The sequence below is a fragment of the Hyla sarda genome, chromosome 3 (genome assembly GCF_029499605.1).
Source record: "Hyla sarda isolate aHylSar1 chromosome 3, aHylSar1.hap1, whole genome shotgun sequence".
Taxonomy (NCBI): Eukaryota; Metazoa; Chordata; class Amphibia; order Anura; family Hylidae; genus Hyla; species Hyla sarda.
The window spans coordinates 439,186,481-439,474,838 of NC_079191.1; the positions used below are offsets into that span (position 1 = coordinate 439,186,481).

The 288,358-nt window shown below is 46.0% G+C and overlaps 1 protein-coding gene and 1 long non-coding RNA gene across 3 annotated transcripts; one reads left to right on the forward strand and one right to left on the reverse strand.

Moving 5' to 3' along the window:
- The first annotated feature begins 36,542 nt into the window (after positions 1 to 36,542).
- On the forward strand, positions 36,543 to 227,474 carry LOC130363185 (uncharacterized). Of its 2 annotated transcripts, XM_056568625.1 has the most exons (4): positions 36,543 to 37,003; positions 52,871 to 52,996; positions 226,565 to 226,667; positions 226,777 to 227,474. In XM_056568625.1, the coding sequence occupies exons 1-4, from the start codon at positions 36,668 to 36,670 to the stop codon at positions 226,902 to 226,904; spliced, it is 693 nt and encodes a 230-aa protein (XP_056424600.1). In that variant the 5' UTR covers positions 36,543 to 36,667; the 3' UTR covers positions 226,905 to 227,474. The 2 variants fall into 2 exon arrangements, 1 of the variants encoding a protein (XP_056424600.1); XR_008891753.1 differs by lacking the exons at positions 52,871 to 52,996; positions 226,565 to 226,667; positions 226,777 to 227,474 and adding an exon at positions 40,547 to 40,944.
- LOC130363186 (uncharacterized) lies at positions 145,470 to 183,412 on the reverse strand. The gene is made up of 3 exons (XR_008891754.1): positions 183,127 to 183,412; positions 145,946 to 146,011; positions 145,470 to 145,842 (listed from the first exon to the last, which is right to left on the reverse strand). It is a non-coding gene; the product is annotated as an uncharacterized LOC130363186 (long non-coding RNA).
- Positions 227,475 to 288,358: the final 60,884 nt, after the last annotated feature.

Genomic DNA, 288,358 nt, shown 5'->3' on the forward strand with positions numbered 1-288,358 from the left:
TCTCCTATTGGGAGTGTTTTGTCTCCTATTAGGAGTGTTTTGTCCTCTATTGGGAGTGTTTTGTCCTCTATTGGGAGTGTTTTGTCTCCTATTGGGAGTGTTTTGTCCTCTATTGGGAGTGTTTTGTCCCCTATTAGGAGTGTTTTGTCCTCTATTGGGAGTGTTTTGTCCCCTATTGGGAGTGTTTTGTCTCCTATTGGGAGTGTTTTGTCCTCTATTGGGAGTGTTTTGTCTCCTATTGGGAGTGTTTTGTCCTCTATTGGGAGTGTTTTGTCCCCTATTGGGAGTGTTTTGTCTCCTATTGGGAGTGTTTTGTCCCCTATTAGGAGTGTTTTGTCTCCTATTGGGAGTGTTTTGTCCCCTATTGGGAGTGTTTTGTCCCCTATTGGGAGTGTTTTGTCTCCTATTGGGAGTGTTTTGTCCCCTATTGGGAGTGTTTTGTCCCCTATTGGGAGTGTTTTGTCCCCTATCGGGAGTGTTTTGTCCCCTATTGGGAGTGTTTTGTCTCCTATTGGGAGTGTTTTGTCCCCTATTGGGAGTGTTTTGTCCACTATTGGGAGTGTTTTGTCCCCTATTGGGAGTGTTTTGTCCCCTATTGGGAGTGTTTTGTCACCTATTGGGAGTGTTTTGTCCTCTATTGGAAGTGTTTTGTCCTCTATTGGGAGTGTTTTGTCCCCTATTGGGAGTGTTTTGTCCTCTATTGGGAGTGTTTTGTCACCTATTGGGAGTGTTTTGTCCTCTATTGGAAGTGTTTTGTCCCCTATTGGGAGTGTTTTGTCCCCTATTGGGAGTGTTTTGTCCCCTATTGGGAGTGTTTTGTCCTCTATTTGGAGTGTTTTGTCCTCTATTGGGAGTGTTTTGTCCCCTATTGGGAGTGTTTTGTCCCCTATTGGGAGTGTTTTTGTCCCCTATTGGGAGTGTCTTGTCCTCTATTGGGAGTGTTTTGTCCCCTATTGGGAGTGTTTTGTCCTCTATTGGGAGTGTTTTGTCCTCTATTGGGGAGTGTTTTGTCCCCTATTGGGAGTGTTTTTGTCCCCTATTGGGAGTGTCTTGTCCTCTATTGGGAGTGTTTTGTCCCCTATTGGGAGTGTTTTGTCCTCTATTGGGAGTGTTTTGTCCCCTATTGGGAGTGTTTTGTCTCCTATTGGGAGTGTTTTGTCCTCTATTGGGAGTGTTTTGTCCACTATTGGGAGTGTTTTGTCCCCTATTGGGAGTGTTTTGTCCCCTATTGGGAGTGTTTTGTCCTCTATTGGGAGTGTTTTGTCCTCTATTGGGAGTGTTTTGTCTCCTATTGGGAGTGTTTTGTCCCCTATTGGGAGTGTTTTGTCCTCTATTGGGAGTGTTTTGTCCTCTATTGGGAGTGTTTTGTCCTCTATTGGGAGTGTTTTGTCTCCTATTTGGAGTGTCTTGTCCCCTATTGGGAGTGTTTTGTCCCCTATTGGGAGTGTTTTGTCCCCTATTAGGAGTGTTTTGTCCTCTATTGGGAGTGTTTTGTCCCCTATTGGGAGTGTTTTGTCCACTATTGGGAGTGTTTTGTCCCCTATTGGAAAACTAAGGAAAACTAAGGTTTTATCAACAATTAGGACTTGTGTGGTGTCCCGGTGTGGAACACACCTGTCTACCTGCCCTGTCAGGTGGATGTCACTTTATCTTGTCTGCTCCGGTCCCACTTCTCAGGATTATATTTATTATGTTTTATCATTTATTGTACTGAATTTCTATTGTTGAATGCACCTATATGCCTCATTGTCTTGTAAAGAGTTAATTTTATCTGTTCAGGAGGATACACATGAGAACCACATGAGTACTTTGGCCAATCAGGGCCTCCTGCCCTGATCCCCCAGGTTTGTCTAGTCAGTTGTGTGGAGGAGAGGAAAGTGAGCGGAGATCCAGTCCAGACCTCTGCTGTGTGACCTGTTCCTCACCACATAAGGTCAGGCCTAAGAGACCCAGTTTCTGCAACCATCTTTGTTCCTGAGCAACATTACCCTGCAGAATACATCACAGGATCCAAACGACCAGGTCATCCATCAATCCAGTCTGTCCATTAAAGTTCAGACACAAGTCTACTGTGAGGAGAAGATCCTGAGAGTCGACGGGCCCCATAAGCTAAAGTGAGTGAAAGCCTCTGGCAGCTCTGGTCCTTACATGTTCACCCTGGCGGTAAGCCCTTACACTACATAGAGTTAGTTATTGTCAGCTCTAAAGTCAAGTTAATCTAAAGTCAGTCAAGTCCCAGTCAGAAAGCTACAAGTCCCATAGTGCCAAGCAATTGTGGTTCTCTGAATATTGCATTAATGTGAACTGTTTCTGTTTGTCCTGCAAGTTCCTGAAGTAAAGTTAAAGTGATTTCCATAACCTGGCATTTGTGGTATTTCTTTACCTGGGGCTTGGCACCAGCAACTTCTTATACTTGGTAGTGTGATGGTTAAAGGGGTACTCTGCTGGTCAGTGTTCGGAACATTTAGTTTCCAAATGCTGAGTGCACGCTGCGGGGGTTGGCCATGCCCCCCTTGTGATGTCACGGCACAAACCCTCAATGCAAGTCTATGGGAGGGGGCATGCCACACCCCCTCCCATAGACTTGGATTGAGGGAGCGTGGCATGACATCACGAGGGGGCATGGCCAACCCTCGCAGCGTGCACGCAGTGTTCGGAAGTAACCAAATACTGGCCAGCAGAGTACCCCTTTAACACTTTTAAAGTCACAAACAGAGCACCCATAGTGTACACAACATGTTACCCAATAGTCACCACCCAAAGTACAACTCAAGCTCCTTAAGAGGGACTTGGAATAGTATGACCATCATGGCTGTCCTCAGGGTTAGCCACCAGTGTGCCATTAGTCGTCTCCAGACCGTATCAAGTCACAGAGAAAAAAGGGCTTAATGCTCCATGGAGTGATCCAGCATTTCCGTCAATGGGAGTGAGACGAGTACTAGATCCACATAGAGCCCCCCACCATGAAGATCAATGGGGCCTGGATCCCACAGATTGCACTTTGATTACCTAAACAGAAGAAGTCCCCTTCAAGGCTGCCGTACACATATTTACACTTTTACCTCCCACAAATTTGTCAAGATCTCCAACTCTCTCAACATGCTATCAAATCCCTAACAGGCTGCAATTCACACCATAGATACAGAGAATAACAGAATCAAAACTGGTCGTCTTATTCCACTAATCTCAGACCCAAAATACTGTAGATCGAGCCAAGAGAAGGAACGACATAAGTGCACATCTAAGACTCCCACATAGAGTAGTATGGTGACCACTTACTGTACATTTATTTCCTTCTGTATTATTGTAAAGTCCAAGAAACAAAGTTCCTTCCTTCCTTATTTCCTTCCGTCCTCCCTTTCCCCACCCTCTGTTTTCGTTCCTCTCCCTTTCTTTCTTCCTCGTTTTCCTTCCTTCTTTTCCTCCTTCCTTTCCACTCTTTCCTTCTATCCATTCTTTCCTTTCTAACTTCCTCTCTATCTGTCTCCCTCTCTGTCCATTTCTTACTTTCTTTTCCTTCCTTCGCTGCTTCTTCCTTCCTTTCCTCCCCTTTCTTTCTTTCTTTCTTTCTTTCTTTCTTTCTTACTTTCTCTTTCTTTATTCTTTTTCTTTCGTTCTTTTTCTTTCTTTCTTTCCTTCCCTCCACCCCTGCTTGCTTCCTTCCTTCCTTTCTCTTCCTGATCTTACTTTTCATCCTTCTTTCCATAATTCCTTCACTACTTTCCACCTTCCATCTTTACCCACCTTTTTTGGTCTTTTCTTCATATAAACCAAGCAGCTCACTGAGGGATTAGGTTACATTTTGTATATAGAAGTCAATGGAGAGTAAAAGCAGGAGAGAACAGACCTGCCATGTGAGACAGAGGCAGATAACTGAAGATAAGAGATGGAGCCTGTAGAGGGGAAAATTGGTGAAAATTTAAGTTAAAATGAAAATTTAACTGGTGACCATTGAGGTTGTGACCTTTATATGGGGAGACAATGTATTTGGTCATATCTCAGCTGTCCTGTGGTCACCTCTTGGCTTTTGTCACATATGAATTGCTGCATAATGAGTCTTGGAAACCATGTGATGAAGAAATGGAAAGCTGGTAATATTGATAGAAATTGGTTTTCCCAAGTTCTGAGAAATAGAATATTATCATTTTTGCAGTTTCATTGGATAGGCCAATTGAAGGAGTTTCTTATATTTATCTTTATTTTCGGGTACTCCTCCTCCATGCAGAGAACAAAGCAGACCCTTGGGGGGCCATGATTTGAGTCTCGCTGCTCCTCTCCTCTCTGACCCGCAGGGTAAACCTTTATTATGTGCAGGAAGGTACAGCTGCCGGCGCTCACCGATGTGGCATCTCTCCGGCATCCTGACAATTAGTTGTAAAGAAAGTTAATGCCATCATTACCGTCTTCCATGGCCTTCTGGGAACAAAGAGGTAGAATTAATTTGAGGCATAGCATGGTTCGTGAGCAAGATGTAATTTGGGCTCCATCAGGATAGAACAGAATAATCCCGCTATCCATGAACTATGACTATGACGGTGATTGCTATTATTTTTTTAAATGACAGGATATTACCTCCTTCACAAGAGCTTAGAGGAAGAAAGAGACCAGATAAAAGAAAATGTAGGAAGAACAAAATGTGCTGCGGCAGAAGTCACGGGGTGAGGTGTTCTCTATCCAAAATGTGCTGCGGTAGAAGTCAAGGGGTGAGGTGTTGCCTCTCCAAAATGTGCTGCGGCAGAAGTCAGTGGGTGAGGTGTTGCCTCTCTAAAATGTGCTGCGGCAGAAGTCACAGGGTGAGGTGTTGCCTCTCCAAAATGTGCTGTGGCAGAAGTCATGGGGTGAGGTGTTGTCTATCCAAAATGTGCTGCGGTAGAAGTCGCGGGGTGAGGTGTTGTCCATCGCAAAATGTGCTGCGGCAGAAGTCATGGGGGGTGAGGTGTTGTCTATCCAAAATGTGCTGCTTGGAAAACATCAGATAGATGTAATACAAAGAGTCGAGTAGAGTTAGTTATCCCCCAGTTTGACACATGGCCAAACTTTACAGTGTTTGGTGCTACCCATTTGTCATGTGGCCATGTTTTTGGACTTAAGATTGGGCTAGAGAGTTAAACAAGTTTTTCAAAAAGTTTGGTGGACAGCTTCTTTGCGAGCTAGCAATGCAATAATTCACCCTTTTTGGGAGTTGCAACAGGATAGATATCTCAAAATAATGAAGAATAAATAGCTTTTGTATGACATTCCTTTTTTGGGGATCATGTGTTGTGTCTGTGTAGACCTGGCTGGTATTTGCAGCAGCAAAGGTGGTGGACTGGAGGGGGTTGTAGTAACCAGCAGACAGTGGTGGACTAGTGGGTGTTGTAATAGCCAGCGGACAGCAGGCATTGGTGGACTGGTGGGTGTTGTAGTATCTAACGGACCACAGGCAGTGGTGGACTAGTGATAGTTGTAATAGCCAGCGGATAGCAGGCATTGGTGGACTGGTGGGTGTTGTAGTGTCTAGCGGACAGCAGGCAGTGGTGGACTAGTGATAGTTGTAATAGCCAGCGGACAGCAGGCCTTGGTGGACTGGTGGGTGTTGTAGTATCTAGCGGACAGCAGGCAGTGGTGGACTAGTGATAGTTGTAATAGCCAGCGGACAGCAGGCATTGGTGGACTGGTGGGTGTTGTAGTATCTAGCGGACAGCAGGCAGTGGGGGACTAGTGATAGTTGTAATAGCCAGCGGACAGCAGGCATTGGTGGACTGATGATAGGTGTAGTAGCCAGCGGACAGTAGGCATTGGTGGACTGATGGCAGTTGTAGTATCCAGCAGGCAGTGGTGGACATGTGGAAGTTGTAGTAGCCAGCGGACATAACAGCACACAGTGGTAGACTGGTAGAAGTTGTAGCAGCTGACAGCAGGGGTTGTAGTACTCTCAAATCAATGGCATCTGCATCGTCAATATCAAACGTCTCATCATGATCCCCACCGCTCTTCTGATGTGTGATCGTGGCCTCCTTCTTCCCTCTCAGCACATTTCACCATGATGCCTTACAGTATCCTCACCACGCCTACCACCACCACTCCCACTTGTGCTATGATTGGTCACTGCATCCCCCTCCACCACCTCAGCAACACGATTCAAAGGCTGATCGTGACACAACTGCTCCTCGTGGCTAATGCTGCTTAGCACTTGGGGGGAGGTGGGAGGAAGAGAGAGATAACGTAATAGACAGTCTAGAACATTCCCACTGTAGATAATATGGAATTATTACCTTTTGCTTTGCCATATTATTTCAACTGAATCTTTTCAGAAGACACCAGGACATCCCAGGATCTTCCCCCATTGGCACGTCCATAGATAATATCACCGCCACACCGCGGCAGACACGGCACCAATGTGATTTAGGATTTGTTATAAAAGTCTTGATGAATGACAAACACAACAACGTCTCCCTGATCGCGCTGCGGTTATAGGATTATTGTTGGAACACCTGGCTTGTGCACTCATTGCATTATTTATTTGAAGGGTGTAATATTTTACTGATAAACAATCCAATGAAAACCCGCAACATCTGGCGCTTAATTGTGACTCCATACGGCCATTATACCGTAAATTTCTATCATAAATATTGATGTCATATCTTTTCATTTACCTCAGTGAGTCCTTTATAGGATAGGATGCAAAAAAAAAACAATAACCTCCAGTGTATACAGATGAGCCAGGTCCCTGAAGCTTCTATTATCTTAATAAAGGGGCCGCAGAAAACCCATTTTATGTGACCTATGAGAACGAAAGATGAGGTCCGTCACCCAGGATCTACGAGAGTAGACGGCAACTACGAAGAGTGTCTTCTCTGTGAAGGTCCATTGCCCAGGAGAAGCCCTGATTAAACATTACTTCTCCCTGCCACTGACTGCTATTTTGTTGCTTTTGGCTGGTTTTACAGAGCTAATTCCCCACAGTAAGTGTTCTTCAGTTCTATCATTCTACAGAAGTACAACCCCTAAGTGCAGGATAATATAAGTGTACTTTGGTATTATTTCCTTCTATTAACCCAGACTATGTCTTCCTCAGTGTTTCCCAATAGTGTTGAGCGCAAATATTCAAAATGCTAATTTTTACCGCGAATATCGGCACTTCACGATTTCGCGAAAATTTTGAATATAGTGATATATATATTCGTAATTTTTAATGCAAATTTTTCTGAGAATATTTACATGAGTATCGGCACTTCCAGACTGGACATTGATCCCTCCCTCCCTTGCGCATGTGCACTATGCAAAATGACAAATTTTCGCATGAAAAAATAAAACGAACATGGCAAATATGCAAATTTCGCAAACATAGGACGAATTTTCGTCCATATATTCGTGAAATATCGAAAATTCGAATCTGGCCCCTGCCGCTCATCACTGCTTCCCAACTATGGTCCCTCCATATATCGCAAAAACTAGTTTTGCAACAGATTACGGTTCCTTGGTTGGGAAACACTGGGGTAGACATAGTCTGGGTTTATAGAAGGAAATAATAGCAACCCAATGAATCTCCTTTACCCCTTAAGGACGCAGGGTTTTTCGGTTTTTGCACTTTTGTTTTTTCCTCCTTACCTTTTAAAAATCATAACCCTTTCAATTTTGCACCTAAAAATTCATATTATGGCTTATTTTTTGTGCCACCAATTCTACTTTGCAGTGACATCAGTCATTTTACCCAAAAATCTACAGCGAAATGGAAAAAAAAATCATGAAAATGAAGAAAAAAATGCCATTTTGTAAATTTTGGGGGCTTCCGTTTCTACCCAGTAAATTTTTCGGTAAAAATGACACCTTCTCTTTATTCTGTAGGTCCATACGAATAAAATGATACCCTACTTATATAGGTTGGATTTTGTCGTTCTTCTGGAAAAAATCATAACTACATGCGGGAAAATTTATACGTTTAAAATTGTCATCCGTAACATTTTTGTATTGATAGGACTTTTTGATCGCTTTTTATACATTTTTTCATGATATAAAAAGTGACAAAAAATATGCTTTTTTTGATTTTGGAATTTTTTGGCGCGTACGCCATTGACCTGCGGTTTAATTAATGATATATTTTTATAGTTCGGACATTTACGCACGCGGCGATACCAAATATGTTTATATTTATTTTTATTTACATGGTTTTTTTTTAATGGGAAAAGGGGGGTGATTTGGACTTTTATTAGGGAAAAGGTTAAATCACATTTATTAACTTTTTTTACACTTTTTTTTTGCAGTGTTATTGCTCCCATAGGAGACTATAACACTGCACACACTGATCTCTTATACTGATCATTGTTATCCCATAGGAGACTATAACACTGCACACACTGATCTCTTATACTGATCATTGTTATCCCATAGGGACTTATAACACTGCACACACTGATCTCTTATACTGATCATTGTTATCCCATAGGGACTTATAACACTGCACACACTGATCTCTTATACTGATCATTGTTGTCCTATAGGAGACTATAACACTGCACACACTGATCTCTTATACTGATCATTGTTATCCCATAGGAGACTATAACACTGCACACACTGATCTCTTACACTGATCATTGTTATCCCATAGGAGACTATAACACTGCACACACTGATCTCTTATACTGATCATTGTTATCCCATAGGGACTTATAACACTGCACACACTGATCACTATTACTGATCATTGTTATCCCATAGGAGACTATAACAATGCACACACTGATCTCTTACACTGATCATTGTTATCCCATAGCAGACTATAACACTGCACACACTGATCTTATACTGATCATTGTTATCCCATAGGAGACTATAACACTGCACACACTGATCTCTTATACTGATCATTATTATCCCATAGGAGACTATAACACTGCACACACTGATCTTTTACACTGATCACTGCAAAGCCATAGCTTTGCATTGATCAGTGTTATAGGCGGTCCATTGCTCAAGCCTGGATCTCAGGCTTGGAGCAATCAATCGCCGATCGGATGCGCCGGAGGAAGGTAAGTGACCCTCAGCTCGCGTCCTAGCTGATCGGGACACCACATTTTAACTGCGGTGGTCCCGATCAGCCCCACTGAGCAGCCGAGTCATTGCTCTCACTAAACAGCAGAGTAGAGCGATGACGCGACCCGTCAATCAAACCAAGGGGGTGTTGCTGCTGGCCGAAGAACAGGAGTAGGTGAGAGGAGCTCCCCGCCCAGGGGACTACTTACGGCCATGGCTGTGACTACTTTATAAGTTTATATCTTCACCATCCCTGGGGGCAGGAGCATCCCTCGGGGATGGTGAGGAAAAAGATTTTACCCTATAAAATGCTTTGCCAAGTGTTATATAGGGTAAAATCTGATGATTAGCTCCCTTTAAAGGTTAAAAGGGTACTCTGCTGCTAGACATCCTATCCCCTATTGAAAGGATAGGGAATCTGATGTCTGATCACGGGTTCCTGTGGCAGGAGTCTTGACGTTACGGCCACGCCTCCTCATGACATCGGGTGTGACATCACGAGGGGGCGTGACTGTGAAGTCACGATCACGGCCTACTACTCGGAGCGTTCAGAACTAAATGTTTAGAGCGCTGGAGCACCGGAGTACCCCTTAAAGGCCAGGACCAGGGTTTGTGGCTATATTGCCACGTCTCTGTACAGAACTGCATATGGTCATAGGAAACTGGAATCCAGGGGGTATGAATTGTGTAGTAGAAATGTAGGGACCAACCGGTGGAGCATTTCGAGACTGTTATTATCCTAACATCTAATTTAAAGGGGTACTCCACTGGAAAAAAAATATATTTTTTTGTTAATCAACTGGTGCCAAAAAGTTAAACAGATTTGTAAATGACTTCTATTAAAAAATGTTTACCCTTCCAGTACTTATCAGCTGCTGTATGCTACAGAGGAAGTTCTTTACTTATAAAATTTCTTTCCAGTCTGACCACAGTGTTCTCTGCTGACACCTCTGTCCATGTCAGGAACTGTCCAGAGTACAAGCAAATCCCCATAGCAAACCTCTCCTGCTCTGGACAGTTCCTGACATGGCCACTCCTGAGGCGCATACAGCAGCTTAGTAGTACTGGAAGGATTAAGATTTTTTAACAGAAGTGATTTACAAATCTGTATAACTTTCTGGCACCAGTTGATTTAAAAAAAAAAATGTTTTCCAGGGGAGTACCCCTTTAAGGCTAGAAGAGAGAATTTCCTAATACAGTGACCGTTGGCTGTCCGGGCATGCTGGGTGTTGTAGTTTTGCAACATCTGGAGGTCCGCAGGTTGTAGACCACTGTCCTATACTTTACATTGCACAGATCCCTCAACATACGATGGTTTCAACAAACGATGGTCCATTTGGAACGGATTACCATCGTATGTTGAGGGACCATTGTATTCCTCACACACATCCGCCTGCAAAGTGCTTGGCTCTGTTCAATCTTTATCCCATTAGCTGGGTCCCCCGAGGCTTAGTCTCCAGAACTCGTCCTGTCTTCTCCTGAACGATGTTCTAAGCTATCAGATTTGAATGCACTGATATACAGCAATGATCGGTCACCTTGTTACTGCACGTGTCAGCTATGATGCTGATGGCCACCATTTTGCCATTTTCGTAGCATTTTTCAGGCCTGTGATGTTTTAACCAAAATGAAATATATATATATAAATATATATATATATATATATATATATATATAAATATATATACACACACATATATATATACTTTATTTGGGACGTTTTGGTTGTATTCTTCTCTATGCTTCAAAAGTTGTACAAAATGAAAAAAACGTCATAATAATGTTGGTAAGGGCAGCGCTTCGGCCATTCATACCGCCCCCTCTCTCCTAACATCTGTGGCTCCGGGACGCACCTGCACGCGTGTTCCGGGCGTTGCTATGGGCAACGCTCTGGCCGTTCTGTCTGCCCGTGAGCGCACCCCTTCTGTTAGTTTCAGTGGCTTCGGGACTCGCTATGCGGGACGTGCCTCCAAATGCGAGCCCCGGGCATCTCCTCATCTCTCACTGTCCCTGGCCTGTCGCCTGCTCTGCATCGCCAGCGCACGCATCCACTTTCCTTAGGGCGCACGCACCGGCGTTACTAGATTTAAAGGGCCAGTACACCCTTAATTGGTTCCCTGCAGGGCGGATCCTATGTTAGTCCGGCACCTCCCTATCATGGTGCCGGATCTTTGTGCTTTGTGCCTTGTGTGACATATTGTGTTCCTGACCTTGATCCTTTGCCACCTGCCTACTGACCTTGTGCCTGTGACCCGACAACGCTTCCTTGCTGCCTGCCTTCTGACCCGTGCTTCGTCTGACTATGCTTTATCATCTGTGCCAAGTTTCATCTGGGCAACCTGTGTGGACGGATCGTGTCGCAGGTAGCGACCTGGGTGTCGCCTGCCGCAGCAAGTCCATCCCGCCATGCGGCGGGCTCTGGTGAAAACCAGCGGCACCTTAGACTCCGTTCCCTGTTACGGTTCAGTCATTGTTCACACAGGTCTAACGGATCCACTACTCAGCCGTTAGGGTAAGAAGGTTACTACTGCATGAAACTCATGACGTTTATAAAGCGCAATTGTAGAGCAGACAAAAAAAAAAAAAAAACAGCTGGAGGCACCCTGGTTGGGAAACACAGGTTTACAGTGTATTAGCGCCCGCTGAGCTCTGTTGCATCTTTGCATTTACACTCTATTAGCGCCCCCTGAGCTCTACGGCTTCTTTTTATACACTGTATTAGCGCCCGCTGAGCTCTGCCGCATCTTTTTGTATACACTCTATTAGCGCCCCCTGAGCTCTACGGCTTCTTTTTATACACTGTATTAGCGCCCGCTGAGCTCTGCCGCATCTTTTTGTATACACTCTATTAGCGCCCGCTGTGCTCTGCCGCATCTTTTTATATACACTGTATTAGCGCCCACTGAGCTCTGCTGCATCTTTTTGTATACACTGTATTAGCGCCTGCTGAACTCTGCCGCATCTTTTTGTATACACTGTATTAGCGCCCGCTGAGCTCTGCTGCATCTTTTTATATACACTGTATTAGCGCCCGCTGAGCTCTGCTGCATCTTTTTGTATACACTGTATTAGCGCCCGCTGAGCTTTGCTGCATCTTTTTGTACACACTGTATTTGCGCCCGCTGAGCTCTGCCGCATCTTTCTGTATACACTGTATTAGCGCCCGCTGAGCTCTGTTGCATCTTTTTGTATACACTGTATTAGCGCCCGCTGAGCTCTGCCACATCTTTTTGTATACACTGTATTAGCGCCCGCTGAGCTCTACGGCTTCTTTTTATATACACTGTATTAGCGCCCGCTGAGCTCTGCTGCATCTTTTTGTATACACTGTATTAGCGCCCGCTGAGCTCTGCTGCATCTTTTTATATACACTGTATTAGCGCCCGCTGAGCTCTGCTGCATCTTTTTGTATACACTGTATTAGCGCCCGCTGAGCTCTGCTGCATCTTTTTGTATACACTGTATTAGCGCCCGCTGAGCTCTGCCGCATCTTTTTGTATACACTGTATTAGCGCCCGCTGTGCTCTGCTGCATCTTTTTATATACACTGTATTAGCGCCCACTGAGCTCTGCTGCATCTTCTTGTATACACTGTATTAGCGCCCGCTGAGCTCTGCTGCATCTTTTTGTATACACTGTATTAGCGCCCGCTGAGCTCTGCCGCATCTTTTTGTATACACTGTATTAGCGCCCGCTGTGCTCTGCCGCATCTTTTTATATACACTGTATTAGCGCCCGCTGAGCTCTGCTGCATCTTTTTGTATACACTGTATTAGCGCCCACTGAGCTCTGCCGCATCTTTTTGTATACACTGTATTAGCGCCCGCTGTGCTCTGCCGCATCTTTTTATATACACTGTATTAGCGCCCGCTGAGCTCTGCCGCATCTTTTTGTATACACTGTATTAGCGCCCGCTGAGCTCTGCCGCATCTTTTTGTACACACTGTATTAGCGCCCGCTGAGCTCTGCTGCATCTTTTTATATACACTGTATTAGCGCCCACTGAGCTCTGCTGCATCTTTTTGTATACACTGTATTAGCGCCCGCTGAGCTCTGCCGCATCTTTTTGTATACACTGTATTAGCGCCCACTGAGCTCTGCTGCATCTTTTTATATACACTGTATTAGCGCCCGCTGAGCTCTGCTGCATCTTTTTATATACACTGTATTAGCGCCCGCTGAGCTCTGCTGCATCTTTTTGTATACACTGTATTAGCGCCCACTGAGCTCTGCTGCATCTTTTTATATACACTGTATTAGCGCCCGCTGAGCTCTGCTGCATCTTTTTATATACACTGTATTAGCGCCCGCTGAGCTCTGCTGCATCTTTTTGTATACACTGTATTAGCGCCCGCTGAGCTCTACCGCATCTTTTTGTATACACTGTATTAGCGCCCGCTGAGCTCTGCCGCATCTTTTTGTACACACTGTATTAGCGCCCGCTGAGCTCTGCTGCATCTTTTTGTATACACTGTATTAGCGCCCGCTGAGCTCTGCTGCATCTTTTTGTATACACTGTATTAGCGCCCACTGAGCTCTGCTGCATCTTTTTGTACACACTGTATTAGCGCCCGCTGAGCTCTGCTGCATCTTTTTGTATACACTGTATTAGCGCCCGCTGAGCTCTGCCGCATCTTTTTGTACACACTGTATTAGCGCCTGCTGAGCTCTGCTGCATCTTTTTGTATACACTGTATTAGCGCCCGCTGAGCTCTGCTGCATCTTTTTGTATACACTGTATTAGCGCCCGCTGAGCTCTGCTGCATCTTTTTGTATACACTGTATTAGCGCCCGCTGAGCTCTGCCGCATCTTTTTGTACACACTGTATTAGCGCCCGCTGAGCTCTGTTGCATCTTTTTGTATACACTGTATTAGCGCCCGCTGAGCTCTGCTGCATCTTTTTGTATACACTGTATTAGCGCCCGCTGAGCTCTGCTGCATCTTTTTGTATACACTGTATTAGCGCTAACTGAGCTCTGCTGCATCTTTTTGTATACACTGTATTAGCGCCCGCTGTGCTCTGCCGCATCTTTTTATATACACTGTATTAGCGCCCGCTGAGCTCTGCCGCATCTTTTTGTATACACTGTATTAGCGCCCGCTGAGCTCTGCCGCATCTTTTTGTACACACTGTATTAGCGCCCGCTGAGCTCTGCTGCATCTTTTTATATACACTGTATTAGCGCCCACTGAGCTCTGCTGCATCTTTTTGTATACACTGTATTAGTGCCCGCTGAGCTCTGCCGCATCTTTTTGTATACACTGTATTAGCGCCCACTGAGCTCTGCTGCATCTTTTTATATACACTGTATTAGCGCCCGCTGAGCTCTGCTGCATCTTTTTATATACACTGTATTAGCGCCCGCTGAGCTCTGCTGCATCTTTTTGTATACACTGTATTAGCGCCCGCTGAGCTCTACCGCATCTTTTTGTATACACTGTATTAGCGCCCGCTGAGCTCTGCCGCATCTTTTTGTACACACTGTATTAGCGCCCGCTGAGCTCTGCTGCATCTTTTTGTATACACTGTATTAGCGCCCACTGAGCTCTGCTGCATCTTTTTGTACACACTGTATTAGCGCCCGCTGAGCTCTGCTGCATCTTTTTGTATACACTGTATTAGCGCCCGCTGAGCTCTGCCGCATCTTTTTGTACACACTGTATTAGCGCCTGCTGAGCTCTGCTGCATCTTTTTGTATACACTGTATTAGCGCCCGCTGAGCTCTGCTGCATCTTTTTGTATACACTGTATTAGCGCCCGCTGAGCTCTGCTGCATCTTTTTGTATACACTGTATTAGCGCCCGCTGAGCTCTGCCGCATCTTTTTGTATACACTGTATTAGCGCCCGCTGAGCTCTGCTGCATCTTTTTGTATACACTGTATTAGCGCTAACTGAGCTCTGCTGCATCTTTTTGTATACACTGTATTAGCGCCCGCTGAGCTCTACCGCATCTTTTTGTATACACTGTATTAGCGCCCGCTGAGCTCTGCCGCATCTTTTTGTACACACTGTATTAGCGCCCGCTGAGCTCTGCTGCATCTTTTTGTATACACTGTATTAGCGCCCGCTGAGCTCTGCTGCATCTTTTTGTATACACTGTATTAGCGCCCACTGAGCTCTGCTGCATCTTTTTGTACACACTGTATTAGCGCCCACTGAGCTCTACCGCATCTTTTTGTATACACTGTATTAGCGCCCGCTGAGCTCTGCTGCATCTTTTTATATACACTGTATTAGCGCCCGCTGAGCTCTGCTGCATCTTTCTGTATACACTGTATTAGCGCCCGCTGAGCTCTGCTGCATCTTTTTGTATACACTGTATTAGCGCCCGCTGAGCTCTGCCGCATCTTTTTGTACACACTGTATTAGCGCCTGCTGAGCTCTGCTGCATCTTTTTGTATACACTGTATTAGCGCCCGCTGAGCTCTGCTGCATCTTTTTGTATACACTGTATTAGCGCCCGCTGAGCTCTGCTGCATCTTTTTGTATACACTGTATTAGCGCCCGCTGAGCTCTGCCGCATCTTTTTGTATACACTGTATTAGCGCCCGCTGAGCTCTGCTGCATCTTTTTGTATACACTGTATTAGCGCTAACTGAGCTCTGCTGCATCTTTTTGTATACACTGTATTAGCGCCCGCTGAGCTCTGCTGCATCTTTTTGTATACACTGTATTAGCGCCCGCTGAGCTCTGCTGCATCTTTTTGTATACACTGTATTAGCGCTCACTGAGCTCTGCTGCATCTTTTTGTATACACTGTATTAGCGCCCGCTGAGCTCTGCTGCATCTTTTTGTATACACTGTATTAGCGCCCGCTGAGCTCTGCTGCATCTTTTTGTATACACTGTATTAGCGCCCACTGAGCTCTGCTGCATCTTTTTATACACACTGTATTAGCGCCCGCTGAGCTCTGCTGCATCTTTTTGTATACACTGTATTAGCGCCCGCTGAGCTCTGCTGCATCTATATGTATACACTGTATTAGCGCTCACTGAGCTCTGCTGCATCTTTTTATATACACTGTATTAGCGCCCGCTGAGCTCTGCCGCATCTTTTTATACACACTGTATTAGCGCCTGCTGAGCTCTGCTGCATCTTTTTGTATACACTGTATTAGCGCCCGCTGTGCTCTGCCGCATCTTTTTATATACACTGTATTAGCGTTCACTGAGCTCTGCTGTATCTTTTTATATACACTGTATTAGCGCCCGCTGAGCTCTGCTGCATCTTTTTGTATACACTGTATTAGCGCCCGCTGAGCTCTGCTGCATCTTTTTGTATACACTGTATTAGCGCCCACTGAGCTCTGCTGCATCTTTTTGTATACACTGTATTAGCGCCCACTGAGCTCTGCTGCATCTTTTTGTACACACTGTATTAGCGCCCGCTGAGCTCTGCTGCATCTTTTTATATACACTGTATTAGCCCCCGCTGAGCTCTACCGCATCTTTTTGTATACACTGTATTAGCGCCCGCTGAGCTCTGCCGCATCTTTTTGTACACACTGTATTAGCGCCCGCTGAGCTCTGCTGCATCTTTTTATATACACTGTATTAGCGCCCGCTGAGCTCTGCTGCATCTTTTTGTATACACTGTATTAGCGCCCGCTGAGCTCTGCTGCATCTTTTTGTATACACTGTATTAGCGCTAACTGAGCTCTGCTGCATCTTTTTGTATAGACTGTATTAGCGCCCGCTGTGCTCTGCCGCATCTTTTTATATACACTGTATTAGCGCCCGCTGAGCTCTGCCGCATCTTTTTGTATACACTGTATTAGCGCCCGCTGAGCTCTGCCGCATCTTTTTGTACACACTGTATTAGCGCCCGCTGAGCTCTGCTGCATCTTTTTATATACACTGTATTAGCGCCCACTGAGCTCTGCTGCATCTTTTTGTATACACTGTATTAGTGCCCGCTGAGCTCTGCCGCATCTTTTTATATACACTGTATTAGCGCCCGCTGAGCTCTGCTGCATCTTTTTATATACACTGTATTAGCGCCCGCTGAGCTCTGCTGCATCTTTTTATATACACTGTATTAGCGCCCACTGAGCTCTGCTGCATCTTTTTGTATACACTGTATTAGCGCCCACTGAGCTCTGCTGCATCTTTTTATATACACTGTATTAGCGCCCGCTGAGCTCTGCTGCATCTTTTTATATACACTGTATTAGCGCCCGCTGAGCTCTGCTGCATCTTTTTGTATACACTGTATTAGCGCCCGCTGAGCTCTACCGCATCTTTTTGTATACACTGTATTAGCGCCCGCTGAGCTCTGCCGCATCTTTTTGTACACACTGTATTAGCGCCCGCTGAGCTCTGCTGCATCTTTTTGTATACACTGTATTAGCGCCCGCTGAGCTCTGCTGCATCTTTTTGTATACACTGTATTAGCGCCCACTGAGCTCTGCTGCATCTTTTTGTACACACTGTATTAGCGCCCGCTGAGCTCTGCTGCATCTTTTTGTATACACTGTATTAGCGCCCGCTGAGCTCTGCCGCATCTTTTTGTACACACTGTATTAGCGCCTGCTGAGCTCTGCTGCATCTTTTTGTATACACTGTATTAGCGCCCGCTGAGCTCTGCTGCATCTTTTTGTATACACTGTATTAGCGCCCGCTGAGCTCTGCTGCATCTTTTTGTATACACTGTATTAGCGCCCGCTGAGCTCTGCCGCATCTTTTTGTATACACTGTATTAGCGCCCGCTGAGCTCTGCTGCATCTTTTTGTATACACTGTATTAGCGCTAACTGAGCTCTGCTGCATCTTTTTGTATACACTGTATTAGCGCCCGCTGAGCTCTACCGCATCTTTTTGTATACACTGTATTAACGCCCGCTGAGCTCTGCCGCATCTTTTTGTACACACTGTATTAGCGCCCGCTGAGCTCTGCTGCATCTTTTTGTATACACTGTATTAGCGCCCGCTGAGCTCTGCTGCATCTTTTTGTATACACTGTATTAGCGCCCACTGAGCTCTGCTGCATCTTTTTGTACACACTGTATTAGCGCCCACTGAGCTCTACCGCATCTTTTTGTATACACTGTATTAGCGCCCGCTGAGCTCTGCTGCATCTTTTTATATACACTGTATTAGCGCCCGCTGAGCTCTGCTGCATCTTTCTGTATACACTGTATTAGCGCCCGCTGAGCTCTGCTGCATCTTTTTGTATACACTGTATTAGCGCCCGCTGAGCTCTGCCGCATCTTTTTGTACACACTGTATTAGCGCCTGCTGAGCTCTGCTGCATCTTTTTGTATACACTGTATTAGCGCCCGCTGAGCTCTGCTGCATCTTTTTGTATACACTGTATTAGCGCCCGCTGAGCTCTGCTGCATCTTTTTGTATACACTGTATTAGCGCCCGCTGAGCTCTGCCGCATCTTTTTGTATACACTGTATTAGCGCCCGCTGAGCTCTGCTGCATCTTTTTGTATACACTGTATTAGCGCTAACTGAGCTCTGCTGCATCTTTTTGTATACACTGTATTAGCGCCCGCTGAGCTCTGCTGCATCTTTTTGTATACACTGTATTAGCGCCCGCTGAGCTCTGCTGCATCTTTTTGTATACACTGTATTAGCGCTCACTGAGCTCTGCTGCATCTTTTTGTATACACTGTATTAGCGCCCGCTGAGCTCTGCTGCATCTTTTTGTATACACTGTATTAGCGCCCGCTGAGCTCTGCTGCATCTTTTTGTATACACTGTATTAGCGCCCACTGAGCTCTGCTGCATCTTTTTGTATACACTGTATTAGCGCCCACTGAGCTCTGTTGCATCTTTTAGTATACACTGTATTAGCGCTCACTGAGCTCTGCTGCATCTTTTTATATACACTGTATTAGCGCCCGCTGAGCTCTGCTGCATCTTTTTGTATACACTGTATTAGCGCCCGCTGAGCTCTGCCGCATCTTTTTATACACACTGTATTAGCGCCTGCTGAGCTCTGCTGCATCTTTTTGTATACACTGTATTAGCGCCCGCTGTGCTCTGCCGCATCTTTTTATATACACTGTATTAGCGTTCACTGAGCTCTGCTGTATCTTTTTATATACACTGTATTAGCGCCCACTGAGCTCTGCCGCATCTTTGCCTTTATTTACTTTCACATAGCAGACTCATTTATTCGTTTTTTCGGACGTGCCGGCCAACCGAGCTCTGTTTATATTCCACACACTGTGAGAATTCTGAAATGTCAAAAAAAAACAACTAAAAAAAAACAAAATAGCAGAAAGTTGACAAATGCGCGGTGACATGTTTTTGCCTCTATTACAGCATTTAGCTGAGATCCCCCTCGCTCCGCGGTCACATGTCATTTCTCCTGACGCTGTCGTCTCGGTCTGGTTAACGGAATTGAGTGGCAGCGCCGGCGTCTCTCCACGAGGTTACCTGCCGAGCGGCTTCTCGGGTGATTCACTTACGCTGCCCTAACAGAGCGTCGCGCATCTTCCCAATATGCTCCAATAAAATCTGCAAAGCTTCCTAATAAGACAGGGGGCCTTGAGCGGCGGTATCTGGCGCAGGATCTCGCCGCTGTTTGTTTCACTGTATTTTTTTGACTAAAGAAAAAAAATACGATTTTCCAAACATAAAAAACTAACAAAAACAAAAACAAAGAGACTAAGAAAAAAACCTGTGAAGCAGATGAAATATTACTGTTCAAAAAGAAGAATAAACGGGCAGAAGGCGAGCAAAATGGCGCACACTGCATATGGAATTTGGCGCATCTCGCTGGACACGTTGGACACTTCTCTACCCCATGTCTTCTCTTGGCTGGATGATTTTACACCAATGTTTTGAGCCAAAATCGGGGTGCAAGCCATTAAAGGTGTACTCCGCTGCCCAGCATTCAGAACATTTTGTTCCCAATGCTGGAGCAAGCGGCAGGGGTTGCATTGAGGGGGCGTGGCGTTTTGGCACAAGGGTCGTGGCCATGCTGTCACGACCCCCCCCGCTCACACACAGAGAGGGGATGGAGTCTGATCACTGCACCTGTTCCTCTTATTCGGCTGCTGGTGCTGGAGGTCACCCAGGTGAACTGATTAGACTCAGAGGTGGGATGAGATCAGTTCACACTACGTGCAGTTTTTTTTAAGAGAAATATTGCGTTATTAAATATTAATGAATATAAAGTGATTTGACCTATAACCTGAGATGTTTTATAAAAATGTGAATTCTTCGGTCTGTGTTCACTGTGATGTCATCCTGTAGTTTACAGGAAGTCACCTGACCCAGGACTGACCACTTCCTCCGCTGTCGCTCTGTGGTGTCGCTCTTTGGTGTCACCCTCTGCTGTCGCTCTGTAGTGTCGCCCTCTGCTGTCGCTCTGTAGTGTCGCCCTCTGCTGTCGCTCTGTGGTGTCGCCCTCTGCTGTCGCTCTGTAGTGTCGCCCTCTGCTGTCGCTCTGTGGTGTCGCCCTCTGCTGTCGCTCTGTGGTGTCGCCCTCTGCTGTCGCTCTGTGGTGTCGCCCTCTGCTGCCGCTCTGTGGTGTCGCCCTCTGCTGTCGCTCTGTGGTGTCGCCCTCTGCTGTCGCTCTGTGGTGTCGCCCTCTGCTGTCGCTCTGTAGTGTCGCCCTCTGCTGTCGCTCTGTAGTGTCGCCCTCTGCTGTCGCTCTGTGGTGTCGCCCTCTGCTGTCGCTCTGTGGGGTCGCCCTCTGCTGTCGCTCTGTGGTGTCGCCCTCTGCTGTCGCTCTGTGGTGTCGCCCTCTGCTGTCGCTCTGTGGTGTCGCCCTCTGCTGTCGCTCTGTGGTGTCGCCCTCTGCTGTCGCTCTGTAGTGTCGCCCTCTGCTGTCGCTCTGTGGTGTCGCCCTCTGCTGTCGCTCTGTGATGTCGCCCTCTGCTGTCGCTCTGTGGGGTCGCCCTCTGCTGTCGCTCTGTGGTGTCGCCCTCTGCTGTCGCTCTGTGGTCTCGCCCTCTGCTGTCGCTCTGTGGTGTCGCCCTCTGCTGTCGCTCTGTGGGGTCGCCCTCTGCTGTCGCTCTGTGGGGTCGCCCTCTGCTGTCACTCTGTGGTCTCGCCCTCTGCTGTCGCTCTGTGGTCTCGCCCTCTGCTGTCGCTCTGTGGTGTCGCTTGGTGGTGTCGCTCTGTGGTCTCACCCTCTGCTGTCGCTTTGTGGTGTCGCCCTCTGCTGTCGCTCTGTGGTGTCGCCCTCTGCTGTCGCCCTCTGCTGTCGCCCTCTGCTGTCGCTCTGTGGGGTCGCCCTCTGGTGTCGCTCTGTGGGGTCGCCCTCTGCTGTCGCTCTGTGGTGTCGCCCTCTGCTGTCGCTCTGTGGTGTCGCTTGGAGGTGTCGCTCTGTGGTCTCGCCCTCTGCTGTCGCTCTGTGGTGTCGCCCTCTGCTGTCGCTCTGTGGTGTCGCCCTCTGATGTCGCCCTCTGCTGTCGCTCTGTGGGGTCGCCCTCTGCTGTCGCTCTGTGGTGTCGCCCTCTGCTGTCGCTCTGTGGTGTCGCCCTCTGCTGTCGCTCTGTGGTGTCGCCCTCTGCTGTCGCTCTGTGGTGTCGCCCTCTGCTGTCGCTCTGTGGTGTCGCCCTCTGCTGTCGCTCTGTGGTGTCGCCCTCTGCTGTCGCTCTGTGGTCTCGCCCTCTGCTGTCGCTTTGTGGTGTCGCCCTCTGCTGTCGCTCTGTGGTGTCGCCCTCTGATGTCGCCCTCTGCTGTCGCTCTGTGGTGTCGCCCTCTGATGTCGCTCTGTGGTGTCGCCCTCTGCTGTCGCTCTGTGGTGTCACCCTCTGCTGTTGCTCTGTGGTGTTGCCCTCTGCTGTCGCTGTGTGGTGTCGCCCTCTGCTGTCGCTCTGTGGTGTCACCCTCTGCTGTCGCTCTGTGGTGTCGCCCTCTGCTGTCGCTGTGTGGGGTCGCCCTCTGCTGTCGCTCTGTGGTGTTGCCCTCTGCTGTCGCTGTGTGGTGTCGCCCTCTGCTGTCGCTGTGTGGTGTCGCCCTCTGCTGTCGCTCTCTGGTGTCGCCCTCTGCTGTCGCTCTGTAGTGTCGCCCTCTGCTGTCGCTCTGTGGTGTCGCCCTCTGCTGTCGCTCTGTGGTGTCGCCCTCTGCTGTCGCTCTGTGGTCTCACCCTCTGCTGTCGCTCTGTAGTGTCGCCCTCTGCTGTCGCTCTGTAGTGTCGCCCTCTGCTGTCGCTCTGTGGTGTCGCCCTCTGCTGTCGCTCTGTAGTGTCGCCCTCTGCTGTCGCTCTGTGGTGTCGCCCTCTGCTGTCGCTCTGTGGTGTCGCCCTCTGCTGTCGCTCTGTGGTGTCGCCCTCTGCTGTCGCTCTGTGGTGTCGCCCTCTGCTGTTGCTCTGTGGTGTCGCCCTCTGCTGTCGCTCTGTGGTGTCGCCCTCTGCTGTCGCTCTGTGGTGTCGCCCTCTGCTGTCGCTCTGTGGTGTTGCCCTCTACTGTCGCTCTGTAGTGTCGCCCTCTGCTGTCGCTCTGTAGTGTCGCCCTCTGCTGTCGCTCTGTGGTGTCGCCCTCTGCTGTCGCTCTGTGGGGTCGCCCTCTGCTGTCGCTCTGTGGTGTCGCCCTCTGCTGTCGCTCTGTGGTGTCGCCCTCTGCTGTCGCTCTGTGGTGTCGCCCTCTGCTGTCGCTCTGTGGTGTCACCCTCTGCTGTCGCTCTGTGGTGTCGCCCTCTGCTGTCGCTCTGTGGTGTCGCCCTCTGCTGTCGCTCTGTGGGGTCGCCCTCTGTTGTCACTCTGTGGTCTCGCCCTCTGCTGTCGCTCTGTGGTCTCGCCCTCTGCTGTCGCTCTGTGGTGTCGCCCTCTGCTGTCGCTTTTCGGTGTCGCTTGGTGGTGTCGCTCTGTGGTCTCACCCTCTGCTGTCGCTTTGTGGTGTCGCCCTCTGCTGTCGCTCTGTGGTGTCGCCCTCTGCTGTCGCTCTGTGCTGTCGCCCTCTGCTGTCGCCCTCTGCTGTCGCTCTGTGGGGTCGCCCTCTGGTGTCGCTCTGTGGGGTCGCCCTCTGCTGACGCTCTGTGGTGTCGCCCTCTGCTGTCGCTCTGTGGTGTCGCTTGGTGGTGTCGCTCTGTGGTCTCGCCCTCTGCTGTCGCTCTGTGGTGTCGCCCTCTGCTGTCGCTCTGTGGTGTCGCCCTCTGATGTCGCCCTCTGCTGTCGCTCTGTGGGGTCGCCCTCTGCTGTCACTCTGTGGTGTCGCCCTCTGCTGTCGCTCTGTGGTGTCGCCCTCTGCTGTCGCTCTGTGGTGTCGCCCTCTGCTGTCACTCTGTGGTGTCGCCCTCTGCTGTCGCTCTGTGGTGTCGTCCTCTGCTGTCGCTCTGTGGTGTCGCCCTCTGCTGTCGCTCTGTGGTGTCGCCCTCTGCTGTCGCTCTGTGGTGTCGCCCTCTGCTGTCGCTCTGTGGTGTCGCCCTCTGCTGTCGCTCTGTGGTGTCGCCCTCTGCTGTCGCTCTGTGGTGTCGCCCTCTGCTGTCGCTCTGTGGTGTCGCCCTCTGCTGTCGCTCTGTTGTGTCGCCCTCTGCTGTCGCTCTGTGGTGTCGCCCTCTGCTGTCGCTCTGTGGTGTCGCCCTCTGATGTCGCCCTCTGCTGTCACTCTGTGGTGTCGCCCTCTGCTGTAGCTCTGTGGTGTCGCCCTCTGCTGTCGCTCTGTGGTGTCGCCCTCTGCTGTAGCTCTGTGGTGTCGCCCTCTGCTGTCGCTCTGTGGTGTCGCCCTCTGCTGTCACTCTGTGGTGTCGCCCTCTGCTGTCGCTGTGTGGTGTCGCCCTCTGCTGTCGCTGTGTGGTGTCGCCCTCTGCTGTCGCTGTGTGGTGTCGCCCTCTGCTGTCGCTGTGTGGTGTCGCCCTCTGCTGTCGCTCTGTGTTGTCGCCCTCTGCTGTCGCTGTGTGGTGTCGCCCTCTGCTGTCGCTCTGTAGTGTCGCCCTCTGCTGTTGCTCTGTGGTGTTGCCCTCTGCTGTCGCTGTGTGGTGTCGCCCTCTGCTGTCGCTCTGTGGTGTCGCCCTCTGCTGTCGCTCTGTGGTGTTGCCCTCTGCTGTCGCTGTGTGGTGTCGCCCTCTGCTGTCGCTCTGTGGTGTCGCCCTCTGCTGTCGCTCTGTGGTGTCGCCCTCTGCTGTCGCTCTGTGGTGTCGCCCTCTGCTGTCGCTCTGTGGTGTCGCCGTCTGCTGTCGCTCTGTGGTGTCGCCCTCTGCTGTCGCCCTGTTGTGTCGCCCTCTGCTGTCGCTCTGTGGTGTCGCCCTCTGCTGTCGCTCTGTGGTGTCGCCCTCTGCTGTCGCTCTGTGGTGTCGCCCTCTGATGTCGCCCTCTGCTGTCGCTCTGTGGTGTCGCCCTCTGCTGTCGCTCTGTGGTGTCACCCTCTGCTGTCGCTCTGTGGTGTCGCCGTCTGCTGTCGCTCTGTGGTGTCGCCCTCTGCTGTCGCCCTGTTGTGTCGCCCTCTGCTGTCGCTCTGTGGTGTCGCCCTCTGCTGTCGCTCTGTGGTGTCGCCCTCTGCTGTCGCTCTGTGGTGTCGCCCTCTGCTGTCGCTCTGTGGTGTCGCCCTCTGATGTCGCCCTCTGCTGTCGCTCTGTGGTGTCGCCCTCTGCTGTCGCTCTGTGGTGTCGCCCTCTGCTGTCGCTCCGTGGTGTCGCCCTCTGCTGTCGCTCTGTGGTGTCGCCCTCTGCTGTCGCTCTGTGGTGTCGCCCTCTGCTGTCACTCTGTGGTGTCGCCCTCTGCTGTCGCTCTGTGGTGTCGCCCTCTGCTGTCGCTCTGTGGTCTCGCCCTCTGCTGTCGCTTTGTGGTGTCGCCCTCTGCTGTCGCTCTGTGGTGTCGCCCTCTGATGTCGCCCTCTGCTGTCGCTCTGTGGTGTCGCCCTCTGCTGTCGCTCTGTGGTGTCGCCCTCTGCTGTCGCTCTGTGGTGTCGCCCTCTGCTGTCGCTCTGTGGTGTCGCCCTCTGCTGTCGCTGTGTGGTGTCGCCCTCTGCTGTTGCTCTGTGGTGTCGCCCTCTGCTGTCGCTGTGTAGTGTCGCCCTCTGCTGTCACTCTGTGGTGTCGCCCTCTGCTGTAGCTCCGTGGTGTCGCCCTCTGCTGTCGCTCTGTGGTGTCGCCCTCTGCTGTCGCTGTGTGGTGTCGCCCTCTGCTGTCGCTCTGTGGTGTCGCCCTCTGCTGTTGCTCTGTGGTGTCGCCCTCTGCTGTCGCTCTGTGGTGTCGCCCTCTGATGTCGCCCTCTGCTGTCGCTCTGTGGTGTCGCCCTCTGCTGTCGCTCTGTGGTGTCGCCCTCTGCTGTCGCTCTGTGGTGTCGCCCTCTGCTGTCGCTCTGTGGTGTCGCCCTCTGCTGTCGCTCTGTGGTGTCGCCCTCTGCTGTCGCCCTCTGATGTCGCCCTCTGCTGTCGCCCTCTGATGTCGCCCTCTGCTGTCGCTCTGTGGTGTCGCCCTCTGCTGTCGCTCTGTGGTGTCGCCCTCTGCTGTCGCTGTGTGGTGTCGCCCTCTGCTGTCGCTCTGTGGTGTCGCCCTCTGCTGTAGCTCCGTGGTGTCGCCCTCTGCTGTCGCTCTGTGGTGTCGCCCTCTGCTGTAGCTCCGTGGTGTCGCCCTCTGCTGTCGCTCTGTGGTGTCGCCCTCTGCTGTCGCTCTGTGGTGTCGCCCTCTGCTGTCGCTCTGTGGTGTCGCCCTCTGCTGTCGCTGTGTGGTGTCGCCCTCTGCTGTCGCTGTGTGGTGTCGCCCTCTGCTGTCGCTCTGTGGTGTCGCCCTCTGCTGTAGCTCCGTGGTGTCGCCCTCTGCTGTCGCTCTGTGGTGTCGCCCTCTGCTGTAGCTCCGTGGTGTCGCCCTCTGCTGTCGCTCTGTGGTGTCGCCCTCTGCTGTCGCTCTGTGGTGTCGCCCTCTGCTGTCGCTCTGTGGTGTCGCCCTCTGCTGTCGCTCTGTGGTGTCGCCCTCTGCTGTCGCCCTCTGGTGTCGCCCTCTGCTGTCGCTCTGTGGTGTCGCCCTCTGCTGTTGCTCTGTGGTGTCGCCCTCTGCTGTCGCTCTGTGGTGTCGCCCTCTGCTGTCGATTTGTGGTGTCGCCCTCTGCTGTCGCTGTTTGGTGTCGCCCTCTGCTGTCGCTCTGTGGTGTCGCCCTCTGCTGTCGCTCTGTGGTGTCGCCCTCTGCTGTCGCTGTTTGGTGTCGCCCTCTGCTGTCGCTCTGTGGTGTCGTCCTCTGCTGTCGCTCTGTGGTGTCGCCCTCTGCTGTCGCTCTGTGGTGTCGCCCTCTGCTGTCGCTCTGTGGTGTCGCCCTCTTGATCTCGGGGTCTCGTTGCGGATTCTAATAGTTGGTTTCGGAGTTTTCGTCTTCTTCACATTATAGACAGTAAATATTTTATCCATTTCTAATAGGACAGGACGATGCAGAAGAATAATGGCTGAAGGATAATTACAAGGATCCGGTGATTCCGGTCATGAACTCCGTCTATGGGGAAACGTGACGACCAGGACGGTAATTACAGGAATTAATGAGGTTTACATCCGGATGGAATCACATAGACCGAGGATCAGGAGCCTATTCTACCGCCATATGAGCTTCATCAGGTGTGAATAGGGAGTCACATAGATCAGGATGGGGGCGACCCAGGATCAGTATAAAGATAGAGGCTGGTGGGGAGGTATATAACTATATACCCTGATCCCATAGAGATAGCAGCAGTACACAGATAGAGCTGGAGGTGAGGTATAACTACTATATATGCTGATCCCATAGAGATAGCAGCAGTATACAGATAGAGCTGAAGGGGAGGTATAACTACTATATACCCTGATCCCATAGAGATAGCAGCAGTATACAGATAGAGCTGGAGGGGAGGTATAACTACTATATATCCTGATCCCATAGAGATAGCAGCAGCAGCAGCAGTAGTATACAGATAGAGCTGGTGAGGAGGTATAACTACTATATATCCTGATCCTATAGAGATAGCAGCAGTATACAGATAGAGCTGGAGGGGAGGTGTATAACTACTATATATCTTGATCCCATAGAGATAGCAGCAGTATACAGAGAGGCTGGTGGGGAGGTATATAACTACTATATACCCTGATCCCATAGAGATAGCAGCAGTATACAGATAGAGCTGAAGGGGAGGGGTATAACTACTATATATCCTGATCCCATAGAGATAGCAGCAGTATACAGATAGAGCTGGAGGGGAGGTATAACTACTATATACCCTGATCCCATAGAGATAGCAGCAGTATACAGATAGAGCTGGGGGGAGGTATAACTACTATATATCCTGATCCCATAGAGATAGCAGCAGCAGCAGCAGTAGTATACAGATAGAGCTGGTGAGGAGGTATAACTACTATATATCCTGATCCTATAGAGATAGCAGCAGTATACAGATAGAGCTGGAGGGGAGGTGTATAACTACTATATATCTTGATCCCATAGAGATAGCAGCAGTATACAGAGAGGCTGGTGGGGAGGTATATAACTACTATATACCCTGATCCCATAGAGATAGCAGCAGTATACAGATAGAGCTGGAGGGGAGGTGTATAACTACTATATATCCTGATCCCATAGAGATAGCAGCAGTATACAGATAGAGCTGGAGGGGAGGTGTATAACTACTATATATCCTGATTCCATAGAGATAGCAGCAGTATACAGATAGAGCTGGAGGGGAGGTATATAACTACTATATATGCTGATCCCATAGAGATAGCAGCAGTATACAGATAGAGCTGGAGTGGAGGTGTATAACTACTATCTATCCTGATCCCATAGAGATAGCAGCAGTATACAGATAGAGCTGGAGTGGAGGTGTATAACTACTATATATCCTGATCTCATAGAGATAGCAGCAGTATACAGATAGAGGCTGGTGAGGAGGTATAACTACTATATATCCTGATCCCATAGAGATAGCAGCAGTATACAGATAGAGGCTGGTGAGGAGGTATAACTACTATATATCCTAATCCCATAGAGGTAGCAGCAGTATACAGATAGAGCTGGAGGCAAGGTGTATAACTACTATATATCCTGTACCACAGAGATAGCAGCAGCAGTATACAGATAGAGCTGGGAGGGGAGGTGTGTAACTATTTTATAACCTGATTCCATAGAGATAGCAGCAGCAGTATAAAGATAGAGCTGGGAGGGGAGGTGTGTAACTATTTTATAACCTGATTCCATAAAGATAGCAGCAGCAGTATACAGATAAAGCAGGAAGGGGAGATGCTGTATGCCTAGTAACGGTGCGAGTGCATGATATAGGCAAAAGAAAACAAAGCTGGAGTGCTTCTCTAAAATGTTTTAAGTTGTTCCAGAATACAAACATTAATTCCGATCAATTGGAACCACAAGGCATGTTAGCCTAAAATCTTGTATTTCTATTGGGGATTCTATTGGGGTCATATTGTTTAATCCCTCTTGGAAAATGCACCAATGAGTTGGGTATGCCATGTGTATCCTGTATTGTCAGTATGGTTAAACATCTGGAGTAATGCTTCCCAACCAATGTGCCTCCAGCTGTCGCAAAACTACAATTACCAACATGCTAAGCAAAGGTATCATGGCCTAGGCAGTGGATGGGAGACCAACAATGCTCAAAGCTGTGTTCCCAACCAGTGTGCCATCAACTGTTCCAAAACTACAACTCCCAGCATGCTAAGCAGCAGGTATCATGGTCTGGGCAATGAATGGGAGACCACCAATGCTCAAAGCAGTGTTTTCCAATCAGTGTGCCTCCAGCTGTTGCAATACCACAACTCCCAGCATGCTAAGCATCATGGTCTAGGCAGTGGATGGGAGACCAACAATGCTCAAAGCAGTGTTTTCCAATCAGTGCGCCTCCAGCTATTGCAATACTACAACTCCCAGCATGCTAAGCAGTAGGTATCAAGGTCTAGGCAGTGGATGGGAGACCAACAAGGCTCAAAGCAGTGTTTTCCAATCAGTGCGCCTCCAGCTGTTGCAATACTACAACTCCCAGCATGCTAAGCAGTAGGTATCATGGTCTAGGCAGTGGATGGGAGACCAACAATGCTCAAAGCAGTGTTTTCCAATCAGTGCGCCTCGGGCTGGTTCAAAACTACAGCTCCCAGCATGCTAAGCAGTAGGTATCATGGTCTGGGCAGTGGATGGGAGACCAACAATGCTCAAAGCAGTGTTTTCCAATCAAAGCAGTGCAAAACTACAACTCCCAGCATGCTAAGCAGCAGGTATCATGGTCTAGGCAGTGGATGGGAGACCAACAATGCTCAAAGCAGTGTTTCCGAAACAGTGTGCCTCCAGCTGTTGCAAAACTACAACTCCCAGCATGCTAAGCAGCAGGTATCATGGTCTGGGCAGTGGATGGGAGACCAAGAATGCTCAAAGCAGTATTTTCCAATCAGTGTGCCTCCAGCTGTCCCAAAACTACAACTCCCAGCATGCTAAGCAGCAGGTATCATGGTCTGGGCAGTGGATGGGAGACCAAGAATGCTCAAAGAAATATTTTCCAATCAGTGTGCCATTAACTGTCCCAAAACTACAACTCCCAGCATGCTAAGCAGCAGGTATCATGGTCTGGGCAATGAATGGGAGACCACCAATGCTCAAAGCAGTGTTTTCCAATCAGTGTGCCTCCAGCTGTTGCAATACCACAACTCCCAGCATGCTAAGCATCATGGTCTAGGCAGTGGATGGGAGACCAACAATGCTCAAAGCAGTGTTTTCCAATCAGTGCGCCTCAAGCTATTGCAATACTACAACTCCCAGCATGCTAAGCAGTAGGTATCATGGTCTAGGCAGTGGATGGGAGACCAACAAGGCTCAAAGCAGTGTTTTCCAATCAGTGCGCCTCCAGCTGTTGCAATACTACAACTCCCAGCATGCTAAGCAGTAGGTATCATGGTCTAGGCAGTGGATGGGAGACCAACAATGCTCAAAGCAGTGTTTTCCAATCAGTGCGCCTCGGGCTGGTTCAAAACTACAGCTCCCAGCATACTAAGCGGTAGGTATCATGGTCTGGGCAGTGGATGGGAGACCAACAATGCTCAAAGCAGTGTTTTCCAATCAAAGCAGTGCAAAACTACAACTCCCAGCATGCTAAGCAGCAGGTATCATGGTCTAGGCAGTGGATGGGAGACCAACAATGCTCAAAGCAGTGTTTCCGAAACAGTGTGCCTCCAGCTGTTGCAAAACTACAACTCCCAGCATGCTAAGCAGCAGGTATCATGGTCTGGGCAGTGGATGGGAGACCAAGAATGCTCAAAGCAGTATTTTCCAATCAGTGTGCCTCCAGCTGTTCCAAAACTACAACTCCCAGCATGCTAAGCAGCAGGTATCATGGTCTGGGCAGTGGATGGGAGACCAACAATGCTCAAAGCAGTATTTCACAATCAGTGTGCCTCCAGCTGTTTCAAAACTACAACTCCCAGCATGCCCGGACAGCCGATGGCTGTCCGGGCATGCTGGGAGTTGTAGTTTTGCAACAGCTGAAGGCACCCTTGTCGGGAAACATTGCTTTAGAGATCCAACCGGCCATCAAGACAGTAAACTGTGAGAGTCCAGAGGGCGCAGGAACATCACAGAAGTGTCTATCCGTCTATTGTCAGGACCAGAAGGAGATTGAAATATCTCATTAGAATTAAAAACGCCTCGGGGTGAGAAGCTGCACAGGAGACTGAGCCTTGTATAATAGGGAGAAGCAGGGGGTGGGTTATAAATACCCATAATATAATACTGTCTGCAATTCATTACCATGGATAGAGATACAGCTGCAGGAAAAGTATGTGAACCCTTTGGAATTTGCTGGATTTCTACATTTGATTATTAATTAAACAAGGTCTGATTGTTCTCAGTTATCACAATTAAACACAATTGGGCAAATAAATAAAAACTGTATCATTTGCCTATAACGACCAATCACAGCTCAGGGTGAATCTAAACAGATAAATCAACTGGTGCCAGAAAGTTGAACAGATTTGTAAATGACTACTATTAAAAAAATCTTTATCCTTTCAGTACTTATTAGCAGCTGTATGCTACAGAGGAAATTCTTTTCTTTTTGAATTTCTTTTTTTGTCTTGTCCACAGTGCTCTCTGCTGACATCTCTGTCCATGTCAGGAACATGTCCAGAGCAGGAGAAAATCCCCATAGCAAACCTGTCCTGCTCTGGACAGTTCCTGACATGGACAGAGGTGTCAGCAGAGAGCACTGTGGACAAGACAAAAAAGAAATTCAAAAAGAAAAGAATTTCCTCTCTAGCATACAGCTGCTAAAGAGTTCTGGAAGGGTAAAGATTTTTTAATAGAAGTCAATTGCAAATCTGTTTAACTTTCTGGCACCAGTTGATTTAAAAAATAAATAAATAATGTTTTCCACCGGAGTACCCCTTTAAGTTTTCAAAGATGACCCGTGATTGGTTGTGATGATCAAATTTAGAGATTAGTCAATCCGTTCCTTCCAAATTGATTATTCTCTAAATGTTTTTGGGGTTGGGTTTTAGGTAAAGTAAAGTACAGGATCAGGGACTCCTGTTGAAGTCAGGCGTCCCTGCTCCTGTAGGTACTGAATGGCGAGGCTACTATATGTTTCGATACTATATGTTTCGACACTCAGTTACTTTTGCTGGCCCAGTGAAGGTAACTGAGTGATATTGAAGATATTCAGTGTATGCCTCTCTAATTGATAGCAACAGGAACAGGGACTCCTGTCAAAGTCAGGTGTCCCTGCTCCTGTAAGTACTGAGGGGTGAAGCTTTACACAAATTGTCTCGCCACTCAGTTACTTTTGCATGCCCAGTGAAGGTAACTGAGTAACAAAATATATTCAGTATATGCCTCTCTACTTGATAGCTACAGCAACAGGGACTCCTGTCAAAGTCAGGCATCCCTTTTCCTGTAAATACTGAGTGGCGAGTCTACTATATGTCTTGCCACTCAGTTACTTTGGTTGGTCAAGTGAAGGTGAGTGGCACTTAATTCAGTATATGCCTCTCTATTTGATATCTACAGGAGCAGGGATTCCTGTCAAAATCAGGCATCCCTGCTCCTAAAAGTACGGAGTGACGAGGCTACTATATTTCTCGCCACTCATTTTGAGAGGTTTGCTCCCCCCCTCAAGCACCAGCAGCCTAATTAGATTACAGGGTGCAGTGATCAGACTCCACCCACTTTCTCTGCAAAGCCAGAGCATTCAAAAGAAATGTAGACAGCATTAGGAAATCTTTTCAGCCTGCCACATCAGCTAATACAGGTAAGCACAAGTCATACACAAGAACCTCCACATTATCTTTTATTTCTCTGACGGGTCACGCTGCCTTAACCAATATTGTCTGTACATATATAACATAAGAATGTTCTGATGAGTGAGACAAATCCACATTAAGCTCTGCTACATCAGGTTCTATTCTAGGCTAATTAAGGGATCGGCTTTATTTATGTTTTTGTTGTTCTAAAACGCTCCCATCAGGCCACTGTGCGCCCCAGCCCCCCCCCCCACACACATTATTGCCGTGCTGTCATTCTCGATGGCCCATTGAGCCCAACTGGAGCCATGTGTTAAATAATAATGATGTAAATCTGTGCATTCAGTGAGTGTCTCTGCAGAGCAGCGCTCGGTGTGTCAGTGTTCTCCGCAATGTGCGCGGCGCCACTTAAAACCAGAGATCGCACGTAATAAGTAAGCCATGTGGAAATGGAGGCTTGTTTACCCGCGCCAATTTTACATGTTACTCCTCATAAATAATTCATGGTCTCCCCCCTATGAAGGTGTCTGGATAACATTCGTGCTCATGCTTTAGCTCATTCGTATCTACTGTAGACAGCTGGAGATTTAAAGGAGAAGCCTCCAATATTAGATCAGTGGGAGGCCGACTCTAAACATCATGGCTGGTCAGCCGAAAAGGGCCATGGTATTCGAAGAAGCTCCGCTGCCTTCTCAGATGTGTCCAAAATAGGCCGAGATAAAAGATTCAGTAAAGATGGAGTCGGTAAAGATGGAGTCAGTATTGGCAGTATTGGTAGAGTGCGTAAAGATGGAGTCGGTATGGATAGAGTCAGTAAAGATGGAGTCGGTATGGGTGGAGTCAGTAAAGATGGAGTCAGTATGGGTAGAGTCAGTAAAGATGGAGTCGGTATGGGTAGAGTCAGTAAAGAGGGAGTTGGTATGGATAGAGTCAGTATGGGTAGAGTCAGTAAAGATGGAGTCGGTATGGATAGAGTCAGTATGGGTAGAGTCAGTAAAGATGGAGTCGGTATGGGTAGAGTCAGTAAAGATGGAGTCGGTATGGATAGAGTCAGTATGGGTAGAGTCAGTAAAGATGGAGTCGGTATGGGTAGAGTCAGTAAAGATGGAGTCGGTATGGGTAGAGTCAGTAAAGATGGAGTCGGTATGGGTAGAGTCAGTAAAGATGGAGTCCGTATGGATAGAGTCAGTAAAGATGGAGTTATTATGGGTAGAGTCAGTAAAGATGAAGTCGGTATGGGTAGAGTCAGTAAAGATGGAGTCGGTATGTGTAGAGTCAGTAAAGATGGAGTTATTATGGGTAGAGTCAGTAAAGATGGAGTTGTATGGGTAGAGTCAGTAAAGATGGAGTCCGTATGGGTAGAGTCAGTAAAGTTGGAGTCAGTATTGGCAGTATTGGTAGAGTCAGTAAAGATGGAGTCGGTATGGGTAGAGTCAGTAAAGATGGAGTCGGTATGGGTAGAGTCAGTAAAGATGGAGTCGGTATGGGTAGAGTCAGTAAAGATGGAGTCGGTATGGGTAGAGTCAGTAAAGATGGAGTCGGTATGGATAGAGTCAGTAAAGATGGAGTCGGTATGGGTAGAGTCAGTAAAGATGGAGTCCGTATGGGTAGAGTCAGTAAAGTTGGAGTCAGTATTGGCAGTATTGGTAGAGTCAGTAAAGATGGAGTCGGTATGGGTAGAGTCAGTAAAGATGGAGTCGGTATGGGTAGAGTCGGTAAAGATGGAGTCGGTATGGGTAGAGTCAGTAAAGATGAAGTCTGTATGGATAGAGTCAGTAAAGATGGAGTTGGTATGGGTAGAGTCAGTAAAGATGGAGTCGGTATGGGTAGAGTCAGTAAAGATGGAGTCGGTATGGGTAGAGTCAGTAAAGATGGAGTCGGTATGGGTAGAGTCAGTAAAGATGGAGTCGGTATGGGTAGAGTCAGTAAAGATGGAGTCGGTATGGGTGGAGTCAGTAAAGATGGAGTCGGTATGGGTAGAGTCAGTAAAGATGGAGTCGGTATGGGTAGAGTCAGTAAAGTTGGAGTCAGTATGGGTAGCGTCGGTAAAGATGGAATCGGTGTGGGTAGAGTCGGTAAAGATGGAGTCGGTATGGGTAGAGTCAGTAAAGTTGGAGTCGGTATGGGTAGAGTCGGTAAAGATGGAATCGGTATGGGTAGAGTCATAGTTACATAGTTACATAGTTAGTACGGTCGAAAAAAGACATATGTCCATCAAGTTCAACAAGGGAATTAAGGGGTAGGGGTGTGGCGCGATATTGGGGAAGGGATGAGATTTTATATTTCTTCATAAGCATTAATCTTATTTTGTTCCAGGAATGTATCTAATCCTGTTTTAAAGCTGTTAATTGTTCCTGCTCTGACCAGTTCCTGAGGTAGACCGTTCCATAAATTCACAGTCCTCATGGTAAAGAAGGCGTGTCGCCCCTTGAGACTAAACTTTTTCTTCTCCAGACGGAGGGAGTGCCCCCTCGTCCTTTGGGGGGGTTTAACCTGGAACAGTTTTTCTCCATATTTTTTGTATGGGCCATTAATATACTTATATACATTTATCATATCCCCCCTTAAACGTCTCTTCTCAAGACTAAACAATTGTAACTCCTTTAATCGCTCCTCATAGCTAAGATGTTCCATTCCCCATATTAGTTTAGTCGCGCGTCTCTGCACCCTTTCCAACTCCGCAGTGTCCCTTTTATGGACAGGTGACCAAAACTGAACAGCATATTCCAGGTAAGGCCGTACCAATGATTTATAAAGGGGGAGTATTATGTCCCTGTCCCTTGAGTCCATGCCTCTTTTGATACATGACAATATCCTGCCGGCTTTGGAAGCAGCAGCCTGACATTGTGCTATTCTGTAGTCTGTGATCTACAAGTCACCCAGATCCTTCTCTACCAGTGACTCTGACAGTTTAATCCCCCCTAAGACATACGATGCTGCAGGTTATTAGTATACACAGCCCCCCTCTATATACACAGCCCCCCTCTATATACACAGCCCCCCTCTATATACACAGCCCCCCCTCTATATACACAGCCCCCCTAAGACATACGATGCTGCAGGTTATTAGTACCCAGATGCATAACTTTACATTTATCCACATTGAACCTCATTTGCCAAGTGGATGCCCAGACACTTAGTCTATCCAAGTCATCTTGTAACTTATGCACATCCTCTATATACACAGCCCCCCTCTATATACACAGCCCCCCTCTATATACACAGCCCCCCACTATATCCACAGCCCCCCTCTATATACACAGCCCCCCCTCTATATACACATCCTCTATAGACTGTACTGTGCTACAAAGCTTGGTGTCATCTGCAAAGATAGAAACAGAGCTGTTAATACCATCCTCTATATCATTGATAAATAAATTAAACAACAGCGGGCCCAGTACTGAACCTTGGGGTACACCATCGGTAAAGATGGAGTCGGTATGGGTAGAGTCGGTAAAGATGGAGTCGGTATGGGTGGAGTCAGTATAGATAGAGTCAGTATGGGTGGAGTCAGAATGGTTGGAGTTAGTATGGAAAGAATCAGTATAGATAGAGTCAGCATGAGTAGAATCAGTATGGATAGGTGAGTGGAATGAGGGTGTTAGGGTCCCATCTGAAGTGAGGCCACCTCCGCGTAGTGGATGGGGGACACATTTCATTATAGTTGGAGCCCTAATGGGTGGAGTCAGTATGGGTGGAGTCAGTATGTGGGGAGTCAGTATGTGGGGAGTCAGTATGGGGGGAGTCAGTATCGGGGGGAGTCATTATAGGTGGAGTCAGTATGGGTGGAGTCAGTGTGGGGGGAAGTCATTATTGGTGGAGTCAGTATGGGTGGAGTTATTTTAGGTGGAGTCAGTACGGGTGGAGTCAGTGTGGGGGAAGTCATTATGGGTGGAGTCAGTAAGGGTGAAGTCAGTATGGGTGGAGTAAGTGTAGGGGAAGTCATTATAGGTGGAGTCAGTATGGGTGAAGTCATTTTAGGTGGAGTCAGTATGGGTGGAGCCAGTGTGGGGGGAGTAATTATAGGTGGAGTCATTATGGGTAGAGTCAGTATGGGTGGAGCCAGTGTGGAGGAAGTCATTATGGGTGGAGTCAGTATGGGTGGAGTCAGTACGGGTGGAGTCAGTACAAGTGGAGTCAGTATGCGTGGAGTCAGTACGGGTGGAGTCAGTGTGGGGGAAGTCATTATGGGTGGAGTCAATAAGGGTGGAGTCAGCATAGGTGGAGTCAGTGTGGGGGAAGTCATCATAGGTGGAGTCAGTATGAGTGGAGTCAGTATGGGTGGAGTCAGTATGGGGGAGTCAGTATGGGGGAGTCAGTATGGGGGATAGTCAGTATGGGTGGAGTCAGTATGGGTGGAGTCAGCATGGGTGGTGCATCAGATGGAAGTATAAAATATTACTAACCCCTGGAATAGATGAGATTTCCGAGACCGTGCGACACAAGATAACAGAGCAAGCTGCACACAGTGTACGCGTCATTATTTTTGGGGATTTAACTATCTTCATACAGATTGGATAAACAGTTTTACTGAGAGCCGAGGGGATGACAATCCGGAATGTTCTGCAGGATAATTACCTGGGATAATGCACAGAAGATCCGGCTGGAGACAAGGCTCCGATCTTATAACAGCCGCACTGCTACAGGCAACGCTGTGTTCTTAAATAAACCAACCAGGGAGCACAGATATACAGATGTTCTATGCCGTTTATTCCTACGAGGATCTAAGGAGTCTAATCCTTCTGTATGTCCTAGAACAAAGGAAAAAGAGAAAGAAATACAAAAAGAAAAAAAACTGAAAAACCATAATCCAGCCCGAACACAGAGGAACCGATCATCACGGCGCAGCCATAAGGAAACCAGGAGCCTCTCCGGCACTTGTTGGGAAACCGTGGTAATTACCTGCATCAGTGACGGCCATGGGGATAATGAGGGTCATGCTGGGAGTAGTAGTACTCTAACAGTTTTTTTAAAGTGGCAGGCTGGTGTATGTTACCTGGTGTTTACTTGTGACTCCCATTATCTTTTGCCAGTGTAATTGTTTTCACATGGATGAGACTAAACTTCTGTAAATCTGATCCAATACAGTGATCCCTCAACTTACAATGGCCTCAACATACAATAGTTTCAACATACAATGGTCTTTTCTGGACCATCGTAAGTTGAAACCAGACTCAACATACAATGTACTGACAGTCCAGATCTGTGAAACGTGTCAATGGCCGGATGAACCGACCAATCAGAATGGGCATTTTACTGGTAAAATCCCTGTATTAGTGAAGCATATGCACTGACTGGTGTCTGGTAGCGCCCCCTACAGTACAGGGAGGTATTACATGTTCTGTACTCTTTACCTGTATTACTGAAGTGTATGCACTGACTGGTGTCTGGTAGCGTCCCCTACAGTACAGGGAGGTATTACATGTTCTGTACTCTTTACCTGTATTACTGAAGTGTATGCACTGACTGGTGTCTGGTAGCGGCCCCTACAGTACAGGGAGGTATTACATGTTCTGTACTCTTTACCTGTATTACTGAAGTTTATGCATTGACTGGTGTCTGGTAGCGGCCCCTACAGTACAGGGAGGTATTACATGTTCTGTACACTTTACCTGTATTACTGAAGTGTATGCACTGACTGGTGTCTGATAGCACCCCCTACAGTACAGGAAGGTATTACATGTTCTGTACTCTTTACCTGTATTACTGAAGTTTATGCACTGACTGGTGTCTGGTAGCGCCCCCTACAGTACAGGGAGGTATTACATGTTCTGTACTCTTTACCTGTATTACTGAAGCGTATGCACTGACTGGTGTCTGGTAGCGCCCCCTACAGTACAGGGAGGTATTACATGTTCTGTACTCTTTACCTGTATTACTGAAGCGTATGCACTGACTGGTGTCTGGTAGCGCCCCCTACAGTACAGGGAGGTATTACATGTTCTGTACACTTTACCTGTATTACTGAAGCGTATGCACTGACTGGTGTCTGGTAGCGCCCCCTACAGTACAGGGAGGTATTACATGTTCCGTACTCTTTACCTGTATTACTGAAGTGTATGCACTGACTGGTGTCTGGTAGCGCCCCCTACAGTACAGGGAGGTATTACATGTTCTGTACTCTTTACCTGTCCCAGGGTTAGTTGCTCCTTTGGACACCAGTTGAGGGCGACTCCATGTTACTTTTTTAGGACATTGCGTGTTCTGTACAGGACCCTGAAGAAGCTCCTGTCCTCTACATAGACCAGCGTTTCCCAAGCAGGGTGCCCCCAGCTGTTGCAACACTACAACTCCCAGCATGCCCGGACAGCCTTTGGCTGTCCGGGCATGCTGGGAGTTGTAGTGTTGCAACAGCTGGAGACACCCTGCTTGGGAAACACTGACAAAGACATTGATTACAGCTCCCAGAAGATCTTTCTTACTTTTATATGTAAGTATTTGCTTTATCTCTATTAGTTATCTACTTATTTTTCTTTAATCCTCACTTTTTCCTATTTTTGGATGACATTTTGGGGCTTCAGAACCAATTACCAGGTTTCCATAGAGTTCTGGTCTCAACATACAATGGTCTCAACATACAATGGTTGTCCCAGAACCAATTAATATTGTAACTTGAGGGACCACTGTACAGTTACTGTGGTACGGCCTAGAATGTTCCAGCTTTTATACCAGATGAAAAGATATAGAAACATAGAATGTGGCAGTAGATTTAAAGGGGTACTCCGGTGAAAAACATTATTATAATTTTTTTTTTTTTTAACAAATGGTGCCAGAAAGTTAAACAGATTTGTAAATGACTTCTATTTAAAAATCATAATGCTTCCATTTCTTATCACCTGTCGTATGCTCCAGAGGAAGTTGTGTAGTTCTTTCCAGTCTGACCACAGTGCTCTCTGCTGCCACCTCTGTCCTTGGCAGGAACTGTTCAGAGTACAAGCAAATCCCCATAGAAAACCTCTCCTGCTCTGGACAGTTCCTGACACGGACAGAGGTGTCAGCAGAGAAAATTCAAGAAGAAAAGAACTTCCATACAGCAGCTGATAAGTACTGGAAGGATTAAGATTTTTATATAGAAGTATTATGCAAATCTGTTTAAGTTTCTGGCACCAGTTGATTTAAACAAGTTATTTTTTCCAGCAGTGTACCCCTTCAACATTCCTGGTTATTGTCCTCAGTCCATGGACTATTTTAGTATCTTCTCTGAACACTCTTCAAAATATGTATATGGGGGCAGATTTATCAAAACCTGTCCAGAGGAAACGTTGTTGAGTTGCCCATATCAACCAATCAGATCACTGCTTTCACTTTTGAAAAGGCCTCTGAAAAATGAAAGAAGCGATCGGATTGGTTGCTATGGGCAACTCAGCAACTTTTCCTTTGGACAGGTTTTGATAAATCTCCCTCACGGTCTCCAGTACTGCGCGCAATACTCCAAGTGAGGTCCAACCGGGGCTCTGTACAGTGGCGTGTGCACTTCCCTCTAGTACTAATACCTCTCCCTATACACCCATGAGCACTTCCCTCTCTACTGCTAATACCTCTCCCTACATAGACCCATGAGCACTTCCCTCTACTGCTAATACCTCTCCCTATACACCCATGAGCACTTCCCTCTACTGCTTATACCTCTTCCTATACACCCATGAGCACTTCCCTCTCTACTGCTAATACCTCTCCCTACATACACCCATGAGCACTTCCCTCTACTGCTAATACCTCTCCCTAAACACCCATGAGCACTTCCCTCTACTGCTAATACCTCTTCCTATACACCCATGAGCACTTACCTCTATCTACTGCTAATACCTCTCCCTATACACCCATGAGCACTTTCCTCTCTACTGCTAATACCTCTCCCTATACACCCATGAGCACTTTCCTCTCTACTGCTAATACCTCTCCCTATACACCCATGAGCACTTATCTCTATCTACTACTAATACCTCTCCCTATGCACCCATGAGCACTTCCCTCTACTGCTAATACCTCTCCCTATACACATATTTTATATCCTGTATCTCATATTATAAATTTGGTCACTGTTCTTTTAAAATGATGTTTTTAGCAGCTTTACTGAATATAGTCATCTCTGAGGTGCTTTTTAGGTGTAATAAACAGTGCGGATGTGAATGTTCACAGTTTATATGTATATGTATGTATATATATGTATATGTATATGTTCTCAGTCTAATTGACTAAATCTTCTGATGAGGATCGTCACAGGTTTGATATCTGTGGTGTCCCGGTACCGCATTCTATACAGTACCTATGTATGTATGGGTCCCCATAGCCAGAGTCCCTAGGACGTAGGAATCCCTGTCATCCAGTCTACCCCTAGTCGCCTCTATTTCAGTTTATAAATCGGTATTTTATGCAAAGATTAATGTAAATAGGATAACATATATGTAAGTAAATGGTTAATTACTTGTTTCCATAGCGTTGCAGGATCTGCGGGTCATGTGAATCGGTGAACTCTATGGTATTAAGCTTAAGGACCTTTGGAGGCCATGTGACGTAAGCAAACCCATTACACCATGTAATGGTGAATGGCAGATGTTCGGACCAATCAGATTCGCCCTGCCCCCTGCCCATATAAGGGAGCGGCGGCCATGTTTCTCTCTCTTGTTCCTGCGCAGCCAAGCAGCAAGGAACTCTCTTACCTTGTGGGCTTAGGCCTGAGTTAGGCCTGAACCTTGCGGCGACGGCTGAACAATCTAATTATAGAGTGTATCAATTACCAAACACTCTGCAGCATCACCGGACCTAATAACTACCCTAAATCCGGATGGATCTGCAAATCTCTCCCTAAATTCAGACACTGTTTAAATATCAAGGTCCGCAACAACTGTCAGTCACTAAGTAATTCATAACCAACCCCTTACATTTAAAGATCAATGTTGAAATTTGCATTAAACATGTATTTAGCTACTGCTAAACATTCAAAAATTGAAAGCCCAAGGCCTGAGGCATCAGGGAGGCAAGTAGTTCTTGAAAGACACAGGATGAGCCAGGAACAGGCAATAGCAGTACCAAAGAGGATTTCATAGGTTTGTGTCTGAGGAACCCACCGACTGTTGACTGGAGGTGTCAGATGTCACTTGTGATCATGTGGATGAGCGTGTTAACAATCGACGGCGGCAGATGGGTTGCTGGTGGAGACACGACCGCTGGCTGATAACGGGAGCTCAGGCCTCTCGCTGCGACTCCTGCTGCCACTCGCCCCAAGTCTGCTGCCAACTCTGCCTGAAGTATTTAGGCCTCTGCCACTCCTCTGTGCACGTCCTGGTACTTCTCTGCCTGACATACTTAGTGCATTTATGAGGGTATTACAATATGCTAAACTACTCTTTAACCCCTTAAGGACTCAGGGTTTTTCCGTTTTTGCACTTTCTTTTTTTCCTCCTTACCTTTAAAAAATCATAACCCTTTCAATTTTCCACCTAAAAATCCATATTATGGCTTATTTTTTGCGTCACCAATTCTACTTTGCAGTGACATTAGTCATTTTACCCAAAAATGCACGGAAAAACGGAAAAAAAAATCATTGTTCGACAAAATCGGAAAAAAAACGCCATTTTGTAACTTTTGGGGGCTTCCGTTTTTACCGTGAGGACTGTGAATTTATGGAACGGTCTACCTCAGGAACTGGTCACAGTAGGAACAATTAACAGCTTTAAAACAGGATTAGATACATTTATGGAACAAAATAACATTAATGCTTATGAAGAAATATAAAATCCCATCCCTTCCCCAATATCGCGCCACACCCCTACCCCTTAATTCCCTGGTTGAACTTGATGGACATATGTCTTTTTTTCGACCATACTAACTATGTAACTAACTATGTAACTATGTAACCTAAGGACTGTTTATATGAGACTGTTACTGTGCCTTGGATGTATCGCAAGCACTTAAGTAAAGTTGTTCACTTTCAAGTTCAATCTCTTTGTGAACCTTCAGTCATTTCATGCACCTATCGTTACTAGGAAGGGCGGCGATAGGCCGGAACATTGATTCAGCATACCAGCCCTCAGCCTGGCGTCACGAACTCTAGGGTTAACATTAACCCCTCATATACCGATACCATACCACCACTACCATACACCCCCCAAGGGCTACCACATATCTATGATTTGGAGACATTTCTTTACTCAGACGACTCTGGTTTGTGACATGATAACCGTAGGGACATGGATGGCAAAATCTGCTCATGACACGACAGCAAAGTGATCGGAGGCCAATGAAGATATTAGTGTATTGCAGAACGACCCTGGTTCAGCTTCATTCTCTCTGACGAAAACTAAGAAAACTCCTTCTTGGAGATGAAAAATGTTGTGGCACTTTATCCTCACAGCGTGGACAGGAACAGGACCAGCGACTTGATTGTTGGCAGGTTTTACCGAGGTAGAGCACATGTGTATGTGCATGTATGTCTAGCAAGAGAAATAGCCAGGACAAACTGGAATACTCAGCAAGAGCATGGCTGGGAGTTTTGCATACTTTTTGGGACTAGCGGGTTTGGGTCCACCCCAGGGGCATCTTTCATTTTGATTGGACCCTGGGCAAGTCAATCTCGAATACCTCATCCCCATCTCCCCCGGAAAAAAAAATACACATATATTAATATGATTTATTTGTAGATTTAAAATGTTGATATGTTAAACCAATATCACAGAGCTCCACAGCAATACAACAGTAATCTGCAGCACATCAGTGTAACACTGAGCAGAGCTTCATGGTAATACAACTCACACAGGGTTAGTCACTAAAGAGAAAATGCTCAGTCAATTCCCTACATTAGGTAGGTAGCATAGTTCCCCACATTAGGTAGACAGCATAGTTCCCCACATTAGGTAGACAGCATAATTTCCCCACATTAGGTAGACTGCATAGTTTCCCCACATTAGGTAGACAGCATAGTCCCCCACATTAGGTAAACAGCATAGTTTCCCCACATTAGGTAGGTAGAATAGTTTCCCCACATTAGGTAGACTGCATAGTTTCCCCACATTAGGTAGGTAGAATAGTTTCCCCACATTAGGTAGACTGCATAGTTTCCCCACATTAGGTAGACAGCATAGTCCCCCACATTAGGTAGACAGCATAGTTTCCCCACATTAGGTAGGCAGCATAGTTTTCCCACATTAGGTAGGTAGCATAGTTTCCCCACATTAGGTAGATAGCATAATTTCCCCACATTAAGTAGACAGCATTGTTTCACCCACATTAGATATGCAGCATAGTTCCCCCACATTAGTTAGACAGCATAGTTTACCCACATTAGGTAGACAGCATAGTTTCCCCACATTAGGTAGACAGCATAGTTCCCCAACATTAGGTAGACAGCATAGTTTCCCCACATTAGGTAGACAGCATAGTTTCCCCACATTAGGTAGACAGCATAGTTTCCCCACATTAGGTAGACAGCATAGTTTCCCAACATTAGGTAGACAGCATAATCCCCCCACATTAGGTAGACAGCATAGTTCCCCAACATTATGTAGACAGCATAGTTTCCCAACATTAGGTAGACAGCATAGTTTCCCCACATTAGGTAGATAGCATAGTTTCCCCATATTAGGTAGACAGCATAGTTTCCCCACATTAGGTAGACAGCATAATCCCCCCACATTAGGTAGGCAGCATAGTTTTCCCACATTATGTAGACAGCATAGCCCCCCCCCACATTATGTAGGCAGCATAGTTTCCCCACATTAGGTAGACAGCATCGTTCCCCTGCATTAGGTTGGCAACATAGTTTCAACACATTAGGTAGACAGGATAGTTCTCCCACATTGGGTAGGCAGCATAGTCCCCCCACATAAGGTAGACAACATAGCCTCCCCCCCCCACATTAGGTAGACAGCATAGTTTCCCCAAATTAGGTAGGCAGCACAGTACCCCCACATTAGGTAGACAGAATAGTACTCCCACATTAGGTAGGCAGCATAGTTCCCCCACATTAGGTAGGCAGCATATTCCCCCCACATTAGGTAGACAGCATAGTCCCCCCACATTAGGTAGACAGCATAGTCCCCCACATTAGGTAGACAGCATAGTTTCCCCACATTAGGTAGACTGCATAGTTTCCCCACATTAGGTAGACAACATAGTACCCCCATATTAGGTAGACAGCACAGTCCCCCTACATTAGGTAGACAGCATAGTTTCCCCACATTAGGTAGACAACATAGTACCCCCACATTAGGTAGACAGCATAGTTTCCCCACATTAGGTAGACAAAATAGTACCCCTACATTAGGTAGACAGCATAGTTTCCCTACATTAAGTAGACAGCACAGTTTCCCCACATTAGGTAGACAGCATAGTTTCCCCCACTTTAGATATGCAGCATAGTTCCCCCACATTAGGTAGACAGCATAGTTTCCCCACATTAGGTAGACAGCATAGTTCCCCCACATTAGGTAGGCATCAGAGGTTCCCCACATTAGGTAGACAGCATAGTTCCCCTACATTAGGTAGACAGCATAACCCCCCCACATTAGGTAGACAGCATCGTTTCCCCACATTATGTAGACAGCATAGTTCCCCCACATTAGTTAGACAGCATAGTTTACCCACATTAGGTAGACAGCATAGTTTCCCCACATTAGGTAGACAGCATAGTTCCCCAACATTAGGTAGACAGCATAGTTTCCCCACATTAGATAGACAGCATAGTTCCCCCACATTAGTTGTGCAGCATAGTTCCCCCACATTAGGTGTGCAGCATAGTTCCCCCATATTAGATAGACAGCATAGTTTTCCTTCATTAGGTAGACAGCATAGTTTCCCCACATTAGGTAGACAGCATAGTTTCCCCACATTAGGTAGACAGCATAGTTTTCCCACATTAGGTAGACAGCATAGTTTCCCCATATTAGGTAGGCAGCAAAGTTGCCCACATTATGTAGGCAGCATAGTCCCCCCACATTAGGTAGATAGCATAGTCCCCCCTTTTAGGTAGGCAGCATAGTTTTCCCACATTAGGTAGGCAGCATAGCGCCCCCCCCCCCCCCACATTAGGTAGACAGCATATTCCACCCACATTAGGTAGACAGTATAGTTTCCCCAAATTAGGTAGGCAGCACAGTTCCCCCACATTAGGTAGACAGCAGCACACTAACCCCCCTCCCGCCTGACTAACCGACACACACTGCAGACACACACTTCAGACACCCACTTCAGACACCCACTACAGACACCCACTACAGACACTCACTACAGACACTCACTACAGACACCCACTACAGACACCCACTACAGACACCCACTACAGACACCCACTACAGACACCCACTACAGACACCCACTACAGACACCCACTACAGACACCGAATACAGACACCCACTACAGACACCCACTACAGACACCCACTACTGACACCCACTGCCAAACGTCCCTTGCGCGATGTCCCCCGTCAGTCCCGCCCACAGGCTCACTGTTTTAAAGGCCGCGGTGCCGCTTTAAAACAGTGAGTCGCATCGCAGTGGCAGGGTTGGCCCTGCCTGGACCGGCGGCTAGCTGCTTTAGAGTGGGGCTAAAGGGTTGGCTGCTTTGGGCCCCCAGGAATGACAGGGCCCAGGGCAGGTGCCCCTTTTGCCCGATGTTAAAGACAGCCCTGCCCTGCTGCACCCCTTCTCCAAGGAGAAGAAGACTGGACTAGGGACTTCTCACACAACCATTGATTGGGAGGATCACATGACAGGGCATCATTTACTGTTCAGATCAGAGGACCAGATGGATCTAAACGGTAGTTGTGGGGGATCAGGGCTAGGTAACTATTTTTTTATTTAGATTTTTATTTTTTTTAAGACGGATCCCAGCACCATATTAATTTTTAAACTAGCATTGGGATAGCCCTTTAACCTAGAGAAAAGAAGCTGAGCGGAATATGATATTTTTATGTCTGCTGTAAGCAAATTGTCCATATAAATACAATGCAATTAACTATATTCTTTTTACAGACCCAACAGAGAACATGGAGGTCAAAAGCAAATGCAATTCCATCACAAAGTTTAGTTTAAAACCATAAGATTTCTGTCCAAACCATAAAGTTACGATACACAGTTCCCAAATAAAGATGAGGTAACCTCCAAAGTGGATTTGCTCCAAATTGATTCCTTCATTTCTACTTCCAAAATCTTTAAATATTTCTGAAAATGTGGAGAGATGTAAGAAACGGTTAAAGGGGTACTCCGCTGCTCAGAATTTGGAACAAACTGTTCCGAACGCTGGAGCCAGTGCCAGGAGCTCGTGATGTCATAGCCCCCCCCCCTCTCATGGTGTCACGCTCCACCCCCTCAATGCAAGTCTATGGGAGGGGGCATGACGGTTTTCTGTCCACACAGCATCCACCCAGGCTATGCTATACAAACTCTTAAAGGGGTATTCCACCCCTTGACATCTTATTCCCTATCCAAAGGATAGAAGATAAGATGTCTGATCGTGGGGGGGTCCCTGCGGCCGGAAATCCTGCAGTCTGTAGGTTACCTGGCCATATAGGTTTAGGTAACCCTGACTGCAGGGACCTAAGGGTATTAAGTGAGAGCCCTAGGGGTGGGTGCCCTGGTGCCCTCCCACTGTTATTTGGTTAGGAGGGGAGGTATTCGGGTACCCCCATAGACTATATTAGCACCTTCCCAGCCCAGGCTGATCCTCTTGGACTCCGGTGAAACCTTTTTTTGGAACACAGAGCTCTCTTCTGACATCACGACCACAGTGCTCTCTGCTGACATCTCTGTCCATTTTAGGAACTGTACAGAGCAAAAATCCCCATAGCAAACCTATGCTGCTCTGGACAGTTCCTAAAATGGACAGAGGTGTCAGCAGAGAGCACTGTGCTCGTGATGTCAGCAGAGAGCGCTGTGTTCCAAAAAGAAAATAATTTCCTCTGTAGTATTCAGCAGCTAATAAGTACAGGAAGGATTAAGATTTTTTTTTTTTAATAGAAGTAATTTACAAATCTGTTTAACTTTCTGGCACCAGTTGATTTAAAATAAATAAAAAAAAAAGTTTTCAGTGGAGTACCCCTTTAAATGTCCATTGTTGAGGTCGTCTATAGATATAGATATGATGGAATATTATTACTTCCGTGGATTAGTCTTGAGTTTCACTTCACCTTCTGCCGCTCTCAAGTATCAGATCTTCATATCGACATAACGTTTCTGGCCACGGGGGACGGAATATTTCAGATGAATTCCAGATTCCGGAGTGAATGATTTGATAAGGGTCTTCTTTAATTATTCTAGTCATTAGAATAATAATGGAGTTCTCATCATGCGGAGCGCGGGCAGAGACGGGCCCCATATATCCTTTAAGCCCCATGTAATGCCGCTGATCATGTAACCAGGAGACCGCAAATCCGGGGCCACTACATCCGCCGCTGTTGTTGTAGGAGACTCTTCTATCTTTGAAGGTTTATACAAAGACCAACAAATCATCATTCCTTGTCTGCGATATAGTTATTTTTATTTTTAGGCTTTTTTACAATTTTAAATGCAATAAATACAGTTAAAGGGGTACTCCGCTGCTCAGTGTTTGGAACAAAATGTTCCGAACGCGGGAGCCGGCGCCGGGAGCTCGTGACGTCATAGCCCCACCCCTCATGATGTCACATCCCGCCCCCTCAATGTAAGTCTACGGGAGGGGGCGTGGCACATCGCTGAATTTTTACTGCGCTACTGATGTATTCACTTTATTAACGACTCCTGAACCTACATTGCGCTACTCAGGGCCAGATTAAGGCTGCTTGGAGGACGGAGCACTTAAGTATGATGGGGCCCCCCTTCCCCGAAAAAAAAAAAAACAATGCAGACACAGACACTTCCCTAAACCTCAACCCCCCTGTGCATGTTTTTAATTATGACAATTAACAAGCCTTCACAAAGGCATGGGCATTTCAGACTATGCAGCCCATTTTATGGTGGGGGTCCATCTGCTGGGACCCCCGTTAATTACCTCAGTTCCAGTGGCTTTCCACCTACTGAAAATCTACAACTCCCATAATGTCTTGAGAGCCTCAGGCATCATAGAAGTTGTAGTTTTGTATCAGTTGGAAAGTCACAGATTGGGGTACAGTTTCCCTCATGATCCCCTAGTCAGACAGAATACACAATGATATAATGGCTCACAGGTGACGTCTTCTCTGTTGTCTTCCATTTTCTCCTTCATCTGGTCCAGATGAGGTGGCGGCTTCCAGCTAAATCTTCCTCTGCAGAGTGTGATGCTCCGACATCATTGGTTCCTCACTTTGTCAGCAGATCTTTATCCTGTATATGAAAAAATAATCAATATGAGCTTGTTAGACACTGTGCACCCTAAATATAACCCCTCCAAACACTAAGCCCCTGAAAATACTGCCACACACTGTTTCTTCTTAGTTTGGCTGAATCCCACCCTCTACTGTCCTCATCCAGACCCCTTTCTCCACCAGACCTGTGTCCCCTCCTCCAGACCCCTGTTTTCTCCTCCCTGACCCCTCAGTTACCCCCAGACCCTTCAGTCACCTCAAATGCCTTAGTCCTTCTCCAGACCCCTATGTCACCTCCTCCCCCAACCCATCAGTCACGGCCAGACCTCCCCAATTCTCCTACAGATCCCTCAGACATCTCCCCCCCAGACCACTCAGCCACCCCCAGTCCTCCTCAATACCCCTCTTTCCCATCCTCCACTGACCCCTCAGTCACCCCCAGACTCCTCAGTCCTCCTACAGATCCCTCAGTCACCCCCAGACCCCTACGTCATCACCCATCCTCCTCCAGACCTCTCTTCCCTCCTTCTCCAACCCCTCAGTCCTCTTCCAGAGATCCTCATCACTCCTCTGCCCCTTTCTCCAGACTCCTTTGTCCTTTTTATTTAGACTCTGTTCTCCACATACTGTTTCCTGAGTCCTGTCCCTCTACTATTACATCACTGTGTATTATCCTTGTTATGTGATGTCATACATACATATTCATACACACAACATGCTGTACACATTACATACTGTACATGCATCATACACACACACTGTACACATTACATACTGTACATGCATCATACACACACTGTACACATTACATACTGTACATGCATCATACACACACACTGTACACATTACATACTGTACATGCATCATACACACACACTGTACACATTACATACTGTACATGCATCATACACACACACACTGTACACAATACATACTGTACATGCATGCATCATATACACACAACACACATACTGTACACAATACATACTGTACATGCACGCATCATATACACACAACACACATACTGCACACATTACATACTGTACATGCACTATATACACACCCACAGCACACATACTGCACACATTACGTACTGTACATGCATCATATACACATAACACACATACTGTACACAATACATACTGTACATGCATGGATCATATACACACAACACACATACTGTACACAATACATACTGTACATGCATGCATCATATACACACATACTGCACACATTACATACTGTACATGCATCATATACACACATACTGCACACATTACATACTGTACATGCACTATATACACACCCACAGCACACATACTGCACACATTACATACTGTACATGCATCATATACACACAACACACATACTGTACACAATACATACTGTACATGCATGGATCATATACACACAACACACATACTGTACACAATACATAGTGTACATGCATCATATACACACAACACACATACTGTATATGCATGCATCATATACACACAACACACATACTGTACATGCATCATATGCACACAACACACATACTGTACATGCATCATATACACACACCACACATACTGTACATGCATCATATACACACAACACAAACTGTACACATTACATACTGTACATGCATTCATCATATACACACAACACACATACTTAAACATAGAAGAAGGATCGCACTCACCAGGAATTCAACTCTTTATTCTGTCACCAGTACGCAAGGCGATGACATAAGTGGAGGCGGGGGGGACAGGAGCTCCGGTCCCCCCCGCCTCCACTTATGTCATCACCTTGCGTACTGGTGACAGAATAAAGAGTTGAATTCCTGGTGAGTGCGATCCTTCTTCTATGTTTATGAATGAACTTTCTTCTTCCTGTTTATGGCAACCCTCTAGCTAGCTCCGCAGCCCCCTTGGATGCTATTAGTGCCAGTAGCCTTTAATTCTGGTAGTGCCGGATCCGTGTTCTCCTTACTTTGAACAACACACATACTGTACACAATACATACTGTACATGTAGGCATCATATACACACAACACATATACTGTACATGCATCATACACACACAACACACATACTGTACACATTACATACTGTACATGCATCATATACACACACACATACTGTACACAATACATACTGTACATGCCTCATATACACACAACACATACTGTACATGCATCATATACACGCAACACACATACTGTACACAGTACATACTGTACATCACCACAACACACATACTGTACACTTTACATACTGTACATACATCATACACACACATACTGTACATGCATGCATTATATACACACACAACACATACTGTACACATTACATACTGTACATGCACTATATACACACACAACACACATACTGCACACATTACATACTGTACATGCATTATATACACACAGCACACATACTGCACACATTACATACTGTACATGCATTACATACACACACAGCACACATACTGCACACATTACATACTGTACATGCATGCATGATATACACACAACACACATACTGTACACGATACATACTGTACATGCATGCATCATATACACACAACACACATACTGTACACAATACATACTGTACATGCATGCATCATATACACACCACACATACTGTACATGCATCATATACACACAACACACATACTGTACACATTACATACTGTACATGCATTCATCATATACACACAACACACATACTGTACACAATACATACTGTACATGCATGCATCATATACACACCACACATACTGTACATGCATTATATACACACAACACACATACTGTACACATTACATACTGTACATGCATTCATCATATACACACAACACACATACTGTACACAATACATACTGTACATGCATGCACCATATACACACAACACACATACTGCACACATTACATACTGTACATGCATCATACACACTCATACTGTACACATTACATACTGTACATACATCATATACACGCAACACACATACTGTACACAGTACATACTGTACATCACCACAACACACATACTGTACACATTACATACTGTACATACATCATACACACATACTGTACATGCATGCATTATATACACACAACATATACTGTACACATTACATACTGTACATGCACTATATACACACACAACACACATACTGCACACATTACATACTGTACATGCAATATATACACACAGCACACATACTGCACACATTACATACTGTACATGCATTACATACACACACAGCACACATACTGCACACATTACACACTGTACATGCATTATACACACCCACAGCACACATACTGCACACATTACATACTGTACATGCATTATACACACCCACAGCACACATACTGCACACATTACATACTGTACATGCATTACATACAAAGAGCACACATACTACACACATTACATACTGTACATGCATGCATCATATACACACACAGCACACATACTGCACACACTACAGACTGTACATGCATGCTTCATATACACACAACACACATACTGCACACATTACATACTGTACATGCATTATATACACACAGCACACATACTGCACACACTACAGACTGTACACGCATGCTTCATACACACATAGAATAGATCAGTGTTTCCCAACCGGTGTGCCTCGAGCTGTTGCAAAACTACAGCTCCCAGCATACCCAGATAGCCTTTGGCTGTCCAGGCATGCTGGGAGTTGTAGTTTTGCAACAACTGGTGGCACACTGGTATAGATACACACATGCACTTTATATAGTAATCCACAGTAGTAACACACAAACACACACACAGGCACCGTACATAGACAAACACATTTGTACACACACATGCTTATATATCCACACACACATGCTTATACACATATATACATGCAGGAAACCTACTTTAGTCAGGCCCCATGTTGTACAGCCTCTGCGGTCTCCTCTCCTCACAGCTCTCTCCTCCCCCCTCCTCCTGCTCAGACAGGAAGAGTCCGGGGGCCGGGGCCGAGGGAAGATACCAAGCGATTGCAGTGTGGTGAAAAGAACTCCAAAGCTGCAGATGAATTTATTTGAAAAAAAAAAATGTCAGACATCCGGGGGCCCTCTTGTTTGACTGCTGGGGGCCCTCTTGTTTGACTGGGTGCCCGGGGCCCGGAGCACGAGCTCCATAAGCACCATTGTTAATCCGGCCCTGGCACTACTATAATATCTACAATATTGCGAGTGACACATACTACTGGACTAACACCCCTATTAGTTGACATACTTTTATCTTAATTGTTTTATCCAATATTTTATTTATATTAAAGCTCCTACGCCTGATGCACGGGCCCTGCTAGGGCGTGAGGAGGCTTTTATATTATATATCATATTATATTATTTTATATTGTTTTCATTTTATTACCCAACTCTTCTATGTGAATACATTTTATTAAAACTGGATCCATCTCTATGTCTATCTCTTTTCTATATACCTTTGAGGACTGGTATGTAATTAATTTACAGCGACGATCCCGGGCAGCAGAGACGTTCCGGAGCGACGGGGACATCCCGGGGACACGGCGACAGCGATGGACAGCGACAGCCAGGGCAGCGGTGATGAGCGGTGACGGTCCGGAGCGGCGGGGACAGGTGAGTGTAACTTCCTATACTTTACATTGCACGGATCCCTCAACATACGATGGTTTTAACAAACGATGGTTCATTTGGAACGGATTACCATCATATGTTGGGGGACCACTGTATTCCCATTTTCCATATAATTTTGGCCTTTCTGGGTGAAGGCATCACCAGTAACCTTGGATATATATATTCCAATTCATCCAAGTGAGCTGCACATTTATTCCCTAATTTCATTTAGGACAGAGAGAGGGCCTAATACTATATAGGGGCACAGAGGTGGGCCTAATACTATATAGGGGCACAGAAGTAGACACTCTTACTCAGGGCCGGCCTTAGGTGTTCAGGCACCCTGTGCAAGCTAACCTTGTGGCGTCCCCCTCCCCTCCCCCCCCCCGTGGCCTGCCCACAATATTATTTCAAGGATAAGTTATAGATCGCTGGGTGTCCTGGCAGTCGGCTGGAAGGGGGGACATGCCGTACCCCTCACAGAGTGCCGGCCGACACGGCCCTCCATGTACCCCGTAGAGATACATGGAGGTGGGTGCCGGCCGTGGCTTCTTGCAGGGTACAGACATCAGCTTCCAGCAAACTGCCGGGGCCTGTGCAGGAGATCGTGGGGGCGGGGGTTACTGCTGAGACCCCCACCGATCACCTCGGTTGAAGTGGTTCTCCAGCTGTTGGAAAGCTAAAACTCCCATCATGTCTGGAGAGCCTCAGGCAATGGGAGTTGTAGTTTTGTAACAGCTGGAGAGACACAGATTGGACACAGTTTTACCCATCATCACTGCAGAACTTAGAAGTGACTACAGCTCTGATGGGACAGTCAGGAGAATACACAGTGATATCAGTGACCTGAGTGACGTCTTCTCTGTTATCTTTTCTTCTTCATCTGGTCCAGAGACCAGGTCTTCCTCCAGCTCCATCTTCTCTGCAGAGTCTGACATCCGGACATCATTGGCTCCTCACTTTGTCAGCAGATCCTCATCCTCTGCATGAAGACAATAATCATTATAATCTTGCCAGAAAGTGTAGCCTAAATAAAATACTACCCCACACTGTACCCTAAATAAAATACTGCCCCACACTGTACCCTGAGTATAATACTGTGCCACACTGTACCCACTAAATATAATACTGCCCCACACTGTACCTCTGAATATAATACTGCCCCACACTGTACCCTGAATATAATACTGCCCCACACTGTACCCTCTGAATATAATCCTGCCCCACACTGTACCCTGAATATAATACTGCCCCACACTGTACCCTCTGAGTATAATCCTGCCCCACACTGTACCCTGAATATAATACTGCCCCACACTGTACCCTCTGAATATAATCCTGCCCCACATTGTACCCTGAATATAATACTGCCCCACACTGTACCCTCTGAATATAATCCTGCCCCACACTGTACCCTAAATAAAATACTGCCCCACACTGTACCCTAAATAAAATACTACCCCACACTGTACCCCAAATAAAATACTGCCCCACACTGTACCCCCTGAATATGATACTTCCACACATTGTACCCACTAAATATAATCCTGCCCCACACTGTACCCTTAATATAATACTGCCACACACTGTACCCTGAATATAATACTGCCACACACTGTACCCTGAATATAATACTGCCACACACTGTACCCTGAATATAATACTGCCCCACACTGTACCCTGAATATAAAACTGCCACACACTGTACCCACTAAATATAATACTGCCACACACTGTACCCAGAATATAATGCTGCTATACACTGTACCCACTAAATATAATCCTGCTACACACTGTAACCTGAATATAATGCTGCCACACACTGTACCTTGAATATAATCCTGCCACACTCTGTATCCCCTGAATATAATTCTGCCACACACTGTACCCTGAATATAATTCTGCCATACATGCATACACATCATATATACCCCCTCTTATCCTCTGTGTCCTCATCACCCCCAAAACCCCCGCCAAACCTCTCCTCATCACTACTATAACCTCCCCTCTCCTCATCACCCCCATAACCCCCCTGCACCTCTCATCACCCCCATCACCCCCCCTGCACCTCTCATCACCCCCATAACCCCCCTGCACCTCTCATCACCCCCCTAACCCCCCTGCACCTCTCATGACCCCCATAACCCCCTGCACCTCTCATGACCCCCATAACCCCCTGCACCTCTTATCACCCCCATAACCCCCCTGCACCTCTTATCACCCCCATAACCCCCTGCACCTCTTATCACCCCCATAACCCCCATACCTCTCATCACCCCCATAACCCCCCTGCACCTCTCATCACCCCCATACCCCTCCTGCACCTTTCATCACCCCCATAACCCCCCTGCACCTCTTATCACCCCCATAACCCCTGCACCTCTCATCACCCATATAACCCCCCCCTGCACCTCTCATCACCCCCATACACCTCCTGCACCTCTCATCACCCCCACACCCCTCCTGCACCTCTTATCACCTCCATAACCCCCCTGCACCTCTAATCACCCCCATAACCCCCCTGCACCTCTTATCACCCCCTGCACCTCTTATCACCCCCATAACCCCCGCACCTCTCATCACCCATATAACCCCCCCTGCACCTCTCATCACCCCCATACCCCTCCTGCACCTCTCATCACCCCCACACCCCTCCTGCACCTCTTATCACCTCCATAACCCCCCTGCACCTCTAATCACCCCCATAACCCCTCCTGCACCTCTTATCACCCCCCAAAAAAACCTGCACCTCTTATCACCCCCCTGCACCTCTTATCACCCCCATAACCCCCCTGCACCTCTTATCACCCCCATAACCCCCCTGCACCTCTTATCACCCCCATAACCCCCCTGCACCTCTTATCACCCCCATAACCCCCCATGCACCTCTTATCCCCCCATAACACCCCCCTGCACCTCTTATCACCCCCCCCCTGCACCTCTTATCACCCCCCACCCCCTGCACCTCTTATCACCCCCATAATCCCCCCTGCACCTCTCATCACCTCCAAAACCCCCCGCCTGTAAGTTCACTTACCTTAACGGGGATCGGTGGTCGCACGTCTCCAGGATATAATTAAGCCACGCCACTTAGGTTCGGAAATCTCACATCACACCATAGAGGACGCAGCTCTGCATTACACAAGCAGACACAGCAGGGGAGAGAGAGGACGTACACAGGAGCGAGGACGTACAGTTCCCCCACATTAGGGTTGCAGTACAGTTGCCCCACATTAGGGGTGCAGTACAGTTCCCCCACATTAGGGGTGCAGTACAGTTCCCCCACATAAGGGGTGCAGTATAGTTCCCCCACATTAGGTGCACTACAGTTCCCCACATTAGGTGCAGCATAGTCCCCCCACATTAGGTGCAGTACAGTTCCCCCACATTAGGTGCAGTATAGTTCCCCACATTAGGTGCAGTATAGTTCCCCCACATTAGGTGCAGTATATTTCCCCACATTAGGTGCAGTATAGTTCCCCATATTAGGTGCAGTATAGTTCCCCACATTAGGTGCAGTATAGATCCCCACATTAGGTGTAGTATAGTTCCCCCACATTAGGTGCAGTATAGTTCCCCACATTAGGTGCAGTATAGTTCCCCCACATTAGGTGCAGTATAGTTCCCCACATTAGGTGCAATACAGTTCCCCCACATTAGGTGCAGTACAGTCCCCCCCCACATTAGGTGCAGTATAGTTCTCCACATTAGGTGAAGTATAGTTCCCCACATTAGGTGCAGTATAGTTCCCCACATTAGGTGCAGTATAGTTCCCCATATTAGGTGCAGTATAGTTCCCCACATTAGGTGCAGCATAGTTCCCCACATTAGGTGCACTACTGCTCCCCCACAGACATACAGCCTTCAGACATATACAGTGTATGGCTGGAGGCTGTATATCTGTGTACTGCCCCAGTGTTCCGACCACCGCTCCTCCGGTCCAGGGTCACGATCTACTGATATGGCCTATGGGCCATAGCAGTAGGTCCCGGGACAGTAGAGGAGTGGTGGTCGGAACACTGAAGATGACGTGCTGGTGAGTGGTGACGTACCATGCACGCGTCCTCCTCACTGCTCCGCTGCTCTGCTCTTCTATGGGTGCATGCACAGGACATCAGTGACGTCCCCGTGTGTGCTACCTCCCGGCGGCCCCTGCGTTTTTAAAGTTAACGTGGGGCCGCAGAGAGGTAACAGGGACATCCTTGTGTCCTGAAAAGATTGACGGGGGCCCCGGGGGCGGGAGCAAGTTTTGAGAAGTCCCATTGGGCAGATAAGTCACATGGTTCACCTCTGCATATACCCTTAACAACAAGGTCCATGACAACAGGTTTAAAGCGACAAGTACATAGAAAATACTAATACATTAACCAATGCATAACAGTTTATATTATAGAGTCCTGAGGAGAGTGGGCACAAGACAGAGATTGAAGCAGCATCTGCCACACAGGATGGGCAGGAGTACAGAAGAGTATGTGATTCTGTACTGGGTCACCACATAAGTATGATGTACTAGTCATTATGTGGTGGTAATAGGTGATCATGATGCAGCTGTATTGTTTCCCTTGGTAATTTCGGTCTTGGTATTCTGGATTGAGTCAGTAACAATATCCTGGTATTGTATATAGTGACTACATTTGCTGCTTATATACTCACATTATTTGGTATCTATATGACTTATTTAGAGTGCCTACCACATAGGGAGTGATATAGAGTGTGCTTAATTGCCAGCTAGAGTGTACAGCAGGAACAGGAAGTCAGTTACAGGATGTACACTATAGTAGAAAGGAAATATGATAATAATGAAGTCAACAGAGGAGACAGTTTACATCCGTGGCAGAAGGAAAGCCTAAAAGATCACAGAACGGTAGGAAATAACTTTATTTACTGCTATATATTAAAATTTTAGACAAAAAAAAAAATAAAGGTTTCAGCATCTGAAAATCACTGTAAACAGCCAGAATGAACTTTGACTGCTGCCATGTGAGTGGGGCTGTCCATCACGTACGTGTGAGGTCTGGCAGAAGAGGTTAAAGGGGTACTCTGCCCCTAGACATCTTATCCCCAATCCAAAGGATAGGGGGATAAGAGATCAGATTGCGGGGGTCCCGCCGCAGCTCTGTAGGCTTGTGACGTCACAGCCACGCCCCTTCAATGCAAGTCTATGGGAGGGGGCGTGACGGCCGTCACACCTCCTCCCATAGACTTGCATTGAAGGGGTATGGCCGTAACGTCACAAGTGGGGCGTGGCCGTAACGTCACGAGCCCCCTCATTGTCAGTCATCGTGATGTCACGGACACGCCCCCTCAATGCAAGTCTATGGGAGGGGGCGTGACGGCCGTCACGCCCCCTCCCATAGACTTGCATTGAGGGGGCGTGGGCGTGATGTCAAGAGCCTCCGGAGCTGCACCCAACGCTCTAAACGAATGCCGGGTGAAGTAGGGAGATCACTAGGGTCCCCTAGATGGTGGAGTACCCCTTTAATATTAGGTGCCGGAGCTGAATATGACAAATGTGGTAAAAAAAATAAAAATAAACACTCAAATAGAACAAACAAATGTGTTTTGCTTTGTGGATTTTCACATTTGCGCTTTACAAACTGCTGCGGCCCCTCGGAGTTAGAATTATGTATTCAATTACAAATGCTGAAAAATCATAAAAGCCGCGCACAGAATTCCAAGTCCTCAGAAGCCAAGAAAGAGAATCTGGCTTAAATAAAGCCGCCGCTTTGTTCGGATTCTGCTCCAGGTTCTCCGGTAATTAAAGCTTTTTCGGCACAATGTCCCTTTAAGCGACGTCCCCATTATTATGCATTTATCTATTTAGCCCCGTCGGATGGGATGAAACGTTAAAGTGCGTTTAATGCTTCCTCTAAATACGCTTTTATGACAAGATAAAAATTGTAAACTTTTTAACGTGCCAAAAATATGATCTCCCTTTGATGAAACCGAGCGCCAGCTGTTACGAGGGCTGAAACCAGCAAATTTCCAATCACGCCGTAATCCGAGCCTAAGCAGCCGAGTCCCTAAACTTTTCGTGGAAAAGTTAACTTGTTCATAACTAACCTCAGGGGATTTTCAGTATTATAATACTTTTCTTCTCTTTTTTTCTTTTCGTTTTTTTGACTGATGGTAAAATTTATAAAATGCTAATTCTTGACAAGACTTAATGTTGTCAGACTTTAAATTTGGTCCTTTTTTAAGGCATATTTTAAGATTTTTTTGGGGGCTCCGCAAATATTTTCTGTTGGGACATATTTTGGGACATTTATGGCCTAAAACCTCTCCCAATTTATGTGCTAAAATATGTGCTTAAAGGGGTACTCCACTGGCCAGCGTTCGGAAGATTTAGTTCCGAACGTTGTGTGTGTTGTGTGTCGGCCACGCCCCCTCAATGCAAGTCTGTGGGAGGGGGCGTGGCAGCCTCTCATAGACTTGCATTGAGGGGTGTGGCGTGATGTCACGAGGGGACATGGCCGACCCCCCGCAGCGCGCACACAGAGTTCGGAACTAAATCTTCCAAACGCTGGCCAGTGGAATACCTTTAAAGGGGTACTCCGGTGGAAAACAATTTTTTTTTAATCAACTGGTGCCAGAAAGTTAAACAATTGTAAATTACTTCTATATAAAAATCTTAATCAGCGTCATTATGCTCCACAGGAAGTTGTGTAGTTCTTTCCAATCTGACCACAGTGCTCTCTGCTGCCACCTCTGTCCATGGCAGAAACTGAGACGGATAGGTTTGCTATGGGGATTTGCACCTGCTTGGGACAGTTTCTGACATGGACAGAGGTGTCAGAAGAGAGCACTGTGGTCAGACTGGAAAGAACTACACAACTTCCGGTGGAGCATACAGCAGCTGATAAGTACGGGAAGGATAAAGTTTTTTTTTTTTTTTACTTTTGAATAGATCTTGAACTATAGACACTAATAAGGTCATTTTTATTAGGCTTGGGAACTGGAGCTATGTTTGAAGGAGTGTCTTGACGTTGAGTTTGCCATGCACTAACAGATTAACATTGAGCACTTAAAGGGGTATTCCAGGAAAAAACTTTTTATTTTTTTTATATATCAACTGGCTCCAGAAAGTTAAACAGATTTGTAAATTACTTCTATAAAAAAAAATCTCAATCCTGTCAATAATGATCAGCTACTGAAGTTGAGCTGTTGTCCTCCGTCTGACAACAGTGCTCTCTGCTGACATCTTTGCTTGTCTCAAGAACCGCACAGAGCAGAAGAGGTTTGCTATGGGCATTTGCTTCTAAACTGGGCGGTTCCCGAGACACGTGTCATCAGAGAGCACTTAGACAGAAAAGAACAACTCAACCAAAAGGATTAAGATTTTTAAATAGAAGTATTATACAAATCTGTTTAACTTTCTGGCACCAGTTGACCTAAAACAAATTGTTTTCTACTGGAATGCCCCTTTAAACGCAGCCGTCATGCCCCCTCCCATAGACTTGCATTGAGAGGGGGTGGCCGTGTCGCCACGAGCGGGGCATGACCTTGACGTCACTAGCCTCCGCCCGGCATTGCCAGTCATTTGGAACGGAGCAAAGTTCGCTCCATGAACCGGATGTCTGGGGTGCCGCAGCCAAGATCCCCAGTGGCGGGACCCCCGCGATCAGACATCTTATCCCCTATTCTTTGGATCCTCTGGATGGGGTATAAGATGTCTAGGGGTGCAGTACCCCTTTAAGCTTTGGGAGATCTCCTCAACATATACACACACAATGGGGTGTAACTCTAGGATCTCTGCATGGGGGGGGGGATCCAGCTGGCTCTGTGATTTAACCCTTTCCCCTAAACTATACTGATGATTTAGACATCTGTCTCTGACTCCTTCCCCCTCCTCCTGAGACCACTAATCCCCCATACCATGCCGATGTCTTCAGGTGCGCGGGGGGGGGGGGGGGGGGGTAATTTCAATCCCCCCCGTGTGAATGGACCATAAAAGTCTATTATAACAATTTGCTACCAACATTTCATCCATTATTTGCTGCACAAAGAAAGGAAAATTGAGAAAAATGTATAAAACCTCCTCGTTACTTGTGGAAATGACCGTCTGGTTTTGAGAAGGGCCGTATGATTTCCTGCTGATAATGCGCTGTAGATCAATGTATATTTATGTCTAATACCCAGGCAGAAGGCGGTGACGTCAGCCGGAGATGCTCCGTATTGATCACTTGGCCGGTGGAGTGGAGAAAAGTGATTGTTCTTCTGATAAAATGACAGAGCGCGGTGCGGAGGCGTCGATTTAACCACCGGACAATAGTTCTCATTGATATGGATGACCGGGGATGACTCCGGGTAGTTTGGGACGTAATGGATCCTATAAACTTCCTTCGACCCATTGTTCGTGTGCTTGAAGCCTTATGGCTGACTTTCTATCGGTAAAGGATGACAACTCAGAATAAGTTTGTCCTCTCATCCTCGGAGCTCCTCATCTCCGGTCCATCATCCTGTGCCGGTGCGGCAGAACGGAGATTGCAACTTAACCTTTTGCTTAATCATAATTTTTGCACTGTGGTCACTTAGATTTCCTCTGGGACAAATCTGAGCAGTGCCGTTTCTTTTCCCAAACATTAGAGCCAGAGCAGTGCCGTTTCTTTTCCCAAACATTAGAGCCAGAGCAGTGCCGTTTACTGTCCCAAACATTAGAGCCAGAGCAGTGCCGTTTACTGTCCCAAACATTTGAGCCAGAGCAGTGCCGTTTACTGTCCCAAACATTAGAGCCATGAACCCCCCCACACACACTTTAATGGCATGTGTTTGAGGAATGTTATCATTTGCAGGCCAACATTTTTTAACTTTAAGGAGTGTTCCAGCTAATATAGTAGTATTGGATATGCAAAGCAGCTTTTTAAAGGGGTACACCACCCCTATACATCTTGTCCCCTATCCAAAGGATAAGGAGTATGATGTCTGATTGCGGGGTCCCGCTTCTAGGAACCCCCGCGATCTCCTGCATGCAACTCTGGCATTCTGGTCGTCACGCCATGCCCCCTCATGACATCAGGCCATGCCCATCCATTCATGTCTATGGGAGGGGGCGTGGCATCTCCCATGGACCTTAATGGAGGGGGCGTGGCAGGCTGTGGTTGTCACGCTACGCCCCCTCCATTCATGTCTGAAGGAGGTGTGATCTGACATTACAAGTGGGTGTGACATCACGACCACGGCCCAAAACCCAGCGTTCGGAACAAAAAGTTCAGAATGCCCGCGTTCAGACATCTTTTGGATTAAGGATTGGATGTCTATAGGTGGAAAACCCCTTTAAATTATTTCCCACCATGATGGATATATCCATCATAGAGCGGGAAGGGCGAAGGGGTTAAAGGGGTACTCCAGTGGAAAACAATTTTCTTTTAAAATCAACTAGTGCCAGAAAGTTATACAGATTTGTAAATTACCTCTATGTTAAAACCTTAACCCTTCTAGTACTTATCAGCTGCTGTATGCTCCACTGGAAGTTGTGTAGTTCTTTCCAGTCTGACCACACTGCTCTCTGCTGACCCCTCTGTCCATATGAGGAACTGTCCAGAGCAGGAGAGGTTTGCTATGGGGATTTGCTTCCACTCTGGACAGTTCCTGACATGGACAGAGGGGTCAGCAGAGAGCACTGTGGTCAGACTGGAAAGAACTACACAACTTCCTGTGGAGCATACAGCAGCTGATAAGTACTGAAAGGATTAAGATTTTTAAATTGAAGTACTTTACAAATCTGTATAACTTTCTAGCACCAGTTGATTTAAAAAAATAAAATAAAAATAAAAAATGTTTTCCACCGGAGCACCCCTAGGGGTTATCCAGGAAAAAACTTGTGTATATATATATATATATATATATATGTATATATATATATATATATATATATATATATATATATATATATATCAACTGGCTCCAGAAAGTTAAACAGATTTGTAAATTACTTCTATTAAAAAATCTTAATCCTTACAGTACTTATGAGCTTCTGAAGTTAAGGTTGTTCTTTTCTGTCTAAATCCTCTCTGATGACACGTGTCTCGGGAACCGCCCAGTTTAGAAGCAAATCCCCATAGCAAACCTCTTCTAAACTGGGCGTTTCCCGAGACACGTGTCATCAGAGAGCACTTAGACAGAAAAGAACAACCTTAATTTCAGAAGCTCATAAGTACTGAAAGGATTAAGATTTTTAAATTGAAGTACTTTACAAATCTGTATAATTTTCTAGCACCAGTTGATTTAAAAAAAAAAATAATACAATTTCCACCGGCGCACCCCTTTAAGCTGCAATCTTTTGTTGACTGATGCCTTCCCAGTGGAGCACAGTTTTAGGAGATGGGGTGGCACTGCCTTATTTCTTGGCCACTCTCGCCATAGACCGCCAATATCTATGGAGGCATGAATTCAACGAGGACTATATGAGCTGCGAGCACGCAGCCCACAGTCACTAAATAGGCAGAAAAGGCTACAAAACTGCATTTTTGCTTTTCCTTTCAGACATAAGCGAGCAGCTAATACGCAGCAGATGGCCCATGGCCGGGTGATTGTGTTCCACTATAATTGTTCATGGTCTCAGCAGGCCGGGAATTAGTACTGCATGATATTTCAAAAGAGGAACAATTTCAGCCCCTACCTCCGCCCGTCTCTATGGATCGTAAGTGGCTTTCAATGGCTTTGTGTCATGATTGCGCCTTCCAGTTCGCCCATATTGTTAATACTACACACATCGCTTCTCGGAGGGGAAGAGGGGAACGCGGGATGGAAATGACGGCGAGGAGTCGGCCGAATGGGATTATCCCCTCTCAGCGGAGCCATCAATCTCCAGCGCTCTACACCGGGGTGAAACCAGAAACAATTGCGTTACAATGTAATGTCAAGACACCGCGCATAAATCCATGTGACATTATTAGAGATTGATCCCCGCAGCCGGGAGCCAAAGAGGGAAGTGGAGGGGTCTACCGGGCAGGTTAATGGCATGGACACTTATCCTTTAAAAAAGAATAATAATAATAATACAATAAAAACACCAAGGTCGGATCAAAAAGGTTCGTTTTATGTTTTTTCATTAACCCCTTTCTGCACTGGGATGTATAGATAAAAGATTTAAGCTTCTCAAGGAGACGTAAATGCATAAAAAAAATATCAAAAGAAAAGAAATTGCAGGCAACAAGGTCTCCTAGAGCCATAGCGATGGGAAAAAAAAGGATAAAAAATAAAAATTTAAAAAAAATTAAGGAGAAATATCATGCAGGACAACTTGTCCCATTAGTGTCTGATGGTGGGGGTCCAACTGCTGGGACCCCCCGTGATCTCTGTGCAGTACCCGGCATTTTGTGCTTCTTCAGTCTCGGAAAAAGCTGGGTTTACAGGGGAGGAGATGTGATGTCACACCACGCCCCCTCCATTCATGTCTATGGGAGGGGGCGTGACTGCCGTCACGCCCCCTCCCATGGACATGAATGGAGGGGGCGTGGTGTGACGTCATGACGTCTCCTGAACAGCACCCCTGGCAGTCCCCAGGAATGAAGCAATACCAATACACTGTATCTCCATAGAGATGCATGGAGGGGGGGGGGGGTGTCGTCGGCGCTTCGTGCAAGGGTCAACACCCTCCGTTCCCATGGAGAGACAGAGTCCCATGCAGAAGATCATGGGGACTATATAAGCAAATATATATATATATATATATATATATATATATATATATATATTCCCATAGAGCTCCTTTAAAAACCTAATGCTCGATGGTGAACACCATAGGATATGATGTCACTATAGGATATGATCTTCCCTGGCTGGATAGCCTTAAAGGGGTACATCTTATCTACTATCAAAAGGATATGGGATAAGATGTCTGATCGCAGGGGTCCCGCTGCTGCTCCCCCCCCCCCCACCCGTGATCTCCCACAGCACCTCGCGTTCTAAACAAGCGCTGGGTTCCTGGGGCAGTGGTCATGACGGCCAAGCCCCTCGTGGCGTCACGCCACATCCCCTCCGCTCCATTCATGTCTATGGGAAGGGGCGCGCCACACCACGCCACCTCCCATAGCCATGAATGGATGGGGTGTTGCGTGATGTCATGAGGGGGCGTGGCTGTGACGTCACGATCACACCTCCAGCTCCGAGCATTGTAAAGAAAATGTTCAGAACTCTGGAGCACTGGAGTACCCCTTTAAGGAATAATACTTTTTGTAGAAATTTACATTTTTTACGAGCGTCCTTTTTTCCGGATAAATCTTAGAATTCAATGATCAGCTTCATCTATAAATTCTATGTCCTGGTAACGCGGTCTCCTTAGGTAAATAACTGGCTCTTTTGTGTCTTCCGTGTGATATACGGAGGTTGTGATGATGAAAAATCTAAGAAACAGCTCGAAGTGCCACATTCCCCGCACAGAGTTGTCTCCGTGCCCTGTTCTGTCGCGGGAATCTATATATCTAACAAATGATATCTCCCTCCGATGATAAATTGCACCAACGCAAATTGTTAACCAACAATGTTATTATTCAGAATAAATCTCTGGCGTTTATTGTGCTGGCTCGCCGCAGTATCACTTCCTCATCTCACCTGTGGATTGAATCTGTTGCTGAAGCGGTAGGTGGAATTATTTACTCCGCTGATTAATGCTCCAGGATCAGCGTTTCACTTTTTTGCTGAAAGCTACGAGTCCTTTCCAGGAATTTGTTGCTTTTGTTCAGATGTAGCAGAGCTGAGATTATCAATAAAGGGATTGTCATGAACGGATGGCAGGAGGGTGGTAGTGAGAACTTAATGTCCCTTCCTATTGCCCATCTGCCCTAAATGACGGATCGACAACCATGAGGATGGACCCTATACTGCACTAAAGTGCATGGGCATAAGTGTCAAAGGTACCAAAGGGTACATGTCGGGAAACAAGTCAGGAAGGATATAACATACTAACATACAGTTCAAGAACCAGGATCAAGATCAACGTTATTATAATATGAACAAGACTAGATATGAGGATAAGTATACAGCAGACAAACCAGGAAACGCAGGGCATGAACAGGTTAACTGAATGTCAGAACACTAAACGGGTCAGGAAATCAAGAGCATGGTTCACACTGGATTCCAAACAAGGAACACAGTAGACATCCCACTCCAAATATGGAGGGACATCAATACTGAAGCCAAATAGGCTCCTAGCCAGGCACTCTATACAGATTGATCAGGATACTAGCCTAGGAGGAAGCAAAAATCCTAAATACAAGCAAACACGGGTACAGACACAAGACTCCCTCACTCCTAGATAGACGAATTAGCACAAGGCTCAGAACAGGATTCTATCCTAGGAGATCGAGGGTCAAAACAGGACTGACAAACGCACAGCAAACGCAAATACAGACTAAGACAACACAAAGCAAATGCAGAACGAACAATACAAGAACACTCAAACCTGAGAAGGATACTAAAAAAAAGCATGCTGAAATCTATATCAAATAACTAGAACATGGAGCCATGGCTAACTAAAGACATTAGTGCACACAGACAGACATAGCAAAATAATGAAAACTTCTGAGTAACAGGTGTAATTACCAATCCAGAGCAGCACCAGAAGAGGCCTTATATATCCCCCCAGTGCTGAAGAGTTAACTGTTCCCAAACCAGAGAGAATAAACACAGAAAATGTTCAGACATAAACACAATGTCTGAACAGGACTCAAAGCAGGAAAATGCAATTTATAGATAAACGGAAATTACAGGGGAACTCTGCCGCTAGACATGTCATCCCTTATCCAAAGGATAGGGGATAACATGTCTGATTGTTGGGGTCCGGCCGATGGGGCACCCCAGTCACCCGGAACGTGGAGCGAACTCTGCTCCTTACCGGACAACAGGCGATCACAGCTGCCACGCCCCCTCTATTCATGTTTATGTGAGGAGGTGTGACGACTGTGTACTAGCCGTCATGCCCCCTTCCATATACAGGAACGGAGGGGACGTGGTGCATTGTCACAATCACAGAAGCCCCAGGATTCTGTGACCATAATGCCGCAGCACCTGCCCGGAGATCAAGGGGGGTCCCAGCGGCCAGACCTTCCATGATCAGACATGTTATCCCCTATGCTTTGGATAGGGGATAAAAATTTTAGGGGGAGAATACCCCTTTAAAGGGGGTTGTCTGGCCTTTTTTAACCTGTTTGGGGAAGTAGAGTGTACACCCTCCGCCCACTCCCTTTCTATAACACTGATCATTGTGCCACGTGCTATAAACCCTTTAGACGTGGTGTTCAAAGTTGACCGCCGCGTCTAAAGTGAAAGTAAACTAATGCCGGTTAGCTCAGGGGGCTGTTTGCGATCGCTGCGGTGAAATCGTGGCATCCCGAACAGCTGTAGGACAGCAGGAGGGTTTCCTACCTTCCTCCTCGCTGTCCGATCGCTGAATGACTGCTCAGTGCCTGAGATCCAGGCATGAGCAGTCAAGCGGCAAAATCATTGATCAATGGTTTCCTATGAGAAACCAGTGAGCAATGTAAAAGATCAGTGTGTGCAGTGCTATAGCGCCCTATGGGATAACAATGATCAATGTAAAAGATCAGTGTGTGCAGTGCTATAGCGCCCTATGGGATAACAATGATCAATGTAAAAGATCAGTGTGTGCAGTGTTATAGTCCCCTATGGGAGCTATAACATTGCAAAAAAAAAAAAAAAGTGGAAAAAAAAAAAAGTTAATAAAGATCATTTAACCCCTTCCCTAATAAAAGTTTGAATCACCCCCCTTTTCCCATTAAAAAAAAAACAGTGTAAATAAAAATAAACATATGTGGTAAGCCGCGTGCGGAAATGTCCGAATTATATAAAATATATCTTTAGTTAAACCGCATGGTCAATGGCGTACGTGCAAAAAAATTCCAATACAAAAATGGTACCGCAAAAAATTTCAGATCACGGCGCAAAGAATGAGCTCCAATACCGCCCCATACATGGGGAAATAAAAAAGTTATAAGGGTCAGAAGAGGACAATTTTAAACATACTGTTACGCCGAGCGCTCCGGGTCCCCGCTCCTCCCCGGAGCGCTCGCTACACTTCCCTCACTGCAGCGCCCCGGTCGGTTCCACGGACCCGGGGCGCTGCGTTACCACCTCCGGCCGGGATGCGATTCGCGATGCGGGTAGCGCCCGCTCGCGATGCGCACCCCGGCTCCCGTACCTTACTCGCTCCCCGTCAGTTCTGTCCCGGCGCGCGCGGCCCCGCTCCCTAGGGCGCGCGCGCGCCGGGTCTTTGCGATTTAAAGGGCCACTGCACCGCTGATTGGTGCAGTGGTTCCAATTAGTGTTTACACCTGTGCACTTCCCTATATCACCTCACTTCCCCTTCACTCCCTCGCCGGATCTTGTTGCCCTAGTGCCAGTGAAAGCGTTCCTTGTGTGTTCCTTGCCTGTGATTCCAGACCTTCTGCCGTTGCCCCTGACTACGATCCTTGCTGCCTGCCCCGACCTTCTGCTACGTCCGACCTTGCTTCTGTCTACTCCCTTGTACCGCGCCTATCTTCAGCAGCCAGAGAGGTTGAGCCGTTGCTAGGGGATACGACCTGGTCACTACCGCCGCAGCAAGACCATCCCGCTTTGCGGCGGGCTCTGGTGAAAACCAGTAGTGACTTAGAACCGATCCTCTAGCACGGTCCACGCCAATCCCTCTCTGGCACAGAGGATCCACTACCTGCCAGCCGGCATCGTGACAGTAGATCCGGCCATGGATCCCGCTGAAGTTCCTCTGCCAGTTGTCGCTGACCTCACCACGGTGGTCGCCCAGCAGTCACAACAGATTGCGCAACAAGGCCAACAGCTGTCTCAACTGACTGTTATGCTACAACAGTTACTACCACAGCTCCAGCAATCATCTCCTCCGCCAGCTCCTGTACCTCCTCCGCAGCGAGTGGCCGCTTCTGGAATACGACTATCCTTGCCGGATAAATTTGATGGGGACTCTAAGTTTTGCCGTGGCTTTCTTTCCCAATGTTCATTACACTTGGAGATGATGTCGGACCAGTTCCCCACTGAAAGGTCTAAGGTGGCTTTCGTAGTCAGCCTGCTGTCTGGAAAAGCCCTGGCTTGGGCCACACCGCTCTGGGACCGCAATGACCCCGTCACTGCCTCTGTACACTCCTTCTTCTCGGAAATTCGAAGTGTCTTTGAGGAACCTGCCCGAGCCTCTTCTGCTGAGACTGCCCTGTTGAACCTGGTCCAGGGTAATTCTTCCGTTGGCGAGTATGCCGTACAGTTCCGTACCCTTGCTTCAGAATTATCCTGGAATAATGAGGCACTCTGCGCGACCTTTAAAAAAGGCCTATCCAGCAACATTAAAGATGTTCTGGCCGCACGAGAAATCCCTGCTAACCTACATGAACTCATCCATCTTGCCACTCGCATTGACATGCGTTTTTCCGAACGGCGTCAGGAGCTCCGCCAGGATATGGACTCTGTTCGCACGAGGCGTTTCTTCTCCCCGGCTCCTCTCTCCTCTGGTCCCCTGCAATCTGTTCCTGTGCCTCCCGCCGTGGAGGCTATGCAGGTCGACCGGTCTCGCCTGACACCCCAAGAGAGGACACGACGCCGCATGGAGAATCTCTGCCTGTACTGTGCTAGTACCGAACACTTCCTGAAGGATTGTCCTATCCGTCCTCCCCGCCTGGAAAGATGTCCGCTGACTCCGCACAAAGGTGAGACAGTCCTTGATGTCTACTCTGCTTCTCCACGTCTTACTGTGCCTGTGCGGATGTCTGCCTCTGCCTTCTCCTTCTCTGCTGTGGCCTTCTTGGACTCTGGATCTGCAGGAAATTTCATCTTAGCCTCTCTCGTCAACAGGTTCAACATCCCGGTGACCAGTCTCGCCAGACCCCTCTACATCAATTGTGTAAACAATGAAAGATTGGACTGTACTATACGTTTCCGCACGGAGCCCCTTCTAATGTGCATCGGATCTCATCACGAGAGGATTGAACTGTTGGTCCTCCCCAATTGCACTTCTGAAATCCTTCTTGGACTTCCCTGGCTTCAACTCCATTCCCCAATCCTGGATTGGTCCACTGGGGAGATCAAGAGTTGGGGGCCCTCTTGTTCCAAGGACTGCTTAAAACCGGTTCCCAGTAAACCTTGCCGTGTCCCTGTGCTTCCTCATGTAACCGGTCTCCCTAAGGCCTATATGGACTTTGCGGACGTTTTTTGCAAAAAACAAGCTGAGACTCTACCTCCTCACAGGCCTTATGATTGTCCCATTGACCTCCTCCCGGGCACTACTCCACCCCGGGGCAGAATCTATCCTCTGTCCGTCCCAGAGACTCTTGCCATGTCTGAATACGTCCAAGAAAATTTAAAAAAGGGCTTTATCCGTAAATCCTCCTCTCCTGCCGGAGCCGGATTTTTCTTTGTGTCCAAAAAAGATGGCTCTCTACGTCCTTGCATTGACTACCGCGGTCTTAATAAAATCACGGTTAAGAACCGCTACCCCCTACCCCTCATCTCTGAACTCTTTGATCGTCTCCAAGGTGCCCATATTTTTACCAAACTGGACTTAAGAGGTGCTTATAATCTCATCCGCATCAGAGAGGGGGATGAATGGAAAACGGCATTTAACACCAGAGATGGACACTTTGAGTATCTGGTCATGCCCTTTGGTCTATGCAACGCCCCTGCCGTCTTCCAAGACTTTGTTAATGAAATTTTTCGTGATCTACTATACTCCTGTGTTGTTGTATATCTGGACGATATCCTGATTTTTTCTGCCAATCTTGAAGAACACCGCCAGCATGTCCGTATGGTTCTTCAGAGACTTCGTGATAATCAACTCTATGCCAAAATAGAGAAATGTCTGTTTGAATGCCAATCTCTTCCTTTTCTAGGATACTTGGTCTCTGGCCAGGGACTACAAATGGACCCAGATAAACTCTCTGCCGTCTTAGATTGGCCACGCCCCTCCGGACTCCGTGCCATCCAACGTTTTTTGGGGTTCGCCAATTATTACAGGCAATTTATTCCACATTTTTCTACCATTGTGGCTCCTATTGTGGCTTTAACAAAAAAAAATGCCGATCCCAAGTCTTGGCCTCCTCAAGCGGAAGACGCCTTTAAACGACTCAAGTCTGCCTTTTCTTCGGCTCCCGTGCTCTCCAGACCTGACCCATCTAAACCCTTCCTATTGGAGGTTGATGCCTCCTCAGTGGGAGCTGGAGCTGTCCTTCTACAAAAAAACTCTTCCGGGCATGCTGTTACTTGTGGTTTTTTTTCCAGGACCTTCTCTCCGGCGGAGAGGAACTACTCCATCGGGGATCGAGAGCTTCTAGCCATTAAATTAGCACTTGAGGAATGGAGGCATCTGCTGGAGGGATCAAGATTTCCAGTTATTATTTACACCGATCACAAGAACCTCTCCTACCTCCAGTCTGCCCAACGGCTGAATCCTCGTCAGGCCAGGTGGTCTCTGTTCTTTGCCCGATTTAATTTTGAAATTCACTTTCGGCCTGCTGATAAAAACATTAGGGCCGATGCTCTCTCTCGTTCCTCAGATGCCTCTGAAATTGAACTCTCTCCTCAACACATCATTCCTCCTGACTGCCTGATTTCCACTTCTCCAGCCTCCATCAGGCAAACTCCTCCAGGAAAGACCTTTGTTTCTCCACGCCAACGCCTTGGGATCCTCAAATGGGGTCACTCCTCCCATCTCGCAGGTCATGCGGGCATCAAGAAATCTGTGCAACTCATCTCTCGCTTCTATTGGTGGCCGACTCTAGAGACTGATGTGGTGGACTTTGTGCGAGCCTGCACTATCTGTGCCCGGGATAAGACTCCTCGCCAGAAGCCCGCTGGTTTTCTTCATCCTCTACCTGTCCCCGAACAACCTTGGTCTCTGATTGGTATGGATTTTATTACTGACTTACCCCCATCCCATGGCAACACTGTTATTTGGGTGGTCGTTGATCGATTCTCCAAAATGGCACATTTCATCCCTCTTCCTGGTCTTCCTTCAGCGCCTCAGTTGGCTAAACAATTTTTTGTACACATTTTTCGTCTTCACGGGTTGCCTACACAGATCGTCTCGGATAGAGGCGTCCAATTTGTGTCTAAATTCTGGAGGGCTCTCTGTAAACAACTCAAGATTAAATTAAATTTTTCTTCTGCATACCATCCTCAATCCAATGGACAAGTAGAGAGAATTAACCAGATCTTGGGTGACTATTTACGACATTTTGTTTCCTCCCGCCAGGATGACTGGGCAGATCTTCTACCTTGGGCCGAATTCTCGTATAATTTCAGAATCTCTGAATCTTCCTCCAAATCTCCGTTTTTCGTGGTGTACGGCCGTCACCCTCTTCCCCCCCTCCCTACCCCCTTGCCCTCTGGTCTGCCCGCTGTGGATGAAATTTCTCGTGATCTTTCCACCATATGGAAAGAGACCCAAAATTCTCTCTTACAGGCTTCTTCTCGCATGAAGAGATTCGCAGATAAGAAAAGAAGAGCTCCTCCCATTTTTTCCCCTGGAGACAAGGTATGGCTCTCCGCTAAATATGTCCGTTTCCGTGTCCCGAGCTATAAGTTGGGACCACGCTATCTTGGTCCTTTTAAAGTTTTGTGTCAAATTAATCCTGTCTCTTACAAACTTCTTCTTCCTCCTTCTCTTCGTATCCCTAATGCCTTTCACGTCTCTCTTCTTAAACCTCTCATCCTCAACCGTTTTTCTCCTAAATCTGTTCCTCCCACTCCTGTTTCCGGCTCCTCGGACATCTTCTCTGTCAAAGAGATTTTGGCCTCTAAAAAGGTCAGGGGAAGAACTTTTTTTTTAGTGGATTGGGAGGGTTGTGGTCCAGAAGAGAGGTCCTGGGAACCTGAGGACAATATCCTGGACAAAAGTCTGATCCTCAGGTTCTCAGGCCCCAAGAAGAGGGGGAGACCCAAGGGGGGGGGTACTGTTACGCCGAGCGCTCCGGGTCCCCGCTCCTCCCCGGAGCGCTCGCTACACTTCCCTCACTGCAGCGCCCCGGTCGGTTCCACGGACCCGGGGCGCTGCGTTACCACCTCCGGCCGGGATGCGATTCGCGATGCGGGTAGCGCCCGCTCGCGATGCGCACCCCGGCTCCCGTACCTTACTCGCTCCCCGTCAGTTCTGTCCCGGCGCGCGCGGCCCCGCTCCCTAGGGCGCGCGCGCGCCGGGTCTTTGCGATTTAAAGGGCCACTGCACCGCTGATTGGTGCAGTGGTTCCAATTAGTGTTTACACCTGTGCACTTCCCTATATCACCTCACTTCCCCTTCACTCCCTCGCCGGATCTTGTTGCCCTAGTGCCAGTGAAAGCGTTCCTTGTGTGTTCCTTGCCTGTGATTCCAGACCTTCTGCCGTTGCCCCTGACTACGATCCTTGCTGCCTGCCCCGACCTTCTGCTACGTCCGACCTTGCTTCTGTCTACTCCCTTGTACCGCGCCTATCTTCAGCAGCCAGAGAGGTTGAGCCGTTGCTAGGGGATACGACCTGGTCACTACCGCCGCAGCAAGACCATCCCGCTTTGCGGCGGGCTCTGGTGAAAACCAGTAGTGACTTAGAACCGATCCTCTAGCACGGTCCACGCCAATCCCTCTCTGGCACAGAGGATCCACTACCTGCCAGCCGGCATCGTGACACATACATTTTCCTGCATGTAATTATGATTTTTTTTCAGAAGTACGACAAAATCAAACCTATATAAGTAGGATATAATTTTTATCATATGGACCTACAGAATAATGATAAGGTGTCATTTTTACTGAAAAATGTACTGCGTAGAAACGGAAGCCCCCAAAATTAAAAAAAATTCATTTTTTGTTCAATTTTGTCGCACAATGATTTTTTTTCCCATTTTGCCATAGATTTTTGGGTAAAATTACTGATGTCATTACAAAGTAGAATTGGTGGCGCAAAAAATAAGCCATCATAGGGATTTTTAGGTGCAAAATTGAAAGGGTTATGATTTTTAAAAGGTAAGGAGGAAAAAAACTTAAGTGCAAAGACAGAGAAACCCTGCGTCCCCAAGGGGTTAAGATTTAAATATGTGTAATGTGATCGGTGGCTGTGTATGCACAATGTACCACCATTATGTAAACGGTTTGATGTTCTTGATTGCAGAAGCGGTCACGTGTCCCTCGCTGACCGCAATTCCTCTTCTTCTGCTGACATCCTCTTTCTTCTTACTTCCGGGGCTCAGCTGCACAAGACCCCATCTCTGACATCAGTGGTATCTAGCTACAGAAGTCTGGAACATTCTCACTCCAGTACGCACCACACATACTCTGTTTGTGGTCACTTCTGGTGGGGTGCCTGCACGGGACATCATTCTTTATGGCAATTATGGAAAGCCACAGAAGGGTGGTTTACTGAAGGGAAGGGTAGTATACTGATAGGGAAGGGTAGTATACTGAAGGGAAGGGTAGTAGACTGAGAGGGAAGGGTAGTATACTGATAGGAAAGGGTAGTATACTGAAGGGAAGGGTAGTATACTAAGGGAAGGGTAGTATACTGAAGGGAAGGGTAGTATACTGATAGGGAAGGGTAGTATACTAAGGGAAGGGTAGTATACTGATAGGAAAGGGTAGTATGCTAAGGGAAGGGTAGTATACTGATAGGAAAGGGTAGTATACTGAAGGGAAGGGTAGTATAGTGAAGGGAAGGGTAGTATACTGATAGGGAAGGGTAGTATAGTGAAGGGAAGGGTAGTATACTGATAGGGAAGGGTAGTATACTGAAGGGAAGGGTAGTATACTGATAGGGAAGGGTAGTATACTGAAGGGAAGGGTAGTATAGTGAAGGGAAGGGTAGTAAACTGATAGGGAAGGGTAGTATACTGAAGGGAAGGGTAGTATACTGATAGGGAAGGGTAGTATACTGAAGGGAAGGGTAGTATACTGATAGGGAAGGGTAGTATACTGATAGGGAAGGGTAGTATACTGAAGGGAAGGGTAGTATACTGATGGGGAAGGGTAGTATACTGAAGGGAAGGGTAGTATACTGATACGGAAGGGTAGTATACTGAAGGGAAGGGTAGTATACTGAGAGGGAAGTGTAGTATACTAAGGGAAGGGTAGTATACTGATAGGGAAGGGTCGTATACTGAAGGGAAGGGTAGTATACTGAAGGGAAGGGTAGTCTACGGATAGGGAAGGGTAGTATACGGATAGGGAACGGTCGTATACTGATAGAGAAGGGTAGTATACTGATAGGAAAGGGTAGTATACTGAAGGGAAGGGTAGTATACAGAAGGGAAGGGTAGTATACTGATAGGGAAGGGTAGTATACTGAAGGGAAGGGTAGTATACTAAGGGAAGGGTAGTATACTGATAGGGAAGGGTCGTATACTGAAGGGAAGGGTATTATACTGATAGGGAAGGGTAGTATACTGATAGGGAAGGGTAGTATACTGAAGGGAAGGGTAGTATACTGAAGGGAAGGGTAGTATACTGATAGGGAAGGGTAGTATACTGATAGGGAAGGGTAGTATACTGAAGGGAAGGGTAGTATACTGAAGGGAAGGGTAGTATACTGATAGGGAAGGGTAGTATACTGAAGGGAAGGGTAGTATACTGATAGGGAAGGGTAGTATACTGATAGGGAAGGGTAGTATACTGAAGGGAAGGGTAGTATACTGAAGTGAAGGGTAGTATACCGATAGGGAAGGGTAGTATACTGATGGGATGGGTAGTATACTGAAGGGAAGGGTAGTATACTGATAGGGAAGGGTTGTATACTGATAGGGAAGGGTAGTACACTGATAGGGAAGGGTAGTATACTGAAGGAAAGGGTAGTATACTGATAGGGAAGGGTAGTATACTGAAGGGAAGGGTAGTATACTGAAGGGAAGGGTAGTATACTGAAGGGAAGGGTGGTATACTGAAGGGAAGGGCAGAATACAGAAGGGAAGGGTAGAATACTGAAGGGAAGGGTAGTATACTGAAGGGAAGGGTAGTATACTGATAGGGAAGGGTAGCATACTGAAGGGAAGGGTAGTATACTGATAGGGAAGGGTAGTATACTGAAGGGAAGGGTAGTATACTGATATTGAAGGATAGTATACTGATAGGGCAGGGTAGTATACTGAAGGAAAGGGTAATATACTGATAGGGAAGGGTAGTATACTGAAGGGAAGGGTAGTATACTGAAGGGAAGGGTAGTATACTGATAGGGAAGGGTAGTATACTGAAGGGAAGGGTAGTATACTGATAGGGAAGGGTAGTATACTGGAGGAAAGGGTAGTATACTGATAGGGAATGGTAGTATACTAATAGGAGGGGTAGTATACTGATAGGGAAGGGTAGTATACTGAAGGGAAGGGTAGAATACTGATAGGGAAGGGTAGTATACTTATAGGGAAGGGAAGGGTAGTATACTGATAGGGATAGGGAAGGGTAGTATACTGATAGGGAAGGGTAGTATACTGAAGGGGAGGGTGGTATACTGAAGGGAAGGGTAGTATACTGATAGGGAAGGGTAGTATACTGAAGGGAAGGGTAGTATCCTGAAGGGAAGGGTATTATACTGAAGGGAAGGGTAGTATACTGAAGGGAAGGGTAGTATATTGATAGGGAAGGGTAGTATACTGAAGGGAAGGGTAGTATACTGATAGGGCACGGTAGTATACTGAAGGGAAGGGTAGTATACTGAAGGGAAGGGTAGTATACTGATAGGGAAGGGTAGTATACTGAAGGGAAGGGTAGTATACTGATAGGGAAGGGTAGTATACTGATACGGAAGGGTAGTATACTGATACGGAAGGGTAGTATACTGATACGGAAGGGTAGTATACTGAAGGGAAGGGTAGAATACTGAAGGGAAGGGTAGAATACTGAAGGGAAGGGTAGTATACTGAAGCGAAGGGTAGTATACTGAAGGGAAGGGTAGTATACTGAAGGGAAGGGTAGTATACTGATAGGGAAGGGTAGTATACTGAAGGGAAGGGTAGTATACTGATAGGGAAAGGTAGTATACTGATAGGGAAGGTTAGTATACTGAGAGGGAAGGGTAGCATACTGAAGGGAAGGGTAGTATACTGAGAGGGAAGGGTAGTATACTGATAGGGAAGGGTAGTATACTGAAGGGAAGGGTAGTATACTGATAGGGAAGGGTAGTATACTGATAGGGAAGGGTAGTATACTGAGAGGGAAGGGTAGTATACTGATAGTGAAGGTTAGTATACTGAAGGGAAGGGTAGTATACTGAGAGGGAAGGGTAGTATACTGATAGGGAAGGTTAGTATACTGAAGGGAAGGGTAGTATACTGCACAAGTAAAGCGTTCAGCTTTTTCAGTGTAGTGTTTAGCCGCTAACGTTTTTGGTCACGTGACAATTAGGTCACATGGCCAAAACAAGGCTGCCATTTCCTTGCACTTACCTTGGCATGATGCGAATTATAGTTTTGCAACAGCTGCTGAACTACAGTTAAGAAGTAAAAAAGTCTGGATTACATCGGAAACATTTGGGATTTAAAGGGGTAAGATAGGGGATAAGATGCCTGATCGCGGGGGTCCCACTGCTGGGGACCCCCGTGATCTTGCACGCAGCACCCCGTTACCATAAGTCACCCGAGCATGTTCGCTCCAGGTCTGATGACTGCCGATGACGGGGCCAGAGTATTGTGACGTTGCAGCTCCGCCCCTGTGTGATGTCACACTCCGCCCCCTCAATGCAAGCCTATTTAAGGGGGTGTCACGCCCCCTCCCATAGGCTTGCATTGAGGGGGCAGAGCCGTGACGTCACAATGCTCCGGCCCCGTGATCACCAGTCATCAGATCCGGAGCGAACATGCTCCTGGGACTGATGGTAACGGGGTGCTGCGTGCAAGATCACGGGGGTCCCCAGCAGCGGGATCCCTGCGATCAGGCACCTTATCCCCTTTCCATGGGATAGGGTATAAGATGTCTTAGCGCCGGGGTACTCCGCCCTTAGACATCTTACCCCCTTTCCAAAGGATGTCTGATCGTGGGGGTCCCGCCACTTGGGCCCCCTGCGATCTCAGCTGCGGCAACCCAGACATCCGGTGGACGTAGCGAACTTTGCTCCGTGCCGGATGACTGGCGATGCAGGGCGGAGGCTCGTGACGTCACGGCGACGCCCCCTCAATGATGTCATAAGCCTCCGGCGCTACACCCAGTGCTCTAAACGAATGCCGGGTGCAGCAGGAGAGATCGCAGGGTCCCGCTCCTGGATGTGTAAAGGCAGAGTACCCCTTTAATTAACATGGTTAACAAGGGGTCTGGGAGTGTTTTTTTGGAAAGTTGTTGTCCAGTTGCCCATAGCAACCAATCAGATCGCTTCTTTCATTTTGCAGAGGCCTTGTTAAAAATGAAAGAAGAGATCTGATTGGTTGCTATGGGCAACTGGACAACTTTTCCTCTGCACTGGTTTTGATAAATCTCCCCCATTGTGTTTATTTTTTACCTATTAGTGGATCCGTAATGGCGCTCTCTAATAAACAGAGTCCACTACTAAGCCTGTAAAACAGTTAGCATTAACCCCTCATTATTACCCCAGCACCGGAGCCAATGGAAAGAGCTGGGAACCGGGAGGACGCGGAGAATCTAAAATAATGGTCTGATACTGGGGACTTCCCACCCTTAAGGCACCAGACTGCTTCTACTCCATTTATATTTGGCTGATTATTGAAAATAGTAGAAAACACATCATAAGTAAATAAATAATTAAAAATAAATGTGTACAAACCTAGAAACAAAAAATGTGCTGGTCCATCTAGTCTGCCCAATATTCTGTATACTATGATTAATCCCTGACCCTTTCTGATATGAAGGATAGCCTTATGCATATCCCTATCTTATATGAAGGATAGCCTTATACCTATCTCTATCTTATATGAAGGATAGCCTTATACCTATCTCTATCTTATATAAAGGATAGCCTTATACCTATCTCTATCTTATATGAAGAATAGCCTTATGCATATCCCTATCTTATATGAAGGATAGCCTTATGCCTATCCCTATCTTATATGAAGGATAGCCTTATGATTATCTATATCTTATATGAAGGATAGCCTTATACCTATCTCTATCTTATATGAAGGATAGCCTTATGTCTTTCCCTATGTTATTTGAAGAGTAGTCTTATGCCTATCCCTATCTTATATGAAGGATAGCCTTATGCTTATCCCTATCTTATATAAAGGATAGTCTTATACCTATCTCTATCTTATATGAAGGATATCCTTATGCCTATCTCTATCTTATATGAAGGATAGTCTTATAACTATGGGCTGTATTCTCAGTGATGTCACCGTTGATCTCTAGTGATGGATAGGCTGTATTCTCAGTGATGTCACCGCTGATCTCTAGTGAACGGATAGGCTGTATTCTCAGTGATGTCACCGCTGATCTCTAGTGATGGATAGGCTGTATTCTCAGTGATGTCACCGCTGATCTCTAGTGAATGGATGGGCTGTATTCTCAGTGATGTCACCGCTGATCTCTAGTGATGGATAGGCTTTATTCTCAGTGATGTCACCGCTGATCTCTAGTGATGGATAGGCTGTATTCTCAGTGATGTCACTGCTGATCTCTAAAGATGGATAGGCAGTATTCTCAGTGATGTCACTGCTGATCTCTAGTGATGGATAGGATGTATTCTCAGTGATGTCACCGCTGATCTCTAGTGATGGATAGGCTGTATTCTCAGTAATGTCACCGCTGATCTCTAGTGATGGATAGGCTGTATTCTCAGTGATGTCACCGCTGATCTCTAGCGATGGATAGGCTGTATTCTCAGTGATGTCACTGCTGATCTCTAGTGATGGATAGGCTGTATTCTCAGTGATGTCACCGCTGATCTCTAGTGATGGATAGGCTGTATTCTCAGTGATGTCACCGCTGATCTCTAGTGAATGGATGGGCTGTATTCTCAGTGATGTCACCGCTGATCTCTAGTGATGGATAGGCTGTATTCTCAGTGATGTCACCGCTGATCTCTAGCGATGGATAGGCTGTATTCTCAGTGATGTCACTGCTGATCTCTAGTGATGGATAGGATGTATTCTCAGTGATGTCACCGCTGATCTCTAGTGAATGGATAGGCTGTATTCTCAGTGATGTCACCACTGATCTCTAGTGAACGGATAGGCTGTATTCTCAGTGATGTCACCGCTGATCTCTAGTGATGGATAGGCTGTATTCTCAGTGATGTCACCGCTGATCTCTAGTGAATGGATAGGTTGTATTCTCAGTGATGTCACCGCTGATCTCTAGTGATGGATAGGCTGTATTCTCAGTGATGTCACCGCTGATCTCTATTGATGGATTGGCTGTATTCTCAGTGATGTCACCGCTGATCTCTAGTGATGGATAGGCTGTATTCTCAGTGATGTCACCGCTGATCTCTAGTGATGGATAGGCTGTATTCTCAGTGATGTCACCGCTGATCTCTAGTGATGGATAGGCTGTATTCTCAGTGATGTCACCGGTGATCTCTAGTGATGGATAGGCTGTATTCTCAGTGATGTCACCGCTGATCTCTAGTGATGGATAGGCTGTATTCTCAGTGATGTCACCGCTGATCTCTAGAGAACAGATAGGCTGTTTTCTCAGTGATGTCACCGCTGATCTCTAGTGATGGATAGGCTGTATTCTCAGTGATGTCATCGCTGATCTCTAGTGATGGATAGGCTGTATTCTCAGTGATGTCACCACTGATCTCTAGTGATGGATAGGCTGTATTCTCAGTTATGTCACCGATGATCTCTAGTGATGGATAGGCTGTATTCTCAGTGATGTCACCGCTGATCTCTATTTAATGGATAGGCTGTATTCTCAGTGATGTCACCGCTGATCTCTAGTGAATGGATAGGCTGTATTCTCAGTGATGTCACCGCTGATCTCTAGTGATGGATAGGCTGTATTCTCAGTGATGTCACCGCTGATCTCTATTTAATGGATAGGCTGTATTCTCAGTGATGTCACCGCTGATCTCTAGTGATGGATAGGCTGTATTCTCAGTGATGTCACCGCTGATCTCTAGTGATGGATAGGCTGTATTCTCAGTGATGTCACCGCTGATCTCTAGTGATGGATAGGCTGTATTCTAAGTGATGTCACTGCTGATCTCTAGTGAATGGATAGGCTGTATTCTCAGTGATGTCATCGCTGATCTCTAGTGATGGATAGGCTGTATTCTCAGTGATGTCACCGCTGATCTCTAGTGATGGATAGGCTGTATTCTCAGTGATGTCACCGCTAATCTCTAGTGATGGATAGGCTGTATTCTCAGTGATGTCACCGCTGATTTCTAGTGATGGATAGGCTGTATTCTCAGTGATGTCACCGCTGATCTCTAGTGATGGATAGGCTGTATTCTCAGTGATGTCACCTCTGATCTCTAGTGATGGATAGGCTGTATTCTCAGTGATGTCACCGCTGATCTCTAGTGATGGATAGGCTGTATTCTCAGTGATGTCACCGCTGATCTCTAGTGATGGATAGGCTGTATTCTCAGTGATGTCACCGCTGATCTCTAGTGATGGATAGGCTGTATTCTCAGTGATGTCACCGCTGATCTCTAGTGATGGATAGGCTGTATTCTCAGTGATGTCACCGCTGATCTCTTGTGATGGATAGGCTGTATTCTCAGTGATGTCACCGCTGATCTCTAGAATGGATAGGCTGTATTCTCAGTGATGTCACCGCTGATTTCTAGTGATGGATAGGCTGTATTCTCAGTGATGTCACCGCTGATCTCTAGTGATGGATAGGCTGTATTCTCAGTGATGTCACCTCTGATCTCTAGTGATGGATAGGCTGTATTCTCAGTGATGTCACCGCTGATCTCTAGTGATGGATAGGCTGTATTCTCAGTGATGTCACCGCTGATCTCTAGTGATGGATAGGCTGTATTCTCAGTGATGTCACCGCTGATCTCTAGTGATGGATAGGCTGTATTCTCAGTGATGTCACCGCTAATCTCTAGTGATGGATAGGCTGTATTCTCAGTGATGTCACCGCTGATCTCTAGTGATGGATAGGCTGTATTCTCAGTGATGTCACCGCTGATCTCTAGTGATGGATAGGCTGTATTCTAAGTGATGTCACTGCTGATCTCTAGTGAATGGATAGGCTGTATTCTCAGTGATGTCATCGCTGATCTCTAGTGATGGATAGGCTGTATTCTCAGTGATGTCACCGCTGATCTCTAGTGATGGATAGGCTGTATTCTCAGTGATGTCACCGCTAATCTCTAGTGATGGATAGGCTGTATTCTCAGTGATGTCACCGCTGATTTCTAGTGATGGATAGGCTGTATTCTCAGTGATGTCACCGCTGATCTCTAGTGATGGATAGGCTGTATTCTCAGTGATGTCACCTCTGATCTCTAGTGATGGATAGGCTGTATTCTCAGTGATGTCACCGCTGATCTCTAGTGATGGATAGGCTGTATTCTCAGTGATGTCACCGCTGATCTCTAGTGATGGATAGGCTGTATTCTCAGTGATGTCACCGCTGATCTCTAGTGATGGATAGGCTGTATTCTCAGTGATGTCACCGCTGATCTCTAGTGATGGATAGGCTGTATTCTCAGTGATGTCACCGCTGATCTCTTGTGATGGATAGGCTGTATTCTCAGTGATGTCACCGCTGATCTCTAGAATGGATAGGCTGTATTCTCAGTGATGTCACCGCTGATTTCTAGTGATGGATAGGCTGTATTCTCAGTGATGTCACCGCTGATCTCTAGTGATGGATAGGCTGTATTCTCAGTGATGTCACCTCTGATCTCTAGTGATGGATAGGCTGTATTCTCAGTGATGTCACCGCTGATCTCTAGTGATGGATAGGCTGTATTCTCAGTGATGTCACCGCTGATCTCTAGTGATGGATAGGCTGTATTCTCAGTGATGTCACCGCTGATCTCTAGTGATGGATAGGCTGTATTCTCAGTGATGTCACCGCTGATCTCTAGTGATGGATAGGCTGTATTCTCAGTGATGTCACCGCTGATCTCTAGTGATGGATAGGCTGTATTCTCAGTGATGTCACCGCTGATCTCTAGTGAATGGATATGCTGTATTCGCAGTGATGTCACCACTGATCTCTAGAGAACGGATAGGCTGTATTCTCAGTGATGTCACCACTGATCTCTAGTGAACGGATAGGCTGTATTCTCAGTGATGTCACCGCTGATCTCTAGTGATGGATAGGCTGTATTCTCAGTGATGTCACCGCTGATCTCTAGTGAATGGATAGGTTGTATTCTCAGTGATGTCACCGCTGATCTCTAGTGATGGATAGGCTGTATTCTCAGTGATGTCACCGCTGATCTCTATTGATGGATTGGCTGTATTCTCAGTGATGTCACCGCTGATCTCTAGTGATGGATAGGCTGTATTCTCAGTGATGTCACCGCTGATCTCTAGTGATGGATAGGCTGTATTCTCAGTGATGTCACCGCTGATCTCTAGTGATGGATAGGCTGTATTCTCAGTGATGTCACCGGTGATCTCTAGTGATGGATAGGCTGTATTCTCAGTGATGTCACCGCTGATCTCTAGTGATGGATAGGCTGTATTCTCAGTGATGTCACTGCTGATCTCTAGAGAACGGATAGGCTGTTTTCTCAGTGATGTCACCGCTGATCTCTAGTGATGGATAGGCTGTATTCTCAGAGATGTCACTGCTGATCTCTAGTGATGGATAGGCTGTATTCTCAGTGATGTCACCGCTGATCTCTAGTGATGGATAGGCTGTATTCTAAGTGATGTCACTGCTGATCTCTAGTGAATGGATAGGCTGTATTCTCAGTGATGTCACCGCTGATCTCTAGTGATGGATAGGCTGTATTCTCAGTGATGTCACCGCTGATCTCTAGTGATGGATAGGCTGTATTCTCAGTGATGTCACCGCTAATCTCTAGTGATTGATAGGCTGTATTCTCAGTGATGTCACCGCTGATTTCTAGTGATGGATAGGCTGTATTCTCAGTGATGTCACCGCTGATCTCTAGTGATGGATAGGCTGTATTCTCAGTGATGTCACCTCTGATCTCTAGTGATGGATGTCACGATACGGCTGGCAGGAGGTGGATCCTCTGTGCCAGAGAGGGATTGGCGTGGACCGTGCTAGTGGACCGGTTCTAAGTTACTACTGGTATTCACCAGAGCCCACCGCAAAGCGGGATGGTCTTGCAGCGGCGGTAGTAACCAGGTCGTATCCACTAGCAACGGCTCAACCTCTCTGACTGCTGAAGATAGGCGCGGTACAAGGGAGTAGACAAGAGCAAGGTCGGACGTAGCAGAAGGTCAGGGCAGGCAGCAAGGATCGTAGTCAGGGGCAATGGCAGGAGGTCTGGAACACAGGCTAGGAACACACAAGGAAACGCTTTCACTGGCACAATGGCAACAAGATCCGGCGAGGGAGTGCAGGGGAAGTGAGGTATAAATAGGGAGTGCACAGGTGAACACACTAATTAAGCCAACTGCGCCAATCAGCGGCGCAGTGGTCCTTTAAATCGCAGAGACCCGGCGCGCGCGCGCCCTAGGGAGCGGGGCCGCGTGCGCCGGGACAGGACCGACGGAGAGCGAGTCAGGTACGGGAGCCGGGGTGCGCATCGCGAGCGGGCGCCACCCGCATCGCGAATCGCATCTCGGCTGGGAGAGGAATCGCAGCGCACCCGGTCAGCAGATCTGACCGGGGCACTGCAGTTGCGAGGATGTTGCGAGCGCTCCGGGGAGGAGCGGGGACCCGGAGCGCTCGGCGTAACAGTACCCCCCCCTTGGGTCTCCCTCTCTTCTTGGAGCCTGAGAACCTGAGGACCAGACTTTTGTCTAGGATGTTGTCCTCAGGTTCCCAGGATCTCTCTTCTGGACCACAGCCCTCCCAATCAACCCAAAATTTTTTTTTCCCTCTGACCGTCTTGGAGGCCAGTATCTCCTTCATGGAGAAGATGTCAGAAGAGCCGGAAACAGGAGTGGGAGAGACAAGTTTGGGAGAGAAACGGTTGATGATGAGAGGTTTAAGGAGAGAGACATGGAAGGCATTGGGAATACGAAGAGAAGTGTTACGCCTAGCGCTCCGGGTCCCCGCTCCTCCCCGGAGCGCTCACGGCGCCTTTCTCCCTGCAGCTCCCCGGTCAGCGCTGACCGGGAGCGCTGCCCTGTCATGGCCGTTGGGGATGCGATTCGCACAGCGGGACGCGCCCGCTCGCGAATCGCATCCCAGGTCACTTACCCGTTCCCGTCTCCTGCGGTCATGTGCTGGCGCGCGCGGCTCCGCTCTCTAGGGCGCGCGCGCGCCAGCTCCTTGAGACTTAAAGGGCCAGTGCACCAATGATTGGTGCCTGGCCCAATTAGCTTAATTGGTTCCCATCTGTTTCCTGGCTATATCTAGTCTCCTCCCTTGCACTTCCTTGCCGGATCTTGTTGCCCTAGAGCCTAGTGAAAGCGTTTTTGTGTGTTTATACCCTGTGTACCAGAACTTTGCTATCTCCCCTGACTACGAACCTTGCCGCCTGCCCCCGACCTTCTGCTACGTCCGACTTTGCTTCTGCCTACTCCCTTGTACCTCGCCTATCTTCAGCAGCCAGAGAGGTTGAGCCGTTGCTAGGGGATACGACCTGGTCACTACCGCCGCAGCAAGACCATCCCGCTTTGCGGCGGGCTCTGGTGAAAACCAGTAGTGACTTAGAACCGATCCTCTAGCACGGTCCACGCCAATCCCTCTCTGGCACAGAGGATCCACTACCTGCCAGCCGGCATCGTGACAGTAGATCCGGCCATGGATCCCGCTGAGGTTCCCCTGCCAGTTGTCTCTGATATCGCCCGACAGATCGCCCATCTAACCCACCAGCTGTCGGAAGTGTCCACCATTGTGCGCCAACATTCGCAACTTCTTCAGCAATCATCTCCTTCGCCAGCTCCTGCACCTCCTCCGCTGCGAGTGGCCACTCCTAGCCTCCACCTGTCCTTGCCGGACAAATTTAATGGGGACTCTAAGTTTTGCCGTGGCTTTCTTTCGCAATGTTCATTGCACCTGGAGATGATGTCGGACCTGTTTCCCACTGAAAGGTCTAAGGTGGCTTTCGTAGTCAGCCTTCTGTCTGGAAAAGCTCTGTCTTGGGCCACACCGCTCTGGGACCGCAATGACCCCGTCACTGCCTCCGTACACTCCTTCTTCTCGGAAATCCGAAGTGTCTTTGAGGAACCTGCCCGAGCCTCTTCTGCTGAGACTGCCCTGTTGAACCTGGTCCAGGGTAATTCTTCCGTTGGCGAGTATGCCGTACAGTTCCGTACCCTTGCTTCAGAATTATCCTGGAATAATGAGGCACTCTGCGCGACCTTCAAAAAAGGCCTATCCAGTCGCATCAAGGATGTGCTGGCCGCACGAGAGATTCCTGCCAATCTGCAAGAACTCATCCATCTAGCTACCCGCATTGACATGCGTTTTTCTGAGCGACACCAAGAGCTCCGCCAGGAAAAAGACTTAGATCTCTGGGCACCTCTCCCACAGTATCCGTTGCAATCTACGCCTGGGCCTCCCGCCGAGGAGGCCATGCAAGTGGATAAGTCTCGCCTGACCCAGGAAGAGAGGAATCGCCGTAAGGAAGAGAATCTTTGTCTGTACTGTGCCAGTACCGAGCATTTCTTGGTGGATTGCCCTATCCGTCCTCCACGCCTGGGAAACGCACGCACGCACCCAGCTCACGTGGGTGTGGCGTCTCTTGGTTCCAAGTCTGCTCCTCCACGTCTCACGGTACCCGTGCGGATTTCTGCTTCAGCCAGCTCTTCTCTCTCAGCCGTGGCCTGCCTGGACTCTGGAGCTTCTGGAAATTTTATTCGAGAGTCCCTAGTGAATAAATTTCGCATTCCGGTGACCCGTCTTGTCAAGCCACTCCACGTTTCCGCGGTCAACGGAGCCAAGTTGGATTGCACCATACGTTTCCGCACGGAGCCCCTTCTTATGAGCATCGGATCTCATCATGAGAGGATTGAACTTTTGGTCCTCCCCAATTGCACCTCGGAAATTCTCCTTGGACTTCCCTGGCTTCAACTTCATTCCCCTACCCTGGATTGGTCCACTGGGGAGATCAGGAGTTGGGGGTCCTCTTGTTCCAAGAACTGTCTAAAACCGGTTCCCAGTACTCCCTGCCGTGACCCTGTGGTTCCTCCTGTTTCCGGTCCCCCTAAGGTCATTAAGGACTCTGCCTGCCACAGGAAATGCCCCTCCCCCCCTCCCAGTCCCGTCAGGCAAGCCTCTGTGCCACCCCATGGCCCCCGTCCTGGTGTCACACTGCCCCGTGCCAGGTCTCGCCCTCTGCCCTCTCTCCCCATTCCTACTCCTGCGGTTCTGCCTGCCGTTGAGGAATCCCTCCTTCCTTTCCCGGTGTCCTCATCCCAGGGGAGGCAGTTACCCGATAAAGAGAAGGGGAGACCTAAGGGGGGGGGTACTGTTACGCCTAGCGCTCCGGGTCCCCGCTCCTCCCCGGAGCGCTCACGGCGCCTTTCTCCCTGCAGCTCCCCGGTCAGCGCTGACCGGGAGCGCTGCCCTGTCATGGCCGTTGGGGATGCGATTCGCACAGCGGGACGCGCCCGCTCGCGAATCGCATCCCAGGTCACTTACCCGTTCCCGTCTCCTGCGGTCATGTGCTGGCGCGCGCGGCTCCGCTCTCTAGGGCGCGCGCGCGCCAGCTCCTTGAGACTTAAAGGGCCAGTGCACCAATGATTGGTGCCTGGCCCAATTAGCTTAATTGGTTCCCATCTGTTTCCTGGCTATATCTAGTCTCCTCCCTTGCACTTCCTTGCCGGATCTTGTTGCCCTAGAGCCTAGTGAAAGCGTTTTTGTGTGTTTATACCCTGTGTACCAGAACTTTGCTATCTCCCCTGACTACGAACCTTGCCGCCTGCCCCCGACCTTCTGCTACGTCCGACTTTGCTTCTGCCTACTCCCTTGTACCTCGCCTATCTTCAGCAGCCAGAGAGGTTGAGCCGTTGCTAGGGGATACGACCTGGTCACTACCGCCGCAGCAAGACCATCCCGCTTTGCGGCGGGCTCTGGTGAAAACCAGTAGTGACTTAGAACCGATCCTCTAGCACGGTCCACGCCAATCCCTCTCTGGCACAGAGGATCCACTACCTGCCAGCCGGCATCGTGACAAGAAGGAGGAAGAAGGAGTTTGTAAGAGACAGGATTAATCTGGCACAAGACTTTGAAAGGACCAAGATAGCGTGGTCCCAGTTTGTAACTGGGGACACGAAAGCGGACATATTTAGCGGAGAGCCATACCTTGTCTCCGGGAGCAAAAATGGGGGGAGTTCTTCTTTTCTTATCGGCAAATCTTTTCATCCGGGATGAAGCCTGTAAAAGAGAATTTTGGGTTTCTTTCTATATGGTGGAAAGATCACGAGTCACTTCATCCACAGCGGGTAAACCAGAGGGCAAGGGAGTAGGGAGGGGGGGAAGAGGGTGACGGCCGTACACCACGAAAAATGGGGATTTAGCAGAAGATTCAGAGACTCTGAAGTTGTATGAGAATTCGGCCCATGGTAGAAGATCTGCCCAGTCATCCTGGCGGGAGGAAACAAAATGCCGTAAATAGTCACCCAGAACCTGGTTAATTCTTTCAACTTGCCCATTGGATTGAGGATGATAAGCAGAAGAGAAGTTTAATTTAATCTTGAGTTGTTTACAGAGGGCCCTCCAGAATTTTGACACGAATTGGACGCCTCTATCCGAGACGATCTGCGTGGGCAAACCGTGAAGACGAAAAATGTGTACAAAAAATTGTTTTGCCAACTGAGGCGCTGAAGGAAGACCAGGAAGAGGAATAAAATGTGCCATCTTGGAAAATCGATCAACGACCACCCAAACAACAGTGTTGCCACGGGATGGGGGTAGGTCTGTAATAAAGTCCATACCAATCAGAGACCAAGGCTGTTCGGGGACAGGCAGAGGATGAAGGAGACCAGCAGGCTTCTGGCGAGGAGTCTTATCCCGGGCACAGACAGTACAGGCTCGCACAAAATCAACAACATCCGTCTCCAGAGTCGGCCACCAATAGAAACTAGAGATGAGTTGCAAGGACTTTTTGATGCCCGCATGGCCTGCGAGGTGGGAGGAGTGACCCCATTTGAGAATCCCGAGACGTTGGCGTGGAGAAACGAAGGTCTTCCCTGGAGGAGTTTGCCTGATGGAGGCTGGAGAAGTGGAAATCAGACAGTCAGGGGGAATGATGTGTTGCGGAGAGAAGGTCCTAGAAAAAAAACCACAAGTAACAGCATGCCCGGAAGAATTTTTTTGTAGAAGGACCGCTCCAGCTCCCACTGAGGAGGCATCAACCTCCAATAGGAAGGGTTTAGATGGGTCAGGTCTGGAGAGCACGGGAGCAGAAGAAAAGGCGGACTTGAGCCGTTTAAATGCGTCTTCCGCTTGAGGAGGCCATGACTTAGGATTGGCATTCTTCTTGGTTAAAGCCACGATAGGAGCCACAATAGTGGAAAAATGTGGAATGAATTGTCTGTAATAATTGGCGAACCCCAAAAAACGTTGGATAGCACGGAGTCCGGAGGGGCGTGGCCAATCTAAGACGGCAGAGAGTTTATCTGGGTCCATTTGTAGTCCCTGGCCAGAGACCAAGTATCCTAGGAAAGGAAGAGATTGACATTCAAACAGACATTTCTCCATTTTGGCATAAAGTTGATTGTCTCGAAGTCTCTGAAGAACCATGCGGACATGCTGGCGGTGTTCTTCTAAGTTGGCAGAAAAAAATCAGAATATCGTCCAGATACACAACAACACAGGAATATAAGAGATCACGAAAAATTTCATTAACAAAGTCTTGGAAGACGGCAGGGGCGTTGCACAGGCCAAAGGGCATGACCAGATACTCAAAGTGACCATCTCTGGTGTTAAATGCGGTTTTCCATTCGTCCCCCTCCCTGATGCGGATGAGATTATAAGCACCTCTTAAGTCCAGTTTGGTAAAGATGTGGGCACCTTGAAGGCGATCAAAGAGTTCTGAGATAAGAGGTAAGGGGTAGCGGTTCTTTACCGTGATTTTATTAAGTCCGCGGTAGTCAATGCAAGGACGTAGGGAGCCATCTTTTTTGGACACAAAGAAAAATCCAGCTCCGGCAGGAGAGGAGGATTTGCGGATAAACCCCTTTTTTAAATTTTCCTGGATGTATTCAGACATAGCAAGAGTCTCTGGGACGGACAGAGGATAGATTCTGCCCCGGGGTGGAGTAGTGCCCGGGAGGAGGTCAATAGGACAGTCATAAGGCCTGTGAGGAGGTAAAGTCTCAGCTTGCTTTTTGCAAAATACGTCAGCATAGTCCATATAAGCCTTAGGGAGACCGGTTACAGGAGGAACCACAGGGTCACGGCAGGGAGTACTGGGAACCGGTTTAAGACAGTCCTTGAGACAAGAAGTACCCCACCTCTTGATCTCTCCTGTGGACCAATCAAGGGTTGGGGAATGGCGTTGAAGCCACGGTAGTCCAAGGAGAATTTCGGAAGTGCAATTGGAGAGGACCAAAAACTCAATTTTTTCGTGATGAGGTCCGATGCACATTAGGAGGGGTCCCGTGCGGTAACGCACGGTACAGTCCAATCTTTCATTGTTAACACAATTGATGTAGAGGGGTCTGGCGAGACTGGTCACCGGGATGTTGAACCTGTTGATGAGAGAGGCCAAAATAAAATTTCCTGCAGATCCGGAATTCAAGAAGGCCATAGTAGAGAAGGAGAAGGTAGAGGCAGATATCCGCACAGGCACAGTAAGACGTGGAGAAGCAGAGTTGACATCAAGAACTGTCTCACCTTTGTGCGGAGTCAGCGTACGTCTTTCCAGGCGGGGAGGACGGATAGGACAATCCTTCAGGAAGTGTTCGGTACCGGCACAGTACAGGCAAAGATTCTCCATGCGGCGTCGTGTCCTCTCTTGAGGTGTCAAGCGAGACCGGTCAACTTGCATAGCCTCCACGGCGGGAGGCACAGGAACGGATTGCAGAGGACCAGAGGAGAGAGGAGCCGGGGAGAGAAAACGCCTCGTGCGAACAAAGTCCATATCCTGGCGGAGCTCCTGACGCCTTTCGGAAAAATGCATGTCAATGCGAGTGGCTAGATGAATGAGTTCATGCAGGTTAGCAGGAATTTCTCGTGCGGCCAGAACATCTTTAATGTTGCTGGATAGGCCTTTTTTAAAGGTCGCGCAGAGGGCCTCATTATTCCAGGATAATTCGGAAGCGAGAGTACGGAATTGGATGGCGTACTCGCCAACGGAAGAATTACCCTGGACCAGGTTCAGCAGGGCAGTCTCAGCAGAAGAGGCTCGGGCAGGTTCCTCAAAGACACTTCGAATTTCCGAGAAGAAGGAGTGTACAGAGGCAGTGACGGGGTCATTGCGGTCCCAGAGCGGTGTGGCCCATGACAGAGCTTTCCCAGACAGAAGACTGACTACGAAAGCCACCTTAGACCTTTCAGTAGGAAACTGGTCCGACATCATCTCCAAGTGCAGGGAACATTGGGAAAGAAAGCCACGGCAAAACATAGAGTCCCCATCAAATTTATCCGGCAAGGATAGTCGTAGGCTGGAAGCGGCCACTCGCTGCGGAGGAGGTGCAGGAGCTGGCGGAGGAGATGATTGCTGAAGCTGTGGTAGTAGCTGCTGTAGCATCACGGTCAGTTGAGACAGCTGGTGGCCTTGTTGCGCTATCTGTTGCGACTGCTGGGCAACCACCGTGGTGAGGTCGGCGACAGCTGGCAGTGGAACTTCAGCGGGATCCATGGCCGGATCTACTGTCACGATACGGCTGGCAGGAGGTGGATCCTCTGTGCTAGAGAGGGATTGGCGTGGACCGTGCTAGTGGACCGGTTCTAAGTTACTACTGGTATTCACCAGAGCCCGCCGCAAAGCAGGATGGTCTTGCAGCGGCGGTAGTAACCAGGTCGTATCCACTAGCAACGGCTCAACCTCTCTGACTGCTGAAGATAGGCGCGGTACAAGGGAGTAGACAAGAGCAAGGTCGGACGTAGCAGAAGGTCAGGGCAGGCAGCAAGGATCGTAGTCAGGGGCAACGGCAGGAGGTCTGGAACACAGGCTAGGAACACACAAGGAAACGCTTTCACTGGCACAATGGCAACAAGATCCGGCGAGGGAGTGCAGGGGAAGTGAGGTATAAATAGGGAGTGCACAGGTGAACACACTAATTGAACCAACTGCGCTAATCAGCGGCGCAGTGGCCCTTTAAATCGCAGAGACCCGGCGCGCGCGCGCCCTAGGGAGCGGGGCCGCGCGCGCCGGGACAGGACCGACGGAGAGCGAGTCAGGTACGGGAGCCGGGGTGCGCATTGCGAGCGGGCGCCACTCGCATCGCGAATCGCATCCCGGCTGGGAGAGGAATCGCAGCGCACCCGGTCAGCAGATCTGACCGGGGCGCTGCAGTTGCGAGGATGTTGCGAGCGCTCCGGGGAGGAGCGGGGACCCGGAGCGCTCGGCGTAACAATGGATAGGCTGTATTCTCAGTGATGTCACCGCTGATCTCTAGTGATGGATAGGCTGTATTCTCAGTGATGTCACCGCTGATCTCTAGTGATGGATAGGCTGTATTCTCAGTGATGTCACTGCTGATCTCTAGTGATGGATAGGCTGTATTCTCAGTGATGTCACCGCTGATCTCTAGTGATGGATAGGCTGTATTCTCAGTGATGTCACCGCTGATCTCTAGTGATGGATAGGCTGTATTCTCAGTGATGTCACCGCTGATCTCTAGTGATGGATAGGCTGTATTCTCAGTGATGTCACTGCTGATCTCTAGTGAATGGATAGGCTGTATTATCAGTGATGTCACCGCTGATCTCTAGTGATGGATAGGCTGTATTCTCAGTGATGTCACCGCTAATCTCTAGTGATGGATAGGCTGTATTCTCAGTGATGTCACCGCTGATCTCTAGTGATGGATAGGCTGTATTCTCAGTGATGTCACCGCTGATCTCTAGTGATGGATAGGCTGTATTCTAAGTGGTGTCACCGCTGATTTCTAGTGAATGGATAGGCTGTATTCTCAGTGATGTCACTGCTGATCTCTAGTGATGGATAGGCTGTATTCTCAGTGATGTCACCGCTGATCTCTAGTGATGGATAGGCTGTATTCTCAGTGATGTCACTGCTGATCTCTAGTGATGGATAGGCTGTATTCTCAGTGATGTCACGGTTGATCTCTAGTGATGGATAGGCTGTATTCTCAGTGATGTCACTGCTGATCTCTAGTGATGGATAGGATGTATTCTATGATGTCACCGCTGATCTCTAGTGATGGATAGGCTGTATTCTCAGTGATGTCACCACTGATCTCTAGTGATGGATAGGCTGTATTCTCAGTGATGTCACCGCTGATCTCTAGTGATGGATAGGCTGTATTCTCAGTGATGTCACCGTTGATCTCTAGTGAATGGATATGCTGTATTTGCAGTTATTTCACCGCTGATCTCTAGTGATGGATAGGCTGTATTCTAAGTGATGTCACTGCTGATCTCTAGTGAATGGATAGGCTGTCTTCTCAGTGATGTCACCGCTGATCTCTAGTGATGGATAGGCTATATTCTGAGGGATGTCACCACTGATCTCTAGTGAATGGATAGGCTGTATTCTCAGTGATGTCACCGCTGATCTCTAGTGATGGATAGGCTGTATTCTCAGTGATGTCACCGCTGATCTCTAGTGATGGATAGGCTGTATTCTCAGTGATGTCACCGCTGATTTCTAGTGATGGATAGGCTGTATTCTCAGTGATGTCACCGCTAATCTCTAGTGATGGATAGGCTGTATTCTCAGTGATGTCACCGCTGATCTCTAGTGATGGATAGGCTGTATTCTCAGTGATGTCACCGCTGATCTCTAGTGATGGATAGGCTGTATTCTCAGTGATGTCACCGCTGATCTCTAGTGATGGATAGGCTGTATTCTCAGTGATGTCACCGCTGATCTCTAGTGATGGATAGGCTGTATTCTCAGTGATGTCACCGCTGATCTCTAGTGATGGATAGGCTGTATTCTCAGTGATGTCACCGCTGATCTCTAGTGATGGATAGGCTGTATTCTCAGTGATGTCACCGCTGATCTCTAGTGATGGATAGGCTGTATTCTCAGTGATGTCACCGCTGATCTCTAGTGATGGATAGGCTGTATTCTCAGTGATGTCACTGCTGATCTCTAGTGAATGGATAGGCTGTATTATCAGTGATGTCACCGCTGATCTCTAGTGATGGATAGGCTGTATTCTCAGTGATGTCACCGCTAATCTCTAGTGATGGATAGGCTGTATTCTCAGTGATGTCACCGCTGATCTCTAGTGATGGATAGGCTGTATTCTAAGTGGTGTCACCGCTGATTTCTAGTGAATGGATAGGCTGTATTCTCAGTGATGTCACTGCTGATCTCTAGTGATGGATAGGCTGTATTCTCAGTGATGTCACCGCTGATCTCTAGTGAATGGATAGGCTGTATTCTCAGTGATGTCACTGCTGATCTCTAGTGATGGATAGGCTGTATTCTCAGTGATGTCACGGCTGATCTCTAGTGATGGATAGGCTGTATTCTCAGTGATGTCACTGCTGATCTCTAGTGATGGATAGGATGTATTCTCATTGATGTCACCGCTCATCTCTAGTGATGGATAGGCTGTATTCTCAGTGATGTCACCGCTGATCTCTAGTGAATGGATAGGCTGTATTCTCAGTGATGTCACTGCTGATCTCTAGTGATGGATAGGCTGTATTCTCAGTGATGTCACGGCTGATCTCTAGTGATGGATAGGCTGTATTCTCAGTGATGTCACTGCTGATCTCTAGTGATGGATAGGATGTATTCTCATTGATGTCACCGCTCATCTCTAGTGATGGATAGGCTGTATTCTCAGTGATGTCACCGCAGATCTCTAGTGATATATAGGCTGTATTCTCAGTGATGTCACCACTGATCTCTAGTGATGGATAGGCTGTATTCTCAGTGATGTCACCGCTGATCTCTAGTGATGGATAGGCTGTATTCTCAGTGATGTCACCGTTGATCTCTAGTGAATGGATATGCTGTATTTGCAGTTATTTCACCGCTGATCTCTAGTGATGGATAGGCTGTATTCTAAGTGATGTCACTGCTGATCTCTAGTGAATGGATAGGCTGTCTTCTCAGTGATGTCACCGCTGATCTCTAGTGATGGATAGGCTATATTCTGAGGGATGTCACCACTGATCTCTAGTGAATGGATAGGCTGTATTCTCAGTGATGTCACCGCTGATCTCTAGTGATGGATAGGCTGTATTCTCAGTGATGTCACCGCTGATCTCTAGTGATGGATAGGCTGTATTCTCAGTGATGTCACCGCTGATTTCTAGTGATGGATAGGCTGTATTCTCAGTGATGTCACCGCTAATCTCTAGTGATGGATAGGCTGTATTCTCAGTGATGTCACCGCTGATCTCTAGTGATGGATAGGCTGTATTCTCAGTGATGTCACCGCTGATCTCTAGTGATGGATAGGCTGTATTCTCAGTGATGTCACCGCTGATCTCTAGTGATGGATAGGCTGTATTCTCAGTGATGTCACCGCTGATCTCTAGTGATGGATAGGCTGTATTCTCAGTGATGTCACCGCTAATCTCTAGTGATGGATAGGCTGTATTCTCAGTGATGTCACCGCTGATCTCTAGTGATGGATAGGCTGTATTCTAAGTGGTGTCACCGCTGATTTCTAGTGAATGGATAGGCTGTATTCTCAGTGATGTCACTGCTGATCTCTAGTGATGGATAGGCTGTATTCTCAGTGATGTCACCGCTGATCTCTAGTGAATGGATAGGCTGTATTCTCAGTGATGTCACTGTTGATCTATAGTGATGGATAGGCTGTATTCTCAGTGATGTCACGGCTGATCTCTAGTGATGGATAGGCTGTATTCTCAGTGATGTCACTGCTGATCTCTAGTGATGGATAGGATGTATTCTATGATGTCACCGCTGATCTCTAGTGATGGATAGGCTGTATTCTCAGTGATGTCACCACTGATCTCTAGTGATGGATAGGCTGTATTCTCAGTGATGACACCGCTGATCTCTAGTGATGGATAGGCTGTATTCTCAGTGATGTCACCGTTGATCTCTAGTGAATGGATATGCTGTATTTGCAGTTATTTCACCGCTGATCTCTAGTGATGGATAGGCTGTATTCTAAGTGATGTCACTGCTGATCTCTAGTGAATGGATAGGCTGTCTTCTCAGTGATGTCACCGCTGATCTCTAGTGATGGATAGGCTATATTCTGAGGGATGTCACCACTGATCTCTAGTGAATGGATAGGCTGTATTCTCAGTGATGTCACCGCTGATCTCTAGTGATGGATAGGCTGTATTCTCAGTGATGTCACCGCTGATCTCTAGTGATGGATAGGCTGTATTCTCAGTGATGTCACCGCTGATTTCTAGTGATGGATAGGCTGTATTCTCAGTGATGTCACCGCTGATCTCTAGTGATGGATAGGCTGTATTCTCAGTGATGTCACCGCTGATCTCTAGTAAATGTTTAGGCTGTATTCTCAGTGATGTCACCGCTGATCTCTATTTAATGGATAGGCTGTATTCTCAGTGATGTCACCGCTGATCTCTAGTGATGGATAGGCTGTATTCTCAGTGATGTCACCGCTGATCTCTAGTGATGGATAGGCTGTATTCTCAGTGATGTCACTGCTGATCTCTAGTGATGGATAGGATGTATTCTCAGTGATGTCACCGCTGATCTCTAGTGATGGATAGGTTGTATTCTCAGTGATGTCATCACTGATCTCTATTTAATGGATAGGCTGTATTCTCAGTGATTTCAACGCTGATCTCTAGTGATGGATAGACTGTATTCTCAGTGATGTCACCGCTGATCTCTAGTGATGGATAGGCTGTATTCTCAGTGATGTCACCGCTGATCTCTAGTGATGGATAGGCTGTATTCTAAGTGATGTCACTGCTGATCTCTAGTGAATGGATAGGCTGTATTCTCAGTGATGTCACCGCTGATCTCTAGTGATGGATAGGCTGTATTCTCAGTGATGTCACCGCTGATCTCTAGTGATGGATAGGCTGTATTCTCAGTGATGTCACCGCTGATCTCTAGTGATGGATAGGCTGTATTCTCAGTGATGTCACCGCTGATCTCTAGTGATGGATAGGCTGTATTCTCAGTGATGTCACCACTGATCTCTAGTGATGGATAGGCTGTATTCTCAGTAATGTCACCGCTGATCTCTAGTGATGGATAGGATGTATTCTTAGTGATGTCACCGCTGATCTCTAGTGATGGATAGGCTGTATTCTCAGTGATGTCACCGCTGATCTCTAGTGATGGATAGGCTGTATTCTCAGTGATGTCACCGCTGATCTCTAGTGATGGATAGGCTGTATTCTCAGTGATGTCACCGCTGATCTCTAGTGATGGATAGGCTGTATTCTCAGTGATGTCACCGCTGATCTCTAGTGAATGGATAGGCTGTATTCTCAGTGAAGTCACCGCTGATCTCTAGTGATGGATAGGCTGTATTCTCAGTGATGTCACCACTGATCTCTAGTGATGGATAGGCTGTATTCTCAGTGATGTCACCACTGATCTCTAGTGAATGGATATGCTGTATTCTCAGTGATGTCACCGCTGATCTCTAGTGATGGATAGGCTGTATTCTCAGTGATGTCACCGCTGATCTCTAGTGATGGATAGGCTGTATTCTCAGTGATGTCACCGCTGATCTCTAGTGAATGGATATGCTGTATTCTCAGTGATGTCACCGCTGATCTCTAGTGATGGATAGGATGTATTCTCAGTGATGTCACCACTGATCTCTAGTGATGGATAGGCTGTATTCTCAGTGATGTCACCGCTGATCTCTAGTGATGGATAGGCTGTATTCTCAGTGATGTCACCACTGATCTCTAGTGATGGATAGGCTGTATTCTCAGTGATGTCACCGCTGATCTCTAGTGATGGATAGGCTGTATTCTCAGTGATGTCACCACTGATCTCTAGAGATGGATAGGCTGTATTCTCAGTGATGTCACCACTGATCTCTAGTGATGGATAGGCTGTATTCTCAGTGATGTCACCGCTGATCTCTAGTGATGGATAGGCTGTATTCTCAGTGATGTCACCGCTGATCTCTAGTGAATGGATAGGCTGTATTCTCAGTGATGTCCCCGCTGATCTCTAGTGATGGATAGGCTGTATTCTCAGTGATGTCACCGCTGATCTCTAGTGATGGATAGGCTCTATTCTCAGTGATGTCACCGCTGATCTCTAGTGATGGATAGGCTGTATTCTCAGTGATGTCACCGCTGATCTCTAGTGATGGATAGGCTGTATTCTCAGTGATGTCACCGCTGATCTCTAGTGATGGATAGGCTGTATTCTCAGTGATGTCACCGCTGATCTCTAGTGAATGGATAGGCTGTATTCTCAGTGATGTCACCGCTGATCTCTAGTGATGGATAGGCTGTATTCTCAGTGATGTCACCACTGATCTCTAGTGATGGATAGGCTGTATTCTCAGTGATGTCACCACTGATCTCTAGTGAATGGATATGCTGTATTCTCAGTGATGTCACCGATGATCTCTAGTGATGGATAGGCTGTATTCTCAGTGATGTCACCGCTGATCTCTAGTGATGGATAGGCTGTATTCTCAGTGATGTCACCGCTGATCTCTAGTGATGGATAGGCTGTATTCTGTGATGTCACCGCTGATCTCTAGTGATTGATAGGCTGTATTCTCAGTGATGTCACCGCTGATCTCTAGTGAATGGATAGGCTGTATTCTCAGTGATGTCACCACTGATCTCTAGTGATGGATAGGCTGTATTCTCAGTGATGTCACCGCTGATCTCTAGTGATGGATAGGCTGTATTCTCAGTGATGTCACCACTGATCTCTAGTGATGGATAGGCTGTATTCTCAGTGATGTCACCACTGATCTCTAGTGAATGGATAGGCTGTATTCTCAGTGATGTCACCGCTGATCTCTAGTGATGGATAGGCTGTATTCTCAGTGATGTCACCGCTGATCTCTAGTGAATGGATATGCTGTATTCTCAGTGATGTCACTGCTGATCTCTAGTGAATGGATAGGCTGTATTCTCAGTGATGTCACCGCTGATCTCTAGTGATGGATAGGCTGTATTCTCAGTGATGTCACCGCTGATCTCTAGTGAATGGATAGGCTGTATTCTCAGTGATGTCACCGCTGATCTCTAGTGATGCATAGGATATATTCTCAGTGATGTCACCGCTGATCTCTAGTGATGGATAGGCTGTATTCTCAGTGATGTCACCGCTGATCTCTAGTGATGGATAGGCTGTATTCTCAGTGATGTCACCGCTGATCTCTAGTGAATGGATAGGATGTATTCTCAGTGATGTCACCGCTGATCTCTAGTGAATGGATATGCTGTATTCTCAGTGATGTCACTGCTGATCTCTACTGATGGATAGGCTGTATTCTCAGTGATGTCACCACTGATCTCTAGTGATGGATAGGCTGTATTCTCAGTGATGTCACCGCTGATCTCTAGTAATGGATAGGATGTATTCTCAGTGATGTCACTGCTGATCTCTAGTGATGGATAGGCTGTATTCTCAGTGATGTCACCGCTGATCTCTAGTGATGTCACGCTGATCTCTAGTGAATGGATAGGCTCTATTCTCAGTGATGTCACCGCTGATCTCTAGTGATGGATAGGCTGTATTCTCAGTGATGTCACCGCTGATCTCTAGTGATTGATAGGCTGTATTCTCAGTGATGTCACCGCTGATCTCTAGTGAATGGATAGGCTGTATTCTCAGTGATGTCACCGCTGATCTCTAGTGATGGATAGGCTGTATTCTCAGTGATGTCACCGCTGATCTCTAGTGATGGATAGGCTGTATGTAATTATAGTGATAATAAGTAATAATATAATTATATAATGTAGTATTTATATAAATAATCTAGAAATAAATGTCTATTTCCTGTAGATTTTGATCCAGTGTGTAAATCCCCAGTATATTATACGCTGGAGACTGCTGTGAAGTATTCCCCTGGTATATACAGCTCCTCTAACACTATTGTTCTTCTGCAGCCGCTCGGAGCCCTTCATCTCTCTCCGCCCGCAGCACCAATGAATTATGGGGCCTTCTGCAGCACAGAAACATAATATTCACTTTTCAAGGTTGAAGAAGCCTTTATTTATCCTGCAAACATACTCACTTCTATCACTATACTCAGCCGCTGTTTACTAGTTAAAAACCATAGAAAAAGTCATGTTTTATATTCTCAGATTATGGCATAAATAGATCACATTCTGCTTGGACATTATGCTAGAAGACTGCAATTCTGAGCAAGTACTGGAAAGAAGATGTCAATATGTCTTCTGAGAAATGAGGGGGCAGGGAACATCTGAAGGAAATACTGATACATTGTAAAACTTACTTGGTATTTATATAGCAAATTCATTTTTATAAACAAATCCTTGAATTTTACATCAGACATAACTGTGTAAAAACATAAACAAGAATATAACTACTATAATACCGCCTCCTATATAAAAGAATATAACTACTATAATACTGCTCCTATATACAAGAATATAACTACTATAATACCGCCTCCTATATACAAGAATATAACTACTATAATACTGCTCCTATATACAAGAATATAACTACTATAATACTGCTCCCATATACAAGAATATAACTACTATAATACCGCCTCCTATATACAAGAATATAACTACTATAATACTGCTCCTATATACAAGAATATAACTACTATAATACTGCTCCCATATACAAGAATATAACTACTATAATACTGCTCCTATATACAAAAATATAACTACTATAATACTGCTCCTATATACAAGAATATAACTACTATAATACTGCTCCTATATACAAGAATATAACTACTATAATACTGCTCCTATATACAAGAATATATCTACTATAATACTGCTCCTATATACAAGAATATAACTACTATAATACTTCTCCTATATACAAGAATATAACTACTATAATACTGCCCCCTATATACAAGAATATAACTACTATTATACTGCCCCCTATATACAAGAATATAACCACTATAATACTGCTCCTATATACAAGAATATAACTACTATAATACTGCTCCTATTTACAAGAATATAACTACTATAATACTGCCTCCTATATACAAGAATATAACTACTATAATACTGCTCCTATATACAAGAATATAACTAGAAAGAAATGGAATTGTCCAGAGCAGGATGTCAAGCAATGCAATATTTATTCAGCGGTAACTGTGGGTGATGACAAGGTGACGCGTTTCAGCTGCACTCAGCAGCCTTAGTCATACAAAACAATAGTGCAAATGGCTTGCTTATATGGGGGTGGAAAAGTTGGGTCCGCCCTGATGGGAGTATTCACAGGGCTTAACCCATTATTCACCTCCATCCAGCAAGTATAGTACATATAGTAAAAAACGCACATATAATGTGAACAATAGTCAACGTATAAAAACGCTTGAATTACAAGCAATGATGTAGAAAAAGACATACGTTAATACTAAAAATACAAGAACAAATTACAAAATGTCAGATAACATATATACATGTGCGATCCCAAAATGAAAAAGGAAAAAAGGGAGAATTTCCAAAGTAGAAAAATCTATATAAATTACCCTATATAATATCATATGAATCTAAATGAATTCAAGTAACCTATATGGCTGTATATACTACCATAGGACATGAAAGACATAATTTTAAAAAAAATGTTTTGTTTCTTTTTTATGTTTTTTATATTCCAATTATATAATAGGATCGCAAATGGATATACGGACTAATATGGAACAATAGAATTGTCTCAAACATATCCCCACATGTGGTATAAATATTGTTTAATACTCAGTTATATATGTGCTACTAATTATCAATTGTCATATGTGCGGGAAATGATTGTGGGAAAAAGAATTTATTTATATATAAAAATGAAATTCCCCCCAAACTCCAAGGAAAACCAAAAATTTCTAGTTTTATACACGGACAACAGCAGATCAGTAATGGAGAATGACATCTTGTCTTAAGTTTAAGCCAAGGGGACACCTAGTTTGAAGTTTAATGATCCAGAAGACTTCTCTATCCAATAATTATGTTTTGGTATTGGATTCTAAATTATATAGAAAACTTAATATGGATATTTTGTCGGATATAAATACATATAGAATATAAAAAATGAATCCAACACCACAATTCAAATTGGCATTATACAATCTGGTAGATTTGGGAGTAAAAGATGGTCATTTCACGTCCAAGGAGGCAGATTATATTAAAATAACTAATCCCGTCATGGCAATTTTTCATTCGCTCCCTAAAATCCATAAGAACACATTTCCTCCCCAGATGCGTCCTATTGTAGCGGGGATTGGCTCTCTCAATGAGAGACTCTGTGAGTGGGTCGATTCCAGACTTCAGCCGTTGGTCCCTCTCATCCCGGGTTTCCTCCAAGACACCAGGGATGTCCTGGTTGCCATGGACAACATCCGGTGGGAACCCGGGATGAGATGGATAACAGCTGACGTCACCGCTCTATATTCCGTGATTCCCCACAAGGAGGCACTGATTGCCCTGAGATGGTTTCTGTCCATTTATGCCCCATACTCCGGTGACCTGCAGAATTTCATTATATTGGTGGTGGAATATTTACTTACCCACAATTTTTTTATGTTTGATGGAGATTATTTTCTGCAGATCACCGGAGCATCTATGGGTGCTAAATTCTCGCCTTCATTGGCAAACATATACATGTGTTGGTGGGAAAGAAATTTTCTTTTCTCACATGACAATCCATTTGGGGAGCACATCCTGTGGTATGGTCGGTATATAGACGACCTCCTGTTTATCGGGGGGTCGTCTATGCCGACCATGCAGCAGTTTGGCCTGTACCTCAATCAGAATCCTTGTAACCTCAGATTCACACTTCATAGTGAGGAACATGAGGTTAGTTTTTTGAATCTGACATTGAGGGGTGATCCTTTGAACTATAGGGTCACCACTTCCACATACCGTAAAGAATTGGCTACCAATTCGATTCTGCAGGCAGCATCGTGCCACCCACCACATGTGGTCAAGAATCTCCCGGTAGGAGAAATGATTAGAGCCAGGAGGAATAACTCCACATTGGAGCTGTTTGAAAAGGAAGCGGAAGATATATCAGTGAGGCTGAGTCAAAGAGGTTATCAGACTTGGTCATTAAACCGAGCCAAGGACATTGCTAGGAGAAAAAATAGGTCTGACTTGGTATATGGCATTAAAAAGCCATTATCCCAAGTTCCTAAAAACAATAGTGAAGCAAAACCCCTTGTTTTTTCCACAAATTATAGCCAAGATTTCAAACCAATATGTAAAATAATTGAGAAATATTTACCAATGGTAGCTAATGATAGCCAATATATAAAAATTTTTGAACATGGGTATAAATTTGTGTCACGGAGGGCCAAAACCATTGGCCAATGTGTTTCCCCGAGCTTGTTCATTTCTGGTGAGATTAAGAAACCAACCTGGCTGAATACCAAGGGCAATTTCAAATGTGGACATCTTAAGTGTATTTGTTGTAAAATCATGAAGAATTCCAAAACCTTTATGTCCACAGTAACTGGAGAAACATTTGGTATGTCAGAATACATTAATTGCAACACGAGTCATGTGGTTTATTTAATGACATGTAACATCTGCCAATTACAGTATGTGGGGTGCACCTCCAATCCCCTGAAGGCTAGGACCAGAAAACACCTGTCGGACATCCCCCATTTCCAGACCCGACATCTTTCCATGGTTAGTAAGCATTTTGCCGAAAAGCATGAGGGTGATTTTTCTGGTCTCAGCCTCCAGGGGATTGAGAGGGTCACCAATAATATTAGAGGAGGCAATATCAAGCAAAAATTATTGGATAGAGAAGTCTTCTGGATCATTAAACTTCAAACTAGGTGTCCCCTTGGCTTAAACTTAAGACAAGATGTCATTCTCCATTACTGATCTGCTGTTGTCCGTGTATAAAACTAGAAATTTTTGGTTTTCCTTGGAGTTTGGGGGGAATTTCATTTTTATATATAAATAAATTCTTTTTCCCACAATCATTTCCCGCACATATGACAATTGATAATTAGTAGCACATATATAACTGAGTATTAAACAATATTTATACCACATGTGGGGATATGTTTGAGACAATTCTATTGTTCCATATTAGTCCGTATATCCATTTGCGATCCTATTATATAATTGGAATATAAAAAACATAAAAAAGAAACAAAAATTTTTTTTTAAAATTATGTCTTTCATGTCCTATGGTAGTATATACAGCCATATAGGTTACTTGAATTCATTTAGATTCATATGATATTATATAGGGTAATTTATATAGATTTTTCTACTTTGGAAATTCTCCCTTTTTTCCTTTTTCATTTTGGGATCGCACATGTATATATGTTATCTGACATTTTGTAATTTGTTCTTGTATTTTTAGTATTAACGTATGTCTTTTTCTACATCATTGCTTGTAATTCAAGCGTTTTTATACGTTGACTATTGTTCACATTATATGTGCGTTTTTTACTATATGTACTATACTTGCTGGATGGAGGTGAATAATGGGTTAAGCCCTGTGAATACTCCCATCAGGGCGGACCCAACTTTTCCACCCCCATATAAGCAAGCCATTTGCACTATTGTTTTGTATGACTAAGGCTGCTGAGTGCAGCTGAAACGCGTCACCTTGTCATCACCCACAGTTACCGCTGAATAAATATTGCATTGCTTGACATCCTGCTCTGGACAATTCCATTTCTTTCTACTATTATATGGACTGAGGTCCGGTCCGGTCCGTGAGCGGGAGGGGCGATCGAGTGAGCTGTGCCGCACCTGTTGTACCTAAGAATATAACTACTATAATACTGCTCCTATATACAAGAATATATCTACTATAATACTGCTCCTATATACAAGAATATAACTACTATAATACTGCTCCTATATACAAGAATATATCTACTATAATACTGCTCCTATATACAAGAATATAACTACTATAATACTTCTCCTATATACAAGAATATAACTACTATAATACTGCCCCGTATATACAAGAATATAACTACTATTATACTGCCCCCTATATACAAGAATATAACCACTATAATACTGCTCCTATATACAAGAATATAACTACTATAATACTGCTCCTATTTACAAGAATATAACTACTATAATACTGCCTCCTATATACAAGAATATAACTACTATAATACTGCTCCTATATACAAGAATATAACTACTATAATACTGCTCCTATATACAAGAATATATCTACTATAATACCACTCCTATATACAAGAATATAACTACTATAATACTGCTCCTATATATACAAGAATATAACTACTATAATACCGCCTCCTATATACAAGAATATAATTACTATACAACTGCTCCTATATACAAGAATATAACTACTATAATACTGCTCCTATATACAAGAATATAACTACAATAATACTGCTCCTATATACATGAATATAACTACTATAATACTGCTCTTATATACAAGAATATAACTACTATAATACCGCCTCCTATATACAAGAATATAACTACTATAATACTGCTCCTATATACAAGAATATAAGTACTATAATACTGCTCCTATATACAAGAATATAACTACTATAATACTGCTCCTTGTTACGCCGAGCGCTCCGGGTCCCCGCTCCTCCCCGGAGCGCTCGCAACATCCTCGCAATTGCAGCGCCCCGGTCAGACCTGCTGACCGGGTGCGCTGCGATACCTCTCCCAGCCGGGATGCGATTCGCGATGCGGGTGGCGTCCGCTCGCGATGCGCACCCCGGCTCCCGTACCTGACTCGCTCTCCGTCGGTCCTGTCCCGGCGCGCGCGGCCCCGCTCCTTAGGGCGCGCGCGCGCCGGGTCTCTGCGATTTAAAGGGCCACTGCGCCGTTGATTGGCCCAGTTGGCTTAATTAGTGTGTTCACCTGTGCACTCCCTATTTATACCTCACTTCCCCTGCACTCCCTCGCCGGATCTTGTTGCCATTGTGCCAGTGAAAGCGTCTCCTTGTGTGTTCCTAGCCAGTGTTCCAGACCTCCTGCCGTTGCCCCTGACTACGATCCTTGCTGCCTGCCCCGACCTTCTGCTACGTCCGACCTTGCTCTTGTCTACTCCCTTGTACCGCGCCTATCTTCAGCAGTCAGAGAGGTTGAGCCGTTGCTAGTGGATACGACCTGGTTGCTACCGCCGCTGCAAGACCATCCCGCTTTGCGGCAGGCTCTGGTGAATACCAGTAGCAACTTAGAACCGGTCCACCAGCACGGTCCACGCCAATCCCTCTCTGGCACAGAGGATCCACCTCCTGCCAGCCGAATCGTGACAGTAGATCCGGCCATGGATCCCGCTGAAGTTCCACTGCCAGTTGTCGCCGACCTCACCACGGTGGTCGCCCAGCAGTCGCAACAGATAGCGCAACAAGGCCACCAGCTGTCTCAACTGACCGTGATGCTACAGCAGCTACTACCACAGCTTCAGCAATCATCTCCTCCGCCAGCTCCTGCACCTCCTCCGCAGCGAGTGGCCGCTTCCGGCCTACGACTATCCTTGCCGGACAAATTTGATGGGGACTCTAAGTTTTGCCGTGGCTTTCTTTCACAATGTTCCCTGCACTTGGAGATGATGTCGGACCAGTTTCCTACTGAAAGGTCTAAGGTGGCTTTCGTAGTCAGCCTTCTGTCTGGGAAAGCTCTGTCATGGGCCACACCGCTCTGGGACCGCAATGACCCTGTCACTGCCTCTGTACACTCCTTCTTCACGGAGATTCGAAGTGTCTTTGAGGAACCTGCCCGAGCCTCTTCTGCTGAGACTGCCCTGCTGAACCTGGTCCAGGGTAATTCTTCCGTTGGCGAGTACGCCATCCAATTCCGTACTCTTGCCTCCGAATTATCCTGGAATAATGAGGCCCTCTGCGCGACCTTTCAAAAAGGCCTATCCAGCAACATTAAAGATGTTCTGGCCGCACGAGAAATTCCTGCTAACCTGCATGAACTTATTCATCTAGCCACTCGCATTGACATGCGTTTTTCCGAAAGGCGTCAGGAGCTCCGCCAGGATATGGACTTTGTTCGCACGAGGCGTTTTTTCTCCCCGGCTCCTCTCTCCTCTGGTCCTCTGCAATCCGTTCCTGTGCCTCCCGCCATGGAGGCTATGCAAGTTGACCGGTCTCGCTTGACACCTCAAGAGAGGACACGACGCCGCATGGAGAATCTGTGCCTGTACTGTGCCGGTACCGAACACTTCCTGAAGGATTGTCCTATCCGTCCTCCCCACCTGGAAAAACGTACGCTGACTCCGCACAAAGGTGAGACAGTCCTTGATGTCAACTCTGCTTCTCCACGTCTTACTGTGCCTGTGCTGATATCTGCCTCTACCTTCTCCTTCTCTACTATGGCCTTCTTGGATTCCGGATCTGCAGGAAATTTTATTTTGGCCTCTCTCATCAACAGGTTCAACATCCCGGTGACCAGTCTCGCCAGACCCCTCTACATCAATTGTGTTAACAATGAAAGATTGGACTGTACCGTGCGTTACCGCACGGAACTCCTCCTAATGTGCATCGGACCTCATCACGAAAAAATTGAGTTTTTGGTCCTCTCCAATTGCACTTCCGAAATTCTCCTTGGATTACCGTGGCTTCAACGCCATTCCCCAACCCTTGATTGGTCCACAGGAGAGATCAAGAGGTGGGGTACTTCTTGTTTCAAGGACTGTCTTAAACCGGTTCCCAGTACTCCCTGCTGTGACCCTGTGGTTCCCCCTGTAACCGGTCTCCCTAAGGCTTATATGGACTATGCTGACGTATTTTGCAAAAAGCAAGCTGAGACTTTACCCCCTCACAGGCCTTATGACTGTCCTATTGACCTCCTCCCGGGCACTACTCCACCCCGGGGCAGAATTTACCCTCTGTCCGCTCCAGAGACTTTTGCTATGTCTGAATACATCCAGGAAAATTTAAAAAAGGGGTTTATCCGCAAATCCTCCTCTCCTGCCGGAGCTGGATTTTTTTTTGTGTCCAAAAAAGATGACTCCCTACGTCCTTGCATTGATTACCGCGGACTTAATAAAATCACGGTAAAGAACCGCTACCCCCTACCTCTTATCTCAGAACTCTTTGATCGCCTTCAAGGTGCCCACATCTTTACCAAACTGGACTTAAGAGGTGCTTATAATCTCATCCGCATCAGGGAGGGGGACGAATGGAAGACTGCATTTAACACCAGAGATGGACACTTTGAGTATCTGGTCATGCCCTTTGGCCTGTGCAACGCCCTTGCCGTCTTCCAAGACTTTGTTAATGAAATTTTTCGTGATCTCTTATATTCCTGTGTTGTTGTGTATCTGGACGAAATTCTGATTTTTTCTGCCAACTTAGAAGAACACCGCCAGCATGTCCGCATGGTTCTTCAGAGACTTCGAGACAATCAACTTTATGCCAAAATGGAGAAATGTCTGTTTGAATGTCAATCTCTTCCTTTCCTAGGATACTTGGTCTCTGGCCAGGGATTACAAATGGACCCGGATAAACTCTCTGCCGTCTTAGATTGGCCACGCCCCTCCGGACTCCGTGCTATCCAACGTTTTTTGGGGTTCGCCAATTATTACAGACAATTTATTCCACACTTTTCCACTATTGTGGCTCCTATCGTGGCTTTAACCAAGAAAAATGCCAATCCCAAGTCCTGGTCTCCCCAAGCGGAAGACGCATTTAAACGGCTCAAGTCTGCCTTTTCTTCTGCTCCCGTGCTCTCCAGACCTGACCCATCTAAACCCTTCCTATTGGAGGTAGATGCCTCCTCAGTGGGAGCTGGAGCGGTCCTTCTACAAAAAAATTCTTGCGGGCATGCTGTTACTTGTGGTTTTTTTTCTAGGACCTTCTCTCCGGCGGAGAGAAACTACTCCATCGGGGATCGAGAACTACTGGCCATTAAATTGGCACTTGAGGAATGGAGGCATCTGCTGGAGGGATCAAAATTTCCAGTTATCATTTACACCGATCACAAGAATCTCTCCTATCTCCAGTCTGCCCAACGGCTGAACCCTCGCCAGGCCAGGTGGTCGTTGTTCTTTGCCCGTTTTAACTTTGAAATTCATTTTCGCCCTGCCGACAAGAACATTAGGGCCGATGCCCTCTCTCGTTCCTCGGATGCCTCGGAAGTAGAGGTCTCTCCGCAACACATCATTCCTCCTGACTGTCTGATCTCCACTTCTCCAGCCTCCATCAGGCAAACCCCTCCAGGGAAGAACTTTGTTTCTCCACGCCAACGTCTCGGGATTCTCAAATGGGGTCACTCCTCCCACCTCGCAGGCCATGCGGGCATCAAAAAGTCCTTGCAACTCATCTCTCGTTTCTATTGGTGGCCGACTCTGGAGACGGATGTTGTTGATTTTGTGCGGGCCTGTACTGTCTGTGCCCGGGATAAGACTCCTCGCCAGAAGCCTGCTGGTCTCCTTCATCCTCTGCCTGTCCCCGAACAGCCTTGGTCACTGATTGGTATGGACTTTATTACAGACTTACCCCCATCCCGTGGCAACACTGTTGTTTGGGTGGTCGTTGATCGATTTTCCAAGATGGCACATTTTATTCCTCTTCCTGGTCTTCCTTCAGCGCCTCAGTTGGCAAAACAATTTTTTGTACACATTTTTCGTCTTCACGGTTTGCCCACGCAGATCGTCTCGGATAGAGGCGTCCAATTCGTGTCTAAATTCTGGAGGGCCCTCTGTAAACAGCTCAAGATTAAATTAAACTTCTCTTCTTCTTATCATCCCCAATCCAATGGGCAAGTAGAAAGAATAAACCAGGTCCTGGGTGACTATTTACGGCATTTTGTTTCCTCCCGCCAGGATGACTGGGCAGATCTTCTACCATGGGCCGAATTCTCATACAACTTCAGAGTCTCTGAATCTTCTGCTAAGTCCCCATTTTTCGTGGTGTACGGCCGTCACCCTCTTCCCCCCCTCCCTACTCCCTTGCCCTCTGGTTTGCCCGCTGTGGATGAAGTGACTCGTGATCTTTCCACCATATGGAAAGAGACCCAAAATTCTCTTTTACAGGCTTCATCCCGCATGAAAAGGTTTGCCGATAAGAAAAGAAGAACTCCCCCCATTTTTGCTCCCGGAGACAAGGTATGGCTCTCCGCTAAATATGTCCGCTTTCGTGTCCCCAGTTACAAACTGGGACCACGCTATCTTGGTCCTTTCAAAGTCTTGTGCCAGATTAATCCTGTCTCTTACAAACTCCTTCTTCCTCCTTCTCTTCGTATTCCCAATGCCTTCCATGTTTCTCTCCTTAAACCACTCATCATCAACCGTTTCTCTCCCAAACTTGTTTCTCCAACTCCTGTTTCCGGTTCTTCTGACATCTTCTCCGTGAAGGAGATACTGGCCTCCAAGACGGTCAGAGGAAAAAGATTTTTTTTGGTAGATTGGGAGGGCTGTGGTCCAGAAGAGAGATCCTGGGAACCTGAGGACAACATCCTAGACAAAAGTCTGGTCCTCAGGTTCTCAGGCTCCAAGAAGAGGGGGAGACCCAAGGGGGGGGGGTACTGTTACGCCGAGCGCTCCGGGTCCCCGCTCCTCCCCGGAGCGCTCGCAACATCCTCGCAATTGCAGCGCCCCGGTCAGACCTGCTGACCGGGTGCGCTGCGATACCTCTCCCAGCCGGGATGCGATTCGCGATGCGGGTGGCGTCCGCTCGCGATGCGCACCCCGGCTCCCGTACCTGACTCGCTCTCCGTCGGTCCTATCCCGGCGCGCGCGGCCCCGCTCCTTAGGGCGCGCGTGCGCCGGGTCTCTGCGATTTAAAGGGCCACTGCGCCGCTGATTGGCCCAGTTGGCTTAATTAGTGTGTTCACCTGTGCACTCCCTATTTATACCTCACTTCCCCTGCACTCCCTCGCCGGATCTTGTTGCCATTGTGCCAGTGAAAGCGTCTCCTTGTGTGTTCCTAGCCAGTGTTCCAGACCTCCTGCTGTTGCCCCTGACTACGATCCTTGCTGCCTGCCCCGACCTTCTGCTACGTCCGACCTTGCTCTTGTCTACTCCCTTGTACCGCGCCTATCTTCAGCAGTCAGAGAGGTTGAGCCGTTGCTAGTGGATATGACCTGGTTGCTACCGCCGCTGCAAGACCATCCCGCTTTGCGGCGGGCTCTGGTGAATACCAGTAGCAACTTAGAACCGGTCCACCAGCACGGTCCACGCCAATCCCTCTCTGGCACAGAGGATCCACCTCCTGCCAGCCGAATCGTGACACTCCTATATACAAGAATATAACTACTATAATATTACTCCTATATACAAGAATATAATTACTATAATACTATCTCCAATATACAAGAATATAACTACTATAATACTGCTCCTATATACAAGAATATAACTACTATAATACTGCTCCTATATACAAGAATATAACTACTATAATACTGCTCCTATATACAAGAATATAACAACTATAATACTGCTCCTATATACAAGAATATAACTACTATAATACTGCTACTATATACAAGAATATAACTACTATAATACTGCTCCTATATACAAGAATATAACTACTATAATACTGCTCCTATATACAAGAATATATCTACTATAATACTGCCTCCTATATACAAGAATATAACTACTATAATACTGCTCCTATATACAAAAAAAAACTACTATAATACTACGCCTATATACAAGAATATAACTACTATAATAATGCTCCAATATACAAGAATATAACTACTATAATACTGCTCCTATATACAAGAATATAACTACTATAATACTGCTTCTACATACAAGAATATAACTATATACAAGAATATAACTACTATAATACTGCTTGTTACGCCGAGCGCTCCGGGTCCCCGTTCCTCCCCGGAGCGCTCGCCTCATCCTCGTTGCTGCAGCGCCCCGGTCAGATCCACTGACCGGGTGCGCTGCGGTACCGCCTCCAGCCGGGATGCGATTCGCGATGTGGGTGGCGCCCGCTCGCGATGCGCACCCCGGTCCCCGTACCTGACTCGCTCTCCGTCGGTCCTGTCCCGGCGGTCCTGTCCCCTATATACACCTGTGCACTCCCTACTTATACCTCACTTCCCTTGCACTCCCTGGCCGGATCTTGTTGCACTTGTGCCTAGTGAAAGCGTTCCCTTGTTTGTTCCTAGCCCGTGTTCCAGACCTCCTGCCGTTGCCCCTGACTACGATCCTTGCTGCCTGCCCCGACCTTCTGCTACGTCCGACCTTGCTTCTGTCTACTCCCTTGTACCGCGCCTATCTTCAGCAGTCAGAGAGGTTGAGCCGTTGCTAGTGGATACGACCTGGTCACTACCGCCGCAGCAAGACCATCCCGCTTTGCGGCGGGCTCTGGTGAAAACCAGTAGTGACTTAGAACCGGTCCACTAGCACGGTCCACGCCAATCCCTCTCTGGCACAGAGGATCCACCTCCTGCCAGCCGGCATCGTGACAGTAGATCCGGCCATGGATCCCGCTGAAGTTCCTCTGCCAGTTGTCGCCGACCTCCCTACACTGGTCGCCCAGCAAGCCCTAAAGATCGCCCAACGAAATCAACAGCTGGCATACTTGACCTCCATGACACTGCATCTTCAGTCACAGATACAGCAGCTGCAGCCGCAGATACAGCAACTTCAGTCACAGCTACAGCTGCAACAACCATCTCCTCCGCCGGCTCCTGCAACTCCTCCGCAGCAACCGGCCGCTCCTAACCCCTGCTTGTCCCTGCCGGACAAATTTGATGGGGACCGCAATGATCCTGCCACAGCCACAGTCCAGTCCTTCTTCGCTGAGGTCCGGGGTGTCTTCGAGGAGCCTGCCCGAGCTTCTTCTGCCGAGACTGCCCTGCTGAACCTGGCCCAGGGTGTTTCTTCCATTGGCGAGTACGCCATTCAGTTCCGTGCTCTTGCTTCCGAGTTGTCCTGGAATAGTGAGGTTCTCTGCGCGACCTTTAAAAAAGGCCTATCCAGCAACATTAAAGATGTTCTGGCCGCACGAGAGACTCCTGCTAACCTACATGAACTCATTCATCTTGCCACTCGCATTGATATGCGTTCTTCCGGATGGCGTCTGGAGCTCCGCCTGGATATGGACTTTGTTCGCACGAGGCGTTTTTTCTCCCCGGCTCCTCTCTCCTCTGGTCCTCTGCAATCCGTTCCTGTGCTTCCCGCCGCGGAGGCTATGCAAGTTGACCGGTCTCGCTTGACACCTCAAGAGAGGACACGACGCCGCATGGAGAATCTTTGCCTGTACTATGCCGGTACCGAACACTTCCTGAAGGATTGTCCTATCCGTCCTCCCCGCCTGGAAAGACGTACGCTGACTCCGCACAAAGGTGACACAGTTCTTGATGTCAACTTTGCTTCTCCATGCCTTACTGTGCCTGTGCGGATATCTGCCTCTACCTTCTCCTTCTCTACTATGGTCTTCTTGGATTCCGGATCTGCAGGAAATTTTTTTTTGGCCTCTCTTATCAACAGGTTCTACGTCCCTGTGACCAGTCTCGCCAGACCCCTCTACATCTATTGTGTTAACAATGAAAGATTGGACTGTCTCGTGCGTTTCCGCACGGAACCTCTCCTAATGTGCATCGGACCTCATCACGGAAAAATTTAGTTTTTTCTCCTCAGGTTCTTTGGCCCCAAGAAGAGGGGGAGACCCAAGGGGGGGGGGGGTACTGTTACGCCGAGCGCTCCGGGTCCCCGTTCCTCCCCGGAGCGCTCGCCTCATCCTCGTTGCTGCAGCGCCCCGGTCAGATCCACTGACCGGGTGCGCTGCGGTACCGCCTCCAGCCGGGATGCGATTCGCGATGCGGGTGGCGCCCGCTCGCGATGCGCACCCCGGTCCCCGTACCTGACTCGCTCTCCGTCGGTCCTGTCCCGGCGCGCGCGGCCCCGCTCCCTAGGGCGCGCGCGCGCCGGGTCTCTGCGATTTTAAGGGCCAGTGCACCAATGATGGTGCCTGGCCCAATCTTCCCAATTACCTTGATTAGTTTCCACCTGTGCACTCCCTACTTATACCTCACTTCCCCTGCACTCCCTGGCCGGATCTTGTTGCACTTGTGCCTAGTGAAAGCGTTCCCTTGTTTGTTCCTAGCCCGTGTTCCAGACCTCCTGCCGTTGCCCCTGACTACGATCCTTGCTGCCTGCCCCGACCTTCTGCTACGTCCGACCTTGCTTCTGTCTACTCCCTTGTACCGCGCCTATCTTCAGCAGTCAGAGAGGTTGAGCCGTTGCTAGTGGATACGACCTGGTCACTACCGCCGCAGCAAGACCATCCCGCTTTGCGGCGGGCTCTGGTGAAAACCAGTAGTGACTTAGAACCGGTCCACTAGCACGGTCCACGCCAATCCCTCTCTGGCACAGAGGATCCACCTCCTGCCAGCCGGCATCGTGACACTGCTCCTATATACAAGAATATAACTACTAGAATATTGCTCCTATATACAAGAATATAACTACTATAATACTGCTCATATATACAAGAATATAACTACTATAATACTGCTCCTGTATACAAGAATATAACTACTATAATACTGCTCCTATATACAAGAATATAACTACTGTAATACTGCTCCTATATACAAGAATATAACTACTATAATACTGCTCCTATATACAAGAATATAACTACTATAATACTGCTCCTATATACAAGAATATAACTACTATAATACTGCCTCCTATATACAAGAATATAACTACTATAATACTGCTCCTATATACAAGTATATAACTACTATAATACTGCTCCTATATACAAGAATATAACTACTATAATACTGCTCCTATATACAAGAATATAACTACTATAATACTGCTACTATATACAAGAATATAACTACTATAATACTGCTCCTATATACAAAAATATAACTACTATAATACTACGCCTATATACAAGAATATAACTACTATAATACTGCTCCAATATACAAGAATATATCTACTATAATACTGCTCCTATATACAAGAATATAACTACTATAATACTGCTTCTACATACAAGAATATAACTATATACAAGAATATAACTACTATAATACTGCTCCTATATACAAGAATATAACTACTAGAATACTGCTCCTATATACAAGAATATAACTACTATAATACTGCTCCTATATACAAGAATATAACTACTATAATACTGCTCCTATATACAAGAATATATCTACTATAATACTGTCCCCTATATACAAGAATATAATTACTATAATACTGCTCCTATATACAAGTATATAACTACTATAATACTGCTCCTATATACAAGAATATAACTACTATAATACTGCTCCTATATACAAGAATATAACTACTATAATACTGCTACTATATACAAGAATATAACTACTATAATACTGCTTCTATATACAAAAATATAACTACTATAATACTGCCTCCTATATACAAGAATATAACTACTATAATACTGCTCCTATATACAAGAATATAACAACTATAATACTGCTCCTATATACAAGAATATAACTACTATAATACTGCTCCAATATACAAGAATATAACTACTATAATACTGCTCCTATATACAAGAATATAACTACTATAATACTGTTTCTACATACAAGAATATAACTACTATAATACTGCCTCCTAGCTGAGAGGTTGTGTCTGTGTAGCTCTCCTGATGTCTGGAGAAAGCCCAGGGAGGGGCCACCCTGGGTGGGGAAGCTCCCCAAGCAAGGCCCAGGCTTCTCGGCCTATTCTGGGAATTAATCCCCAGACACCACAAACCATGGATGAAAATCCTAAAGTTTCTATGGATGTGAGAAATGTTCAGAATGTTGTCAGTTCTGGTGCAGTAAGAAGCACAGATGAGAAGAAAGTCTTGGAAGCTGAAGGGTACAAGAGTCTTGATAGAATAATACAGATCTGTAATGTTGTATGATGTGTATCTTAATTCTGTAATCTTGTATGATATATCTTGATTCTGCCGTTTGTAACCGCAAGGCTCGTATCGTACTTCTCGTTATCTCAACTGCTGATTCCTAACTGTTGTGCACGTACATCCTGTTCTTGTGTTCTGCTGACTTGTAACTATTAAGCAACATGGTATATATATATGAACGTTGGCAAATAGTAAAACAGAGCGTACTTAGACGGTATCCTGTGTGCATGTATTTTGTTCCACACCTGACAAGACGCTCTCCTGGCCAGTACAAGCCTTAAGCCAAATTGGACCTAGTACCAGGGGTACAGAAAAGACAGAGAACCAGTACCAGGGGTACTGAGTAGATTATACAGTTATACCTTTCAGCTGGGGGCTCGTCCGGGATCGAGAGGGTCATCCTCCGGACCGGTAAGAACCATATCCTTGTGTGGTATTGTCGACCCGGGGGGCACTGGCCACGTCTCGATTCCAGTAAGTATAACAGTTACTTTCATATCGTGTCTGGGACACAGTATTACAGTATTTGCCTTCTGTTCAGGGAACAGGGGAAATGAGGAACTAAGAGTAATTTGACAATCCAGGGTGGTTGTCTTGTTTCAATTTGGCTTAACGCTTACAAAACTTCTTGTATTTCTGTTTAGTTCTGTTTAGTGTTTTACTTGTAACTTCCTTTTTTCCTTTAAGCTTAAGAAGACACGTGAGTATACTAACCATTGCTTTAATGTCTAGAATAAGGTGCATATAACTGTTATAATAATAATAATAGTAATAATCTGCTGGTTCTCAAAACATCTGTAAGACGCCCCACCCTCCCGGCTAGAGGAAACTTGATGACCCGGGATGTGGTGAAAGCAAGTGACAGTTTGTTCAGAGATACCGTGCATGCTCAGTGATTGGTGCAATTAAATCAGAGAATCCCTAATCTGTTGAGAGGAATCCAAATCCAGAGATTGTGGTTTTGCACCAATTACTGAACATGGGTTCCAAATCATCTAAGTCATATCCTCCTCCCCTTCCCAATGAAACATGTAAGGCTTATGTGGCCCGAGTTAGCCCTACAGGATGGGACTTAGTGAATCCATGGGTAGATGATATAGCTGGTTGGTCAGAATTCATGAAGGACTCCAGCCCATTCCCAAAGGAGGGGGCCAATGATAAATACCACCTGACCCCCACTCTAACAACTACATTTGTAATCTCGAGAAGGGTAGAGAGCGTATATGGAGAGAATTAGAAGAGGAACTTAACCAAGTTTTCAAACAAAAATCACCACTGCCTATTGCTGTGGCATGCAAACAAAAACTTGGTGAAACTGTTACTGAATTTTTGGAAAAGGTTCACAGCATGTTGGCGTTATGATGCAGGGCTGTGTAAATTGTTTGATAGGATTAGAGATTGTTGTCAGAAATAGAGACTCAAAGTTTTGGTGGAAAAGCAGGTGATTTGTGAAGGAGAAAGCATGTGAAGCAGTGTGAGGAATGTAGGATGAGCAGAGCTGACACTGCTGGAATAAATGAAGTGAAGATGAGTGTTCAATGCTATGGAATGGAGTGATGTGGTAAATCGCTTGGAAAGCCCTGTGTATGTGGTCATATGATGGCGTTTATAGGATGGTTCTTATGATATAAAGTATGTTGTATATGTGTGAGGTGTATAGAATCAGGAGTGTATAGCAAATGACCAGTGAATGTTTTCCCTGTGAAGCTGTTGTGTTGTAATGAAAATGGTGTTAAAAGAAAAATATATTCACGTGGTATTAAATTGAACTATTTGATGATATTTCATTAATTTCTTGCCTTCACAGTAACACAGGGTTGATGCCAAAAAAAAAAAAATGAAATTTATCAGGAAATGCGATTAATTGTCTGATTATATTACAGGAGTAATAAGAGAAGAAGTTTGTCCAAGAAGATAAAATAAATAAAAAAAGTGATCACTATTTAATTGATAAACATTACTTTAGGCATTTAAAATCAAGCTAATGGTTTACTGGATTATAAACAATGCGCATTGGAGATAATTATTTTTAAAAATTTTTTAAGAGAGCTGTGTACACTTTTAGTTTTATATCTTTGGTGAGAATGTGGGCCCTGTGTGTTGTACGTTAAGTATTTGTAAATGTCGGTATTGTTACATGTTACATGTTTCTTGTATGTCTCTTGATGTTAAGTAACACTGTCAGTAACACATGTGATAATAGATGTTTCATGGTGACTGACCAGAACTGGGGAACGACAAGAAGCCAGACTCAAAGGGGCGGTGACTGGTGACAGAGGTTTGGGAGGAGTAAGGGCGGGGTTTACAGGGAGCATGACAGCTTCTTCTTCGGATCTGTAGTAGTATTGTTTTTCAGGGGATATGTATGTATGTGCATGTATATATATATATATATATATGCGTATATATATATGTCTACTGTTTGAAATTGAGTATGTTCATAGTACCTGTATATACAATGTCCCGAGGGTGACCATTTAACCTTCTATTCCTTTCGCATCATACCTGAATGCCCTGTAAACCTCCTGAGAAGAGACCTCACATGTAAACTCAAATTACATATCACTGCATCCCAGTCCAGGTTACATGTCACGTCTGACCTCGCACCCATAGTCACACCTGCAGGGTACTAACATTATCCTGTTATGTCCCCGACCCAAGTCCCACCTGAGGTAGACCCCATTGTCTGATCACATGGAGACCATGATGTGGGACACATTGACTGTACACCATACAAGGCAAGACTCAAACCAGACATCCTCCCGGTCTACCAAAAACAGTACCCCTTGTCATGTAAAAAAAAAAATCAAAGGTATCCGCCCTATGATCAAACATTTCCTACACAATAGAGTTTTAGAACATACTGTCTCTCCCTACTGCACTCCAATTAATACTGTCTCCAAACCCAATGGTACTGTCTGTTTTGTACAAGACCTGAGAGCCATCAACAGACTAATTGTGTCTATTGCCCCTATAGTTCCTGATGTCACCCAACTGTTGTCATCAATCCCAGCACAGGCAACTCATTTTTCTGTCCTCGATCTGAAGAATGCTTTCTTCTCGATCCCAGTGGACAAAGAGACCAGACTCCTTTTTGCTTTTTCCTTTGAGGGACTACAGTTAACCTGGTGTAGAATGCCCCAGGGGAATGCTGATTCACCAGTTGTGTTCAGCATTGTCCTCCAAGCCTTTATAAAATCATGGCACACCCCCCAGGGTTCTGTTCTCCTCCAAAATGTTGATGATTTGTTAATGTGTAGTTTCTCTGAGGAGGCCTGCCTTGAGGATGGTGTTGTGAACAGGTTGAATATCTGGGTTTTGTTCTGCCAAAAGGGAGTTGAGCAAGTCTAGAGTCCAGTCTGTAGCGGGCCTGGTCACCCCGCACGCCCAGAAGGAAATGCAATCTTTCTTGGGTATGATAAACTACTGCAGACAGTGGATTCCCGACTGCTCATAGAGATGCTACCCTATCAGGCAAACCAGATCTAATCAAATGGTCCTCATAAATGTACAAAGCTTTTAATGACAAGTCCAGGGCTAGGTCTCCCAGATTACAATTTGCCTTTCCAAATGTATGCACGAGACAATTGTAAAACCATGGCGGGTGTGCTGACACAATTTCACGGAGGCAAACTGCGTCCTTGTGCTTTTTTCTCAAAGGTGATGCCCGTCTCCGTACAGGGGATGCCGGCATGTCTGCGAGCTCTTGCTGCCTGTGCTATGATTGTTGAACAAGCTACCATCCTCACTTTAGGACATGACACTACCTTGTACACTTCTCATGATGTTATCTCTCTCCTTAAAGGCCTACATACACAACACATGTAAACACAACGGCTCTCTGGATATGAGGCAATTCTCCTCAGTAATCCATCCTTGAAAATGGTGTATGCCTCCCCTACATATGGCCCTGCACACTAGTTGGCCTGAAAATTCATGATGATGTGATGCCGGACATACATGACTGCTTGCCAGTCATCCACACTGACGCCTCACCCAGACCCGACCTCTCTTCAGTGCCCATACCTGATGCTCCAGAAGTCTTTGTAGATGGGTCATGTACACGCCCCAATGACAATGTTTACTATGCCAGTTATGCCATTGTCCAATTACCTGACATTGTCCTCAAGGCCCAGTTCATCCCCTATAAGTCCGCACAAGCTGCAGAACTCATCGCCCTCACAAGAGCCTGTACACTTTTTGCTAAGAAACCTGTCACCATTAACATGCACTTACCCTACCATCACAATTAGTCTTCATTCACTGCAGGACACACACACGTGGGACTGATCACATTTCAAAGGGCAATGCTCTAGCAGACCACACTGCCAAACTGGCTGCTACACAACAACCCGTCTCACTGATGTTACCAGTTCTTACACCTCCTTCACTCGAAGACACACAACTTCTTCTCTCTCCAGTCCTCTGTTCCCGAACAAGAGGAATATGATTGGTGTTATCCGGTATTGCAGAAAAATCCTGTAACAGGATTGATCTGCAAAGAGGGGACACCATGCATAACCCAACACAGTGCCCCAGTTTTATTGCTCATTTCCATGGGTAGGCCTTTCCCGACTCCATGGGCCCAACGACCACTTATAACAGAAGAAGGGGACCTCGACCAGATAAGGGAACAATATGTCACAGACCTTATCCAAACCCTTGATAAAGTAGAACAAAATGTTGTCTGTAATTCTCCTTCTCTCCCACAGGAACCAACACACCAGTTCCAGGAAGGCGACACTGTCCTGGTTAAAACTCTGTCGAAAGGAAAGAAGCCCGGAGACTTCACCTTTGGACCCCCAACCACAGTTGTTGCCGTGACGAGGACGGGGGTTCTCACGGAAGACGGAATCCCTTCTTGGATTCACGCCTCTCGGATCAAACTCGTTCAACATCACCCAAAGGAGGTAATAACGGGGGCAGACAGCCCTGACCTTGAAAGCCTACCGAAAGATGTACCCGCTGATGCCCTGGCCTTGTTCTGGCAGATGGTTGAAGAAACTAAGTCTCCTGATGTTTGCATTAATGACTTTATTGACTTTGATACACCCCACGGTGACTCTACAGAATGAATTAGAGAGACACCCAAACAATAAGTTCCTGAAACACCATATAATGTTAGCACAAAACCTCACTGCAAAGGATTGTTGGATATGCACCCATGCCCCTGTGTCTGCCCAAAGCATGCCCTACTTTGCTATCCCTGTGCCCTCATATGAATTATTTCAGGGAGACTGTTTTGACATGCTTGCTGACAATGAGACACCATATGCAAAGAACTGAAACACCTCAGTTGGTATTCCTATAGTAGGATGGGTGGGGCAGCCATGGTGGCAGGGAAACTTAAGCAGCCCAGGCCTAGGACCACAACAAGTGTTGGCTTTCAAGGGGGGTTCCTGGGTAACTCGAGTGGTCACACATATACTAGACCTAGGAGCAATCCCCACAGAAGGAATAAAAGTTAGTTTTGACAGGACATCCGCAAGTGCTGATCTTCTTAAACCCAGCCAGATAGAAAGGTACTTACATGACCCAAGGTGGCCAAATAACACCCTCATTACTCAGGCTACTCAAGACGTAGACTGCTATAATATAACAGGACACCAACCATGCAATGACACGTCAGAATACCAACTTACTGATCCAATATGTAATAACCCAGATGTGGGCTACTGCGGTAGATTAGGGCAAATACCTTCCTGGTGTTACTTAACAAATGCCTCTAGACTCATTGACATAGTTAATAAACTTATCAATCAACATTCCTCTTTCTGGGAGCTCCCACGAGACATCTATTGGGTATGTGGTAGGGAAGCCTACAAGTGGTTGCCGGTAGGGGTCAAAGGCACATGCACCCTAGCTAGACTTACCCCCTCCACCTTTGTCATATCCAACGACGACATTGACATGAGAGCAGCTCCTAAACATATGTTATACCGAAGAGCAGCAGATAACAAAGAAAGGGAAAACGGTAGGCAACATGTTGTACAAATGGGAATAACCAACAAGCTTTTTAGCACCATTTTTATATATCCAATGGTGATGCAAATATGGGATAAGTTAGTCGAAGCCACTAACTACCTCGACGACCAAATATATGACATTTTAGAAATTACTAATACCTCTGTGTCCGTGCAAAATCAACTGATGATAGTGACTAACCAACACGCAATAGTCTTGGACTATCTCACAGCAGCCCAAGGAGGGATGTGTCAAATCATAGGTCCTACTTGTTGCCATTACATAGACACTTCAGGAACAATTCAGATGCACCACCAGCTTGAGAACATACAAAAATTGAGGGACAAATATGCCAAAGACAATGAAATCAACAGGGATAAGTGGTGGGGGGATACCTTTTCAATATTGAATCCCGCTACCTGGCTCAAGGGCGTAGGAGGATGGATAGGGGGCGTTCTGCAGCTCATAATACACATTACTGTCATTGCCCTTATAGTATATGTATCAATAAAACTTATTTTCTTATGTATGAAACGCTGCAAGCCAAGACCTGCTGCAGATACTAAAATCCTCCTCTCCACCTCATCAGACACCCAAGTCCCTCTACTTCACCGTCACTCAGCAGAAGGCTATACTGCCTACATAAAGACTTTTCAAAAGAAAATAGAAAACAAGAAAAACCAAGTTGTCTAAAGTGACAACTGGTTTTAAGAGGGGATTGAAGGGTACAAGAGTCTTGATAGAATAATACAGATCTGTAATGTTGTATGATGTGTATCTTAATTCTGTAATCTTGTATGATATATCTTGATTCTGCCGTTTGTAACCGCAAGGCTCGTATCGTACTTCTCGTTATCTCAACTGCTGATTCCTAACTGTTGTGCACGTACATCCTGTTCTTGTGTTCTGCTGACTTGTAACTATTAAGCAACATGGTATATATATATGAACGTTGGCAAATAGTAAAACAGAGCGTACTTAGACGGTATCCTGTGTGCATGTATTTTGTTCCACACCTGACAAGACGCTCTCCTGGCCAGTACAAGCCTTAAGCCAAATTGGACCTAGTACCAGGGGTACAGAAAAGACAGAGAACCAGTACCAGGGGTACTGAGTAGATTATACAGTTATACCTTTCAGAAGCTAAGAAGGAATCATCAAGTAAGGTAATGGCTGCAGGTACAATCCACCCCTCCTGCAGTCAGACAGAGGAGAACATCCCTGGAGAAGCAGACCATGCAGGAGAATCTGCAGCAGCCTGTCCTGATACGTTCTGACCGCACACGATACGGGAGCGGGAGCAGCGCAAAAGTTACAAGCACGCCAGAGGGGACCAGAGGGAGTACACCAGGAAGGCTTCAGGGGGCCACAAGTGCGGTCACTGGGAAGAACCAGGGGCCTAGTCCCCAGTCTGGAGATTGTGACCCTGCAGCAGTGATCACAGCACCGAGACAGATCCCACCTCAGAAGCAGAGTCCTGTGAGTACCCCACCAGCACGGCCCCCCAATACTCAGCGGGCGCCTGAACTATGTCTGGCCGAGCAGATCCCAGCTCTGGTAAAGAGACTTGAGACTTTAAAAAAGACAAAGTTACAGCTGCAGAAACAAATTGAATGTATTTACAAGCTAAAGGCAGCAAACCCCAATAACCAGGCTGTACATGATAAGAAGCTGAGCTCCCTCGCTGTGCAGCTCGCTGACACTGTGCAGGACATGGAGGACGTATTGGACCAGATGGGACCAGTCGCTGAAACCTTCAGGAATCAGCAAAGATTTGAGGGATATAAGGAAAGACCAGCAACAAAGTCATCTACATCTACTGCTGCACCCAAGTCTTCAGCCTCACCAGGGGACACCCAGCAGTCCTGTACAAGACAAGAGGACATCCAGCAGTCCTGTGCAAGACCACTCCTCAGACCAGCCAGCTTCCCTTTTGAAAAAGGGGATTTGTACAGACAAGCAGAAGCAAGCGTCCAGCAACATCAGAGACCTGCAGAGACTCCTCCAGAGGTACCACAAGTCCCAGCAGTCAGCACGGTGAAGCAGGACTATGGACACATACCTGAAGGTAACTCTGTAACAGTAGTGCAGTCACCACAAGCCCCTGGGGGCAGTAGAGAGCAGCAGGACTGTGGACTCTTACCTGAAGGCAGCAGTGCAGCAGAGAGTTCACAGGACATGGCTCTGCAGGGCTTGCTGGGCTCTGTAGTGCAGGATCATACTGCCAGTGACTGCACTGATATGACTGTATGTGATATTACTGATAATGTGTCTGCAGAGGGGGGTGCTTCACAGTCTGTGTGGGATCTGGGGTCATCTCTGGGGTCAGGTCCACCATTAGTTCAGCCTTCAGAGGCTTGTGACCCCCAGAGTATAGAGGTTGATGGTGGGGAGGGGGCTGTACAGTCTGATGCACAACACTTCCCCCCTTTAGTCACACAAGTGTCAGACCCCCCTAGTACGGCTGGTCAGCAGCCACCACAGCGCCCCCAAGTACAGCAGGAGGGTAGAAGTAGTGGCGCCTCCTCTGGTAATGCCTGGAGTCGTGGGTCACCATTCATGTCCAATGTAAACTATACGGGTCAGGCTTTCAAGAGGAGGAACGTGGTCAGGTTCAGACATAGAGGGGCCAAGGAGGAGCTGCCTGACAGGAGGTTTGTGGTCCGTGAACTTCTGTGCCACCAAATGGGCTTCCTGCCATCTAACATCCTGGCAGTGATAAACCTTCCTGACAGGCAGGGCTATGACGTCAGCTTCAAACTCATGTCTGACCTGGACCGCTTCTGGGCCCATGTCACCCGGGTGAGAGATGCTGATGGCTGGAATAAGTTCAGCTTTGTCCCCATCTCCAGACCGGACACAGCAAACGTCACCATTATATTCTGGAACGAGTCTGTCCCCCCCCAGGATATTGTTGTGTGGTTAAAAAGGCACTGTGACCTAATGTCAGACCTGACTAAGACCAGGGATGAGGACGGCATATGGACGGGCGGGTGGAAGGTCCTGGTAAAGTTACGGCAGATTAATAACATTACCCAACATCTGCCCAATTCATTTTTCATTGGTCGGGAAAAAGGGGTTTGTTTCTATGCAGGTCAGCCCAGAAAATGTTTCAAGTGTGGGAAGACCGGTCATATCGCGAGTGTGTGCACCCTGGTGAAGTGTAATTTATGTGGGGAGATCGGCCATGTCAGCGCCACCTGCCAGAACATCCCCTGCAACCTCTGTGGTAAGACCGGTCACTCCCACAGGGACTGTCCTGACGCCTGGCATAACATCTGTAAGGACTTCCCTGATGAGGACCTGCTGGAGGGGGCAGAGGACCTGGAGGGGGAGACATTGGTGTCAGGGTCAGCAGTGACACAACCCGAGCCTCAGCATAACACTAGGGGTGACAATATGGGTGACACTGTAGGTGACACTAGGGGTGACAATATGGGTGACAATATTGGTGACACAGTGCCCGACCAGTCCCAGCCAGGAGCCACTGAGGGGAACAGGGAGGTCACTGAGCAGGTTGTGGCCATGTCTTCTTCTGCCCCAGCATCAATAAATCTGCAGAAGAGACGGAAAAAAGACAAAACCAGCCGTAAGCCTGAGGAGGGATGGACCACTGTCCAAAAGCCCTCCAAAAAGAAAGTAGACCCCGGGTCAGGTGTAATGACCATCACAAATAGGTACAGTGTGTTGTCAGAGTCAGACGCTGAGGAAGAGATGGAGAGGGAGCTAAAGAGAGTGATAGAGGAATTTAATGAAGACCAAGAGGGTGATCCCCCCACAAAAAGGAGACCCCCACGGGATAAACGTCTGTCCGAATCGGACATGGAAACAGGTGGTCAGCAGGAGGGCTCGGACTCAGATCTGTGATGATGGGGGTGACATCTCTGCTTCTTCTGCTTTCCTTTGTTATGATGGCCGACTTTACCCTTAAAGTGTTCTCCAGTAATGTGAACAGTGTCAGAGTGAGGAGGACCAGACACGTCGTATATGACCATCTAAAGTCTATTGATGCTGACATCTTCTTCTTACAGGAGACACGTTTAAATACTCAAGGACTGTTACGTGAAGCAGAGCGTGAATGGCGGTCTGGTCCATCCTTTTGGTCACTGGCTGTGGAACCAAGTGCTGGGGTCTCTATCCTCTTTACCACCAATGATGTAACTGTACATAGGCTGACAGAGGTATTGATGGGAAGGTGCCTAATGCTAGAAGTTACTATTCGGGGTAGAAGGCTCCGACTCATTAATATCTATGGTTCACAGACAGTGACTGAAAGGGTTAACCTTTATAATGAAGTGAAGCCATATCTCTTCACGTCTGTCCCTGTCATCTTGGCCGGAGATTTTAATGCCTCCAGAACAACTAGTGACAGAACATCTAAAAGACCTCTAACACGAGACTCCAAGGTCTTAAACCAAATCATTCTACAGGCCGGGTTGTCAGATGTGTTTGTGCAGGGTGGTCGGAAGGCAAAGTTTACCTATTTTTGTGGTGGAAGAAGCAGTAGGATAGATTTGGCTCTGGTTAGTCCTACAGAGACGATTGGTGAGAAAGATGAGAAGATCGTCCCTTATTCTGACCATCTGGCCTTATATTTCTGTTTGGGTGTCACACAGGGTCCTGAGACAGGTAGAGGGTTGTGGAGACTGAATTCCAGCCTATTAGAGGATCCTTCTGTGCAGAGACAGGTTCACTCTCTTATACAGGGTCAACTAGAGAGGGTGGACTTCTATGATGATATGGCCGCCTGGTGGGAGGATGTCAAGGATGAGATCAGAACCCTCTTAAAGAGACTGTCAGTTATAAAGGGGAAGAGTAAGTATGTCCAGTATCTCAAGCTGCGGAAAGAATTGGAGTCACTGTATTCGGCGGGTGGGGACCAACAAAGGATAGACCGGCTGAAATCTGAGATAAGGCAGTATCAGTACAGCAGGTATACCTCCCTGGTTCTTGAACGGGATTATGGGTCCTTAAGGTCTCCTGATCCCTTTGAGAATTGCCGGGAGCGGGTGGCAAATAAATCTGTCACCGGTCTCACTGACTCCCAGGGTGTTTTGCAGGAATCTCGGGAGGGTATCCTGGGGGTGGTGAGATCGTACTATGCTGACTTGTTTCAGAGGAAGGTTTTGGATACAGACAAGATGACCCAATTCTTGGAGGCAACTCCGCTCCCTGATACTAATGATTTGGACTTTTCTCCTTTGACAGCAGAATTGACGGTGGCGGAGGTCAAAGAGGCCATTGATAAGTTACATCTGAAGAAGGCACCAGGTCCAGATGGGATAACAGCAGAATTCTATAAGACATTCAGAGACCTCTTGGCCCCAATCCTCGTGGATGTTTACACAAATTGTCTAGAAAGTCACCTGATGCCTCCATCCATGAGAGTGTCCTCGCTGATTCTGCTGTCTAAAGGTAAAGAGCCGAGTGACATCAAGAACTGGAGGCCAATTGCCCTCTTGAATGTCGACAGGAAGATTCTGGCAAAAATCCTGTTTTCTAGGTTAGTTTGTCTGTCCCCGGCACTGTTGGCAGGCTGTCAGTATGGCACAGTAAAAGGGCGGAACATCTCTGGGGCAGTGATCTCCATAAGGGAGATGTTTGAGAGATGTAAAGTCCTGAGGTGTGGGAGATATGTCGTCAGTCTTGACCAGGCTAAAGCCTTTGACAGAGTAGATCATGAGTATCTATGGGCCACTTTGTCAAAGTACGGTATTCCGGGACAATTCATCGATTGGCTGAAGACTTTGTATTGTGAGGCCGAGAGCTTTCCTCTGATCAATGGTTGGCAAGGTGACACGTTCAGGGTTGAGGCGGGGGTGAGACAAGGTTGCCCACTGAGCCCGCTGCTGTATGTATTTGCCTTAGACCCGTTTCTGAGGTCACTGCAGGAGTGTGGTTTTCAGGGGATGCCGGTCCCCCACTGCCTACCCCTGAGTGTTGTTGCCTACGCGGATGATGTGACCGTAGTGATATCTGAGCCTCGTGAGGTGGAGATGTTGTCTGCGGCCATCAGAAGTTACTCGGAGGCCTCAGGGTCTCTGGTCAACCTTGAGAAGAGTCAAGCTCTCTGGGTATCAGATACTGATCCAGATTTTGATCTGCCCCAATTTGTGAGAGCCTCCTCCTATATTAAAATCCTAGGGGTCAAATTCGGGAGGGACGATAACGCCAAACTAAATTGGGAAGAGAAGTTGGAAGCCGGAAATGCAAAGGTTCAGCGCTGGAAGAACTGGAGGCTGACCTATAGAGAAAGGGTTAAAATGTTGAAGACTTACCTGGTCCCCGTCTTCTTATATGTCTCTGTTGTTTTTCCTTTGCCAGAATCTTTCTCCGCTCGGCTCTTTAGCCTGTTCTTCCAAATGTTCTGGGGGAACAGGTTGAATCTGATAAAAAGAGGGGTCACCTACCTACAGAGGAGAGAGGGTGGGTTGGATATGCTGAATCCAAGGGTGTTCTTTGACTCCATGTTTCTAAAAGTTAATTTTGGTTGCATGGACTCAAACAACAGCTCCCTGTGGGCGAATAGTATCAGGGACTGGATATTGCCTTTTGCAGAGTCTTGGGTGCGAGGCGGCAGTCTCAAGAGGGGGAGATGGACGCGTGACTACCTCCCCCCGTACCTGGAATACGGGCTCAGATGTCTGAAGAGATGGCGCATTGAGAAGTCCTATATAGAGAGTAAGCCAAGGAAGGATCTATACGTAAGGGTTTGTAGGGCTTTCTTCTGCTCTCCGCTTGCCTTGAGGGATTGTGTGACCAGCACTTTACAGGAAAGTCTAAAGTTCCTCAATGGGAAACGACTCCCCGCAAAATTCTTTGACATAGCTTGGCTGTCGCTCCATGGGAGGCTCTTTGTCAGGGGTAACCTGAAATATCTAAGCGTTTCTGATAGGAACTGTCCTCTGGGTTGTCAGCAGGAGGAGACTATGGAGCATTTCATATCTGACTGCAGGGGCGGGAGGAGGATATGGGAAGAAGTGTCCGGTAAGCTGAACATCCCATTACTGCAGAACCTGACGTATCCTGACATCATATATGCTGTACCATCCAGTAACAGGACTGTAGACAGGGGGACTATGTACATTATAATTACTATCACTAAATATTACCATTGGCACATGAGAACTAGAGTGTCCATACACAATGAGCCATTCCATCACAACACAGCAGTAAGCCAGATCATGTCCGAGCTCCAGTGGGTAAAGTCATTAGAGATACGGAGGAACCAAAATAATGGGAAATTATGGAGGAATGTCTCTTTGGTTTAACACGGATGATGTCATGTTATTTTATTAAATTTTTTTGTGTTTTTCCTTTTCCAGCAAATGTGGACTTTCTAAGTTTAATATTACTCTGTACATACTCTAGTTGAGTAGTCATTGTGTGTACAATGCTTGTTATTTTTGTTTTGCATTGTAAGAATTTATGTTAATTGTAATTTTGTTTGTTTTCACAATAAAAATTGCCTCCTATATACAAGAATATAACTACTATAATACTTCTCCTATATACAGGAATATAACTACTATAATACTGCTCATATACCAGAATATATTTAGTGTAATACTGTCTCCCATGTACAGGAATATAATGGTATTAATAACGTAATGTAGTTTATCGGAGAAGGTATCAGAACCTAGGCCATTTTCTAGGTCACTAAGAACAAATAGATGTTATTTAACAATATGATGTCTCTCCTGACCCCATCCATTGGGGATTGGACCATAAATCCATAAGGTGATGTATGAAGACTTCCTACATCTCCTTCGTCTGGCGTTGCTGGCAGATACGGCTGTTCCTCTCTGGGGACATGTGGGGTAATTCTTGATAACACCGCGGCCCTGATTTACTAAGAGGGTTGTGTAGTTTTGTTTGTGGGTTATAATTCCCTTTTCCTCAGCTCAAATCCACTACTTTTTTCTGTGGAAACCTTAGTAAATATGTTGGTTTTTAGTCAAAATCTTGGGAACACCCCCCCTTTTTGACAGCCACGCCCACTTTACCCAAAGGCAATGCCCCTTTATTTGGGTTTTCTCAGTAAGATGGAGAGTTAGTCGGGTTTTTTTTTTTTTTTTTTCAATTCTGGAGCAAATTCTGGTGTAATGCCCCAGAATATGGCCACAACCCAACAAAACATGTCGGGCTTACAATAATAACAGGGCTATTGTTGTTGTTCCTTCTTAGGTTCTTCATGGTGCGATGATCAGGATCGGTGACATATAATGAGTGATTCCCAGCTCCAGTTCACTGATATTTAGTGCGTCCCCAGGAGAACAGAACTTCTCCAAGTCAAGTTGGGAAATTTAATTATAGTTCTATAATGAGAGAAAAGGAATGTCCAGCGCCAACTCGGGAAAAGGAACTTCTTTATTCAGTTGCCATGGGAAACAACAGGAACTCAAGTAACGTGACTCGTTTCGGCCCGCAAGGCCTTAGGCCTTGCGGGCCGAAACGAGTCACGTTACTTGAGTTCCTGTTGGCGCTGGACATTCCTTTTCTCTCATATGTGATGTGGATGAGTCCTGGTCCAGTCCGAGTGCAAGTGCATGGGTGAGCTGGATACATCTGTTTCTATATCCTTTTTTTTTTAGCAACTGAGATGTCTCATATGTAAGAGGTCCTCATGCACTAAACTTTATGAGTCTGGTATATGTCATCCATAGAGGGCAAGGATGCCATATAGGGCAGTAATCGACAGCATGACCGTGACTGCACGAGCCTCCGCCCCCGCATCGCCAGTCATCCGGCACTGATCGAAGTTCGCTCCGTGCACCGGATGTGTGGGGTGCCGCAGCCGAGATCCGAGTCCCACTACGGGCCCCCGCGATCAGACATCTTATCCCCTTTCCTTTGGATAGCGGATAAGATGTCTAGGGGCGGAGTACCCCTTTAAGCCTAAAGATACAAGGTTTGGATGGAAATCGCCATTAGATACCACTCCACGATCCTGAGAAGGGGCAAGTCATGAGGTTTTTTTTTTTTTTTTTGTGGGAATTTGTGTCTGAAGGACTCTCTTGAAAAGAGCATGGTGCTTGTGAATGAATGAAGTCCTTCCAGGGTTGGGTTTGTGTCGCTATTAGATCGGCCAAGGGTTTTTTCCAAATCTGTGGAGAAGCTGAAAGACTTTTTGTTGCCCAAGCCCTTGAGTTCAGCAGAAAACTTTACCATCTGGGTCATCCATAGAGCTCCAGAGTCTCAGTCTCTCTTACCGCATTGATGGAGTCCGAGACATTGGATCTGATGCCATCTTTGTTCTTCTTCCCATTCCTTGGGTTGGCTTTTGTCTACCCTCCCTTCTTGACTGTAGTGTCAGCTGAAGGGTCCTACACGATCTTTGATCTGGTGATTAGATAATTTCACCAAGAATAGTTCTGGTTCGGGTCAACTTTGGTGCAACGTGATCTCTGCACATCCTGTACCAACCGAATAGAGATCCCTGGATCCAGTATAAGGTATCTGATGGGAGATATACCCAAACCTCTTGTCTACATATTGCAGTATCTATGGAATGGAAATACATGGAATTAGAGATGAGCGAATTTTCCAAATAATTCTGGTAATTCTGAATCTGAAACATTTGAGATATGTTTGGGGTGAATCACTTATAATTTTGCAGTCAGAAAAAAAAGGGATAGGGCCCATTCACACTACGGCGGTAAGAAATGCGCTGTCACCATTGATGTCAATGCAGTCCATGCGGAATTCTGCCGAAATAATGAATGTATTTATTTATTCTGTGGAGTCTGGAATAAGAATTTGGGGAAATCTGCTCATCTCTAATGCCAAGTTTCAGTATTAAAGAAGAACTGTAGTGCAATATAACGTATCCCCTATTCGAAGCATAGGGGATAAGTTATAGATCGCGGGGGGGGCGACCGCTGGGACCCCCGCAATCTCCTCTACAGGGCTGCGGCAGTCTGCAGAAAGCACCGTGTCGTCCCAGCAGGAAACTTTATGGGATACATGGAGGGGGCATGTCTGCCGCCACGTCATGCAGGGACAGAATACACCCTTTCCAGCAGACTGCCGCGGCCCTGTACAGAAGATCATGGGGGTCCCAGTGGTCGAACCCCCCGCGATCTATAACTTATAAGTTATGTTGCACAACAGTTCTCCTTTAAATAGAACAAATTAAAGGGGGGTCATGTAATAAGGCTAAAATTGGACTATATTTCCAGCTTGTGGGGCACACATTGTTTTCATTGATGCATCTTCGTGGGGATTGGGCATTTTTTGGGCAGAGAGTGGGGGTTTTCATCCTCAAGTGTTATTTAGGCTGGGATGTATTATGTGCGACTTTTTAAAAAATTTTGAAACTCGCACATGAAGTTGCACGGCCCACACCACTCAGTACCTGGTCTATAAGCCAGCGTCCTGCTGGAGAAGGCTGTGCGCAGTGCATGAATAAATTCCATGGATGTGCTGTATACTGCAGGGCACAGCGCACAGTCACGAATAACTGGAGTCCCTGCTCTGAGTGATCACTGTCAACACAGTACAGTATACAACTGTGCAAAGCGTACCACTGTATACTGTGCAGTAGCGGGACTCCTTTTACTCTATTGACGGGAGTCCTGCTCTGTACTAACTGTGTTCCCATTTGGTACTGCTAGGTTGAGTAGGAGGTATAAATTGTATACTTCCTCCTAGGCCAGGAGTGCGGTAAGGAGCGATGCTGTGCATTGCTACTTAACTCTTTCCTGGCTGGGCAGGAGGTATACAATCTATACTTCCTGTCCATACCTGTGGCTGTATATCTGCTGGGACAGTTCAGCCGTCCTCAGAGCAGGGACTCAATTTAGTACAGTAATAGGAGTCCCTGCTCTGGTATTGTGTAGTGTTGTGCTGTGCATCGCTGTATACTGTATGGCCAGCGGAGGTAAGTAGTATTGCATAGCATCACTACTTAACTCCAGTATAGGTGTCAAGCGCAAAGCACCTGACACATGTATTATGGTTTGCCAGCCAAGTGTATTTGGAAGCCATGCTGTGCAAATCTGTGCAAAGCAGGGCTTTAAAAAGTAATGTGTAAATATATATCGACAAGAGGGGCAGCCCCTCATTAAATGCCTGAAGTATGGCAGGAGTGCAAAATATTAAAAAGTCGCAGGATTTAGTGCACGACCCCCTAAACAAAACAAAAAATAGTTCCGTATATACTCGAGTATAAGCCGACCCGAGTATAAGCCGAGACCCCTAATTTCAACCCAAAATCCCAGAAAAAGTTATTGACTCGAGTATAAGCCTAGGGTGGGAAATACATCATCCCCCCCCTGTCATCATCCAGACCCGTCATTAACATCCTCATCATCATCACCGCCTGTCATCATCCAGACCCTCATCATCATCACCTGTCATCATCCCCTTGTCATCACCCCACACCCCCCCCTTCATCATCCCCTTGTCATCATCCCCACCCCCCTTCATCATCATCCCACACACCCCCCTTCATCATCCCCACCCCCCTTCATCATCCCCTTGTCATCATCCCCTCCCCCTTCATCATCCCACACACCCCCCTTCATCATCCCAAACCCCCCCTTCATCATCCCACACCCCCCCTTCATCATCCTCTTGTCATCATCCGCCCGCAGTGGTCTTCAACCTGCGGACCTCCAGAGGTTTCAAAACTACAACTCCCAGCAAGCCCGGGCAGCCATTGGCTGTCCGGGCTTGCTGGGAGTTGTAGTTTTGAAACCTCCGGAGGTCCGCAGGTTGAAGACCACTGCGGCCTTCGACATCATCTAGCCCCCTCTCACCCCCCTTTAGTTCTGTACAGTACTCACCTCCGCTCGGCGCTGGTCCGGTGCTGCAGGGCTGTCCGGTGGGGAGGTGGTCCGGTGAGATAGTGGTTCCGGGCTGCTATCTTCACCGGGGGCGCCTCTTCTCCGTGCTTCGGGCCCAGAATAGAGGCGTTGCCTGGACGATGACGCAGAAGTACGTTGGCAATGAACGTACCTCTGCGTCGTTGTCAAGGCAACGTGACTATTCTGGGGCCGGGCCCGAAGCGCTTAGAAGAGGCCTCCCCGGTGAAGATAGCAGCCCGGAACCACTATCCCACCGGACCACCTCCTCTCCGGACAGTCCTGCAGCACCGGACCAGCGCCGAGCGGAGGTGAGTACTGTACAGAACTAAAGGGGGTGAGAGGGGGCTTGAGGATGTCGAAGGCCGCAGTGGTCTTCAACCTGCGGGCCTCCGGAGGTTTCAAAACTACAACTCCCAGCAAGCCCGGACAGCCGATGGCTGCCTGGGCTTGCTGGGAGTTGTAGTTTTGAAACCTCTGGAGGTCCGCAGGTTGAAGACCACTGCGGGTGGAGAGTTCACTCGAGTATAAGCCGAGGGGGGTGTTTTCAGCACGAAAAATCGTGCTGAAAAACTCGGCTTATACTCGAGTATATACGGTAACAATAAATACATAAATAAATAAAAAAGTAAAACATATAGAGAAAAAAACACCAGATAAACAAATAAATAAAATGAATGTAAAACATGTAAAGAAGTAACAAAAAATAAATTAATACATAAATAAATAAAAAAAAGTTAAACATATAGAGAAAAAACAATAAACAAATAAATAAACAAATAAATAAAATGAATGTACCGTAAAACATGTAAAGAAGATATAGAGAAAAAATTATTAATTAAGCTAAAACGTAAAAAGTAACAATAATTAAATGAATACATAAATAAATAAATGTAAAACATATAGAGAAATAACAATGCAGTTTATTTATTGTAAAAATATGTTACTTTTTTACACATATTTTTATAAAACAATTGCAACGTCTCCTGCAAAAACCAATGCGTGGCACAAAGGCATTGATCGGAATACATCAAAAATTCTATTAAATATTTAGTTTATTTTTCTTATTTATTCTTTTTTTTTTCCTAGCCAATCCTAAAGAAAATGATCTTCACTCTTTTGATATCTTCATCCCACATAAGTAGACGATCATATAGTTACCTGGTTACATTGGAGGTCTCCCGGTGGGTTTGCAGTCGATTTCCCAGTAGGCCATCATTTACATACCTAGAATGATATCTATACGTCGTCTATAAACCGTGGTGAGTTTACATAATGTTCGTCTATGTGTCACCGATGCAATTATCCCGGAGATTTCTTCTCGTGCGCATCCTGCGAGATGTGTAATCACAATATGCTGAAGCGACGCATCAGAAAACAGCATCACGGCGATAATCTTCTTTTATTCCGCCGCTAGACTGTCAATAGTGCGATTGATAAGTGCGGCGCATCAATTGTCTTGGGGGAAAAGCGTTTAATACTGAGTTATGTTTTACCTGCGGTTCAGTTTCCAACAGGATCGCGTAGAGTTGTCTTTTTAAACCAGTGTGCCTCCAGCTGTTGCAAAACTACAACTCCCAGTATGCCCAGACAGCCAGCGGCTGTCCGGGCATCCTGGAAGTTGTAGTTTTGCAACAGCTTGAGGCACACTGGTTGTGAAACACTGCTCTAAGCATTGTTGGTCTCCGATCCATTACCCAGACCATGATACCTGCTGCTTAGCATGCTGGGATTTGGATACAGCTGAAGAGGAGGTGTATAACTACTAAATATCCTGATCTCATAGAGATAGCAGCAGTGTACAGATAGAGCTGGAGGGAAGGTGTACAGCTACTATATATCCTGATCCCATAGAGATAGCAGCAGTATACAGATAGGGCTGGAGGGGAGGTGTATAACTACTATATATCCTGATCTCATAGAGATAGCAGCAGCAGTATACAGATAGGGCTGGAGGGGAGGTGTATAACTACTATACTGTATATCCTGATCCCATAGAGATAGCAGCAACAGCATACAGATAGAGCTGGAGGGAGGTGTATAACTACTATATATCCTGATCTCATAGAGATAGCAGCAGTATACAGATAGAGCTGGAAGGGAGGTGTATAACTACTATATATATATATATATATATATATATATATATATATATATATACTGATCCTATAGAGAAAGCAGCAGTATACAGATATAGCTGGAGGGAAGGTGTACAACTACTATATATATTCTGATCCCATAAAGATAGCAGAAGCAGTATACAGAAAGAGCTGGAGGGGAGGTGTATAACTTCCATATATCCAGATCCTATAAAGATAGCAGCAGTAGACAGAGCTGGAGGGCAGGTGTGTATATATATATATATATATATATATATATATATATATATACATCCTGATCTCATAGAGATAGCAGCAGTATACAGACAGGGCTGGAGGGGAGGTATATAACTACTATATATCCTGATCCCATAGAGATAGCAGCAACAGTATACAGATAGAGCTGGAGGGAGGTGTATAACTACTATATATCCTGATCTCATAGAGATAGCAGCAGTATACAGATAAAGCTGGAGGGAAGGTGTACAACTACTATACATGCTGATCCCATAGAGATAGCAGCAGTATACAGATAGAGCTGGAGGGAGGGGTATAACTACTATATATCCTGATCTCATAGAGATAGCAGCAGCAGTATACAGATAGAGCTGGAGGGAGGTGTATAACTACTATATATCCTGATCACATAGAGATAGCAGCAACAGTATACAGATAGAGCTGGAGGGAGGTGTATAACTACTATATATCCTGATCTCATAGCAGCAGTATACAGCTAGAGCTGGAGGGAAGGTGTACAACTACTATATATATATATTCTGATCCCATAAAGATATGTGGTATCTGCCTTGGGGTGTTGTGTACTTGGGGTGTTGTTGTGTTGGTATATGAGGGGTTAATTTAACCTTTGTCACTTGTGACGCCAGGGTGAGGGTTAATACGCTGAGGTAAATCTTCGGCCTATCGCCACCCTTCCCAGAAACGATAGGTGTGTGATTAAATAAATGAAGGTCCACAATAGGGATGAACTTGAACTTGCGTGAAACTTTACTGAGGTATTTGTGGTACATCCAATAACAGCAACAGTCTTATTAACAAAGTCTCTATTCAGCACGGCAGTGATTGACAGATGCTGAGGACCATTGACTTATCCAGAAATTATTAGAATTAGGATTGGTGCAGAGATCCGTCCGGATTTAGGGGTCTATTTAGGTCCGGTGATCTTGCAGAGTTAACAGGGATTGAAGTAACTCACAGTTTTTGAGAGATGGCCGCGGCCGCAGGGCTTAGGCCTAGTCAGTGCTGATGACAGCTGCGCAGATCCGTCCTCATCAGCAGCGCAGGAACAAGAGAGAGATTAATGGCCGCCGCTCCCGTATATGGGCAGGGGAAGGGCCGTTTTGGATTGGTCCAATGTCAGCTGTCACTCACCGTTACAATGCATGGTGGGTGATTACCTGACTACCTCCAAAGGTCCTTAACTAGAAAACCATAGAGTACTGGAACGCATCATGTGACCCGCAGGTCCTGCGACACTACAACAAGGTAAGTATACATTATATACATATATACACTTAGAATTTGAATAATATTTAACTACTAAAGGGGTGACTAGGGGCTAACTATAGATGAGGACCCCACCGATACCTAGGGACTCTGACTTTGGGGACCTCACCACAAGGTAACGGATGCAATCAGGTACCGGGATACCACAAATAGCAGAAGCAGTATACAGAGCTGGAGGGGAGGTGTATAACTACTATATATCCGGATCTCATAGAGATAGCAGCAGTATACAGATAGAGCTGGAGGGGAGGTGTATAACTACTATATATCCGGATCTCATAGAGATAGCAGCAGTATACAGATAGAGCTGGAGGGGAGGTGTATAACTACTATATATCCTGTTCTCATAGAGATAGCAGAAGCAGTATACAGATAGAGCTGGAGGGGAGGTATATAACTACTATATATCCGGATCTCATAGAGATAGCAGCAGTATACAGATAGAGCTGGAGGGGAGGTGTATAACTACTATATATTCTGTTCTCATAGAGATAGCAGCAGCAGTATACAGATAGAGCTGGAGGGGAGGTGTATAACTACTATATTTCCGGATCTCATAGAGATAGCAGCAGTATACAGATAGAGCTGGAGAGGAGGTGTATAACTACTATATATCCTGATCTCATAGAGATAGCTGCAGTATACAGATATAGCTGGAGGGGACGTGTATAACTACTATATATCCTGTTCTCATAGAGATAGCAGCAGTATACAGATAGAGCCGGAGGGGAGGTGTATAACTACTATATACTGTATAATTACTACATAGAGACTGCATATAGAGCTGGGAGGGTCTTTGAGCCTGCAGGAGATATCTGATAGGTGATGATGTCATTCTGTAGTTCATAGGAAGTCAGCTGACCCAGGACAGACCACTTCCGTAAACTACATTAGGGACTGTGATATTCTCTAGGTCAGACTGCTGATCACATGACCCAGTTACAGAAATTAACTGCATGGATTCAGCTGTGCGGGAATCATTTTTTATTTCAGCAGTGCCAATATGTAGGCCGTTTTTACCAATCCGACAATTTTAGACGGTAAATCTGTAAACCTTTAAAATATCTTGTAGAATATTATTTTTAGAGTAGTCATAATTAGAGATGAGCGAACTTACAGTAAATTCGATTCGTCACGAACTTCTCGGCTCGGCAGTTTATGACTTATCCTGCGTAAATTAGTTCAGCCTTCAGGTGCTCTGGTGGGCTGGAAGAGGGGGATACAGTCCTAGGAAAGAGTCTCCTAGGACTGTATCCACCTTTTCCAGCCACCGGAGCACCTCAAAGCTGAACTAATTTATGCAGGAAAAGTCATCAACTGCCGAGCCGAGAAGTTCGTGACGAATCGAATTTACTGTAAATTCGCTCATCTCTAGTCATAATGACACAATTATTATGGGGAATATTTTTTATACATTAGATCATTTTTAAAAAACACTGTTATGGTAATACCAAGCAAATAAAAGAAGTTATGGATATTCATTGTTCTTATCGGATAGGATAGAGCAGTGGTCTCCAACCTGCGGACCTCCAGATGTTGCAAAACTACAACTCCCAGCATGCCCGGACAGCCAACGGCTGTCCGGGCATGCTGGGAGTTGTAGTTTTGCAACATCTGGAGGTCCGCAGGTTGGAGACCACTGGGATAGAGGAAGACCCTCACTATCCCTGACACTCCACGCAGGGGGGTGGGGGGGGGGGGGTTGGGTCTTCTGCTTATTTTAATGTCAATATCAATATTCTAAGAGCAGGAGGGGAAGAAATATAACACAGACAACAAAGAACAGGAATATTTGTCATTGCCAAGGAAACAAGAGGCCACTGGAACGGCGCTTCATACGACAAGAGTACGATGTACCCGGTAAATCACCGCGCCGTCTGACCGGAGAGTCTCAAGGTGAACTCTTGTTCTTTCCTATTTAAATATTTCTCTAAACAAAGGTTTGGCAAAGCCTCAGCGCCTTAAAGTGATCATTATCATCACAGTCTTGTCTGTTCTAGACGCTTAAATTAAAGGTTAAGGATTTCTCAAAAAAAATATAGTCCGCGTGCTGATAAAACCAATGGCAATGGACTAAAGGGGAACCTGTCACAGATAGAAGCAACATGTAATGTATTATACAAAACGTTCTCTTCCATATTGGTATAAGTTCCGTGCCAACCATAAGGGTGAAGAATCTGACTTTTATAACTTTCCTTCATTGTATGGTAATTTTCCACACTGATCGGGACGGACACCTCCAACAAGTAGTCATCGAGGAGGGAACTTCATTTTCTATTTGCTTGCTAAAAGTTAGAACTACTATAATACTGCTCCTATATACAGGAATATAACTGCTATAATACTGCTCCTATATACAAGAATATAACTACTATAATACTGCTCCTATATACAAGGATATAACTACTATAATACTGCCCCTATATACAAGAATATAACTACTATAATACTGCTCCTATATACAAGAATATAACTACTATAATACTGCTCCTATATACAAGAATATAACTACTATAATACTGCCCCTATATACAAGAATATAACTACTATAATACTGCCTCCTATATACAAGAATATAATTACTATAATACTGCTCCTATATACAAGAATATACCTACTATAATACTGCCTCCTATATACAAGAATATAACTACTATAATACTGCTCCTATATACAAGAATATAATTACTATAATACTGCTCCTATATACAAGAATATACCTACTATAATACTGCTCCTATATACAAGAATATAATTACTATAATACTGCTCCTATATACAAGAATATACCTACTATAATACTGCCTCCTATATACAAGAATATAACTACTATAATACTGCTCCTATATACAAGAATATAACTACTATAATACTGCCCCTATATACAAGAATATAACTACTATAATACTGCTCCTGTATACAAGAATATAACTACTATAATAATGCTCCTATATACAAGAATATAACTACTATAATACTGCCTCCTATATACAAGAATATAACTACTATAATATTGCTCCTATATACAAGAATATAACTACTATAATACTGCTGCTATATACAAGAATATAACTACTATAATACTGCTCCTATATACAAGAATATAACTACTATAATACTGCCTCCTATATTCAAGAATATAACTACTGTAATACTGCTTCTATATACAAGAATATAACTACTATAATACTGCTGCTATATACAAGAATATAACTACTATAATACTGCTCCTATATACAAGAATATAACTACTATAATACTGCCTCCTATATACAATAATATAACTACTATAATACTGCTTCTATATACAAGAATATAACTACTATAATACAGCTCCTATATACAAGAATATAACTACCATAATACTGCTAATATATACAAGAATATAACTACTATAATACTGCCTCCTATATACAAGAATATAACTACTATAATACTGCCCCTATATACAAGAATATAACTACTATAATACTGTCCACCCCTCACCTGTCTGTGAGTTGTGTCTTTTACAGTTCGGAGCTATAATACCGCACACAACCCGAGGACACTTGTTACGTTTAATTTCAGAGGTAACCGCTCTGGTTTCCTTGTTATTTTATCTCTTCGGGATTATCGGATTGTTATAGTCGCCTCAGACACAAGTGCTATTTTCTTGGCATTTACATGGCTCCTGGGGAGTCTCAGAAAAGAACATCGTATATCCGGGCGGATTAGGGGCCCGGCCTCATGTCATGTATCAGATCCAGTACTGTGCGGTATAAGTAGGAGGCTGAGCAGGGATCGGGCTCTCCGCTCATCTATAGATGTATTATAGACACTTGTTGGATCCCACGCTGTGGCGGTAATATTAGAGCCGCGTCTCTGTTAACACTTTATGAGGCAGATTTATACCAACACAGCGAAGGCTCCGCATCTATTCCCCTGCAGCTGCAGACAGCCGAGTCATTAACTTAAGGCCCCTTCAACGTAATTGCTTCTTATTTCTTTTGTGACTTTCTCCAGTAAACCCCGATCACTTCAGCCATAATTCAATCCCTGTCTGTAAATGAATTTACTGCTCATATCCATCCAGTAATTACATCAGGTGACACTACGGCGGAGCCGCAAGATGGAGAAATTTATTACAAAATGAAAACGCTTCATAGAAAGTAGAATGGATCCTAAACCGGGAAAGCACGTGATCACTGGATGGGCCATCATTTACCGATTGTGGGGGGGTTCCAGATATTTGGGACCCATGTGATCTGAAGAGACCAAGGGATCAATGTCATTTTGGCATTTCTGCCATAGGATAGGGGATAAGATGTCTGATCATGGGGGTCCCGTCACTGGGGACCCCCGCGATCTCCCTGCTGCAACCGACATTCGAGTGTTGGGTGCCGCTCTGGAGGATCTTGATGTCATGACCACGCCCCCTCAATGCAAGTCTACGGGAGTCTACTCGGGACTTCACAGCCATGCCCTGCTCGTGACGTCACGGACACGCCCCCTTAATGCAAGTCTATGGGAGGGGGTGCGACGGCCGTCGCACCCCCTCCCATAGACTTGCATTGAGGGGGCGTGCCCGTGACGTCACGAGCGGGGCGTGGCTGTGACGTCACGAGTCTCCGCCTGGCATCGCTCCCTCCCATGCAAGTCTATGGGAGGGGGTGCAACGGCCATCGTGCCCCCTCCCATAGACTTGCATTGAGGGGGCGTGTCCGTGATGTCACGAGCGGGGCATGGCTGTGACGTCACGAGTCTCCGCCCAGTATCGCCCATAGACTTGCATTGAAGGGGCGTGTCCGTGACGTCACAAGCGGGGCATGGCTGTGACGTCACGAGTCTCCGTCCGGCATCGCCCCCTCCCATGCAAGTCTATGGGAGGGGGTGCGACGGCCGTCGCGCCCCCTCCCATTGACTTGCATTGAGGGGGTGTGTCCGTGACGTCACGAGTCTCCGCCCGGCATCGCCAGTTAAGTTCGCTCCGTGCACCAGATGTCAGCCGTAGGACCCCCCCCCACGATCGGACATCTTATCCCCTATCCTTTTGGATAGGGGATAAGATGTCTAGGGGCGGAGTACCCATTTAACCCCTTAAGGACCAGGCCATTTTACACCTTAGGACCAGAGCGTTTTTTGCACATCTGACCACCGTCACTTTAAGCATTAATAACTCTAAGATGCTTTTACCGAATAATTTGATTCTGAGATAGTTTTTTCGTGACATATTCTACTTTATTTTGGTGGTAAATTTTCAGCGTTGCTTGCATCCTATTTTGTGAAAAATTCCAAAATTTCATGAAAATTTAGAAAATTTTGCATTTTTCTAACTTTGAAGCTCTCTGCTTGTAAGGAAAATGGATATTCACAATAAATTTTATTTTTATTCACAAACACAAGGGGACCTTCACGTTGGCATCATAAAATGGACATATTTGTACTTTTTGAAAAAATTAGAGGGCTTCAAAGTAGAGCAGCAATTTTCAAACATTTCATGAAAATTGCAAAATCTGAAGGGACAGATGTTACAGAACTACAACTCCCAGCATGCCTGGGCAGTCTAGACATGCTGAGAGTTATCGTTTGGCAACATCTGGAGGGCTACAGTTTGGGCACCACTGTAACAGTGGTCCCCAAACTGTGACCCTCCAGATGTTGCAAAACTACAACTCCCAGCATGCCCAGACAGCCTTTGGCTGTCTGGGCATACTGGGAGTTGCAGTTTGGTCTTCCTAGTGGTTGCCACAGTAAAAATCACTTTACTTTCAGTTTCATTTCTCCCCCCCACCGTCGATTCCCTACCTGAGCCGGGATCTCCGGTGAATATCTGCGATGATTGTCAGGCCCCACGAGTCTTCTCCTACAGGTACCGGCCTCCATGTTCTCCCCCCGTTCTGCCTGACATCCAGGGGTGGGCAGAACGGGGGGTTTACATGGCAACCCACCGTCCTGCTCTGCCATTGGTCAGAATCAGTTCTAACCAATGGCAGGGGATGGGAGGAGATCGCAGCATTGCGACCTCACTCCTACCCTGCAGGATGCTGGGGCCTGTCACTCACAGCTCCGATCATCCCTATTTTCCGGGTGATCGGGTCACCAGAGACCCGATCAGCCCGGAATAGGAGAAAATCGCATGTCTAAATTGACATGCGATTTTCTGCGATCGCCGACATACGGGGGTCCCGGGACCCCCCTTGGCATTTGCACGGCATGCCTGCTGAAAGATTTCAGCAGACATGCCGTTCCGATCTCTTCCCGGCACGCGGCAGAGACCGGAAATACAACAGCACGTTCTCTAACGTCCTTGGGCATTAAAGCCCAGGTAGCGGGGACGTTAGAGAACGTCCTATGTCCTTAAGAGGTTAAGCATCCAGCAATCGATCTTCTTCTGGCCTCACGAAGCACATTGGTGAGGTACATGGAGGTGATCCATCTACAATCACTATTACAGGAATAGAGAAGGTCATACAACCGCGAAAGGGTGGAGATTGGGCCCATCTTGTGTTGTCACGGGAGGCTTTCTGGATCTTGTCTCTGGACTCCCGTGCACCAAGTGGACTCAATTATCGGCATGATCTTATGTACTTTTACTGGCACATTTCAGTTCATGTTTTATGGTTTGTGGATTTTGTGGAGGTTGTGTGTGTTTTCAGTTATGATACTCCTTTCTATTAATATTATGGTATTAATTCTTGATGCGGTCGCCCATGGTTATGGTCGCACTGCACCGTTTGCTCATTACAAAACTAAAATTCTTTTCCCCTCTTCTTTTCTGATGCTACGGCTTAAGGCTCATGCTTAAATGTCTTTATATTTGCTTTATTGTTAAATGTGTTTGTTTTTGCTCCATTATATTCATATGCTTATGGTTTTTTGAGCACTATTTTAGTCTGTTACTGTGTTATGTGATATGGTTACCCTTAGCAATGATTTCTGTCTACATGCAGAATTTTAGGTTTGAACATCATTTCATCCACACCTGCATTCACTATTGTGTAGTTTCGTTATATATATATATATATATATATATATATATATATATATATATATATATATATGTGTGATCGCCCATGGTAACAGTTTGCCATGTTAAAATAGGCGCTTCTGTCTTGTTTTTTTTTTTTTTCTCAAATCCATGCTAATATATTTCAAGTAGTGTTGAGCGGTATAGGCCATATTCGTGAATTCGCGATATTCGCAAATAAAATTTGCCTTGCGAATATTCGCGAGCAACATTAATTTGGAGTTATTTTGCTATTTTATTTTCCTGTTATCTCCATATATACAGGTGTTTATATATACACACAATGGGGAGTATCTCTAGGATCTGTGCATCAACTGGCACCAGAAAGTGAAACAAATTAGTAAACTACTTCAATATAGAAATCACATGTTTTCAGATCAACTGGTGCCAGAAAGCTCTACAGATTTGTAAATTACTTCTATATAAAAATCTTTATCCTTTCAATACTTATCAGCTGCTGTATGCTCCACAGGAAGTTGTGTAATTCTTTCCAGTCTGACCACAGGGCTCTCTGCTGACACCTCTGTCCATGTCAGGAACTGTCCAGAGTAGGAGCCAATCCCCACAGCAAACCTATCCTGCTCTGGACAGTTCCTGACATGGACAGGGGTGTCAGCAGAGAGCACTGTGGTCAGACTGGAAAGAACTACACACTTTCCTCTGGAGCATACAGCAGCTGATAAGTACTGGAAGGATTAAGATTTTTATACTGAAGTAACTTACAAATTTGCTTAACTTTCTGGCACCAGTTGATTAAAAAATAAAATAAAAAATGTTTTTCACCCGAGTACCCCTTTAACATTCGCCATCAGAGGCTGGAATCAGCATGCCCAGCGCACGTTCCCGCCTGTCTGATTGAAGGGCAGGGAGCTGCGCTGTGCTCTTCAGTGTCCTAGCTGCACTGAGAGTTCGGACTCATGCCAGGCCAGCATGAGTCCGAACTCTATGAGCCAGGACATGTAGGGAGACCCCTAGTGGTCGGTTTTAAAAGTAAAAAAAAACATATAAAGATAAATTTTTGTCAATCACATGTTATTAGAAAGTTGTTTTTAATACATTGATTAACAAAATATAAAAATGTTTTGTGGTGACAGGTATTCTTTAAGTCCTGGGGAAAAAAAAGTGTAAGAACTCACCCAAGATTTCCACCCAAGGGCAGGTCCTGCAGGACTCCTGCTAATGGGAACAGTGTTCCTGCTGTGAAAAAAATGCAGGAACTCCATTCCCATGCATTCCTGCAGGACTTGAGCCCTGATAAAAGGGTCTCCAGTACTACAATGAAAACCAGGGGAAAAAGGGGGCATCCTTGTCTTGTTCCTTGTCCGAGAGGCGTCCATTCACCTGGACCTTTTCTTTGTTTCTAAATCTCGGTGTAAAGAAGAATTTCCGAACTGGATCCAGGAGTTGATTTGTTACTTTTTAAAGCTGCGAGTACAAAGGGAAAAAAAAGGGTAAACAAAGGACAAAAAGTGGTTAAAGTCGAAAACACAAGGGACAAGAAAATACTTGGGAGCTGATGGGTTCTCACCGGTTGGCTGCTTTACATATGAGGGACCGGTTCTCGTCTTTCAGCGTGTCACTATGGCCCAGATAACTGTATAAAGAAAGTAAAGGAAATGCTCTAGAAATGTGAAGAACTTCCAAGAAGCGAGGACCAGACTAAAGGACAAAACACCTCAACACTCGATCTTACACCGGAATAGAGTTCTACTATATGAGGAGCCCAGAAGACTCAAATTCGAAGCAATTGTATGTTATTTTGCACATCCTTTCGGCTCTTCAACATCCGATCCCTCCTTAGGTAAAACGCAAACTAAAACACTCAGGGGGAGATTCATCAAAACGTGTGCAGAGGAAAACGTGCCCAGTTGCCCCTAGCAACCAATCAGAGTGCTACTTTCATTTTTAAGAAGGCCTGTGAAAAATGAAAGAAGCAAGATGATTGGTTGCTATGGGCAACTGGGCAAGTTTTCGATAGGCATAGGTTTTGAAAAATCTACCCTTCAAAGTTTAAAGGGTTATTCCAGACAAGGACATCTTATGCCCTATCCAAAGGTAAGGGGATAAGATGTCTGATTGCAGGGGGGGGGGGGCCCGCTGCTGGGACCCCCGCGATCTCCGTGCAGCACCCACATGCTCCTCTGTGTTTCTGGGACTGGAGACGTGACATCCCGCCCTGCCCCCTCCATTCATGTCTATGGGAGGGGGTGTGGGTAGACATCACGTCTCCAGTCCCAGAAACAAAGAGGTTTCTGAGACTGGAGCAGCAGCCCTGCCTAGAATGTGGGTGCTGCATGGAGATGGCGCGGGGTCCCAGCGGCGGGCCCTCTGTGATCAGACATCTTATCGCCTATCCTACTGTAAAAAAAATAAATAAATAAACACATCCCCTATGCACACGATAGAGAATAAGTAGCTGATCACAGGGGGTCCGACCAATGGGGTCCCCCACGATCACTTAGACGAGACCTCGCTACGTTCATTTCTATGGGCATGCCGAAAAGACTCGAATACAGCTCTCGGGCACCATCAAAGCTTTCATAGAAATGAATGGAGCGCGTATCGTCTACTTGTAGATGACTCGCGCTCCTTACTGAGAGCATCGAGGTCCCGTCCCGGTGATCATGGGGGGCCCCAGCGGTCGGACCCCAACCATCAGCTACTTATCCCCTATACTGTGGATAGGGGATAAGTTAGTTTTCGCCGGAGATCTTCTTTGAGGCAGATGCTTTTCAAGGAGATAACTATCGCACAATTGTCCCATAATTCCGTTGGTTTTGTTACTATTTTCCTCTTTCTGTGGGATAATACGGACACTTCTATAGATCACTTCATCCATTTCATCATCTCCAGGATTTATTTGTAATTTCCGTCACTCGAGATAAAAAATCTTATTACAACTGAACCTTATACCGCGCCGGGTCATAGGTCATCACCACGACGGGCCCGGACTCATTTCTTGCTGTAAATGATCCGACTAAAGAGACTATTGAGTCTACTTTATAAACATTGTTCTATTCCACCCAATGATCTTCATGTTCTTCTCTTCATGTGCTCGGAAACATCTTTCCTCTCCTTCATTTCTTTATCATTCCCTTAGTAATCTAGAAGATTTTCATTTTTAAGAGACATAACTCTTATTTTTCCATCTACAGAGTCATATGAGGGATTGTATATTTTTTTTTGCTGGACCAATTGTGCTTTGTAGTCACATCCCTCACTTTATTGTTAAATAAAAAACTATATATATTATTATTATTATTACTATTATTAAGTATTATTATTATTACTATTATTATTACTATTATTACTATTATTATTACTATTACTATTGTTATTATTATTACTATTATTAAGTATTATTATTAATATTATTACTATTATTATTGCTATTGTTATTATTATTACTATTATTATTACTATTGTTATTAATTTTACTATTATTATTACTAGTGTTATTATTATTACTATTAAGTATTATTATTATTGTTATTATTACTATTATTATTACTATTGTTATTATTATTACTATTATTATTACTATTGTTATTATTACTATTATTATTATTAAGTATTATTATTATTATTATTATTATTACTATTATTAAGTATTATTATTATAACTATTAATATTTGTGGGGGTAACACTTAGAATTTTTTTTTTTTTTTTTTCCATATTTTAGGTTGCCAGCCGCAAACACACTATTGTGAATAGTGATCAGACCTCTGGTGCTCTATTCCAGAATAAAAATAAAAAATAAAAATAATATATATATATTTACACACACAAATATTATCGAGAGAGGTTGGAAGGGCACTATCCACACTTACTGTATGTCTTTTTAATTTTCATCCCAACATTCGGAGTTGTGGAGTGGCATGGACAGATGCGTTCAGGGCACTCAGAGGCTACAGCCGTTTCATGCATAATAGGTGGTAGTCGGCGTTTCCCTCGTTGGTGGTGCACATGGATGAATCAAATCCAGACCATAATAGAGATAAAGTAATCCCAGCACTGACCATGTATTCTGAGCATAAGTAGTTTTATTGCAAATCCTTGCAAACAGGACGCGTTTCGGCCCTCAAGCCTTCCTGCGGAAGGCTTGAGGGCCGAAACGTGTCCTGTTTGCAAGGATATGCAATAAAACTACTTATGCTCCGAATACATGGTGAGTGCTGGGATTACTTTATCTCTATTATGATCTGTTTCATGCATAATTAGGCATTTGTTCCGGCCGTTGACCTTAATAGTAGTAATATATATATATATTGCAAAAAAATAAACAAAAATTATAAGGGCTCCAGCCCGCTTGAAAAAATACTTACATGCTCAATTCTTTCCGCTACCGTTCTGACAGTGCCTGATCCCCACTGAGCAGCGCTCCCTGGTCCCTGTCCTAACATACAGGAAATGCCTGCTCCTCCAATCAGTGACTGAGGTGGGTCAAGGGTGTGGCCCGTATTTGGATGAATGGGTGGGGTATGTAGGGACCGGACACTGTTGGAACTGCAGGGGATAAGTCAGGTCCATTTTCTCCCTACCTGAGCCCTTTTAGAAGAAAATTTGAATACCAGTCTGAATGCCATACTATTCCTTTAAAGGGATATCTGGGCAGGGGGTGTTTTTTTTATTTTTTTTATTTTTTTTTTACTATGTGGTCTGAGCTGCATTGAAAATATCAAAGCTGCATACTTACCTGTTCACTCCTTCGCTACTGCCAGTTTCTCCAGCTACCGGTCTCTGCCGTGGACCTCTTCTTCAGGAAACAGGAAATGCCATCTCATCTGCTGAAATCTATGCTTTTAATGATACACGGGCATTTCCTGTCTGCACAGGAAGTAGTAGAGATGAGGAATCGGCAGCTGAGACCAGGTGCTTGGGAAACCAGCAGCGGTGGGGTATAAGGCCAGGTAAGTATACAGCTCAGGCCACAAAGTAAAGACCACCCCCTGCCCAGATAACCCCCTTTATAGCTGTCACCCCATGGCTTTGATCTTTCCCTTTCATTTTAATAATAACAATTCCCCAATTGCTGCTGATTTACTCAGTGACTGTGTCCTTTAAAAACATTTTGGAAAAAGAAAATGCAAAAAGATAATTTGATTTGAAGGGGTACTCCACCCCTAGACATCTTGGATAGGGGATAAGATGTTTGATCGCGGGAGTCCCGCCACTGCGACTCCCCGCAATCCCCCTGCAGCACCTGGAGTTTGTTTAGCGTGTCGGGTGCAGATTCGGAGGTTTTTGACATCATGGCCGCGCCCCGCTCGTGAGGTCACGGCATGCCCCCTCAATGCAAGTTTATGGAAGGGGGCATTGACTTGCATTGAGGGGCCATGACTGTGACATCACGAGCCGGGCATGACTGTAATGTCATAAGCCTCTGCCCCGCATTGCCAGTCATCTGGCACGGACCAAAGTTCACTCCGTGCACCGGATGTCTGGGATGCCGCAGCCAAGATGGCGGGGGTCCTCAGCGGTGGGACCCCCGCGATCAGACATCTTATCCCCTATCCTTTGGATAGGGGATAAGATGTCTAGGGGTGGAGTACCCCTTTAAACATGAGAGCCGGTAGATTATTGCATCAGATTTGACAGCGATGGTTATAAAATCTCACATTGTACATCTATCGCACGTCTTCTCGTTCTATATCTCGGAGCTGACCATAAATTCAGATAAATCTTAGAAGAAGAAGAGATTTCTTTCAGGTGGCGCCGTCTCCGTTTATCCTGTCTATTCAGCCCCGGCTATCGCGCCGACATGGAATATGATGCCCCAAAGTCCCAGAGTCTTTTGTCATCGGTTGAGTTATTTATCTCCAAAACATTGGACTAAGTCCAAACCCGAGACCAGAGGATATTACAGATCTGAATCGGCCTTTTAACATTTTAACTTTAACTTGCGAACGATTAAGATCCCTTTGGGTTTATTATTCAACAAAATGCTTCATTAACCTCGGTGGCTGGCAGCAGCCCGGGCCCACGATGACAGCGCAGAAGATCTATGGATGTTGTCCCGCTTATCACCAGCTCTTTAGCACTTTCCATGTCCGACCTTAATTAATAAATTAACATCTGGTAAGGAAGGAGAGTGCGCTCCTCCGTCTGGGACAACACGATGATGAGCGCCAAAGCTTCGTAAGGTTAATAAAATCTTAGGAAGGAAGTCTGGTGTAACATGGGGTGAGTCTGGCATCGAGGTATAGAGGAAAAGGGATGTCTAATCATGGTACCTGAACCAGCACTAGGGGCGGACTGGGCTGAGGGGCAGATGCCCCCTGGGCCATTCCCTGAGTGGATAATAGACTTCTATTCTTTAAAGGGGTACTCCGGCCTAAGACATCTTATCCCCTATAAAAAGGATAGGGGATAAGATGTCTGACCGCGGGGGTCCCGCCTATGGGGACCCCCGCAATCTTTCATTCGGCTGCCACCTCTTTGAGCTGCACGCCGTGCTGCCAGTTCACAAACTGTGGGTGGAGTCATGACATTATGACTCCGCCCCGTGTGACGTCATGTCCCGCCCCCGCTATGCAAGTCTATGGGAGGGGGCGTGACGGCCGTCACGCCCCCTCCCATAGACTTGCATAGCAGGGGGTGACGTCACACGGGGGCAAAGTCCCAGGCCCCGTGGTCGGCACCCGGCAGTTTGTGAACTGGCAGCGCGGCGTGCAGCTCAAAGAGGTGGGTGCCGAATGCAAGATTGCGGGGGTCCCCAGCGGCGGGACCCCCACGGTCAGACATCTTATTCCCTATCCTTTGGATAGGGGATAAGATGTCTTAGGGCCGGAGTACCCCTTTAAGATGCACACACAGTTGAGTCATCTCTACACCATGCAAAGAGAAGAGGATGTGCGGAGCAACAGACTGTACTGTATAAGGGAGCACAGAGAAGAGGTCTACTACTATGTGGGGCAAGGAGGGCACCTATTACAATGTGGGGCACAGAGGGGGCTTAATACAACATGGGTGCACAGATGTGGGTCCTAATACTGCATGGTGGTATACATGTGGACCTAATGGTGAAACCCAAACATTTTTAATATCGTGCAAAAGTCCATTGTATTTCATGAATGCAACTTAAAAAGTAGACGGATGCGTTGACCCTGGACTTAATGAAGCACAGAGATCAACGCCAGCAGATGACATGGCTCCGCAAATCATAGAAATGGGGGGGGGGGGGGGGGGGGCGCTTTGGGGTTTTCATGAGCTGTAACCATAATCATCACAATTATGACAAATCACGGCTTGTACTATCTTACTTTGCATGTAAGGAGTCTCTCTCATATATTAGTTTCACCTTTTAAGTTGCATTACTGAAATAAATGAACATTGCACGATATAGGGGGCCAAATACCACATGGGGGGGGGGGGCTAATATAATATGGGGGAACAGAGGTGAGCCTAATACTATATGGGGCACAAAGTGGACCTTATACTATATGATGGCCTAATACTGCATGGGGAAAAGATGGGGCCAATACTATAAGGGGGGGAAAGGGGCCTATTATAATAAGGAAAAACAGAGGACATTATATTATATGGGGAAACAGATGGGGGCCTAATACTATTTGGGGGACACAAAGGGGACCTTATACTATGTGAGGGCCTAATACTGCATGGGGAAAATATGGGGCCTAATACTATATGGGGGAGAAAGGGGCCTAATATAATATGGGAAAACAGAGGGCATTATACTATATGGGGGCACAGAAGAGGCCTAATACTATGTAAGAGCACAGAGGGATGTCTAATACTACATGGGGGTGCAGAAGAGGTGACCTTATACTATAAGGCCCTATAGTAGTGGGCAGGGGTTCATTATTTGAACCCTATGACAATACCTAGATTGGTATCTAAGCCCTCTATTGTCCAGCCATCCCATTTATTAAATACATAATCTGGATAGATTACCCATGGGGGAACAGATGAGGGCCTAATACTATTTGGGGGCACAAAGTGGACCTTATACTATATGAGGGACTAATACTACATGGGGGCACAGATGGGGCCTAATACTATATGGGGGCACAAAGGGGACCTTATACTATATGAAGGTCTAATACTAAATGGGGGCACAGATGGGGTTTAATGCTATATGGGGGCACAGAGGTGGCCTTATACTATAAGGGGGCACAGAGGGGGCCTTTTACTATATGGGGGCACAGAAGAGGCCTAATACTATGTAAGAGCACAGAGGGATGTCACGATGCCGGCTGGCAGGTAGTGGATCCTCTGTGCCAGAGAGGGATTGGCGTGGACCGTGCTAGAGGATCGGTTCTAAGTCACTACTGGTTTTCACCAGAGCCCGCCGCAAAGCGGGATGGTCTTGCTGCGGCGGTAGTGACCAGGTCGTATCCCCTAGCAACGGCTCAACCTCTCTGGCTGCTGAAGATAGGCGCGGTACAAGGGAGTAGACAGAAGCAAGGTCGGACGTAGCAGAAGGTCGGGGCAGGCAGCAAGGATCGTAGTCAGGGGCAACGGCAGAAGGTCTGGAATCACAGGCAAGGAACACACAAGGAACGCTTTCACTGGCACTAGGGCAACAAGATCCGGCGAGGGAGTGAAGGGGAAGCGAGGTGATATAGGGAAGTGCACAGGTGTAAACACTAATTGGAACCACTGCACCAATCAGCGGTGCAGTGGCCCTTTAAATCGCAAAGACCCGGCGCGCGCGCGCCCTAGGGAGCGGGGCCGCGCGCGCCGGGACAGAACTGACGGGGAGCGAGTAAGGTACGGGAGCCGGGGTGCGCATCGCGAGCGGGCGCTACCCGCATCGCGAATCGCATCCCGGCCGGAGGTAGTAACGCAGCGCCCCGGGTCCGTGGAACCGACCGGGGCGCTGCAGTGAGGGAAGTGTAGCGAGCGCTCCGGGGAGGAGCGGGGACCCGGAGCGCTCGGCGTAACAGTACCCCCCCCCCTGGGTCTCCCCCTCTTCTTGGGGCCTGAGAACCTGAGGATCAGACCTTTGTCCAGGATATTGTCCTCAGGTTCCCAGGACCTCTCTTCAGGACCACAACCCTCCCAATCCACCAAAAAAAAAGTTCTTCCCCTGACCTTTTTAGAGGCCAAAATCTCTTTGACAGAGAAGATGTCCGAGGAGCCGGAAACAGGAGTGGGAGGAACAGATTTAGGAGAAAAACGGTTGAGGATGAGAGGTTTAAGAAGAGAGACGTGAAAGGCATTAGGGATACGAAGAGAAGGAGGAAGAAGAAGTTTGTAAGAGACAGGATTAATTTGACACAAAACTTTAAAAGGACCAAGATAGCGTGGTCCCAACTTATAGCTCGGGACACGGAAACGGACATATTTAGCGGAGAGCCATACCTTGTCTCCAGGGGAAAAAATGGGAGGAGCTCTTCTTTTCTTATCTGCGAATCTCTTCATGCGAGAAGAAGCCTGTAAGAGAGAATTTTGGGTCTCTTTCCATATGGTGGAAAGATCACGAGAAATTTCATCCACAGCGGGCAGACCAGAGGGCAAGGGGGTAGGGAGGGGGGGAAGAGGGTGACGGCCGTACACCACGAAAAACGGAGATTTGGAGGAAGATTCAGAGATTCTGAAATTATACGAGAATTCGGCCCAAGGTAGAAGATCTGCCCAGTCATCCTGGCGGGAGGAAACAAAATGTCGTAAATAGTCACCCAAGATCTGGTTAATTCTCTCTACTTGTCCATTGGATTGAGGATGGTATGCAGAAGAAAAATTTAATTTAATCTTGAGTTGTTTACAGAGAGCCCTCCAGAATTTAGACACAAATTGGACGCCTCTATCCGAGACGATCTGTGTAGGCAACCCGTGAAGACGAAAAATGTGTACAAAAAATTGTTTAGCCAACTGAGGCGCTGAAGGAAGACCAGGAAGAGGGATGAAATGTGCCATTTTGGAGAATCGATCAACGACCACCCAAATAACAGTGTTGCCATGGGATGGGGGTAAGTCAGTAATAAAATCCATACCAATCAGAGACCAAGGTTGTTCGGGGACAGGTAGAGGATGAAGAAAACCAGCGGGCTTCTGGCGAGGAGTCTTATCCCGGGCACAGATAGTGCAGGCTCGCACAAAGTCCACCACATCAGTCTCTAGAGTCGGCCACCAATAGAAGCGAGAGATGAGTTGCACAGATTTCTTGATGCCCGCATGACCTGCGAGATGGGAGGAGTGACCCCATTTGAGGATCCCAAGGCGTTGGCGTGGAGAAACAAAGGTCTTTCCTGGAGGAGTTTGCCTGATGGAGGCTGGAGAAGTGGAAATCAGGCAGTCAGGAGGAATGATGTGTTGAGGAGAGAGTTCAATTTCAGAGGCATCTGAGGAACGAGAGAGAGCATCGGCCCTAATGTTTTTATCAGCAGGCCGAAAGTGAATTTCAAAATTAAATCGGGCAAAGAACAGAGACCACCTGGCCTGACGAGGATTCAGCCGTTGGGCAGACTGGAGGTAGGAGAGGTTCTTGTGATCGGTGTAAATAATAACTGGAAATCTTGATCCCTCCAGCAGATGCCTCCATTCCTCAAGTGCTAATTTAATGGCTAGAAGCTCTCGATCCCCGATGGAGTAGTTCCTCTCCGCCGGAGAGAAGGTCCTGGAAAAAAAACCACAAGTAACAGCATGCCCGGAAGAGTTTTTTTGTAGAAGGACAGCTCCAGCTCCCACTGAGGAGGCATCAACCTCCAATAGGAAGGGTTTAGATGGGTCAGGTCTGGAGAGCACGGGAGCCGAAGAAAAGGCAGACTTGAGTCGTTTAAAGGCGTCTTCCGCTTGAGGAGGCCAAGACTTGGGATCGGCATTTTTTTTTGTTAAAGCCACAATAGGAGCCACAATGGTAGAAAAATGTGGAATAAATTGCCTGTAATAATTGGCGAACCCCAAAAAACGTTGGATGGCACGGAGTCCGGAGGGGCGTGGCCAATCTAAGACGGCAGAGAGTTTATCTGGGTCCATTTGTAGTCCCTGGCCAGAGACCAAGTATCCTAGAAAAGGAAGAGATTGGCATTCAAACAGACATTTCTCTATTTTGGCATAGAGTTGATTATCACGAAGTCTCTGAAGAACCATACGGACATGCTGGCGGTGTTCTTCAAGATTGGCAGAAAAAATCAGGATATCGTCCAGATATACAACAACACAGGAGTATAGTAGATCACGAAAAATTTCATTAACAAAGTCTTGGAAGACGGCAGGGGCGTTGCATAGACCAAAGGGCATGACCAGATACTCAAAGTGTCCATCTCTGGTGTTAAATGCCGTTTTCCATTCATCCCCCTCTCTGATGCGGATGAGATTATAAGCACCTCTTAAGTCCAGTTTGGTAAAAATATGGGCACCTTGGAGACGATCAAAGAGTTCAGAGATGAGGGGTAGGGGGTAGCGGTTCTTAACCGTGATTTTATTAAGACCGCGGTAGTCAATGCAAGGACGTAGAGAGCCATCTTTTTTGGACACAAAGAAAAATCCGGCTCCGGCAGGAGAGGAGGATTTACGGATAAAGCCCTTTTTTAAATTTTCTTGGACGTATTCAGACATGGCAAGAGTCTCTGGGACGGACAGAGGATAGATTCTGCCCCGGGGTGGAGTAGTGCCCGGGAGGAGGTCAATGGGACAATCATAAGGCCTGTGAGGAGGTAGAGTCTCAGCTTGTTTTTTGCAAAAAACGTCCGCAAAGTCCATATAGGCCTTAGGGAGACCGGTTACATGAGGAAGCACAGGGACACGGCAAGGTTTACTGGGAACCGGTTTTAAGCAGTCCTTGGAACAAGAGGGCCCCCAACTCTTGATCTCCCCAGTGGACCAATCCAGGATTGGGGAATGGAGTTGAAGCCAGGGAAGTCCAAGAAGGATTTCAGAAGTGCAATTGGGGAGGACCAACAGTTCAATCCTCTCGTGATGAGATCCGATGCACATTAGAAGGGGCTCCGTGCGGAAACGTATAGTACAGTCCAATCTTTCATTGTTTACACAATTGATGTAGAGGGGTCTGGCGAGACTGGTCACCGGGATGTTGAACCTATTGACGAGAGAGGCTAAGATGAAATTTCCTGCAGATCCAGAGTCCAAGAAGGCCACAGCAGAGAAGGAGAAGGCAGAGGCAGACATCCGCACAGGCACAGTAAGACGTGGAGAAGCAGAGTAGACATCAAGGACTGTCTCACCTTTGTGCGGAGTCAGCGGACGTCTTTCCAGGCGGGGAGGACGGATAGGACAATCCTTCAGGAAGTGTTCGGTACTAGCACAGTACAGGCAGAGATTCTCCATGCGGCGTCGTGTCCTCTCTTGGGGTGTCAGGCGAGACCGGTCGACCTGCATAGCCTCCACGGCGGGAGGCACAGAAACAGATTGCAGGGGACCAGAGGAGAGAGGAGCCGGGGAGAAGAAACGCCTCGTGCGAACAGAGTCCATATCCTGGCGGAGCTCCTGACGCCGTTCGGAAAAACGCATGTCAATGCGAGTGGCAAGATGGATGAGTTCATGTAGGTTAGCAGGGATTTCTCGTGCGGCCAGAACATCTTTAATGTTGCTGGATAGGCCTTTTTTAAAGGTCGCGCAGAGTGCCTCATTATTCCAGGATAATTCTGAAGCAAGGGTACGGAACTGTACGGCATACTCGCCAACGGAAGAATTACCCTGGACCAGGTTCAACAGGGCAGTCTCAGCAGAAGAGGCTCGGGCAGGTTCCTCAAAGACACTTCGAATTTCCGAGAAGAAGGAGTGTACAGAGGCAGTGACGGGGTCATTGCGGTCCCAGAGCGGTGTGGCCCAAGCCAGGGCTTTTCCAGACAGCAGGCTGACTACGAAAGCCACTTTAGACCTTTCAGTGGGGAACTGGTCCGACATCATCTCCAAGTGTAATGAACATTGGGAAAGAAAGCCACGGCAAAACTTAGAGTCCCCATCAAATTTATCCGGCAAGGATAGTCGTATTCCAGAAGCGGCCACTCGCTGCGGAGGAGGTACAGGAGCTGGCGGAGGAGATGATTGCTGGAGCTGTGGTAGTAACTGTTGTAGCATAACAGTCAGTTGAGACAGCTGTTGGCCTTGTTGCGCAATCTGTTGTGACTGCTGGGCGACCACCGTGGTGAGGTCAGCGACAACTGGCAGAGGAACTTCAGCGGGATCCATGGCCGGATCTACTGTCACGATGCCGGCTGGCAGGTAGTGGATCCTCTGTGCCAGAGAGGGATTGGCGTGGACCGTGCTAGAGGATCGGTTCTAAGTCACTACTGGTTTTCACCAGAGCCCGCCGCAAAGCGGGATGGTCTTGCTGCGGCGGTAGTGACCAGGTCGTATCCCCTAGCAACGGCTCAACCTCTCTGGCTGCTGAAGATAGGCGCGGTACAAGGGAGTAGACAGAAGCAAGGTCGGACGTAGCAGAAGGTCGGGGCAGGCAGCAAGGATCGTAGTCAGGGGCAACGGCAGAAGGTCTGGAATCACAGGCAAGGAACACACAAGGAACGCTTTCACTGGCACTAGGGCAACAAGATCCGGCGAGGGAGTGAAGGGGAAGCGAGGTGATATAGGGAAGTGCACAGGTGTAAACACTAATTGGAACCACTGCACCAATCAGCGGTGCAGTGGCCCTTTAAATCGCAAAGACCCGGCGCGCGCGCGCCCTAGGGAGCGGGGCCGCGCGCGCCGGGACAGAACTGACGGGGAGCGAGTAAGGTACGGGAGCCGGGGTGCGCATCGCGAGCGGGCGCTACCCGCATCGCGAATCGCATCCCGGCCGGAGGTAGTAACGCAGCGCCCCGGGTCCGTGGAACCGACCGGGGCGCTGCAGTGAGGGAAGTGTAGCGAGCGCTCCGGGGAGGAGCGGGGACCCGGAGCGCTCGGCGTAACAAGGGATGTCTAATACTACATGGGGGTGCAGAAGAGGTGACCTTATACTATAAGGCCCTATAGTAGTGGGCAGGGGTTCATTATTTGAACCCTATGACAATACCTAGATTGGTATCTAAGCCCTCTATTGTCCAGCCATCCCATTTATTAAATACATAATCTGGATAGATTACCCATGGGGGAACAGATGAGGGCCTAATACTATTTGGGGGCACAAAGTGGACCTTATACTATATGAGGGACTAATACTACATGGGGGCACAGATGGGGCCTAATACTATATGGGGGCACAAAGGGGACCTTATACTATATGAGGGTCTAATACTAAATGGGGGCACAGATGGGGTTTAATGCTATATGGGGGCACAGAGGTGGCCTTATACTATAAGGGGGCACAGAGGGGGCCTTTTACTATATGGGGGCACAGAAGAGGCCTAATACTATGTAAGAGCACAGAGGGATGTCTAATACTACATGTGGGTGCAGAAGAGGTGGCTGATACTATATGGCCCTATAGTGGCGGGCAGGGGTTCATAATTTGAACCCTATGATACCTAGATTGGTATCTACGCCCTCTATTGTCCAGCCACCCCATTTATTAGATACAGAATCTGGATAGATTACCCTGGGGGGAGGGGTACCGCCTGGCTACCCTAGATGTAGTAACCTGTATACCCGTATCAGGCATGGAGATGGTATACAGGCTGTACGGAAAGGATTTATGGAAGCTGGTAACAGTGCAGATAGAAGAACTTTTATTTGTGAAGCCAAGGAATTGGCATTAACCCCTAATCCCTTTAGGTTTGGTAATTCATGGTATGTTATAATGTAGGCATGGCTATGGGTACGCCTACAGCTCCAACCCTAGAAAATGTGTTCCTAGTCATATCGTAAGAAATACATTATACACTGTAAATAATCCATATATATCCAGGATCCAATATTTTTCTCCTTTTTATAGATGATTGTGGTCGGGCTCCCCTAGGGAATTCACGTCACGTCACACCCCCTCCATTCCTGTCTATTGGATGGTTGTGATGGCCGTGACGGAAATAGCTGCTATAGGCTGAGCTGATGATGTCTTCAGAGTTCATAGGCTACTGGCTATGGAAGCTGAAATGAATCAAACTTCTAATATGAAGATCTACAGTGTATGCAAATGGCCACTAGATGGTGCTGTTACACCATGAGCAGAGAATAATACACTGTAAATACAAAGCATAATTACCCATACAATAATATTAAGTAATAAAACTGCTGAAGGTATGACAAGGGTCAGTGACCCTACTGATCAATTTACTCTACAACCCCATTTTAAAGGGGTACTCTGCTGCTCAGCCTTTGGAACAAACTGTTCTGAACGCTGGAGCCGACTGCAGGAGCTCGTGATGACATAGCCACGCCCACTTATGATGTCATGTCCCGCCCCCTCAATGCAAGTCTATGGGAGGGGGCGTGACACCCCCTCCCATCGACTTGCATTGAGGGGGCGGGGCGTGACATCATGCAGGGGTGGGGCTATTGCTTCACGAGCTGCCGGCGTCAGCTCCATCGTTCAGAACAGTTTGTTCCAAACGCTGAGCAGCGGAGTACCCCTTTAAGGACACTTATTCCTGGCTCTGATTCTTCTGCCCAGTGCTGCCATCTGCTGCCAACCTTCTGCCAGCTTCTTGTTAAAGTAGATGATAGAAATATGGGAGAAGGCGGCACTCAGGCAATCATGTCCAAGTTATATTCACATCATACATGATAGGCTTAGATACGGTGTCGCAACAGCTAGTATTACATAGGATAGGATTGGATACAATGTCTCAGCAGTCAGCAGATATTATCACATATGATAGGATTAGATACACAGGCTCAACAGACGGTATCACACATGGTAGGATTAGATAGATTAGCATAACTGACATGACAGGATTAGACACACTGGCCCAGCAGAGTATCATCCATGGTAGGATTAGGTACACAGGTTCAACAGAGAGTATGACTCATTGTAGGCTTAGATACACATACTCAACAGAGAGTATCACATGTGATAGGATTAGATACACTGACACAGCAGACGGTGTTGCATCAGCTAGTATCACACATGATAGGATTGGATACAATGTCTCAGCAGATAGTATTACACATGAAAAGATTGGATACAGTGTCTAAGAAGATAGTATCACACATGATAGGATTAGATACACAGGCTATACAGACAGTATCACACATGGTAGGATTAGATACATTATCATAACTGATATGATAGGATTACACACACTGGCCCAGCAGAGTATCACCCATGGTAGGCTTAGATACACATATTCAACAGAGTATCACACGTGACAGGATTAGATACACTGACTCAGCGGATAGTATGACACATGATATTATTAGATACACAAGCTCAGTAGACAGTATCACACATGATATGATTAGATACACAGGCTCAGTAGACAGTATCACACATGATATGATTAGATACACTGACTCAGCAGATAGTATCACACAATATGATTAGATACACAGGCTCAGTAGACTGTATCACACATGATATGATTAGATACACAGGCTCAGTAGACAGTATCAAACATGATATGATTAGATACACTGACTCAGCGGATAGTATCACACATGATATGATTAGATACACAGGCTCAGTAGATAGTTTCACACATGATATGATTAGATACACAGGCTCAGTAGACATCACACATGATATGATTAGATACACAGGTTCAGTAGACAGTATCAGACATGATGTGATTAGATACACAGGCTCAGTAGACAGTATCACACATGATATGATTAGATACACAGGCTCAGCAGACAGTATCACACATGATAGGATTAGATACACAGACTCAGTAGACAGTATCACACGTGATATGATTAGATACACAGGCTCAGTAGACAGTATCACACATGATAGGATTAGATACACAAGCTCAGTAGACAGTATCACACATGATATGATTAGGTACACAGGCTCTGTAGACAGTATCACACATGATATGATTAGATACACAGGCTCAGTAGACAGTATCACACATGATAGGATTAGATACACAAGCTCAGTAGACAGTATCACACATGATATGATTAGATACACAGGCTCAGTAGGCAGTATCACACATGATATGATTAGATACACAGGCTCAGCAGACAGTATCACACATGATAGGATTAGATACACAGGCTCGGTAAACAGTATCACACATGATATGATTAGATACACAGGCTCAGTAGACAGTATCACACATGATATGATTAGGTACACAGGCTCAGTAGACAGTATCACACATGATGTGATTAGATACACAGGCTCAGTAGACAGTATCACACATGATATGATTAGATACACTGACTCAGCGGATAGTATCACACATGGTAGGATTAGATACACAGGCTCAGTAGACAGTATCACACATGATATGATTAGGTACACAGGCTTAGTAGACAGTATCACACATTATATGATTAGATACACAGGCTCAGTAGACAGTATCACACATGATATGGTTAGATACACAAGCTCAGAAGACAGTATCACACATGATATGATTAGATACACTGACTCAGCGGATAGTATCACACATGGTAGGATTAGATACACAGGCTCAGTAGACAGTATCACACATGATATGATTAGGTACACAGGCTTAGTAGACAGTATCACACATGATGTGATTAGTTACACAGGCTCAGTAGACAGTATCACACATGATATGATTAGATACACACGCTCAGTAGACGGTATCACACATGATGTGATTAGATACACAGGCTCAGTAGACCGTATCACACATGATGTGATTAGATACACAGGCTCAGTAGACAGTATCACACATGATATGATTAGATACACTGACTCAGCGGACAGTATCACACATGAGGTGATTAGATACACACGCTCAGTAGACGGTATCACACATGATGTGATTAGATACACAGGCTCAGTAGACCGTATCACACATGATGTGATTAGATACACCGGCTCAGTAGACAGTATCACACATGATATGATTAGATACACTGACTCAGCGGACAGTATCACACATGAGGTGATTAGATACACACGCTCAGTAGACGGTATCACACATGATGTGATTAGATACACAGGCTCAGTAGACCGTATCACACATGATGTGATTAGATACACCGGCTCAGTAGACAGTATCACACATGATATGATTAGATACACTGACTCAGCGGACAGTATCACACATGAGGTGATTAGATACACACGCTCAGTAGACAGTATCACACATGATATGATTAGGTACACAGGCTTAGTAGACAGTATCACACATTATATGATTAGATACACAGGCTCAGTAGACAGTATCACACATGATATGGTTAGATACACAAGCTCAGAAGACAGTATCACACATGATATGATTAGATACACTGACTCAGCGGATAGTATCACACATGGTAGGATTAGATACACAGGCTCAGTAGACAGTATCACACATGATATGATTAGGTACACAGGCTTAGTAGACAGTATCACACATGATGTGATTAGTTACACAGGCTCAGTAGACAGTATCACACATGATATGATTAGATACACACGCTCAGTAGACGGTATCACACATGATGTGATTAGATACACAGGCTCAGTAGACCGTATCACACATGATGTGATTAGATACACCGGCTCAGTAGACAGTATCACACATGATATGATTAGATACACTGACTCAGCGGACAGTATCACACATGAGGTGATTAGATACACACGCTCAGTAGACGGTATCACACATGATGTGATTAGATACACAGGCTCAGTAGACCGTATCACACATGATGTGATTAGATACACCGGCTCAGTAGACAGTATCACACATGATATGATTAGATACACTGACTCAGCGGACAGTATCACACATGAGGTGATTAGATACACAGGCTCAGTAGACAGTATCACACATGATATGATTAGATACACAGGCTCTGTAGACCGTATCACACATGATGTGATTAGATACACAGGCTCAGTAGATTGTATCACACATGATATGATTAGATACACAGGCTCAGTAGACAGTATCACACATGATGTGATTAGATACACAGGCTCAGTAGATTGTATCACACATGATATGATTAGATACACAGGCTCAGTAGACAGTATCACACATGATGTGATTAGATACACACGCTCAGTAGACGGTATCACACATGATGTGATTAGATACACAGGCTCTGTAGATTGTATCACACATGATGTGATTAGATACACAGGCTCAGTAGATTGTATCACACGTAATAGACTTTGGCGCAGTGATTATATCCAGTAATGTTTCGGCACAGACAACGCAGGAGTCGGTCACCTCATTCGCTGCACATTTTTCCGTCGTTTTTCGGTGTCTGTGAAAATGTCGGAGACGTCTCAGAAATAACATGAAGGATCAGAGATGAACGTCTTATAAACGTCCACCAGGTGGCAGCACATCTGATGTGTCCCGCACAGAACTGTTCACATTTAAAGTGACAGCAACGGCTTCCGCGTTCATATTTATAGGCCATGGTGCTTATTGTAGTAACAGCTGTTCACGTCCAATGCCACGAGGGGGTTAACAAACCTATAGTGTCTCCGGACAGCGTTTCCCAACCAGGGTGCCTTCAGCTGTTGCAAAACTACAACTCTCAGCATGCGCGGACAGCCGTTGGCTGTCCGGGCATGCTGGGAGTTGTAGTTTTGCAACAGCTGGAGGCACACTGATCAGGAAACACTGCCTTAGGGACTTAGTCATATAAAAAAAAATACAAAGTATACAAAGTATCTCTCCTTCAAAAGGAATAATCTGCTCTCTGGTGCCACCTAGCAGTGGTAGTTTCCTAGTGTTGGACCAGACAGAGGGGCGGAGCTTTACATCTATGTGTGGTGTTCTATGAATGCTCCGCCCCCCACAAGCCTTTCACTAGGTATTATACAATGCATTGGTTTTCTGTAGTTTAACCCTTTAGATGCTGCTGTCAACAGACAAGAAGCAGCAAGCTATCTCTATCTGCCCATTGGCACCCCACAATGAGATCACTGGGTCCTGATGGGTCACCATTTTAACCGTCATGTTTGAAAGGCAAAGGCCTATGGACAGAGGCAGGGCCTAATGTATGATCCCATTAAAGGAGTACTCTGGTGGAAAACTTTTTTTTTTTTAAATCAATTGCCATTGGCTCTCCGGGCATGCTGGGAGTTGTAGTTTTGCAACAGCTGGAGGCACACAGGTCAGGAAACACTGTCTTTGGGACTTAGTCATATGTAAAAAAAAAAAAAAAGCAAAGTATACAAAGTATCTCTCCTTCAGAAGGAATAATCTGCTCTCTGGTGCCACCTAGCGGAGGTAGTTTCCTAGTGTTGGACCAGACAAAGGGGCGGAGCTTGACATCTATGTTTGGTTCTCTATGAATGTCTGTGTCCTGCTCCGCCCCCCCCCCCAAGCCTTTCACTAGGTATTATACAATGCATTGGTTTTCTGTAGTTTAACCCTTTAGATGCTGCTGTTAACAGACAAGAAGGAGCAAGCTATCTCCATCTGCCCATTGGCACCCCACAATGAGATCACTGGGTCCTGATGGGTCACCATGTTAACCGCCATGTTTGAAAGGCAAAGGCCTATGGACAGAGGTAGGGCCTAATGTAAGATCCCATTAAAGTTAAACAGATTTGTAAATTACTTCTATTTAAAAATCTTAATCCTTCCAGTACTTATCAGCTGCTGTATTCTCAACAGGAAGTTCTTTCCTTTTTTAAATTTATTTTCTCCCTGACCACACTGTGTGGTGTCTGTCCTGTGGGCTGCGGATCTCCTAGGGCATTGGTCTTCAACCTGCAGACCTCCAGATGTTGCAAAACTACAACTCCCAGCATGCCCGGACAGCCGTTGGCTGTCCGGGCATGCTGGGAGTTGTAGTTTTGCAACATCTGGAGGTCCGCAGGTTGGAGACCGCTGTCCTAGGGCATGCCTGCTGCTCCTGTGTTACTGTTTATCCTGTTAATGGCCTTTGTTATATTTTCTATATGCACTGCACATTATGTTACTTATGTGTTGTACCTTTAAGAACAGAGGAGTAGTCTAAACCAGGTGACCCTGTCTGCCCAATGGGAGGCCCTACATTATCAGGTATATAGTGTAGGGGGGAGGAGTTGCCTCGACTCTAAGCTCAGTTGGAGTTTAGTGTGAGCTGAGCTCAAGTGAGGCAAGGAAGTGAAGTTGGGTGAGGAGAGATCTTAAGGGAAGCCAAAGAAAATATCTTCTAAAGTCGGCCGCGCCATTCTGCAAGTGTTCCCCCGTACAGCGGTGAATCCAGCCCTGGCGGTATCGTAATTGGACCTTGTCAGAACCCTAGTCAGCGTGGGAAATCTACAGTCTCTAATCTCAAGTCAGTATTATTCAAGTGGGTGAAAAGCACCATAAGTCCCAGCAAGGCAACAGGGCTCCCAAAGGGTTACACTGCATCCCTTCTACTCCGTATTGTGTGTAATACCATCTGCACCTGCTCAGTAAAAGGCAGTTATCCATAACCCGACATAGGTGTGTTTCTTACTGGTCTCTGGCCCAGGAGAGGATGTCTCAACTCGGACCGTGTATAGGTTAACGGTGCCCTGGCATCACGAAGTCATAGGAATTCCTTACACCCCGATGTCCTTACAAGTGCTCTCTGCTGACACCTCTTTTAATGTCAGGAACTGTCCAGAGCAGTGGCAAATCCCCATAGCAAACCTCTCCTACTCTGGACAGTTCCTGACATGGACAGAAGTGTCAGCAGAGAGCACTGTGGTCAGAATGAAAAGAACTACACAACTTCCTCTGGAGCATACAGCAGCTGATAAGTACTGGAAGAGTTAAGATTTTTAAATAGAAGTAATTAACAAATCTGTTTAACTTTCTGGCACCAGTTGATTTGATTTTTTTTCCCCACTGGAGTACCCCTTTAAGTGGGTGCAATTTTTTTAAATACTTTTTCATTCTGTCCGGGCTGTCACAAGATAAATAATTATGCAGCTGGAATTGGTCTCCCCGGCTTTCTTCCTGGTGCCCTGGCCCGTTACATGCTACACGCTACACTGCCGCACAGCCTATCACCGGTCGAGGTTAACCCCTTAAGGACCCAGCCATTTTACACCTTAGGACCCGGCCATTTTTTGCACATCTGACCACTGTCACTTTAAACATTAATAACTCTGGAATGCTTTTAGTTATCATTCTGATTCCGAGATTGTTTTTTCGTGACATATTCTACTTTAACATAGTGGTAACATTTTGTGGTAACTTGCATCCTTTCTTGGTGAAAAATCCCAAAATTTGATGAAAAATTTGAAAATTTTGCATTTTTCTAACTTTGAAGCTCTCTGCTTGTAAGGAAAATGGATATTCCAAATAATTTTTATTTTTATTCACATTTCCAATATGTTTACTTTATGTTTGCATCATAAAATTGACGAGTTTTTACTTTTGGAAGACACCAGAGGGCTTCAAAGTTCAGCAGCAATTTTCCAATTTTTCACAAAATTTCCACACTCACAATTTTTCAGGGACCAGTTCAGGTTTGAAGTGGATTTGAAGGGTCTTCATATAAGAAATACCCCACAAATGACCCCATTATAAAAACTGCACCCCCCAAAGTATTCAAAATGACATTCAGTCAGCGTTTTAACCCTTTAGGTGTTTCACAGGAATAACAGCAAAGTGAAGGAGAAAATTCACAATCTCCATTTTTTACACTCGCATGTTCTTGTAGATCCAATTGTTGAATTTTTACAAGGGGTAAAAGGAGAAAATGTATACTTATATTTGTAGCCCAATTTCTCTCGAGTAAACACATACCTCATATGTCTATGTAAAGTGTTCGGCGGGCGCAGTAGAGGGCTCAGAAGCGAAGGAGCGACAAGGGGATTTTGGAGAGTACGTTTTTTTTAAATGGTTTTTGGGGGGCATGTTGCATTTAGGAAGCCCCTATGGTGCCAGAACAGCAAAAATCCCCCACATGGCATACCATTTTGGAAGCTAGACCCCTTGAGGTATGTAACAAGGAATAAAGTGAACCTTAATACCCCACAGGGGTTTCACGACTTTTGCATATGTAAAAAAATAAAAATAAAATTTCACTAAAATGTGTGTTTCCCCCCAAATTTCACATTTTTGCAAGGGTTAATAGCAGAAAATACCCCCCAAACATTGTAACCCCATCTCTTCTGAGTATGGAGGTACCCCATAAGTTGACCTGAAGTGTACTATGGGTGAACTACAATGCTCAGAAGAGAAGGAGTCATATTTGGCTTTTTGAGAGCAAATTTTGCTCGGGGTATGTCGCATTTAGGAAGCCCCTATGGTGCCAGAACAGCAAAATAACCCCACATGGCATACTATTTTGGAAACTAGACCCCTTGAGGAACGTAAGAAGAACTAAAGTGAGCCTTAATACCCCACAGGGGTTTCATGACTTTTGCATACGTAAAAAAAAAAAAAATTACTAAAAGGTGTGTTTCCCCCCAAATTTAACATTTTTGCAAGGGTTAATGGCAGAAAATAACCCCCAAAATTTGTAACCACATCTCTTCTGAGTATGGAGGTACCCCATAAGTTGACCTGAAGTGCACTACGGGCAAACTACAATGCTCAGAAGAGAAGGAGTCATATTTGGCTTTTTGAGAGCAAATTTTGCTCGGGGGGCATGTCGCATTTAGGAAGCCCCTATGGTGCCAGAACAGCAAAATAACCCCCACATGGCATACCATTTTGGAAACTAGACCCCTTGAGGAACGTAACAAGGGGTACAGTGAGCTTTTACCCCCCACTGGTGTCTGTCAGATCTTTGGAACAGTGGGCTGTACAAATGGGTGTAGTTTCCGAAATGGGGTCACATGTGGGTTTTTTTTTTTTTTTTGCGTTTGTCAAAACCGCTGTAACAATCAGCCACCCCTGTGCAAATCACCTCAAATGTACACTCTCCCTTCTGGGCCTTGTTGTGCGCCCCCAGAGCACTTTGCGCCCACATATGGGGTATCTCCGTAGTCGGGAGAAATTGCGTTACAAATTTTGGGGGGCTTTTTCCCCTTTTACCTCTTTTCAAAATGAAAAGTATAGGGCAACACCAGCATGTTAGTGTAAAAAGTTTATTTTTTTACACTAACATGCTGGTGTAGACCCCAACTTCACCTTTTCATAAGGGGTGAAAGGAGAAAAAGACCCCCAAAATTTGTAAGGCAATTTCTCCCGAGTACGGCGATACCCCATATGTGACCCTAAACTGTTGCCTTGAAATACGACAGGGCTCCAAAGTGAGAGAGCGCCATGTGCATTTGAGGACTAAATTAGGGATTTGCATAGGGGTGGACATAGGGGTATTCTACGCCAGTGATTCCCAAACAGGGTGCCTCCAGCTGTTGCAAAACTCCCAGCATGCATGGACAGTCAATGGCTGTCCGGCAATACTGGGAGTTTTTGTTTTGCAACAGCTGGAGGCTCCATTTTGGAAAGAGTGGCGTACCGGACGTTTTTCATTTTTATTGGGGAGGGGAGGGGGGCTGTGTAGGGGTATCTGTATATGTAGTGTTTTTTACTTTTTATTTTATTTTGTGGTAGTGTAGTGTAGTGTTTTTAGGGTACAGTCACATGGGCGGGGGATTACAGCAAGTTTCCCGCTGCGAGTTTGAGCTGCCGCGCAAAATTTGCTGCATTGCAAACTTGCAGCCTGATACTCACTGTAAGCCCCCTGCCCATGTGAATGTACCCTGTACATTCACAGGGGGGGACCTCCAGCTGTTGCAAAACTACAACTCCCAGCATGCACAGTCTCAGTGCATGCTGGTAGTTATAGTTTTGCAACAGCTGGAGGCACACGGGTTGGGAAACGCTGAGTTAGGAAACAGACAATGTTTCCCAACCAGTGTGCCTCCAGCTGTTGCAAAACCACAACTCCCAAACATTATCAGGCATGCTGGGAGTAGTAGTTCGGCAACATCTTTAGAGCCAGATGTTGCCGAACTACAACTCCCAGCATGCTAGGAGTTGTAGTTTTGCAACATCTGGAGGACTACAGTTTGCAGACCACTAATACAGTGGTTCCCAATCTGTGCCCTTCCAGATGTTGCAAAACTACAACTCCCAGTATGCCAAAACTGTCCAGGCATGCTGGGAGTTGTAGTTCTGCAACATCTGAAGGGCCAGATGTTACAGAACTACAACTCCCAGCATGCCTGGACAGTAAGGGCATGCTGAGGATATGTAGTTTTGCAACATCTGGAAGGGCACAGTGGTCCAAAAACTGTGGACCTCCAGAAGTTGCAAAACTGCAAATCCCAGCATGCCCAGATGCCAAGGACTGTCTGGGCATGCTGGGAGTTGTAGTTTACAGGGTCCCAATACAGCAATGCATGTCGCTTTACGGCGACGTGCATTGCTGTAAAGGGCCCGATCGCGGCTGAAGATATACTCACCTGTCGCCGCCGCCATCGGATCCGTGTCTTCAGGGACGAGGTAAGTACCGGGGCTGGTCCCCAGCACTCCCCCGTCCCCCGCCGCGTCCTCCGGTCTTCCTCCCGTCCTCTCCGGACTTCAAGGGGCCGGGCAGGACGGGAGGAAGTAACCGCCCCCCCCTGCGATTGGTCGGTTAACTAACCGACAGATCGCAGGGGATCGGAGGAGGTGGCAGGCTTGCCACCTCGCTCCTAGGCTCCAGCATGGTCCTTGCTGTCTGTGACAGCCGGGATCATGCAAAATTACCGGGCGGTCGGGTCCCAGAGACCTGATCAGCCCGGTATTGCCGCAGATTGCAAGGGCGATTTCCCTCGCGATTTGCGGCGATCTATATGGCCCCCCTCGGCATTTGCCCTGGATGCCTGCTGTAGCATTTCAGCAGGCATCCAGTTCCGATCACTGCCCGGCACGCGGCAGGGACCGGAAAACGCCAGGACGTACGGGGACGTCCTGGGTCCTTAACGCCCAGGGTGCGGGGACGTCCCCGTATGCCCTGGGTCCTTAAGTGGTTAAAGGGGTACTCCGGTGGAAAACTTTTTTTTTTTTTTAATCAACTGGTGCCAGAAAATTAAACAGATTTGTAAATGACTTCTATTAAAAAATCTTTACCCTTCCAGTACTTTTTAGCAGCTGTATGCTACAGAGGAAATTTTTTTTTTCTTTTTGAATTTCTTTTTTGTCTTGTCCACAGTGCTCTCTGCTGACACCTCTGTCCGTATCAGGAACTGTCCAGAGCAGCATAGGTTTGCTGTGGGGATTTTCTCCTGCTCTGGATAGTTCCTGATACGGGCATCAGATGTCAGCAGAGAGCAATGTGGACAACCCAATAAAGAAATAAAAAAATAAATAAAGATTTTCCTCTGTAGCAAACAGCTGCTAAAAAGTACTGAAAGGATAAAGATTTTTTAATAGAAATAATTTACAAATCTGTTTAACTTTCTGGCACCAGTTCATTTAAAAAATAAATAAATAAATAAATAAAAAAAACAGTTTTCCACCAAGAGTACCCTTTTAAAGTTAAAGTTTAATATTTTTATTACAGTAGCCAGGACAGAATTAAAATTAAATAAATAAATAAATAAATAAATCTCTGAATGACCCCTTTAAAGGGGCACTCCGCTGCTCAGCGTTTGGAACAAACTGTTCCAGACGCTGGAGCCAGCGCCGGGAGCTCGTGACGTCACAGCCCCGTCCCCGCATGATGTCACACCCCGCCCCCTCAATGCAAGTCAATGGGAGGGAGCGTGACAGCCGTCACGCCCCCTCCCATAGACTTGCATTGAGGGGGCGGGGCTATGATGCCACGAGCTCCCAGCGTTTGTTCCAAACCCTGAGCAGCAGAGTACCCCTTTAAAACCTAGCTCTACTTTCAAAACAATTTTATAAACCTGTATAAATTTGCTTGACAATCCCAGCACAGAGCTTCTTTATGCTATGACATAGTGCTGGTAAAACTGGACTAGACAGGAAGGCACCGTTCTGGGGGATACTATACTATATATATATATATATATATATATATATATATATATACTGTATATATACTATACACTACCATAGATAACATGTGCAGGGAGAAGTTAGTTAGTTAGCCCTTTTCTGCATCCTGTTTCTAGCTTCAAATAAGAGAATCTACCAGCCAGAGGAGAAGAAAGCTGAACAAGGACCCATCCGCATACACCAGTCTCTTTAGTGACCTATGTTTGGAGTTAGTGATGTATGGCTCACCACTTCACAGAAATTCTTCCGCATAGGGTATCGTACTGCAAACCTGTGCGTAAGGTATAAGGGTCTGCACCACAGTAAGCCGACCTGTGGCCCCCACACTATAATACATCTAATTGTACTGATTGTGTATTCTATCTGCAGATGCATCCCCTGTATACTAGTATTCTCTGTATTCCCTGTATCCCCTGTATACTAGTATTCCACTAAACACATGCGCAAAACTAGTAAATGTAACGTAAAGTAACTCTTAACCCCTTCCCGCTATAGGACATATGCATACGTCAATCACAGCCGTAGTCCCACCACACCTGCCGGGGCCGCAATCGCCCCGGTCCCGGCAGCATTAACCCCATAGATGTCGTGATCAATCCTGATCACGGCATCTATGGTGTTGACAGGGAGAGAGGGATTTTTAATGACTTCTATTTAAAAATCTTAATCCTTTCAGTACTTATTAGCAGCTGTATGCTACAGAGGAAATTATTTTCCTTTTTGAATTTCTTTTTTGTCTTGTCCACAGTGCTCTCTGCTGACACCTCTGTCCGTGTCAGGAACTGTCCAGAGCAGCATAGGTTTTGCTATGGGGATTTTCTCCTGTTCTGGACAGTTCCTGATACGGACATCAGGTGTCAGCAGAGAGCACTGTGGACAAGAAAATAAAAAGAAATTCAAAATGAAAAGAATTTCCTCGGTAGCATACAGCTGCTAATAAATACTGGAAGGGTAAAGGTTTTTCAATAGAAGTCATTTACAAATCTGTTAAAATTTCTGGCACCAGTTCATCAAAAAAAAAAAACATTTCCACTGGAATATCCCTTTAAAGGGGAACTCCACTGGAAAACATATATATATATATATATATATATATATATATATATATATATATATATAAAAACCAGATACAGGCGCAGCACTCCAACAAAATAAGTGATTTAATGTCTCATGTCAGCATTACAACGTTTCAGCTCCTCCTGGAGCCTTTTTCAAGCATGAACGTTCAAGCAACGTTGCTTGAAAAAGGCTCCAGGAGGAGCTGAAACGTTGTAATGCTGACATGAGACATTAAATCACTTATTTTGTTGGAGTGCTGCGCCTGTATCTGGTTTTTATCTTGGATGGACTCTGATCAAGTCCTTTGGGACGCTGGCACCAATTTTTTGGTTGGACTGGATAAGTAGTGCTGCTTTATTTTGGGATTATATATATATATATATATATATATATATATATATTTTTTTTTTTTTTAATCAACTGGTGTCAGAATGTCAAACATATTTGTAAATTTCTTCTATTAAAATATCTTAATCCTCCCAGTACTTATCAGCTGCTGTTGTGATCCACAGGAAGTTCTTTTCTTTTTGAATTTCCTTTCTGCCTTACCACAGTGCTCTCTGCTGACACCTCTGTCCATTTTAGGAACTGTCCAGAGTAGGAACAAATCCAGCTAGAAAGCCTCTCCTGCTCTGGACAGTTCCTGAAATGGACAGAGGTGTCAGCAGAGAGCACTGTGGTCAGGCAGAAAGGAAATTCATAAAGAAAAGAACTTCCTGTGGATCATAACAGCAGCTGATAAGGAAGGATTAAGATTTTTAAATAAAAGTAATTTACAAATCTGTTTAACTTTCTGGCACCAGTTGATAAAAAAAAAAAATGTTTTCCAGTGGAGTGCCCCTTTAAGTTCAATAGTTCCATGAATTTTTCTCCCTGCTCTATGGAGGTTTACTCTTTGTTGTTCATAAAATACATGACTGATGCACCTGTTTGTGTGCTATTACTTTAGTTACTTGGGTTTGTTAATAATTGGGACTCAGAGAGAAGAAACTGAATAAATGCAGAAACAAAGGCAAATTTAAAGGGGGAGACTTCTGTATGTAGAGTTATTCTTCATATGTAAAAGGTGCAGAATGTATATAGAAAGGTTCTTTATATGTAGAAACATTGTATAGTTTGGGTTCCATGAAAAGTATCTTTTATTTTTCGGAACTTTTCAGGCATTTTTTTACCCAATCTTGTGACCCGACATCACGTAACAGTCTTCATTACTAACACTAACAAATTACGAGCCTGATCTCGAAAGATAACGCTACAGTATTTCCAATATGGCTTTCACCATGAACAGATGTCGCCGGCCCCAAGGTGATGCGGGGAGGAATATCCGGAGAAAACAACTGGACTATGAATATTATCAACATCTGGTCATTTGGCAGATTCTGGGAAACGGTACAAAAACTCTTCCAGGCGGTCGGCGTTCTTCGGAGCCCTTGGCTTTTCTTTGATAACATCTACGGTGATGTCTGCGCTTCTTTAACTCCAGAAACCATATGTCACCGACACGAGGAAGAATCGGACACAATTCAACAGGAATTTACATTTAAAGGTACAAATAAAAATACAGTGATCCCTCAACTTACAATGGCCTCAACATACAATAGTTTCAGCATACAATGTCTTTTCTGGACCATTGTAAGTTGAAACCAGACTCAACATACAATGCTACAGACAGTCCAGATCTGTGAAATATGTCAGTGGCCGGAAGATCTGACCAATCAGAAAGGACATTTACTGGTAAAACACCTGTATTACTGAAGTGTATGCACTGACTGCTGTCTGGTAGCGCCCCCTACAGTACAGGGAGGTATTACATGTTCTGTACTCATTACCGTATTACTGAAGTGCATGCACTGACTGGTGTCTGGTAGCGCCCCCTACAGTACAGGGAGGTATTACATGTTCTGTACTCTTTACCTGTATTACTGAAGTGTATGCACTGACTGGTGTCTGGTAGCGCCCCCTACAGTAGAGGGAGGTATTACATGTTCTGTACTCTTTACCTGTATTACTGAAGTGTATGCACTGACTGCTGTCTGGTAGCGCCCCTTACAGTACAGGGAGGTATTACGTGTTCCGTACTCTTTACCTGTATTACTGAAGTCTATACACTGACTGGTGTCTGGTAGCGCCCCCTACAGTACAGGGAGGTATTACGTGCTCCGTACTCTTTACCTGTATTACTGAAGTGTATGCACTGACTGGTGTCTGGTAGCGCCCCCTACAGTACAGGGAGGTATTACATGTTCTGTACTCTTTACCTGTATTACTGAAGTGTATGCACTGACTGGTGTCTGGTAGCGCCCCCTACAGTAGAGGGAGGTATTACATGTTCCGTACTCTTTACCTGTATTACTGAAGTGTATGCACTGACTGGTGTCTGGTAGAATCCCCTACAGTACAGGGAGGTATTACATGTTCTGTACTCTTTACCTGTATTACTGAAGTGTATGCACTGACTGGTGTCTGGTAGCGCCCCTTACAGTACAGGGAGGTATTACATGTTCTGTACACTTTACTTGTCCCAGGGATATCTGCTCCTTCGGACACCAGGTGAGGGCGACTCCATGTTACTTTTTTAGGACATTACGTGTACTGTACAAGACCCTGAAGAAGCTCCTGTCCTTTACATAGACCAGTGTTTCCCAAGCAGGGTGCCCCCAACTGTTGCAAAACTACAACTCCCAGCATGCCCGGACAGCCTTAGGCTGTCCGGGCATGCTGGGAGTTGTAGTTTTGCAACAGCTGGAGGCTCCCTTCTTGGGAAACACCGGTCTATAGACAGTGATTACAGCTCCCAGAAGATCTTTATTACTTTTATATGTAAGGATTTGCTTTATCTATATTAGTTATCTACTTATTTTACTTTAATCTTAACTTTTTCCTATTTTTTGGATGACATTTTGGTGGCTTCAGAACCAATTACCAGGTTTCCATAGAGTTCTGGTCTCAACATACAATGGTCTCAACATACAATGGTCGTCCCAGAACCAATGAATATTGTAACTTGAGGGACCGCTGTATTGTAGAATTGTGTATGGTGCTCCTCCTCTGCGCCATTCTTCCTGTAGACAGTGTTGGTGCTCCTCCTCTGCGCCATTCTTCCTGTAGTCAGTGTTGGTGCTCCTCCTCTGCGCCATTCTTCCTGTAGTCAGTGTTGGTGCTCCTCCTCTGCGCCATTCTTCCTGTAGTCAGTGTTGGTGCTCCTCCTCTGCGCCATTCTTCCTGTAGTCAGTGTTACAGTATAGTTTCTACATTGCGGCAGCGTGTGGCTGTTGTGTCCATGACCCATTTTCCTATGGTGACAGACGGGTCAGATTCCTCCACTTATATTTTTCCCTATATTTTGGTGTCATTTGTCACTGACTCAAAGTCATGCTTTAGCTTAAAGGGTTACTCCGCTCCTAGACATCTTATCCCCTATCCAAAGGATAGGAGATAAGATGTCTGATCGCAGAGTGTCCCCTGATCTCCCTGCTGCACCCGCCATTCGTTTAGAGCATCGGGTTAAGTGCCGATGGCTCGTGACGTCACGGCTACGCCCCCTCAATGCAAGTCTATGGGAGGGACTGTGACGGCTGTTGAGGGGGGGCGTGGCCGTGACGTCACAAGCCTCCGCATCGCCAGTCATCCGGCATGGAGCGAAGTTCGTTCGGTGTACCGGATGTCTGGGGTGCTGCGGGACCGCCACGATCAGACTAGTGTTGCTGGCGAATATTTGCAATGCAAATTTTATTCACGAATATCGCATATTCGCAAATATAGCACTATATATATTCGCAATTACGAATATATATATATTTTTTTCACAGTACACATCACAGTGATCATCCCTCTCTGCTTCCAGGTTGTAGGGTGTAAAGAAGGCTCTAATACTACTGTGCGAGACTGGCATACGAATTTTCGCATATGCAAATTTTTGGGATATGCTAATTTCCGCATATGCAAATTTTCGGATATGCGAATGTTCGCATTTGCGAAAATATAACGCCAATATTAAGAATATGCAAATTTAGCAAATATATGACGAATATTCATCCATATTTTCGCGAAATATCGCAAATTCGAATATGGCCCCTGCCGCTCAACACTAGATCAGACATCTTATCCCTTATCCTTTGGAGAGGAGATAAAATGTCTAGGAATGGAGTACGCTTACCTGACTTTAAAGGGGTACTCTGTAGGAAAAAAACAACAACATGTTTTTCAAATCAACTGGTGCCAGAATGTTATAGAGATTTGTCAATTACTTCTATTTTATTATCTTAACCCTTCCAGTACTTATCAGTAGTGTTGAGCAGCATAGGCCATATTCGAATTCGCGATATTTCGCGAATATATGCACGAATATTCGTCATATATTCGCTAAATTCGCATATTCGTAATATTCGCGCTATATTTTCACATATGCGACAAATTTGCATGTGCTACAATTAGCATAAACGAACATTTGCATGTGCGAAAAATTAGCATATGCGAAAATTCGCATATGCGAAAATTCGCATATGCGAAAATTCGCATATGCTAATTTTTCCATATGCGGAAATTCATACGCCAGTCTCACACAGTAGTATTAGAGCCTTCTTTACACCACACAAGCTGGAAGCAGAGAGGGATGATCACTGTGATGTGTACTGTGAAAAACATATATATTCGGATTTACGAATATATAGTGCTATATTCGCGAATATTCGCGAATTCGCGAATATGCGATATTCGCAAATAAAATTTGCATTGCGAATATTCGCGAGCAACACTACTTATCAGCTGCTATATGCTCCACAGGAAGTTGTGTAGTTCTTTCTAGTCTGACCACAGTGCTCTCTGCTGACACCTCTGTCCATGTTAGGTTTGCAATGGGGATTTTCTCCTGCTCTGGACAGTTCCTGACACGGACAGAGGTGGCAGAAGAGAGCACTGTGGTCAGACTAGAAATAACTACAACACTTTCTGTGGAGCATGCAGCAGCTGATAAGTACTGGAAGGATTAAGATTTTTTTTTTTTACATAGAAGTCATTTACAAATATGTATAACTTTCTGAATCAGTTGATTTAAAGACATTTCTTTTTTCCCTCTGGAGTAACCCTTTTAATGCTGCCTGAACAGTGAACAATTGAGAAGATGGTCACGATGGCTTCTCCCTGCCCCACCAGACTTAATTAATAGATATATCCTTATTGGGATATACAGAGAGATCTGTCAATCAAGGCTAGTTGGGTGGGAAGAAGCCACTTAGGACCACCCCAATGACTTGAGGTTCGGGCAGCATAATAGTAAATAACAAAAAATAAAAAAAAATAAAAAAAACTGTTGCAAATTAACCCCAAAGGGGTTAATTTGAAACTTTGAAAAAAAACTATACCCTGCTGAGGCAAAAAAAAAAAAATAAAAAAATTGTAAAAATATAGAAAAACATAGAAATACAACCTATACTCACCTAGCCCCTATCTCTGCTGGTCCACCTCAGCTCCCATTCATCTGCATTCGACCCCCCTGTCTTCTTTCTGCCTCCGAGATGAGTGCCTGGTGCGGGACCTGCCTCCTCAGCCAAACACTGGCCAAAACGGGACACTGTAACCAATGATTTGGCTGAGCCAGCATGTCCTGCTCCGTGCAATTGGAAGCAGGAAGAAGACAGAAGATTGGTGAACCGGAGGAAGGCGGACAGAAGTTGTGGGGGACCTGGGCTAGGTCAGTATAGTTGTTGTTTTTCTTTTTTTGGCGCCAGCATTTTAATAAAAAAATAATTGACAAGAAGCAAGAATTGGCCGCAGTCTCCCATGCTTAGTGTGCAATGATGTCATCAGACCCTCTGGAACTGAGGCAGCGCTGAATCGGGAGCAACCAGAAGGGTAAGTATAGGGTTTTTTCCGCCTTCCAATCCCTTCCCCTAAAAAATTTTGCCCAAAAAAGTTTTTTTTTAATCTCATGATAGTACAAAATAAAGAAGAAATCTGAACAGGGTCCACCACGGGATATAACTTTGCACAGCTTTCCAGAAGGCTCGATTGGTCCCTTATAATAATCTTACTTACATACTGGACTTGTACTCACCAGACTTGGCCAACGTTATATTGGTCATTCACATGATTTTTGAAAATTATTTTAGGGGGTCTGTAAGACTTTAAAAGTATATTTTAAAGGGGTACTCCACTGTTGGGACATCACGGCCACGCCCCTCGTGATGTCCTGCCATACCCCCTCAATGCAAGTCTATGGAAGGGGGCGTGGCAGCCGCCACGCCCCCTTCCATAGACTTGCATTGAGGGGGCATGGCATGACGACACAAGGGGCATGGCCGTGACATCACAACCCCCGCAGCCCGCACCCAGCGTTTGGAACAAAATATTCCGAACCCTGGGGCAGTGGAGTACCCCTTTAAGGGAAATTCGACATTATGTAGAACATTGTATTATATTTTTTTCAGTTCTTCTGCATTCGGTGGAGGACGGTCGATATTCCTTCTTCTAATTACGAAATGCGAGAATATTTTTTCGGCTGGCGCGTTACGCACTTATATATCACGTTCATCCCGATGACTTAGAGCATCTCAGGGTAGCGAACATCTGCCCTGCCTGGTTATAAATATTCGGCACTACAAATTTATAGGACATTTGTGTCACCTTCTACAACGGGAATATATTTACAGCCGGCAAAATACCGAACTCTGAAGTTGCCACTTGCAGAAATGAGAGAATTGTTGCGGGAGAACAGCTGTTAAATGCTTGCGGAGCCATCGAGAGCTTTGTCTTGAGACAGATGGGCTCTTATAGGGGAGGGATTGGGGGATCATTCAGGAACCGATCAATTTATAGACCATTTCTCTGACTGGACATAATAAGGAGAATATTTTTGTTGACCCACCGCAGGTGCAGTGATGGGAGATTTGTGTGGTACTTTATGTTCAATATCTACTAACCTGTGATTTAAAGGGTATGTGCGCTTATAATATTATGATTTTTAGATATGTTTCTCTGTATCTGGAAAGGATCAGATTACTCTTTGTTTGTTGATTTCTATTTATCTCCTTTTTATTTTCCAGACCTGCTTTCTCTGACAAGTAATTTGTTAAGTTGCAGGTTCAGAGCTCAGTGGGTGTTCCTTGTGCAGTTGCGGGTTCAGGGCACAGTGGGGGTTTCCTATTAAGCTGCAGGTTCGGAGCTCAGTAGGTGTTCCTTGTGAAGCTGCAGGTTCGGAGCTCAGTAGGTGTTCCTTGTGAAGCTGCAGGTTCGGAGCTCAGTAGGTGTTCCTTGTGAAGCTGAAGGTTCAGTCAGAGCTCAGTGAATGTTCCTTGTGAAGCTACAGGTTCGGAGCTCAGTGAATGTTCCTTGTGAAGCTGCAGATTCAGAGCTCAGTGAATGTTCCTTGTGAAGCTGCAGAGTCAGAGCTCAGTGAATGTTCCCTGTGAAGCTGCAGATTCAGAGCTCAGTGAATGTTCCCTGTGAAGCTACAGATTCAGAGCTCAGTGAATGTTCCCTGTGAAGCTGCTTGTTCAGAACTCAGTAGGTGTTCCTTGTGCAGCAGCACGTTTAGAGCTCAGTAGATGTTCCTTGTGCAGGTTCAGAGCTCATTGAATGTTCCCTGTGAAGCTGCAGATTCAGAGCTCAGTGAATGTTCCCTGTGAAGCTACAGGTTCGGAGCTCAGTGAATGTTCCCTGTGAAGCTGCAGATTCAGAGCTTAGTGAATGTTCCCTGTGAAGCTGCAGATTCAGAGCTCAGTGAATGTTCCCTGTGAAGCTACAGGTTCGGAGCTCAGTGAATGTTCCCTGTGAAGCTGCAGATTCAGAGCTTAGTGAATGTTCCCTGTGAAGCTGCAGATTCAGAGCTCAGTGAATGTTTCCTGTTAAGCTGCAGGTTCAGAGCTCAGTGGGCGTTCATTGTGCAGCTGCAGATTCAGAGCTCAGTGGGTGTTCCCTGTGAAGCTGCAGGTTCAGAACTCAGTAGGTGTTCCTTGTGCAGTGGCACGTTTAGAGCTCAGTGGGTGTTCCCTGTGAAACTGCAGATTCAGAGCTCAGTGAATGTTCCCTGCGAAGCTGCAGATTCAGAGCTCAGTGAATGTTCCCTGCGAAGCTGCAGATTCAGAGCTCAGTGAATGTTCCCTGTGAAGCTGCAGATTCAGAGCTCAGTGGGTGTTCGCTGTGAAGCTGCAGGTTCAGTCAGAGCTCAGTGAATGTTCCCTGTGAAGCTGCAGATTCAGAGCTCAGTGGTTGTTCCCTGTGAAGCTGCAGATTCAGAGCTCAGTGGGTGTTCCCTGTGAAGCTGCACGTTCAGAGCTCAGTGAATGTTCCTGTGAAGCTGCAGATTCAGAGCTCAATAAGTGTTTCCTGTGAAGCTGCAGGTTCAGTCAGAGCTCAGTGAATGTTCCCTGTGAAGCTGCAGATTCAGAGCTCAGTGGTTTCAGAGCTTAGAAGGCTGCTATCCGCCCAATGTTTGACCACAGATGCCAATAATTCTGCAGGCTGCTCTTCATCTCTCCGTTCTTCCACTACACCACAGACCCGCTGTGAACAAGGCCCGGGAGAGCTAAAACATATTCGATCCATTGTGGTATTTTCTTTGTTCTTCTAACTCTACAAATCTACTTGTCAGTGTCGCGATGAATTTTATTAAAAAAGACTGATCCTTCTGTGTTGGATAACAGTGCTGTGGTCCTTCTAGTTTATGTCAAAACGACAGGAGTCCCCACTCTCTACATAGTTTCTAAGGTGCCCTATATCAGGGTGCCAAGAGAACTACTAGCTAGGAGGCAAACATTGTGAGCAGGGAGTGTAAGGAGTTAAAGTGTACCTAAACATTAAAGGGGTACTCCACTGTCCAGCATCGGGAGCATTTAGTTCCAAACGCTGTGTGCGTGGTGCGAGGGTCGGCCACGTCCCTCAATGCAAGTCTATGGAAGGGGGCGTGACGGCCGTCATGCCCCCTTCCATAGACTTGCATTGAGGGACGTGGCCGACCCTCGCACCGCGCACACAGTGTTCGGAAATAAATGTTCCCAACCCTGGCCAGTGGAGTACCCCTTTAAGCTTATGACTGATCGTAGAAGAAGAAGATGCCACCAAAAAGTGGCCAATCAATACTGTGACCAGTACAGACCGGCCTGGACAGAAAGGGAATGGTGGGGTCTCTTGGGTTAGTGCCCGGAGTGCCCTCGCTATAATCTGCCCTATTCACGCCCCTTCGATCAGTCACATGTTTCTGGTTTTACCGTCTATGCTCCAGGTTCACATCCGGCTCTCGGCAGGGGGGGGGGGTTAGTTGATCCATTTAACGCATTTGGTTTCCCAATTTTATTAATTAACCTTCGGGGTCATTATGTCTCGTAGACAGCAGAAACTTTCATTATTATCTCTGTTTTTATAGACAGATAGGAACACAGTCCATTTTCGGATAGAATTTCCATAAACACCACCTGCCGTATCCTATTGTTTAAGTGCTATAAAATCTGGCGGCTTCAATGTTGCCGCGCCGGAGCCTCATTAACAATGTATAATTAACGCGCCGAATCAGAGTCAGGGACTTATCTAATTGGGGAATCTAATGTCATTCTGAGGGAAGAGACATATCATGGCTTCTAGCTCCTGTAAGAAGAAATAATGCAAATTAAATTATTATTAAATTTTTTGATGTAGGGTAAAGGAGACGATGTGAAGACTCTGCCCTAAAGTAACATGGCCGCTCTCTGATTCAGATACTATGTTAGTTATGTTCACAGAACCGAACATTTTTGAAAACGAAAAGAAACAAAATTTTTGGTTCTGCACATGTCTATTTGCTGGGTTTGCGTTGAACTTGGACGAGAAAATAAAAAATTTGATTTTTAACACTAAAATTATGGTGTTACTCCAAATTTTTCTTTTTCACATGGTATAATAGAAGAAAATGGACCCCAACATTTTAAGCCCAATTTCTCCCGATTAAGAGAAAACACCACATATATGGATGTAAAGTGCTCTGCTGGCGCACTACAGGTCTCAGAACAGAAGGAGCGCTATTGGACTTTTGGAGAGAGAATATTGCTGGAATTGAAGTCGGGGGCCATGTGCGTTTACAAACCTCCCATGGTGCCAGAAAAGCAGAAACCCCCTACATGTGACACCATTTTGGAAACTACACCCCTCTAGGAATGTAACAAGGGTTACAGTGAATACTTACACCTCACAGGTTTTTTGAACAGTGGGCCGTAAAAGTGAAAAATTTGATTAACACTAAAATGATGGTGTTACTCCAAATTTTTCAATTTCACATGTTCTAATAGGAGAAAATGGACCACAAAATTTCTAGCCCAATTTCTCCTGATTAAGAAAATGCCCCATATGTGGATGTAAACTGCTCTGCTGGCGCACTACAGGTCTCAGAACAGAAGGAACGCCACTGGACTTTTGGAGAGAGAATTTTGCTGGAATTGAAGTCGGGGACCAAACCTCCCATGGAGCCAGAACAGCAGAAACCCCCCCCCCCCCCCCCCCCCCATACGTGATACCATTTTGGAAACTACACCCCTCAAGGAACTTAACAAGGGTTACAATGAGTACTTACACCTCATAAGTTTTTTGAAAAGTGGGCCGTAAAAGTGATAAATTCGATTTTTAACACTGAATTGCTGGTATTAACCCAATTTTTTTAGTTTCACAAGTAGCAATAGAAAAAAAGACCAACAAAATTTGTAAGGAAATTCCCAATATGTGGACATTAAGCACTCTGCGGTGAAAAACAGGGCTTAAAGGGGTACTCCGGTGGTAAATTTTTATGACTATAGGGCATCTTCTTTGTAAGTTTAGTTTTTTTGCAATATACATGTGTTATATGTTTTGGCAGCATGTATGTGTTTTTCTTACCTGTTTGTTGGGCAGGAAGTTCTGTAGTTCAGGGTTTTCTTTTACTGTTGTCTACAGAGTCTGTTGTGGACAAGATGTCACAGCTTTTTTTCTTTCTCTGTCTGCATGAGAGAAATAAGCCACGCCCCCTCATCTCATCCAGCTGAGTACACAGCTCCTCCCCTCCCCCCACTCTGTATTCTAAGGACGCAGGTCTGCACAGGAGAAGGTCCTCACAGAGAAGATAAGTGTTATCTGAAGGGGAGGAAGAGAAGGTGCACGGGCCGGGGATGTATGGACTGCAGGGGAAGAAATCTCATACTGGGAAGGATCTCTATGGGGGAGATTTATCAAAACCCGTGCAGAGGAAAACTTGCCCAGTTGCCCATAGCAACCAATCAGGTCGCTACTTTCACTTTTCACAGGCCTTCATAAAAATGAAAGCAGCAAGCTGATTGGTTGCTATGGGCAACTGGGCAAGTTTTCCTCTGCACAGGTTTTGATAAATCTCCCCCTATATGTGAAGGGGGAGGGGGGGGGGACTCCTGAATGACACATGCTGGGAGTTGTAGTCCCTGTTGTGTGTGTGTATGCTAGTGTTTACAAACCAGTGTGCCTCCAGCTGTTGCAAAACTACAACTCCCAGCATGCCCTGACAAATTTTGGGCATGCTGGGAGTTGTAGATTTGCAACAGCTGGAGGCACACTGGTTGGGAAACACTGTTCTAGCCTATTCAGCATACACATCATGTTACACCAGTTTTTCCCAACTAGTGTGCCTCCAGCTGTTGCAAAACTACAACTCCTAGCATGCCCAAAGGCTGTCAGCGCATGCTGGGAGTTGTAGTTTTGCAACACCTGGAGGCACCCTGGTTGGGAAACACTGGTGTATGCCCTACAGAGGTGTGCTGAACTACAACCCCCATGAGACTACAGAGGCAGCATGCTGGTGTTATACCACAGACTGAAGACTCCTGAATGACACATGCTGGGAGTTGTAGTCCCTTTTGTGTGTGTATGCCAGTGTATCCCAACCAGGGCTGATTATATTAGTGTGCTGTATATAAGGGGGCTGACCTGGGAACATAATAGGGTGGGTAAAGGGTGGAAAAAACAAACAAACAAAAAAAGGAGCCGCCCCAAACCAGCAAGGCATGTGGCATGCTGGGATTTGTAGTTTTTAGCGCAGCAAGAAACAGGAAATAGAAGCAAAGATAGGAAAACAAAGTGGGGGATAAAAATACAACAAAGAACGGAAATAGAGTCGTCTAAACAACAAGAATAGAAATGAAACAAATAGGGTAAGTCAAAAACGGAAAAACACGTTGACTACTGGAGTACCCCTTTAAGATTGAGACAGCACTGATGAGATTTGAGGCATAAAGTGGGTTGAGTTTCAAAGTTTCTTGACATAAAATAAAAAAAAAAATATATAAAAAACTGAACCTAAAAAGTAACCATCATTTTTAAACTACACCCCTCAAGGAAGGTAACAAGGGGTACAATGAGTACTTACAACTTATACTTTTAGATGTCTACTTTATTTTGACGTCATTTTTTTGTTTTTAATTAACATTTTAAATTAATTAGAAGCCTAACAATTTAACTTGAAATTTTGAAAATTTTGAAAATGTGAAAAGTACATCTTTTTTTGTGTGCTATGCAAGGTTTGCAGAAATTAAAAGGTAGAACATAGGAACACCCCCCCAAATGACCCCATTTTAAAAACTAGACCCCTCAAGGTATTCGCTAGGGGGTACAGTGAGTATTTTAACACCATAGTTTTTTGGCAGGAATTATTACAAAGTCAGTGTTAAAAATTCGAAAATTGCAACTTTTCACAAATGCATCATTTGGGGGGCATATTTTTTGTACATCACTTCTGATATTGAAAGAAATGCTCCTATATTTTATTTAGCTGCTTGTCCCATGTTCGGAAATACCCCCGCTTTGGCCATATATGGTTCCTTGGCCGCGTGATAGGACTCAGAAGGAGAGGAGCGCCATTTGGCTTTCAGGGCAGAACAGTACCCCCACCCCCACAAGTGACCCCATTTATATACCGCACCCCTACAAGTTATTGGCTGCACCAGGGACCACTCTGATTGGTTATATCCGCCATGTTGTGGGAATAAGCACCCGCTCATGGCGAATATATCCATCACTGCTGCGGCTGGGTAGCTCAGTGTGTCCGCTCATGACTGCTGGCGGGAAATCCGCCGCTATGAGTGGACACACAAAGCTACCCAGCCGCAGCAGGGAGCTCATTACCGTGACTGCTGCATAATGTGTAGGATCACATGGTGGACATCCGCAGCATATTACATGCGATCCTACACATTATGCTTTTTTTTTTTATTAGATTCATTTAATAAATGTATTTTTAATATTTATTTATTTTTGCACTTTTATTACATTTTTATTTATTTTTACACTTTTATTTTATTTATTTTTACACTTTTTAATGCTTTTGAATACTTAGTATTCCATAGCATTGCAGTTATATGCTGCATGCCAGTTTTCACTAGCAGGCAGCATATCAGGACGTGCCTCTGGCACGTCCTACAGGCAATACCCAGGGCAGACCTGGGGGTCTTTGTAGGACCCCCGGCTGCCCAGGTATGCAGCAGCACCCCGCGATGCTCCGGGGTGCTGCAGGAGAGACAGAGGGAGCCCCCTTCCTCTGTCAGAACTCCTTACAGCGCGCGGTCACTTCTGACCCCGGCTGTAAGGGTTAAACTGTCGGGAGTGAAGTGAACTTCACTCCCGGCAGTGCGGCAGGCCCTGGCCAGCCGCGGCCACACACAGCACCCCGCGATCGCGATGCGGGGTGCTGCAGAGGAGAAGGAGGGAGCCCCCTCCCTCTGTCATAACACTTACAGCCCGCGGTCACTTCCGACCGCGGCTGTAAGGGTTAAAACTGCAGGGACCGAAGTTTACTTCGGTCCTGGCAGTGCAGCAGGGTCCCGGCTGTGTGATACAGCTGAGTCCCTGCCGCGATCTCGTGGGTGCACTGGGCAGCACCCACGAGAATAATGGACGGGAACGGCCGCCAACCTGGACGTCTATACTCGTCCGTGGTCGTTATCGGGTTAAATTCCAGGGTCTACTCGATTTTTTACATTTTCACAAGGAGTAATGGGAGAAATTGGGTTACACATTTTGGAGGGCTTTTTCTCCTGATTATGGAAATACATCCACATATGGGATAACGTGTTGGGCGGTCGCAAAACAAGGCTCAGAAGTCATAGAGGTCACTTTGTATTTGTGGCCTATGGCATATCAGTAGCTGACGGTTACATACATTCCGAGGAAAATACAAAAATCAAACACCCACATGTGACGCCATTACAGAAAGTACCCACCCTAAGGAATGGGTATAGGGGTAAAGAGGACATTTTGAATGCACAGGTGTTTCCTAAATTTATTTTCCAGGAATGGATGAAGTGTAGTTTGGTGGAACTGAAAATAGCAATTTTAATACTGATATGCCAATTATTTTCCCAGAAAGATGACCCAGAGTACAGCCGAAAGTAATAATTATGCCCGCCCCAAACCCTATGCTGTGAATCATCATTCTGGGAATGTGATGTGTGTGGTCGTCCCTATTCTGTTACCTCAAATGCTCAGGTGGGGAGAGAGCGCTGCACATTTGAGGCAACTGCAAACCCCCAATGCTGTTGACTCTGTGTCCCCATGACCCATTTCTTTGGGGGGGGGGGTGGCGGGGGCGAGATATCAGGGGTATTGGGAAAGAGTTTTTTTTTTTTTTTTTTTTTGGGGGGGGGGGGGGGGGTGTTTCGGATTTAAAATTTGGACAACAATGTACTCTGGACTGGTACATTGGAGTCGAAATCTGGAGAATAAAAATTAGGAAAAAGGATTAAAAATGTAGTACTCCATGGAAGTGTGATACTCCCTGAAGCAGTTTTTAATGCAGAGGCCCGGATGATCGGGGCAAGTGTCACATTGAGTGGTGGTGTCCATCCGTATCCCCCTCTTGTGACACACACTGCATTTTTCTTGGCTTGTCCCTTCTTTCCAGTGTAGGGGACCTAACCTGGAAAGTGTTGGCCTGGGATCGATCCGGGAGCCCACAGTTCCAGAGGTGCTCTTACCCGCTCTTCGGCGGCCACCAAAGATGAGGGTCTTTAGAACTTCCACTTGGAACTGCAGGAATGTCCCTGTGTTGCCAGCGTACTGGGACAGTACAAAAGTGTTGTACATGGCAACCTGTACCATGTAGACCGCAGCTTTTTTGTACCATACACGTGTTTTCCGCATGGCGTTATATGGCTTGAGGACTTGATCAGAAAGATCAACTCCCCCCATATACCGATTGTAGTCCAGAATACAATCGGGCTTGAGGACTGTTGTTGTGGTACCTCGCACAAGGACAGGTGAGCTGACGTTCCCATGAATTGTGGTGAGCATAAGGACATCCATCTGTCCTTATACCTGACCAGCAACAGGTTCTCATGGGTAAGGGCACGGGACTCACCCCGGGGGGATAGGAGTCTGGAGGGGATAGGAAGGAAGGCCTCTTTGATTCTTCTGGACTGTCCCACAAGCGAGCGTGGATCTGGCGGCGAGGGCTGTGAAGAGAGGCATACTAGTATAAAAGTTGCCCATGTAAAGGTGGTAACCTTTATCTAGCAATGGGTGCAAAAGGCCCCAAACCATTTCCCCCCTAACACCCAGAGTGGGGGAGGGGGACATTCTGGGGGGTTCAATACGGGAATCTCATCCCTCATACAACATAAACTTGCAAGTGTACCCTGAGGTACTCTCGCAAAGTTTATACATCCTCACGCCATACCGCGCTCGCTTGGATGAGATGTATTGCCGGAAACTGAGTCTCCCCTCAAAGCTGATGAGTGACTCATCAACAGCGACCTCCCGCCCAGGGATATAGGCCTCCAATAATTTGGCCCCGAAGTGATTGATGACCGGCCTGATTTTGTACAGGCGGTCATACACGGGATCACTTCTGACACAGTTTTTTTTTTTTAGACCCATATGCAGCACGAGGCCCCAAAATGTCTTCATTTCGGCTGCATCGTCCGGTCAACCATCAGATTGTCAAAGTTGGCACTGAAATAATAACTGAAATAGTCCATTTCAGTGAACCCGACAATGTCAATCTTGATTCCTGAGTCGTCAACAAACTCAGGAATCCCGGGCTCGTGGTCCGCTGGCTGAGTCCAGAAAAGTTCACCGGTACGGGGCACCAGTAAACTTGGCTGGAGGGCTTGACAAGTATGAGCTCCAGGGGGACTCATACTAGCATGGGGCACAGGGTCAGGAGCAGAGGAGGTTTGGGGCCTCGCATGGCGGTGTCTCCGCCACCTTGGTTACTCATTATCAGAAGAGAATGGGGAGGACGAGGAAGAAATAAGGAAGGTGGGGTCTTCCTCACCTGACGCTTTCAGTGTTGGAGGCAAGTATGGCATATGCCTCCTCCGCTGAAAACGCCCTACGGGCCATTTCCCTACTCTAATGGTGGGGTGAAAGTTTATATATATTATGTGGGGGGGGGGGGACTTTTAGTGTGTGTGCTGCGTGTGGTATGGTGCGATCGGCGTCCGCGACAATCAAGCCTCAAACTCCCGTCTCGCGGGCCGGCAGTTTGAGGCTTGATTGTTGCGGACTCTGGTCGCACCACACCACACGAAACGAAAGTTTGCGATATGTGAAATTTGTATTGCCCGACGCCCGGGACATCCAGTTCTGGGTGCCGGGTAGGTAACTTTTTCAGGCATTTAACTCTGCTTCAGGCGAGCAGCGCTAAATGCCGGAAGACTTCACTTACCCCGCCCTCCTCCGCCCGATCTCCGGTTGGCCGGCCCAAGTCTGATGAGGGATGTCGCGCATGTGACGTCCCTCCTCAGACCCGCGCAGGACGTCAGTCACGTGACTAGTCAGGCCGCCGGCGGAGAGGAGAAGTGCAGCTAGGGACAGGTAAGTGTGTCTATATGTGTGTGTGTCTGTCTGTCTGTGTGTCTTTGTGTATACGTTTGTGTGTCTGAGTATATATGTGGGGGGATGACAATGCTACCTAATGTGAGGAGCCTTCTACTACCTAATGTGGGGAACCTGCTTCTACCTAATGTGGGGAACCTGCTTCTACCTTATGTGGGGAACCTGCTTCTACCTTATGTGGGGAACCTGCTTCTACCTAATGTGGGGAACCTGCTACTACCTAATGTGGGGAACCTGCTACTACCTAATGTGGGGAACCTGCTACTACCTAATGTGGGGAACCTGCTACTACCTAAAGTGGGGAACCTGCTACTACCTAAAGTGGGGAACCTGCTACTGCCTAATGTGGGGACCCTGCTTCTGCCTAATGTGGGGACCCTGCTTCTGCCTAATGTGGGGACCCTGCTTCTATCTAATGTGGGGAAACTGCTACTACCTAATGTGGGGAACCTGCTACTACCTAATGTGGGGAGCCTGCCACTACCTAATGTGGGGAGCCTGCCACTACCTAATGTGAGGAACCTGCTACTACCTAATGTGGGGAACCTGCTACTACCTAATGTTGGGAACCTGCTTCTACCTAATGTGGGGAACCTGCTTCTATCTAATGTGGGGAAACTGCTACTACCTAATGTGGGGAACCTGCTACTACCTAATGTGGGGAACCTGCTTATACCTAATGTGGGGAACCTGCCACTACCTAATGTGGGGAACCTGCTACTATCTAATTTGGGGAACCTGCTTCTACCTAATGTGGTGAACCTGCTACTACCCAATGTGGGGAACCAGCTACTACCTAATTTGAGGAACCTGCTTCTACCTAATGTGGGGCACCTGCTACTACCTAATGTGAGAAAACTGCTACTACCTAATTTGGGGGAAACTGCTACTACCCAATGTGGGGAACATGCTACCTACCTAATGTGGGGAACATGCTACCTACCTAATGTGGGGAAACCGCTACCTTCCCATTGTGGGGAAACTGCTACCTTCCTAATGTGGGGAAACCGCTACCTTCCTAATGTGGGGAAACTGCTGCCTGCCTCATGCTCCCACCCAGAAGTAGCACCCCCATCATCCATAAGCTCATGCTCTTACCACACAGGGGTAGGGGGGGGGGGTGCTGGTAGATGATGGTGGTGCTACTTCTGTTGGGGGGTGTTGCTGGTGGATGATGAGGGGCGCATGATGGGGGCATTATATGTAAGGGGCGCATGATGGGGGCATTATATGTAAGGGGCTCATGATGGAGGCATTATATGTGAGGGGCGCATGCGACCCAGCCCCACCCAGCTGCTACCTCCAGTGGCCCCCAGATAATTTGAGTTTGAGACCCCTGCTCTATCACCTTCATGCTGCCAGTGGAAGATCCAGGGGGTGGGGGGGCAGTTGCCTCCTGAGATTGTTGCCCCTCCTGTACTATAGCATGGTGGAGCGGGAGCTGTCATCTGTTCCGCTCCACCATTTCCTCACAATTCTCACACGCTGCTGCATTCTTGCAGTGTGAGCCACAGGGACGCCATCCACGGCAGGCGATCACATCACCGCGCTGACGCCCGGAGATCACCTCCCCGCAGCTCTCACACTGCAAGAACGGAGCAGCGTGTGAGAAATGTGACAGCTGGAGAGAGGTGCTCGGGTGCCATATGGTACATGGCGATGTGCATGCACAGAAAAGGGCAAATTATACTTGAGGGGCACAGGACAGGGGGGCATTATATGAGAGGGGCACAGAACAGGGGTATTATATATGAGGGGTACATGACTGGGGAGCATTATATTTGAGGGGCTCAGTACAGGGGGTATTATATGTGATGGGCACGGGACAGGGGGGCATTATTTGTGAGGGGCACATGTCAGGGGGCATTATATGTGAGGGGCACATGACAGGGGCCCCCCCTGTCATGTGCCCATATAATGCACCTATAATTCCCCCCTTACTTTGCCCCTTACTTATAATGCCCCCCTGTCCCGTGCCCATCACATATAATGCCCCATGTTCTGTGCCCCTCACATATAATGCCCTGTGAGGGGGCAGGACATGGGGCATTATATGTGAGGGGAAAATAAATATAGTTTGATAAAAAGGCCCATCACAATCTTCAGCACCAGGCCCATGATGCTCTTAATCCGGACCTGTATGTATCAGTCTGGAGTCCAGGATGTTTAGCTCACAGAGCATTGTCTAGACTGGATACAATTGTATCACTTCTCAGCTGAGAGCAGGACTAGCTATGTACAATGTATCAGTCTGGAGTCCTGGATGTTTAGCTCACAGAGCATTGTCTAGACTGGATACAATTGTATCACTTCTCAGCTGAGGGCAGGACTCGCTATATACAATGTATCAGTCTGGAGTCCAGGATGTTTAGCTCACAGAGCATTGTCTAGACTGGATACAATTGTATCACTTCTCAGCTGAGAGCAGGACTAGCTATGTACAATGTATCAGTCTGGAGTCCAGGATGTTTAGCTCACAGAGCATTGTCTAGACTGGATACAATTGTATCACTTCTCAGCTGAGAGCAGGACTAGCTGTGTACAATGTTTCAGTCTGGAGTCCAGGATGTTTAGCTCACAGAGCATTGTCTAGACTGGATACAATTGTATCACTTCTCAGCTGAGAGCAGGACTAGCTATGTACAATGTATCAGTAGATACATGAAGAAAGTTCTTAGTCACAGATAGTAGATGTTAACATATTGCAGAGAATTTCTTATTACTGTTTTTTTCAATGTCAGTCTAAAGATTAATTGCGCTGGAGCGAGATGAGCCAAGTTTATTAGGAGGCGCAGTAATGCTTCTCCATGTCCATATGCCACGCTATGACATCTATGAAGACAGCTGGAGCAAATTTTTGGCATAACAGACCAATATTGGCATAAATTATAGGAAATCCTCCGAGCCGCGGGAGCCACACCCCCTTTCACTAAGCGACACTTACCATAAATTATGGGTAGAACAGCGTAAAAAGGGGAATAAAGTTTATACAAAAACTTGTGACAGTTAAATTCTCCCCAAGTCTATAAGAAGATTTTAGAGCAGTGGTCTCAAACTGTGGCCCTCCAGATGTTGTGAAACTTCATCTCCCAGCATGCCCGGACAGCCAATGGCTGTCCGGGCATGCTGGGAGTTGTAGTTTTACAACAGCTGGAGGCACACTGGTTGGGATAAACTGCTCTGAACATTGCTGTTGGTCTCCCATCCACTGTCCAGACCATGGTACCTACTGCTTAGCATACTAGGAGTTGTAGTTTTGCAACAGCTGGAGGCACACTGGTTGGGATAAACTGCTCTGAACATTGCTGTTGGTCTCCCATCCACTGCCCAGACTTTGATACCTGCTGCTTAGCATGCTGGGAGTTGAAGTTTTGCAACAGCTGGAGGCACACTGATTGGGAAACACAACTCTGAACATTGCTGTTGGTCTCCCATCCACTGCCCAGACCATGATACCTGCTGCTTAGCATGCTGGGAGTTGTAGTTTTGCAACAGCTGGAGGCACAATGGTTGGGAAACACCACTCTGAACATTGCTTTTGGTCTCCCATCCACTGCCCAGACCATGATACCTGCTGCTTAGCATGCTGGGAGTTGTGGTATCTGGAGGACCACAGTTTGACACCACTGTCATACAACGTTTCCTTTACATTATGAATAAGCGTCAATAACAAGAAACGAGATATCATTTAGAAATTCACAACTTTTCTTTTCCGATCACATGACGCATCTTATCGAGAAAACCTTGTACAGAATAAACGATCCTCTGTACTTTATAATCTTCTCCGCTGTTTATTTCTATTCCGGAACAATTGAAATGAAATCACAAAAGCGATCACTGGTTCATTGCGAAATAAATCTTTTAGCTACAGATTAACATATTTCAGCTTTTTTTTTTTTGGGGGGGAACATTCTGCTTATTAACATTTTAGCAAACAAAAACATTAAATCAAAGAAAAATGAAGAAAGAAGAGAAGGAATGAGCGCGGCCGAGGAGACTGGAGTTACTGGAGATCACAAACCATGAGACATCGGGAGCCAAAGAATGAATAAGGCTCCGAACAGATACTGATTTTTTTCACATTTATGCTTTAGGGGCCTAATAAAATGCCACAAAAAAATTGGCAAAAATAGTGTGTGTTAGTATAGGCTTTAAAATAAATAAATACTGTGAATATAGCCTTTTTTTATGTTTATTTTTTTTATATTTTAATTATTTTTATTTTAACCTCTTAAGGACTTAGGGCGTACCCGTATGTCCTGAGCCCAGTCCCGCTGTGTAAAACGGTGTCGCGCCGTGACCCCCCATCACACCGGGCCGGTCCCGGATTCCAACGATAGCCGGGACCCTGGGCTAACACCGTGCGGCACCGATCGTTGTGCCAAGCGCTGTTAAAAAAAGTTATCAAAGGTCATTTAACCCCTTCCCTAATAAAAGTTTGAATCACCCCCCTTTTCCCATAAAAAAAAATGTGTAAATAAAAATAAAAAATGACATATGTGGTATGCGTAAATGTCCAAACTATAAAAGCATATCATTAATTAAACCGCACGGTCAATGGCGTACACGCAAAAAAGTTCCAAAGTCCAAAATAGCGTGGTTCACACAGCAGAATTTTCGGGGCGGCAAATCCGAATTTTTCAAAATTTGAAGAACTGTTTTTAACCTGTTAAGGATGCAGGGCATACCTGTACGCCCTGGTTCCGTTACCGGGGTTTGAAGCCCACGAGCTGAACACGCTTGAAACCCAGTGGGTCCCAACTGCTGTCAGCAGCCAGGACCCTGGGTTATTGCCAGGCACCGACGATTGGGCCGATGCCCGGCATTAACCTTTTAGATGCCTCGATCAAAGTTCAACAGCACCGCACCAAGAGTTCTAAAACGAATGCCGGGTACTGCACAGAGATCGCGGGGGTCCAAGCAGCGGGACCCCCGTGATCAGACATCTAATCCCCAATCCAAAGGATTAAGATGTCTAGTGGCAGAGTACCCCTTTAAGGGGTTCATTTTTGCTAAACTACGTGTTGAATCCCATTGAACTCAACAGGCTGCGTCCAATCATGCCTCATCTTAAAAGGGGTACTGCTCAGCGTTTGGAACAAACAGTTCCGAACGCCGGAGTCGGTGTTGGGAGCTAGTGACATCACAGCCCTGCCCCTTTATGACATCACTCCCCGCCCCCTCAATGCAAGTCTATGGGAGGGGGCGTGACGACTGTCACGCCCCCTCCCATAGACTTGCATTGAGGGGGCGGGGTTTGACATCATTAGGGGGCGGGCTATGACATCACGAGCTCCCAGTGCCAGCTCAAGCGTTTGGAACAGTCTGTTCCAAACGCTGAACAGCGGAGAACCCTTTTAATCTGAACTGTGTTTTTTCAGGAGTAAAATGTCCATTTACAGTTGGTCTTTTTATTCCTTCATTGGATTCAATAATGAAACAACCAACAGTTCACATGTAGCGTAATTGTAATTTTATATTAATTATACAGCCACCAAAAAAATAAAAACATTACCATAAAATGCTCCACAAAGAAATAAAAAATAACCAAAAAAAAAATCTGATTGTTTTTGTCTGAAAATACACTCAAAATACAACCTTAGGGTGGTTGGAAAATCCAAAAGTTGATGCAGTAGGAAGGAGAAGCATACATACAGAATATTTTTAGAAATTTCTGGTTTGGGGTTAAAAAAATAATTTTTTACATTGTTTTCTTCCTCCTTGTTTTCAAATTGCCATAATGCTCAATTTTCCCACTTACAGACACATATGAGGCTTGTTTTTTTATTTATTTTTAAAAAATTTTTATTTTTTTTGCTGAACTTTTTTTATTAGGGAAGGGGCTTATTTACATATATTATATTACGTTTTTTTTTTACTTTTTATTCAGTATTTTTTAGTCTCCACAGGAGACTTTTACATAGAATCTTTAGATTAATTTGTGACATTGACCTGGGACCAACCCAATATGATGCCCATTCTGCTCTTGGGCTTAGAATGGAAGCAGACAAAGGTGTCTCTTATTTGTTGGAGTCTACCTGCCCTTTCTTCATCACAATTTCCACCAAGTGCTTTTTCGTTGGAGTCATTGTTCCTCTCTCTAACTCCCAAATGTCTTTTTGCTAACTGAGGACTAAACCAATGGAAACAGCTCATTGCTGAAAGGGATCAGAGGAAGATGGTAGACATTGTTCTGATGAAGAGGAGTGTGCCACCAGGAAACTGTGGCCGAATGCAACACTGGCCATGTCTATGAGGAGAAACATGGCCTGGTCAGATGGATCCAGATCTCTATGGAGGAACATGTCCTGGTCAGATGGATCCAGACATCTATAGAGAAACATGACCTGGTCAGATGGATCCAGATCTCTATGGAGAAACATGGCCTGGTCAGATGGATCCAGACGTCTATAGAGAAACATGTCCTGGTCAGATGGATCTAGATCTTTGAGGAGTAACATGGCCTGGTCAGATGGATCCAGATCCCTATGGAGAAACATGGCCTGGTCAGATGGATCTAGATCTTTGAGGAGAAACATGGCCTGGTCAGATGGATCCAGATCTCTATAGAGAAACATGGCCTGGTCAGATGGATCCAGATCTCTATAGAGAAACATGGCCTGGTCAGATGGATCCAGATCTCTATAGAGAAACATGGCCTGGTCAGATGGATCCAGATCTCTATAGAGAAACATGGCCTGGTCAGATGGATCCAGATCTCTGTGGAGAAACATGGCCTGGTCAGATGGATCCAGATCTCTATAGAGAAACATGGCCTGGTCAGATGGATCCAGATCTCTGTGGAGAAACATGGCCTGGTCAGATGGATCCAGATCTCTATAGAGAAACATGGCCTGGTCAGATGGATCCTGATCTCTATAGAGAAATATGGCTTGGTCAGATGGATCCAGATCTCTATAGAGAAACATGTCCTGGTCAGATGGATCCAGATCTCTATAGAGAAACATCTCCTGGTCAGATGGAACCAGATCTTTGTGGTGCAATACTGTTGGGACCAGTTCAGGCTGGTGGAGGGCATGTTTTCTTGGTGCACCCTGGCTCCGCTATGTACAAATCATTGGTCGAAAAGTTCTAATTTCCTGCTCGTATCACCCCTTGTACTTGGCTCAAAGTAAAGATGTAAATCTCGACTGGTCAATGTTAGAGCCTATAATCCATGTCTGGAATTGTCAACTGATGTACGAGGCCTTTATACTTTATCTCAGTTATCTATACAGTATATATGGCTCATGAAGGTGGCAAACACAGTATACCTGATGGCTACGGTAAGATAGGAAGTGAAGGAAATCTACTGGTAAATGTGGCCTAGTATATGATACCTGCAAAGAAACAGCTGTCAACTTGTTACAGAAAATTAATTATTGAGTCAAAAACTAGTTGTAATTAACTATTAAATATTCCTAATGAAATTAAAATCCAGCCTGTGGCAAGAACACACACCGTAAAAAAGCAATCTATATAAAAAATGTGTCTCAGGCACAAAGTAAGGATTGAAGCAGCAAGATCAGGGGAAAAGTATAAAATACACAACAACTACAAAGATTAATGGAGTAAAATGATCAATTACAAAGTATCATACATTAAAAAGGTCAACTATTATATAAAAAAACAAGGTTATACCAGCATGGTCCATATCACTATATACAGGAGATATATAACTTATACCAGCTGTACATATATAATTATATACAGTATATACCCAGGTTATACCAGCATGGTCCATATCACTATATACAGGAGATATATAACTTATACCAGCTGTGCATATATATTATATACAGTATATACCCAGGTTATACCAGCATGGTCCATATCACTATATACAGGAGATATATAACTTATACCAGCTGTACATATATATTATATACAGTATATACCCAGGTTATACCAGCATGGTCCATATCACTATATACAGAAGATATATAACTTATACCAGCTGTACATATATATTATATACAGTATATACCAGGTTATACCAGCATGGCCCATATCACTATATACAGAAGATATATAACTTATACCAGCTGTACATATATAATTATATACAGTGTATACTCAGGTTATACCAGCATGGTCCATATCACTATATACAGGAGATATATAACTTATACCAGCTGTACATATATATTATATACAGTATATACCAGGTTATACCAGTATGGTCCATATCACTATATACAGGAGATATATAACTTATACCAGCTGTACATATATATTATATACAGTATATACCAGGTTATACCAGCATGGTCCATATCACTATATACAGGAGATATATAACTTATACCAGCTGTACATATATATTATATACAGTATATACCAGGTTATACCAGCATGGTCCATATCACTATAGACAGGAAATATAATCAGGCTACTGAGGAATGCGACATTAAGTCGTGAAACGCGTTTAGCCTTGTCTTACATCCATTTGCCATCCCTATCTCAAATTTGGCTTGACACCTGTATCAGCCGATACTACCTGGACAGCGCTGTAGGACCCGGACTAGTGGACCACTGTGAATTAACGCGCCATTCACACGCCACGAGGACGCCGGGCAGCGGCTGCCGTTTTCTCCATAGACCGGCCACTAAGCTGTGCGAAGCACGATACTCCCACCTGGCTACGATCTATTACCCAGCGGCTTACATTATCGTAATCGGGATCATCACATCGTCCCAACCACGGCACGATAAGTACCTCTTTACCCATACCAGGGCAGTGATCGATCCGGTCCGTGCGGGCACTGGGCTCCCACAGTCCCCGGAGACTGCAACTTTGGAGATATACAGCCGCCGATCATCACGGTGAACATAAGCATAAGGTACTGTGCCTGATCTCACATAAGCAACTGTATCTTGCTATCAATATTGTTATTTCTACAAACATTTGTTGTGGGACACAAGTAGTTAAGAGCGAGCAATTACAATGAAACATTGAAACATTTATCACAGCTCAAGGTGACTGTATTTTATATAGGAGTATCACTGGAGTACACAGTCTCTCCGATCACCGGATTTTTCATTTAATATTGTTGCTATTCACATAATTTTTTCGGCTACAAAGGACTATTTTTGTAATTTGAGATAGTAGGCATTTTTATTATTTTATTGGAATATTTTTATCGCATGCCTGAGCAAGGGCCCTGCCCAGGCATCAATCAGTTTTATTTTTAATAAATGCATATGATTGTTTAAGTATTATCATTTTTTGCAGGCTTATTCATTATTTTTTTGTTTTTTAACAAATTATTAATATTCACATTTTTTCCTATTTATCACTTTGATTTCATCCTTTTTTCTTCGATACTGTGCACTTTTATTTATTTTTTATTTTTCCTCATTTATTTATCATTTTCTTCTCCCCTTTCTCTTTTTCATTTTTATTTATTTTTTACTGTTGTCTTTATTTTTATTTTTATTTCACATATCACTGTACATTTTTTATTCCAAACCACTAATTTTTCCCTTTTTTATTCTTTCCCCTTTTTTCACTACTTATTTTCACTACTTCTTGAGGACTGGTTATATAATTCTCTCTTATTATATTTCTTTTTGTTGATTACTGGGTCTTTTGGGGTTTTTAGACCTACCAGTTAACCTCGGAGTAGATGGTAGATTGAGCTGCACTGCCTCTTTGTCTTCTATTGATATTTAACTTATACCAGCTGTACATATATATTATATACAGTATATACCAGGTTATACCAGCATGGTCCATATCACTATATATACAGAAGATATATAACTTATACCAGCTGTACATATATATTATATACAGTATATACCCAGGTTATACCAGCATGGTCCATATCACTATATACAGGAGATATATAACTTATACCAGCTGTACATATATATTATATACAGTATATACCCAGGTTATACCAGCATGGTCCATATCACTATATACAGGAGATATATAACTTATACCAGCTGTACATATATATTATATACAGTATATACCAGGTTATACCAGCATGGTCCATATCACTATATACAGGAGATATATAACTTATGCCAGCTGTACATATATATTACATACATTATATACCCAGGTTATACCAGCATGGTCCATATCACTATATACAGGAGATATATAACTTATGCCAGCTGTACATATATATTACATACATTTATATACCCAGGTTATACCAGCACAGTCCATATCATTATATACAGGAGATATATAACTTATACCAGCTGTACATATATCATTATATACAGTATATACCAGGTTATACCAGCATGGTCCATATCACTATATACAGGAGATGTATAACTTATACCAGCTGTCCATATATATTATATACAGTATATACCCAGGTTATACCAGCATGGTCCATATCACTATATACAGGAGATATATAACTTATACCAGCTGTACATATATATTATATACAGTTTGTGCTCGGGGCTACAAATAGCGAGCCTACCTACTTAATACTAACTCAACTATGGCTAGGCAGTCTGAACTGTGCCATATACTGCCGCGTAAGGGTACACCTTGTAAAATAAGAGGGCAAAACTCACACCAAACAGGCAACTCAGAAATCAAAACAAGCTTTATTAGTAATTACAACACAAGCGATTCAAAAGCACACTGCATCTCCAATTTCGAGTTTGGAACATAACGTATGTACGCACTGGACTTCCAGCGACCTAACTTCCTGATAACATGAGCAGGAACACCATGACGAGAGGCAGACGCGGCTGCCCCTATGCGTAGAGAATGACCGGATATGACCGAAGCATCATGGCCTAAGGATTTAACTAAAACACGTAAATAACGAACAAAAACTGAGGAAGTAAGAGCAATGTTATTAAACAACAACAAAGGGCATTCTGGACTGTCATGAACACGAAGAGCAAGTAACGAGTTAAAGACCAAGACCGGACACCATTTGTGAGAGGTTTTAAAATATTTGACGTGCACCTTCTGACCGGGAAGTGATGTCTTAGTGTCGTTCAGAACGAGAGTGAAATGATCCGTGGCTCGCTGCAATTGCCCCAACTTGAGAAATGGAGCGGTACTAGTTCTACTCGTGAACTCGCCCGGCCTCAGAAAGCCATAGAAACCTAAGAAGAGGGCTGCTTTTAGCGTTAAACTATTACCTAGACCAAACGGGGAGTGATCCAGGGCATCTGCCAGCTCCCTAAACAGCGACCCCGAGATGGGCTGCCGGCCTGGAGGCTTTGGTACTCTACTTTTGGCAACCCCCTTAAGGGCAGCCTTAACTGCATGCGAAGTAAACAATGATGCCCGATCCGGGAACTTCAAAGTAACAAAGTGTTGTATGCCTGCTAAATAAATCTTTATGGTGTTATATGCTAGCCGTAAGGAGGAGTGGCAAAACCCTATAAAGGCTAAAATAAAAGATACTGAAAGGACATCGTTATGCGGGTGAGACTGACAGAACTTAGTAAACAGATTAAAGGCCATACGGTAAACTTTCTGAGTGTTACGGGAAAGTGAACTATTAATCAAGTCCTGACCTACAGACAAATAGGCATTTAGTTCAAAATCAAATTGTGGAACGCTGGAACCATGCATCCTGATGGATCGGCCTCCGGCATTACCTGGAAGAAAAGTGCAAAATTGAGCCTAGACAGTGCATCAGCAGCCGTGTTCCTAACACCATCTATATGAGCACTAGAAAAGTGAAAATTATGTAACAAAGATAACCATACCCGTTTACGCATCAAAGACATGACCTGTGGGGACGAGGACCCCACACACTGGCAGCTGCAACTATAGGGTACAACTCAAACAATGCTGAGGACCTGCTAAAACCCGGAGACTGAAATACCTCAATTGGCCAAGCACTGGCCAACCAATGATTCTCCCAAATGGCTGCAAAACCCACTGAGGAGGAAGCATCGGAAAAAAACTAAAGGAGAGGCATTATCGATACCAGGGGTGACCAGTTAGTCAAAAATGTATGCCACATAGCAAAATCGGCAATCGCTTGTCTATCAAATATGACTACGTCGCTTTGGCCAGGCACAGAATTCAAAGCGTCTAACAACCTGGAAACAAAACTCCTACCCTGTGGAATTACACGCATGGCAAAGTTCAGCATGCCGAGAATGGATTGCAGCTGCACCTTGGTCACCCGGGGTGAATTGACAATATCATGCATGGCCTGTCTAATACGTGAGAGCTTGTCGAGCGGTAATCGGGCTTCCATGACCTGTGTGTCTAGAACAATACCTAAGAAAGTCAGTGACTTGCAAGGGCCCTCAACTTTTTTATCTGACACCGTAACCGCCAGTTGCTGGAACACTGCTAACGAGGTTGTCAAGTCCCTGGGGCACACGTTACCTGGCTCAATAAACAAAAAGTCGTCCAAGTAGTGGATGACATGGAAACAGTCAAACCTGTTTTCCAGGAGCCAGTGTAGGGATTGCGCAAATTTATCAAATAACCAAGGACTACTCCTGGAACCAAAAGTTAACTTGACAGCAAAATAATACTTGTCGCGCCATTTAATACCGTGCCACTTCCATAGCTGAGGCATAATGGGCAGGAGCTTAAAGGCATCGGAAATATCGATCTTGGACAGCCACGTGTTACCGCCCATGCTCAGGATGACCGCTATTGCCTCATCTATGGAAGCATATTTCAGGGAGAACTCTTCAGCGGGAATAAGAGAGTTTAAACTAGGTGTGTGTGCAGAGTAAGGGGCGGACAAATCATAAATTAAACAAAGTTTATTACTGAATTTCCCAGCCACCAACCCCAATGGGCTTACTCTCCAAACGTCAAAGGGGGCTCATCAAACGGACCAATAACAAAACCCTTGTCTATTTCAGCTTGTATCAGGGTATCTACAGCCCTAGGGTCCCTTAGAGCAGAACGTAAATTGTCACACTCATACGTAGCAGAGGGTAAAGTAATGAAACCTGTGTGGAAACCTGACCGGAATCCATTAATCAAAAACTGAACAAAACACCTATCTGGGTGATCAGCAAGAAAATGTTCTGAACACAACACGTCTATCACCGCTAGTCATGCTTTCGACTTCTGTGGACAACTGGCCTTAGGATGGGCCCTGAAACAGAATGCACAGACATGTAAAAGTCTACACTGGTTATAATTGCAAGACCCAAAATTGAAATTATTGCAAATTTGAGATTTACCAAGATACTTGATGGGCCTACCTAACTTGTCAATCAAGCCCGGGTGTTTCTGATTCCTAGGCTGAAATGTGGGTGAAGACGTGCCGGGATTTACCTCGGATGGGGAATTAACAGTATTGCACCATTCAGGGGTATGGGCGATGGACTGACACCGAGAGCAAACGGGGGCTTTAAGACCTGCAAAATGATTGCAGAAAATCTCGGTGTCAACCAACGCCCAATTAACTGTATAGTTGTACTGCACTAGAGCTGCCGCCGCCTTAGCTGAAAATGATTTATGATAATCATAAAACGTGAACCCACCATATTTATGAGCTAACTCTGTGACTTTGTACAGATACATGTCAAGCTCTTCACGTCTTTCTGGCTTGACTGAGCATAAAACGTCACGATAAATGGCGAACTGAATCGCCATACTGAATTCAGCTAGTGTAAGCTTGCGACTTAACCTTACATCTTTTGCTTTCAGAATAACCGACACCTCACCGCAAGCAATAGTCTTGTTCTCGGAAACATCATGAGATGCAATAAGCAAGGAAGCGAGATTAACATCCTTACCATCAAGAATGTCCTTCTTCAGATTAGTCGGGATAAAATGAGCTGGCGCGACATTTGGCACGAGCATATTAAGTCCAACCGGTAATACTGAAGCCTGCGGGGTAACAGAAACCTGAGGGGGAACAGAAGTGTGTGGAACGGCCGTAGTCGAACCCACCACTGGGGCCGGAGCGGGAGCCTCCGAACTCTTACACTCCAAGGTATCAACTCTAGAGCACAGCGAGTTAATTAACGTATGCAACTGCAAGATGGACGTATTGAGTGTCTGCATGGACACTTCTTCACTGCTAGGGCCTGCTTGATCACAGGGTCCCGAGTGCTCAGAGACCAATAGGCGATAAAGTTCCGCCTTGCGGGCAGTAGCAGGGAACGGGATGCCTTTGCGGACGAGTTCAGCCGTCAGTTTAGGAATGGTCCAGTTACGAAGAGATGGGACGCTACCCAGATCCGATGTTCTAGCGACATTGTCCAGAACAGAAGCTGCATCTTCAATGTCTGATGCGTGAGACATTTCTGAAAATTAGATATACAACAATCAAATCCTGACCCAAGGAACAAACCAAAAACGAAATACACCTGTCAGAGCAAGACTAACCCGGAAACCAAAACCACTGCCACCACAGAATCAGACTAGAAAGTGAAGAGTACCGAGTGGTGACTAAACACATGCTAACAGCGTGACACGTAAGGTTACTCGTGACTAACGAACCCCTTGGCCCAAAGACGTGATGAGCAGGGGATAAAGAGTACACCCAAGGACGTGATGGGTAACGAACTAAGACATGAATAACTGGGCTTCCTGAAGCCTAAAACAGACCGCACCTTGACAACTGGGTTATGACGGTCAATCTCGACACGAACAGGCACTGGAACAACGTAGAAGCTGAAGCGAGGCGAGACCACCAGGATGAACACTGCGAGCCAAAGGAGAACCGTATGAAGAGAATGTTTACTATAACTAACCCAAAAATGAACTGCACATACCTGTACCGAGGGTGGTAAGCCAACACGAAGTTCACGACAGCAGACGTTTAAGCCACAAGAGCGTGCGTGGACAACTGCTGAATAAACACACAGGCATATAACTTAACAACACACAGGCTAAGGCAGATCCACACGAGGACCCAAAGACGAGTTGAGTCGGTGGAAAGGCTGGAACAACGTAGAAGCTAAAGCGAGGCGAGACCACCAGAATGAACACTGCGAGTCAAAGGAGAACCGTATGAAGAGAATGTTTACTATAACTAACCCAAAAAATGGACTGCACATACCTGTACTGAGGGTGATAAGCCAACACGAAGTTCACGACAGCAGACGTTTAAGCCACAAGAGCGTGCGTGGACAACTGCTGAATAAAACACACAGGCATATAACCTAACAACACACAGGCTAAAGCAGATCCACACGAGGACCCAAAGATGAGTTGAGTTGGTGGAAAGGACACGAACCGAGCCCCAAAGGGTGAGTTGGGGGAAGAAAAAACAACTTGCAAGAACATAAAACTTTAAATTAACACCTATATACATATATGCAAAATTCCAAATATACTCTTTTACCTCTTTTTACCTAAAAGCGACCGGGCCAAGGACAGCGAAGTAGCGTAAAGATGAACCTCGAGCCTAGACAGCTACACAGCGTTACTGAGCTAGTAAGGCGATAGTCTAATGCAGGAGGTAGATATCTTGCGAATAAACTGAAAATAGGAAAACCAACGTAAATACACCGCTTGACCGAAAATGAGAAACGATTGTAAGGTACAATACTACGTAAGGGCGAGGAGAAAAACTAAAATGTAAAAACAAGAATAATGTCAAAGGTAAACCCACCACATAACTGAATAGGTACAGGTGTGGATCAACACCTACAAGGCGCTTAGTGAGGCTATGACGAAGAATTTAGCTAGTAACATGACAAAAACACTTAACCAGGTAAAAGAGTAACCATAGGAGCACAGGAACAACAGAACAGCAGCGCACATTGAAGACCATGCTACCAGCCAGGCAAACTAATTTAGGAACAACCGCCTTATTCACTACCACAACAAGTTAGAGTAAAACGGTACCAAACAACGAGCAAAGTAAATAACTACGACTAGCAATAAATACCATGAAGCAATAAATACCATGAAGACAGAGGCGAAACAGCGGAAGGCAAGTTGACCATGTGAGAACAGAATTATAGTACCAGACAAATAGCGGAGCATATAGTGGCAGTGTATCAGCAGCGTATGCAGAAGGAATGTGAGTTTGATTGAATATATATATATATATATATATATATATATTTTTTATATATATATATATATATATATATATATATATATATTATATATATTTTTATTTTATTTTATTTTTTTAAAACAACAACTAACGAACTAACACTCATGAGTTAAAACATGACTAATACGGACCAATGTATGCGGCCGAAGTGTAGATACGAGAAGCAATAGTGTAAACACATGGAATATGAAACAGATTAGGTATATGAGAAGCAACTGCGGAACAAACGCGTCAACCAGTGAAATACACAGCAGGGACATCTGTGACACATTAACGAAGCGTGACCAGTAGACAACGTGTACTGACACTAAGACTAACACCTGGAACTACAAGACTATAATACCTACAGTATGCAAACAAGCACCCAGCATGCAGAGCTGAGCCGCAGGAGGTGTGTAACGAACTGGCTGCCGGCTGAGACTGGTGACCGAATAAGAAAGCCGGCATGCGTAAGGCAGCGGAACCTGGACGGGAGAATACCGCGGAGCTCTGAAGGACATATGCTCTGAAAGGTAACTCCAGCTGTCACCTCCCCCAGCCAGCACCAAACATCTGAAAAGAAACCCCCGACATGCAGAGCCGGGCAGCCGGAAGCGCACAACGATGCTTAGCAGCCCGCTACAGCTGCTGAACAACAACACCAACATGCGAAAGGCAGGGCACGGGGGACAACCGCAGGGCTCATACAAGACACGAGCCCCCAGACTCCTGCAGTCACCCCCCGGACCTGCTCCGCCGTCGCCCCCTACCTAGCGTCTGAACTAACCTGAAATGACGTGCACAGCAGAGCACAGGAACGAACACGAGGCTGGAGAGACTTCCCACGGCGCCTGACGTCACGGACTCCAAACAACGCGAGAGCCGCGGCGCACTGAACACATAGGGAGCCGCGGCTTTTAAGCGCAAGTACCGCCCCTCCCACAAACACAGGTTAAGTGACTCAGTCAATTAACCTTCGCACATATACCAGGTTATACCAGCATGGTCCATATCACTATATACAGGAGATATATAACTTATACCAGCTGTACATATATATTATATACAGTATATACCAGGTTATACCAGCATGGTCCATATCACTATATACAGGAGATATATAACTTATACCAGCTGTACATATATATTATATACAGTATATACCCAGGTTATACCAGCATGGTCCATATCATTATATACAGGAGATATATAACTTATACCAGCTGTACATATATATTATATACAGTATATACAGGTTATACCAGCATGGTCCATATCACTATATACAGGAGATATATAACTTATACCAGCTGTACATATATAATTATATACAGTATATACCCAGGTTATACCAGCATGGTCCATATCACTATATACAGGAGATATATAACTTATACCAGCTATACATATATATTATATACAGTATATACCCAGGTTATACCAGCATGGTCCATATCACTATATACAGGAGATGTATAACTTATGCCAGCTGTACATATATATTATATACAGTATATACCAGGTTATACCAGCATGGTCCATATCACTATATACAGGAGATATATAACTTATACCAGCTGTACATATATATTATATACAGTATATACCAGGTTATACCAGCATGGTCCATATCACTATATACAGGAGATATATAACTTATACCAGCTGTACATATATATTATATACAGTATATACCCAGGTTATACCAGCATGGTCCATATCACTATATACAGAAGATATATAACTTATACCAGCTGTACATATATATTATATACAGTATATACCAGGTTATACCAGCATGGTCCATATCACTATATACAGAAGATATATAACTTATACCAGCTGTACATATATATTATATACAGTATATACCCAGGTTATACCAGCATGGTCCATATCACTATATACAGGAGATATATAACTTATACCAGCTGTACATATATATTATATACAGTATATACCAGGTTATACCAGCATGGTCCATATCACTATATACAGGAGATATATAACTTATACCAGCTGTACATATATATTATATACAGTATATACCCAGGTTATACCAGCATGGTCCATATCACTATATACAGGAGATATATAACTTATACCAGCTGTACATATATATTATATACAGTATATACCAGGTTATACCAGCATGGTCCATATCACTATATACAGAAGATATATATCTTATACCAGCTGTACATATATATTATATACAGTATATACCAGGTTATACCAGCATGGTCCATATCACTATATACAGGAGATATATAACTTATACCAGCTGTACATATATAATTATATACAGTATATACCCAGGTTATACCAGCATGGTCCATATCACTATATACAGGAGATATATAACTTATACCAGATGTACATATATAATTATATACAGTATATACCAGGTTATACCAGCATGGTCCATATCACTATATATACAGGAGATATATAACTTATACAAGCTGTACATATATATTATATACAGTATATACCCAGGTTATACCAGCATGGTCCATGTCACTATATACAGGAGATATATAACTTATACCAGCTGTACATATATATTATATACAGTATATACCAGGTTATACAGCATGGTCCATATCACTATATACAGGAGATATATAACTTATACCAGCTGTACATATATATTATATACAGTATATACCCAGGTTATACCAGCATGGTCCATATCACTATATACAGGAGATATATAACTTATACCAGCTGTACATATATAATTATATACAGTATATACCAGGTTATACCAGCATGGTACATATCACTATATACAGGAGATATATAACTTATACCAGCTGTACATATATATTATATACAGTATATACCCAGGTTATACCAGCATGGTCCATATCACTATATACAGGAGATATATAACTTATACCAGCTATACATATATATTATATACAGTATATACCCAGGTTATACCAGCATGGTCCATATCACTATATACAGGAGATATATAACTTATACCAGCTGTACATATATATATTATATACAGTATATACCCAGGTTATACCAGCATGGTCCATATCACTATATACAGGAGATATATAACTTATACCAGATGTACAGATATATTATATATAGTATATACCAGGTTATACCAGCATGGTCCATATCACTATATACAGAAGATATATAACTTATACCAGCTGTACATATATATTATATACAGTATATACCCAGGTCATACCAGCATGGTCCATATCACTATATACAGGAGATATATAACTTATACCAGCTGTACATATATAATTATATACAGTATATACCCAGGTTATACCAGCATGGTCCATATCACTATATACAGAAGATATATAACGTATACCAGCTGTACATATATATTATATACAGTACATACCAGGTTATACCAGCATGGTCCATATCACTATATACAGAAGATATATAACTTATACCAGCTGTACATATATAATTATATACAGTATATACCCAGGTTATACCAGCATGGTCCATATCACTATATACAGAAGATATATAACTTATACCAGCAGTACATATATATTATATACAGTATATACCAGGTTATACCAGCATGGTCCATATCACTATATACAGGAGATATATAACTTATACCAGCTGTACATATATAATTATATACAGTATATACCAGGTTATACCAGCATGGTCCATATCACTATATACAGGAGATATATAACTTATACCAGCTGTACATATATATTATATACAGTATATACCAGGTTATAGCAGCATGGTCCATATCACTATATACAGGAGATATATAACTTATACCAGCTGTACATATATAATTATATACAGTATATACCAGGTTATACCAGCATGGTCCATATCACTATATACAGGAGATATATAACTTATACCAGCTGTACATATATAATTATATACAGTATATACCAGGTTATACCAGCATGGTCCATATCACTATATACAGAAGATATATAACTTATACCAGCTGTACATATATAATTATATACAGTATATACCCAGGTTATATCAGCATGGTCCATATCACTATATACAGGAGATATATAACTTATACCAGCTGTACATATATATTATATACAGTATATACCCAGGTTATACCAGCATGGTCCATATCACTATATACAGGAGATATATATATATAACTTATACCAGCTGTACATATATATTATATACAGTATATACCCAGGTTATACCAGCATGGTCCATATCACTATATACAGGAGATATATAACTTATACCAGCTGTACATATATATTATATACAGTATATACCCAGGTTATACCAGCATGGTCCATATCACTATATACAGGAGATGTATAACTTATACCAGCTGTACATATATATATTATATACAGTATATACCCAGGTTATACCAGCATGGTCCATATCACTATAAACAGGAGATATATAACTTATACCAGCTGTACATATATAATTATATATGTATCGAACATGTATCGAAACCTGTCCAGAGGGAATGTTGCCGAGTTGCCCATAGAAACCAATCAGGTCGCTTCTTTCAGTTTTCAGAGGTCTTCCTAAAAATGAAAGAAGCCATCTGATTGGTTGTTATGGGCAACTCAACAACTTTTCCTCTTGACAGGTTTGGATAAATCTCCCTCACCAGGTTATACCACATGGTCTATATGACTATATTCACATCTATATCCTCTGATTGTGCCGCCATTGTCCTCGGGGATGTATGTGATGATAACTTCTGATAACATTCGGAGTAATTCGTGTTTCATCTGTTCCTGTAGAGACACATTTGACAGGGAACGTGAGGATAAGTCTTCTCTGTATGGGAATAGATTGTTCTCTGATACTTTTCTCGGTATCTCAGACAATTGCGGCACATTTTACGCTGCTGTCAGCTTCGCGGTTCTCGCACACTAATTAGACTTAACGTGTTTCAGCAGCTGACAAAGAAAAAGGGAAAGAAAATCTCAGAAATTTCCCACATTCACTCAACCCCCCACCCCCCACCCCCCGTACGCTTTTTTCAGAGAACGGCTGAACATTAATGGTGAGAACTTAAGAATGATATCGGCTAAATTACCTTGATAGAGGACACAGTGAGCCGACTGGAGAACGTCTCGTACGCTGCACATGAAAGGAATATTCAATCAAAGTATTTGGGCTGAAAACAAGGCCTAGTTACTTGTGCTCACAGGGTCACTTACCTGGAGCACGACTGAGACGGTGCAAGAATTTTTGCCACCCTAAGCAAAAGCTAATTTTGCCGCCCCTTAACTCACCTCACCTTACTACTGGGGTGACACACTGTAACAAAACCCCTCCTCATGTAATCTCCTTACTACTGGGGTGACACACTGTAACAAACCCCCTCCTCATGTAATCTCCTTACTACTGAGGTGACACACTGTAACAAACCTCCTCCTCATGTAATCTCCTTACTACTGGGGTGACACACTGTAACAAACCTCCTCCTTATGTAATCTACTTACTACTGGGGTGACACACTGTAACCAACCTCCTCCTCTTGTATTCTCCTTACTACTGGGGTGACACGCTGTAACAAACCTCCTACCCATGTAATCTCCTTACTACTGGGGTGACACACTGTAACAAACCCCCTCCTCATGTAATCTCCTTACTACTGGGGTGACACACTGTAACAAACCTCCTCCTTATGTAATCTACTTACTACTGGGGTGACACACTGTAACCAACCTCCTCCTCATGTAATCTCCTTACCACTGGGGTGACACACTGTAACAAACCCCCTCCTCATGTAATCTCCTTACTACTGAGGTGACACACTGTAACAAACCTCCTCCTCATATAATCTCCTTACTACTGTGGTGACACACTGTAACAAACCTCCTCCTTATGTAATCTACTTACTACTGGGGTGACACACTGTAACCAACCTCCTCCTCATGTAATCTCCTTACTACTGGGGTGACACACTGTAACAAACCTCCTCCTTATGTAATCTACTTACTACTGGGGTGACACACTGTAACCAACCTCCTCCTCTTGTATTCTCCTTACTACTGGGGTGACACACTGTAACAAACCTCCTACCCATGTAATCTCCGTACTACTGGGGTGACACACTGTAACAAACCACCTCCTCATGTAATCTCCTTACTACTGAGGTGACACACTGTAACAAACCTCCTCCTCATGTAATCTCCTTACTACTGGGGTGACACACTGTAACAAACCTCCTCCTTATGTAATCTACTTACTACTGGGGTGACAAACTGTAACCAACCTCCTCCTCTTGTATTCTCCTTACTACTGGGGTGACACACTGTAACAAACCTCCTACCCATGTAATCTCCTTACTACCGGGGTGACACACTGTAACAAACCCCCTCCTCATGTAATCTCCTTACTACTGGGGTGACACACTGTAATAAACCTCCTCCTCCTGTAATTACCTTTCTACTGTGGTGACACACTGTAACAATCCTCCTCCTCATGTAATCTCCTTACTACTGGGGTGACACACTGTAACAAACCTCCTCCTCATATAATCTCCTTACTACTGTGGTGACACACTGTAACAAACCTCCTCCTCATGTAATCTCCCTACTACTGGGGTGACACACTGTAACAAACCTCCTCCTCATGTAATCTCCTTACTACTGTGGTGACACACTGTAACAAACCTCCTCCTCATGTAATCTCCTTACTACTGGGGTGACACACTGTAACAAACCTCCTGCTCCTGTAATTACCTTATTACTGGGGTGACACACTGTAACAAACCCCATCCTCATGTAATCTCCTTACTACTGGGGTGACACATTGTAACAAACCTCCTCCTCTTGTAATCTCCTTACTACTGTGGTGACACACTGTAACAAACCCCCTCCTCATGTAATCACCTTACTACTGGGGTGACACACTGTAACAGACCTCCTCCTCATGTAATCTCCTTACTACTGGGGTGACACACTGTAACAAACCACCTCCTCATGTAATCTCCTTACTACTGCGGTGACACACTGTAACAAACCCCCTCCTCTTGTAATCTCCTTACTACTGGGGTGACACACTGTAACAAACCTCCTCCTCATGTAATCCCCTTACTACTGTGGTGACACACTGTAACAAACCACCTCCTCATGTAATCTCCTTACTACTGGGGGACACACTGTAACCAACCTCCTCCTCATGTAATCTCCTTACTACTGGGGTGACACACTGTAACAAACCTCCTCCTCATGTAATCCCCTTACTACTGTGGTGACACACTGTAACAAACCACCTCCTCATGTAATCTCCTTACTACTGGGGTGACACACTGTAACAAACCCCCTCCTCTTGTAATACTACTGGGGTGACATGTGACCTCCACTCCAGCTCATCCCCCTCCTCCACAGCATCACACAGGTCCTGCAGCCAGATCCTTCAGTTTTCAGCGGTGATGCTGTCCTCCTGTGTACAATCCTCCAGGAGCACAATCACTGACTGTAGCTGGGAGCAGGGGGGTCATTGTTTCGGGGGCACATGCTATCAGGAAGCAGGACTGAAGTGACTGGAGCTGAAGAGTTGCAGTCAGGACCCAGAGACTGTGTGCAATAACTTTCTTGCTGAGCGGGCGGAGCGGCGCCCCCATCAATAGGGCGCTCTAGGCGTTAGATTATAGGTAGATCTGGTCCTGTATGTGAGATGGGACACGTGCACGTTTGCCATCATTTTTTTATCCCCCCCCCCCCCCCAATCTTTTTCTATTTTTAAAACGTTCAGCTAGGAGACTGCCACACTTTTACACAGGGGTCCACCCTGTCTCCTAAGGGACTTCTCTCTAACCATTGGCTTTGGGAAGATCAAAAGGCATCATTCATCTGCTACAATGATGCCATTTTTGTTAGGATTCGGCAGGCTGGATGTGGATCCTCTGTGTCAGCGAGGGATTGGCGTGGACCGTACCGGTGGACCATTTCTAGGTTGCTACTGGTATTCACCAGAGCCCGCCGCAAAGCGGGATGGTCTTGCTGCGGCGGTAGCAACCAGGTCGTATCCACCGGCAACGGCTCAACCTCGCTGACTGCTGAGAAGGCGTGGGACAGAAGGACTAGACAGAGGCAAGGTCAGACGTAGCAGAAGGTCAGGGCAGGTGGCAAGGTTCGTAGTCAATGGAGATAGCAAGAGGACAGGAACACTGGTATGGCAAACACCGAAAATGCATTCACTAGGCACAATGGTAACAAGATCCGGCAAGGAAGGGAAGGGGAAGTGAGGTTATATAGACAGGTGCACAGGTGGAAGCTAATCATTGGTGCACTGGCCCTTTAAATCTTAGAGAGCTGGCGCGCACGCCCTAAGGAGCGGAGTCGCGCGCGCCAGGACGTGACAGCCGGGGACCGGGACAGGTGAGTGACTTGGGATGCGATTCGCGAGCGGGCGCGTCCTGCTATGCGAATCGCATCCCTGCCGGCAGTGTCAGTGCAGCGCTCCCGGTCAGCGAGTCTGACCGGGGAGCTGCAGAGAGAGGAATGCCGCGAGCGCTCCGGGGAGGAGCAGGGACCCGGAGCGCTCGGCGTAACAGTACCCCCCCCCCCTTGGGTCTCCCCTTCTTTTTGTCCGGTTGTCGCTTCACATGGGATGAGGACATTGGGAGCGATTGTAGAGTTTCCTTCTGGAAGACAGAGAAGTCCTGGGTATACTCATCAAAGGCAGGCAGTTCAGAAGGAGTGGGAATGGGGAGGGGGGGCAGAGGGTGAAGCTTGGCACGAGGCAGAGTGTTACCAGGACAGGGGCTATGAGGAGGCAAAATCTCTGCTTGTTTATTGCAAAAGACCTCGGCATAGTCCTAATAGGCCTTGGGGAGACCAGGTATAGGAGGAGACACTGAGGTTTGACTGATGGGACTGGGAGCAGACGTGAGGCATTTTTTGTGGCAAGAAGCACCCCAGCTCTTGATCTCCCCGGTGGTCCAGTCAAGGGTAGGAGAGTGGCGTTGGAGCCATGGCAGACCGAGGAGGACTTCAGAGGTGCAGTTGGGCAAAACAAAAAGTTCAATTTTTTCGTGATGCAGTCCAATGCTCATGAGCAGGGGTTCTGTGCGGTAACGCACAGTGCAGTCCAATTTTACTCCGTTGACCGAGGAAATGTAGAGCGGCTTGACGAGATGGTCACAGGGATGTTGAACTTATTAACAAAAGAGGCCAAAATGAAATTTCCGCAGAACCAGAGTCCAAGAAGGCCACAGCTGAGAAGGAGGAGTTGGCAGAAGGAGAAATCCGCACGGGCACAGTGAGACGTGGAGAAGCAGACTTCGTACCAAGAGACGCCACTCCCACGTGAGCTGGGTGCGTGTGCGTTTCCCAGATGTGGAGGACGAATAGGGCAATCCACCAAGAAATGTTCAGTACTAGCGCAGTACAGACATAAATTTCTATCTCTGCGGCGAGTCCTCTCTTCATGGGTCAGGCGAGACCGATCCACTTGCATAGCCTCCTCGGCGGGAGGCACAGGGGTAGATTGCAAAGGATACTGTGAGAGAGGTGCCCAGAGATCAAGGTCTTTTTCCTGGCGGAGCTCCTGGTGTCTTTCAGAAAACGCATGTCAATGCAGGTGGCCAAATGGATAAGTTCATGCAGGTTGGCAGGAATTTCTCGTGCGGCCAGCACATCCTTGATGTTACTGGATAGGCCTTTTTTAAAGGTCGCGCAGAGTGCCTCGTTGTTCCAAGATAATTCAGAGGCGAGGGTACGAAATTGGATGGCGTATTCGCCTACAGAAGAATTTCCCTGGACCAGGTTCAGCAAGGCAGTTTTGGCAGAAGAAGCTCGGGCTGGTTCCTCAAAGACACTATGAACCTCAGCGAAGAAGGACTGTATAGTGGCAGTGACAGGATCATTGCGGTCCCAGAGCGGTGTGGCCCAAGACAGGGCCTTCCCAGACAGGAGACTAACCACAAAAGCCACCTTTGACCGTTCTGTAGGAAATTGGTCCGACAACATCTCCAAATGTAGGGAACATTGTGACAGGAACCCACGGCAGAGTCTAGAGTCCCCATAAAATTTGTCCGGCAGGGACAAGCGGAGGCCAGGAGCGGGCACTCGCTGCGGAGGAGGTGCAGGAGCTGGCGGAGGAGATGGTTGCTGCTGCAGCTGTGGCAGAAGTTGCTGTAGCATGGCGGTCAACTGCGACAGCTGCTGTCCTTGTTGGGCGAACTGTTGTCCAAGTTGCTCTATCTGTTGAGACTGCTGGGCGACCACCGACCACAGCGACAACTGGCAGCGGGACCTCAGCGGGATCCATGGCCGGATCTACTGTTAGGATTCGGCAGGCTGGATGTGGATCCTCTGTGTCAGTGAGGGATTGGCATGGACCGTGTCGGTGGACCGGTTCTAGGTTGCTACTGGTATTCACCAGAGCCCACCGCAAAGCGGGATGGTCTTGCTGCGGCGGTAGCAACCAGGTCGTATCCACCGGCAACGGCTGAACCTCGCTGACTGCTGAGAAGGCGTGGGACAGAAGGACTAGACAGAGGCAAGGTCAGACATAGCAGAAGGTCGGGGCAGGCGGCAAGGTTTGTAGTCAATGGAGATAGCAAGAGGTCAGGAACACTGGTAAGGCAAACACTGTAAACGCTTTCTCTAGGCACAATGGCAACAAGATCCGGCAAGGAAGGGAAGAGGAAGTGAGGCTATATAGACAGGTGCACAGGAGGAAGCTAATCAGACTGATTGGGCCAGGCAGCAATCATTGGTGCACTGGCCCTTTAAATCTTAGAGAGCTGGCGCGCGCACGCCCTGAGGAGTGGAGCCGCACGCGCCAGGATGTGACAGCCGGGGACCGGGACAGGTGAGTGACTTGGGATGCGATTCGCGAGCGGGCGCGTCCTGCTATGCGAATCGCATCCCTGCCGACAGTGTCAGTGCAGCGCTCCCGGTCAGCGCGTCTGACCGGGGCGCTGCAGAAAGAGGAACGCCGCGAGCGCTCCGGGGAGGAGCAGGGACCCGGAGCGCTCGGCGTAACAATTTTTAAGCCTTACCCTCCTGGAATACTTTAGTGCATGTTATTAATGTAGAACAATAACCATTGCCTCAGAAAGTAAAAAGAACCCCAAAAATATTTAAAAATAAGAAACTAAAAATGTTGGCTCCCTTAGAAATAATCTGGGTGTAATGGTGGAGGAGGATGAGGAAAAGGCCAATCTACTAAATGCCTTCTTCTCTACTGCATTTACACAGGAAAATCCAATGTCAGATGACATGTGGGATACTGTAAATTCTCCAGCATTCTCAAAGCTGGCCACAGTAAGGGGTCAATGGTGCCCCCACAATAGGGAGACACAGTTAGATACAAAGTCCCCCAGGTCTGCCATAGGTACTGCATATCTATTACCAGAGGAACAAGTTTTAAATATTCCAAAGCATTAAATGTACCTTCAGCTTGATGAAGCTTCACGTCCCTGAGGGGGACTAAAAAATGTTGAAGTGTAATAATAATATTAATGAAAAAATTTTCAAAGATGATGAAAAATAATAAAAACAAACTTCTTATTTTCTTTACAATAAAAAATATTTTTTTTGTAGAAATAATAAACCATAAAACTTCTTTATCTTTTCTCTGTAGTTGTAATGACACAAAGAATAAAGATATCATATTACTAGAATTAATGTGTAATAAATGTCACAACAACAATCTAACACAACGATGAGGGATTTACTATAGTTACATAGTTCATATGGTTGAAAAAAGACCAGAGTCCATCAAGTTCAACCTATAACCCTAATGAGTCCCTACTGAGTTGATCCAGAGGAGGCAAAAAACCCTCATACTAGAGGTAAAAATTCCTTCCCGACTCTAAATATGGCATCAGAATAAATCCCTGGATCAACGTTCTGTCCCTATAAATCTAATAACCATGTTATTACTCTCCAAAAATGCATCCAGACCCCTTTTGAATTATTTTACAGAGTTCCCCATGACCTCCTCCTCAGGCAGAGAATTCCACAGTCTCACTGCTTTACAGTAAAGAACCCCCGTCTGTGCTGTTGTAGAAACCTTCTTTCCTCTAGACGTAGAGGATGCCCCCTTGTTATATATACAGTCCTGGGTATAAATAGATCATGGAGAGATCTCTGTACTGTCCCCTGATATATAGTTATTAGGTCGCCCCTAAGCCTTCCTTTTTCTAAACTAAATAACCCTAATTCTGATAATCTTTCTGGGTACTGTAATCCTCCCATTCCCCGTATTACTCTGGTTGCCCGTCTTTGAACCCTCTCCAGCTCCACTATATCTTTCTTGTGCACTGGTGCCCAGTACTGTACACAGTATTCTATGTGTGGTCTGACCAGTACTGTACGCAGTATTCTATGTGTGGTCTGACCAGTACTGTACACAGTATTCTATGTGTGGTCTGACCAGTACTGTACACAGTATTCTATGTGTGGTCTGACCAGTACTGTACACAGTATTCTATGTGTGGTCTGACCAGTACTGTACACAGTATTCTATGTGTGGTCTGACCAGTACTGTACACAGTATTCTATGTGTGGTCTGACCAGTACTGTACGCAGTATTCTATGTGTGGTCTGACCAGTACTGTACACAGTATTCTATGTGTGATCTGACCAGTACTGTACACAGTATTCTATGTGTGGTCTGACCAGTACTGTACACAGTATTCTATGTGTGGTCTGACCAGTACTGTACACAGTATTCTATGTGTGGTCTGACCAGTACTGTACACAGTATTCTATGCGTGATCTGACCAGTACTGTACACAGTGTTCCATGTGTGGTCTGACCAGTACTGCATACAGTATTCTATGTGTGGTCTGACCAGTACTGTACACAGTATTCTATGTGTGGTCTGACCAGTACGGTACACAGTATTCTATGTGTGGTCTGACTAGTGATTTGTACAGCGGTAGAATTATTTCCATGTCATAGGCATCTATGCCCCTATTGATGCCCCCCATGATTTTATTTGCCTTGGCAGCAGCTGCCCGACACTGGTCACTACAGCTAAATTTACTGTTAATTAAAACTCCCAAGTCCTTTTCCACGTCAGTCGTCCCAAGTGTTCTCCCATTTAATACATAATCCCAGCCCGGATTTTTCTTCCCCATGTGCATTACCTTACATTTATCAGTGTTGAACCTCATCTGCCAATTCCCAGCCAAAACCTCCAACCTATCCAGATCCATTTGTAATAGTGCACTGTCCTCTATAGTGTTATCTACTATACACAGTGCACTGTCCTCTATATTGTTATCTACTGTACACAGTGCACTGTCCTCTATTATGTTATCTACTATACACAGTGTACTGTCCTCTATTGTGTTTACCGCTTTACAGAGTTTAGTATCATCTGTAACGATTGCTACTTTACTATTCAACCCCTCTACAAGGTCATTAATAAATATATTTAATAAAACAGGACCCAAGACTGACCCCTGTGGTCCCCACTAGTAACAGTCACCCAATCAGAATAAGTACCATTAATAACCATCCTCTGTTTCCTATCACTGAGCCAGTTACTTACCCACTTACACACATTCTCCCCCAGCCCCATCCTTCTCATTTTATACATCAACCTTTTATGTGGAACCGTATCAAATGCTTTGGAAAAATCCAGATATACGACATCCAGCTATTGCCCCTGGTCCAGTCTGGAGCTCACCTCCTCATAAAAGCTCATCAGGTTAGTTTGACAGGACCATTCCCTCATAAAGCCATGCTGATATGGGGGTCATACATTTATTTATATCAAGATACTCCAAAATAGCATCTCTTAGAAAACCCTCAAACAATTTGCATACAATGGAGGTTAATCTAACAGGTCTATGATTCCCGGGGTCACCTTTTGATCCCTTTTTAAATATTGGCACCACATTTGCCATGTACCATTCCTGGGGAACAGTCCCTGTCATATTAGTCCCTTAGTATTAAAAATAGGGGTCTGTTTATTATATTACTTAATTCCTTTAGAACAAGGGGGTGAATGTCATCTGGACCTGGCAATTTGTCTATTTTGATTATTTTGTAGACGGCACTGTACTTCTTCCTGGGTAAGACAGGTGACCTAAACTTCTTCCGGGGTTAGACAGGTGACCTGTACTTCTTCATGGGTTAGTCAGGTGACCTGTACTTTTTCATGGGTTAGTCAGGTGACCTGTACTGGGGAGTTTAGCTTATTTTGCTGTATTTTACCTGGCATTTCATTTTCCTCGGTGAATACAGTGGAGAAGAATTTGTTTAATATATTTGCTTTTTCCTGATCCCCGTCTATAATTTCTTCCTCGTCATTTTTTAAAGGGCAAACACTTAATTTTTTTTTTACCTTTTTGCTATTTATATAGTTAAAGAACATTTTGGGGTTAGTTTTACTCTCTCTCGTTGGCAATGAGTCTTTCTGTCTCTATTTTTGCAGCTTTTATCAGTTTTTTTTACATATTTTAAAATTTTCTCTATAGCTTTTTAATGCTTCTTCACTGCCGTCCTGTTTTAGCAGTTTATCTGTTCCTTACCCCCCTTGAAAAATAATAAGAAGAATGATTTTATGTATCACAATGATCATTAATCGTACATTCTCTGTGACCTGAAACGGTGCCGATAAAACGTACAACTACAGTAAAGTTTTCGTCACTCAATATCTGGCAATGCAAAGATAAGGAAAAAAATGTGTGTGCGGAAGGGCCAAAATAATTCAGTCCTCAAGGTTTTTAAAGGGGTTCTCTGGCCACAGACATAGGGAATAAGATGTCTGATCACTGGGGTTCCGCCTTTGGGACCCTCCGTGATCTCTGTGCAGATCATTATGACTACTGATCAATATATATATATAAAAAATAGACTTATATGATAATATGCTGCAGAAAAACATTATTTTCCTTATAAGACATTCCAGCTTGCTATCTGCTCGTGACTAAGATGGAGACCTTGGGATGACGCCAGAAGGACCAAGATGAGAAGTCAAAAGACAAAATATTTGAAGAAGATATAGACTGTATAGAAGGACAGAAAAATCTGGGATTTTCCAGTAGAAGAGTGAGGGAACCACATAAGTGAACTTTGGCCAAGAAAGAAATAGATGCTTAAATATGCTAATATATACGGACACAAAACTCAAATAACCAATCAAAATATAAAAGCATGATTTTGACTTGATAACTAACCTCCCCTTTTTGTCAAATGTAAAAACCAATGTACTTCCGTGTAATAAACAGAACTCTCTCTGGGAACTCTCTGAGAACACTTGGGAACAGCTCCTGAGTTTCTTGCGGAGAAAGAGTTTTATACCAACTTTTTGTCTGGTGCGTATTTCTTTTGTTGACACTCAGCAATATACAGCAGCAGTCACGCACATTTTAAGGCCTCATCCGCAGCAATCCTTAACAGTTGGCATTATAAACAGTATGTTCAGAATGCTGGGTTTGGGCGGCCGGAGACATGATGTCAAACTCCGCTCCCTCTATTCATGTCTATGGGAGGGGGCGTGACAGCTGTCACGTCCCCTCCCATAGACATGAATGGAAGGGGTGCAACATCATGAGTGGGCATGGCATGATGTCACGGGTGCTGCACAGAGATCACGGAGGGTCCCAGCGATCCACCGCGATCAGACATCTTATACCCTATCCAAAAGGATAGGGGATAAGATATCTGTGGCCAGAGTACCCGTGTAGGAGAAATCCACACATGTATGCCTAGACCTTCTCCAATTTCCATATAGATCGGACTCTCTGCACTTTTGACTCTTTGCCACTTTCGACCCTTTGATGTCACGGCCCCGCCGTGGCGTGGCCGTGACATCACAAGCTTCCAGCCATGTACCTGATGCACTAAACAAACGACGGGTGCAGCAGGAAGAGCACGGGGGTCCCCAGTGATCAGACATCTTATCCCCTATCCTTTGGTTCCATTGTCCTGTGGAAACTACATAATGTCCAGAGTAGAAGGATCTCTTACAAAGGGAGCAGAGGACTCTGTTGGTCCCAGCAAAGAGGCCCTAAGAGAAAGGGTATCAGCTTAGGAGAACCCTTTGAATTGTGTTCTAGACATTGCATAGTGGGCGACCATTTGTGCACAACCTTCAACTAACTGGTAGCAAAGGGACATACAGTGCCTATAATAGAGCTGCCAAACAGACTTCTAATGGACCCACCAAGGAGGCCTAGATCACATTGGCTTTTCCCCTTCTGCATGAGCTCTATGACTCTGTACAAGGCTACTTCTTCATCGGAACCTCACTTTAGCCAATAAATGAAGGGGAAGGTAAGGTAAGATGGTCCACTAACACCTTCAACACCTCTTTTTGTTTTTTTGCCATATGACCTGTAGAGGTCTTACCAATGCCGAATCTTGGTTAGGAGTCTGAGTAGTATAAACTCTGGACATCGGAACAGCGAACCATGATATATGAACCTTCTCGGAGCTGTCCGATGGCCTAGGTGATGTATGAAGGGGGTCACCATGTCCCCTCCTAATCTGCCCTACTAATTTGCAATTTTAGGATAAATGTGGGGTATAAGCCCTAGTCAGAGGGGGGTCTGACCTGGTGTAGACCTTCTTATGAATAGATTTAGTTAGAGTCATTGATGGATTCCCTTCAGGCAGGGCAAACGGTCAGACAGCTACCGGAGCCTTTATCGAGACTCCCTGACCTGGGCAGAGTGGATTGTTGGAATCCTTCCCCCTTGATCCATAGCACCTAGGATTAAAAGAGTACTCTGGGAGGGAAAAATGTATCCTCTATCCTAGGGGATAAATGTAAGATAGTGGGGTGTCCAACCACTGGGACCCCCCAGGATCTCTCGCACGGTGCCCTGACTCTCCTTCTGAATGGGCTGTGATGGCCGACACATCCCCTCCATGCATTTCTATTGAAGAGCCAGAGTACTGCACTTGGGTATCTCCGGTTCTTTCTGCATGGAGGGGGTCACTTTATGCAGTGGTTGACACACCCCATTCAAAAGGAGAGCCAGGGCGCCGTGCGGGATATCGCGGGGACCCTAGGAGTCTGACTCCTCATGATCTGACACCTACCCCTTATCCTTAGGAGATAGAATAAATCTTTCTTTCTATCTTGGAGTACCGTTTTAACCCCTTTAGCTCCTCTTAAATACAAACAAAATAAATATAATCAATTTATCAGCAGATTCTGCATTGTAATATCACTATACAAACCATATTGGGGGAGATTTATCGAAACCTGTCCAGAGGAAAAGTTGCCCAGTTGCCCATAGCAACCAATCAGATCGCTTCTTTCATTTTTAACAAGGCCTCTTCAAAATGAAAGAAGCACTCTGATTGGTTGCTATGGGCAACTCGGCATCTTTTTCCTCTGGACAGGTTTTAACAAATCTCCCCCAATGATTGTGTCTACAGAAACTCAAACCTGTATTCTATGATGGTGATCGTGTAAATCAGAGTCATTCAGATAATGCAGCATTAATTTAGCCAATCACAAGGACTGCGATGCTTAAACAATCTCCGCAACAAAACTTGTTTTCCAACTTCACATGCTGTAGTTTGATTTTTTTGCATAGAAATCAACTGAGCGTTTCAGTCACTCAACCCACTGACCTTAAAAAACACGACAAGATGGTTCAAGGGCCCTCCACCCAGACAAGAAGTGTACTCACTGATTGGATCGTTATTTAAACAGGAAAAGATTTACTACAGATTCAGATACAACGGAGCCCGTTATATAGATGTCATTTCTTAAAGGGGTACTCCACTGCCCCAGCGTTCGGAACGCTTTTGTTCCGAACGCTGGGTGTGGTCTTCAGGGGTTGCCATGCCCCCCGTTATGTCGCACCACGCCTCTCGTGACGTCATGTCACACCCCTCAATGAAATGCACGCCCCCTCCCATAGACTTGCACTGAGGGGTGTGACATGACATCACGAGAGGTGTGGTGATGTCATGGGGAGCATGGTGACTCCTGAAGCCCGCACCCAGCATTCGGAACAAAAGCATTCCGAACGCTGGGGCAGTGGAGTATCCCTTTAAGAAATTACATCTATATAACGGGCTCCATTGTATCTGAATCTGTAGTAAATCTTTTCCTGTTTTAATAATGATTTACTACAGATTCAGATACAACGGAGCCCGTTATATAGATGTCATTTCTTAAAGGGGTACTCCACTGTCCCAGCATTCGGAACGATTTTGTTCCAAACGCTGGGTGTGGGCTTCGGGGGTCGCCATGGCCCTCGTGACGTCACACCATGCCTCTTGTGACATCATGTCTTGCCCCCTCAATAAAAGTCTATGGGAGGGGGCGTGGCAGCCGCCATGCCCCCTCCCATTGACTTGCATTGGGGGGCATGGCGTCACACCATGGGGGCGTGGCAACGCGAAGCCCACACCCAGCGTTCGGTACTAAATTTTTCCAAACGTTGGGGCAGTGGAGTGCCCCTTTAATGTGTTACCCACAGCGATGAGTGTTACATCGCGAGCTAGCTGGCATAAGTCATTCTTCAGACAGGTCATGTGACCTGATGTTCTCGTGTATCCAACAACTATTGTGTCAACTAAGTTGTTCCCATAGTGCAATGTGCCAGGATGAGACCAATGGATACTAGGATTACGTGAAACAACTTGAACACTTTACTGAAACTTCTTGTCCAATCCAATACAGCTGCTTCAGCACAGCCTGGAACGTTGCAGTCTTTGTGGCAGATGAGTAAGTATTTGGTCACTGTCCCTTTAAAGGTTTCTTCCACAGCAGATTTACTGAAAGATCTTCCACAGCAGATTTACTGACAGTAATGCCTCTCCTCTATAACGTCAGACCTGCTCCCTCTCTTATAGAAACATATGGCTCGTCTACCAGTGGCAAGCCATTTGGAAGAACACGATAGGACCATAGTTGGGGATGCCGGCACACGTGCGCAAAGTCTGTGAGTCCTTTTTCCTAACCTGACATACTCACCACATGTGCACCACAATCCCCATTCATGGCAAAGGGGCAAGACTTTGACATGGCTGACTGCTGGCAGATAGTCTATGTGTGTGGGTCAAGGCGGTAGTGGGCGCGACATAACAGGGAAGAGCTTCTGTGACCCGGTGGCACAGCCACATCTCTTTGACATTTGGGCCCCCAAAAAGTGTTTCTCTTCCTTTAAATTTTTTTAGCACTTATAGGCGGATAGGCGTGGCTTGGGGTTTGCCAAGCCCCGCCACTGCCATGCCTGTCCTGCCTGGACACAGAGGTCCCACAGCGCTGGAAGGCAGGATAGGCGTGGCGGCAGCGGGGCTTAGCGAACCCCAAGCCACGCCTATCCAACTGTGCCTGACTTTTGGATAAAAGGTTTTTATCAGTAAGAAAAGAACAACAAACAGCAAGAAAGGTAAATGGCTGCAGTCACCTCATAATCATCTGGAACACCATTATAGTGGTCTGGGGGGTCAAAATATGATGACAGTTGCACTTTAAAAATTTATTTGGAGTATGTGTCGCCTAAATGGCCCCTAAAAAATACAGATGATCATGCAAGAGAAACAACAACTCAAATAGTAATGTTAACAGAAAAGTAAAAGTAAAATTGCAGCTGTTTTGGCTAATAATGTGATAAGCCCTCCTGACTGGTTCCGGATTTGGAAGACTATGGCAGAAGATTATGGCAAAAGACTATGCATCGTTCCAGGCTGAAGAAACTTTGCACCGATGACCTCTTGTGCCGAAGGCTGGACTGCTACATATCTACATGGAGAGGACTCGGTGAGTAAACTATACCCTTAGGCCACCCCCATACCCTACCTACTTGCTATAATCAATCCCTCTGCTTAGATACCCTGGTGTTCCTGAGCTTGTATAGAATTTTACTTTCACATATTTATTTGATTATATATTTCCCAAATGAAAAGTTACCTTACCCCCCCCCCCCCCCATATACACACTTGCCCATTCCTATTTCTTCCTCTACGCATTGTTCTTTACGCACTGTTTATTCATAGCTGTCTCTGACTGCCAGGTGTGACAATGTGGCAAGGGAAGGGTGTATTTCCCCAGCTAACCCTGGAGAAACCTCCATCGTGGCCTAATTAATGAGGTAGCAGAAAGGGGCAGTGTGTTTAAAAAGAAGACAGACACAATAGTGCGGTCTCTCCCTAGAAGACAGCAAGGTGGCTGTGGGGGGAGGCAGGGGTCCGTCTGAGGAACACACAACCCGAGCTGTGAGTGGCCCCAAGAAGTGGTGTGGACCAGACACACAGCAAGAGGTTGCAAACGCTGTGTGTGAACAGTGAGTAAAAGGTTGCAGGAGCCCACCAGTTTATAGACAGGGCATGCTGGATTGTTTAGAAAGTAACTGGTCTTTTTAATATGTAATGACTCTGTTTATTATTCTATGTACTTTTATTTTCTTATTCTCAAATATCTGTTTTAAAGAAAAATTCTTTAATAAAAAAACAGTTATAAAAAAAAGAAAGCAACTGGACGGTCTAGGGTTTGTTTTGTTCCTGTGTTATATTTTTATTTATCCTGCAACTTGTGTAATAAAGCTGGCGAGGGGCCGGACTTGCATAAAGTACTGTTATTTGCCTGCTGATTGAAGTGGAAACGTGTCCTGTGGCGGTGTCAAGGACGATCCCAGAGCTATCCCCAAGAAGAAATCCTTGCACAGAATTATTTTGTTTTACTGTTTTCTTGATATCTTGTTATACATTGTCCGAGGTAGCTGTCACAATATGGAATGTCAGAGGTGTAAACTCACCCACAAAATGCTTGAGGATATTCCAGATCCTTAAAGGGGTACTCCTCCCTTAGACATCTTATCCCCTATCCAAAGAATAGGGGATAAGATGTCTGATAGCAGGGGTACCACCACTGGGAACCTCCATAATGTCTCCTGCAGCACCCACTATCATCAGGTGCACGGAGCCAGCTTGCTCGCTCCGTGCACCAGATGATAGGGGGTGCTGCAGGAGAGATTGCGGGGGTTGCCAGCAGTGGGACCCCCGAGATCAGACATCTTATCCCCTATCCTTTAGACAGGGGATAAGATGTCTAAGGGCAGAGTATCCCTTTAAATCCTGTCATTCTGACATTGCTATTTGTCAAGAAACTAACTTTGCCCTAACTTTGCACCTTTCCTACCATGGAGTGTCCATAGCAATCAGTAAGTCACTTCCATATACCCTGATTTCCCAATTACCTGATGGAAAATTCTTGTATCTTAGGGGCGGATCACCACTACCCTTGTTACAATTGCTGGGATATACAGAACTGTATGCCCCATTCAATGGACTCTGGAAGCAGGTGAAGCAAATCCGGGATTCACCGTATGATAAACTGTATCTTTATTTCAATGGCCAATAAACAAATGCGTTTCGAGACTCTTGCGGTCTCTTTCTCAATGTTACAAGGCTCAAGGGCAGATGAGCCTTGTAACATTGAGAAAGAGACCGCAAGAGTCTCGAAACGCGTTTGTTTATTGGCCATTGAAAGAAAGATACAGTTTATCATACTGTACGGATCCCGTCTTCTTACTGACGTTCTGCACCATCGAATCACAAATTTGTTTCATCTACTTCCAGTATCTTCGTATCGGTGGGGATCTCCTGAACACAGACTCCCGGGCGGCTGCAACATTTCTACAGACTTCAATAGGTGGTTGTGTCTGGCACACAACCCCCAAAGGTAAGCGCAATTGCCCGTCTTTCATGCCTATCTACCCCCAGTGATAACATACTATCCCATGAGAAGCTCTGCTGTGCTTTTTACCCAGACTGATTTACCCATTCAATAGACTGGCATGAGGAGACCCTGAATCATCCCCACCTGGTCTCACAAGGAATTTGCTTGGCCAGAGAGGGAACTCAACGTAGGGTTGGATCCACTCCTAGACCATATCCCAATTATCGCACAAAATGTTGAAAAAGACCTACAGACTGAGATGTTTTGATGACCTTCCACGCACAAGAAAAAGATTTTACCTTCTATTGAAACTCCCACCGATCTTACGAAAGGTTGGATTGCATGCTCCTACAGTCACAATAACTTTCCTTAGTCTCATGTGATGTCCGAGTAAATGACATGGTCATGTACTGCCCTTAGGCCCTGTCAGGTTGAGTCCCTCAATGACCTGGGGGCTCCCCTGCAAGGTCTCCCCCTGTTGTTTCCATAATGTTGTGTATATCACTTTAATGCCTGGACAGTATCCTTATGTATAGATAGTACAGAGGACCTGTGGGAGGTCTCGAGGACCTGTTCAAGTCTGTCACATGTTATGCAGTCTCATGATTTGCTGTCACATGTTCTCCCAGAGAGCACCAGCTTAACCTATGACCCGCAGTTTGACCAATGGGCTTTAGTCCAGCCCCCACTATATAAAGGGGTGGCCATTACAATTCACTCTCTTTGAGATTCCATCTGCTACTGAGCACAGCAACCACCAGAGATCTCAGTGCTAGTGACCAGCATCTGGAAAACCCCAAAAGCTACAGTCATTCCAGTAAGTCTCAAGTGTATGTCTGCTGTCACTTCAAATAGTCAAGTCCTATATATAGTCAATCCTCAAGATAATTACCTAAAATCTATTACCATAACTACAAGTCCCAGCAAGCTGCGAGGTCCTTCTGGGTTCCTGGCCACGTCTCTGGGAATCTGGCCTAGCTGTGAAGATGAATCCATCTGTCTAAACTCAGTAAAGCCTCCGTTAAGCCATAACTGGTTGTGGACTCTCATTTCACTAACTAGCCATTGGAATAGCGGATATACCGTTTGTGTGGTGTCGGTACCAAAAACCACTCTGGCGTCACGAACACTAGGGGTTAATAACATCTTGCCCCCGGGGTTAATACAATCTGATCCCACCACCTACACCGCTACACCCGTGGTCCCGCCTTACACCGGTGGTCCATCACACTCACATGTCCACATAGGCCACATAGTAGTATCAGACTATTCAAAAAGGAAGCGTCTACTTCCTTTTCCTGCGAGTTGGGAGAGGAAATTGAGAATTTTTCTCTGTAGATGAGTGTTTAAATCTTTGGTTTTGTGCCATAAAACTTCTCTTTTATCCAAAGCCCAGGAAACTGATTATAAAATCCTGACCAGATGGTATAGGGTTTCTACTTTTCGTTCTAGACTGCATCCATCTGTATATGATACTTTGTGTAGAAGAAGACCACGGCACTCACTCCGGATGCAATTAAAATTCTTTATTCCCACTTGAAGTACATAAGAACGTCAGGAGGGGGAGAAGAGACGGGACAACGTCCCTTTCGCAGCTCACGCTGCTTCCACCGGTCCCTACCGGGACCGGTGGAAGCAGCGTGAGCTGCGAGAGGGACTCCCGTCTCTTCTCCCCCTCCTGACGTTCTTATGTACTTCAAGTGGGAATAAAGAATTTTAATTGCATCCGGAGCGAGTGCCGTGGTCTTCTTCTACACAAGGTACATTGCATTGAGCTACGTCTTTGACCACTGAGCACCGGGTGGAGCAATCAGTTATTGAATATTGGCTGGTCAGAGCTGATTCACAGGATTGTGCCACAGAGGAAGATAGGCAGTGCCGACTGTACATTCTCTTTGGACTTTTTTTGTATATGATACTTGCTTGTGTTGTGGAAGGGTGGGAGGTACAATGGTGGACATTTGGTGGGCCGGTCCTCTGTTACAAGCTTACTGGTCCAATGTGATAGAGATAATCTGTAAAGTGATTACTGTCTCTCTTCCTAATGAATCAGCCAACCTTTGTTATCCATACTGCCGGGTTCTCTTATTATTACTTCAGGGGTCAAGTCCTGGAAAAAAAGTGTGGGAACTCAAGATTGCCACTCAAGGGCTGGTCCCTCTGCAGGACTCCTGCTAATGGGAACAGTGCTCCTGATGTGGAAAAAGTGCAGGAACTCTGTACCCATCTGTTCCTGCAGGACTTAAAGGGGTACTCCGCTACTCACCATTTGGAACAAACTGTTCCAAACGCTGGAGCCAGGAGCTTGTTACATCATTGCCCGCCCCCTCACGACATAATGCCCCACCCCCTCAATGCAAGTCTATGGGAGGGGGTGTGGCAGCTGTCACGCCCCCTCCCATAGACTTCCCTTGAGGGGGTGGGGCATGACGTCATGAGGGGGGTAGGGCTATGATGTAATGAGCTCCCAGCGCCGTCTCCAGCGTTCGGAACAGTTTGTATCAAATGCTGAAGAGCGGTGTACCACTTCAAACCCGCCCATTTCTTCTTCTAGCTGCCCATACAGTGATCCCTCACCTCTGGAATGATACTCGCCCACCGACCATTTCGGACTGGCTTTAGGAAATCAATAATTTCTACAGGATAGAGGAGTTGATCTGATTCCAAACAACCATCAGAGGCGTATTGTATACAGTGGAGTCTATGGCTTGATTTTATGGCCTCTGCTGATCGTCTCATACCTCTTGATCTTGTTTGCCTATTGATGCCAATATTGTCTCCATCCCCCGCCCACGTCTAGTTTAGTTTAGATTGCTATTGGAATGGTCTTCCTGGTCTCTCTAGGCACTGTTATCATCATGCCTCATCATCCCAGACAACCACTCCTTTGTGGCACAGGAGCGTTCATCTCTCTGTGACATGGCCTGCCTAGGAAATTAGTAGGTAGGAGTCACTCAGTGCTGGCACTCCCATCGACAGGATATTTAAATAGGCAATAGTTGTTCTCAGACTGCCATGACTATGGATATTTCTGATACTTTATATTTTACTGAGTTCTGACCCTTTGCCTTTTTATTGACTGTTCTTTTGCCTGCTGATTTTGTACTACGCTGCCTTTCTGGTTTGACCCTTGTTTGTCCTGACTCTGTTTCCGGTCTTGATTTTGTAATTCGATCCTTGGCTTTCCAACTCGTCCCTGATTAACCCATTGTCTGTCGTTTTGGTACCACATGTGTCCAGAGTATCTTTCCTACGAGTCTCCAACCTTTGACATGTTGGTTCTTACTCATGCAATGAAGATACTTATGGTAAAGGGACAACAGATATACCTGTCCCACCTCTGCAATTCAGATATTCTCATTTCATTAATAGATTACACTATTAAGTATTCTACTACTACTACTACTTCTTTTACTACTACTACTATTACTACTACTTCTACTACTACTACTACTATCATTACTATTACTACTGCTACTACTACTACTACTACTGCTACTGCTATTACTACTACTTTTACTATTGGTACTACTACTAGTCTAATTAGATACAAACCCCTGAATTGCGGTTGTAGGGCCGGTATGTTTCTCCATATATTTCTCTTAGTATCTTCATTCCGTGAGTAAGAACCAACAGGTAAAAGGTTTGAAATGCATAGGAAGGATACTGTGGACATCAAAATGCTATCTTTTATGAAGAAATTATTTTAAAATCAGTTTTAAGGCATATCAATAAAATATATGGTGAAGTTTTATTGAGGTTGGATGAGTGCCGGACTCTCCTTTTTCTATAAATTCTCCTGTAATGGCCGATGTGGTTGGCCTTAGTTGCACCGCCCTTCAGCGCAACCACACAGGAGTAGATGTAGAGTAAACTCATCCATATGAAAGACGTGAGGAATTTTATTTTGTACATTGGGGTTACTTATTACCTGTTTATGTTTCTTAAACAATAATAAAAATATTTAAACAGAGAAAAATGTAAATTCGGCACCCAAAAGTGCCAATTAAAGGGTTAAAGTGACACAGCAGCCTCTCTTCTTCTTAGCGAATGTTGACATAAATAAGACGTTTTACTTCTATCAGTATTTGCAATGTGGACTTGAAAAGAATAGACAATAAAGATAGGAAATAAATAACCAGAAAAGAAAATGTTTTCTTAGAGAAACAAGTGGCTAAGGAGAGGTAATGGGCTGGAAAGGCTCCAATCTCGGTAAGGACTTAGATGATTCATGTAAGTCATATATTTACGAGGCCTCTTGACAGATACAGCTGAATAGTCCCTTAATAGCTTCCATATTATTCTCAGAAACCTTGAATATCCATAAATAGGAGTTATATCCTGTATTAGTATCAAAAGGAGTTTATAATCTCTTACATGCGACTTGTGCCCAGGATACTGAATACAGCACTAGCTGGAAGGAACTATACATGCCTTTATCCCCATACACCAATGGTCTCAAACTGTGGCCCTCCAAAAGCCAACGGCTGTCTGGGCATGCTGGGAGTTGAAGTTTTGCAATATCTGAAGGGCCACTGTCACGTAGGGCAGGGATAGAGTGCATCCCTAAACCTGCCCACAACCTCTGTCCCTGACTACTTGTGTACCCGCCCTAGATAACAGTTCCACAACCATGAAGACGGTCCCTTCTTATAATAAGTGAGGGACAGTTAAAGTTAAAACAATAAATGACAATACAGTAGGTGTCGGGAAATAGCCGGAGGCACACAAAGCTAACATACATAAAACTAGACAAACACACAGTCAAGTCAGGGTCAGAACTAGCTGAGTCAGCAACAGGAGTTATTGAGGTACAAATAAGCAAATATGAAAGAGAAGTAAGAAATCCAAGCCAAGATCAATAACAATAACACTGGACAAACAATGCTGGTTACTCCAAGACAAGCGCTTTCACTGGCAACCAGGGAAGGAGTGAGCTGGACTTAAATGTTCAGCTTGCAGGTGACTTCGTCTCATTGGCTAAGGTGTATCCAAGCAACCAGGCCAGACAAAAGCTCAAGGAAAGTTAGCCCTTTGGGTTCTTACAACCACCGCTAGAGACCTTTCTCCTTATGCACAAAAGAGCGTGTCTACATGACACTCCCTGCACTTTATATTACTGTGCATACGTTGTTATGGTCGGAGATTGCCATATTTCCCCAAGGTACTTATCATATGTGGCAACCAGGTTTCAAGAGGTGCGTATCTCATCCGGAGGAAGATGGGTAAGATATGGAAAATATGGAAAATAGTTAAAGTGCCCGGTGAGACTAAACTTGTAGAGACGTTGAGTCCTGTTATTGGGCTTGAATTTTTATAGGATAAAAGAAAGGTTTGGTAGCGGGGTCTTTCATTTTCTTCCAGGTTTTCAGACTAGTTCAGATCAGCACAGGTGCTGAAGACAGCTTGTCACTGGACCTTAAAACTAGGAAAGAGACGTTGGGAGAAACTTGTCCTGAAGTCTTCAGGTGCTAAACTCTCCTTGGAAAATTGCCATTTGTGTGGGGTAACACATGCCGTTTCTGCTGTTTGTCCATTTCTACCGAGCTAAACTCCCACAGTATACATATATATCACATTCAATACATTGGGCCTCATTTACTAAGAGTGTCAGGTTTTTACTAGTGTGAAATCTTGTTTCCGACTTGTAGAATTTCACCCTATTTACTATGGGGATTTCCAGCATTTTCTAGGTGGAAATTTCCAGCCATTTATCCACAGGAATTTCTGTGAATTCAATAGTAAATAAGTCTGGGTTGTGAAACCACACCCATTTTGGGGTCAACCACGCCCCTTTTGTGACAGATCACACGCCTTTTTCGGCTTTTCACAGTGCAATGTCGGGTTTGTCGGATTTTCCTGGCGCACGCAGACATGTGGCAGACACTCTGCACCAAAATAACCCCATAAAAACTGGTCGGTTCTAGCTTAGTAAATGAGGGCCATTGACTCATATACCTCATTAATGCAAAATGCATGGTAGAGCATAGCGTCACTGATATAGATGATGAGGGTTTCTATCGTTCTAGACCTGTCCTCCACCTTCTACATCACTCTGTGCTTCTCCTTCTAGACCTGTCCTCCACCTTCTACATCACTCTGTGCTTCTTCTTTTAGACCTGTCCTCCACCTTCTACATCACTCTGTGCTTCTCCTTCTAGACCTGTCCTCCACCTTCTACATCACTCTGTGCTTCTCCTTCTAGACCTGTCCTCCACCTTCTACATCACTCTGTGTTTCTCCTTCTAGACCTGTTCTCCACCTTCTACATTACTCTGTGCTTCTCCTTCTAGACCTGTCCTCCACCTTCTACATCACTCTGTGCTTCTCCTTCTAGACCTGTTCTCCATCTTCTTCATTACTCTGTGCTTCTCCTTCTAGACCTGTCCTCCACCTTCTACATCACTCTGTGCTTCTCCTTCTAGACCTGTCCTCCACTTTCTACATTACTCTGTGCTTCTCCTTCTAGACCTGTCCTCTATCTTCTACATTACTCTGTGCTTCTCCTTCTAGACCTGTCCTCCACTTTCTACATTACTCTGTGCTTCTCCTTCTAGACCTGTCCTCCACCTTCTACATCACTCTGTGCTTCTCCTTCTAGACCTGTTCTCCACCTTCTACATTACTCTGTGCTTCTCCTTCTAGACCTGTTCTCCACCTTCTACATCTCTCTGTGCTTCTCCTTCTAGACCTGTCCTCCACCTTCTACATCACTCTGTGCTTCTCCTTCTAGACCTGTTCTCCACCTTCTACATTACTCTGTGCTTCTCCTTCTAGACCTGTCCTCCACCTTCTACATCACTCTGTGCTTCTCCTTCTAGACCTGTCCTCCACCTTCTACATCACTCTGTGCTTCTCCTTCTAGACCTGTCCTCCACCTTCTACATCACTCTGTGCTTCTCCTTCTAGACCTGTCCTCCACTTTCTACATTACTCTGTGCTTCTCCTTCTAGACCTGTCCTCCACCTTCTACATCACTCTGTGCTTCTCCTTCTAGACCTGTTCTCCACCTTCTACATTACTCTGTGCTTCTCCTTCTAGACCTGTCCTCCACCTTCTACATCACTCTGTGTTTCTCCTTCTAGACCTGTCCTCCACCTTCTACATCACTCTGTGCTTCTCCTTCTAGACCTGTTCTTCACCTTCTACATCACTCTGTGCTTCTCCTTCTAGACCTGTTCTCCACCTTCTACATTACTCTGTGCTTCTCCTTCTAGACCTGTTCTCCACCTTCTACATTACTCTGTGTTTCTCCTTCTAGACCTGTTCTCCACCTTCTACATTACTCTGTGCTCCTCCCTCAAGGCATATCCTCTACTTTCTACCTTACTCTCCTTCTTCTAGACTTGTCCTCTGAGATACGTAGACCATATGTCTACAACCTAGGTGCCATTTTGTCTACAACCAAGTCTGTTTTCCTGCTTCTGTTCCTGTCCACGCTGTGAGGATGATAAAACTTCTTCAGGATTCCATATCTCTGAGAGAGAGAATTTTGTCTATGTTAGAGAGGAGAATGCTGAACAAGGTCCTCTCTGAGTACACTAACATCTTCATTGGCCTGCTGTCTTATTTAGTGCCAATTGGCTGCCCCCACAATGAAGATTTTCCCGGTTATGTCTTTTTGGGCATCATGTTGCAGGACCACCCTTGTGTGAGTAAAGAAAAGTCTCTTTATGTTATACCCTATTCTCATAAATAGTTTCAGTAATACAGGACTGAGAACTTGAGAGCCAGAGAATACATACATCTCTATCAGGAATTAGATCTACATGTGCTAAAAAAAACACCATAAAGATCGAATGAAAATTTAGTCACTGTCCCTTTAAAGGGGTACTCCCGTGGAAAACTTATTTAAAATCAACTGGTGCCAGAAAGTTAAACAGATTTGTAAATTACTTCTATTAAAAAATCTTAATCCTTCCAGTACTTTTTAGAGGCTGTATACTGAAGAGAAATCCAAAAAGAAATGCATTTCTTCTGATATTTCACAATGTTTTTATAGAATTTTATAAACATAAGAAATGTAACATATTATGACATCAGATGTGTCAGAGTTGACATATGAACATGCATAATAACCTTGACTGGTGGAGCATAATCGTTCATCCAAACAGTGTTACGCACATTCACAAAGGATCTATTAGGTCCAAAGGGAACTTAATTGAAATTTGAGAGCAAGATAATAACAATAGGAAGGAAAACAATAAAACAATAAAATAGTGAGTCTCCATAACTTCTACAAAATCAATCAAAATTGCTGCATCAGGCAGTTGTCTGGTATTTGGTAGAATTCAGAATCGAGGTCTCAAAGGGTCAGCCGTCTTATACACTCAAAGAACCGCTCTTTTGTGTGTAGTAACCTAAATTGTATCATTACTTAGTTTAGATAGTAAGGGTCTATGGGGGTTTATAAAGCTTAATCCAGGGTTCCCATGAGGCCGTACACTCATCTCTTTTTCCCCTTTGACCAAAAATATTAGCTCATAGTTATAATGAGATAGCAGTGTATTTATTAATTCGTTAATTATTAATTCGCTATCATAAAAAACTTTTAATACATTTTTTATAATTTTTTTTTTAATAAAATGTATTAAAAAAGTAGCAATTTTTGACTTTTTTTTTACGTTCACGCCGTTCACCGTACGGGATCATTAACATTTTATTTTAATAGTTCGGACATTTACGCACGCGGCGATACCAAATATGTCTATAAAATTTATTTTTTACGCTTTTTGGGGGTAAAATAGGAAAAAACGGACGTTTTACTTTTTTATTGGGGAAGGGGATTTTTCACTTTTTTTTACTTTTACATTTTTTTTTACACTTGAATAGTCCCCATAGGGGACTATTCATAGCAATACCATGATTGCTAATACTGATCTGTTCTATGTATAGGACTTAGTACTGATCAGTGTTATTGGTGATCTTCTGCTCTGGTCTGCTCGATCTCAGACCAGAGCAGAAGACGCCGGGAGCCGGACAGAGGCAGGTGAGGGGACCTCCGTGCGGCGTTCTGAATGATCGGATCCCCGCAGCAGTGCTGCAAGCGATCCGATCATTCATTGAAATCGCGCACTGCCGCAGATGCCGGGATCTGTATTGATCCCAGCATCTGAGGGGTTAATGGCGGACGCCCGCGAAATCGCGGTCGTCGGCCATTGCCGTTGGGTTCCTGGCTGCGATCAGCAGCCGGGATCAGCCGCGCAGGACACGGGCATCGCTCCAATGCCCGCAGTTATGCACAGGACGTAAATATACGTCCTGGTGCGTTAAGTACCACCGCACCAGGACGTACATTTACGTCCTAGGTCCTTAAGGGGTTAAAATAAGAATAAAAGTTTTTAAGTCCTTTTTCTTTCTCCTTTACAGGATCAAGGAACCAAGTATGGAGGCTTTTTGGGAGCGTAGAATAGGATTCAGGGAATTTTTGCAAGTGCTTCTGTAGTATGTTGTAATATTTTTTATCGGATTCGGGTATTTTGTAGTTTGACTGTATTTCATCAAATGATAGCATTTTGTTATTCCTAAGTACATCAGAGATGAATTTAAAGGGGTACTCCGCCCCTAGACATCTTATCCCCTATCCAAAGGATAGGGGATAAGATGTCAGATCGCCGGGGTCCCGCTGCTGGGGACCCTGGGGATCGCTGCTGCTGCACCCCGCTATCATTACTGCGCAGAGCGAGATCGCTCTGCACGTAATGATGGGCAATACGGTCCTTGTGACGTCACGGCCTGCCCCCGTCAATACAAGTGTATAGGAGGCGGCGTGGCAGTCGTCACGCCCCCTGCCATAGACTTGCATTAAGGGGACGGGCCGTGATGTCATGAGGGGCGGAGCCATGACGTCACGCTGCTCCGGCCCCTGTATCGCCCGTCATTACGCACAGAGCGAACCGGCTCTGCTCTCCGATCCCCGGGGTCCCCAGCAGCGGGACCGCAGCGATCTAACATCTTATCCCCTATCCTTTGGATAGGGGATAAGATGCCAGGGGCGGAGTACACCTTTAATGCCCAGATCCTTCCAATGTAGTATGTTCAGCTTAGGGAGAAAGAGCTGGAGAGATTGGAGTGGTATCGGGGAGTCCATGGTACCCTCAATTTTGTCAATGTTTATAATACTCGAATTCCACACTTTGCCCGCTATTGAGAGGGTTGGGGGAATTCTAGGTCTATTAAGTAATTGGAAGCATGATTAATTTAATAGGGTAGTGCTCCAGTTCTCTATTTTAGTAATATTTGATTCAAGCTTAACCCATGGTTTCTGTTGTTCTAGGGGTATTAGCCATTCCAGGGATTGCCTGATAATAATAGATCTATAATAGGCATGATAATTGGGTAGTCCCATTCCTCCAGGTTTAAAAGATTTTTGTAATGCCACTAGGGAAACTCTGGGTTTAGATTGACCCCATATAAATGATGTCATTTGTTTATTAAGACTGTTTAGTATTTTAGCTGGCCCGTAAACTGGAAGGGATCGCATAACATATAAAACCCTGGGCATAATAAACATTTTGTATATGATGGAAGGACCCATCCAGCTCCATTCACCTTTCGTATATTTATCTAGAGAGGATTGGAGATCTGACTTTAGGGTGGAGAAATTTGTTTTCACCATGCACGAAATGTTTTTGTTTAAGATTATGCCTAAATATTTCATTTTCGGTGGGTCCCATTGGTATAAGAAGCTTCTCATTAATTGGTCTTTGGTGGGCGGGTCAATATGAATGCTTAAAATATTAGATTTAGGTTCATTGGCCCTCATTTACTATTGTAAACCCGACTTCTTTTGTCGTTTTTTTTTTGGCGCATCTTTGTCTGCGCCATGTCGCAGACATCGTGCGCCATTCTGCGACACGATGCGACATTTTTTCCCGACGGACCCGATGTGGATTCTCCCAAACCCGAAAAAGGGGCGTAACCCGACATTTCTGAGCCTTCCCACGTATTTATAAAGGTTTCCAACCCGAATTTGTTGAATTGTTGTGGATTTTTTCCCGACAACTCAGAGGAGTTGGAAACCAAAACCTACAAAACCCACGTGCGACAAACAGGATGCGACATAATAATAAATACCAGGGGAAAAAAGCAGTCGGGTAAGAAAGCAAGATGGACTTACAACCCGATTTTCTAAGTAAATGAGGGCCATTGACTTTGTAATATGTGAGTTCGCCGAATCTGTGTAGAATATTTTGTACTATCGGGAGTGAAGCGAGAGGTTCAGATAGAGATAAGATTATGTCATCTGTCAATAATCCTATTTTCTGGCTTTCTTTAGATATAGTGATGCCTTTGATGGAAAGATTGTCTCTTATCATTTTTGCTAATGGTTCCAATGAGATGAGGAATAATAATGGAGATAGGGGGCAACCTTGCCTAGTTCCATCTGTTATCTGGAAAGGGACTGACAGAATGCCATTGGCCAGGACTGAGGCGCTCGGGTTGCTGTATAGGGCAAAGACGGATTTTATAATTTTATCAGGAAAGCCGAATGATTTCATTAAGTCCGGTGGATCCTAGCGAAAGCTTTCTCTGCAACTAATGATAAATATATGGATGGATGTTTATTTTTGCTTGACCAGTGAATTAAATCAATTATTTTCCTAACCCCATCATTTGCTTGTCTATTACCGTATTTTTCGCCCTATAGGATGCACCGTCATATAAGACGCACCCTATTTTTAGGTGCAAAATCTAAAAAATTAAAGATTTTGAACCCAATAGTGGTCTTCAACCTGCGGTCCTCCAGATGTTGCAAAACTTCAACTCCCAGCATGCGGCTGTCCGGGCATGCCGAGAGTTGTAGTTTTGCAACATCTGGAGGTCCGCAGTTTGAAGACCACTGCATAGGAGGTAATACTCACGTGTCCCCGCCGCTCCGGACCCGTCACCGCTGCCCTGGATGTCGCTCCATCGCTGTCACCGTGTCCCCGTCGCTCCGGAACGTGTCTGCTGCCGGCCCGGGTACCCTCGCTCTCCGTTGCCGCCATCACGTCGTTACGTACGCCGACGCACGTACGCTACGACGTGATGACGAGGGAAGAGAGCGCCGGCCATACAGGGGATCCCTGAACGGAGAAGACACCGAGGAGGCAGGTAAGGTCCCTCCCGGTGTCCTGTAAGCACTAACCCGGCTATTCAGTCGTGCTGTTCGGGACCGCCGCGGTGAAATCGCTGAACAGCCGGGTTAGTGTCACTTTCCCTTCAGACGCGGCGGTCAGCTTTGATCGCCGCGTCTGAAGGGTTAATAAAGGGCATCACCGCGATCGGTGATGTCCTGTATTAGCCGCCAATGGCTGTCCGGGCATGCTGGGAGTTGAAGTTTTGCAAGATCTAGAGGGCCACAGTTTGAGACCACTGATTTAAAGGGACAGTGATCAAATGTTCATTCTTCTTACTTAAAAGCTGTAACATTCCGAGCTATACTAAAAAGACTGCATTAAAGTTGAGTAAAGTTGTTTGAGTTGTTTCACACGGGAAAAACTTCCTTAAGAAACGAGAATCAGATACACAGGGAAAACGGAGATAGCTCCTGTTGCTGACAGGGTGGAATCCTAGTAAATTGGGTGAAATCCTACAAGTTGGAAACAAGATTTCCCACTAGTAAAAACCTGACACTCTTAGTAAATGAGGCCCAATGCATTGAATGGGATATATATGTATTCTGTGGGAGTTTAGCTAGAAATGGACAAACAGCAGTAACGTCATGTGTTACCCCACACAAATGGCAAGGAGAGTTTAGCACCTGAAGACTTCAGGACAAGTTTCTCCCAACCTCTCAAGGCAGACTGACTCTTTCCTAATTTTAAGGTCCAGTGACAAGCTGTCTTCAGCACCTGTGCTGATCTGAACTAGTCTGAAAACCTGGAGTGGCCCAGGAAGAAAATGAAAGGCCCCACTACCAAGCCTTTCTTTCATCCTATAAAAATTCAAGCCCGATAACAGGACTCAACGTCTCTAACAAGTTTAGTCTCACTTGGGATTTTAATTATTTCCCGGATTTCCCATATCTCACCCATCTTCCTCCGGATGAGATATGCACCTCTCGAAAACCTGGTTGCCACATATGATAAGTACCTTGGGGAAATATGGCAATCTCTGATCATAACAATGTGTACACAGTAATATAAGGTGCAGATAGTGTCATGTCTCTTTTGTACATAAGTGTCACGATGCCGGCTGGCAGGAGGTGGATCCTCTGTGCCAGAGAGGGATGGCGAGGACCGTGCTAGTGGACCGGTTCTAAGACACTACTGGTTTTCACCAGAGCCCGCCGCAAAGCGGGATGGTCTTGCTGCGGCGGTAGTGACCAGGTCGTATCCACTAGCAACGGCACCTCTCTGGCTGCTGAAGATAGGCGAGGTACAAGGGAGTAGGCAGAAGCAAAGTCGGACGTAGCAGAAGGTCGGGGGCAGGCGGCAAGGTTCGTAGTCAGGGGAGATAGCAATAGTTCTGGTACACAGGGTATAAACACACAAAGAACGCTTTCACTGGCACTAAGGCAACAAGATCCGGCAAGGGAGTGCATGGGAGGAGACTAGATATAAGCAGGGAACAGGTGGGAACCAATTAAGCTAATTGGGCCAGGCACCAATCATTGGTGCACTGGCCCTTTAAGTCTCAGGGAGCTGGCGCGCGCGCGCCCTAGAGAGCGGAGCCGCGCGCGCCAGCACATGACCGCAGGAGACGGGAACGGGTAAGTGACCTGGGATGCGACTCGCAAGCGGGCGCGTCCCGCTGTGCGAATCGCATCCCCAACGGCCATGGCAGAGCAGCGCTCCCGGTCAGCGCTGACCGGGGAGCTGCAGGAAGAAGGGCGCCGTGAGCGCTCCGGGGAGGAGCGGGGACCCGGAGCGCTAGGCGTAACAGTACCCCCCCCCTTAGGTCTCCCCTTCTCTTTATCGGGAAACTGCCTCCCCTGGGATGAGGACACCGGGAAAGGATGGGGGGATTCCTCAACGGCAGGCAGAACCGCAGGAGTAGGAATGGGGAGAGAGGGCAGAGGGCGGGACCTGGCACGGGGCAGTGTGACACCAGGACGAGGGCCATGAGGGGACACAGAAGCTTGCCTGATGGAACTGGGAGGGGGGGAGGGGCATTTCCTGTGGCAGGCAGAGTCCTTAATGACCTTAGGGGGACCAGATACAGGAGGAACCACAGAGTTACGGCAAGGGTTACTGGGAACCGGTTTTAGACAGTTCTTGGAACAAGAGGACCCCCAACTCTTGATCTCCCCAGTGGACCAATCCAGGGTTGGGGAATGAAGTTGAAGCCAGGGAAGTCCAAGGAGAATTTCCGAGGTGCAATTGGGGAGGACCAAAAGTTCAATCCTCTCGTGGTGAGATCCGATGCTCATAAGAAGGGGCTCCGTGCGGAAACGTATGGTACAGTCCACCCTGGCTCCGTTGACCGCGGAAATGTGGAGTGGCTTGACAAGACGGGTCACCGGAATCCGGAATTTATTCACAAAGGAGTCCCGAATAAAGTTCCCAGAAGCTCCAGAGTCCAGGCAGGCCACGGCTGAGAGGGGAGAGCTGGCTGAAGTGGAAATCCGAACAGGTACCGTGAGACGTGGAGAAGCCGACTTGGCATCAAGAGACGCCACACCCACGAGAGCTGAGTGCGAGCGTGCGTTTCCCAGACGTGGAGGACGGGTTGGGCAATCCACCAGAAAATGTTCAGTACTGGCACAGTACAAACAAAGATTCTCTTCCTTACGGCGATTCCTCTCTTCCAGGGTCAGGCGAGACCGATCCACTTGCATGGCCTCCTCGGCGGGAGGCCTAGGCGCAGATTGCAGTGGAGACTGTGGGAGAGGTGTCCAGAGATCTAAGTCCTTTTCCTGGCGGAGCTCTTGATGCCTCTCAGAGAAACGCATGTCAATGCGAGTGGCTAGATGAATGAGTTCATGCAGGTTAGCAGGAGTCTCTCGTGCGGCCAGAACATCCTTAATGTTGCTGGATAGGCCTTTTTTAAAGGTCGCGCAGAGAGCCTCATTATTCCAGGATAGTTCAGAAGCAAGAGTACGGAATTGTATGGCGTACTCGCCAACGGAGGAATTACCCTGGACCAGGTTCAGCAGGGCAGTCTCAGCAGAAGAGGCTCGGGCAGGTTCCTCAAAGACACTTCGAATTTCCGAGAAGAAGGAGTGTACAGAGGCAGTGACAGGGTCATCGCGGTCCCAGAGCGGTGTGGCCCATGACAGGGCTTTTCCAGACAGAAGGCTGACTACGAAAGCCACCTTAGACCTTTCAGTAGGAAACTGATCCGACATCATCTCCAGATGCAGGGAACATTGGGAAAGGAAGCCACGGCAAAACTTAGAGTCCCCATTAAATTTGTCCGGCAAAGACAGGCGGAGGCTAGGAGTGGCCACTCGCTGCGGAAGAGGTGCAGGAGCTGGCGGAGGAGATGGTTGCTGCTGCTGTAGCTGAGACTGAATCTGCTGTAGCTGCGACTGGAGTTGCTGAGTCATGGTGGTCAAGTACGACAGCTGGTGATCTTGTTGGGCAATCTGTCGGGCTTGCTGGGCGACCAGTGTGGGGAGGTCGGCGACAACAGGCAGAGGAACTTCAGCGGGATCCATGGCCGGATCTACTGTCACGATGCCGGCTGGCAGGAGGTGGATCCTCTGTGCCAGAGAGGGATGGCGAGGACCGTGCTAGTGGACCGGTTCTAAGACACTACTGGTTTTCACCAGAGCCCGCCGCAAAGCGGGATGGTCTTGCTGCGGCGGTAGTGACCAGGTCGTATCCACTAGCAACGGCACCTCTCTGGCTGCTGAAGATAGGCGAGGTACAAGGGAGTAGGCAGAAGCAAAGTCGGACGTAGCAGAAGGTCGGGGGCAGGCGGCAAGGTTCGTAGTCAGGGGAGATAGCAATAGTTCTGGTACACAGGGTATAAACACACAAAGAACGCTTTCACTGGCACTAAGGCAACAAGATCCGGCAAGGGAGTGCATGGGAGGAGACTAGATATAAGCAGGGAACAGGTGGGAACCAATTAAGCTAATTGGGCCAGGCACCAATCATTGGTGCACTGGCCCTTTAAGTCTCAGGGAGCTGGCGCGCGCGCGCCCTAGAGAGCGGAGCCGCGCGCGCCAGCACATGACCGCAGGAGACGGGAACGGGTAAGTGACCTGGGATGCGACTCGCAAGCGGGCGCGTCCCGCTGTGCGAATCGCATCCCCAACGGCCATGGCAGAGCAGCGCTCCCGGTCAGCGCTGACCGGGGAGCTGCAGGAAGAAGGGCGCCGTGAGCGCTCCGGGGAGGAGCGGGGACCCGGAGCGCTAGGCGTAACAATAAGGAGATACTCAGCGAAGGCATGTGAGCTTTAGCATATGGTATAGGTCTCTTGCGGTGGCTGTAAGAACCCAAAGGGTTAACCTTCCTTGAGCTTTTGTCCGGCCTGGTTGCTTGGATACACCTTAGCCAATCAGGCTAAGTCACTGGCGAGCTGAACATTTAAGTCCAGCTCACTCCCTCCCTGGTTGCCAGTAAAAGAGCTTGTCTCGGAGTAACCAGCATTGTTTGACTTGTATTATTGTTATTTATCTTGGCTTGGCTTTCTGACTTCTCTTCCGTATTTGCGTATTTGTACCTCGATAAGTTCTGTTGCTGACTCGGCTAGTTGTGATCCTGACTTGACTGTGTGTTTGTCTAGTTTTATTTCTTCTAGTTTTGTGTGCCTCCAGCTGTTTCCTGACACCTTCTGTATTGTAATTTATTGTTTTAACTTTAATTGTCCCTCACTTGTTATAGGAAGGGACCGTCTTTGTGGTTGTGGAACTGTTATCTAGGACGGGTACACAAGTAGGCAGGGACAGAGGTTGTGGGCAGGTTTAGGGCTGCACTCTATTCCTGCCCTACGTGACAGTGGCCCTCCAGATGTTGCAAAACTTAAACTCCCATCATGCCCGGACAGCCAATGGCTGTCCGGGTATGCTGGGAGTTGAAGTTTTGCAACATCTAGAGGGCCATAGTTTGAGACCACAGATTTAAAGGAACAGTAATCAAATTTTCATTCTTCTGACTTAAAAGCTGTAACATTCCGAGCTATACTAAAGCAACTGCATTAAAGTTGAGTAAAGTTGTTTGAGTTGTTTCACACGGAAACAACTTCCTTAAGAAAAGAGAATCGGATACACAGGGAAAACGGAGATAGCGGCACCACCCTACGCTATTTCATATGATTATATGTACACTGTATGACTGAACATCATACAAAAGAATTCCAACCTAAGGTACTATATGGTAAAACCATCCCATGCTTAGAACTAGGGTAGCAAAAAGCAAGGAGTAAGGCATTTGACCACAGATTTACCTTCTGACAATGTGGTCCAGTCCATGTCTCGCTCTGCCATGCCCTGACTTCCTCTACTCTCCCTGCATCTTAAAGTGGTACTCCGCCCCTAGACAGGTTATACTCTATCCAAAGGATAGGTCACCCAGCAAGGAGCGGAGTTCGCTCTGTGCGCTGGATGACTGGAGTGCTGCGGCACAGAGAGCGGGGATCCCCAGCGGTCGGACCCCCGCGATAAGACATGTTATCCCCTATGGGTAGGGCATAACATGTCTAGCAGTGGAGTACCCCTTTAAAGGGCCAGAACCCTCTCCAAAGCTATGGTCACGGAAGCCTGGGATTTCTGTGACATCACGCCCCCTCCCATAGACATGAATGGAGGGGGGCGTGGTGACTGTGTTTGCCAGTCATCCGGCAAGGAGCGGAGTTCGCTCTCTGCCCTGGATGACTGGGGTGCCACGGCAGAGATCTAAGGATCCTTTGGATAGCGGATAACATGTCTAGCAGCGGAGTACCCCTTTAAAGGGCCAGAATCCATATACATGAATGATCCAAAGTCAAAGTGAATAGATGGCACAGTGAGTCACTATAAGACACACATACAAGAACAAATTTCTGATTTAATCAGCCCTTTAATTTTTTTTTAAATAAAACTTTACAATAGATCCATGATGTGTATGTAAGTATTTTTAATTTTTTTTTTTAAACAAAAATGTTAAAAATTAAAGGGATATTTTTTTCATTTGACTGTGCTACAGGGGCTACAGGGGCTGTAAAGTTAGTGTAGTTCAAAATATAGTGACTGTACCTATGTTTAATGGTGGTTTCCCAATTTTTATGTGACCTTTGCCCCGATGTTCATTTTTAGCAGCATACAAAATAAATGTTGTCTCAAAATGAGTGTTTTCCAGATTGTAGCGCGGCCCTAGACATTACATCAGGTACTAAAAGGGAACCTGTCTGTGCTTTAATGGATGGAGCATCTGCTGGGTGGGAGGAAGATCATTCTCCACAGGGCTGCAGAGAATTGTAGTTTCAAGCACAGCATTGAAGGGAGCCTAACTGTGCTGCAATGGGTGGGGTGGATGATGTGTGGGACAAAAAAAAGTCACCTCCTACCTAGAAATAAAGGATCCTGGGGATTGTAGTTGGAGGGAGGAAAACCAAACAGGAAATAGCCAGTTCACACAAATAAGCCAGCAGCGTTATAACAGACACAGGACACGGCCATTTACCATCAACACAAGCACGGATCCTTGGTAAGCACGTCCATTACTGTCTGGCAGGTAAGTACAAAAGTCATCTTATGTTGGAGAACCCCTTTAAGCAAAAATAAATAAAATCAACAAATAAATAAATAACTAAATAAATACAAAATGTACAATTGTTACGTAACCTTCCCAACAAGGGAACATCAGCTGCGAAAACAAATTAATCTATCATCCGACTTGATTAATTGTTCACATTCTGATTCCACCCAAAGATCGGCCAGAAATAAGAGAATTGAATTGAAATTTAAATTCAAATAAGCAGAACGAGGCCCCGTGATAAAGTTCATGAATAATTGAAGTATAATAAAATATCAACATATTCTGACCAAAGCGGCTGAGAAAGCACATTCCCCCGCTTGAGTCTTGTCCAACCGTATAAATGAGAGAGGATATCGTGACTTTTTTCTTTTTTCATTTTTTTATTATTATTATTATTTTTTTTAGAAATATATGAGCTGCGGTTACTGCCAATAACCTTTATATCAGGTCACCTTCCGAAATCACGGAGAATAAGGTAAAAGATAAATGCAGCATGTTAATGGAATCATCAGAGCTCGGCCTAATGTATATTTACTGTTCTCTGATCTATAAATTAATTTGTGCTGATACTTTACTTTATTTCAAACAGCGTTCCCCATTGATTTTTATTTGAGAGCTGTAATTCATGTTTAAAAGATTTGCTCTTCCTTTTTTTTTCCTGGAAAGCTCAAACAAGCTCGAATAAAATTAGCAATTATGTTCTTAAAGGTCAAGTTGACACAAAGTATCTTTTTCTATATATTTTGCAGTATTTTTCCATTTAATAATGATGACGACAACAACGACAACCACTACTTCTACTACCACTACTATTATATTTATTATTATTATTATTATTAATATTAACATAATTATTCACACAGTCTAGGTACCGTATATGCCGGCGTATAAGACGACCCCCAACTTTTACAGTTAGAATATAAAGTTTGGGATATACTTGCCGTATAAGACTACCCCTCCTACCGCGATGTACGGTACCTTGTAGTTCCCACCACATCAGGTAGGCAGTATAGATCCCCCACATTAGGTAGGCAGCATGTTCCCCCACATTTGGTTGCAGTTCCCCCATATTAGTAGGCAGCTCCCCCCACATTAGGTCAGCAGTTCCCCCTACATTAGGTCAGCAGTTCCCCCCACATTAGGTCAGCAGTTTCCCCACAATAGTAGGCAGCTCCCCCACATTAGGTCAACAGTTCCCCCACAATAGTAGGCAGCTCCCCCCACATTAGGTCAGCAGTTCCCCCACAATAGTAGGCAGCATTAGGTCGGGAGTTACCCCACATTAGTAGACAGTCCCCCCCCCCTCCTCACAGACATACAGCCTCCAGCCATATACAATGTATAGCTGGAGGCTGTATTTCTGTACTGCCCCCACAGTGTTCTGATTACCGCTCCTCCGGCCCGGGGTCACCATCTACTGCTATGGACCATAGCAGCAGTACCGGTCCTGTAGGAGCGGTGATCGGATCACTGAAGAAGATGACGCGCCGCCGGTCACTCACCAGGCCGCGGCCGGCGTGCGTCCTCCTGCGATGGTCATGTGGTCCTCCTGATCCTCCTGCGTCTCTATGGTCGCAGGAGGATGTCACTGACGTCCCGTGCGTACAACCATAGAGGCGGAGAAGCGGAGGAGGACCGCAGGAGGACGCGCGCCGGTCGGGGAATGGTGAGTGACCGGCGGACATCCCTATGTCCCGAAAAGATCTTTCGGGACACAGGGATATCCGGCATAGGAAAAGCTATGATTATCTGCTCCCGTGATACTAAAAACCAGGGTGCCTCCAGCTGTTGTGTAACTACAACTACCAGCATGCCCGGACCGGCAAAGGCTGTCCGAGCATGCTGGGAGTTGTAGTTTCACAACAGCTGGAGACACCCTGGTTTTTAGTATCAGTAATCAGTTTTTATCTGCTCTGGCCGGCCCCCGCACACGGGAGCCAGCCCAGGCAGATAGTCATAAGTTTTCCTATCCCGGACCCCAATACCCGGCATATAAGACAACCCCCGACTTTTCAGAAAAAAAGTCGGGGTTAAAAAGTCGTCTTATACACCGGAATATACGGTACTAAATAAAAGAGAGCATATGATTTTTGGTGTTATATTTGGTGGCTACAGTTCAATTTTTCTGTGCATTTTGCATTAACCTCTTAAGATGGGAGCTTTTTTTGCATTGTTTAACCCCTTAAGGACATAGGGCGTATCCATACGCCCCCGTTTCCAAGTCCTTAAGGACCGAGTGCGTATGGATACGCCCTGAGCATTTCCGGCCCCCACCGCTAGCCGGAGGGGAGCCGGTCCCCGATGCCTGCTGAAATCGTTCAGCAGGCATCCCGGCATATCGCCCAGGGGGGTCATTATGTCCCCCCATGTCGGCGATTGCCGCAGATCGCTGGACAATTCAGTCCAGCGATCTGCGGCGGATTTCGGGTCAATCGGGTCTCCAGTGACCCGATGACCCGGAATTACTGGCTGATCGGAGCCGTCAGAGACGGCCCCGAACAGCCAGAGCTTGCAGGGGTGAGGTGGCACTGGTGCCACCTCACGATCGCCCTGATTCGTCGGCCGGATTAGCGGCCGACCAATCAGGGCGCCTGCTGCGGGTGTCACTCCAGCAACCCGCTCCGCCCCTCTTCCGGAGGACTTGAGCGGGTGCGGCAAGACGACCCCCGGTGCTGGGGACCCCGATCCCCGGCGTCCCTGTTGGGATCGGGGCCCCAGGAGCAGCGGCGGCGGCGGAGACGACGAGGGACTGACCTGGTGCAGCGAGGATCGTTGGAGGTGAGTGACAGCCTCCTGCTGTTGCTTAGCAACAGCTCCCAGCATGCAACAAGGGCATGCTGGGAGCTGTAGTTATGCAACAGCAGGAGGCAGACCACCACAACTCCCAGCATGCCCTTATGGGCATGCTGGGACTTGTAGTTTTGCAACAGCTGGAGGCACATTCTTTCTATGTAAAAGTGTACCTTCAGCTGTTGTGTAACTACAACTCCCAGCTTGCACAATCAGCTAAAAATCATGCTGGGAGTTGTAGTGGTGCATCTGGTGGTTGCATAACTACAACTCCCAGCATGCCCGTTGGCTGTCGGTGACTGCTGAGAGTTGTAGTTTTGCAACAGCTGAAGGCACACTGAGTTATGTAGCAAACCAGTGTGTCTCCAGCTGTTGCATAACTACAATCCCCAGCATCCCCAGCCAATGTAGTATGCCTCCGCCTGTTGCATAACTACAAGACCCAGCATGCCCTTCCGCTGTCCGTACATGCTGGGGGTTGTAGCTTTTGCAACAGCTGAAGGCACACTGGTTGCAAAACACTGAGTTTGTTACCAAACTCGGTGTTTCACAACCTGTGTGTCTCCAGCTGTTGCAAAACTACAACTCCCAGCATGCACTGATAGACCGTACATGCTGGGAGTTGTAGTTTTGCAACAGCTGGATGTTTCCCCCCCCCCCAATGTGAACGTACAGGGTACACTCACATGGGCGGAGGATTACAGTAAGTATCCGGCTGCAAGTTTGAGCTGCGGCAAATTTTCTGTCGCAGCTCAAACTGCCAGCGAGAAACTACTGTGAACCCCCCGCCCGTGCGACTGTACCCTAAAAACACTACACTACCACAAAATAAAATAAAAAGTAAAAAACACTACATATACACATACCCCTACACAGCCCCCCTCCCCTCCCCAATAAAAATGAAAAACGTTTGGTATGCCACTGTTTCCAGAACGGAGCCTCCAGCGGTTGCAAAATTACAACTTCCAGTATTGCCAGATAGCCACTGACTGTCCAGGCATGCTGGGAGTTTTACAACAGCTGGAGGCCCCCTGTTTTGGAATCACTGGCGTAGAATACCCCTATGTCCACCCCTATGCAATCCCTAATTTAGGCCTCAAATGCGCATGGCGCTCTCACTTTGGAGCCCTGTCGTATTTCAAGGCAACAGTTTAGGGCCACATATGGGGTATCGCCGTACTCGGGAGAAATTGGGCTTCAAATTTTGTGGGGTATTTTCTGCTATTACCCTTTTTAAAAATGTAAAAATTTTGGGAAACCAAGCATTTTAGGTAAAAAAAAATAAAAAATGTTCACATATGCAAAAGTCGTGAAACACCTGTAGGGTATTAAGGTTCACATTACCCCTTGTTACGTTCCCCGAGGGGTCTAGTTTCCAAAATGGTATGCCATGTGTTTTTTTTTTGCGGTTCTGGCACCATAGGGGCTTCCTAAATGCGGCATGCCCCCAGAGCAAAATTTGCTTTCAAAAAGCCAAATGTGACTCCTTGTCTTCTGAGACCTGTAGTGCGCCAGCAGAGCAATTTTCACCCCCATATGGGGTGTTTTCTGAATCGGGAGAAATTGGGCTTCAAATTTTGGGGGGTATTTCCTGCTATTACCCTTTTTAAAAATGTAAAAATTTTGGGAAACCAAGCATATTTGGTAAAAAATAAAAAAATTTTTTACATATGCAAAAGTCGTGAAACACCTGTATGGTATTAAGGTTCACATTACCCCTTGTTACTTTCCCCGAGGGGTCTAGTTTCCAAAATGGTATGCAATGTGTTTTTTTTTTGCTGTTCTGGCACCATAGCGGCTTCCTAAATGCCGCTCCTTCCCTTCTGAGCCCTCTACTGCGCCCGCCCAACACTTTACATAGCCATATGAGGTATGTGCTTACTCGAGAGAAATTGGGCTACAAATACAAGTAAACATTTTCTCCTTTTTACCCCTTGCAAAAATTCAAAAATTGGGTCTACAAGAACATGCGAGTGTAAAAAATTAAGATTTTGAATTTTCTCCTTCACTTTGCTGCTATTCCTGTGAAACACCTAAAGGGTTAATACACTTACTGAATGTCATTTTGAATACTTTGGGGGTGTAGTTTTTATAATGGGGTCTTTTATGGGGCATTTCTAATATGAAGGCCCTTCAAATCCACTTCAAACGTGAACTGGTCCATGAAAAATAGCGAGTTTGAAAATTTTGTGAAAAATTTCAAAATTGCTGCTGAACTTTGAAGCCCTCTGGTGTCTTCCAAAAGTAAAAACTCATAAATTTTATGATGCAAATATAAAGTAGACATATTGTATATGTGAACCCCAAAAAAAAATATTTTGAATATCCATTTTCCTTACAAGCAGAGAGCTTCAAAGTTAGAAAAATGCAAATTTTCATTTTTTTCATCAAATTTGGTGCTTTTTCACCAAGAAAGGATGCAAGTTACCATAAAATTTTACCACTAAGTTAAAGTAGAATATGTCACGAAAAAACAATCTCGGAATCAGAATGATAACTAAAAGCATTCCAGAGTTATTAATGTTTAAAGTGACAGTGGTCAGAACTGCAAAAAACGCTCCGGTCCTTAAGGTGAAAAAGGGCTCGGTCCTTAAGGGGTTAAAGGGGTACTCCACTGGAATTTTTTTTTCTATATCAACTGGAGCCAGAAAGTTAAACAGATTTGTAAATTACTTCTATTAAAAAATCTTAATCCTTCCAGTACTTATCAGCTGCTGTATGATCCACAGGAAGATCTTTACTTTTGAATTTCCTTTCTGTCTGACCACAGTGCTCTCTGCTGACACCTCTGTCCACATCAGGAACTGTCCGGAGCAGGATACGTTTTCTACGGGAATTTTCTTCTACTCTAGACAGTTCCTAAAATGGACAGAGGTGTCAACAGAGAGCACTGTGGTCAGACAGAAAGGAAATTTAAAAAGAAAAGAACTTCCTGTGGAGCATACAGCAGCTGATAAGTACTGGAAGGATTAAGATTTTTAAATAGAAGTAATTTACAAATCTGTTTAATTTTCTGGCATCAGTTGATTTTGAAATTTTTTTTTCCAGTGGAGTACCCCTTTTAAGTTCAAATTGCTAAATACTATAAGTATTTTTAAAGTACATGTTTTTAAATTTTTAAATGGGGTCCAAATATACCATCTTAGTGTGGCTTATTATGAAGTGAAGCCATGTTTGTACTATTTCTGTACTGCCATGTTCCTGAATTTTTGGGAATTTTAAATTAACACCATTTTATATTTTTTTTTGGCACACAATTGAAAATCAATGTAACAAAATTGAGGTTTTAAAATGTGGTTAACAAAAAAAAAAAAATTATACATATTGGTGTAATATAAATTACGCAGGTTTTCTGAATATAAGCTGGAATAAAAAAATATATATATACTTCAAAGGCAATATATATATATAGTTGTAATGTATGATATACAAGTGATTTTCCAGTAGTGCTTACCGTATTTTTCACCGTATAAGACGCACTTTTTCTTCCCCAAACCTGGGGGGGGGGGGAAAGTTGGTGCGTCTTATACGGCGAATACCTGCGGCCGTCAACGGCCGGGACCCGCGGCTAATACAGAACATCACCGATCTCGCTAATTTCACCGCGGCGGTCCCGAACAGCCGGGTTATTTTCGCTTCAGACGCGGCGGTCAGCTTTGATTGCCGCGTCTGAAGCGAAAATAACCCGGCTGTTCAGTCGGGCTGTTCGGGACCGCCGCGGTGAAATTAGCGGTGTCCCGAACAGCTTACAGGACACCGGGAGGGACCTTACCTGCCTCCTCAGTGTCTGCTCCATGCCGGGATCCCCTGCATGGCCGCCACTCTCCTTCGTCGTCATCACGTCGTCGCGCACGCCGTTCCGTCATCCAATAGGCGTGCGTAGCGACTTGATGACGGCGACGGAGAGCGTGGATCACGGGGAAGAAGACGTCCGGAGCGATGGTGACAGCAATGGAGCGACATCCAGGGCAGCGGTGACGGGTCCGGAGCGGCGGGGACAGGTGAATACTACCTCCTATCCAGTGGTCTTCAACCTGCGGACCTCCAGATGTTGCAAAACTACAACTCCCAGCATGCCCGGACAGCCAACGGCTGTCCGGGCATGCTGGGAGTTGTAGTTTTGCAACATCTGGAGGTCCGCAGGTTGAAGATCACTTTTGGGTGCAGAATCTTTTTTTTTCTAGATTTTGCACCTTTAAAATTGGGTGCGTCTTATATGCCGGTGCGTCCTATAGGGGCGAAAAATACGGTAAATAAGAATTGTGGAGTACCGTCATGCTTTAGGGCGTGCGGTGCGGAGACTAGGATTCTTCCCGCGGTGTCATGAATTATTCATCGCTCATCAATTACCGGGATTTAAGATTAAATGAACATCAGTATTCTAAAGAAATTGTACGATAAAACACGCTAAATATCTGCTACATGTGAACAATGCTGTGGATGATCTTCTTGAAAGCCATATCCTGGCATTGACCTTACGACATCCGACCTTACAATGCGAAAAGACGAAAATCGAAGATAAAGCTCTGAGGTCCAAGTGCAAAACCTATAACAGGTCTAATCCCCTAATAAGGGCCATTGATAATATGGGTGAAAAAAACCAAAAACAAACTGTGGGACCACTCAGGTACGAGGACTGGTATGTGACAGCTACCACCCTATGGCTATGCCCTGATCAGAGGAGATGTTGAATCTGTTGGTCACAGATCAGTGAGTCGCTGACTTGTCAGTAAGTCTTCATTCTGGGACATGAACATCAGAACAGGATTCTCCATCTGGAGGTGCGAAATTACTGCTTACACCAAGACAATAAGATTTTGTCATTTTGTCACAATTATGTCATTTTCACATTTCCTATTCAGAATTTCGTTATTTTTTTTATTTTATTTTTTGCCTTTTTTTATGTGACATCAACATATCTCACATAGGTAAACAACCAAAGGTGGAACCATTGCAGCACTCACGAATAATGCAATGCAAAAGTGTAGCTTTATTTCATCAGGGACTTGCCACGTTTCGGGGGCCTTTCTCTTAGTCACATAGGTAAACAAATATCAGGACAGATTTAGCAAAAAAAAAAAAAACAAACAAACAAAAAACAACAAACAGGAAAAACCTCTGATTTGCACTATGTTTTTTTTTTTTTCTTTTTTTAGAAAGTTTTGCTCCTCACTCGTGGGGACGTAGTTTAGGAGGAAAGATATATTGATGGATGGGATGGGGGTGGCTTGTTTGTGCAACTGTTCAGACATTTCTTGCTTCTGGACCATATTTTAGCAGTTTACAGCTCAAATAAATGGTGTGTAAACATAAGATACATAAGATGCGCCAATTTATTAAACTACTTGAGCCACTGTCATAGGCTATGTTCTTGTACAATATTTTGGCAAGCATTTAGCCCAGTAATTTTAGTCACTAGGAGGAATTGAATTTGCAAATTTTTTTCTGTTTTGGACCAACTCCTGGTTTTAGTAAATATGCTAACCAAAATGAGGGCCAAAATAAGGCTCATGTTAGGTAGGGATCAGTGTAGACCTGAGTCTGCCCCCAAAACACTGTCCCTACCTACTTGGAAGATTCGTCCTAAATGGTGGCCCCCAACTGGGTGACAGTCCTTATACTGGATCAGGTGCACAGGGTGTCAGGAAAGCAAACAGGCAAGGTCAGGAACACACAGACAGCATTAAATCAATAGACAAGAGGTTAATCAAGGACAAGCCAAAAGTCCAAAACATAGAGGGTGTCATGACAAACAAAAGGTCAAACCTAGAGAGTAGTGTGGTACAAAGTTAGCAGGCAAGAAGGATCATCAAGGAACAGGCAGATGTCTTTTTTTTTTTTTTATCACATTGCCCATTTAAACCCAAAATTTGAGTTCACAATACTCTGTAATCTGTAGGAATTTCTTTATGATAAAAGAGTTTGTTCACTCACTGGTTGTTATGTGAATTTCAGCCTGTGAGGGTTTGGCTCCCATGTTGTGAGAATATATTTGTCACATCAGTTTGGGAATAGTGTAGCCATAAGTTGAACCCTGCTTCTCTACCTTCTTGGATGATCTGCCCTAAAAAATGGCCCAAAACGCTGGGTGATGGTCCCTACGCTGGGTTAAGTGCTTAGAAATATATGAGAAATCAGACAAGCCAGGTCAAACCAAAATGTTAAAAACCAAAATGTAATAGATAAATTCAGCCCTAATGGAAAAACAGAAAAGACGCCAATAGGCCAATACCAGGAGGACAACACAGTGAAAAGTCAGAACCAGAAACATAACAATAAACAGCCAAGGGTCAAACCAGTGCGTCAAGTCTAAATATTTCAGGAAAGTATTTGGCCAGTCCCCTCTGAAGCCAGTTACTGACTTTTGGATACGTCCTGTCGAGACATCAGAGGAAGCAGGGTGTAACCAGAACAGCAGTGGCAGGGGATCACCAGCTCCAAGCATAGCCAGGGGTCTATAGGTCTAGATTTACAAGATGGAGCCTGGTTGTTCCTCAAGTCTTCACATTCCTTGTCAGCTCTCAACTCCTCCTATAACAGGATATCATCTCACAGGCTTTAGAAGGGATCGGGTAGGGGAAAGGACCTCCCCCTTTGTAGGGCTTTCTCTTAATGTAAGCCTGTACGTAGCATATGTGGCTAGCTCACTTGCCTCTATTGCCTATATGGCATACATTGTATAAGGTGGAAACACAATAAGGTGCATAACATAAAAGTGCAAAACATGGGGGCACCACATCCGACAACAATTAGCTAGAATAGATGAGAACACATAGGGGTACACTGCACAAAAAATGACAGATCCCCCCACAAAAATAATTGCCTTTCTATCATGCTTATTGACTACATATAAAGGGGTACTCCACTCCCCAGCGTTGGGAACATTTAGTTCCAAACGCAGGTGTGGGCTTAGGGAGTCACCCCGCCCCCTCACGAGGTCAGGCCCTGCCCCTTGTGAAGTCACACCTCGTCCCCTCAATGTAAGTCTATGGTCATCACGCCCCTTCCCATAGACTTACTTTGAGGGGACGGGGTGTGATGTCATCAGGGGCGGAGTGTGACCTCAAGAGGGCGACCCCGAAGCCCGCACCAATGTTCAGAACTAAATGTTCAGAACGCTGGGGAGTGGAGTACCCCTTTTCAGGGGTTCTCCGCCGTGAACATCTTATTCCCTATCCAAAGGATATGGTATAAGATGTTAGATCGCGAGGGTCCCACTGCTGGGCCCCACCACAATCTCTGGGCTGGCATCGGAGGCGGCTTGCATCCTCCACGTTCGTGACGTCACGCCACATCCCCTCCATTCATGTCCATGGGAGGGGGCATGACAGCTAGAACATAGCTGTCACACCTGCTCCCATAGACGTGAATGGAGGGGGCGTGGCGGCAGGCATCACCAGTCGTCGGAGTTCGCTCCATGCACCGAATGATTGGGGTGCCGCGGCGGAGATCGTTGGGTCCCCAGTGGCGGGACCCCCTCGATCTAACATTTTGTCCCCTATCCAATGGATGTTTACAGCGGATTACACCTTTAACAATCGCTTGGTGTTGAGTTGAGACCAAAGAGAAACCTCGCCACTTCCCATCCACAAAATAATATGCTTACAATAAAAGAAGGTTACACAGTTATTGTTAGGAATTATTTGTCACATATCAATGTCCTTCAAATATTCCATATAATGATGACACATCCAATAATACAGAATGTTGAGTGATTTTCCTTGGCTTTCTCTCCTTGAGTGATGATTGATGTATCACTACTATATATTTCCAATCGGGAGCAAAATAAATAAGATAAAACCTTTTAATGAATTCCCGAAAAAACCTTCACAGATAATAACAAAGAAAAGAGCCGACAGAGAAGCGAAAAGAAAACAACAAACGCCGAGTGATCCTTATGGCTGAATATGTCAGATACGGGGAGATTGAAATACTGTGCGCTGCTTCGGGGACGTGGGCCGCATACGTTGCGGAGAGTCGGGTGCGAGCGACTGGTGATCAGTTATCTCGATGGCATAATGACAGTGTAATAATTGCATTGGCATAATAACAGAATAGAAATGATTTAGGACCATTGCCTATTACCATTGCCAGAGCAACAAAGCAATCAAATGTTTTCTGTCACAGCGTCTGCAATTTCATCGGAACAATGTCGGAAAATGCACAAATTCATGGACCTTTAGAGGAAAACAATAAATAATAGAGGTTATACCTAATCTAGGACCGGGGGTTCATCGGACCTACCAGAGGAAATTACTCTGAGGGGGTCATCACAGCTTGAACCCCTTCAGATCTTCTTGTCCTTCGACCAGACTGACACGTGTACCGATCTTCAACCACAAGAACATCATCACCAGTATTTCCCAACCAGGGTGTCTCCAGCTGTTGCAAAACTACAACTCCCAGCATTGTCGTATTCCTAACAAAATAAGAGTCCTGAAATATAATGGAGGGCAGAGTGAGCAAAAGAGTGGGACAGAATTGCAGAACCACATGGAAAAGCTAAGCAGCAGGTATCATGGTCTGGGCAGTGGATGGGAGACCAACAGCAATTTTCCGAGCAGTGTTTACCAACCAGGGTGCCTCCAGCTGTTGCAAAGTTACAGCTTGCAGCATTGTTCTACTCTTAACAAAATAAGAGTCCTGAACTGTAATGGAGGGCAGAGTCAACAAAAGAGCGGGACAGAAGGGCAGAGCCACATGGCAAAGCTAAGCAGCAGGTATCGAGGTCTGGGCAGTGGATGGGAGACCAACAGCAATGTTCAGAGTAGTGTTTCCCAACCAGGGTGCCTCCAGCTGTTTCTAAACTACAACTCCCAGCATGCTAAACAGTAGGTATTATGGTCTCGGTAGTGGATGGGAGACCAAAAGCAATGATCAGAGCTGTGTTTCCCAATCAGTGTGCCTTCAGCTATTGCAAAACTAGAACTCCTAGCATGCTAAGCAGCAGGTATCATAGTCTGGGCAGTGGATGGGAGACCAAAAGCAATGTTCAGAGCAGTTTATCCCAACTAGGGTGCCTTTAGCTGTTTCAAAACCACAACTTCCAGCATGCCCAGACAGCCGAAGGCTGTCCGGGCATGCTGGAAGTTGTAGTTTTGCAACAAGTACCTCCAAGAACCCTTTCTGCAACCCCACAAAAAAAAACCCCAAGAGGATCTGAACCCAATTGGGCCACCCCCAACACAGTAAAACTCTACCCCAACATTAACAATAAAGGGAGTGCGGGTGGGACTACGCCTCGTTCTGATCTGTGCCCTGAGTCTTTATGATGCTCCTCCCTCTGCCTACACTGTTGTCCCCCCTTGGACCCAAACCCACCCTTTCAGCCCATCTTAAAGGGTCAAGGCCTAATCTATAAACTATACTCCTAAAGGACAGGGGAAAAAAAAGGTGGAGGTGGACAGAGATTTCTATCATCCCCTTAGGGTTCCACACATAAAGCCTAGTCACATAACCACTCCATAGGGTTTCCCATCCTACATAGGTTCTCAACACACAGGGTATGGACTTCCATGGTCGAGCATCCTATAACTTCAAGCATAAGGATAATTTTTTAACCAGAAATGACACAACTGAGCTATAATATAATGTTGTTACTGGAATAGGAGTTGAGCAAAAAGGTTGAACATCTGCAAAAGCACACTCGGCCAATTGTTTATTATGGAATTGTCCCATTAACCCCTTAAGGACTCAGGGTTTTTCCGTTTTTGCACTTTCGTTTTTTCCTCCTTACCTTTTAAAAATCATAACCCTTTCAATTTTCCACCTAAAAATCCATATTATGGCTTATTTTTTGCATCACCAATTCTACTTTGCAGTGACATTAGTCATTTTACCCAAAAATGCACGGCGAAACGGAAAAAAAATCATTGTGCGACAAAATCGAAAAAAAAACGCCATTTTGTAACTTTTGGGGGCTTTCGTTTCTACGCAGTGCATATTTCGGTAAAAATTACACCTTATCATTATTCTGTAGGTCCATACGGTTAAAATGATACCCTACTTATATAGGTTTGATTTTGTCACACTTCTGGAAAAAATCATAACTACATGCAGGAAAATGTATACGTTTAAAAATGTCATCTTCTGACCCCTATAACTTTTTTATTTTTCCACGTATGGGGTGGTATGAGGACTCATTTTTTGCGCCGTGATCTGAAGTTTTTATCGGTATGATTTTTGTTTTGATCGGACTTTTTGATCACTTTTTATTCATTTTTTAATGATATAAAAAGTGACCAAAATACGCTTTTTTGGACTTTGGAATTTTTTTGCGCGTACGCCATTGACCGTACGGCTTAATTAATGATATATTTTTATAGTTCGGACATTTATGCACGCGGCGATACCACATATGTTTATTTTTTATTTTTTTTACACTGTTTTATTTTTTTTATGGGAAAAGGGGGGTGATTCAAACTTTTATTAGGGAAGGGGTTAAATGACCTTTATTAACACTTTTTTTTTACATTTTTTTTGCAGTGTTATAGGTCCCATAGGGACCTATAACACTGCACACACTGATCTCTAATGCTGATCACTGGCGTGCATTAACACGCCTGTGATCAGCATTATCGGCGCTTGACTGCTCCTGCCTGGATCTCAGGCACGGAGCAGTCATTCGTCGATCGGACACCGGGGAGGCAGGTAAGAGCCCTCCCGGTGTCCGATCAGCTGTTCGGGACGCCGCGATTTCACCGCGGCGGTCCCGAACAGCCCGACTGAGCAGCCGGGTCACTTTCACTTTCACTTTAGAAGCGGCGGTCAGCTTTGACCGCCGCTTCTAAAGGGTTAATACCGCACCTCGCCGCGATCGGCGATGTGTGGTATTAGCCGCGGGTCCCGGCCGTTGATTAGCGCCGGGACCGACGCGATATGATGCGGGATCGCGGCGCGATCCCGCTTCATATCGCGGGAGCCGGCGCAGGACGTAAATATACGTCCTGCGTCGTTAAGGGGTTAAAGGGGTACTCCGATGGAAAACATTATTTTTTTTTTTTTTATCAACTGGTGCCGGAAAGTTAAACAAATTTGTAAACTACTTCTATTTAAAAATCTTAATCCTTCCAGTACTTATCAGCTGCTGTATACTACAGAAGAAGTTCTGTATCGCTATGGCATAAACTCTTAAAGGGGTACTCCGCCCCTAGACATCTTATCCCCTATCCAAAGGGATAGGGGATAAGATGTCAGATCGCCGGGGTCCCGCTGCTGGAGACCCTGGGGATCGCTGCTGCGGCACTGCGCTATCATTATTGTGCAGAGCGAGATCGCTCTGCACGTAATGACGGGCCATACAGGGGCCGGAGCATTGTTACGTCACGGCCCCGCCCCTCGTGACCTCACGGCCCGCCCCGTCAATACAAGTCTATGGGAGGGGGCGTGGCGGTCGTCACGCCCCCTGCCATAGACTTGCATTAAGGGGACGGGCCGTGATGTCATGAGGGGTGAAGCCATGACGTCACGCTGCTCCGGCCCCTGTATCGCCCGTCATTACGCACAGCAGCGGGGTCCCCAGCAGCGGGACTGCGGCGATCTAACATCTTATCCCCTATCCTTTGGATAGGGGATAAGATGCCAGGGGCGGAGTACCCCTTTAAAGTCTCACCTGGCTTTTGTTGCCTCTCATACACCCGTTGACGTACCTCTGATGGCAAATGCGACTCAAATACCTGGTAGATTCCCTGCAGATCTGCTCTACAGTCGCCTTCTCGGAGGCTGGCCTGGTGTGGACTTCCTCTAGCGCTGGTCCCTGTTGTTGTCCTGTGAGCAACTGCACCTGTTGATTAGGAGGGAGAGAATAAAAGACAAACAAACTCTGGATCCTCTCCTTGAAATCCCTCAGGGTGAAGGGGTCTCCATTATAGGTAGGGAGGACAGGGTTTCCCATGAATACCGGTGGTGACGCTGGAACACCCAGGTTGTTGATGTGAACTGCAAGCAGGACTGGTGGCATTCCGGCCGCTGGGGCAACAGATGATCCAGCTGCTGGAGATGAAGGGGCACTGTTGCCTGGTTGATCTGGGGAGCTGGGTGCCGACATCCTTTAGACTTTTTGAGTGCGCTGTAACTTTAAGATGAATTGAGTGCGCTGTCGCTTTAAGATAATATGAGTGCGCTGTCGCATTAAGATGCTTGGTGATATGCTGCAGTGAGTGTTGCCTCTCATACAACCGGAGACATATGGGAGATCGTTGGTTTATGCCGAGTCTGCGCTGCAGCGGGTGCTTGACTATAGACAGCAGAGCCGGACGCAGCCCCCGAAACCTCCAATATGGCTGCACCCAGGGGACTTCCTGTTTTTGTCCAGTTAGCAAAGTCTTCTACTGTACAACACAGGGCGGATCCTTAGTTCCTCCTCGCAACACTGAAGAGGCATCACCGCTGGGGACTGACAGAGCGGAGCTGCAACCACTCACACGTGGGAAACACCAGACCAGATTAACTCTTTCAGGTACTGATTTCTCACACTGCACAGTGACACTTAACAGTCTTTCCTTCACCTCCCCCTCTATTTCACAGGCACCGCTAATAAATACTCTGCAATGACAAAAGTCCCGTACACTGTTTCTGGCACAAATTCAGTTGCATTGGCATGCAACTTTTTCAGACAGTTTTGGACACAGTGCAGACTAGGGGGGAGGAATTGTTGCCTGTGGTAAATGGCGCACACCCGTATCCTGTAAGATGGAGTTGGGGTGCAATGCAAGGTAAATGCAGGGCAGATGTTCTGGCCCAAGGGGCAGATGGTATTAACCCCTTCTTGTCATGACACCAGGGTTTGGTTTAGCCTTAACCACCCGAAGATAATACCACTGATACTGGGTTAGGCAGGGGGCAATGAAGACACCAACACAAGATTAAGGATAACGGCAGCTTTACTGAGGCAAGACAGGTGATATAGTTTTGCAGTACAGCCAAATATCCCAGGGAGGTGACCAGTGGCACAGGGGGACCTCGCAGGCTTGCTGGGACTTGCAGTAGTTAGACTGACTTTAGTGCAGGCCACGGTTACTACAGATGGACTTGACAGAGATGGTGACTGACTAAGATGACTTGACTTACTGATGACCGACTTGTGGCTGCAGACTTTAGGCTTGAGGCCTCCAATGCTCTGGACACAGACACTGGAACAACTTGACTGGACTGGACCTCAGCAGGAAAGAGCAAGATTGCAGCCCCTCCCCTGGTTATATAGGGGGGCTGTGTAAGGAGCCTATATGGTAAAAATCTTGTGGTACAAACATTAAAGCAACAGTACATTAAATGAGGCAAACCTATATACATAATGGGGTTATGCTGCAGGGGAGCCCTGGGGACATGCAGGGACTCTGCCTGACAGGACAGGAGGACAGTACGGGGCCACATCATCCCATACTGGGACATCACATACACAGTTTGCTCTACAGCAGCTCTTCTGTAAGATCGGACCAGATAGGCTATCCTTCACCCTGTCCCTGGTCACTGGTAGTGATGAGCGGCAAAGGCCATATTTGAATTCACGATATTTTGCGAATATATGGAAGAATATTCGTCCTATATTCGCGAAATTCGCATATTCAACATATTTGCTTTGCGTAAATCCACATGCACGTATTTGCATGCGCGTATGCGCATGCGGATAACTATCTACCTATCTATATTATCTATCTATCTTTCTCCTAATCCTTGGTCTATTCTTGGTCTATACAGAAGGGATAATGGGTCTATGACATTTTTCATTTTGAATATTGTCGTCATATTCGCGAATATCGTCACTATCTATCTACCCATCTAATTTTAGGGACGATATTCACGAATATTCGCTCTCCAGTCTAATACAGTAAATAGTATAGGAGCCTTCTTTAGACCACAAGCTGAAAGCCGGGAGGGATGAGATCACGTCATGTGTTCTGGGTGGAAAAAAATTACGAATATTCGTAATTACGAATATTTAGCGCTAGATTTACCATATTTGCCAATATTTGAAATTCGCAATAAATATTCAAATTGCGAATATTCGTACTCAACACTAGTCACTGGTCGTTCTTCCTTGGACACTTTTGGTAGGTACTACCGTATTTTTCGCCGTAAGACGCTCCGGCATATAAGACGCACCCAATTTTAAAGGGGTACTCCGGTGAAAACCTTTTTTCTTTTGAATCCACTGGTGGCAGAAAGTTAAACATATTTGTAAATTACTTCTGTTAGAAAATCTTAATCCTTCCAGTACTTATTAGCTGCTGAATGCTACAGAGGAAATTCCTTTCTTTTTGGAACACTGATGACATCACGAGCACAGTGCTCTCTGCTGACATCTCTGTCCATTTTAGCAACCATGCATAGCAGATGTATGCTAAGGGCAGCATGGTGGCTTAGTGGTTAGCACTGCTGCCTTGTAGTGCTGGGGACTTGGGTTCAAATCCCACTAAGATCAACAATAAATAAAGTCTTAATATTATTATTATAATAACATCAGCAGAGAGAACTGTGCTCGTGATGTCATCAGAGAACATTCCAAAAAGAAAAGAATTTCCTCTGTAGTATTCAGCAGCTAATAAGTACAGGAAGGATTAAGATTTTTTAATAGAAGTAATTTACAAATATGTTTAACTTTCTGCCACCAGTTAATTTAAAAGAAAAAGGTTTTCACCGGAGTACCCCTTTAAAGGAGGAAAATCTAGAAAAAAAAAGATTCTGAACCAAATACAATGTAAAGTATAGGACAGTGGTCTTCAACCTGTGGACCTCCAGATGTTGCAAAACTACAACTCCCCCATGCTGAGAGTTGTAGTTTTGCAACATCTGAAGGTCTGCAGGTTTAAGACCACTGGTATAGGAGGTAACACACACGAGTCGCCGCCGCTCCGGACCCGTCACCGCTCGTCACCGCTGCCCTGGATGTCGCTCCATCGCCTTTGCCGCGTCCCCGAGGTGTCCCCGTCGCTCCAGAACATCTCTGCTGCCCGGCATCCTCGCTCTCCGTTGCCACCATCATGTCGCTACGCACGCCGCTCCTATTGGATGACGGGACGGCGTGCGCGACGACGTGATGACGACGAAGGAGAGCGCCGGCCATGCAGGGGATCCCGGCACGGAGCAGACGCCGAGGAGGCAGGTAAGGTCCCTCCCGGTGTCCTGTAAGCTGTTCGGGACGCCGCGATTTCCAGAAAAGCCCGACTGAGCAAACGGGTTAGTGTCACTTTCGCTTCAGACGCAGCTGGTCAGCTTTGATCGCCGCCTCTGAAGGGTTAATACAGGGCATCACCGCGATCGGTGATGTCCTGTATTAGCCGCGGGTAACGGGCTGTTGATGGCCGCAGGGACCGCCGCGATAGGACAGGGTTTTAATGTGTATTTGCCATATAAAACGCACCAACTTTCCCCCCCCCACCCCAGTTTTGGGGAAGAGAAAGTGCGTCTTATACGGCGAAAAATATGGTAACCACTACATACCCAGCCATTCTGGAGCTGCTCTGACCATGTAATCTACACATCATTATTCAAACCCTTATCACAGTCCCGAAGATCCTTACATTTGCCCATTTATCCTGTTTCCAACTTCGACATCAAGAACCAATTGGCCACTTACCCTTAATATATCTCCCCCCTTGACTGATTCCATTGTCTTCAGATAATCCACCTAACATCAGAAGAAGATCTCACATCAGTAGGGTTCACACTTCGGAATTCCCAACCAAACAAAATTTTGGCCAGAGATTCCTAGTGTGACCAGCGCCGAATGATTCAGGACCGCACGGACATTGCCGTCTATCAGGATGAAAATGTCTGTAGCGCCGATTTCGCCAGAACACTGAGCAGGTTTAAAGGGGTACTCCGGTGTAAATTTTTTATTTTCTTTTTTTAAATCATCTGGTGCCAGAAAGTTAAGCAGATGTGTAAATTACTTCTACTTAAAATTCTTAATCCTTCCAGTACTTATCAGCTGGTGTATGCTCCACAGGAAGTTTTTTCCTTTTGAATTTCTTTTCTGTCTGACCACAGTGCTCTCTGCTGACACCTCTGTCCATGTCAGGAACTGTCCGGAGCAGACTGGGTTCGCTATGGGGATTTGTTCCTACTCTGGACAGTCCCTGACATGGACAGAGGTGTCAGCAGAGAGCACTGTGGTCAGACAGAAAGGAAATTCAAAAAGAAAAGAACTTCCTCTGTAGCATACAACAGCTGATAAGTAGTGGAAGGATTAAGATTTTTTAATAGATTTAAGTTACAAATCTGTTTAAAGGAGATATCCAGTGGTGAACAAGTGGTGAACAACTCATCCCCTATCCTAAGGATAGGGGATAAGTTGCAGATCGCGGAGGGTCCGACCGCTGGGGCCCCCGCAATCTCCTGTACGGGGCCCCGACAGCCCGCGGGAAGGGGGCTTGTCGACCACAGCACAAAGCGGCGGCCGAAATGCCCCCTCAATACAACTCTATGGCAGAGCCGGAGTGCTGCCTTCGGCAATCTCCGGCTCTGCCATAGTGATGTATTGAGAGGGCGTGTCGGCCGCCGATTCGTGCAGTGGTCGACACCCACTATCTGGCCAGAGAGCCTGGCCCCCGTACAGAGAGATCGCGCCCCCCTTCCCCCCCCCGCGATCTCAAACTTATCCCCTATCCTTAGGATTGGGGATACGTTTTTCACCACTGGACTACCCCTTTAACTTTCTGGCACCAGTTGATTTAAAAAATAGTTTTCCCCCGGAGTACTCCTTTAATGTCCTGGCGGAATTATTTGATCGTGATTTTCTGATGGAAATTCCTCCCAGAAAATTCCATATTGTTAATGGGTTAACGGAAAACCCATTCCCTTGCATTTGAACTTCATGCTGCGGAATTTCCGACCGAAATTAAGAAGGGGAATTCTGGTCAGAAATTCCGTAGTGTGAACCCTGCCTAATAGTAATTGCCCTGCCAGAAGTTGGCGAGACCCTGACCACTTGGAGAAGTTCGGTGAGAGTCGGGGGAGCTGAGGACAGTCTTCATCCAGTATTATGTAAGGGTCCTGAGTGGGATGTGATGAGTAATATTGCCCCGGGCGCATCTTATATTTATAACCCGAAATGTGATAATGGATGTTCTAAAATGTTTGGAAACAATATGAATAAGTTATTTACAGTCAACAAGTAAGTCAGTGTTTGCCAATGGCTGTATGGGCACGATAGGAGTTGTAACAGCTGAAGGCATACTGGTTGGGGAACACTTAAAGGGGCACTCCAGACATCTTGTCCCCTATCCAAAGCCGGACTCCTATCCAAAGCGCAATCTCTGGGCGGCACCCCGGCTTGTGAACATTTTTGTTTAGAACGTTGGGTTGGGGGGCAGTGGTCAAGACGACACACCACGCCCCCTCCATTCATGTGTAAGGGAGGGGGCATGGCAAGCGACCACAGCCATCATGCCCCCTTTAATAAACATTAATGGATGGGACGTAGCGTGACATCACGATCATGGCCCCCCGAACCCAGCGTTCTAAACAAAAATGTTTGCAACGCTGGGGTGCCGCCCAGAGATCGCAACAGGTCCCAGTGGCCGGACCCCCCGCATTCGGATGTCCGCGGGCGGAGTACCCATTGATGTAAGCGTGGAAGCATAAAGTAATGCATTTACACAATGGTATCAGGCATCTAAAGAGGTCAGAATGAAAAGAAAAGAAAAATCTTCAGCTCACCTCCCAATTGTCACGATGCCGGCTGGCAGGTAGTGGATCCTCTGTGCCAGAGAGGGATTGGCGTGGACCGTGCTAGAGGATCGGTTCTAAGTCACTACTGGTTTTCACCAGAGCCCGCCGCAAAGCGGGATGGTCTTGCTGCGGCGGTAGTGACCAGGTCGTATCCCCTAGCAACGGCTCAACCTCTCTGGCTGCTGAAGATAGGCGCGGTACAAGGGAGTAGACAGAAGCAAGGTCGGACGTAGCAGAAGGTCGGGGCAGGCAGCAAGGATCGTAGTCAGGGGCAACGGCAGGAGGTCTGGAACACAGGCTAGGAACACACAAGGAAACGCTTTCACTGGCACTAAGGCAACAAGATCCGGCGAGGGAGTGAAGGGGAAGTGAGGTGATATAGGGAAGTGCACAGGTGTAAACACTAATTGGAACCACTGCGCCAATCAGCGGCGCAGTGGCCCTTTAAATCGCAAAGACCCGGCGCGCGCGCGCCCTAGGGAGCGGGGCCGCGCGCGCCGGGACAGAACTGACGGAGAGCGAGTCAGGTACGGGAGCCGGGGTGCGCATCGCGAGCGGGCGCTACCCGCATCGCGAATCGCATCCCGGCCAGAGGCGGTATCGCAGCGCCCCGGGTCCGTGGAACCGACCGGAGCGCTGCAGTGAGAGGAGTGTAGCGAGCGCTCCGGGGAGGAGCGGGGACCCGGAGCGCTCGGCGTAACAGTACCCCCCCCCTTGGGTCTCCCCCTCTTCTTGGAGCCTGAGAACCTGAGGACCAGACTTTTGTCCAGGATATTGTCCTCAGGTTCCCAGGACCTCTCTTCTGGACCACAACCCTCCCAATCCACTAAAAAGAAGGTTTTCCCTCTGACCTTTTTAGATGCTAAAATTTCTTTGACGGAGAAGATGTCCGAGGAGCCGGAGACAGGAGTGGGGGGAACAGATTTGGGAGAGAAACGGTTAATGATAAGTGGTTTAAGAAGAGAAACATGAAAGGCATTAGGAATACGAAGAGAAGGAGGAAGAAGAAGTTTGTAAGAGACAGGATTAATCTGGCGCAAAATCTTGAAAGGACCAAGATAGCGTGGTCCCAACTTATAGCTAGGGACACGGAAGCGGACATATTTGGCGGAGAGCCATACCTTGTCTCCAGGGGAAAAAATGGGAGGAGCTCTTCTTTTCTTATCCGCGAATCTCTTCATGCGTGAAGAAGCCTGTAAGAGAGAATTTTGGGTCTCTCTCCATATGATGGAGAGATCACGAGAAATTTCATCCACAGCGGGCAGACCAGAGGGCAAGGGGGTAGGGAGGGGGGGAAGAGGGTGACGGCCGTACACCACGAAAAACGGGGATTTGGAGGAAGATTCAGAGATTCTGAAATTATACGAGAATTCGGCCCAAGGTAGAAGATCTGCCCAGTCATCCTGGCGGGAGGAAACAAAATGTCGTAAATAGTCACCCAAGATCTGGTTAATTCTTTCTACTTGTCCATTGGATTGAGGATGGTATGCAGAAGAAAAATTTAATTTAATCTTGAGTTGTTTACAGAGAGCCCTCCAGAATTTAGACACAAATTGGACGCCTCTATCCGAGACGATCTGCGTAGGCAACCCGTGAAGACGAAAAATGTGTACAAAAAATTGTTTAGCCAACTGAGGCGCTGAAGGAAGACCAGGAAGAGGGATGAAATGTGCCATTTTGGAGAATCGATCAACGACCACCCAAATAACAGTGTTGCCATGGGATGGGGGTAAGTCAGTAATAAAATCCATACCAATCAGAGACCAAGGTTGTTCGGGAACAGGCAGAGGAAGAAGAAAACCAGCGGGCTTCTGGCGAGGAGTCTTATCCCGGGCACAGATAGTGCAGGCTCGCACAAAGTCCACCACATCAGTCTCTAGAGTCGGCCACCAATAGAAGCGAGAGATGAGTTGCACAGATTTCTTGATGCCCGCATGACCTGCGAGATGGGAGGAGTGACCCCATTTGAGGATTCCGAGGCGTTGGCGTGGAGAAACAAAGGTCTTTCCTGGAGGAGTTTGCCTGATGGAGGCTGGAGAAGTGGAAATCAGGCAGTCAGGAGGAATGATGTGTTGAGGAGAGAGTTCAATTTCAGAAGCATCTGAGGAACGAGAGAGAGCATCGGCCCTAATGTTCTTATCAGCAGGCCGAAAGTGAATTTCAAAATTAAATCGGGCAAAGAACAGAGACCACCTGGCCTGACGAGGATTCAGCCGTTGGGCAGACTCGAGGTATGAGAGGTTCTTGTGATCGGTGTAAATAATAACTGGAAATCTTGATCCCTCCAGCAGATGCCTCCATTCCTCAAGTGCTAATTTAATGGCTAGAAGCTCTCGATCCCCGATGGAGTAGTTCCTCTCCGCCGGAGAGAAGGTCCTAGAAAAAAAACCACAAGTAACAGCATGCCCGGAAGAGTTTTTTTGTAGAAGGACAGCTCCAGCTCCCACTGAGGAGGCATCAACCTCCAATAGGAAGGGTTTAGATGGGTCAGGTCTGGAGAGCACGGGAGCCGAAGAGAAGGCAGACTTGAGTCGTTTAAAGGCGTCTTCCGCTTGAGGAGGCCAAGACTTGGGATCGGCATTTTTTTTGGTTAAAGCCACAATAGGAGCCACAATGGTAGAAAAATGTGGAATAAATTGCCTGTAATAATTGGCGAACCCCAAAAAACGTTGGATGGCACGGAGTCCGGAGGGGCGTGGCCAATCTAAGACGGCAGAGAGTTTATCTGGATCCATTTGTAGTCCCTGGCCAGAGACCAAGTATCCTAGAAAAGGAAGAGATTGGCATTCAAACAGACATTTCTCAATTTTAGCATAGAGTTGATTGTCACGAAGTCTCTGAAGAACCATACGGACATGCTGGCGGTGTTCTTCTAGATTGGCCGAAAAAATTAGGATATCATCAAGATATACAACAACACAGGAGTATAACAGATCACGAAAAATTTCATTAACAAAGTCTTGGAAGACAGCAGGGGCGTTGCACAGGCCAAAGGGCATGACCAGATACTCAAAGTGTCCATCTCTGGTGTTAAATGCTGTTTTCCACTCATCCCCCTCTCTGATGCGGATGAGGTTATAGGCGCCTCTTAAGTCCAGTTTAGTAAAGATGTGGGCACCTTGGAGGCGATCAAAGAGTTCAGAGATGAGGGGTAAGGGGTAGCGGTTCTTAACCGTGATTTTATTAAGTCCGCGGTAGTCAATGCAAGGACGTAGAGAGCCATCTTTTTTGGACACAAAGAAAAATCCGGCTCCGGCAGGAGAGGAGGATTTACGGATAAAGCCCTTTTTTAGATTCTCCTGGACGTATTCAGACATGGCAAGAGTCTCTGGGGCAGAGAGAGGATAAATTCTGCCCCGGGGTGGAGTAGTGCCCGGGAGGAGGTCGATAGGACAATCATAAGGCCTGTGAGGAGGTAGAGTCTCCGCTTGTTTTTTGCAGAAAACATCCGCGAAGTCCATATAGGCCTTAGGGAGACCGGTTACTGGAGGAAGCACAGAGTTACGGCAAGGGTTACTGGGAACCGGTTTTAGACAGTCCTTGGAACAAGAGGGCCCCCAACTCTTGATCTCCCCAGTGGACCAATCCAGGGTTGGGGAATGAAGTTGAAGCCAGGGAAGTCCAAGGAGAATTTCCGAGGTGCAATTGGGGAGGACCAAAAGTTCAATCCTCTCGTGATGAGATCCGATGCTCATTAGAAGGGGCTCCGTGCGGAAACGTATGGAACAGTCCAATCTTTCATTGTTTATACAATTGATGTAAAGGGGTCTGGTGAGACTGGTCACTGGGATGTTGAACCTGTTGACGAGAGAGGCCAAAATAAAATTTCCTGCAGATCCAGAGTCCAAGAAGGCCACAGAAGAGAAGGAGAAGGCAGAGGCAGACATCCGCACAGGCACAGTAAGACGTGGAGAAGCAGAGTGGACATCAAGGATTGTCTCACCTTTGTGCGGAGTCAGGGTACGTCTTTCCAGGCGGGGAGGGCGGATAGGACAATCCCTCAGGAAGTGTTCGGTACTAGCACAGTACAGGCAGAGGTTCTCCATGCGGCGTCGTGTCCTCTCTTGAGATGTCAGGCGAGACCGGTCGACCTGCATAGCCTCCACGGCGGGAGGCACAGGAACAGATTGCAGGGAACCAGAGGAGAGAGGAGCCGAGGAGAAGAAACGCCTCGTGCGAACAGAGTCCATATCTTGGCGGAGCTCCTGACGCCTTTCGGAAAAACGCATGTCAATGCGAGTGGCTAGGTGAATAAGTTCATGAAGATTAGCAGGCATTTCTCGTGCGGCCAGAACATCTTTAATGTTGCTGGATAGGCCTTTTTTAAAGGTCGCGCAGAGGGCCTCATTGTTCCAGGATAATTCAGAAGCAAGAGTACGGAATTGTACGGCATACTCGCCAACGGAAGAATTACCCTGGACCAGGTTCAACAGGGCAGTCTCAGCAGAAGAGGCTCGGGCAGGTTCCTCAAAGACACTTCGAATTTCCGAGAAGAAGGAGTGTACAGAGGCAGTGACGGGGTCATTGCGGTCCCAGAGCGGTGTGGCCCAAGCCAGGGCTTTTCCAGACAGCAGGCTGACTACGAAAGCCACCTTAGACCTTTCAGTGGGGAACTGGTCCGACATCATCTCCAAGTGTAATGAACATTGGGAAAGGAAGCCACGGCAAAGCTTAGAGTCCCCATCAAATTTATCCGGCAAGGATAGTCGTAGTCCAGAAGCGGCCACTCGCTGCGGAGGAGGTACAGGAGCTGGCGGAGGAGATGGTTGCTGGAGCTGTGGTAGTAACTGTTGTAGCATAACAGTCAGTTGAGACAGCTGTTGGCCTTGTTGCGCAATCTGTTGTGACTGCTGGGCGACCACCGTGGTGAGGTCAGCGACAACTGGCAGAGGAACTTCAGCGGGATCCATGGCCGGATCTACTGTCACGATGCCGGCTGGCAGGTAGTGGATCCTCTGTGCCAGAGAGGGATTGGCGTGGACCGTGCTAGAGGATCGGTTCTAAGTCACTACTGGTTTTCACCAGAGCCCGCCGCAAAGCGGGATGGTCTTGCTGCGGCGGTAGTGACCAGGTCGTATCCCCTAGCAACGGCTCAACCTCTCTGGCTGCTGAAGATAGGCGCGGTACAAGGGAGTAGACAGAAGCAAGGTCGGACGTAGCAGAAGGTCGGGGCAGGCAGCAAGGATCGTAGTCAGGGGCAACGGCAGGAGGTCTGGAACACAGGCTAGGAACACACAAGGAAACGCTTTCACTGGCACTAAGGCAACAAGATCCGGCGAGGGAGTGAAGGGGAAGTGAGGTGATATAGGGAAGTGCACAGGTGTAAACACTAATTGGAACCACTGCGCCAATCAGCGGCGCAGTGGCCCTTTAAATCGCAAAGACCCGGCGCGCGCGCGCCCTAGGGAGCGGGGCCGCGCGCGCCGGGACAGAACTGACGGAGAGCGAGTCAGGTACGGGAGCCGGGGTGCGCATCGCGAGCGGGCGCTACCCGCATCGCGAATCGCATCCCGGCCAGAGGCGGTATCGCAGCGCCCCGGGTCCGTGGAACCGACCGGAGCGCTGCAGTGAGAGGAGTGTAGCGAGCGCTCCGGGGAGGAGCGGGGACCCGGAGCGCTCGGCGTAACACCAATGGTTTTGCACGGATCCTCAGCCTGGCCCAGCTCGATACGTAGTGTATGAAGAAATTCGGAATGGATCCAGCAATTCCAATAAAACATCGATTTATTCGTTTTTCAACAGCCTAAAAATCTTGCGCAGATAGCACTCACAGCACACCACCTAACCAGTGAAACACAGCAACATGGACGTGTTTCGAGCGCATGCGCTCGAAACGCGTCCATGTAACTGTGTTTCACTGGTTAGGTGGTGTGCTGTGAGTGCTATCTGCGCAAGATTTTTATGCTGTTGAAAAACGAATAAATCGATGTTTTATTGGAATTGCTGGATCTAAAGAGGTCACCTTCACTGTCACGATTCGGCTGGCTGGAGGTGGATCCTCTGTGCCAGAGAGGGATTGGCGTGGACCGTGCTGGTGGACCGGTTCTAAGTTGCTACTGGTATTCACCAGAGCCCGCCGCAAAGCGGGATGGTCTTGCAGCGGCGGTAGCAACCAGGTCGTATCCACCAGCAACGGCTCAACCTCTCTGACTGCTGAAGATAGGCGCGGTACAAGGGAGTAGACAAGAGCAAGGTCGGACGTAGCAGAAGGTCAGGGCAGGCAGCAAGGATCGTAGTCAGGGGCAACGGCAGGAGGTCTGGAACACAGGCTAGGAACACACAAGGGAACGCTTTCACTGGCACAATGGCAACAAGATCCGGCGAGGGAGTGCAGGGGAAGTGAGGTATAAATAGGGAGTGCACAGGTGAACACACTAATTAAGCCAGCTGCGCCAATCAGTGGCGCAGTGGCCCTTTAAATTGCAGAGACCCGGCGCGCGCGCGCCCTAAGGAGCGGGGCCGCGCGCGCCGGGACAAGACCGACGGAGAGCGAGTCAGGTACGGGAGCCGGGATGCGCATCGCGAGCGGGCGCCTCCCGCATCGCGAATCGCATCCCGGCTGAGAGAGGTATTGCAGCGCACCCGGTCAGCAGGTCTGACTGGGGCGCTGCAAATGCGAGGATGTTGCGAGCGCTCCGGGGAGGAGCGGGGACCCGGAGCGCTCGGCGTAACAGTACCCCCCCCCCCCTTGGGTCTCCCCCTCTTCTTGGAGCCTGAGAACCTGAGGATAAGACTTTTGTCTAGGATGTTGTCCTCAGGTTCCCAGGATCTCTCTTCTGGACCACAGCCTTCCCAATCCACCCAAAAAAATTTTTTCCCTCTGACCGTCTTGGAGGCCAGAATTTCCTTCACGGAGAAGACGTCAGAAGAACCGGAGACAGGAGTGGGAGAAACAAGTTTGGGAGAGAAGCGGTTAATGATGAGTGGTTTAAGGAGAGAGACATGGAAGGCATTGGGAATACGAAGAGAAGGAGGAAGAAGGAGTTTGTAAGAGACAGGGTTAATCTGGCACAAGACTTTGAAAGGACCAAGATAGCGTGGTCCCAGTTTGTAACTGGGGACACGAAAGCGGACATATTTAGCGGAGAGCCATACCTTGTCTCCGGGAGCAAAAATGGGGGGAGTTCTTCTTTTCTTATCGGCAAACTTTTTCATGCGGGATGAAGCCTGTAAAAGAAAATTTTGTGTCTCTTTCCATATGGTGGAAAGATCACGAGTCACTTCATCCACAGCGGGCAAACCAGAGGGCAAGGGAGTAGGGAGGGGGGGAAGAGGGTGACGGCCGTACACCACGAAAAATGGGGACTTAGCAGAAGATTCGGAGACTCTGAAGTTGTATGAGAATTCGGCCCATGGTAGAAGATCTGCCCAGTCATCCTGGCGGGAGGAAACAAAATGCCGTAAATAGTCACCCAGGACCTGGTTAATTCTTTCTACTTGCCCATTGGATTGGGGATGATAAGAAGAAGAGAAGTTTAATTTAATCTTGAGCTGTTTACAGAGGGCCCTCCAGAATTTAGACACGAATTGGACGCCTCTATCCGAGACGATATGCGTGGGCAATCCATGAAGGCGAAAAATGTGTGCAAAAAATTGCTTTGCCAACTGAGGCGCTGAAGGAAGACCAGGAAGAGGAATAAAATGTGCCATCTTGGAAAATCGATCAACGACCACCCAAACAACTGTGTTGCCACGGGATGAGGGCAAGTCTGTAATAAAGTCCATATAAGCCTTAGGATGACCGGATACAGGGGGAACCACAGGGTCACGGCAGGGAGTACTGGGAACCGGTTTAAGACAGTCCTTGAGACAAGAAGTACCCCAGTTCTTGATTTCTCCTGTGGACCAATCAAGGGTTGGGGAATGGCGTTGAAGCCACGGTAATCCAAGAAGAATTTCAGAAGTGCAGTTGGAGAGGACCAAAAATTCAATTTTTTCGTGATGAGGTCCGATGCACATTAGGAGAGGTTCCGTGCGGTAACGCACGGTACAGTCCAATCTTTCATTGTTAACAGAATTGATGTAGAGGGGTCTGGCGAGACTGGTCACCGGGATGTTGAACCTGTTGATGAGGGAGGCCAAAATAAAATTTCCTGCAGATCCGGAATCCAGGAAGGCCACGGCAGAGAAGGAGAAGGTAGAGGAAGATATCCGCACAGGCACAGTAAGGCGTGGAGAAGCAGAGTTGACATCAAAAACTGTCTCACCTTTGTGCGGACTCAGCGTACGTCTTTTCAGGCGGGGAGGATGGATAGGACAATCTTTCAAGAAGTGTTCGGTACCGGCACAGTACAGGCACAGATTCTCCATGCGGCGTCGTGTCCTCTCTTGAGGTGTCAAGCGAGACCGGTCAACTTGCATAGCCTCCACGGTGGGAGGCACAGGAATGGATTGCAGAGGACCAGAGGAGAGAGGAGCCGGGGAGAGAAACCGCCTCGTGCGAACAAAGTCCATATCCTGGCGGAGCTCCTGACGCCTTTCGGAAAAACGCATGTCAATGCGGGTGGCCAGATGAATAAGTTCATGCAGGTTAGCAGGAATTTCTCGTGCGGCCAGCACATCTTTAATGTTGCTGGATAGGCCTTTTTTAAAGGTCGCGCAGAGGGCCTCATTATTCCAGGATAATTCGGAGGCAAGAGTACGGAATTGGATGGCGTACTCGCCAACAGAAGAATTACCCTGGACCAGGTTCAGCAGGGCAGTCTCAGCAGAAGAGGCTCGGGCAGGTTCCTCAAAGACACTTCGAATCTCCGTGAAGAAGGAGTGTACAGAGGCAGTGACGGGGTCATTGCGGTCCCAGAGCGGTGTGGCCCATGACAGAGCTTTCCCAGACAGAAGGCTGACTACGAAAGCCACCTTAGACCTTTCAGTAGGAAACTGGTCCGACATCATCTCCAAGTGCAGGTAACATTGTGAAAGAAAGCCACGGCAAAACTTAGAGTCCCCATCAAATTTATCCGGCAAGGATAATCGTAGGCCGGAAGCGGCCACTCGCTGCGGAGGAGGTGCAGGAGCTGGCGGAGGAGATGATTGCTGAAGCTGTGGTAGTAGCTGCTGTAGCATCACGGTCAGTTGAGACAGCTGGTGGCCTTGTTGCGCTATCTGTTGCCACTGCTGGGCGACCACCGTGGTGAGGTCGGCGACAACTGGCAGTGGAACTTCAGCGTGATCCATGGCCGGATCTACTGTCACGATTCGGCTGGCTGGAGGTGGATCCTCTGTGCCAGAGAGGGATTGGCGTGGACCGTGCTGGTGGACCGGTTCTAAGTTGCTACTGGTATTCACCAGAGCCCGCCGCAAAGATGGTCTTGCAGCGGCGGTAGCAACCAGGTCGTATCCACCAGCAACGGCTCAACCTCTCTGACTGCTGAAGATAGGCGCGGTACAAGGGAGTAGACAAGAGCAAGGTCGGACGTAGCAGAAGGTCAGGGCAGGCAGCAAGGATCGTAGTCAGGGGCAACGGCAGGAGGTCTGGAACACAGGTTAGGAACACACAAGGGAACGCTTTCACTGGCACAATGGCAACAAGATCCGGCGAGGGAGTGCAGGGGAAGTGAGGTATAAATAGGGAGTGCACAGGTGAACACACTAATTAAGCCAGCTGCGCCAATCAGTGGCGCAGTGGCCCTTTAAATTGCAGAGACCCGGCGCGCGCGCCCTAAGGAGCGGGGCCGCGCGCGCCGGGACAAGACCGACGGAGAGCGAGTCAGGTACGGGAGCCAGGATGCGCATCGCGAGTGGGCGCCTCCCGCATCGCGAATCGCATCCCGGCTGAGAGAGGTATTGCAGCGCACCCGGTCAGCAGGTCTGACCGGGGCGCTGCAAACGCGAGGATGTTGCGAGCGCTCCGGGGAGGAGCGGGGACCCGGAGCGCTCGGCGTAACATTCACTCAGGGTGCACTTACTTATCACACTGAATATTAGAAGGGCCTGTAGAAGACTTCATCCTGGATGGTCAATAAGAAGAGGTGAAGACGGAGCAGAAATGAGAAAATAATATGCAGAAGGTGGTCACAGTGGAGTAAAGTCCCTTACTATAGTTAAAGGAGTACTCCTTTAGAAAAATGTATCCCCTATCCTGAGGATAGGGAATAAGTGTCAGATCGCTGGGGGTCCGACCGCTGGGGGGGGGGGGGAGTTCATGTCGGCCACAGCTTTGTATGGTGGTCAACACAGTCCATTTTGGAGGAGAGCCAGGGCACCAGGTGGGAGATCGTGGGGGGTGGATGGTGTCCGACAGTTGGGGTAGGGGATACATTTTTCTATCCTGGAGTACTCCTTTAAATCACTGAGCTGAAGGAAAACTCTAAACATCAAATGTCTAGGACTACACGGATGTCTGGATTCTCTATTTGGGACAAATAGGTCTCCAGAAGATAATAGGGGAGATTTATAAGTCGCCCATACCAACCAATCAGATTGATTCTTTCATTTTTGAAAAGGCATCAGAAAAATGAAGGAAGCGATCTGATTGGTTGCTATGGGCATTTTCCTCTTGACAGGTTTTGATAAATCTCCCTTTATGTCTTCAAAGCGCCATCTAGAGATGAGATTCGATTCCGTAGAATCAGTCAATGAATTCGATTCAGATCTGAAATTGTCCTGACTGCCCATAAAAGTCATGTACAGCTGATGAAATAAGTATTCAACGTGTCACCATTTTTCTCACTAAATATACAGTATTTCCGGGTGTTGCCATGAAATTTTACCCAGATGTTGGTAACAACCAAGTAATCCATACATACAAAGACGTCAAAACATATAAGATCAGGTAAGATACTTTATGTGTGATAATGTGAAATGACACAGCGAAAAAGTATTGAATATATGAAGAAAAGGAGGTGCAAAAAGGCCTGGAAAGCCAAGACAACAACTGAAACCTAACAGTAGTTAAAAAGCAATCCAGCCCCTTGTCAGTGTAAATTATTCTAAGCAGGTTCAGTCCCATCTAATGGATACAAAATGGTCTTATTCCCGAGGTGTCACACAAGACACATTTCATGATGGGGAAAAGCAAAGAGCTGTCTACAGACCTTCACACCCTAATTGTTGCAGAACATAACAATGGCGTTTGTTACAGGCGCATTTCTAAACTGAATGTTCTGAATGTGCCAGTGAGCTCTGTTGGGGCCATAATACAGAGGTGGAAAGACGATCATTTCACCATAACTTGGTCTCAACCACGATTTGCCTCACGATGTGAAGAGCTTCAGAAAGACATGGAATTAGCAGGTTGGAAGTTCAGGTTAGGCTTAGGTTGTCCAATCCCTAACTCCATCTCTTCTTCTGATCACTAAAATGGCAACCGCCATTCAGTGCCGTTTGAAGGAATTTGGGGGCCCCAAGCAAAATAGACATGGAGGATGACGTGACGTGAGGGAACGTCAATACGATGCCGATGCACGTAGCTGTACGACACTTAACTTGGGGCGGGGACATCCTAAGTTCCCGGCAACTACAGGTGAGACGGGCACAAAAATAGGAGCCGGAGGCCGAGCAGCTTTAGTCTCTGCCTCCCACTCCATGCTCTCGCACTGCTTGCCCGGCGGGCTGAAAAGGCGATCTACCGAACCAGGATAAGGGCAGGAGGACGGCCCGGCACAACAAGCACCAGCTCTGCTCCGGGCCCCGGGCCAGCTCGGGGCCCAAAGACATTGCTTGGTTTGCCTGTCGTGTAGCAACGGGCCTGCCGCCATTTTGAATGATTTATCTGAAACCAATCCAAGACAGTTCTGTTTCTGATGAAGCTGAATCTTGAACCGATCTGGTTAGTTCCCAGTCAATAGGCCAATCTCTAGAACCATCTATAGGACTACACTGTAAGCCAAAATGGGAGACTCAAGGGTGTTAGCTAGAAGGGGACAGAGGTAGTAGTTGCACCTTGCCGCGTGTGATGGTCCCTCTACCACAAATACAGAAACCAGTTGAGTTTGGGTTCTGTCACAAAGTCCAGTAGCTTCATGTTAAAGGGGTACTCCACCCAGAGGCATCTTATCCCCTATTTAAAGGATAGGAGATAAGATGTCTGATCACGGGGGTCCTGCCGCTAGGACCCTCTGTGATCTCCGTGCAGAACCCGGCATTCTAAACAGTGGGGGAGATTTATCATGCCCTGCCTAGAGGAAAAGTTGCCCAGTTGCCCATAGCAACCAATCAGATCGCTTCTTTCATTTCTGAAAAGGCCTCTGAAAAATGAAAGAAGCGATCTGATTGGTTGCTATGGGCAACTCAGTAACTTTTCCTCTAGGCAGGTTTTGATAAATCTTCCCCAGTATGTTTAGAATGCTGGGTTTCCATGTCCGGAGACGTGACATCACGCCATGCCCACTTGTGATGTCACGCCCCCTTTGTGACATCACGCCACACCCCCTCCATTCATGTCTATGGGAGGGGGCGTGACGTCCGTCACGCCCCCTCCCATAGACATGAATGGAGGGGGCGTGGTGTGACGTCACGAGGGGAATGTGGTGTGACGTCATGTCTCCGGCCACGGAAACCCAGCATTCTAAACATACTGTTTAGAATGTCGGGTGCGGCACGGGTGCGGCACAGGTGCTACATGGAGATCGCGGGGGTCACAGCGGTGGGACCCTGCGATCAGACATCTTAACCCCATTGGATAGGGGATAAGATGTCTCTGGGGGGAGTACCCCTTTACTCCGCCATAAACACCTTTGGATAGGGGATAAGATGTTAGATTGCGGGGGTCCCACCTTCGCTGCATGCCCAATGACTGGAGATGCCGGCCTCCACGCCCCTCCCATAGACATGAATGGAGTCGGTATGGCATGAGTTCACGAACGCGAAAAACGCAAGCTTACGTTTTCCGGCCGCCGCCGACGCTGCTGGTCCCGAGATCGTGGGGGTCCCCAGTGATCTAACATCTTATCCCGTATCCTTTGGATAGGGGATAAGATATTTACAGTGGAGTACCCCTTTAAGCCTATGGAAACCACCATTCATAGACAGTTCTGTTGCAACGTTGTTGCTCGCCATTGTAGAGTCGGGCTCTGATTGGTTTTGCGGAGTGTCTTTATCATCACAATCGTGAGTGCCCCAGTAAACCCAGTCCGGCCTCCATCTTATATTGTTTGAGGAGTCAGCGCAGAGAATCCGCGGAGGGAATACTGGGGCCTGACTCGGCGGCGGTGTGACCATACATATTCATGTCTCCACTTATCTCCGCATTTAATGTCTCTTTCCAACACAACTCTCTCTAAATCCCCTTCATGTTGAAAAGCGTGTTAAAGTATAAAAAGGATCAATTCCCTTTTGAACAATCATTTATAAAGAAAAAATAAATAAAAAAAATTAAAAAATAAATAAAAAGTCCAAGGAATAAATATTCGGAGCTTCCAAAACGGAGAATTTAATTGTCACAATTCCTTAATATGAAAGTGTCCGTGTATTCCCTGGTGGGTGGCGAGATGCTCTACTTTTGTTTGTAGAAGAAAGAATAGGACGGCGCCAAAAAAACGAACATGAAACCCTTAAAGATGTTTTCAGAATAGTAATAACCGAGATAAACCTTATGCCTAGAAAAAATGTAATAAAAATTTGCGGATGATATTCTATTTATGAACGTTCTTCCTTAGAAGCTTATGTTAAAGGGGTCTTCCAGGAAAAAACTTTTTTTTATATATCAACTGGCTCCGGAAAGTTAAACAGATTTGTAAATTACTTCTATAAAAAAATCTTAATCCTTTCAGTACTTATGAGCTGCTGAAGTTAAGGTTGTTCTTTTCTGTCTAAGTGCTCTCTGATGACACCTGTCTCGGGAAACGCCCAGTTTAAAAGAGGTTTGCTATGGGGATTTGCTTCTAAACTGGGCGTTTCCTGAGACACATGTCATCAGAGAGCACTTAGACAGAAAAGAACAACCTTAACTTCAGAAGCTCATAAGTACTGAAAAGATTAAGATTTTTTCATAGAAGTCATTTACAAATCTGTTTAACTTTCCGGAGCCAGTTGATATATAAAAAAAAAGTTTTTTCCTGGATAACCCCTTTAAAGGAGTACTCCGCTCAGAGACATTTTATCCCCCATTTAAAGGATAGGGCATAACATGTCTGATCACGGGGGTCCCGCTGCTGGGACCCTCTGTGATCTCCGTGCAGAATCCGACGTTCTAAACAGCATTTTTAGAACGCTGAGTTTCCGTGTCTGGAGACATGACATCACACGCCCCCTTGTGACACCACGCCCCCTCATGACATCACACCACCCCCCCCCCTCCCATAGACATGAAGGGAGGGGGCATGGCGTCACGTGACGAGGGGATGTAGTGTGATGTGTGGATTATATTCTATTTATTAACGTTCTTCCTTAGTGTTTGTTCACACTGAGAAATAGGAGAGAAATGCTCGCGTACAAATTCCTCCGCAAAATTTACGTTTTTTTCCCCACTAAATTTGTGCGAAAATTGTGCGGAATTAACGCGGAATTCTGCGAGGAAACAGTTTTTTTTTTTGCTGGACTACAACCACCAATTGGGATTTCTCTTTTTATTTTTTTATTAATTTTTTCGTGTGGAATTTCCGTGCAAATTTCAGGCAAATTCTGCGCAAATTCCATGCGGAAACGATTTCAAGCCAAATTTTTTTTTACCATTGACTTCAATGGACTTCTGCTGGCGTATTCCACGTGAAGAATGAACATGTTCTTTCTTCCAGCAGAACGGAATTCGGCGTCGGAATTCCTCGAGCGGAATTTATGCCGTGTGAACATTGCGGAGTAAAATACATTGAAGTCAATGGCAAAGCAGGGGTTAATTATTTCTAAGCAGAGAATTCAAGAGGAATTACTCGAGGGTTTTTCCCGCTTTGAGCGATTCCTTCTTAGAAGGTTCATAGAATGACCACAAAGTGTCCTACAGATTGACCTGGCAGGAAGTGTTTCATTTCCCTACTAGTGTTGCTCGCAAATATTCGCAATGCGAATATTATTCGCGAATATCGCAAATTTCGTTTATGCAAATTTTTCTCATATGGTAATTTCCACACATGCAAATTTTCGTTTATGCTAATTTTCACATATGCGAAAATATAATGCGAATATTACGAATATGCGAATTTAGCGAATATATGACGAATATTCGTCCATATATTCGCGAAATATCGCGAATTTGAATATGGCCTATGCTGCTCAACACTAGCCAGAACATCGGCATAGCCATTGACTGTCCTGGCATGCTGAGAGTTTGGCTACAGCTGGAGACACCCTATTTGGGAAGCACTGCCGTAGGGTAATTTGGTGGTGGATACAAATCCCTAATTTAGGCCTCAAATGCACTTGGTGCTCTTTCACTTTGGAGCCCTCTCATATTTCAAGGCAACAGTTTTGGGTTACAAATTTTTTTTCTCTTCTTTTACCCGTTAAGAAAAGGTACATTTTGGGTCTACACCAGCATGTTAGTGTAAACAGAGTGTACCATATACATTTGAGGCCTAAACTGGTGATTTGCACAGGGGTGGCTGGTAGTTACAGCAGTTCTGACATAAACATAAAAAAACACCCATATGTGACCCCCATTTTGAAAACTACACCCCTCACGTAAAGTAACAAGGGGTATAGTGAGCCTTAACATCCCACAGGTGTTTGACAAATTTTAGTTAAAGTTGGAGGTGAAAATAAAAAAAATTATATTTTTTTCCCTAAAATGCTGTTGTTTACCCCACTTTTATCATTTTCACAAGGGGTAATAGGAGAAAAAGCCCCGCAAAATTTGTAACCCCATTTCTTCTGAGTCAGAAAATACCCCACATGTGGATGTAAAGTGCTCTGCGGGTGAACTACAGGGCTCAGAAGAGAAGGAGCGCCATTGGGCTTTTGGAGAGAGAATCTGGCTGAAATTGAAGGCCATGTGCGTTTAGGCCTCCATGGTGCCAGAACAATGAACCCCCCCCCCCACATGTGACCCCATTTTGGAAACTACACCCCTAATAAGAAGTGCAGTGAGCATTTACATCTCACAGGTGCCAATGCCAGTGTCATTTGCACAGCCCACTGTTCCAAAGATCTGTCAAATGCCAGTGGGGTTTAACCCCTTAAGGAACCAGCCCATTTTCACCTTAAGGACCCAGCCATTTTTGCACATCTGACCACTATCATTTTAAGCATTAATAACTCTGGAATGCTTTTACTTTTCATTCTGATTCTGAGATTGTTTTTTTGTGACATATTCTACTTCATGTTAGTGGTAAATTTTTGTTGAGGCTTGCATCATTTCTTGGTGAAAAATTCCAAAATTTGATGAAAAAATTGAAAATGTAGCATTTTTCTAACTTTGAAGCTCTCTGCTTGTAACAAAAACAGACATTCCAAATAAATGATATATTGATTCACAGATACAATATGTCTACTTTATATTTTCATCATAAAGTTGACAGGTTTTTTCTTTTGGAAGACATCAGAGGGCTTCAAAGTTCAGCAGCACTTTTCCAATTTTTCACAAAATTTTCTAAATTGGAATTTTTCAGGGACCAGTTCAGTTTTGAAGTGGATTTGAAGGGCCTTCATATTAGAAATACCCCACAAATGACCCCATAATAAAAACTGCACCTCTTAAAGTATCCAAAATGACATTTGGATAAGTGTGTTAACCCTTTAGGTGTTTCACAGGAATAGCAACAAAGTGAAGGAGGAAATTCAAAATCTCCATTTTTTACACTCGCATGTTCTTGTAGACCCAGTTTTTGAATTTTTACAAGGGGTAATAGGAGAAAAAGCCCCCAAAAATGTGTAACCCAATTTCTCTAGAGTAAGGAAATACCTCACATGTGTATATAAAGTGTTCGACTGGTGCAGTAGAGGGCTCAGAAGGGAAAGAGCAACAATGGGATTTTGGAGAGTGAATTTTTGCTGAAATGGTTTTTGGGGGGCATGTCACATTTTGGAAGCCCCTATGGTGCCAGAACAGCAGAAAACCCCCACATGGCATACCATTTTGGAAACTACACCCCTCAAGGCACGTACCAAGGGGTCCAGTGAGCCTTAAAACCCCACAGGTCTTTGACGACTTTTCGTTAAATTCGGATGTGTAAATGAAAAAAAAAAAAAAAAGTGAATTCACTTCCAGGCAGTGGAAGAGAGGTGGTTGTGGTTGTGATAAATATAAAGCAAATACACTATGTTGAGCTAGCGATTGTTTGTCTCTATACAAGAGTGTGAAGCATACAAGTGAGTGAGTATAAAAGTGAGGGGACTTAAAATTAAGGGACTTTAAATTCAGGAAGTTTAAATTGAAATATTAGATTTTTTCTTTTCTTTTCTGTTAATTTTTGCAATCCCCAAATCTAGTATGACCTCCATGTTGGAAAAGGCAGTCCAGTGTGCATCTTGCGCAATGTATACAATCCTTGAACAACAGTTTGAGGTGCATATTGTTGTGCGCGATGTGTGCGAGTTGCTCATTTGGAAGCCCAGATCCTGGATCTAGAGGAGCAACTGGCAACACTGAGATGCAGGGACAGCCCGAAGAGGAGCCTCCTGCTCACTGAGCAGGTACTCTCTGGGGTAGAGGTGGGGGAGGATAGTGGGACGGAGGTGCAGGACAGTCAGGCAGTTAGCTGGGTTACAGTTAGAAAACGGGGTAGAGGGAAAAGTGTCAGGGAGGCTAGTCCTGATCTGGAGGGGTAGAGGGAAAAGTGTCAGGGAGGCTAGTCCTGATCTGGAGGGGTAGAGGGAAAAGTGTCAGGGAGGCTAGTCCTGATCTGGAGGGGTAGAGGGAAAAGTGTCAGGGAGGCTAGTCCTGATCTGGAGGGGTAGAGGGAAAAGTGTCAGGGAGGCTAGTCCTGATCTGGAGGGGTAGAGGGAAAAGTGTCAGGGAGGCTAGTCCTGATCTGGACACCCCAACAAGTTTGCCCGGTTGGCAGATGAGGGGGATGCCATTTCAGAGCTAGCGGTACTGCAGCAGGACTCTGCCTCTGACCGCCAGGGGGGTGTCTGCTCCAGTAAGGAGGAAGGGAGGAGAGCAGGGCAGGCCAGACAGGTACTAGTGGTGGGGGACTCAATTATTAGGGGACAGACAGGACGATCTGTCACAAAGACCGGGATCGCCAAACAGTGTGTTGTCTTCCTGGTGCTCGAGTTCGGTACATCGCGGATCGAGTTGACAGGTTGCTGGGTGGGGCTGGAGAAAACCCAGCAGTCATGGTACATATTGGCACCAATGACAAAGTAAGAGGTAGATGGAGTGTCCTTAAAAAGGATTTCAGGGACTTAGGCTGCAAGCTTAAGGCAAGGACCTCCAAGGTAGTATTTTCTGAAATATTCCCTGTACCACGAGCCGCACCAGAGAGGCAGCGGGAGATCAGGGAGGTAAACAAATGGCTCAGAAGCTGGTGTAGGAAGGAGGGGTTTGGGTTCATGGAGAACTGGGCTGACTTAAAAGGAAACAGGTTTCTGACTATAGCTAAAGACAATTATCTGTCTCAAATGGTGCAGGGCCTGACCAGAGGGGGCGCCCTACTAGACTTAATATTTACCAACGTACTGTACCTGACAGAGTAATTAATGTGCAAGTAGATGGACACAGAGGAAATAGTGATCATAATTTAATACATTATAACTTGTTCTTCAATAAGGGAATCTCTCGAGGGGCCACAAAAACAATGAACTTTAGGAAGGCAAAGTCCGATCAACTCAGAGAAGCCCATAACAATATAAAATAGGATAATGTCCTCAAAAAGAACAATACTGACACTAAATGGGAGACTTTTAAAAATATCTTACATTTTCACTGTAAGATGTATGTACCTTATGGGAATAAAAGGGTCAGAAATAAAAGAAAACCAATATGGATGAATGAAAATTTTAAGGGGGCAATAAATGACAAAAATAAAGCATTTCAATTACTAAAACAGGACGGCAGTGAAGAAGCATTAAAAAGCTATAGAGAAAAATGTGAAATATGTAAAAAAAAACAGATAAAAGCCGCAAAAATAGAGACAGAAAGACTCATTGCCAAAGAGAGTATAACTAACCCCAAAATGTTCTTTAATTATATCAAAATGAAAGTGTTGGCCCTTTAAAAAATGACGAGGAAGAAATTATAAACGGGGATCAGGAAAAAGCAAATATACTAAACAAATTCTTCTCCACTGTATTCACTGAGGAAAATGAAATGCCAGGTGAAATACAGTATGATAAGGTAAACTCCCCAGTACAGGTCACCTGTCTAACCCTGGAAGAAGTACAGGTCACCTGTCTAACCCAGGAAGAAGTACAGTGCCACCTACAAAAAATCTAAATAGACAAATCACCAGGTCCAGATGGCCTTCACCCCCATGTTCTAAAGGAATTAAGTAATGTAATAGACAGACCCCTATTTTTAATATTCAGGGACTCTATAGTGACAGGGACTGTTCCCCAGGACTGGCTTATGGCAAATGTGGTGCCAATATTTAAGAAGGGGTCAAAAGGTGACCCTGGGAATTATAGACCTGTTAGTTTAAGAGATGTTATTTTGGAATATCTTGATAAAAATAAATGTATGACTCCATATCAGCATGGATTTATGAGGGATTGATCCCGTTAAACTAACCTGATCACCTTTTATGAGGAGGTAAGCACCAGACTGGACCAGGGGCAATCGCTGGATGTCGTATATCTGGATTTTTCCAAAGCATTTGATACGGTTCCACATAAAAGGTTGATGCATAAAATGAGAAGGTTTGGGCTGGGGAAGAATGTGTGCAAGTGGGTAAGTAACTGGCTCAGTGAAAGGAAACAGAGGGTAGTTATTAATGGTACTTATTCTGATTGGGTGACTGTTACTAGTGGGGTACCACTGGGGTCCGTCTTGGGTCCTGTCCTATTTAATATATACATGAATGACCTTGCAGAGGGGTTGAATAGTAAAGTAGCAATCTTTGCAGATGACACCAAACTCTGTAAAGCGGTAAACACTATAGAGGACAGTGCACTGTTACAAATGGATCTGGATAGGTTGGAGGTTTGGGCTGGGAAGTGGCAGATGAGGTTCAACACTGATAAATGTAAGGTAATGCACATGGGGAAGAAAAATCCGAGCTGGGATGATGTATTAAATGGGAGAACACTTGGGACGACTGACATGGAAAAGGACTTAGGAGTTTTAGGTAACAGTAAACTTAGCTGTAGTGACCAGTGTCGGGCAGCTGCTGCCAAGGCTAATAAAATCATGGGGTACATCAATAGGGGCATAGATGCCGACGACAAGGAAATCATTCTACCGCTGTACAAATCACTAGTCAGACCTCTGATAGAATACTGTGTACAGTACTGGGCACCAATATACAAGAAAGATATAGTGGAGCTGGAGAGGGTTCAAATCCCACTAAGGACAACAATAAATAAATAAAGACTTATTATTATTATAATAACGTCAGCAGAGAGCACTGTGCTCGTGATGTCATCAGAGAGCATTCCAAAAAGAAAATAATTTCCTCTGTAGTATTCAGCAGCTAATAAGTAGAGGAAGGATTACGATTTTTTAATAGAAGTAATTTACAAATCTGTTTAACTTTCCGGAGCCAGTTGATTTAAAAGAAAAAAGGTACCCCTTTAACCCCTTAAACCCCTTAAGGACCAAGGACGTACCGGTACGTCCTTGGTCCTGCTCTCCTGATATAACGCGGGGTTACACAGTAACCCCGCGTCATATCACGGCGGGCCCGGCGTCATAGTGAAGCCGAGACCCGCCTCTAATAGCGTGCAGCGCCGATCGCGGCGCCGCGCGCTATTAACCCTTTAGCCACGCGCTCAGAGCTGAGCCGCGCGGCTAAAAGCGAAAGTGAAAGTTGCCGGCTAGCTCAGTCGGGCTGTTCGGAATAGCCGCGGCTAATCGAGGCATCCCGAACAGCATACAGGAAAGCGGGAGGGCCCCTACCTGCCTCCTCGCTGTCCGATCGACGAATGACTGCTCAGTGCCTGAGATCCAGGCATGAGCAGTCATGCGACAGAATCGTTGATCACTGGTTTCTTATGAGAAACCGGTGATCAATGATGAAGATCAGTGTGTGCAGTGTTATAGGTCCCTATGGGATAACAATGATCAGTATAAGAGATCAGTGTGTGCAGTGTTATAGTGTTGCAGTGTTCCTATGGGACCTATAACACTGCAAAAAAAAAGTGAAAAAAAAAGTGAATAAAGATCATTTAACTCCTCCCCTATTAAAAGTTTGAATCACCCCCCTTTTCCAATAAAAAAAAAAAACACAGTGTAAATAAAAATAAACATATATGGTATCACCGCATGGGAAAATGTCCAAATTCTAAAAAAATATCATTAATTAAATTGCACGGTCAATGGCGTGCACGCAAAAAAATAGTGCATTTTTGGTCACTTTTTATCTCATTTAAAAATGAATAAGAAGCGATCAATAAGTCCTATCAATGCAAAAATGATACCATTAAAAACTTCAGATCACGGCGCAAAAAATGAACCCTCATACCACCCCATACACGGCAAAATAATAGGGGTCAGAAGATGACAATTTTAAACGTATTAATTTTCCTGCATGTAGTTATGATTTTTTCCAGAAGTCCGACAAAATCACCTATATAAGTAGGGGATCATTTTAATCGTATGGACCTACAGAATAATGATAAGGTGTTATTTTTACCGAAAAATGTACTACGTAGAAACGGAAGCCCCCAAAACTGCGTTTTTTTTTTCAATTTTGTCGCACAATGATTTTTTTTTCCGTTTCACCGTAGATTTTTGGGCAAAAGGACTGATGTCATTACAAAGTAGAATTGGTGGTGCAAAAAATAAGCCCTCATATGGATTTTTAGGTGCAAAATTGAAAAAGTTATGATTTTTTAAAGGCAAGGAGCAAAAAACGAAAATGCAAAAATGGAAAAAACCCCGGTCCTTAAGGGGTTAATTGTATAAAGAACTGTGTCTAGTGCATTAACTCTGTGATTTTTTGCCCATTGAAACCAGTAGGCCCATTGTGGTCTATGGGGAAAAGCTGCTGAGTTGCCCATAGCAACCAATCAGATCGCTTCTTTCATTTTTGAAAAAGCCTCTGAAAAATGAAGGAATTAATCTGATTGGTTGCTATGGGCAACTCAGAAACTTTCCCTCTGGACAGGTTTTGATAGTTCTCCCTCTATGGGGGAGATTCATCAAAACCAGTGTAGAGGAAGAGTTGTGCAGTGGCCCATAGCAACCAATCAGATCGCTTCTTTCATTTTTGAAAAGGCCTCTGAAAAATGTAGGAAGCAATCTGATTGGTTGCTATGGGCAACTCAGAAACTTTTCCAGGAAAATCTGCTGAGTTGCCCATAGCAACCAATCAGATCGCTTCTTTCATTTTTGAAAAAGCCTCTGAAAAATGAAGGAAGCAATTTGATTGGTTGCTATAGGCAACTCAACAGCTTTTCCAGGAAAGTAAAGTTTAACCACAACACTGTAACACTGTCCACCCTGGGACTCGAACCAGTGACGGTCTCCCATCCCACTGTACTGCCGAGATGGTCCTGCTTATCTTACATGCAGTGAGATCCCCATAGACCACAATTAGCCTATTGGTTTTAATGGGCAAAAAATCACAGAGTTGATGCACTAGTCACAGTTCTCTATACCATTAATGAAGGGAGGGCTCAATATTCGCAAATTTGCGCATATGCGCACA

Bases quoted from the DNA above. Each gene is read 5' to 3' on its own strand.
- LOC130363185 (XM_056568625.1), top strand. From the start codon at position 36,668: ATGTTCTGCAGGATAATTACCTGGGATAATGCACAGAAGATCCGGCTG. The intron at 52,997-226,564 runs GTGAGTGTAACT...ATCTACTTCCAG, and splicing joins GTCCGGAGCGGCGGGGACAG to TATCTTCGTATCGGTGGGGA. The intron at 226,668-226,776 runs GTAAGCGCAATT...CCCATTCAATAG, and splicing joins CTGGCACACAACCCCCAAAG to ACTGGCATGAGGAGACCCTG.